Here is a 241553-nt window from a genome sequence, read left to right as displayed (position 1 = left end):
CCTAAAATAACAATTTTATCAGTATGATAGTGATTAGGAATCCTAGTGTTCTGGGATCCAAGTCCTTGGCTTTATTTATTTTTATTAATTTGTTTTTATTTTATTATTTTTTGAGACAGAATCTTGCTCTGTCACCCAGGCTGGAGTGCAGTGGTGCGATCTTGTCTCACTGCAACCTCCAACTCCCAGGTTCAAGTGATTCTCTTGCCTCAGCCTCCTGAGTAGCTGGGATTACAGGCACAAGCCAGCACACCTGGATAATTTAGTATTTTTAGTAGAGATGTTTTTTTCCATGTTGGCCAGGCTGGTCCTGAACTCCTGACTTCAGGTGATCTGCCCTCCTCAGCCTCCCAAAGTGCTGGGATTACAGGCATGAGCCACTGCACCCTGCCTACTTATTTGCATGTATTTGAGACAGGTTCTCACTCTGGCATCCAGGCTGCAGTGCAGTGGTGCGGTCATGGTTCACCGCAGCATCAATCTCTGGGGCTCAAGCAATCCTCCCACCTCAGCTTCCCAAGTAGCCGGGAGTACTGGTGCACACCACCATGCCCAACTATTTGTTTTTTATTTTTAGTAGAGACAAGGTCTTGCTACATTTGCTACATTGCCCGGGCTGTGTCCCTGGATTTAAATGGTACCTCCATCACTTACTGATTGCGTGACGTTGTGTGAGTCAGTAAACATCTCTGTGTCTCAGTAAATGAGAATAACAACAGTGCCTATAACATAAGGACTGCATTTAATAATACAGGCATTATTGTAAAATAATAATCCCAGCACTTTGGGAGGCGGAGGCGGGCGGATCACAAGGTCGGGAGATCGAGACCATCCTGGCTAACACAGTGAAACGCTGTCTCTGCTAAAAATACAAAAAATTAGCCAGGCATGGTGGCACATGCCTGTAGTCCCAGCTACTAGGGAGGCTGAGGCAGGAGACTCACTTGAAGCTGGGAGGCAGAGGTTGCAGTGAGCCAAGATTGTGCCACTGCACTCCGGCCTGGGCGACAGAGCAAGAATCTGTCAAAAAAACATACAAACATGCAAACAACGACAACAAAAAGAATAAATGAATGAACAAAAAACAAAAATGGTAAGTGCTCCCTGATTATTACCCATCCATTAGAATGTGACCTCTCTATGGATGGGGACTTGGCTTGCCTACTTCACTGCCAGAACTTCAGTGCCTGGCACAGCGTGGCTGCTGTATAATAATGGCTAATAGTTGTGGGGAGAATGAATCAACCTCCTTTCCTCCATCTCTAACTCTCAAAATGAGAGTAAAGAAGAGGAAAGGGTTAAGGAACTCAGAGGGCAGGCGCAGCTGCAGCAAGTTCTTGGTGGAAGGCCAGCACTCAAATCCAGCAGGAATGGGGTTGGGAGTTGTGGATCGGCTTTGAGTGTGATTGGAATAGTGCAGCTGACAAGATCTGGAAGAGAAGAGGTAGTAGTGTTTGTTAAATCTTCCAGCGTGGGCAGGCTTTTGTTTTTTTTCTTTTCTTTTTCTTTTTTTTTGTTGCCTGAGAAGCAAAGGATAAAGATGGATCATCTGGTTCAGTAACACAGTCTTAAAGTGAAAAATCTGGGGGTTTCTGTATGGGAAAAGAGAGAGAGAGGATTCAAAGGAAAAAGACAATAGAGGATTTAATCCAAAACATCTAAAAGCAAATATTGTTTTCGGGGATTTTCAGAGATTCTCTACAAAAGGAGAAAGAGACTGACTACTAAGGAGGAGAGAGATACAACCGTGGAGAGGTTTTATATGTGGGGACTGCATGTCCATCTTAAAAGATGGCTACAGGACTTCCTCATTGACACAGATAAACACACTACATTTTCAGAAGGTCCTGCCCTTCCCCAAGCCTCCGTTTATTCCCAGGCTTCTGCCAACATGTGGCAGAATATTGACTACAAGAATACAAGCCAGGCATGATGGTTCAAGCCTGTAATCCCAGCACTTTGGGAAGCCAAGCTGGGAGGATTGCTTGAACCCAGGACTTTAAGGCTAGCCTGGGCAACATCACGAGACCCTGTCTCTACAAAAAACGTTAAAATTAGCCTGGAATGGTGGTGCATGCCTGTAGTCCCAGCCACTCAGGAGACTGAGGTGGGAGGTTCACTTGAGCTCAGGAGTTTGAGGCTTCAGTGAGCCATAATCATGCTACTACACTCCAGCCTGTGTGACAAAATGAGACTCTGTCTTGGAGAAAGAAAAAAAAAAAAAAGGATAGGACCTATTCAATGAGAAAAAAACAAAAACAAAAACAAAATGCAACTTTGTTCCCAAGATAAAGCAATAAGTATTCTCTTTGGAATATTCAGAGAAACAATATAAAAGGTAAGTTATCTTGGGAGGCCGAGGCGGGCAGGTCACCTGAGGTTGGGAGTTTCAGACCAGCCTGACCAACATGGAGAAATCCCATCTTTACCAAAAATACAAATTTAGCTAGGCGTGGCGACGCATGCCTGTAATGCCAGCTACTTGGGAGGCTGAGGCAAGAGAATCGTTTGAACCCGGGAGGCGGAGGTTGTGGTGAGCTGAGATTGCGACATTGCACTCCAGCCTGGGCAACAAGAGCAAAACTCCGTCTCAAAAAAAAAAAAAAAAGATATCTGTTAGATGTAACAACTACATAATTTAGCATTTTTCTGTAAACATTTTGCTTTAAAATCACTTCAGATTTACAGAAAACTTACAAAATATAATATAGATCATTTCTATATGTATCCTGCCTCAGTATCCCCTGTTGTTATGACTTTACATGTGTATGATACATTCACCACTACTAATGAACCAGAATTGGTATAGTATTATTAACCAAAACTCATGCCTTTTCTTATTCCTCATTTCCAGCAGGGTTGGAAAAGCTCCTGCCTTATTCAGACATTGTTAGTCCTTTTTTCTGTTCTAGAATTCCATCCAGGTTACCACATAACATTTAGTCTTTTTGTTTCCCTAAGTTCCTCTGGACTGTGACAGTTTTTCAAACTTCACTTCTTTTTGATGACCTTAGTACTTTTGAAAAATACTGGTCAGATATTTTGCAGTGTCTCTCAATTCATGTTTGTCTGATGTTTTTCTCTTGATTGGATTGGCTGGTAGATTTGGGGGAGGAACGCTGCAGAGGTCAAGAGCCATTCTCATCACATCATATCTAAGGGTACATTATCAACATGACTTCTCGCAGGTGATGTTAATATTCATCACATGTAGCCCCTCTCCATGACACCCTCTTTGGAAGACAGTCCCTACTACGTATAGCCCACATTTAAGCAGTGGGGAGTTAATGTTCCATCTCCTTGAGGGGGAAGTACCTGTACAAATTTCCTCAAATTCTTCTGTGTGGAAATTTGTCTCTTCTCCCCCCATTTATTTATTTTTTAATGACTTAGTTAAATCAGTATGAATTCATGGATATTTATTTTATATTTTAGGTTATAATCCAGTTCTATATTATTTTTTGTTGTTCAAGCTGTTCCAGCTCTGGCCATTGGGAGCTCCTTTGGTTGACTCCTGTGTCCCTTTGAAATACCCCATCGGTTTGTTTCTTGAGCTCTCCCTTTTTTTCTACATTACAAGACACACCAGGTTAAACTTGTATATTACCTGCCCCAGCCCTAGAATAAGCCATTCCTCTAAGGGACCTGGATCCTGTTTTTGGAGAATGGTATTAGAAACCAAGATCTGGGTCCCGGGTGTGCTTGTTGCTACTGGAGTGTTGCTGTTTCTAGGCCCACTCAGTGGTAGCACTTTTTTTTTTTCTTTTTTTAAGAGACAGGGTTTCACTCTGCCATGCAGGCAGGAGTGCAGTGGCGTGATCATGGCTCACTGCAACCTCAAACTCCTGAGCTCAAGCCATCCTTCCACCTCAGCCTCCAGAGTAGCTGGGACAATAGGCCAAGCACCAGTGCACATGACTAATTTTTTTTTCCTTCTATTTTGTGTAGAGATGGTGTTTCACTATGTTGCCCAGGCTGGTCTTGAGCTCCTGTGCTCAAGTGATCCTCCCACTTTGGCCTCCCAAATTACTGGGATTATAGGCATGAACCACTGCATCTGGCTGGTAGCACTTGTTTTAATACCCCTTATTTTGAATTTTCAAGGTCTGATGGTAGTGCCTTGTCTCGAACTTACAAAACAGAAATAGAATAATCAAAAACATAGACATTCTGTGATTTACCTTAGGTGTTGCTGCTTAGCAGACATGGAACTTCCTGCAAGTTGCTTAACTCCATCAAGCCAAGGGCTTATCATTTTTAAAATGAGAATACTTTAAAACATATTAAATGATATGATGTCTATAAAGGATAAAATAAAACACCAAGCTCATGACTGATAAACATTAGCAACCCCTTAGTATAAAAGGGTCACTCATTCTTTCCTCACTTTGGACCTTTCACAAGAAATAATTGCTTTGGTAAATATGTTTCTCCACATGTAAAATCTAATGCAAGAGTCACTTGACTTATTTATTGAGATTCTGTCCTGTATTTCAAATCAACTACAGGTTGAGCATCCCAAATCTGAAAATCTGAAATCTAAAATGCTCCAATGACTATTTCCTGTAAGTGTTGTGCTGGTGTTCAAAATATCTTTTCTTTTGGAGCCTTCCAGATTTCAGATTTTCAGATTTGGGTTGTTCAATCAATAAGTATAATGCAAATATTCCAAAATCTGAAAAAATTTAAAATCCAAGACACTTCTGGTCCCAAGCATTTTAGATAAGGAATACTTAATCTGCATGGAACAATGCCACATGGGTGTATAAATGTTACATCAAATTCAAAACATTTAAAACGAAATTATTTTTGTTAAACCAAGTCTCACATTAGGATTTTACATTTCTAATGGAAGCACAATAATTCACTCATGTTTTTCCAACTCAAAGTCTTTAGCTTTTGGTAATGTCAAACTAGATATTTCAGACTAACACTCTTGCTGTGAACAACTAGAAAATACTTACAAAGTATTTCTTCAATGTTCTTAGAGACACAAGAGCATTTATTTATCAGTCACTACAGAAATTGTAAGGCCAGTGTCCAAAGGAAGGAGGAAATTCAGAGTTAGGAGCCAATACTTGGAGTTATTTTTATCTGTAAGAAGCCTCTATACTTCTACTGAAATAAAGTACTTGGAGATGGGGGTGGGAAGGGCTTGTGGCACTAGAGGGAGAAAAATTGTAATCCAGGGTCTTGAAAGGATTCAGTGATAAATACCTCACACTTGGTCTATGGTCTAGGACAAAAGATGAATGGGAAATAGATGGGCCCTTCCAGCAAGTAAAGCCCACATTCAAACCAACTCAATCCTTGACAATTGACTAAAGTGGTTGCATAGTATTAGTGTTCATGGCAACTTGCCAGAAGTAAGTGTTAAACTCCATCTGGAAGAAGGTGGCATCATTCTAGGCTTAAATTTGTCATATATTTTTTTCATACCTGGGATCTAATATTTAATGTTTTAAATGTTCACAAGATAATGTGAACAAAACTCAAGAGAAACAAGAGAAAATACAAACATACCCCACCCCAGAGTGCACACAATAGACACAGTAACAGACATATCTTTAAAATAACTCTGAAAATGTTCGTGAAATAAAAAACAATGTTTAGAATTTTGGCAGAAAATTGGAAACTGTAAAAATAAAACAGCCTGTGGAAATTCTATTTAGGATATGCAAACTAAAATTTAGAACTTGATGGACTGATTGAGCAGCACATTAGTCAGAATTATAAAGATAAATCAGAAGAAAATATTGAGATAAAACACATAAATGAAAAATATAAAAGTCAAAATATGAGCTATACTATGAGGTTGTCTACTATCTCAGTTGGATTCTCAAAAGATCAGAGATATAATGAGACAGAAACAATATTTGAAGAAATAATAGTTGAGAATTTTTTAAAAACTATGAAAGATAGTATTATCCCACAGATACAAGAAGTTCTATACCTCAAGAAGAATAAATAAGAAAATCACAACTAAGCACATTGTATTAAAATCATGAAAAGTCAAGGGCAAAGGGAAATATTAAAAGCAGGCAGTTTTTAAAGAATTACCTTCAAGGTCACCGTTAGACTGACAGTTGACATCTTAACAACAACAACAACAACAACAAAATAGAAACCAGAAGGCAATAAAATGATAACTTCAAAGTAAAATCAATCAATAAAAATTGTCAATCCCAAATTTTATACACAGCAAAACTGTTCTCCAAGGATGCAAGTGAAATGAAGCCATTTTCAGACAAACCAAAACCAAAGGAATTCATCATCAGTAAACCCCAACAAAGACTAATGGACATTCTTCAGGCAGAGGGCAAAAGACCACAAATGGAAACTCAGAAATTCAGGAAAGAATGAAGAGCAAAAAACAGAGTAAATATGTCAACAAATGTAAATAAATATTGTTTGTCTAAAGTAATAATAACATGGAATTACATTTTTGAGAATTAACATATATGATAACAATAGCATATAAGCTGGGAGGGGATAAATGGCCTTAAAGTATCCAAAAGTCTCTGAAATTTTCTGAAAAGAAATGAAATGTTGATTTATAGTAGAATTTAAGATGAAGTAAATTTGCATCTTTAAAAGACTGGTAAAAAAGTATGAAATTATAAAGCTAATAGAGGAAACAATGAAATAATAAAAATACCAGTATAAAATAAGGCAAGAAAAGGGAACAAAAGAATACAGAGTGAGCAGAACAAAGTAAATAGTAAGATAGTAGATTTAGATTTAAAATCTATTAATAACTATATTAAATGTAAATTTACCAAATGTTCCGATTAAAAGGCAAAGACTAACAGATGGGGTAAAACAATAGAATCTACCTGTGAGTTACTTAATACAGTCACATCCAGATTAAAAGATTAAACACAAACAGCACTAAACAGTACCTTATGACATAGCAATTCCATGCCTAGATATATTCCCAACCAAAATGCATGCAGATGAGTACTATGAGACATACGCATAACTGATCATAGCTGTACCATTTATAGGAACCCCCAAATGGAAACAATCCAAATGTCCATGAATAGGTAAATGGATAAATCATGATGTATTTACACAATGCAGTAGTACTTATCAATATAAAATAATGAACCAGTGATACAAACAGTAATATGGACGAACCTTAAAAACATTAAATAAAAGAACAAGGCCTGGTGCGGTGGCTCACACCTGTAATCTCAGCACTTTGGGAGGCCAAGGTGGGTGAATCATGACGTCAGGAGTTCAAGACCAGCTTGGCCAAGTTGGTGAAACCCCCATTTCTACTAATAATACAAAAATTAGCTGGGCATGGTGACGGGTGCCTATAATCCCAGCTACTTGGGAGGCTGAGGCAGAGGACTGCTTGAACCTGGGAGGCGGAGTTTGCTGTAAGCCAAGATCGCACCACTGCACTCCAACCTAGGCGATAGAGTGACAGAGTGAGACTGGGTCTCACAAAAAAAAAAAAAAAAAAAAAAAAACCACAAAGGAGGTTCATACTGTAGGATTCCACTGATATAACGTTCAACACAGATTAAACTGAGCTATGCTTTGTAAGTCAGGATAATCAAGTTTGAAGAGAAGAGAGGGGTATGATGGTAAGTGGTACTAGGGGAGCTTTGGGACACAGGGAGTATTCTATTTCTTGATTTGGGTGGTAGTTACGGGGGTATTATGCTTTGTGAGAATCCATTATGCATTATATTTATATTGTGTGATTTTCTTGTATTTGTTGTGCTTCAGGGTTTTTTTTTAAGTTTAAAATTAAAAGAAAAACATCTCTTGCTTGCTCTTCCCTCTCTTTCCTGCCAGCTAGTCACAGAGCTCACTTAAATCTTCCTTCACAGCCATCATATCTGCCCATCTCCATTGCATTGCACCATCCTAATTCTGACCTTTATTTTTCCACATACAAATACAAGTATGTAATAACTATTTTCTATTTTTCCCTCATTCACATAACTGTCAGATTAATGTTTCTAAAACATTTGTTACCCCCAAAATACTAGAAATAATGTGGTAACCCCTCTGCAACCTGCTACAGTATTCCACCCTTATCTGCAGGGTACAAGTTCCAAGATCCCCAGTGGATGTCTGAGACCACGGATGGTACTGAACCCTATATACACTTTGTTTTTTCTATACATACATGCCTATGATAAGGCTTAATTTAAAAATTAGACACAGTAAGAGATTAAAAACAATAGTAAATAATAAAATGGGAAAATTTTAACCTACTGTAATACAAGTTATGTGAATGTGGTCTCTCTCTCTGAAAATATCAGTATTTTCAAACTGGGGTTGATTGGCAGTAAGTGAAACTGCATTACTGCATTACTGCATTACTGAAACTGTAGGCAAGGGGGGACTGCTACATTACCAGAGGAGTATTAACTGAGAAGGCTTGACCAAGACAGCAGGGAACTGTACTCAAGAGTATGACAATATCTAGGCTAAGTTCTGGCAAATAGTGAGTGCTTGACCCTGGTGAAGGGCAGGTACGTGTGGACAATCGAAAGCAAGCAATAACATTATGCCATTAGCAATCCATAGCCAATTAGAAATGTAAGTGACAATACTAGCTAACACATTGCTTTTCCTATGGAATCTTACATAGATTTATATATTTTAATTCATTTAGTCCTCACAAGTCCATGTGACACATTGTTAGCACAGGTTGAGTATCCCTTCTCTAAAATGCTTGAGGCCAGAAGAGCTTCAGATTTTGGAATTTGGGGGGCTTTTGGAATATTTGTATATATGTAATGAGATATTTTGGGATGAGACTCAAGTTTAAACATGAAATGCATCTATGTTTTATATACACCTTATACTCACAACCTGAAAGTGATTGTATTTTTCCTTTGGGAATACTGAATAAGCTGTGTTATGCAACTGCGTTTTGACTGTGATCCATCACATGGGATCAGGTATGGAATTTTCCACTTATGATGTCATGTTTCGTGCTCAAAAAGTTTTGCATTTTTGAATATTTCAGATTTGCGATTTTTGGATCAGAAATGTACCTATAAAATGCAACCTGTACCTGTATTTTACAAATGGGGAAACTGACGGATAGAGATGGTAAGTAACGTGCCCAGCGTCCTACAGGTAGGTGGCAAAAACAGGCCAGGGAAGTAAGTATCTGGCTTTAGAATCCATGCTCTTAATGGTCATGCTCTTCTGCCTCTCCGAGGATGAACAGCACTGGTTTCCAAGCAGAATCACACCGTAACTACACTGGGCAGGATTTAGAGCTCAAGAGAGAAAGGCTCATATGTTTAGAGTTCATCTCTCACCTCCCACAAGTGAGATGCAGATGAGTAAGGTCAGACAGTGACTGAAAGCTAGATAGACCATCCTGACCTTCCTTTGAAAAGAACTACAATTTGGATCCCTTCTGTCTCTGGAATTACCATTATTTTGCTGACTTGGTGTGATCATATGTAGTGGCAAATAGTTTTTCAGGAATTTTGTAGGAAGTCACTCTAACATCTACTTTGAGCAAGTCCAACAGGCAAATTGAAAAATGGGCTAAGTTCAATCCATTTGGCTTATTTTTTTTCTCCTTCCAGTAATGCTACTTGGCGTCTTTTTTCTTTTTGAGAATATTTTAACTTTCATCTGCTGGTTTTAATTTAACTTGTCATATTTCTATTTTTTTTGTACATGGGACCAGAGGCCTTTGGGAAAAGAACCCACTTTTTAATACATTAACACAATAAAAACAAGGAAGATCAATTTAAGTCAATGAGTTACGTTTTAGGCAAGCTCAGTAGAAGACAGGAATTCACTTCCAACTTTCAAGTTGTTCGAAGACTTCTAGCTCTAAAAACAGGCTAAGGCATTCTTACACGGAGATAATTAAAATGGTCAAGGCCATCGTCTTGGATAACTTAGGAAGATGCCATCATGGAGACTGTTACATGATAAGTAAGAGGCCTTTTTACTAAGTTACATAGAGAACAAAATGCAGATGCCATGGATGGCATGTGGCATTTTATGGGGGCAGTAAATGTCTTAACTTGTGTATTAGTCTCTTTTCATGCTGCTGATGAAGACATACCTGAGACTCGGTAATTTATAAACAAAAAGAGGTTTAATGGACTCACAGTGCCACGTGGCTAGGGAGCCTCACAATCATGGCAGAAGGTGAAAGGCACTTCTTACATGGCGGCAGGAAAGAGAGAATGAGGACAAAGTGAATGGGGAAACCCCTTATAAAACCATCAGATCTCATGAGACTTATTCACTACCATGAGAACAGTATGAGGGAAACTGCCCCCATGATTCAATTATCTCCCACTGGGTCCCTCCCACAACATATGGGAATTATGGGAGCTACAATTCAAGATGAGATTTGGGTGGGGACACAGTGAAACCATATCAACTTGGTCCGATGTGCTCAGATGAATTCTGCTAAGATTGAACTTCTCTAAATCAGTGGCCCCAGACAAGCCATAGAATTCCTTGTCTTCCAGATCTGGGTAAGGAGTGTTACGATCACAGGCATATATTTTTTAAGTCATGCCATGAACAGTTTGTTTTATTCTCTGGCTTAACTCATGGCTTTAGTCTTCTCTGATGAAAAATATCTCATAAAGCCTTCCCCGTCTTACCTCCAGCCCCATCATTCTCTCACACCACACCCCGTTAGTTTCAATCCTGGCATTTATCCATCTGGCATTTATCCATTTAATTACATTCTGCTCAGTTTGCTTGATTGTTCACCACCTAGCACACCTCACTAGACTGTATGCTCATGAAGGGAGGAACTATATCTTTTTAGCTTAATACTGCATCACCAGAGCTTGCATGGTGCCTGAGACAAAATTGGTGCCCATATTTGTTAAAAGGATAAAAACAATGAATAAGTAAATCAAAATCAGGAAGCCAAGTGAGGTTGAGCAGGACATAGTCTTTGCATGGATCACAGTGACAACTAATTTGGACTTTGTCATTAGTTGGGAAAATATTATTTTTATTTTCATGGGACACTTTCTCCCTCCGAGTCTCCCTGCCTGTCTTCCTTCCTTCCATCTTTCCTTCCTTCTCCCTTCCTTCTTTCCCTCCTTTCCTTCCTCCCTCCCTCCCTCTCTCCCTGCCAGTGTTCCTTTGTTCTTTCCTTCTTTCATTCCTTGCTTCCTTCCTTTCCTCCCTCCCTCCCTCCCTTCCTTTCTGTTTCTTTTTTTCTTTTTCACCTAATGATTTGCAAAGCTATAACAAGGAAATAAAAATCTTAATAAATGTGGGAGAGATTAAATCAATGTTTGTAAACTTTTTAATAAAAAATATTTTTAAAATCCATTTGTAAGAATTATCAAAATTGTAAGGCCAAAGCATTTTTCACAAGGAAGGTTTGTATTATTCCTGGAAAATCCCACACACTTGAATAAGATCACAGACACTAGAGGGCAGTCCTAGACACCCTGTGGTTCTCCTAAAGGCAAACTAAGCACAGCAACTTAGCCTGGGGTTTTAAACACACTGTTATCAATGCATCAGTTGCTCCGGCCTTCACCCGCTTCTGCAACTGAAGGACTTCCCCACTTATTTGTAGGAGGCATTGGGTGTGTCATCTGAGTCCTGTAGCCTCCCCCAGGAGCTGAGTAAAGTGGTGTCTGGCTGCTTTAGAAGCCTATACCTCCCTGATTGTCCAGAACCACATCTATTGCTGCTGTTACCTGGGGTCCATGAAGGTGCCTGCAGCCCTGTGTTCACAGACGCCTACACTTTCAAGTCCTGGGGCGTGCACGGGTGGGAAGAATGCACCACTTCTCATCTTGCCCTTTTTGCCGAGGACCAGGGTGGTGCTGCTCTGAACCCTAGCACTTTATGGTGACTCAGTTTTTTTGTCATAAAATAAAAACCTTGAACATTCCTGCAGGCCCTCTCCCCACCCCCCACCCTTTGCACTGGACTCCAACATGAGTCCCTTGGGGAACTGGAATTCTCAATTGCCAGACTCCTAATTTACGGCTTAGATGCTATGAGTTCCCTTCTCCTCTCAAAAGTTTCCTGTAGTCCTTTTGGCCAATAGTTACTAAATGATCCAGCCCACCAACCCAACACACATGTGTAGGTCTTTCAGCATACTGGAGTGAACTGACCCTGTGGAAACATGTAAATCACTCAAGATCCTGATTACAAACTCAGCCCTCTCCACCCACAAGGGCTGTGAATCTCAGGAAGATTTATCCTCAAATGTCAATGCTTTGGAAGAACATAGCTTTCCACAGTTACCTTCCCTTTGGAGGAAGAATTCTTTTACTTTTATTTTTGTTTAAAGCAGAGCTGCTTTTCAAGGCTTGTTCTAAAAAGAGATCAAACTGGAGTCTGGTTTTGACTAGTGGGAATTTTCCTTCAGCTAAACCAACTGTTGGCTGTGCTTGAACTCCCGCCAATACAGGGGCCAGTGCTACAGCACTTTTAAGTTAAAAGTGGCTAATAAAATCATGAAGGAAAACCATAAAAGAGAATTACAAACAAAATCATCAAAAAGAAAAAAAAATGGTTTTACTATGGGTGAAATTCACCCTCCAGGGACCGAATAGAAAATTTGCAGACATAAGCTGATGTCAGCAGAGACACCTGACACATTTAAAAGTCTTTTCCCCTCAGTAAGTTTAACCATCCAGTTTCTACTAATCAGTTGTTTCTAATATTGCAGGAAAGCTGAGTTCAGTTGGGCAGAAAAAAAATCTGACATAACCTCAATTATCCATTTTCTAAGTAGAGACTGAAAAGCTACCTTCCATTCCTGGTGCATTGATTTTTAAAGCTGATGGAGCCTCCGAGCACACATTGCATTCACACTGGCTTATTCTGTAAATAGTTTAAAATATTTGAAATGTGGTTCTATTAATGAAATAATTATATTGACACTTTCACACCTCTTGATTTTAAGGCATGATCATATCACATAAAGAAATAGATTGAAACACAATCAGAAATAATAATTGGTCATTAAGTTAGACATGTTTTTGATTGAAAAGTATGCACTAACTGGTTAAATGGTCTGGCATTTCTATTTTTAAGTACTTCGTACATGGCTACAACTCAGACATCATTTTTTTCCCCTGTGGTACTCTTTACTTGTTTATTTTTGGAAAGTTTGGGCCAAATCTGTTCCATCTTTGACCTTTGGGTTCTTTTCTTTTCTTTTTAGGGAAAGAACTATGTATACCTTTCCCAGTACGAAGCATACACATATGCTCACATGGATGATAAACAACTCGCAGACTTGCTTTTCTGACAAATAAATCAGTGCTGGTAGATCTTTAAAATGTCAAACTTCTCATTCAGCATGAGACCTGTCACTGTCCATGTGTTTTTTTGACGAGTCCCCAGATCTTACCAATTGGCATGGTTCCCGTATGTCAGAATGATGAAATGTACAAGACACCTATTCAGACTTATCCCTTCTCTACAATTATTGCAATTGGGTATTTTTTTTTTCCTGGCTTCTTGGAAGGTTTACTACTCTCCCAGGCTTTTGGCCTCCCAGGGAGGTCAAAGAGCTTGGAGTTAGTTTGCGTTCCCTCCAAAACACCAAGGTGCAGCCAAACCTTTTTCCACGACCTCTCGGAAAAGTACACAGCAGCTTTATGCCATCTCTCAAGGACTAATCATAGGCATGCCCAGAGGGCAGCCCAGAATAGCTTACTACCTCTAGAAAGGTGGCTTCTCATTATTATCATGGCTTTAAAACCTGATTCCTTATAGATCTAGTAGCATGAGGAACTGGTTTTGGCATTTGATAGGGTTAAAATAGTACGACTTACTTGCCCTGTAAACATGCATATTATTTTACCTCCCCAAACTTTAATGTCCTCATCTGTAAAGCAGAAAGTGACCATATTAAGAATATAGACTTATGTAAGTCAACAGCAAGTATGTTTTAGAACACAGAAATAAGAATATACCTAATTATGTGTCAGTAAACAGATTTTTTTTCCCTTATCTACTCTATTTTTGTTGTTGTTGTTTTGAGACAGAGTCTCACTCTGTCACCCAGGCTCGAGTGCACTGGCATGATCTCGGCTCGCTGCAACCTCCGTCTTCCAGATTCAAGCAATTCTCCTGTCTCAGCCTCCTGAGTAGCTGGAATTATAGGCATGTGCCACCACACCCAGATAATTTTTGTATTTTTAGTAGAGAGGGGATTTCACTATGTTGGCCAGGCCGGTCCCAAACTCCTGGCCTCAAGATGATCCACCAGCCTCTGCCTCCCAGAGTGCTGGGATTACAGGCATGAGCCACCATGCCCAGCCTCTCACTCTATTTTTGAACAAAAAGACTAAAAAGTTTAAGAAATATGCCAAGGAAGTAAGCAAGTGGGTACAACATGGGATACCCTGGTGATGTGCTTCTCTATGCAAATCAAAGCATTGTGTAATATATAGCTAGTTCCACCTAGTAAGTCAGCACACAGGTCAGGTGCATGTCTAGGATCATTCTATCACCTTCTGCCTATTTAGATGGTTCTCATCCATCTCAGGCTAGCTTGCAATAGGACAGATTTCCAAATTTCAGCATGCCAGTGTCAGGAAATGATTGAGTTGAGGTTATTTTTCTAACCTCAGTGTCCAACACAGTTGTCAGCATTCCTATTTGTATGCTGCCCATGAATTCCTCATTGAAAATTACTGAAGGGAACACCACTTTGATGAACAATAGTAACTTGATCAGAGTAGCAGACTCTGCGTTCAAAGCAAATGAACTTTTAAAATGAGAAGCAAGTCTTCTACCATCTACTCCTAAGTCTTTACCTGGGAAAGGAATACTCAGGAAATTATCCAGACGTGACAATTTGCCAGGGAAATTTTTGATAGCTTATTTATTTGTATTATTTTTACAGGGGCATGACAAGTAAAGATATAACATTCAGATCAGTCTACTGAGTGGGTTCTGATGTAAGGGAGACAAGAAGTCCAGCTTTTCAGTAAGTTCAGAGATTTTTTTCTCTGGATAGACCCTCAAATCAATGGACAGACTGACCACTCCCGAAACTGCCATCTACATTGCTAATCGCAGGCTAGTAACTCAAATCAGTGAGCCCAGCACCTAACTCACCTTCTACTTCCCCAATCTGCTGTCCTAGCCCACTGCTACCGTTCGCTATTCTTCTTTTCTAGGTTAATACCTTGAGACACCTTGAATTTTTTTTGAGATGGAGTCTCGCTCTGTTGCCCAGACTGGAGTGCAGTGGTGCAGTCTCGGCTGACTGCAATCTCGGCTGACTGCAAGCTCCGCTTCCTGGGTTCAAGGGATTCTCCTCCCTCAGCCTCCTGAGTACCTGAGTAGCTGGGATTACAGGCACATGCAACCACACCCAGCTTTTTTTTTTTTTTTTTTTTTTTTTTTTTAGTAGAGACGGAGTTTCACCATGTTGGTCAGGCTGGTCTCAACTCCTGACCCTGTGATTCTCCCGCCTCGGGCTCCCAAAGTGCTGGGATTACAGGCGTGAGCCACTGTGCCCAGCCTGTCCCTTTTCTTTAGCATTTGTGGCCCTCCCCTCCCTTCTGTTAACCAGCTTGAGGTCCTCGCCTCCCAGTGCATCTAGGCAACACCTACTTTGCTTTCCCTTCCTTCCAACAACTACCCCCCACTCCCCACCCCTAAACTTTTGGAGCCCCAGAAGGTATGTCCCGTCTCTGCTCTAGAACTGGCTCCCTTTGCCTCAATAAATGTTATTGTTATTAAGATCCTCTTCCTGAAGATCCAGTCAACCCTATTTCCCACCACTTCCTAACCCACCCCTTTTATTCCAATCCCATGCACAACCATTTAATCTCTGTCTTTTCTAAGTATTAATACCTTCCCTCAACTTCTCCCCCCACAGTGCCCAAATGTAAGCCCCGTATTCAAAATCCTACGTAAATGTACATCTGCCACCAAATCCTCTTACATGCTTCAGAAAAAACTTAGCTCTTCTGTCTCTAAACTTCATATCTGTTTAACCTCGGCTCCTTCCGGTTTCATGCTGACCTGTTTTGTTTAATGTTAACGAATGACCATATGTTATGTAAAGGGATCTATACTCCTTTCTCTTCTCTGTCCTCCCCTACTCAAGCCTCACGTCCTCTCCGACACAGGAGACATGGGAAGAGATTGACAACACCCACGGATCAGAACCGAAATCTGAACTCCTGTAGACTGTGAACTACACCTTCTACCCCCGCAGAAAGTAAACTGTAAATTCCAACATTCTTAACTGCGCCAAACTTCATCACAATTACACAGGATGGAGATTTACTACTAAGTCATTTAATATGCCCAAGATGCCTTTAAGAAAGATTTAAATAAAATCTCAAGGGCTGGGCAAGGCGGCTTACCCTGAAATCCCAGCACTGTGGGAGGCTTAGGTGGGAGGATCGCTTGAGTCCAGGAGTTCAAGACCATGTTGAACAACATGGTGAGACCCCCATCTCCTTAAAAAAAAAAAAAAAAAAAAAAAGAAGAAGAAGAAGAAGGAGAAAGAAAGAGAAACAAAGAAAGAAAAGAAATTTTAAAAGTCAACTCGAGGTGGCAGGACGGCTTGAGGCCAGGAGATCGAGACCAGCCTAGGCCACATGAGCAGACTCAGTGTCAACAAAAAAAAATTAGAAAATTAACCAGGTGTGATGTGTCATCTGCAGTACCAGCTAATCAGGAGGCTGAGGCAGGAGGATCGCTCGAGCCCAGGAGTTTGAGATTTCATTGATCTATGATAGCACCATTGCACTCCAGCTTGGGCGAGAGAGAGACCCTATCTCTAAAAAGAAAAAAAAAATAAATAAAACAAAGCAAACCAACCAAACAAACAAAAACAAAAAATTCACACATGCACACACACAGGCGCGCGCGCACACACACACACACACACAGACACCCAACAACAAAAACAAAAAAAAACCCTCGAGGCTTTCTTGTATATGAGTTAGCTCTGCCAGGAGGTGGGGTGGACTTAGGGGAGGAGAGGGTTGTTGCATTTCAACTTTAACTCTCATCACAGACGTGCAAAGCCGTGAACGCTGAGGTCAGGCTGCAGAGGTGATGAAGAGATAATTGCTTTGCCCCTCCTGGTGGTGGGGTTGGTTTTCACATTCTCCATCCAAGCTGCGCCTTTGACACAACTGGAGCAAGCTCTCGCTCCACCTGGGGCATTGCTTCTAAAGCAATAAATAGCTTGAGGTGACAGAGACGAAACTGATTGTCCTTGAGATGGGACTGCAATAGAAATCCGGGCAGCCCGAAGAGGCACCCAGCGCTCCAGCCACCAGCTGGGCCGCCCGGGAGTCCCTGGCTCTAGACCAGCCGCGAGGAGGCGCCGCGAGAGAGCTGGTCCCTGCCCGCGGCCGGAGGAGGGCTAGAGCCCCTGGGCCAGCCCCCCGAGCCGGCTGGGCGGGCGGGCGGGTGGGAGCAGACGCCGGGCACTGTCACCACGGGTGCGCCGAGCGCACCGACCCGGGACACGGGCAGCTGGGGACCGCCAGATTCCACCAGCCCCCCTTGCCCCGCAGGGGTCCTCGGCTCGCGCTCCTGGGTAGCAGCCACCCACCGGGGCGGAGGGAGATGTCGCCCGGGGCCAGCCGCGGTCCCCGGGGAAGCCAGGCGCCGCTGATCGCGCCCCTCTGCTGCGCCGCGGCCGCGCTGGGGATGTTGCTGTGGTCCCCCGCCTGTCAGGCGTTCAACCTGGACGTGGAAAAGCTCACAGTGTACAGCGGCCCCAAGGGCAGCTACTTCGGCTACGCCGTGGACTTCCACATACCCGACGCCCGCACGTAAGTCGCCCGACCCGGGGAGGTGCGCGCGGGGACGAAGGCGCTCCCGGGTCAGGTCCCAGCGGCTCTGCCGCGGAGTCCCCCCGCAGCCTGGGATCCCCGTCCTGCCGCCTGCCCGGGGTCCCGTCCCTCTCCCCGCCACCAGCCCCTTCTCTCCCCTGCCATGCTAGATGTGCCTTGTGAATTTTGAGCTAGAGACATGCCACTTGCATAGAACACGCAAGTCCTGGGTGTTCCAGGTACCAAGACGCACGCATCCTACAAAGGAGAGAACAGGACCCAGAAGACCCAAGCCAGTTAAAACCGCCACCACAGCGAGGTCTGTTTATGCAGAGTCTGTAACCATTGCGTCTGGGCGCAAGAGCTGTCGGCTACCAGCAGCTGGGCTCTGTCCTTGGCTTCCTCCTACCCCACCCCCTTCTCTCATCTCACTGTACCCACAGAGCTCCACCTAGAGAAGCAGGACCGTTTGCATTCTTGCAAACCAGGTTGCGGACCCCCGTTTCCAAGAGGAAATCAAGTTTGACAGTCGGTCCTCATCATAAATACGTTCATGCCCTCCACGCCTGCCCCAGTGTCCCCGGGCAGGAGGTTACAGAGACTGCATTGCATGCGCACGGTTTTGTGGCGCCCAAAGAGTGACTTTCTCCAACTCTTTTGCAGAGCGAGTGTCTTGGTGGGGGCGCCCAAAGCCAACACCAGCCAGCCCGATATCGTGGAAGGGGGAGCCGTCTATTACTGTCCTTGGCCCGCGGAGGGGTCTGCGCAGTGCAGGCAGATACCGTTTGACACCACCAGTAAGTGAGATTTGTCCTTCTAAGCTGTGGGCCTGGGTTTGGAAGAACCAGGGCCATCCCAGAGGCGACTTCCCGCTGTCTTGGTGTGCTGCTCGTTTAGCTTGTCTGATATGTCCGTATTGTGGGCTATGTGGGTCTCTAGAGAAATCAGTTTTTTCAACTCTCAGTTAACTGAAGGAAGACGTTTAGTGAACCCTAGAGAAAGGACACTATTTTGACCCTGAGTGTTCGGATGCATCCTGGCAACTCCTGTTTCTTTACCTTTCTGAGATGAGCATTTTCAGGGTGAGTGGATGTTTTGGAGAAATACAAAAACTATGTCCTAACTTTGACTGTGGAGAGAATTTGGTTGCTTCTCAAGGACAGATCTGGAAAAAGAGAGATCCTTAGCGTTTCCAGTGCCCAAGCTCGGGAGGCAGGACTTAGCTGCTGCAGACCCAGACATCACTCCGCGTTGCTGTTTAATTCTTTACAGAAAGAAAGAATTTTCTTTCAAAGTATTAGACATTGAATGCAAACTAGTGCAGGCAGAGTGTGGATGGATTACATTCATTTCCAAAATCCCTAGACAGATGTTTCTTATTTAATTAAAGGGAAAATACATTTTAAACAATTCAGTCTGGTTACGTTTCCTCTGGTGTTTTCTCTTTAGAGCCTGAGAAAATAATTTAAATGCGATGCTTTCAAAAACATTAACACCGAATGCTTTAATTTTTACCACCAAAACTTTATGAATTCAAAAGGTATATATTATCAGAAAGCAAATATCTCTTTCCAGAAAAATGCGAATATGTCAGCTTGAACAATGGTCCTTGATAAATAATCGTTTAAAATACCTTGTGTACCACACAACTATTTTATGACATACTTGATTTCTTTGATTTTTAATTGTTTGATTAGTGCGTATATGGAATTTATGCGGAATATTTTCACAGAATTTCGATGAAATTGGCTGGATGATGTTTACTTGTTACTATAATTTGTATCTTTTATGTTAAAGGAGAAAACAATTTCAGTTTCATAAATATGAAAATATTTCAAAGCAAAACAGACTATACAAGCATTACCTTGAATTATGACCAAATTAGGAAAGTATTTTATAAAAGCATTGGAAAATTATATTTTTATCATGCCTGTCTATATATGGTCACAATAGCTTATCATTTTATTAAATATTCTGTTATTTTATACCAGTTTTTATAAGCTTTTACTTTTAAATTTGAGTATTAGCAACCAGGAAGATTAAACCTTTTGATGTTAATTTGTGACAGAAATCTTTTAATTAGTTATTTTATCAAGACTTGAGACACTTTCTAGCTACTGCTCTCTAGTTTAAGAATAAGCTTCGTAAACCAAAAGAATTAAACATTTAAACACAAAATTAATGCCATTTTAATAATTCATATCCGAATCATTTGTATTTTTAAAAGTATTTTAAAGCAGGCCAAATAAAGACATGAATCATTAACATTATTTGAATTTACATTAAGGAAAGTATATTTTGAGACATGGTTGATGTGTTTTCACCAAGAAGCAATTTATGGTCGTGGAAAAGAATTTAATAATCTTCTTGTATAGTCTCATAACATCAAATCAGGATCTGATTAGTATTTTTTTCTTTTGATAAAGGAAGAATCAATGTCTGCCCTGATAAGTTACAACTGACTTACTTTGTAAGTACTCATCCCAATAGATGTCATAGGCCAACAGATTAAAAACCAGAGAATCCAGATGTCAACTATGAATTCAAAAAATAACTGACCACTCCTAACTGAAAATTTTCAATATTAAATTACAATAGGTAGGCCAGGCGTGGTGGCTTATGCCTGTAATTCCAGCACTTTGGGAGGCCGAGGCAGGTGGATCACTTGAGGTCAGGAGTTCAAGACCAGCCTGACCAACATGGTGAAACCCCATCTCTACTAAAAATACAAAATCAGCCGGGCCTAAGGGTGTAATCCCAGCTACTTGGGAGGCTGAGACAGGAGAATTGCTTGAACCCAGGAGGGAGAGGTTGCAGTTAGCCAAGATTGCACCATTGCACTCCAGCCTGGGCAACAAGAGTGAAACTCCATCTCAAAAAAAAAAAAAAAAATACAATAGGTTATATTTTCCAAGTTCATTCTAAAGCAATTGCTTGAAGCCTTGAATTCACTCTCCCATACAGAACTAATGCTGAAAGATGTGCTTTGGTTTCCAGAATAGCCCACAGGAATGCATTTAACCCTTATTGTAGCTGAATTATATTTGCAGTAAAACAGTAGGGGACAAACTAGAACAAGTTGGCAATTAAACAGAAAAATAATGTCCAGAAAATGTCAGTGTTACTTGGAGAAGACAATGTCCTCTTTTGTGTAGGTTAGGAAAATGTCTAGATATCTCAAAGGGCTTTAGAGATTGATGCTGCTCATTCCACACTATGTCTTATTTTACTTCCAAATATATAGTGGTTTACTTGATAAATAGATGAATGCACTAATCCTACTATTATACTTATCAACTACAATCATAATAATTTCAGAATTCACAAATGGAACAAAGTGAGAGAAAGAAAGGGGAAGAAAAATCAATGTTCCTGAAATAATTGAACAGGAAATTTAAAAAGCAAGGCAGGAAAGGCTACACAAGTTTGTGAGAAATGAATGGTCCATGACAGAATGAACAAGGCTGTGACCTGTGAAAGACAGGGAGGTCCCACTGGGGAGGAGAAAGGAATTGTTGGGAAAAGAAAGTTCCCCATGTCGGCCATCAGGGGGTACTATGGGCCCAGAAACCTTGATTGCCAGTGGGAATGGCCTGAAAATGGGTGTGGGGAAGGAATCCACAGGGTCACAGCTCAGGTGTTTGCTACCAAGTGGTTGCTCACCCTCTATACCTCATCTGTGCCAATTGCTTTGTCCTTATACCCTCAGATAGTGGAACTGGCAGTGGCAGCTACTTGATGCAATGCTGTGCAAGTGAAGAAGGCACAGCAGATGCCAGTGTAGCTATTTCCATTCTGAACATCCACTTCGTGGACAAAGTAGAATGTTAAAACGAAAGATGAAAGGTGGAAACAGACATCACTGGCTCTGGGTCCTGAAGTCAGTGTTGCCAGAGGCATCCCATTTACAGATCGCTACTATGTACCAGACACGGTACACACATTGTTTCTACTACATAAAACAAATCAAAACAACTATGTAAAACTCATTCTGTAAATAAGGAAACTGACATCAAAGGTATACCCAAGACCGTACAGTGGTAGGTGGTAGAGGCAGGACTGGAATAGAGGTCTGCCCAGTTCGCAGCCTGCTTGTTCCCCTCACCTTCCTTCCAGAAATGGGGAGAGGATTGACCCTGATAGACTGCAAGTTCAGGATTATGACTAAGCCCCCAAGGAGCTTTGGAAGGCTATATTTGCCTTCCCTCCCTCTCCTCCATTCCCCTACTCCAGCAGTGGCTTTACAATTCCATTTTAAATTATTCTCCAGAGAGGGGTTGGAAAGGATAAACAGTTTTGGTGGAAGCATTGTAGAAGCAGGGTTTGTCTTGGTGGGAATGATGGGTCGCATATGCCCCTGGTTTGCTCAGACTCCCACAGAATGCCCCTTCATGGTCTCTGATAAGCTGCCTCCTGAGTTACTCTCTGCTCAGTGCCAGTAACGTACTGTTCTCCCCCGAAAAAAAGGAAGAAAAGTTCTCTGCTTAACTAAGTAGTGGCCCCAAATTGACATCCGCATAATGGAGTGTGATGTGTCAGGCATAAAAATGTATATTGCAAATATTCATCTGTCAAGACATCAGTGACTTTCCTGGTCTTTTACCCTACTTTTACTACGACATCTGAATTCAAGACATCCTAAGTAAATTTGACCTTTCAATGAAGTTGTTTCAACTTGTTCAGGTCCCTGGGGTGTCTACAATTGGGTATTCTGCTCTGGTAACCAACTAAATTCTCTCAGCTTAGACTTTGAAGGAGACAGCCCTATAACTGAGTCCCAGAGTCCAGTTGAGATCCTGTTCCTCCATTTATTTAAGGTCAATTGCCATTTTCTAAAAACTGCCTTTCAGGTTTTTTTTCATGAAATAATCATTATTTATTTTATTTTTACCTTATCATATAACTTGATTTTCTTTAACATTTCTCATGATGAATACAAAAATAGAGGAAGCTTGCACTAGGCCCAGCACTTCAAATGCATGAATACTAGAAGCATATGCTGGTGGGGGAGATGCAAAGAGTAGATAATTTTCCTGCTCTGTACAGAATCAAGGGGTTCCAAAAAAGCACTTCTCTGATCTCCCTTCTGTCTTTCCCTCTTTACTTCAATAGAAGAAAATTCCTCCTATCACCAAATTGGTTTCTTTCACTTTTGTCTCAGGAACTCTTTAAACTATGCCCTATGTCTTAAAGAGTTTAAAATATCACATCTGCCTAATTCATGCCTCTCGCTTCTGTGTCTACTTCAAGGTTCCCTTTCTTCTTTTTCCTACATTTTCTAAACCAATGCATGGGTTAAAGAATGTTAGGCTGTAACCCTTCTGCTAAAAGGGAGAACGAATGAGACAATGAAATGGACTGTCATCTTTGGAATAATGAAGAGCAAATTGCAACATAGTTCCAAAGTATAGCATACAAGTATTTGATTGTTTTAAATGCTCAAGTAAAATGTTTGAGGAAAAAGGTGATGTGTGCTAATTAATTATGATAATCATCAAAGCACTAATAATGACAGAGAAGCAATACAGCTGGGAACCAGTCACAGTTAGGAGCCCACATAAGAAGTTGACAGGAAGAGGTAGGAGGTGCCATTGAGATTTGGAAGTCATCTGAGAAAGACCACTAGAATTTGCCTGGCCTCAACTTAGTATCTCTGTGTTAAAAAATAAAAATAAAAATAAAAATAAAAGGAAAAAGAAAAAGAAAAGAAAAGAAAACTTAAAATGGAAGACAATTGGATTAGGATATTTCAAAGTTCTGGATGACAAGGTTTTTGTTGGAATTGCGGGAGACCGGAAGCCTTTGTTTTGGGGGGTCTGTTTTATTTTGTGTTGAGTGATCCCACAATGAGAAGCAGCTTAAAGCATCTGGTTCTGCAACTGGCTTAGGGTTGTTTTTTTATAGTGTTCGGTGTGCCCTTTTTCTCATGTGAGGGTTGGGAAACATATTGGCTGCATAAGTCTTGCCTTTCTAGTTTCCCCGGAAAGAAATCAGTTTTTGTTCAGGAACAAAGAAAAGAAAAATGTAGGTTAGAGCTACCCAAGTAAATGACAGAGGAAATAACATAAATGTGATAGGACTTAGGGACAGGAGAAATCTGTGCTCTAATACGTTCACTTGGAAGATTACAAAGGTGGGGGAAGACGGAAGCCCAAAGATAACCTCCTCTTTTCAAGACTTAACAATGAGAGTAAGTTTTGCTACTCAGAAAAAAAGAAGCAGTGTGTGCACACAAGCACACACCACAATATTTGCAGAAATCTTCCTCTGCTAAGTCCTGATCCAACTGAGTCATCAAAGGTGGTTTAGCTGGATGTCTTACTTATTATTCTAGAAGCAATTCATGATGGCTACTATGACTGGATATGTTGGCATGACAGAGGCAACCATCATCCCTAAATTTCTCTCTGTTTGTTCAGACTTCATGCAACAGAACACAACTGAACCTTGGTATGAGAAGGGAGGAGGCAGCGGTCCCTACAGCCCATAGCAACTGAGGAAGCAATTAGAAAAAGGAAGTCCTTGAAACTCCAACTAGAAATGGGAAACAGATCTGCTGTATGGCTAGTTGAGCAGTATGAGCATTAGGCACCTATTGCTTAATCTGCAAAATTCTTTCAAGAAGCTGGAAGTCTGTGTGAGGGAACAGGCTTCAAGGTTCTTGGCAGGAATATTCCGTGTAGGCTCTGCAGCATGCTGGGAGAAATGGCTTGAAATTATCTTGAAATAGTCTTGAAATTATTCTGAAAGGAAAAACACACTTTTACATTTAAGCTGACAGGTTGAGATGTGCACATTCGAACTTTCCTTCTTAGTGTATAACGAGTCTTGTATCTGGGAATTGCATTGATGGAGAGAGTTGCCAACTTTACGAAAAAGCTCAGCTCAGGGGTGCCCTGATGGATACCATGACAGTACATGAACATGGACTTTTTTATTTTTTATTTTATTTTTATTTTTTTGAAATGGAGTCTGGTTCTGTCACCCAGGCTGGAATGCAGTGGCACAATCTCAGCTAACTGCAACCTCCATCTCCCGGGTTAAAATGATTCTCCTGCCTCAGCCTCCCAAGTAGCTGGGATTACAGGTGCCCACTGCCATGCCCAGCTAGTTGTGTGATTTTTTGTTTTGTTTTGTATTTTCAGTAGAGACAGGGTTTCACCATATTGGTCAGGCTGGTTTTGAACTCCTGACTTCAAGTGATCTGCCTGCCTTGGCCTCTCAAAGTGCTGGGATTACAGGCATGAGCCGCCACACCCAGCCATTGAACATGGATTTTTGAGCAAGATAGCTGAAAGACTAATTATTGGTTTTATTAAAAAAACACTCATTCATCCTTTAATCAGCAAGCATGTTGAAAGCATTTTAAAATAATTTTTATTTTTCAAAATTCAGCTTAAATACATGTTTACAAAGAACATATTTATTGCATAAAGCAAGGTGTTCCTCCATAATGAAATCCTAACATAGATTAAAGTAATTTCAATTCCAGGTTACATGATAAGGAGATTTAAGATATGCAAGCTAATTGTGACTAAGTGATTTATACTTAAAACCAAATACATCTGATACACCAGCTATGGACTGCTATAGAATTCAGGTGAGCAACTCTTAGATGAATGTCACTAGATGGTCTGGAAGGAGTGGAGCTCCACCTCAACCCTGCTGAAAGGCCAGAGTTTAGGTCTGTGGTGTTTAGTGTATTGGCCTGAAGGTCTGCAAATTGAGAAACTTTCCTAGACCCATAAACACTGAAGAAAGTGATTATTTACCCTTTCTTTCTTTTTTTGGGGGGTAAAATTAAGGTATAGATTACAAAAATAAGTCTTTATAGAAGTGATTTCCAGGCATTGGGAGTGGAAGAGATGAGTTGACTCCAAAGGTGTAATAGCAGGGAATCTTTTGGGGGGGAGGTTGATGGAACTTTCTATATCTTGATTGTGGTGGGGGATACATGACTGCCTGTATTTATGAAAACCCATGATGCTGTAGATCACCAAAAGTGGATTTTATAAATACGTAAATAAATAATCTATATTAATATGTAAATAAAATAAATGTATAAATAATATGAACAAAAAGATGAAGAGAAAAAACCTTTATGGAGAAGGCAAGAGAGTTACATATTTGATATGATGATTAAATATGGTTTTGTGGCTGTTGCTCTGAGCCCATGGTCAATAAGCTCTTAGGCTATGGGAGGGTCTGATATAACAACACCTGGGGGTGTAAAGACAAAGATCCCTGAGAAGCATAGGCCACCGCTCCTAAGTAAGGCTGAACGATTGGTCAGATCATCATGTAGGAACTTCTTCAACATTCTTTAAATAAAGGATCATATGTTCCGAATGTGTTTGATAAGAAGAGTGTGAATGCAAACACGTTGCATAAGAATATCTATGCAATGAAATGTTGTTCCTTGTGTCATTCCTATATCCTTATGAAATTCAGGCACAAAATTTCCTCACTGGTAGTCACTGAAGAGAGCTCACTTTAAATACATGATTGTAGTTATCAAAATTAGTATAATGGCACTGCAGGGTATTTACTTAGAAACATTTGGTCAGTTTTCTTCTTCAGCTCTGATATTTGACATAAGGACATAAATTTGAATATGATATTGCAAAAAACCCTGTATCAGTCTGCCCTGACTTCCAGGACATACTGACACGAGAGAGAAGGGCACACACCACTGCAACAGGAATAGGTTTATTCAAAGACCTGACCCGGCCCACGCTATACGCAGCATCTCACCCCAGGTACAGCAGTGGAAGCCAATCTCCTGTGGCCAGGTTGTAGTTCTATTCCAGTTGTCTCAGTTGTCAGAGCCTATGATTTCCCCAGATGTCTCCTATACCTGCCCCCTCTTGCCTCGCTAGTTACACAACTGATCTCTTTGTCACAGTGCCACACAGCACAGTACAGCTTGTCTCTCTAGAGCACAGCAAACAACTCTTGCATACACACGTGTTGCCACACACCCTGCACCATGTCCTCCTGCATTCTTAGCCACCCAGGACATCTTGTCTTCCAGAATGATTTTCTGATACTTCAGGCTTCTCTCCTCCTATAGTTCCCACCAGGATACATGTTTCAGAAATTAATTCTAAAGTAGCTACAAATCCTTTTTTAAGAAGAAAGAAAAGGGGCACAACACTAAATAAGTAATGTTTTTGAACAGCCTATTTGTGGGTAGTCAATCAAATTAGGGCATAAAAGCACACAATTAAATATTATATAACCATTAAAAATGAAGTCTACAAAGAATCAAGATTAACATGAGAAGATTTGTGTTTCAGTGGTAAATAAAAAACATAAAAGTCAAAATTGTGTCTACAACTTCTTGAAAAATATAAGAAGGAAATTGTAATGAGAGACTATCTTTGGGAAATGTGATTAAAACTGTTTTTTTCTCATGCATTTTTTTTCTTGTTTTCAAACCATGAACAAGTATTTATTTATGATCAGGAAAAATAATGAAAAAATTAAACACACAAAAAAATTCTAAATGAAATGATTGAGTTCACTAAAGTGCTGTAAAGATTAACAATAAAAGATCAGAATTAAAGCTCTGGATTAGAAGATGGCATCTTAGTTGTTCCCTCTCTTGTCTTGGGAGCTGATGGTTGACTGGTTTAGAAATGCATTTATTTATATAAAGTACCTAGGTTCTAAAATACTAAAGATCAAGGGTATTTTCAGTAACAGTATGTGTAAAAATAAGAAGATACAGTGTAAGTCTCACCTGTTTTCATTCTAGATTAACTTTAAAGATAGAAATACAGACCTGTTCTGACATGGCAGTTTCAAGAGCTGTTTGTGTGCGGAATAGCTTTTGAGTGTGTCTGAGTAAGATGAGCTTACCAGAAGTTAATTCACAGTCTATTTATACTGCAATCAGTTCACAAAACTTGTTATAAGAGCCCGTAGGAAAGAAATCAAGAGTGACCATAGGTCCAGATAATCCCATAGACCTTAAAATATGGAAGGCATTGGATAGAGTCAAGACATCCAGATAAACTCATGAAGTAGTGTCAAACATCATAGCATGAATTGGTGTTTAGTTCTTGCTCTGTTATGTATAATAATATTTTTTTCCTTTAAAACATTATATATGATGAGTTATAAAATCTACCTAGAGCATTTCTTCTGGGGTGCGCCATTCTACTTAGTCCCAAGTAAGGTTTATAAATGTTCTGTAAAGGTGTGTCTGTTTACTAAGTAAAGAGTGTGTCAACACACTTGCCAACAATCTTGGTTGAGCAGAGAAAAGTGAGAAGTTTCGGGGAGGAGAACTGACAGAATGAAAGCTGGAGCAGCGTTTCTGAAAATCTCTTGCACGTTATTCTTTTGTACGAAAATGAACAGAAAAGGTTTTATGTCAACTGAGTTGGTAAATGGCTGCATCTGCTCCCTTTCTATGACACTTACAATGCATATTCTCTTAGAAAAGGCACTAAGAATTCACAAACGAAATCAACCTATTGGATTCATAGGATGGGGCCTTTGTTAACATTCATTATTTCTCCTCACATTTATGAGGTCAAAGCAGACCCAAATGGCTGTAGAAACAACCTCGTATCTTTGGCTTAAAGCATCTAAGGTTTATTTCTTGCTCACACTGTAAGTTCAGTGTGATTTGATAGGGAGGCTTGGCCAGTTCAAGCCACACAGGGACCCAGCTTCATGGAGACTCCTTATTGGCACGGGTGTCTGAGATCACCCTAATTGGAAAAGGGGTGTGTCTAATTGCACACTGTCTGCTACAGCTTCCACCTGAAATTGACATTTATTATTTAACATATTTTGTAGGCCAAACCATGCCTAGGAGGTTTGCTGTGCCAATTTGTTTAACTATGGAAAACTTTACTTAACTGCACCTATCGAAATTGTATCTACCATCTTTAAAAGAGCATGAGAAAGGAAATGCACACAAACAGATTGTCTTTGGGAAATGTGATTAAAACTTTTTTTTTAATTTTGCAGGACAGGTTTTTAGGACACTCAGTTCAAATATACAGTTATTGGGGGCTACAGTGTCAACCCCTTCACTTATGAATAGACACATGGCAAGGAGAGGATGTTTTTGTGAACAGATTCAAAGATATGAGTGAGACGTTTATACCAACACTCAGTCCCCCAACCTGTTCCACCTGGTCTCCACTGGAAATTTTTTTTCTCTTTTCTTTTCATTTCTCTATTCCTGTGATAGATTATCCATTCTTTACCACAAAGATTACCTGGGAAGACTGGATGACCTTCTTCCTTTCACTCTGGTTCCTCAGGTGACATATTATTAAATCATTACACACTTTAACACACTTTTACTTATAAAAATGTCATCTAAGGGGGGAAAAGAGAGTTGAAAATAAAGCTTAGCATTAGCAAATGGTAAAATTAAATTTCAGGGGCTACTATTTGCAACCCTGCACAGGCAGATGCTGTTCTTGACGTGGAGTACGTCCACTAACAAAGCCTAAGATTTTGTCCCGTCGGATGGGGTTCATAGGAACAGCCAGCGACAAGTGGAAGAAAAGAAAGCGAAGGTCAAGAGGACAGAGAATGGTGTGTGTGTGTGTGTGTGTGTGTGTGTGTGTGTGTCGGTGTGTGCACATTTATTTTAGCTTGGGCAGGCCATTTGCTTTCCATTGCTACTATGACAAATTACCACATGCTTAGTGGCTTTAAACAACACAAACTGATTATCTTTTTTTTCTTTTTCTTTCCTTTTTTTTTTTTTTAGAAGGAAACTCACTCTGTCACCGAGGCCGGAGTGTAGTGGCACAATCTAGGCTCACCGCAACCTCCACCTCCCAGGTTCAAGCAATTCTCCTGCCTCAGCCTCCTGAGTAGCTGGGATTACAGGCACCCACCACCACACATGGCTAATTTTTGTATTTTTAGTAGAAACGGGATTTCACCATGTTGGCCAGGCTGCTCTCGAACTGCTGACCTCAGGTGATCCACCCATCTCGGCCTCCCAATGTGCTGGGATTAAAGGTGTGAGCCACTGCACCTAGCCTTGATTATCTTATAGTTCTGGCATCCAAAGTCTAAAATGGGTCTCCCTGGGCTAGCATCAAGGTGTTGGCAGAGCTGCATTCCTTCTGGAAGCTCTTGGGAGAACCTATTTATTTCCTTGCCTTTTCCAGCTCCTACAGGTGACCCACATTCCTTGGCTCTGGGATCCTTTCCTTTGTCAAAAGCAGCAACATCTTCTTCCACTGCCCTATCTCTGGGTCTCCTTTTTTGGCCTCTTCTTCCACCTGATAGTATCCTTATCATTACATTAGGTCCAAATGTATGATCCAAGATAATGTACCATTTTGAGATCAGCTGATTAGCAACCTTAATTCCATTTGCAATCTCAGTCCAGTCCCTCTTTGCCACGTAGCCTAATATAGTCAGTTTTGGGAGATTCAGATGTAGCCCTCTTGAGCGGTATTATTTTTTGTACCACAGGTGGTCACAAGAACTTTCACTGAGGAGGTGATATCTGAGCAAGGACCTAATTTGAGTGAGGAAAGGAGCCAGGTGGTATCCAAGGGAGACATGTTCTAGGTTGTAGGAGTGTCAGTGTTAGAGTCTGGAGATGTGGGTGTGCTTGAGAAATGGAGAAAGGTCGCTGAGCTAGAGAAAAGCAAATCGGGGCAAGAGTGATAGGAAATTAGGCCAGAAGGCCAGGTATAAGCAAGATGGTATAGTATCTTCATGGCCAGGGTCAGGATTTGGGATTTTATTCTAAGAGTGGTGGGTAGCCAATGGTGGGTTTTGAGTAAGGAAGTAACATAATTTGAATTATGTTTTTTAAAAGATCAGTTTTGGTCAGTCATGGGGGCTCACATCTGTAATCCCAGCACTTTGGAAGACCAAGGCAGGAGGACCACTTGACACCAAGACTTTGAGACCAGTCTGGGCAATGTAGCAAGATCCTATCTCTACAAAAAAGTTAAAAAATTAGCAGGTGCAGTAGTGTGCACCTGTAGTCCAGCTACTAGGAAGGCTGATGTGGGAAGACCACTTGAGCCCAGGAGTTAGAGGATGCAGTGAGCTATAATTGTGTCACTGCACTCCAGCCTGACAGAGTGAGTGACAGGAGGGAAAAAAATGGATCAGCTTAGATTTTGTTGAAAAACAGACTATAGACAAGGAAGAGCAGAAGCAAGCAAGCAAGCAAGGAGACTAGGTAGAAGACCGTTCCCTTTCCGGTGAAAGGGAAGTATGGCTGGGATTGAGTGGTAGCAGTTAGAGCTGAGAAATGGGTGGTTTGGGGCTTTATTTGGAAATGCAATTAGTAGGTTATCATTATGGATCAGATGAAGAGTGCAAAAAAAGAGGAAATTTTGGCCTAAGGAACTGAAGGAATAAGACTTAGAGAACAGTGGGTAAGGAGCATGTCTTAGATGAAATACCCAGGGTTGAGTCCAGATATGTGAAATTTAAGATGCTTATTAGACCTCCCAACAGATGTCGAATGGGCACTTGGATAAATAAACTGAGAGCTCAGGCAAGATGTCTGAATACAAAGATAATATTTAAGGCCATGACTTAGGGAGTGAGTGTGGATGAAGAGAAGAGGAGAGAGGCAAAGTGAGGCCAAGACACAAGAGCAGAAAAGAGGTGAGAATGAGTTTGAGATTGACTCCTGGGGCACCATGACATTTACAGAAATACCGGGGATTTGAGGAGGATGTGTACAAAACACAAGGAAGGAGCCACCAGTTAGGTAAAAGAAAGCCATGAAGCCAATAAAGAAAGTCTTGTGAGGTGAAGTGAAATGAGGATGGAAATTTAGAACATTTGATTTGGCAGCTGAAGGTTATTGATGACTGAAAAATCCAGTTACAGTGGAGTGTGTCAAGAGAGAATGGGAGATAGCCAATGGGAGAGAGTAAGTGTGTGTAGCAATTTTTAAAGTTTGGCTATATATGGGACCAGAGAAATTTAATAGTTAAGAAGGTATTATAGCTTGATTATAGTCTAATAGGAATTATCAAGTTCAGATGACTGTAAGAGAGAGAGACCATAGTCAGGAACCAATTTCTGAGTGGAGGGAAATGCAGGGGATTCCTCTACAAGTGGAAGGACTGGCCTTAGAGCAGCAGAAACGCATTTCATCTGCAGTGGCAGGAGGGCAGGCAGAGTCAGGAAACAACTGAGGATGAGCTGCTGGATTGGATGGCAGGAGGAAGAAAATGATCTTTTCTCATTGCTTGCATTTTCTCATTGAAACAACAAGCAAAGTCACCATCTGAGGTTGAGGAGGTCAAAGAGAAGGTTGGGAGCAAAAGGAAATTCAGAGTAGTGGCAGAATGGCAAAGTGGAGTCATGAAATAATAGGATTACCAGACAGGAAGTTGGATAAGTAACCTTTTGCCTTTGTTCAGCCTATAGCATGGCCCTACCTGTTTAGGTAGGATTTAAGAAGATCTCCCATAGAATAATTTCCTCTCGAGTGTTAATCTTCCCTAAGGATAAATTACAGACACAGAAGGTTTGAATTCTGGGGTACCTATTTTGTGTAACATTGGGAATGGTGACTTTAAAAAAACAAACAACAACAACAACAAAAACCATAATACGAACTGTTCTGTTAGGTGAATGGTTGGGACCCTTTACTATATCTTTTGGCAGCAGGCATGAGATTCTTAGAAATATAAGACCATGTAACAGGAGGCAGTGTAAATACATTTTCAAGTGTTATTGGGAGGCAAATTTATACAGCCTTCATCGTGAAACCCAATCCTATCCTGTATTTAAAAGCACTCCTTTGAGGTCATATTGAAGAAATTTATGTCAGTGAGTCACCTTCCTGAGATGCCCATGCTGAGAGGTTTTCATTACTTCTTGAAGCAAATAAATGATTGGGTACTAAACAGAAGCATGCTGTGTTCCTGGCCATCAGAAGTTGACATTGAAGCCATATTGAGAGTTCTCATTTCCCCAGCTGTACCTATGACTACGATATGTGATCCTAGGTAATTATTCCAAGTGTGAAAAAAATCTAGAGGTGAAAGAAAGTATGAAAGATTCAAGTACGAAGAAAGCTGAAAGAAAACCATCGTGGTTGAGAGTGACAAAGATGATACTGACAGGGGAAGGGTTTTGTAAACCTGGTTTCGCATTTGAGAAAAGTTGAGATTTGAGAAACAACTCTGGAAAGAAACAACTCTGGACAATGTAGCAAGACCCTATCCCTACTAAAAAAATTAGCAGGTGCAGTAGTGTGCACCTAAGAAACAGGTGCATTTGAGAAATAACTCTGGCTTCAGGATAGAGAATGGATTTGAAGGTGGCAATGCTGGAGGAAGGCAGACTGGTCAGGAAGCTGTCACAGCAACAGAGGCTAAAGAAAATGTTGACCATAACTAGGGAAGTGGCAACAGGGATGGAAAGAAGTAGATGGATTTGGGAGATAACAAAAGGAAGCATCAACAAGAATTGATGACTCATTGAAATATGGGAGTGCAAGATTGGTGATCGTCAAGGATGCATTCCAAGGTTCTGGCTTGGTTAATGGGGTTACCATTATATTAGGTAAAAATAGTGAGCAAGACAGACATCCTCTGATCTCACAATATTCAACTTTGATGAGATAGTAGTGCCTGGCAGTTCTAATCTGGTCTTAAGTGCTGTAACAGCAGAAAGTGAAGAAGGCTTCAGGTGTTCAAAATAAGGACTCATGTGCTTGAATCAATGGGGGGCTTTTGTGTTTTGGGGGAGGATTTTCAGAGAGTACAACATAAAAGGTTGGAGCTGAAGAATGGTGTGTCTGTGTGTTTGAGCATGCCTATGTGTGCGTGTGTGCATGTCTGTCTCTGGGATGGACAGATGAGAGAAAAAACTGTTCCAGCCTCTATTGGATGTAGTGAAGTCAGTTGCAGAAGATGAGGTCAACGTTGTCTCAGTCAGTACAATCCACTGTAACCAGCTCTGTGTGTCACACTGTTGCATCATACTTGGGGGTTTTGTTTTTGTTTTTAATCTGATCTGGCACAGATAACTTATCATTTCCCTTGGAAGAGATAATTCTTTCATTTCTCAACTCCCAATTTCCCTTGCATTATATCCAAAATATTATTTGCATCGTATAATCCATAGGTATTTCCTGACCAAATCATACATACTACTTAGTCAATTTATATGTGAAAAACATTCTGAATGATAGTATGTGATGTGGAAAAGCCATTCATATTTACTACCAAGCAACTGTCTGAAGAACACTGGCTAGGCACTATTGGTTATTCAAGACAGGAAGTTAGAAATGTGATCTCTGTTCTTAAGGAAGACAGTCTAGACATGAAAATAATTACAGCAGAAAATTTATATTCTCATCCGGATCAGGAAAACTATACAATAGGCAGACTAATATAATCTGTACTGTTGCTATTACAAGCCCATGTTTATGAAAATGATTATTAAAACTCTAAAAGCATGCATTTAGCTCACTTAGCTTTGTTATTATAGTATTCGATTATATATGAAACTTAATATTTAAATAGCGATATGAACAAATAATTTAAAAGGGAAGTTTCATGATTTCCAGGAAAGAATAGTTTATTTCACTATGAACTAGAGGAATAGTCTACAAGCTTCTTAAATTCTGAATGAGTTTACCAAACTGAACAGTGACTAAGTCCAGGGAGTTGTATTCTAATGGCCTTTCACTTGCTACCTTATACAGTTCTCTATACAAGTTTTGTTACTTTGTACTGTTTGAAAATTTTGAAACAATAATCTCAAAGAATTTCAATTTGAAAAGATAGTTTTGAGCCCTACCTTTTAAAATGGGCTTTTAAGGAGTGATTTGAACAAGTTGGCAAACAAGGAAAAAAGGAATTTCACCAAAGAAATGTCTGAAAGAAGGCCATGGAATGAGACTCAACAGGGAACAGAAAGAAAGTTAACCCAAATGGAAAGGAAGCCCAACCAATACCTAGAGCTCAGGCTGTGGGGTCAAGATCTTCACGTGGGCCACGCGCGGTGGCTCACGCCTATAATCCCAGCACTTTGGGAGGCCGAGGTGGGTGAATCACCTGAGGTCAGGAGTTCGAGACTAGCCTGACCAACATGGTGAAACCCCATCTCTATCAAAAATACAAAAATTAGCTGGGCACAGTGGGGGCCACCTGTAATCCCAGGTACTCGGGAGGCTGAGGCAGGAGAATCGCTTGAATCCGGGAGGCGGAGGTTGCAGTGAGCCAAGATAGTGCCATTGTACTCTAGCCTGGGCGATAAGAATGAAACTCCATCTCAAAAAAAAAAAAAATCTTCAGGTGTGGAGGGCAGGGTATTTATATTTGATCTATCAGGTAAAGATAAGAAAATTATTTAATGTGCGTGTAAGCATGCACATATTTGTATATAGTATGCATACGTGATATAGATCATAAAATACTCATTTAATCAAAATAACACATCTCTCGAACATCGTAAGGAAAACTGTGATATTCTTTAAAGGTTTTTCAGAGTGGTTTTGGAGTATTGGGAGCCATACATTTGGAAGTTTAATTTTCTGTGATATAAAAATCAATCCAGGTCCTTTTCTTGGATTTGTTTCTTGTAGACAAGGAGTTCTCTGGCCAAGGCTGTTTTATTTTGAATTATACATACGAGTATTCCCTGTTCTCAGATGCATCATTCCAATTAGAAACTTTTATAGCATAAATTTGACTATGATAAAGATTATAAACAAATGGTTAAGGATTTCTTCTACCCTTTTCATGATTAAAAAGGTCTGGATAGCTCCTGCAACAGCTTTAAGAAAATCTCCAAGGAGACAAACTTAAAGTGATGACTGAAGGTTGTAGGGAAACCTACTGTTTTCTCTACTGGGTCAGGGGCTTTATAAATAGTTTTCAAAAATTATCCTGTCTGCCAAAATGTTTGGTCACACCTGTGTGAGTTACAACTCTTCTCTTCTGTCCCAGGGCGATCTCTCCTCACTTCGTGTAATTCCTCTCATTTCACTAGGCTAAAAGATTAGAAAAATCTGCTTACAGCCCACGTGTCCACCATATTCCACATCCCCTCACTCCTGCTCTGAAATGCATATTCCCATGAAGAAAAAAAAAAGAACCAAAAGCTGCCAATTTCAGAGAGATAGCTTCAAAGGCCAGAAATGGAGGATGAGTCAAATCAATTGTATTGATACCACCCATCTAAAGTTCCCGGGTTGACTTATACATCTTTTCAGTTTATCTTTAGGTTTTCCCCTTTTCAGATCACAGATGTACTAATACTCATGGTAAAGGCTCAAACGATTCAGAAATATACTCCATGAAAATATAAAAGCCAATGACACCTGTATATTCCTTGCTTTCAAGATAACCATCACTCATAGGTTAGTGTCAATACATACACACACAAGCACAATCACAATCACACATACACATCCATGCATAGAATATTTGACTTTTAAAGAAAAGTGGGATCATACTGAACAATGTACCCTTGACAAATTTTTGAATGAATAGATGGGAACTTGGTTATTCATTCATCAAACACTGATGATCTACTATGTTTTTGGCACTGGAAAATGCAGAGGTGAAGCAGACAACATCTCTGTGGAATCTATGTATATTCTCAAAGGGTAGATAATACCTATATAAAAACATAGATTTTTAACTCCTATATAGTATTGTATACTATTGCAGTAAACATGCCAATACGATCATCTCAGATAGTGGTAAGCACTATGAAGACAATGTAAAGGGGTAATGGGAGAGTGAATGACAATGAGTAGACAGAACTGGTGGCTTAGGGCTTGTGTCTCTGAGGATGTGGTACTGGAACTATTCATGTCCTCAGCCCACTTTTTGATGGGATTGTTTGTTTTTTTCTTGCTGATTTGTTCGAGTTCTTTGTAGATTCTGGATATTAGTCCTTTGTTGGATATATAGATTGTGAAGATTTTCTCCCGCTCTGTGGGTTTTCTGTTAATTCTGCTGATTATTTCTTCTGCTGTGCAGAAGCTTTTCAGTTTAATTAAGTCCCAGCTATCTATCTTTGGTTTGGCTGCATGTTTACTGCATGCGACATCTTATTTGCATGTTTACTGCGATAGCATACAATACTCTCATCTGAGTAATGAGAAGAAGGCAGCCAAGTGAAGCACTGTGGGAAGAGCATTCCAGGAAGAGGAAATGCAATGGCAAGACTGAAAATGCTGGGTGTGTTCACAGGACAGGAAGTTGGTGTGTCTGCAGGTTGAGGAGCATGGGGAGGCAGGAGATGCTGAGATTGGAGAAGCAATCAGGGGCCAGACAATGTTGGTCCCTTGGGCCAAGTCAGGTTTTATTATTGCAGAGGTGGAACTATAAATCACCGGGAAGAAATGGATTGCTCAGTAAGTGCTGTGGGGGCAAGTGGCTTTTCATATTGAAATAAGAAAAGTATCTCTGCCACTGTATAAACAAGAATAAATTCCAGATGGACAATAATCCCAATTAACAGAGTTGAAAGACTAGAAAAATATTGGAAGATGATACTTGCCACATTTATGTGGGAAAGAGAATCAGTAGGCAAAAATATATGAATTATGAATCAATGAAACTAATAACTAAACAAGAGAATGAGCAAAGAATATAAACTGGCACTTCACAGAAAGAAAAAAGTGAATGGTCCACAAACAGGAAAGGATGATCAGCCTTACTAAAAGTCAGGAAAATGCAAATGAAAACAAAATGAGGTACCATTCCATGGTCATCTAGACTGGAAAATATTTAAAAGTCCTCCTGTAATAACAAAAGTTGAGAATCCCTCACTCCTCCACTGCTAGTGGGCATAAAATTGTAGCTACTTTGGAGATCAGTTGCCATGTCTAATCAAAAGAATATGATCATTCTCTATGACCCAGCAATGTCATTCCTAGTTTGGGTGCTGGAGAGAAACCCTTGTACATAGGCACATGGAGGTGGATATATGAATGTTCAGAGCTCAGAGTAGAAGTGGGAAAACTGGAAAAAAACCCACAAATGTTCATATGTAAACGGAATGGATAAATAAAATGTAGACTATTACTCAATCGGATGCAATGCTATACAGGAGTTAAAAAGAATGAGCTAGACTGATCTATGTATGTATGTATCTATCTATCATCTGTTTTTCTATACATTCACTCATCTATGTTTCTATATATCTATGTATCTAGCTAGCTAGTCATCTATCTATTCATGAATATTTCTCACAAACATAAAACTGAGGGTAAAACACAAGTACAAACTGCTAAGTACAGAAAATATAATGCCATGTTTTTGTTTTTTTGTTTGTTTGTTTTTGAGATGCAGTCTCACTCTGTCTCCCAGGCTAGAGTACAGTGGTGTAATCTTAGCTCACTGCAACCTCTGCTTCCCAGGTTCAAGCAATTCTCCTGCCTCAGCCTCCTGAGTAGCTGAGACTACAGGCATGTGCCACCACACCCAACTACTTTTTGTATTTTTAGTAGAGGTGAGGTTTCACCATGTTGGCCATGCTCGTTTCGAACTCCTGACCTCAGGTGATCTGCCTCCTGGACTCCCAATATGCTGGGATTACAGGCATGAGCCACTGTGCCTAGCCAAATGCCATGTTTTCTTAGGCAAAGACTTTATAATCAAGAACCCAAAAGCAAATGCAACCAAAACAAAGATAGATATCTGGGACTTAATTAAACTGAAAAGACTCTGCACAGCAAAATAAATAATTGCCAGAGTTAACAGAAAACCCACAGAGCGGGAGAACATCTTCACAATCTATACATCTGACAAAGGACTAATAATATCCAGAATCTACAAAGAACTCAAACAAATCAGCAAGAAGAAAACAATCCCATCAAAAAGTGGGCTAAGGACATGAACAGACAATTCTCAAAAGAAGATATACAAATGGCCAAGAAGCATAGGTAAAAATGTTCAACATCGCTAATGATCAGGGAAATGCAAATCAAAACCACGATGTGATACCACCTCACTCCTGCAAGAATGGCTATAATTAAAAAATTTTAAAAAAATAGATGTTGGTGTGGATGTTGTGAAAAGGGAACACTTTTACACTGTTGGTGGGAATGTAAACTAGTACAACCACTATGGAAAACAGTGTAGAGATTCCTGAAAGAAATAAAAGAAGATCTACCATTTGATCCAGCAATCCCAGTACTAGGTATCTACCCAGATGAAAAGAAGTCATTATATGAAAAAGATACTAGCATATGTGTGTTTATAGCAGCACAACTTGCAATTTCAAAAATATGGAACCAGCCCAAATGCCCATCAATCAACGAGTGGATCAAGAAAGTATGGTATATTTATACACCACGGAATACTACTCAGCCATAAAAATGAATGAAATAATGGCATTCTCAGCAACCTGGATGGAATTGGAGACCATTATTCTGAGTGAAGTAAGTCAGAAATGGAAAACCAAACATTGTATGTTCTCACTGATAAGTGGGAGCTAAGCTATGAGGATGCAAAGGCATAAGAATGACACAATGGACTTTGGGGACCTGGGAGAAAGGGTGGGAAAGGGGTGAGGGATAAAAGACTACACATTGGGTACAGTGTACGCTGCTTGGGTGATGGGTGCACCAAAATCTCAGAAATCGCCACTGAAGAACTTACTCATGTAACCAAACACCACCTGTTCCCCTAAAACCTATTGAAATAAAAAATAAATTTAAGAAGAAAATATAATACCATTTTTCTTTACTTCACAAGACTGCACCAAAGACTACTCTATCAACTGTCGGCAAACTACAACTAAAACTGGCCCACCATCTGTGTGTGCACAGCCTATATGCTGAGAGTAGTTTTTATATTTTTAAATGGCTGGATATATGTTTTTAAAGAATAATATTTCATGACACATAAAAGTTATATAAAATTTGATTTCCATGTTCCTATATGAAATTCTATTGGAACACAGCCAAGCCCAAGCCCATTATTTAACATACTGTCTATGGGCTGCTTTTGTTACAGGGCAGAATTGAGTAGCTGTGACAAAGATTATACAGTTTGCAAAGCCTAAGACATTTATCTAGTCCTTTACAGGAAAAGCACTGTAGACCACAGCCCTGTATTATTCATGACATTATTTTTCAAATGGCCAGAAACACATACATTTAATTCCTGATGGTGGCAACCTCTGGACGGGGAGGAGGGAAGAGGAATGGAATGGGGGACAGGTGTCAAAACGTGCCGTAATGTTTGTGAATCGCAATTTAAAAACATTGTCCATTCTTCACAATTATTGATTCTTCCTGGTGAGAATACCTGTGTTTCATGTATTAAAGTCCTTATATTTCTCTGTACTTTTAAAAAACCTCAGAAAAGCTAAAAATACATGTATTGTGTAAACATTTTTCTGTATCAGTGCATACAAATCATATGTGTATAACAGTTGAATCTTAGTCTATCTTATAGATAGCAGATGTTTCTTTTTGAGTCCCTTATTTATAAACATTTAAGTTGCTCCAGTTTTTGGTGTCACAGTGTAGCAATATTTTCATACTATTTCTTGTGTGTGTGTGTGTGTGTGTTTTAGAGACAAGAGAGTACTTACTCTGAGACTTTAGAGACAGAATACTCTTACTCTGTCACTTAGACTAGAGTACAGTGGCACGATCCTGGCTTACTTCAGACTCTACCTCTCAGGCTCAACTGATCCTCCCACCTCAGGCATGGGCTACTATGCCTGGCTAATTTTTTTTTTTTTTTTTTTTTTGGTAAGAGTTAGGGTTTTGCCATGTTGTCCAGGCTGGAGTGCGGTGGCACTATCGTAGCTTACTGTAGCCTTGAACTCCTGCCTCAAGCGATCCTCCTGCCTTGGTCTCCCAAAGTGCTGGGATTACAGGCATGAGCCACTGTGTTATTATTTCTACTGAACAAAATACTGAAACAATTTTTTGATCAGAAGGAAATATACATATAAAATTAGGATATGTGGTGCCAAATGGCTGTTCCAAACTTCAGCATGAAATTATTGTCTTGAAGTAGAGCAAATGTTATTAATTTGGAGCCAGATTGGTAAGTGACAAGTGGTAAGTTATTACTGCTTTAATTTGAGGCTCAGGTTGTCTCTCTGAATTTTCAGGCTAATTTATTTTTACCTGTAATGCCTGTTCGGATCCTTAGAAATTTTTTTCTATTGAATTTTAGTCTTTTTCTCATTGATTTGGGGACTCTTACATATTACATATATTCCTCCTATTCTTGAAAAATTTTCACTTTGGTTTTCGTTTATTAGTTTTGTTAATCACCTTCTGCCACTTAGAAAACTTGACATTGTATGCAGTCACTATAAAAGCTTTTCTGAGCTTTTGCCTTTGCTTTCTCCGTAGTTTGTGATATGCTGAGAGGCTCGCTTAGGTAACTAACGGGCTCCATCCTCTCCCGGAACCACTGGTCCTTTTGCGTTCTGTGGGGTTGACAGTCCTCCCGGGGTAACCCGATGCCTTCCTTCTGCTTCAGACGACAGGCGGCCCTACCCTAAATGCGTTGTCCCATGTCAGTCAGCAGGTTTGGTTAGGAAAACAGAAAGCACATTGAGTATTACAACTAGGAAGGAATTTCACGCAGAGTCTGGCAGGCTTTCATGGACGTTGGCAAGGATAGGGTGTGAAAGTCTGGAAAGTTGCTACCTGCAGATCAAGGAATTTGGAAGTTCAGGGATCACAGGACTTGATCTCTGCTGTCCAAAGGACTAAAGAGGTGATTGTCAGGAGGATATGTGGGAGCTGCTGGAAGAACATCACATCTGTCACCGCTGATGTCCACATGCTTCCTGAGGCTGTCACCAGAAAACCATGGCTTCTCTTTCTTTCCCTGTTCTCAAATCTCTCCTGAGCCTCTCATTCATTCAGAATCCTGCTCATTAGAAAGTCTAGGAAATGTATTTTCCATACTTTCAGTCCTTGCCATAAAGAGAAGAGACTGGAAGGGCTAACACAGTGCTGAGTATTGACAGACATTACTTGGAAGTAGTTTTCACTAAAGGTCAGATCAAATTAAATCAAAAACATCCTCCATGCATCATAGTTTCATTGAGCACTAGGTTGACATAGTACTGAGCAGTGTGTCAGCTTATTTGGCATGAAAGAACCTTGCTTAGAAAAGAGAAATAAGAAATTAGGGAAAGCGCACCTTCAGAGTCAACCCATATATATCTTACTTATTTGAAATTTTATTCAATTACAATGTTAGGTTCAAAGTCAGATAATTTATTGAAATAATAAAACAGAATTTTAGAAAGGTGATTTGTTGACTTCAAAGGTCAATGAGAGGAGGACACACCAGATTAAAAACTCGTCTCAGTACATAGAGACCTGGGACAGTGCAATTCTGCTCTGTTATAATCCCTGGATTGGATATGAAATTAATGAAGCCCGTTCATTTGTACCCTTGGTCCAGAAGAAAAATATTACTGCCAAATTGCCCAGTTGACACTTGCAATCAAGTTATTACACAGTTCATCCTATAATGGCAGAAAGGATATCTTGGGAATCACACAGGCAGAATTACATAACTTTAACTAGCAAAGGAAGGTCCCGTTCAGAGCTGGCTTATTTTTTCCCCTAGAATTCATTTCCTTCCTCACTGAAGTCTGCTCTTCTGAAGTCCTTCTGCGATCTCCTTTAACTCTGTTTGAATTTTTGAGGCACTGGTCTCCTTTTCGTGGTTAGTAATTTTAAGACTACTCTAGCACTTTCTCCCTGTGTTTAATCTAAGCCACATTGACAATGTTGTGAGGTGTCATAAGTTCATTCCTGAGTGCCACAAGTCACTACTAACAACATATTATACTTTTGTGTCTGGGGGGTTCTTTTGAATTCTTGGACTTAGGTTGAATTTCTAGGTTCCTAAGAGAGAAATACATATGTCGACATATATATATATATATATATATATGTCGACAAATATAGATATAATATATATTAAAATATATTATATAAATATATTAATAAATAAAATATATTTACTATATTATATATCCATTTTATATATTTTATATATTTTATATATTATAACTCTATAATATATTAGATACATTTTTATATATTATAAATCTATAATATATTAGATACATTTTTATATATTATAGATATATTTTATATATAATAGATGTATTATAAATATAAATGTAAGATATATCATATATATGATATATTATCTGATATATGATATATTATCTGATATGTGATATATTATCATATATGATATATTATCTGATATATGATATATTATCTGATATATGATATATTATCATATATATGATATATTATCATATATATGATATATTATCTGATGTATGATATATTATCTGATGTATATGTTATCATATATATGATATATTATCATATATATGATATGTTATCATATATATGATATATTATCATATATATGATATATTATCTGATATATGATATATTATCTGATATATGATATATTATCTATATAATATAGATATATGATATATAATATATAGGTATATTATAAATATAATATAGATAGATTTTTAAAAATATGTATATATTAAAGCCATTGACCTTCATGTAGTTGTAACGCTGCAAGATCTCTGTAGTACAACATCAACATCCCAGCTTAAGGGGGGATACCTTAAGCTGGTGATACCAAGCTGTGATACCAAAACACAGACTTACGCTGTCTTCAACTATCTTAAGCTATCTGTCATTAAGAGATTTAAAAAGAAAAAAAACCTATGGACCTTCAGCTGTATTGCTACAAGATTTCTGTTTATGACTTCCCAATTTACAAAGAACTTTCACGATCACTTATCTCATGGAACCTTCGTGACTTTATGACCACCTGTGCAGGAGAAGGGGAATATATTCTCAGCCTCATTTTATAGAAGAAATCGAAACTGCAAAAGATTAAATGAATTGCCCAAGGTAACCTAGTCAGAGATGGCAAGAAATCTTCAGCTTCAAATTCTATCATCTTCCAAGCTTCCTAGACATAAATAGAAATGTCTATATTTTCCAGTTTAAGCTACAAACTGTAAGATGCTGTAATTCTTTGTTAGTCATGTGCACTTTGGGTGAGGATTTCCAGAACTTGTTTTTTAAAAACATCTGGAAACATCAAAAGCATAAGATTTTTAAGAGGGAAATTCATGATTTTCTACTAACATGTCAAAATGTAAATTTTAGGTTAAGATTGAGTATGTATAATTTATTCTTTAAACAGTCTGTAATCATAAGTAAACTCAATTGAAAGTTTAATTACATGTTTATTTTGGCCTCACTTAACAGGAATAAAAAGTTTATTTTGTAATGTATTTTTATAAAGTCAAGGAAGAAAAAATAAAATGCAAACCACAGGAAACACACAAATAAGATGCCCTTAGTACAAATGTCTTTTGAAACTCATTAGCTATTACTGATAAAGCTCTAGTTAAAACTGTGCAATTAGAACCATGTGTGAAATAGTTGAATGTGCAATCAAGAGTGAAAGAAAACATGCATGTTTTGCTTTATTTTATTTTATTTTATTTTATTTTGAGACAGAGTCTTACTTTGTTGCCCAGGCTGGAGTGCAGTGGCACAATCTCAGCTCACTGCAACCTCCACTTCCAGGTTCAACTAATTCTCATGTCTCAAACTCCTGAGTAGATGAGACTACAGATGTGCATCACTGCGCCCAGCTAATGTTTGTATTTTTAGTAGAGACACAGTTTCACCATATTGGTCAGGCTGGTCTCAAACTCCTGGCCTCAAGTGATCCACCTGCCTTGGTCTCCCAAAGTGCTGGGATTACCGGCATGAGCCACTGCACCTGGCCAAGATGCATGCTTTTTATTAAGAACTAAAGTGTGTTATAATTGGGTTGAGTTTCTACCCAGATGGCCCCACTCATGCTGACATCTGCAAAGTGTATGTACAATTGTGTTGAGGTGTTATCTACTGTGGCTGTGTAGACATGTGTTACTGAGTTAAAAACCAAGACTTTGGAGTCCCTCATGCTGATTCCTGCTAACACATGCTGGGAAGCCTCTGTTATTCAGAGTAGGCAGAATCCCATGTGTTTCACTATTGGGAAAGATTTGGAAATATTTAGAGCAGTTATAAATATATGGTCTTCAATATGAAATCAATAACTGAAGTGTAGATTCAAGGATACCAGAGTCTACACTAAGTTTGCAAAACAGTTACCTCTGAAATGCAAATCTTAAGAAAATGCTTCTTTTAAGTTGTGAAATGTCATGGTTGAATACATATTTTCATGTCATATTTATCTAATGGGAGTCATGCTCTTAGACTTAAACAAAGAGAAATCCCCCTCTATATGAAAATTGGTGCTCAAGTTTTTTTTTTAATTGACAAAAACTGTATAAGGCTGGGTACAGTGGCTCATACCTGTAATCCCAGCACTTTGGGAGGCCAAGGTGGGAAGATCGCTTGAGTTCAGGAGTTCAAGGCCAGCCTGGGCAACATAGCAAAACCTTGCCTCTACCAAGAAAAAAAAGCCCTGCATGGTGGCATGCACCCGTATTTCCAGCTACTTGAGAGGCTGAGATGGGAGGATCACTTGAGCCCAGAGAAGTCGAGGCTGCAGTGAACTGTGATCGTGCCACTGCATTCTAGCCTGGGTAACAGAGTGAGACCCTGTCTCAAAAAAAATTGTATATATTTATCGTGTACAATGTAATGTTTTGATCTATTTATACATTGGGAAATAATTAAATCAAGCTAATAAACATATTCATTACCTAGCATGGTTGCCTTTTGTGTATATGTGTGTGTATATTAAGAATGTTTAAAATCTATTCTCTTGGTCACCTCTCTGTACAATAAATCTCCATAATTTACTCATCCCAACTGAAACTTTGTACCTTTTGACAAGCATCTCTCCAATCCCTTCTGCCCTCCCCAGCCTCTGGTAACTACCATTCTACTGTTTGCTTCTATGAGCCTGACTTTTTTAGATTCCACATATAAGGGAGATCATGCAATATCGGTGGTTTTGTGTCTGGCTTGTTTCAGGCACAAAATTATTTGTGCCTTAGCATGATATCCTCAGGTTCATCCATGTTGTAGCAAATGAGAGGATTTCCTCTTTTAAGGCAAAATTGTGTTCCATCATATACACACCACATTTTCTTTATTCATCCGTTGAAGGACACCTAAGATGATCCCATATCTTGGCTCTTATGAACAGTGCTGCCATGAACATGGGGGTGCAGATATATTTTCAATATGCTGATTTCCTTTCCTTTGGATATATGCCCAGTAGTGGGATTGCTGGATCATATGGTAGCTCTATGTTTAATTTTTTGAGGAACTTCCTTTAATGTTTTTCATAACATCTGTACTAATTTATATTCCCACCAGGAGTATGCTAGGGGTCCCTTTCTTCATATCCTCCACAACACTTGTTATCTTTTGTCTTTTTGATAATAGCCCTGCTAACACGGGTCAAGTGATGTCTTACAGAGGTTTAATTTGCATATCCCTGATGATTAGGGATGTTAAGCATTTTTTCACATATACCTGTTGGCCGTTTGTATGCCTTCTTTCATAAAATATCTGTCCAGGCCCTTTGACTAATTTTTAATCAGGTGATTTGTTTTCTTGCTGTTGAGTTCCTTATGTATTTTAGATGTTAGCCCCTTATGTACGTATAGTTTGCAAATATTTTCTCCCATTCATAGGTTGCCTCTTCACTTTGTTGGTTGTTTCCTTGGCTGTGCAAAAGCTTTTTAGGGGATTGGTTGGGTAGCGTGCATTGGCTCTGGTTCTAGGTGGGTGCAGTAGTATAGTTTCTCTGAAGCTTCTTCAGCTGTGATTAACATCAGTGATGACAGCAGGATTTGTGGACACGGTGGTGGCAAAGTAAGTTGTTAGGCTTTTTGATAGCAAGAGTTTCAGAAATCTTTCTGTTTTCATTTTTCCTACAGTGAGAAGACATAGCCAAGGAGATCCCTCTTTGTGTTGGGTCCAACATGGACTGCAGGCAGCCACGGGGTGCTATGTTTCAGGCACAGGTGCTCAGAGTGGCTGTGGAACTGGGGTCCTGTTTTTGAACTACTGTAGCCCCTGTGACGAGGGCACAGGTTCACTCTTCAGGTGTGGGTAGATGCAGCTCTCCCACCAAGCCAAGGGCTGTGACTGCAGCACTCACCTGTAGCCGAGGCCCAGGAGGCAGGGATGGAGCTATGACAGTGATCCTGGGTGTGAGGGTGCAGCGCTGGCATGGCTCTGCAGAGGAAGAGGTATTTCAGAGGCTCAGGCCCTGGAAAGTAGGGCACAGCTGCAATTCAGGTTCTGGAGCCAACAGGGCATATGAGAAAAAATACCACAATGTTGACTTTGAACCCTGGAGTGCTGGACACAGCAGTGGACCAGGCTCTGTGAGGCCGGGTGCGAATGTTGGCTTCACTCCCCAGGGAGGTGGGGAGCCTCAGCAGCTCATGCAATGGAGGTCTGAGCTCCAGCACTTAAGGGAGGTGGGTGCTGCTGCCATTTGGCCCAATAGTTGGGTAGTACAGCTCAGAGAAAGCTAAGTTTCCCGGAGAGGGTGGGCAAAGCACGGGCTCGAGTGCAGAGTCACAGCTGCCCCTCTGCACCAAAGCATCAATTCCCTGGGACCAAAGCTCCCTTAAGTGCTGGAGCTCAGCCCTCCATTGTATGAGTTGGTTCTGGCGCCGAAGGGGTGCAGCTCCTCTGTGGGTTTGGATTCAGCTTTTCTGCTGGGCCCACACTCTGAGTAGCTGGCAGCAGGGCACAGTGGCAACTGGGATGGGCAGATGAAGGGCCCAGAGCGTAGGGAGCTGCAGCAGGTTGGCTGGGGATTGGTGCACGCTGTGTGTCTGTGTGAGGATAGTGAATGATGGCAGAACCTCAAGGATGGAGGGATGCAGTGGCTAGTGGCCCCCAGAGCGGGATGCACTCTAGCAGTGGCTCCTGTTTCCAGATGGCTCAGTGCAGTAGCTGCTCTGGTCACAGGAGTGGGGTACAAAGTGAGCTCCGTCTCTGGAGTTGTGCTGCTGTGTGAAATGCAGGTAGCTCCCCAGCTGGGCTCAGGGCTTGTGAGGACTGCAGAATTCTCCCGAAGCAAAGACTGCAGGTGTCCACGACAGTGATGGGGCTCAGGAGGCCTCCTGCTCATCTTTTCCTTCCTGGTTCTGAGTTCATCCTGGCTTAGGAGATGAAATGGTGGAGGCGAGAGGGTGGATCACTTCTCTCTGCGGCCATCCGGAGTTTCTATTCTCACAGGGTTTTTGCCACTCCCTTGCTGTTCTCCAGCGATCTCCTTAAGTTAGTCTGGTTGCAATGTAGTTGTCTGTTATTGTTTTGGTCCTTTTTTGTAAGGGAGCAAGTGTTAGGCCCCTCTAGTCTGCCATCTGGCTGATGCCATCTGTCCTAAGTACTTTTTAAATGCTATTGTAAATGGGGTTTTTGTATGTTGATTTTGTGTCCTGCCATTTTACTGGATTTGTTTATCATTTTCAAATAGTTTCTTGGTGAAATCTTTAGGGCATTCTATATATAAGACTATGTCATCTGCAAACAGGGACGATTTACCTTCTTTTCTGATTTGGATGTCTTTTATTTCTTTTTCTTGCCCAACTGCTCTGGTTAGGACTTAAAAGTTCTATGTTGAATGGAAGTGGGGAGAGTGAGCATTTGTTCCTGATCTTAGAGGAAAAGATTTCAACTTTTCACTGCTAAGTGTAATGTTAGCTGTGGGCTTGTGATGTATGGCTTTCACTGTGTGTAGGTACATTCCCTCTATAACTAACTTTTAAAGAGTTTTTATGTTGAAAGTAAATTGAATTTTGTCAAAGGCTTTCTCTGCATCTATTAAGATGATCATATGGTTTTTGCCCTTCATCTCATTAATGTGGGGTAGCACGTGTATTGATTTGCTATGTTGACCTATCCTTGCATTCCAGGGATAAATCCCACTTGAACATGATCAATGATACTTTTAACATGCTGTTGGATTTGAGTTGCTAGTATTTTGTTGAAGATTTTTGCACTTATGTTTATCAAGGATATTAGCCTGTAATTTTCTTTTCTTGTAATGCCCTTGTCTGGCTTTGGTATCAGGATAATGCTGGCCCTTGGATTATTTCCTTCTCTTTTATTTTTTTGAGACAGAGTCTTACTTTGTCGCCCAGGCTGGAGTGTAGCAGCACAATCTCAGTTCACTGCAACCTCCACCTCCTGGGTTCAAGTGATTTTCTCATCTCAGCCTCCCAAGTAGCTGGGACTACAGGCATAAGCCACCACGCCCAGCATTTTTTTTTTTTTTTTTTTTTGGTATTTTTTGGTAGAGACAGGGTTTCACCATGTTGCCCAGGCTGATATTGAACTTCTGTTCTCAAGTGATCGTCCCGCTTCAGCTTCCCAAAGTGCTGGAATTACAGGCATGAGCCACCATACCCAGCCTCTTTTCAATTTTTTTGGAGGAGTTTGACAAGGATTGGTATTAGTTCAAGTATTTTTAATGTACAAATTTATTATGTGTTTTAATTGGCTGCCACATTTTACAAATTATTAACTCTTCCTATCTTCTTTGACAGACAACAGAAAGATCAGAGTTAATGGAACCAAAGAACCTATCGAGTTCAAATCCAATCAGTGGTTTGGAGCAACAGTGAAAGCTCACAAAGGAAAAGTTGTGGTGAGTATGAGCCGTGGGCTTGTGCTGCTGCTTTGGAGTATGGTGTGCACTGGAATGTTTTCAAGCTCATGTTTAGGAAAGCTCTTTCCTAAAGGAACATGTTAGACTTTCAACGATAAGGCTGTTGGCATTTTAAAAGCAACTAAATGCTTAAAATTAAAGAATGTATTTTAGTGTTTAAAGCTATAGGAAATAAAGCCTGTTTTCCAGAAGAGCAGTTAAATATTTTCAAATATTTCAAAAACAACTAAGAAAAGTAAAAGCTACATCTTAAAGTGGTAAAATATTATAGTGCTTAAGACTGACTTAGGGGCTACTTAAAATCTGACCAGAAAAATGGGACTATTCCCATAAGGATGCTAAGTTAATCTGCTGTGGTTTCATTGATCCTTTTTACACCGAAAGGAAAGCTGTCTTTCATAATAATTTTTAAACGGCTAACTGCATGATTCTCTGAGTTCATTAATACTTTTTAAAGTAAAAACACTCATTCTCAAATAGATAATCTTTCAGCTTCAAAGTGCTATGACTTAATAATTCTATTATTTTATTGTTCTGAGCAATGATACATGTCTAAGTTACCGAGAAGAAAATGACTATTGAAGTAATCTGGAAGTCTTTTTTAGTTTGGGGATTTTTTCAACCTATTGGCTTTAATTTCCTTACAACAATAAAGCAATAACTTTGGCTTTTAGGATTTGTTGAAATCTACTTGAATTATGATTTAATAAGAATAAGTATCTAAAGGAAATGCCTTACTTTATTTAGTCTGTTAACCCCAAAAAGATTTTGACATAAAACAGGTAAGGTATAAAGAGTATACAGCCCTCTCCAGTTAAGAAATCCAACATTCACAATATAGTTTTTGTAGAGTTGTCTTTGCATTAATATAATTTTCACATTCCAGAATTTGTAAGAACTTTTTAAGGTGGTATATGCCTTATGGGAATTGCTGTTGAAAAATTAACTCTGTAATAACTGTTTGGGGCTTTAAAAATCTTTTGGATACTGTTTTGATTTTTTTGTGTGTCTTGAAATTTTAGCTGTAACATATAATAGTTGCATATTTATTCAATAACTGTAGAAACCCTCAAAACAATGGAAACTACAATAATACACCGTGTTCATAATAAAAAATGATTAATTTTTGGCATGCCTGCATTTTCTAAAATACGTGATGGGAAATAGGATAATACAGAGTATATTTCAAGCTAAATTTTTTGAGTGCTGAAACTTAGCAGAATGAACATTTAAATTCTTTCCTATATGGTATAATTTTATAACTGCAAAATCCTACCTCCAGAAGTATCATTTTTGTATATCCAGGTACCATGGGTATACATAGCGGGTTTGGGTCAAAGCCTAAATATGTCCCATCAGTATGTTTCACATCAATGTGAAACTGAGCAGATTGAAAGAGTAACTTTTTAGAGCTAATATCAGGCAAACACTAGAAAGAATTTTCATGGCATGAAATGCCTTTTGATGAAACAGAAGGTGAGGCCAGTTGGAGAAGATCAAGCTACACAAGTGAATGCTTCATGATGTAGACTTCCCTGTGCTTTCGCATCTGCACCTTATGCTGAATTTATGAACCAGATAACTTGGGGAACCTAGAAGAGTTAGAGAGTTTTGGGGTATTGGCCAAGACTTTACAATATATAGAGAGGCAAAACCAAACAACTGAAGTTGTAGAAGGGTAATTTATTTGAGACTAGGAGTTATCTTTACTAAAAATAGTTATACATTGGGCCAAATTACCAAGGACAGATTTGGAAGCATAGACTACTTTCAAATTGGAATCTTTTTTCACTTCTCTGGAATTAAGTGTGATACCATACTATCAAATTAGAAGGCAGGCTAGCAGCTCTGTGTTCTACGATTCTGTCTTTAGAGATGAGTATTTGGAGAATCAGGTACAATATTTACAGAAGGTTCAGGCAAGAAAAACAGAAGTCCAAACCAAGCTAATGTTTTATATGCATTTATTTCCTCTCTCATTCCTAACAAAATGTTATTTCATTTACTTGACGAGGATTTCTCGTTATTTCATTTACTTGAAGAAGATTTCCATACAGTGCTCTTGTGAGAATCTAAACTTCTAAAAAAGCAGCCAGATCATTTCATGTTTTTCTTGCTGTTGTTTCAATTTATTTTTGCCGATAATGTTTCTGATATTAGGCAAACTAATTCAGAAGCAGTTCCCTCTTTTTACCATAATGTAATTCTAAAAAGGGGTCATAGGCAATGACATAAAGTATGTCTTATTTTCTCTAAAGCAACATTCTGAAAATGAAAAGGCATGGATGAGGCATCAAATCAGTTTCTGATATGACAAATTATAAATCATAAAAGCAAATATATAACAACAAATGCATAATCATTTGGTATTGTAAAATTATGTTTCAACTTCTATCTGATAGGCATGCATTTAATTCAACATGTTATACATCTATTAATCAAGTTTTATATGCAAACCTTCATATATAAGTCCTGTGGGCAGTTAAATCAATTCCAAAAAAGGTTCCAAAGTATGAGCAAATATTTGTACAGTACGCAACATTATTTAATTTACCACTCTATATGTTAGCTGGAAATAAGCATAGGACATTTTGTTTCTAACCCTTTGGTTATTTGCCGCCTTAGAATGGAGAGGGCATTTATGAAATAATTTGGATAACTCTCCTTTCTCAAAAAGATTGTCTGAGGGCACTGGAGTTTATCTCGATAAATTTCTCCATAACAAGGAGGGCCAGAGACTTGAATTGCCTCACCTGTGGTGTTTAATGCCTTGGAAATGCTTGTAGCTCATGAACATGCTCTCTTACTGACTTTGTGATCATCCCTGATAAAATTGCTAAAACAGGCATAAGATGCTTCTACTTTCAGTTTTGCCATGAATAAAAACCATGAAGTGAAAAACCAAGCCAAAAACACTGTGAAAATGGAGAAGTGCGTCCAGATGAAAGTCATTGTTTAAAAGTCATAAGATGCGGCTTCCGTGATAAACTAGGGGGCGTCACAAAACAGAGGTTTACTAGCTTGTTTGCATCCTTTAATTTGAAAGTCATCTTTTAAAAGCAATAATTAGACACAGAAAGGAACTTGTTCTCATAAGACATCACACTGATTAATTCACTGTTTACATGATCATTTGCTTTTATGTAGGTCCAATTAAAAAGAAAAGAAATATGAGTTATTCGCTTTTAGGAATTAATTTCTGCTTGCTTCTTCGGGCAAAAAAAAAAAATTTAATTTCTATGGGGCCTAGGTGCTGTGGCTCTTCCCTATATTTCCAGCACTTGAGGAGGCTGAGACAAGAGGATCACTTAAGCCCAGGAGATTGAGACCAGTTGGAGCAACATAATAAGATTCTGTCTCTACAAAAAACAAAACAAAACAAATTAGCCAGGCATGGTGGTGTGTGCCTGTGGTCCCAGCTACTTGGGAGGCTCAGGCATGAGGATCACTTGAGCCCAGGAGGTTGCGGCTACAGTGAGCTGTGATCATGCCTCTGCACTCCAGCCTGGGTGACAGAGCAAGACCTTGTCTCCAAAAAAAAAAAACTATTGTCAGAAAACTCATTTTTTTTTGCATGTATTTAATTTTCACCAATTCTACAGTGTGTTAACATTAAAAATTAGTTTTGGAAGTTTAATTACCTCTGATGACCAAGGCACTCATTAGCATGCTAGAGGCCAATTAATTCACCCAATAATTTAACAGTTTGTTATACCAATAATTCAAATAAAACTGTAGTATGAGAAACCTACATCAAAAATGTATTTTTTTGTCTTTGATGTTTCCTAGGCCTGTGCTCCTTTATATCACTGGAGAACTCTTAAACCGACACCAGAAAAGGACCCAGTTGGCACCTGCTATGTAGCAATTCAGAACTTCAGCGCCTATGCCGAGTTCTCTCCTTGCCGGAACAGTAAGCAACTTTTATTCCTTGAAACTGACATTAGCTCAAGTGCTTTTCTATCGTAGACAGGAGTGCAGGTAGGCTCAAAACACCATTGATAACTTACAGGGTTGCAAGGAAAAAGCTTCGGGGGTAGGTAAAGATTTTTGTCAGCCTTACAGGTGTCTTGATGTGACAGCAAGTCAAAAGCGTGGAATTCTACTGATCTTCTGTGTTTTAGAACATTTCTGATTTAAGATATTTTGCAGAATTGATTGGTTCCTTATTTTAGGCCATAAGGTGTCAGTTGCTGTTCAAAATTCACGTTCCGTGTCCTAAAGAATGCTGACTGCCCACTTTATTTGTTTATTGCCAAAACGGTGTTAGCTAGCATGGTTGGACCTGGGCATATGTTCAACTTGAGATTTCTGTCTGGCTTGTGTTCTCAATGGCTGTTTCTTCTTTACCAGCTGTGTATGCAGATTGTCTGCATGATATGCCTTTCTGCTTAAGATGTTTAATCCTTTTTTTCAAAATGACTCTGTATACTTAGAGTTCAAATCTCATCTGGCAGTTCTAGGAATCTTGCAGCCAAGCAGTCTTTAAAGCAAACCTGGGAGTGTCATCTTTGGGGCATTGTGTTTTAATCACTTTATCTCTGTTGAATACCCCAGACTTGGGATAGCATAATGGATGGATGGATGGGTGGGTGGGTGGGTGGGTGGGTGGGTGGATGGGTGGATGGATGGATGGATGGATGGATGGGTGGATTCATCTACTCAGAGTCCTTTAATTAACTCCTCCAGTTTTCAGTGTGCCAGATAGATCACTAGGATTTGTTGATAAGATACCTATGGATTTTCATTCTTGTTGATAATTCACAAGACCATATTGGAGGGAAAATGTAGTAGAAAGAAGATTCTAGGACTGATTTCAGGAAATTGACTTAAAGAAAAAACACTAAATCCCAAATTAGCTTGAGCTCTAAAATGTAAATTTTCCCCCTTTTGCCTGAGTGTTTTTAAAATTTCAGGATTAATGTAGGGAAGATAATGATCAAATGCCATAAATAAATGAAGAGAAAAAATCGATTAGTGATATTAGAGGGTTAACAAAGAGGCTGCTGAGATTTAGAAGCCTAAATAACAGGCAGTAGAAATTTTTTTTTTTTTTTTTTTTTGAGACAGGGTCTCACTCTGTCACCCAGGCTGGAGTGCAATAGTGTGATGATCATGGCTCAATGTAGCCTCGACTTCCTGGGCTCAAGCAATCCTCCCACCTCAGCCTGCCAAGTAGCTGGGGCCACAGGCATGTGCCACCATGCCTAATTTTTGTATTTTTTGTAGAGAGGGGTTTCTGCCATGTTGTCCAGGCTGGTCTTGAACTCCTGTGCTCATGCGATCCATCCGCCTCAGCCTTTCAAAGTGCTGGGATTACAGTCGTGCGCCGCCACACCTGGCTTGAACATTTAACCTGATGGCTTTTAGTGAGGATTTTTAACAAGGAGAAGATTATTGCTTTCTGTTTAAAAATACTGAGGTAAATCAGACACTTCTTCAGATTACAACAAATGTCAGCTGAATGGATAGTCCATGGAATAAGGATTTTATTTTAAATAGCTTTAAAGTAGGGGTTCTTTGTAGTTCATGGGACTCAATTATTTATTCAATGCAGGATTTCTTTAAAAAGAAAAACCACACATTGAGCAGTAAACTAACTCTTCTATGTTTAGGAAATTCAGCAAAGAACAAGAGGGAAAAAGCCCCCTGTTCAAGGAACTGCCTCTAGACAGTAAACATGTAAATAAATGTGTTTATGATGCAATGTCAGGCAGTGAAAAGTGCTACAAAAAAATACAGCAAGACGAGAAAGAAGGGAGAGACCTGTGCTGGGGAAGCCAGGGGAGGAGCAGCATTTTAGACAAGACGATAGAAAGGGATTCTTCTAGCAAATGATTATTGGAGGAGAGAAGAGAGAAACTTCCCGGACTCAGGCAACAACCAACATGAGGCATAGTTTGTGTCATGTTCCATTCAAAGTGCTGTGCTCTTGGGTTTATTAAGAGGTCAGTATTGTTATGCTAAAGATAAAATCCCACAAACAATAACAAAGGATATCCAAAATATATCAGAAAATGAATGGTAGTGGAGAGATTCATTATTGAACTTTTCATCAATATTTACACCTGTCCATATCCTATACTCCATGATTTGCCCATGTTCCTGTTCTGTGATATTGACCATATGCTCATGGACAAGCTGGCTTGTTCAACAAACAGCAAATAACTGTAACTAAAGACAAGACCATCCTTCATATGCCTTTTGCCTTGATAATGTAGGTTATTCTTCCAACTGCCTTGAAGGATGATATTTATAAAACTAGTCACTCCTTGTTCTGCCTTTTTGCCAGACTACCTGTGTGGGATGTGAGGGCTCAGATCAAAATACAGCACATGAAATGCAGACTTGTAGGGGAAAAGTTTCAGAGTGAGTTTGAACCATTTTTTTAAAAAGTACACTAATGTACATTTGCATCTTAAGCTACATGGACACAGTAGCCTAACAGCTCAACAAAGACAGAATGGAGCACATGTTGAGTTGCAGAATAGCTCAATAAATTGCCATGAATTATTTCCTTTGTGGTGTATAGCCACAGTTTTCACATCCTCCTGGTCTCCCTATTCCTACGGGTACTTCTTCCTCCTCAGATCATCCAAGAAGCAGACTTCCCGTCATGGCCAAGAAGTTCACAGATCATTAACACAAAGCCAGCTTGTTCATGAGCATATGGTCAGTATCCCAGAACAGGAAACATCAGCAATATTATTTTCAAAAGAGAATTTAAAGAAGCTCCTCATGTTAATCTTATACCGCAAACCCGCTCTGCTGATATTGTTAGACATTACCTGCTCATTCATATTGATGACCTGCCTATGGCTCTCATGGTCATTCATAATTCAGGTGGAGATGGTTCATACACACACCCTTCCATTTGTTGGGTAAGACGTCAACAAATAGTAGCAAATTATCCACATGCTTCCTTGGATTCCTGAGTTCACTCTAGGACATAATTATCAAGTTCACAAATGCTCTGAAGTCCCAGGAAGAAAGAGTCCTTCAGCTCTCATAAATTATGATTCAACAAGGAAAAAAAAAAAGACTTTGCAATGGAAAGAACCTCACACTCTATTATAATTGCCACTTACAATAAACATTTGGAGCTGATTATTTTCTCAGTGTATTTTGTAAAAAAAAAAAAAATGAATGTTTTCTCTTAATTTTTTTCAGCCTGCTGTTTTAAAGCAATACTTTCAAAGAATGGTCATGTTTCTTCCCTTTCGAATAATTTACAATCATAAAAATAAAAAGTCAGGGTTGAATTTAAAAGGGATTTTTAAAAGGCTTGTGCATGGAAAAATAAATATAAAAACACATATGAACACATATATGTTCAGAGTAATATCTCATGCATTCATATATACTTCTGGATGCATATAAATATTTACACATATGAGCTTCTAGAAAATTGATACTTAGATATTCCAGATTATAGAGATGAGCTTTTAGGGAACTTTATAGGATTCATGACCATAAATCATGAAATATAGCGGTAAAATAAGGAACAAATTTTGTTAAAATACAGTGCATGAGGTTAAAAAGTGTTTTTAAAAATAAAGGACTCGGGAGGCTGAGGCAGGAGAATGGCGTGAACCCGGGAGGCGGAGCTTGTAGTGAGCTGAGATCGCGCCACTGCACTCCAGCCTGGGCAACAGAGGGAGACTCCATCTCAAAAAAAAAAAAAAAAAAAAAAAAAAAAAGGAGCATCTGGAAAAAATTGATGGTGACAGCGCTAAAACTAGCTAACTAATGACCAAAGGAAAGAAAAAACCGGAAGACATTCTAAGGGAAGCCGGAAAGGCCAGGTCCATTTCAAAAAGCTTCTGAACAGGCGCATGCCCAGTCATCAATATTTCCTGTGATGACATGTATTTCCTTTCCTGTTCTCTTATTTCAGTTTCCATTGAGGAATATCCTTGATAAGAAAGAAATAATTATTTACATGTCCAAATCTAACTATGCAGGATTGAGATTCCCTCTACTTAATTCACTACATTTTGGCTATTTTAGGCATGTTAGAAGTTGTAGAAACTCTTTTAAAGTACAAGTTACAAGTAGTAAATTCCTGGTCCTAATGCCCTACAGACTTTTGATAACAATAGCCTTGAAATCAACGTGTTGGCCTGCCTATAGCTTACAACTGTACCATGAGATCCTATTGGACAATGAGTTAGTGAATCATATTGGATAGAAAGCAAGATAAGCCACTACTAGAATTTTCTCTTTTGTGAACACTAGCATTGCAATGTCCAGTGAGACTGTGACCAGAAATGCAATTTCCCAATTTACCTAGCCTATTATAATAGGATAATTTGTTTTTATTATTATTTTGTTTGAGTTGGAGTCTTGCTCTGTCACCCAGGCTGGAGTGCAGTGGCATGATCTCGGCTCACTGCAACCTCCGCCTCCTGGGTTCAAGAGATTCTCCTGCCTCAGCCTCTCAAGTAGCTGGGCCTGCAGGCATGCACCACCATGCCCAGCTAATTTTTGTGGTTTTAGTGGAGATGGGGTTCACCATGTTGGCCAGGATGGTCTCAATCTCTTGACCTCATGATCTGCGCACCTTGGCCTCCCAAAGTGCTGGGATTACAGGCATGAGCCACCACAACTGGCCATAATAGGATAATTTAAAATTAAGTTCCTCTTAAAGAGCGTAACAGTGGAAATGCTTATTGGTGGCCCAGAAGATGACATCTACAAAGGTCATCTTGCACTGCCCCTTCTTCCTCAAGGTGTCAACTTTTGGGAATGACAGACCTATCTGCCTTCACACAGCACGAGGGGGCAAAAGAGAGACACGTTATTGCCTCATGGGAAATTTGGAATATAGTCAAAGATAGAGATTTTATTTCTTCAAATGAAAGTGAGTCATAAAACCCAATAGAGTAGCCAAAAGGGATGTTATTCCTGTTGATCTTACTAGAGAATCACAACGCTATTTGGTGTAAGAAAACAGACAGAAATATGTTTAATAAATTACTTGAACAACATTTTAAAAATAAACATAAAACACATATTGATCATTTTTAATTTAGAAGGTTCTAGAGAAAATAACATAATATCCTGAATTGGTTATTAAAAAATATTTCAGGAATGATAACGTTATAACATTTATGTATTTTGATCGTTCTAGGCAATGCTGATCCGGAAGGCCAGGGTTACTGCCAAGCAGGATTTAGTCTGGATTTTTATAAGGTGAATTATTTTGGTCTCGCAGTTCCTAATATTTAATCTGATTTTTTTTTACCCTCTGCCTCTCACTCCCACACCCCAAAACCACCACCACCACCAAAGAACCAAAGAATCTTGAGGAACATACCTAGCCTGTTTGGGCAAATGCTTTCTAAAAAAATTTTTCCATTCACTTTTTATTTTTATGTAAATAATTTATGCACATAGCGGCCTATTAAATAGTAGAGAAATAGACATGATAAAAAGCAACAGCCTTTCTTCTGATCCTTTGTGGCAATAATTTTTTAAATGAAAATCTAAAAAACTCAGTAATGTTTCTTAAAAAGATCACATGAATCTATTCATTGTTTTGTTAACTGTAATTGACCAGTTACATTTAATATTAATATTAAAATTCATATATCCTTTCAAAAAATTAAAAAGAGATGTTCAGTAAGAATGTAGAGGGAAAAGATTCTGTGGTTTTGAAAATAGTATAGAAAAATTTCATCAACGTATAAACTGTTTACTGTCTTTTATCATTCTTTTTATCATTACTTTTTTGTTTTTATATTTTCCACTGAGAGTTAAAGATATGAGGCACGAAAGGTGAGGATGTCAATTCATGAGAAAATGTTTATATTTGCTAGTCTGGAGTGTTTGCTCTTTCTCCTGAGAAGGGGGTGGCACTGGGGATGTATGGAAAAAAATAGGCATTACTATGTCCTTGAAATAAATTGGAACAGAATTTTATTTCTATCACGAAGGCTCAAAAGACCATGTCTGCAAAACTGCACAGCACTAAACATGTTGATATTTTGCTTATGAGGCAGTGCCAAAAAACAGAATTTATCTCTCTCAAGGGAGAGAGTTCAACTTACCTAATTGAGTCAAATTAAAATTATTTAATATGATAACACACTAAATAATTGAAAACAAAAGAGGAAAGAAAATGAACTGCAGGCCTCCGAAGGATCTCTTTTAAAAATTGCTTTTTATGTGTAACAAATTGTTAGAGCAATGCTTATTAACAACAATTTATCACCCTTTAAAAATGTTTAGTATTTCTTTTCCAATTATGGTTGCTGTTGCTGTTTCTGTTTTGTAGAATGGAGACCTTATTGTGGGAGGACCTGGGAGTTTCTACTGGCAAGGTATGTTCTGTTGGCAGACAAGAAAAGCACATTTGTTGTTACTAACAGAAGGATGGACCCAGAAGTAGTGTTAAATGTTTACTTTCTATTACCTTAATTTTATATCCTTATTCATAGTTTCTCAAATGAAGCGTTATTTCTTTTTTTTGCTTTTAATATTTTATTTTAATTGACAAAACAATTGTACATATTTATGGGGTACATGTGATATTTTCATACATGCTTATGATGTGTAATGATCAAATCAGGGTAATTAGCATAACCATCACCTCAAACATTGATCATTTGTGTTGGGAACATTTTAAATCTCTTCTAGCTATTTAAAAATATGAGATAAATTGTTGTTAACTATATTCACCTTATAGTGCTATAGAATGTTAGAACTTATTCCTCCTACCAGGCTGTACTTTTGTGTACATTAACCCATCTCTGGCTATACCTGAATCTCTATTCATCCTTGCCTCTAGTAACCACTTTTCCACTCTCTACTTCGATGAGATCAACTTTTTTAGCTTCCATGTATGAGTGAGAACAAAAGCATCATTTCGATTTGTACTCTCATTTGTTTTCTGTTTTTTTTCTGAGACAGAGTTTCACTCTTGTTGCCCAGGCTGGAGTGCAATAGCACAATCTCGACCCACTGCAACCTCCACCTCCTAGGTTCAAGCAATTCTCCTGCCTCAGCTTCCTGAGTAGCTGGTAATACAAGTTCCCACCACCATGCCCAGCTAATTTTTGTATTTTTAGTAGAGACGGGGTTTCACCATGTTGGCCAGGCTGGTCTCAAACTCTTGACCTCTGGTGATCCACCCGCCTCAGCCTCCCAAAATGCTAGGATTACAGGCCTAAGCCACTGCCCAGCCTGTACTCTGTAATGTAAATAATATTTTAAAATACTCTTGCAACTTAACAATTCATTTCTCCATCAACAATGTGTTGAGGCTCTGCCAAGCTCTGTGGTAGAGGCTGGGGACACATTAATGAGTAAAAACAGACATTGTTCTTACTGTCATGGAGGTTAGTATCTAGAGAATGATAACAGGCATTAATCGAACTGTCACAGGGGTACCCAAGAAACCCCAACTGTGATACACAATCCGAAGCAAAGGCATGTGGTGATGGGGCTGGGAGAAATTAGGAGGCTTCTCCTGGGTGGCTGTGGACAGGTGTGTTTTGTCCTCTGACCACTGGCTGACAGGGAGCTGGAATACAACCTGTGCTCTGCTTATGGAGCCATGAACCCAGGTACAGACAGCATCTGCTGAGAGGAAATTACGTCTTCTAATTCTTGCTAAGGTGCTGCATAGGCCAGCAGCAACGCAAAGTTAACTTGGAAAGCAAACAACCCTGAACTGAGATCTGGACCTTACGTAGGAGTACCTAGGTGAAGAGAAGAGGGACCACGTGCAGATGTACTGTGGGAGGCAGGAGGGCAGCGTAGGTGAGAATGGAGGAAAGTCAAGGTGACCGGAGTTAAGAGAGTGAGGGAAGAAGAGCTTGGGTGGTATGGAGTGGCCCGCTAATTTCACAAAAGAATGGATGATGTGAAATTAACATTATTATGTTAATAAAAAATTTATCATAAATTTTCATGATATTTTTACCATAAATTATGTTAATTTCACATCATCCATTCTTTTGGTTGAAAAAACGTAGGATACAAATGATTTGCTGAAAATTTACCATAGCAATGGCATATACAAGCATTTGTCTGAGACATAGAAATTTAAAATTTTATTCAGGTTTCACATTGAAGGCTTGCAGTCCATGCTAAGCAGTTTTGTCTTTATTCTACAAACTATGGAAAACCACTGGGGGATTTTAAGAGTTTAAATAGATGGCTTTAGCTAGAGTAAGAAGATGTTGTTTGTCCTGAGTGTAGTGACAAACTATGAAGTGAGTTTAAGCATGGAGTGCTACAATCAAATTATGTTTTGAAAGGATCATTCTGGCTGCGTTACAGAAAATAGATTGAAAGTTGGCCAAGGTGAAATATCAGCAAAGTAGTTACAAGGTTGTTACAAGGATATAAACTAATTTTAAGTTTATAAGGTAAACAAGTTGTATAAGTTTCAGGTAAAGTTGTCTGTTTCTTAGAGCGATGGTGGTACTGACTGTAAAAGAAGAGAAATTTGAGAAATACTTTGGAGGCAAAATAAGCAGCCTAAATGATGGGTTGGATATATGCTGGTAAGGGAAGAAAGGTGGTAAGGGAGTGTTTCTGACGCCTGCTACTGAATGGCTGTAGGTGGGTGCCGCTCACTGAGATACAGAACACTGGAAGAGGACCAGTTTAGAGTGGCCTGGAGAGGGAAGATGATGAGTTTACTTCTTGTTCTGTTGTGTATGAAAATATTTGAGATACCCAAAGGGTTTCACCTAAGTATTTAGGGCTTAAGCCCAGAGACCATCTAGAGTGAAATATAAATTTTCATCACTTCATACTGGTGATAACTCAGTCCATGGGTATAGATGGGAGGCCTAGAGAGAGAATACTGAGAAGATTCTATAATTTGGGCTATAAAGTTTAGGACAGAGTAGAATCTGAGATTAAGAGTTGAGGGAGGAATTTTTTTAATGGAAGAAACTTGATCATGTTTAAAAGTCATTGAGAAAGATCCAGGAGAGATAGATTTATGATTTTTTTTTTTTTGAGACGAGTCTCATTTTGTTGCCCAGGTTGGAGTACAGTAGTGTGATCTTGGCTCACTGCAACCTCTGCCTCCCAGGTTTAAGTGATTCTCCTGCCTCTGCCTCCTGAGTAGCTGGGACTAAAGTTGCATGCCACCACACCTGGCTAATTTTTGTATTTTTAGTAGACAGGGTTTCACAATGTTGGTCAGACTGGTCTCAAACTCCTGATCCTGGTCTCAAACTCATGATCCGCCCGCCTCAGCCTCCCAGAGTTCTGGGATTACAGGCATGAGCCACCACACCCAGCTGATTTATGATAAAATTGTATATAAACTTAATGTTAAGCTCAGTTCATGCATATACAATTATAAACATCAAACAATTAACATTTTGGTATTTAAAAACTACTCTGCAAACTGAAAAACTATATATTTTGCACAACAGATGGCTACAAAATTAAAATTATATTTACGGAAGGTTTTCTTCTAATTCACTTGGTTAATTTCACATAATCCATTCTTCTCCTTAAACTGAAAAAATGTCTGAGACAAATGATTTGCTAAAAATTTGCCATAGCAATGGCATATAGAAACATATGTTTGAGACATAGAATTTAAAATTTTATTCAGGTTTAAGATGATAATGTGTATATGTGTATAGACATAGCTAAAGGAAACAGCAAAGACAGTGTGTATGTGGGATGGAGGAAAGAGGGTATTTAGCTGTAACCCAGAGACAACTGGCAAATTCTACAGACAGTGTTCAGAAACTCATGTGTAAATACCATGGTCTTAATATCAGAATAGTCATTTCAAGTCCCAGTCACTTGGCAATATTTATGATCTAGTTTGACAGTTTCATTCTTTTGTGGACTTCCAACAGAAAGACTGTGGGAATTTTGTGTGAATTCCCAAAGACTAATTTGGCTTTCAAATTAATGTTAAATGATAGTCTTTTGAACGCATTTCTTCAGTTTTCTGCCAAAGAGCATGATATCACACTTTTGCCTTAGATGTCCATGGTAAACATGGGAATGCATAGAAATTGCAGCGGAAATTGCTGGTTGTCTTTTAGATACTTGTCTACCCCAAGGCAATCGTATTTCAAGACTTCTGACAGTGACTTTTGAGAGAGATTAACCAAAGTTCTTATCACGTCAATGTTGGTGCCCATGGATTTCTCTTTTGCTGAATTTTGGATCTCATTGGACCTAGCTGCTTCCCATTGTCCTAATTTTATGCTCTCTCTATATTTTAGCAAGAAAAGCAGATGGCTCAAAGAGTTTACAATTCCTTCATTTAACTTAGCTGATATATTTTATCATCTATTAATCAGATATGTGATTTAGATTGAATACAGTATCTATGCTTTGCAAGAGCACAAAATGTTTTATTAGAATACCAAAGGAAATGTTGGCTGTAATGCCTGATATCCTATTAGCAAAACCATATGACCTTAGAGAATGCACTGTAGCTCTTTGGGCTTCAGTTTCTCCACCTAGAAGAAGCTATATTTGACCAAATGATCTCAAAGCTTCCTTCCAGGTGGAATATTCCAGAATAAAAATTACATCATGGCCGGGCGCTGTGGCTCACACCTGTAATCCCAGCACTTTGGGAGGCCGAGGCAAGCAGATCACGAAGTCAGGAATTTGAGACCGCCCTTGCCAACATAGTGAAACTGCGTCTCTACTACAAACACAAAAAATTAGCCAGGCGTGGTGGTAGGTGCCTGCAGACCCAGCTACTTGGGAGGCTGAAGCAGGAGAATCACTTGAACCCGGGAGACAGAGGTTGCAGTGAGCTGAGACTGCACCATTGCACTCCAGCCCAGGCAATAGTGCGAGACTCTGTCCCAAAAAACAAAAACAAACAAACAAACAAACAAACAAAAATTACATCACATAAATTTTACTTGCAAATTTGGCCTCCACTCTTGGATACTTTTATCATTTGGAGGTGGAGTGTGTATGTTAAAAGCAGCAGGAAGACCAATAAAATATTGTAGTTCATCTCAGGTCTTCTGTCAGAATGGAAAGTTCTACCCAGCTGTAACTAACTCTGCCTTGGAGTTTGAGCGGCAGGCGGGAAAATTCATCATCAAAAAAGCAAGCAATTCCACCATAGCTTTCAAGGGAATGTGGGTCTGCTCATGGAGGGCCTGCCTCTTGCTTTCATTCAGTTAACGTATTAATTTGTTTAAACACAGGACAAGTGATCACTGCCAGTGTTGCAGATATCATTGCAAATTACTCATTCAAGGATATCCTCAGGAAACTGGCAGGAGAAAAGCAGACGGAAGTGGCTCCAGCTTCCTATGATGACAGTTACCTTGGTAAGACCCATTGCCCAAGACATTTGTGGTTTTTCAAAAGACAAGCATAGTAAATGTAGATGCAAGTTTTATCCCTGACTTATCCGATGTTATTTGGCATCTTATACAAATGTTCTCTTATTAGAGTGGACTCAATTTTTCTTTTCTTTTTAATACTGCTATTTTTCCAGCCGCGATGTGTAATACATAATGTGAGCAGCTATTTTGTTGGCTCCATAGCAGTTTTTTGCACATGAACTATTTCACCAGTAGTAGATACTATGTATTAGCAGGGCTGCTACCAGTGTGACAGGGACAGGATGATAGCAGCCTTCTTAGTTAACAGAGACGCACAAGAGAAGTTTGAGTTGCTGGAATATTCTCAAATTATATTATGCACAAACCACACAATGTCATTTCACCACTACTGTTTCCCAACTTTGGTTCCTAGTGGCCATTTGATTGCTTGATGAATTTGAAAAAGAAATGTAGCTATGTTTTGTCAATGTAGCCAGCACCTCACTTTAGAGCTAAACTAAATTGTGGAAAACCATCATGAGGTATTAGGAAGTAGGTCTTACTGGTGACCAGAAATAGCAAAACCTGAGCCCAAAGGAAATCTTTCAGAGTATTCTGTCTCATTATTTTCAATCAGCAGCTCTTAAAATGCAACAGCCACCATTTACTCTCAAGGTGGATTATGAAGTATCCATGCTTTTAAAATTGACCTCAGAATATCTCCCTCTTTTTTTTTTTTTTTTTTTTGCTTTGCTCCTACTTAAGTAGTAGATAATCTATTATGCACTCAGGACTTAGTATAAAAGTGTTCCTTTTGGTGTGATTAATTTTTCCCTTTATAGAATCTTTAACTTTTATAATATTTGTAGAGGTTTCTAAATAAAGCAGTACCATGGTAGCCCTTTCACCTTTTTCTAGATATAACTCATTAGGTTAAGTCATTAAGTGTGATTAGTTTGTTTCTTTTTCTTTAAAACAGGATACTCAGTTGCTGCTGGGGAGTTTACTGGGGATTCTCAGCAAGGTGAGAGGCACTGTTGAGTTTAAATCACTTATAAAGCATGGGGAAATGGTAAAATGGCATATAAAGTTTTTTCTATCAATGTGATTTTATTTGCTATACCAAAGGGATATTAATGGAGTCCCAGAGTGCCTATACTTTGTAGAAAAAATACTTTGATACAGCATTTTAAGTCTGAAAGAATTTTGTAAGAATGAATATCAACTTTATAAAATCTAGTTAAGCAATAAAATATTAGGGCCATAATCCCATGTTATGAATGAAAAATATAGATGACTAAATGCCATACTGTTAGTGACAGATCAAATTTGTGAAATTAAGATCCCTTCATTTCTAGTACCTCTCATATTGGACATGTCCAAAATTACTCTCCCCAACGAACTCCAATCCAACACCCCAACCTTACTTGCTTTTTCCTCTTTTAACATACCAAAACCCCAAATAACAAAACAAACGAATCCCTATCTCCTGTATATCCCTTCTGTCCTGTCTTCTCTGCTTTGCTGTGGCTGTTGTCTACCAGGGCTGATGGACATGAAATAATGAACACAGAATACCTAATTAAATTATGATAAGTGCTAGGATAAAATTCTAAACATAGAGTAAGAAAAGCTGTGGTGTTAAGAAAACGGAGCCTGGGATGATGACGGTGGGGGGTCAGACAGACAAAGGGGCAGGGGCCAACTTCTATATTCTAAGGTGTGTAGAAAATGCGGGTGTTGAAGGACCTCAGCTTGACTGCCAGACTTTGATAGTGAAACGAGATTGGCTTCGAGCAAAGTCTGGGCTCAGCTCATGTCCGGTTTTACGGGTCATGGAAACAATTCTGGGATCTATTCAACGTGCAGGGGAGAAGACATGAAAGGTTTCAGCTGAGGAGTAAATATAATGCAATCATGCTTGTAATCTAAAAGAAAAAAAGAGAACAAATCACACTGGCTGCCTATGTAGATTTGATTGAGATGAGAGTAAGGAAGAATGGTATCACATATATCACTTTTCTCTTCATGTCTACCTCCTTGAAGGCAAGGTCTATGTATTGTTATGTATTGTTATTATTTATCTCTTTTACAAAGACTAGACCATGTGTTGCTCGTAATAGATTCATACCGGAAACAGCTTGACAGAAATAATTTGAATCTTTGGAGTCAAGATCCACGTAGGTTCAAGTTCTGACTTCACACTCTCTATTCCTTAGGCTATGACAACCTCTCTGGTTCTTATTTGCTCATCTTTAAATGACACTAATATTAACTAACTCAAAATAATGTTCTGAAGATTGCATGAGCTAATGCATGAGGAATACTTAGATACAAGGCAATAAATGGGAGCTTTCACTCAACGGGTAATATTTATTGAATGAGTCAATCATCAATCAGTATTTACCATTTTCCATCTTGTTTCATATGAACACTGACTGCATTTCACTAATGCAAGTGGTTTAATTCACAAATAATTAAGAGTAAATGGAGTTGGGAGCCAAGATGGCCGAATAGGAACAGCTCTGGTCTACAGCTCCCAGCATGAGCGACGCAGAAGATGGGTGATTTCTGCATTTCCAACTGAGCTTTGAAGAGAGTAGTGGTTCTCCCAGCACGCAGCTTGAGATCTGAGAACGGGCAGACTGCCTCCTCAAGTGGGTCCCTGACCCCTGAGTAGCCTAACTGGGAAGGACCCCCCAGTAGCGGCGGACTGACACCTCACACGGCCGGGTAGTCCTCTGAGACAAAACTTCCAGAGGAACGATCAGGCAGCAGCATCTGCGGTTCACCAATATCTGCTATTCTGCAGCCTCTGCTGCTGATACCCAGGAAAACAGGGTCTGGAGTGGACCTCTAGCAAACTCCAACAGACCTGCAGCTGAGGGTCCTGTCTGTTAGAAGGAAAACTAACAAACAGAAAGGACATCCACACCAAAAACCCATCTGTACGTCACCATCATCAAAGACCAAAGGTAGATAAAACCACAAAGATGGGAAAAAAACAGAGCAGAACAACTGCTAAAAATCAGAGCACCTCTCCTCCTCCAAAGGAACGCAGCCTCTCACCAGCAATGGAACAAAGCTGGATGGAGAATGACTTTGATGAGTTGAGAGAAGAAGGCTTCAGAAGATCAAACTACTCTGAGCTACAGGAGGAAATTCGAACCAATGGCAAAGAACGTAAAAGCTTTGGAAAAAAACTAGATGAATGGATAACTAGAATAACCAATGAAGAAAAGTCCTTAAAGGACCTGATGGAGCTGAAAACCAAGGCACGAGAGCCACGTGACAAATGCAGAAGCCTCAGTAGCCGACGCAATCAACTGGAAGAAAGGGTATCAGTGATGGAAGACAAAATGAATGAAATGAAGCAAGAAGAGAAGTTTAGAGAAAAAAGAATAAAAAGAAATGAACAAAGCCTCCAAGAAATATGGGACTATGTGAAAAGACCAAATCTACATCTGATTGGTGTGCCTGAAAGTGACAGGGAGAATAGAACCAAGTTGGAAAACACTCTGCAGGATATTACCCAGGAGAACTTCCCCAATCTATCAAGGCAGGCCAACATTCAAATTCAGGAAATACAGAGAACACCACAAAGATACTCCTCCAGAAGAGTAACTCCAAGACACATAATTATCAGATTCACCAAAGTTGAAATGAAGGAAAAATGTTAAGGGCAGCCAGAGAGAAAGGTCGGGTTACCCACAAAGGGAAGCCCATCAGACTAACAGCTAATCTCTCAGCAGAAACTCTACTAGCCAGAAGAGAGTGGGGACCAATAGTCAACATTCTTAAAGAAAAGAATTTTCAACACAGAATCTCATATCCAGGCAAACTAAGCTTCAGAAGTGAAGGAGAAATAAAATACTTTACAGACAAGCAAATGCTGAGAGATTTTGTCACCACCAGGCCTGCCCTAAAAGAGCTCCTGAAGGAAGCACTAAACATGGAAAGGAACAACCAGTACCAGCCACTGCAAAAACATGCCAAATTGTAAAGACCATCCAGGCTAGGAAGAAACTGCATCAACTAACGAGCAAAATAACCAGCTAACATCATAATGACAGGATCAAATTCACACATAAAAATATTAACTTTAAATGTAAATGGGCTAAATGCTCCAATTAAAAGACACAGACTGGCAAATCGCATAAAGAGTCAAGACCCATCAGTGTGCTGTATTCAGGAAACCCATCTCACGTGCAGAGACACACATAGGCTCAAAATAAAGGGATGGAGGAAGATCTACCAAGCAAATGGAAAACAAAAAAAGGCAGGGGTTGCAATCCTAGTCTCTGATAAAACAGACTTTAAACCAACAAAGATCAAAAGAGACAAAGAAGGCCATTACATAATGATAAAAGGATCAATTCAACAAGAAGAGCTAACTATCCTAAATATATATGCACCCAATACAGAAGCACCCAGATTCATAAAGCAAGTCCTTAGTGACCTACAAAGAGACTTAGACTCCCACACAATAATAATGGGAGACTTTAACACCCCCCTGTCAACATTAGACAGATCAAATAGACAGAAAGTTAACAAGGATACCCAGGAATTGAACTCAGCTCTGCACCAAGTGGACCTAATAGACATCTACAGAACTCTCCACCCCAAATCAACAGAATATACATTCTTTTCAGCACCACACCACACCTACTCCAAAATTGACCACATAGTTGGAAGTAAAGCACTCCTCAGCAAATGTAAAAGAACAGAAATTATAACAAACTGTCTCTCAGACCACAGTGCAATCAAACTAGAACTCAGGATTAAGAAACTCACTCAAAACTGCTCAACTACATGGAAACTGAACAACCTGCTCCTGAATGACTACTGGGTACACAACGAAATGAAGGCAGAAATAAAGATGTTCTTTGAAACCAACGAGAACAAAGACACAACATACCAGAATCTCTGGGACACATTCAAAGCAGTGTGTAGAGGGAAATTTATAGCACTAAATGCCCACAAGAGAAAGCAGGAAAGATCTAAAATTGACACCCTAACATCACAATTAAAAGAACTAGAGAAGTGAGAGCAAACACATTCAAAACCTAGCAGAAGGCAAGAAATAACTAAGATCAGAGTAGAACTGAAGGAAATAGAGACACAAAAAACTCTTCAACAAATTAATGAATCCAGGAGCTGGTTTTTTGAAAAGATCAACAAAATTGATAGACCACTAGCAAGACTAATAAAGAAGAAAAGAGAGAAGAATCAAATAGACGCAATAAAAAATGATAAAGGGGATATCACCACCGATACCACAGAAATACAAACTACCATCAGAGAATACTATAAACAACTCTATGCAAATAAACTAGACAATCTAGAAGAAATGGATAAATTCCTCAACACATACATCATCCCAAGACTAAACCAGAAAGAAGTTGAATCTCTGAATAGACCAATAACAGGCTCTGAAATTGAGGCAATAATCAATAGCTTACCAACCAAAAAAATTCCAGGACCAGATGGATTCACAGCCGAATTCTACCAGAGGTGCAAAGAGGAGCTGGTACCATTCCTTCTGAAACTATTCCAATCAATAGAAAAAGAGGGAATCCTCCCTAACTCATTTTATGAGGCCAGCATCATCCTGATACCAAAGCCAGGCAGAGACACAACAAAACAAGAGAATTTTAGACCAATATCCTTGATGAACATCGATGCAAAAATCCTCAATAAAGTACTGGCAAACCGAATCCAGCAGCACATGAAAAAGCTTATCCACCATGATCAAGTGGGCTTCATCCCTCGGATGCAAGGCTGGTTCAACATATGCAAATCAATAAATGTAATCCAACATATAAACAGAACAAAGACAAAAACCACATGATTATCTCAATAGATGCAGAAAAGGCCTTTGACAAAATTCAACAACGCTTCATGCTAAAAACTCTCAATAAATTAGGTATTGATGGGACATATCTCAAAATAATAAGAGCTATCTATGACAAACCCACAGCCAATATCATACTGAATGGACAAAAACTGGAAGCATTCCCTTTGAAAACTGGCACAAGACAGGGATGCCCTCTCTCATCACTCCTATTCAACATAGTGTTGGAAGTTCTGGCCACGGCAATCAGGCAGGAGAAGGAAATAAAGAGTATTCAATTAGGAAAAGAGGAAGTCAAATTGTCCCTGTTTGCAGATGACATGACTGTATATCTAGAAAACCCCATCGTCTCAGCCCAAAATCTCCTCAAGCTGATAAGCAACTTCAGCAAAGTCTCAGGACACAAAATCAATGTACAAAAATCACAAGCATTCTTATACACCAATAACAGACAAACAGAGAGCCAAATCATGAGTGAACTCCCATTCATAATTGCTTCAAAGAGAATAAAATACCTAGGAATCCAACTTACAAGGGATGTGAAGGACCTCTTCAAGGAGAACTACAAACCACTGCTCAATGAAATAAAAGAGGATACAAACAAATGGAAGAACATTCCATGCTCATGGGTAGGAAGAATCAATATTTTGAAAATGGCCATACTGCCCAAGGTAATTTATAGATTCAATGCCATCCCCATCAAGCTACCAATGACTTTCTTCACAGAATTGGAAAAAAACTACTTTAAAGTTCGTATGGAACCAAAAAAGAGCCGGCTTCGCCAAGTCAATCCTAAACCAAAAGAACAAAGCTGGAGGCATCACCCTACCTGACTTCAAACTATACTACAAGGCTACAGTAACCAAAACAGCATGGTACTGGTACCAAAACAGAGATATAGATCAATGGAACAGAACAGAGCCCTCAGAAATAATGCCGCATATCTACAACTATCTGATCTTTGACAAACCTGACAAAAACAAGCAATGGGGAAAGGATTCCCTATTTAATAAATGGTGCTGGGAAAACTGGCTAGCCATATGTAGAAAGCTGAAACTCATTCCCTTCCTTATACCTTATACAAAAATTAATTCAAGATGGATTAAAGACTTAAATGTTAGACCTAAAACCATAAAAACCCTAGAAGAAAACCTAGGCAATACCATCCAGGACATAGGCATGGGCAAGGACTTCATGTCTAAAACACAAAAAGCAATGGCAACAAAAGCCAAAATTGACAAATGGGATCTAATTAAACTGAAGAGCTTCTGCACAGCAAAAGAAACTACCATCAGAGTGAACAGGCAACCTAAAAAATGGGAAAAAATTTTTGCAACCTACTCATCTGACAAAGAGCTAATATCCAGAATCTACAATGAACTCAAACAAATTTATGAGAAAAAAACAAACAACCCCATCAAAAAGTGGGCGAAGGATATGAACAGACATTTCTCAAAAGAAGACATTTATGCAGCCAAAAAACACATGAAAAAATGCTCATCATCACTGGCCATCAGAGAAATGCAAATCAAAACCACAATGAGATACCATCTCACAATAGTTAGAATGGCGATCATTAACAAGTCAGGAAACAACAGGTGCTGGAGAGGATGTGGAGAAATAGGAACACTTTCACACTGTTGGTGGAACTGTAAACTAGTTCAACCATTGTGGAAGTCAGTGTGGCGATTCCTCGGGGATCTAGAACTAGAAATACCATTTGACCCAGCAATCCCATTACTGGGTATATACCCAAAGGATTATAAATCATGCTGCTATAAAGACACATGCACACCTATGTTTATTGCGGCTCTATTCACAATAGCAAAGACTTGGAACTAACCTAAATGTCCTACAATGATAGACTGGATTAAGAAAATGTGGCACATATACACCATGGAATACTATGCAGCCATAAAAAGGATGAGTTCATGTCCTTTGTAGGGACATGGATGAAACTGGAAACCATCATTCTCAGCAAACTATCACAAGGACAAAAAACCAAACACTGCATGTTCTCACTCATAGGTGGGAATTGAACAATGAGAGCACATGGACACAGGAAGGGGAGCATCACACACTGGGGACTGTTGTGGGTTGGGGGGAGGGGGGAGGGATAGCATTAGGAGATATACCTAATGCTAAATGACGAGTTAATGGGTGCAGCACACCAACATGGCACATGTATACATATGTAACAAACCTGCACATTGTGCACATGTACCCTAAAACTTAAAGTATAATAATAATAAAATGTGGAAAAAAAAAAGAGTAAATGAAATATGGTCACCTCTAGGAATCATCACAGATCCTTTCATAGTTTCATGGGAAGGTATACAAAGCAGAAAATCATAAAGTTTTGCAGTTCAGGTTGAAGATAATCAGGTTTTATTTTTTCCTTTGAAAGAACATTTTTCTTTTAGGTACAAACTAATTCATAAAGGACTTGTCCTCTCATTATGTCTTCTTCAAGGTATTAAAAGGCAGTATATTGTAACGCTTAAGAGTCCTGGACTCTGGAGCCAGACCTCTTGGGTTTAAACCCTGACCTCACTTCTTACTATCTCTGTGACCTTGGACAAGTTACCAAGCATCTTAGTGCCTCCAAATTTTTTCATTCCTAAAATAAGGATGATGAGCTAATAGTATTGTCTACCTCCTAAGATTCTTCTGAGAATTCAGTGAGTTAACTCTGTGTATCCATAAAACAGTGCAAGGCCTGATATCTAAAAAGTGCTGTTGGCTGTTACAAGAACCACTGAATTAGGAACCAAAGATAGTATTGAGTAACTAGCGCCTTGAAAAAAGGTCAAATCTAAAAATCACTAAAAATTTTACAAAGGAAACTGTAAAACATGCCAAATTATTATTTTTTTTAATGTGGCATTAGGAGTATTGTTGGACTGGGTGTGGTGACTCACACACCTGTAATTCCAGCACTTTGGAAGGCCAAGGTGGGAGAATTGCTTGAGCTCAGGAGTTCTATACCAGCCTGGGCAACACAGTGAGACCTCCTCTCAAAAATACAAAAATTAGCTGGGCATGGTGGCATGCACCTGTAGTCCCAGCTTAAGAGGCTGGGAGGCTGAGGCAGGAGGATCACTTGACCCTGTGAGGTCAAGGTTGAAGTAAGTCATCATTGCACCACTGCACTCTAGCCTTGGGTGACAGACTCAGATCTCGTCCAAAAAAAAAAAGAGTCTTGTTGGAAAGCTCTCAAGAATAGCATTCAGTTTTGACCCAAGAAAATAAATAATGATGCACAAGAGTATATTGTAGGGAAAGATGGTAGAAAACAGTAGTGATTTTCCATCAGATCTCAGAAATATCTGAAAAATGGATTGGGTTTTAAGTGTTTTGAGGATATCTAAAATAAAAGGATATTTTGTGTTTTGAGGCTATCTAAAATATCTAAAATAAAATAAAAAGTGTTTTGAGGATATCTAAACTAGTTAAAATAAAATATCTAAAATAAAATATCTGAAAATGGATTGTGTTTTAAGTGTTTTGAGGATATCTAAAATAAAAGCACTATCAAGGAACATCGCAATCAGCTCACCAGACCACTACAAATCCAGGACTGTGCATGTTCATGATTTACTTAATTAGACAACAGGGAATGAGAATTCTATTTTAAAAAACAGTGAGCACTTCAATGTCCTCTAGATGATGGGTTCTTAATATGGATCCTCACACTGCTAGGTGGGACATGCATAGGCCTCACTGGATCGGAACCCCTAAAAATTACATACAATATTTAATTGTGTATAATTTTTCTTGTGAGAGGATCCATAGCTTTCTTCCAATTTTCATACACGTTCATGACTCAAAAAAGGTTAAGAGCCTTTGTTGTCACTTTAGAGTGAGGTGTAGTGAGCTAAAACCCAAGAAAGTAATCTGTTCCTAACCAATTCCAGGAATGTAATTTGATGTGTTGGAAAGAATGTTGACTTTGCTGTCAATTTTTGACTTGTACTACTCACCAACTATGAGTTCAATGGTGATAGAACCTTTCTAAGCTGCAAATGAAGGAAATATTTTTGCTTCTCACTAGTCAGGATGCTACTCAAGTCATGTGTTCCTAGGTCAAGGATCTAAATTTTTCCTGATTATATTGATTATTAAAAACCTTCTGGCCATGTACAGTGGCTCAGGCCTGTAATCCCAGCACTCTAGGAGGCCGAAGCAGGTGGATGGCTTGAACCCAGGAGTTTGAGACCAGCCTGGGCAACATAGTGAGACCCTGTCTCTACAAAATATACAAAAACTAGCCAGGCACAGTGGCATGTACCTGTGGTCCCAGCTGTTCAGGAAGCTGAGGTAGAAGGATGGCTTGAGCCCAGGAGGTTGAGGCTGCAGTGAGCCATGATGATCATGCCACTACACTCCAGGCTGGGCAACAGAATAAGACCCTGTTTAAAAAAAAAAAAAAAAAAAAAAAAAAAAGGACCTTCTGAAGATTTCACCTTGAGTTATTGAAAAGGAAAAGTCTCCTATTTTTTCTTGCAACTGAATATTTTTTGTAGTTGAGTGACAGTTCAAACTTGCCTTAGACCCCAAGCAATTAAGCTGTCCTGATCACTTATTAAAAAATTAGGAGGATCTTTACTCAATATTACATTTAATAACTCCTTAGAGTTGTGGTCACATGAGATTGCAGACTTCACAGTTACTGGGTGGGAGACTGATACTTTAAAAACAAAATTCCCGATGTTTGTGGGATGGGAAAAGTTGTGGTTGCCATGTTTCTCAAATGGCCCAATCCTCTAGAATCTGTCCTCACCCACAGGCCTGACCCTGAAATCAGTCAACCCTATTATATCTGATTGTGGTTTGTTTTTAGTGTCAGGAGAACTTAATTTATACCAAATAAAGATTATTGAAAACTGGACAGGGTACTACCAGTTCCGTCAACTTTCCTGGCAGTCTCTCCAGATTGCTTAGTTTTTCTGAACCCTGTTTTATGATTCAAGAGCATGCTTCCCCTGCCCTCCTACTGCTGTAGATGAATCATCCACGTCCCTGTCCAAGGCTCCCCTCTCTGCTTCGCACCCATTCCCTCCCTTGACTCTGAGACGGAACCAGAACTGTAATTTTTATACTAGTACAAAAGATGTCACTATAGTAAAAGCTGGAAGAATCAGAGTAAGAAGTCTAATTTATAAATCACACGCAGACTCAAGAAGCCAGATTCATGAATTAGAGACCGAAGTACAGAGAGACTCGTAATGAAGACATAAAGTATGACAAAGTATGACAAAGTATGACTTCTGTTTTTCTGTTTTCTATTATCTGGAGAAGAAACAAAAGCTAATGGAACAGTAAACGCAAAGCCCTGGCTTCAAACTTCCAACCCTCTACATCAGCAATCCGCAACCGTTTTGGTACCAGGGACTGGTTTCACAGATGTGGGGGTGAGGGATGGTTTTGGGATGAAACTGTTTCACCTCAGATCATCAGGCATTAGTTAGATTCTCAAGAGGCGTGCAACCTAGATCCCCTGTGTGCACAGTTCACAATAGGGTTCTCACTCTGGTGAGAACATAATGCCACCGCTGATCAGACAGGAGGCAGTGCTCAGGCTGTAATGTAAGCAAGGGGAGTGTCTGTAAATACAGATGAAGCTTCGTTCTGGCTCGCCTGAGGCTCACCTCCTACTGTGTGTGTGGCCGGGCTCCCAACAGGCCACAGACAGGTGCTGGTTGATGGCCTGGGGCTTGGGGACCCCTGCTCTGTATGATAGCCACTCATTTTACAAGCACTGTCTTTACCACTTTTAGTATATGGCGTGTGTGTGTGTGTTTGTGTGTGTGAGTAATTCCCCTTCTAAATGGCTATTTTCATCCCCAGAATTGGTTGCTGGAATTCCAAGAGGAGCACAGAATTTTGGATATGTGAGTACTGAGAATGCATTACAGGAATAGGGTATTTTCTTGTATAGGTGCTCCTTGATGGAATTACATCTGAATAAACCCATCATAAATTGAAAATACTGTCAGTTGAAAACACACTTAATACACCTAATCCACCGAACATCATAGCTTACCTAACCTACCTTAAACATGCTCAGAACACCTACATTAGCCCACACTTAGGCAAAAGCCTATTTTATAATGAAGTGTTCATATCTCAAGTAAGAGCATCATATCGCATATTGCTAGTCTGGGAAAAGATCAAAACTCAAAATTCAAAGTATGATTATTACAGAATGTGTATCACTTTTGAACCATTGTCAGTTGAACCATCATAATTGAAGGACCATCTGTATACGCAAAGAAATGTTTCATTTTATGCAAATTTTAAGTCTTTTAAAACTTCCTTTATGAAGGGGTTCTTCCTCCCGATTCATGCTGCTTGCTTACGGAAAAGGAAGGAAAATAAGTCAGATTAGATTTCTTCTGATCCATGTGCAGGAGCAGCTACTTAACTGATGAGACCTAGTGCAAAATGAAAACACAGACCCCTTGTTCATAAATTATTAAAAATTTCAGGACATGAACAGCAGACCATTAAACCAAGGGTGAGACCCATCTAAGCACAGGGTCCTGTGTGACTGCACAAGTCACATACCCACAAGGCTGGTCCTACCTGTGGGTATAATCCGGGAATAATTGTGGAGGATGCCATGGTTATGATCAGCAACTTAATACGCCTCATACAATAGAAATAAAAGCAATTGTTATTTCAGTTATTTTAATGAATTGCATTATTTTATTATAAATTTAACTAATTTTAAATTTATTATTTGTTTCCATGACTGCTATAACATAGAATCACAAACTGCCTGGCTTCAAACAACATAAATTTATTCACTCACAGTTCTGGCAGCCAGAAGTCTGACATCAAATTGTGGGCAGGACAATATTCTCACCAGAGCATCTATGATAGGAGGGTTCTCTGTGCCCCCTTCCAGCCCCTGATGGTCCCTGGCATTCCTTGGCTTGTGGCAACATCCCACCAGTCTCTGCCTCCATCCTCATGTGGCCTTCTGCCCTCTCTGTCTACATGTGTCTTCTCCTCTTTTGATAAGGACATCAGTCATTGGATTTAGAGCCTACCCGGATGGTTTCATCTTGAGATCCTTAACTAATTTCATCTGCAAAGATCCTATTTCCAAATAAAGTCTTATTCTGATGTTCTGGGTAGATATGAAATTTTGGGGTGCTACTATTCAAACCCATTATTATGAAATTAGGAAAAGCAAATAAATAGATCTTCTGAAAGAAAAACATTTTAAATAAAGTTCATCTTTTACAAAAGTATCTAGAAAGCATCACGGTTGTCTAAGTAGAAGTAAAAGGAATATTTTTGCCATGTGGATAGCATTTTAAAATCTAATTTTTCTTGCAAAGAACCATAATGATCAATTTATCATAGAATAAGAACAGAAATGGATTTGGACAAAAATCCTGACTAAATCAACTAATCATCAAGTTAATTGCTCTCAGTATTCTTGAATTCAACTTTTATTTCTCCAGTTCAGATTAATAAGCATGCGTTTTTTCTGAAAGCATCCCAGACTTAACCATAAACAAAAACTTTAATCGGCTTTTTTTTTTTAAATAAGATCATTCCGTGGGCTTTCATTTTTGTTTTACATTTAGCTAACCATTTATCACACTTTACAAAAAATTTTAAATGATTCAAGTTGTAGTTTTTAAAAAAGGCTCCAATTCTATGGCAAATGGTGTAACCTGTTTAATTTCTGTGATTTCAGGTTTCCATCATTAACTCTACGGATATGACGTTTATTCAGAATTTCACGGGAGAACAGGTAGAGACATTTTAATATCAAATAAATAAAATCACTCTGGGTTACCAGTAGACTATAATATTCATATCAGTTATTCATCCATTTGACAAATATTTAATGAGCAGCTACTACGTACTGGAAACTGTCCTAGGCACCGGGGATGCAATCATGCATCAGACAGACAGATCCCATCCAGCTCTCAGGCAGCAGTGAGGTGGCAGGGGAGGGAGAGGAAGGGACAGTTTATTAACAAGCAAATAAATGTCCATGATAATTTCAGATTGTGAACCATGATTTAAAGAAAATAAAGCTGAGTGATATAAGACAGGAGGGAAGTGGCAAGGAAGCCTTTGGATGGGGTGATCAGGAGGCCTCTGAGGTGCCAATGTCTGGGCTGAGATGTGAATGACAAGACAGAGCCAACTATACCATCTTATCCAGAACCTTCCAGGCAAGGGAAGGCTAACAAGAAGGCTTTCAAACAAGAACCAGCCAGACATGTGTGAAGAGCAGAGTGAAGGCCACAGTCTCTGTAAGCAAGAGAGATGTAGGAGCTGAGGACGGAGGGGACAGGGGCTACTCATGGGAGACTGGTGGGGGAGGTGGGCGGTGTTTGGGATTAAGAATTTTTTTCTAAGAACAATGGGAAGTGGTTTCGTATTAACATGAATCTTTCAATAGTCTATAAAGGCCTGAAGGTTTTGATGTAAGATATGGGAAGAAGGTCACTGTAAAAAGGGCCTGGACTTCTGCAGCTGACAGATTAGACTTCCAGTTCCCACCGCACCGCTCATGAACTGTGTGAGACCACAGGAAAATCATCTGACCTCTTTGAGCCACTTGGCAAAATAAGAATAAAATGTTTATCTTCCAAGCTCCCTTTAAGAATGAAATAAATCAAGGATTGTAGATTACTTAGAAGATTCCCTGGCACATAACAACTCCTCAAGAAATGTTAATTCCTTTCCATCCCATTTCCTGTCTCCTGCCTTTTGATCAAACAAAAGCCACTAAATTCCCATGTGCCATTAAATCTTCTATAATTTGAGATGCATGCGAATACGTGTGCTTATGATGATCATAAACTATTGCATCTCTATTTCAGTAAGATATAGATTCAGGCCTCCATGTTTGAATGCAGGACAAATTTAAAATAAATGAATTCCTTGTGTTTGTAACTTATATGTGACTATTTACAAACAGAACTACGCACTTAATTTTAAACTAAATATGAACAAAGCTGTGGAAGTAATACATTTAAAACTAACCATGTTAATTAAATTTGAAGAGGAGAGAAAAATCGATTGCCTGGAGAAACAAATTCAGTTCACAACTGGCTTCCTTTAGACGGAAGCACCAACTCAGTATTTAAAGAAATGTGGCTCATACCTGTAATCCCAGGAGTTTGGAAGGCCAAGGCAGGAGGATCACTTGAGGCCTGGAGCTCATGACCAGCCTGGGCAACATAGTGAGACCACTGTCTCTGTTAAAAAAAAAAAAAAAAAAAAATGAAAGAAAAGAAAAAGAAACCAGCAGGTTTTAAAATAAACAAAATGATTTTGACATCTTTTTGCTGTAATTTGGGGCTTTAGTCTATTACTCTGAAATTTTCAGCGAAGCATTTTATATCTCCTGATATTCTTTTGGAAGGTTTGGAGAAATAAGACTGAGATGAGCGGGAAGTTGAATAGATATTGAACTGTTTGAAACAACTATTCCTAAGTGGTGGTAATTAATAAGTGAATGAGAATCTAGCAATGCTTCTCCTTTGCTCAGATCTGTTTACTTTTCATCATTAGAAACTTTTTAAACATTGCTAAATTTAGTCTTTCTATAACTTCCTCTCCTCAATACCACCTAGTTCTGTAATCCTGAACCTCAGAAGGTGATAAATGATGAAATTTCATAAATGATGAAATTCCTCTGAGTAAAGGCCACACACCACCACATCAAGAGAAAGAATTTCACTATCTATGTTTGGAACAGAGAAAAGAGGTGTGAGAATTGAGTTGTTACATGCCACTTGTTAACTCATGTATTCATTTTCTCTGCAAAGAGCATTTGGCACCTGGCACCTACTTTGGTCCAGACACTGCTCAGAAAGTTCAGATAGAACAGCAAACAAAACAGACCAAAGTCTCTGCCTCCTGGGGCGTGTGCTTTCTAAGGGATTGCATGTTCATTAAATGAGGACACGATGGAAGCTACGTCACTTCAAACATTGCATGGCACACTATGGAAGCAAACTGGCAACCTGAAACTATGGGTCAAATCTGGTGAGAGCATAAATCCTGAAAAGATTATAAATCCAAAAACATAGGTTTAAAAAGAAAAACTGCAGCGATAAAATGGGGAGAGGCCAGGTGCGGGGGATCACACCTGTAATCCCAGCACTTTGGGAGGCCGAGTGGGTGGATCACCTGAGGTCAGGAATTCAAGACCAGCCTGGACAACATGGTGAAACCTCATCTCTACTAAAAATAGAAAAATTAGCTGGGCATGGTGGCAGGTACCTGTAATCCCAGTTACTCAGGAGGCTGAGGCAGGAGAATTGCCTGAATCCAGGAGGTGGAGGTTGCAGTGAGCCAAGATCACACCACTGCACTCCAGCCTGGGCAACAGAGCGAGACTTCATCTCAAAAAATAAATAAATAAATAAATAAAAAAGTGGGGAGACTATGGTACACTGTGTACACTCATGGAAAAGATTTAGGAGCTTTTGTTGACTATGAGCACGATACAAATTGATACTGAGATGTGGGTTCCCCCGACATGAAAACTTTTTATGCTTCCTCTGAAGCAGGAAGCGTAAATCTTACCTAACTCTTCTCTTGTCATCAGCGCACTCACAAGTGTCATCTGTGTTTTGGTACCACATGTCATATCTCTAACACAGAGAGTTTGGATGGTGAACCAAGTGACAATATTGTCTTTTGAGACAGGGTCTCTCTCTGTCACCCAGGCTGGAGTGCAGTTGTGTAGTCTCAGATCACTGCAGCCTTGACCTCCCCAGGCTCAGGCGATCCTCCCACTTCAGCCCCACAGTTAGCTGGGACTACACGTGCCACCATGCCCTGCTAATTCTGTTTTATTTTTTGTAGGGATGAGGTCTCACCATATTGCCAGGGTTGGTCTTGAACCCCTGGACTCAAGTGACCCTCTTGCCTGGGCCTCCCAGAATGCTGGGATTATAGACATAAGCCACCACACCCAGCCTGAAAATATTTTCATACAACATCATATGGAATTGGAATTAGATTCCTTCTGTGAGATTCAAGATTGCAGAACTTGGTGGGATTAAGTGCTAGAAGTTATGGAAGAGCCAGATTTAGCAGTGAACATTCCGATAGCTGTGTCCACAGATTAAATGGGCTGATTGTTGAACATCCCCAGAGGATGTCCAAGCAGATGTCAGGGTTATTATGGGGAAAATTATTCACTGGGTCAGGGGTTAGACTAAATGAGGCAAAAAGACCCTGGCCACTTCGAAGAATCTATGAATTTCAATGCAAAAATGTACCACAATGAGATGAATCTTTCAGGAATAATAGAGACATGACTACAAAAATGACTTTTTGGACACAAAATGTCATCTCCTGATTTTCCTTTGCAGATGGCATCTTATTTTGGATATACCGTTGTCGTATCAGATGTTAACAGTGATGGGTAAGTTTATAGACCTCTCTCATATACAATATATTACATTCATCCATAAAGATGTTATGTTTTTCCTTCACAAAATACACCCTTCCTTATTGCCTCAACAAGATAGAGGCTCTCTTGTTCTCAACTTTTTTGGTTCAAGACAAGAAGATGCATCTATTAAATAATTCTCTGTCATCTGATTTTGTCCTTAAGGAGATTTTCCACATCTGCTGCTTCTAGAGGAGGACTATTTTATTTCGTTTTATTTTTAATTTTATAGTCTTCAGCCATTCAAAATTCATAGCCATTGAGAACATTCATCTATCTCTCTTCACTCCTAGAATTTTCCCCTAGCATGTGATACATTCACAAAACATTTGCACATAAACGGATTTTTAAGTTGCTTTAAAAATGTAACAGCCATGGAGAAGACGAAATTGTTATTTTTCAGATTACAGTAGTAAATTACAGTTGAACATGGACCAAACAGCACGGTGAATTTTGGTTGTGCTTAAGTCATTACTTCAAAAATAAATTATGATTAAACACTTCTTTGATTCACTAAAAGGACCTGACAGGTAAATTAATGAATCATTAAATTAAAAACCATTAGATTGAGATGTATCAATTATCCACCCAAAAATATTATTGGATCACACACCACGTTCCAGGCTTTGTTCTTGGTGCCCAGAATACACAGGTGAATAAGACAGATGTGGTCTCTCAGGGATCTCACATTTTCACAGAAAGCAAATATCTGAAGAATACTTACTTTGTTCTAGGCAACGGGCTAAGCACTTTAGCTATACTTTTGCTAGATATTTTATGTGACCTTTATATAGCTGTCAATGGACTTTGTGTTAATTGTATCATGGCATTTGACTGGAGATAAATTTCATACCTTTTGTACCTGCTGGGAAATATCTTTCTATTATTCTTTCATTGAACATAAACTTCTCAAACATCTACTGTGCACTAACAGGCACTGTTCTAGGTGCAGAGAAATCCATAACTTCATGAAGATTATACTAGAGTTAGGAAGGTTGCTGCTACAGACAAAAATTAAATGAGTAAAGAGTATGTTAGATGGTTATAAGTACTGTGGAGACAACGAAAACAAAAGGACCGAAAGCAACCAAGTAGATGAATATGTAAACAAATTCTGGTACATCCTGATAATTCAGTTTTATTCAGTGCTAAAAAAGAAATGAGCTATCAGGCCATGAAAACACACAGAGGGGCCGGGTGCGGTAGCTCACGCCTGTAATCCCAGCACTTTGGGAGGCTGAGGCGGGTGGATCACCTGAGGTCAGGAGGTCGAGGCCAGCCTGACCAATGTGGTGAAACCATGTCTCTACTAAAAATACAAAAAATTAGCCGGGCATGGTGGTGGGTGCCTGTAATCCCAGCTACTTGAGAGGCTGAGGCAGGATAATCCCTTGAACCCAGGAGGCAGAGGTTGCAGTGAGCCGTGATTGCACCACTGCACTCCAGCCTGGGCAACAGAGCGAGACTCTGTCTCAAACAAGAAAAAAAAAAAAAAGAAAAAAGAAAAGAAAAAACACACAAAGGAACTTTAACTGCATATTGCTAAGTGAAAGATGCCAGTCTGAAAGATCTACATGCTATATGATTCTAATTCTATGACATTCTGGAAGAGGCACCACTATGGCATCAGGAACAAGGCAGTGTTTCCCAGGGGTTCTGATGGAGGGAGTTATGAACAGGTGAAGAACAGGATTTTTAGGGCAGTGAAATGACTCTGCATGATACAGTAATAGTGGATATGTGTCCTTATATATTTGTTAAAACCCATAGAAGGTTTGATACCAAGTGTGAATTCAATGTAAACCATGGCCTTTGGTTGATAATGACGTATGAATGTAGGCTTATTGATTGGAATGAACGTGCCCCTCTGATGTGACGGTGTGGAAGGTTGCAAGTTAGGGAGAGGGTAATGGGAGAACTCTGTACTTTCTGCTCAAATTTGCTTTGAATCTAAACAATCTAAAACTGCTCTAAAAAAAAAGTCTATTAATTAAACTTGTTAAAATAGAGAGGAGAGATAGGGAGTATTTGAAGGGATACAATCCCCAACTGGGTAGATCATGAAGGTCTCAGGGTTAAGAGTCCAGCTAAGGAAACACCTAAGGGAGGTGAGGACCAGCCATGGTGATCTAAGAGGGAGGGAGGGAGGAAGGAGTGTTCCCTGTGGAAGAGCAAAAGGTGCGTATTCCCTGAGGTGGGAGCTCCAGGCATATTCAAGAACCAGCAGAGAGCTGTGGAGCGTGAACCCTGGGGAGCTGCATCATGAAGGTGTGCAGGTCACTGCATTTACTCCAAACTGCCACACACAGTGCAACACAAACTCTGCCATGGACTAGAACAAGTCCATTTCCAAGAAGGCTACAACGTCCTGTGAGCCATGGGGATTCCAGGTGAGCAGTACCAGCTCAGGCTTCGCTGTTATCAGCTGTGCTCTGTCTACCAGCTCTAGATGGTCACAGAGCCTTCTGGAACCCTACTACCATGCACCAGGGGAGGCAGGACAGTGGCTTGGAGGGCAGTGGAATGACTCTGTATGAGCAATAGCAGTGGAGGGAGATTGCAGTGCTTGCTCTCTGCATGTATTTCGAAGTTATAGTTGAATGTCAATCTTATCCTGAAAGCAGTTAATTTAAAAATAAATTGCCTTCATCTTCAGTTATCTAAGTTGTAAAAATAAAGTAGCTATTAGGACGGTCATTCAAGATTTCCAACTTAGGTGGACTGTAATTGTAATCAAAGCCTTTTAGTCATTTGGAAAGAAAATAGCTAAAGAACTTGAAGGCCAGACATAGCATGCCGTCCAGTTTTCATAACGCTTACAAAAACAAGGTTTCTTAAAAAGCTCCAAAATCTCAACATCAGGGAAAAAAAAAAAAAAATCCCACTGTGGCCTTTCAGATATGCACAGACACATTTCTTCCCACTGACGGCCACACAACAAGCACCAGGGGCTCTTCCCCTGCTGCACGGATTCATTCCATGTGTTCTCTTCCACAGGCCACTCCTGTTTTGAATCCTCAGGACTTTGCCCAAGCTTCGCCTTATGCCCTGCAGGGCACCGTCCTTCTTGGAAACATGCGCATTCTAGTCTATAGCAAAGTTTTGTGAGAATGTTTATAGTACTTTTTATTTGTCATGTTAAGGAAAAAACAAATTGTGAGAAAAGGACCTCATTGGCTTCCTGTTAATCGAAACAACATGGTAGTAACAAACACAGAACTGTTATAAAGTAATAATTTCTTCTTTCTTGAAGTTCTTAAAAATTGCTATGCATACTATTTTTTTATTACGTAGTATTTTCTGAATTCTTTAGACTGCATTGAAGGATATTTCCATTAATTTACTAATGCCGTTCATAAAGATAAGGTGCCCACAGATTCTCAGTATATCACTTGCTGTTTTTAATTACTTAGATGCTATGTAAATTCAGGGTCCTATTATATATAACTATGCTCTGGAAGTAATTGAGATTGGCCAAAGAAAGATGCCAGATAGACAACTCAAGTGAAGTCTGAAATTACAACAATGGTGATATATATAATATATTTCATAGGGTTTAAAAAATCACTTGGCTAGGTCATTGCTCATGGTTCAGAAGTGAGGACTTCCCTGCACGCACACATTTATGGGCTTGAACCAGACTCTCCTTTCCCCAAGCTGGAGATAGTTAAGTACATTTGTACACAAGGCTATCTAGTAGACATTGTTGGAAAACATGTATTCTTTGAAAAGTAGGCAACAAAAACAAGGTCCCTAAAAGAGCTCCAAAATCTCAACATCACGAAAAAAAAAAAACTGTCAATAAGTGACCAGATAAGTTAACTGGTGGAAATTTTCCCTGATATTTTTCTGTTAAGAAAAATCTCCAAGTACGATTGAGTGGACTGCAAACATTTAGACTTAACAGTTGTGTGCATGCTGGTTGATGGTTAATACTGTCAAGCCTGTGACAGTTTTGAAAATATAAACAAGCTGGGGAAATTATCTTCAGTTTCGTTATCTCAAGACTTCCAGTACTACAAACTCCGTCAATGTAAGCTTTGTTAGGAATTTCTGAACAAACCTGTTAACAACAAATGGAGATGGTATTTTTCATCTCGTGCCTAAACAAGCAAATATGTTTTTTTTTTCTTACGGCTTTTGAGTGTTATAGTAGTTATACTACTTCAGAAATTCACTGAATTACAATTTAATCCATTGGATACTTTCTGCACTACCATTGTTTCTAACCTCTGCAGGACCAAAAGGAGCCAAATTTAAACAGATTCTTAGTGGTTAACTTGAGAATAATTTACAGAAAAATCCAATTGAAAGGAAACAGCTTAGGGAGCTATATTTTTATGCTAGATTTAGCCCAAGTATGTTCATTCATACAGGATATATCATTATGATTCAATTAGTAGAAAACTCTAAAAAATTAAACCATAAAGAGGTTGTAGATTAATTTCTGTAATGTAATTGAAGTGATGTTAGCTCTTGCCTATCAATTAGGTTGATTTGATATTTACTATATAGTCCACTAATCTGTATTCTTTTAATAAATAACTAAATTCTGAATATTAGTCATGAGCATTAGCATGGAAGTGTACTACTGGGAAAAAAAAAGAAACAGAAAAGTTTCTATGTTAAAGCAATACATGGCTTAGCCTGTTTTTTGTTGCTATAATTGAATACCGGAGACTGGATGATTTGCAAAGAAAAGAAATTTATTTCTTATACTTCTGGAGGCTGGAAGTCCAAGGTCAAGGGGCCGCATCTGATGAGGGCCTTCTTGCTGGTGGGGACCCTCTGCAAAGTCCTGAGGTGGTGCCAGGCATCACATGTTGAGGGGGGCAAGAACATTCCAGCTCTGTATTCCATTCCTCTTCTTATAAATCCACAAGTCCCATTTTGGGGCTCCACCTTGATGGCCTTATCTAATCCTAATTACCTACTAAAAGTTTTACCTCCAAATGCCATTAATATATGCATCTGAAGATTAATTGTCTAATACATGAAATTTGAGGGACACATTAAAAGCATAGTAACTTATGCACACTGTTAGGTTGCCTAAAACATGAACCCAGGTGTGTGATTTTTTTTGCTGCCTTCAGAGTTGTGTCTTTTCCAGAGTGTCATGCAGTTGGAATCATACAGCAGGTAGCCTTTTCAGATTGGCTTCTTTAACTGAGCAATGTATATTTGAGGTTCCTCCATGTCTTTTGATGGCTTGATAGCCCATTTCTTTTCATTGCTGAATATTATTATATGATGTACCATGATTTGCTTATCCAGTCACCTATTGAAGAGTATCTTGGTTGCTTCCAAGTTTGGGCAATTATTCTATGCACATTTTTGTGCATATTTTTGTATGTATATCTGTTTTAAATGCATTTGAGTAACTGCCAAGGAGTGTAATTTTGTGATTGTGTGGTAAGCCTATGTTTAGCATTGTAAGAAACTGCTAGACTGTCTTCCAAAATGGCTGTATCATTTTGTATTCCCATTAGCAATTAATTAGAGTTGTTCTACATCCTTGCCAATGTTTGGTACCATCAGCATTTTGGATTTTAGCCATTCTAAGAGATGTGTAGTGGTATCTCATTGTGGTTTTAATTTGCAATTCCTAACGACATATTATATTGAGTGTCTTCTGATAAGCTTGCTTGCCATCTATCTTTTTTGATGAGGTGTCCATTCAAATCTTTGCCCAATTTTTTTTTTTTTTTTTTGAGACGGAGTCTCACTCTGCCATCTAGTGGTGCGATCTCGGCCCACTGCAACCTCTGCCTCCCGGGTTCAAGCGATTCTCCTGCCTCAGCCTCCAGAGTCACTGGGTACAGTCACCCACCACCATGCCCAGCTAATTTTTGTATTTTTAGTAGAGACAGGCGTTTCACCATATTGGCCAGGCTGGTCTCGAACTCCTGACCTCATGATCTGACCACCTCGGCCTCCCAAAGTGCTGGGATCACAGGCATGAGCCACTGTGACTGGCCTTGCCCAATTTTTAATTGGCTTATTTTCTTATTGTATATCATGTACATGTAATATTGATTGTAACAATATATAGTATATAATATATAATAATGATATATGTTATTGTTACATATTTTTTCCTCATGGGGTTAATTTTTAAGAATTCTTTGTACATTTTACTTTTACAATAAATTAGTTGGAATGCCCCTAGCACCAAGCATGTCTAGACACTCACTCTACCCTCACTCTACTCAGGGACACTTGGTTTGGCTCACAACACCTACACCTGGAGAGCCCACCTTGGGATCCCACCCAGGTCTAATGCCATCTCCTCCATGGAACCTTCCTTAGTTCCCTCCAAGCACCCAGCCTCTCCCTGGTCCAGGATACCCAGCGTTAATTTCATTGTCTCATATTATTTTTCCCCATCTGCCATGTTTATAGTAATATGAGTAGTCATTTAACCTCATTTGTAAGTTATTAGGGAATGAATTGGTTGACCTAATAGTCATCATTGCATTAAAGCCACTTATCAAAGTACCTTAAACATAGGAAGTACACAGGATATCTTTTGATTCAGACTGAAGACAATAGATAAACACCACAAGGCAGGCCAGAAATTGGAGAGAGGGTAGGTTAGAGTGATGTTGGAGTGTCTTGTAGACTGCTCAGATCTTGAAGAAAGTTTCTTGTTCTCAGTAACTGTTCCCACCTCATCCCTGACTTTTGATATAAACTATATCAAAGATGTGTATGAGCCACTTGATATGGAATCTGTTAGTAAGATATATTTTTATACATATTATTGATTTTATGTTATTGTTATTGATATATCTTAATTTTTGTATATTAATATATTGTATATTAATATAGTATTGTTTCTTGACCTTTATATTTATAATATACTCAATTTATATATTTCATACATTAATGTATTAATATACATTATTATATATCATTCATATACATGAATATTATAACTCAATTATATTAATAATATTTTAATCGGTTTGCTTGGCAAACTTCAGCATATTGCCTAATCTACATAGGCATAAAAGTCAAATGCAAATATATGTTCCTGCCCCAGGTCACTCTTGAGATTATTGCATTTGCCAAGACACTGTATCTGCAGACAAACTTTAATAGAGGCCATTAATTTAGATCAAATTATATATTTTTGGTTGGTGTGACTTGTAAAATTTTAAAACAGAAATTATACATTATACCTTTTTAAAAAATCAAATCACTTAGAAGGCTTATAGTGAAGTTTCCCATTCTAGTCCTCTTCCTGCCCATCTGGCTCTGTGAAGGAAATACCTGTAACCACTTTTTTATTTTTTCTCCAGGTGGTTATATCTTTATCTCTAAATAATTTGCTTGAATATCTCTTGAAAATTTTTTAACCTTAAAAATTACATATTAGTTTTTTGCTATAATCTATGTATCCAAAGAATTCAAATTTTTATTTGGGCTGAAAAGTTGTTTGCTACCTTTCTAGCCAGCTTGATATACCTCTCTAATCTCTGTTTTATTTAAATTGAGCTAACAAAAGGAAAGGGAAGGACAAAATTGATTTTAAACATTACTGCATTAAAAACTGAATAATTGGCCGGGCGCGGTGGCTCACGCCTGTAATCCCAGCACTTTGGGAGGCCGAGGCGGGTGGATCATGAGGTCAGGAGATCGAGACCATCCTGGCTAACAAGGTGAAACCCCGTCTCTACTAAAAATACAAAAAATTAGCCGGGCGCGGTGGCGGGCGCCTGTAGTCCCAGCTACTCGGGAGGCTGAGGCAGGAGAATGGCGTGAACCCGGGAAGCGGAGCTTGCAGTGAGCCGAGATTGCGCCACTGCAGTCCGCAGTCCGGCCTGGGCGACAGAGCGAGACTCCGTCTCAAAAAAAAAAAAAAAAAAAAAAAACTGAATAATTTAAATGTATAGTCATATTAATTGCAGACAAACTCTAATCTATTTTTACAAAAAGCTATTTTGTTCTTTCTTGATATGTTTGCTTTGTGCAAGTACAGTTTCTGGAAATGCACTAAGAAGCTGAAAATGGTAAAATATCTGTGGTTTCCTTAAAGTAGCATTTTTAACATAGCTAAAATGTTCAGTGTGATAATTTAACAGCTCTTATTTTCTTACAGCATTCGATTCCATAGATATAACAAAGCAGCGAAAGCAATCTGATGATTGTAAAATAACCCTCAGAAAAGGAAAAATACCAATGGAAATTTACTAGTCTAGTTGATTACAAATAACCCAAAGTGACTCTACTCTCTGCTAGCGTGCTGAGCTGCTTTCTTTGTTCCTTACAGACTGGATGATGTCCTGGTTGGGGCACCTCTCTTTATGGAACGTGAATTTGAGAGCAACCCCAGAGAAGTAGGGCAAATCTACCTGTATTTGCAAGTGAGCTCTCTCCTCTTCAGAGACCCCCAGATCCTCACTGGCACCGAGACGTTTGGGAGATTCGGTAGTGCTATGGCACACTTAGGAGACCTGAACCAAGATGGATACAATGGTAATTTAAACCAAAGCGTGGAAGTCATTTATGTGTCGTCACCACTGCATAAAGGAGACCATGCCTGTTTTAAAGTATTCAGTATGGTGTGTGTGGGTGCAGTTATTATTACTGATTTTTAATAAACTATCACAAATCTCAAGGCAGCTTTACGTTTATACATTTTGACTAATATAAATATTACATGGAAATTTCCCTTCTCACCTTTCTGAAAATTTTTATTTCAAATCTCACAAGATTACAATGCAACACAGAGAAAAATCTGTAACATAATTTGTTTCAATCCTAAATTTAGTATAATTGATCTCCTTGTAGAAGACACATTCGGTTATCAGAAACATCAGAAAAACCTCATTAAGCAATGTCAAAACCATACTACCTCAGAGCTCAGTCTTCAGAGCTCCAGGTAATGGTTTGAGGGTGTTACTACATTTTGAAAACCTCTAAATGAATTTTAAGAGACATTGGAAGGCCACAGGCACTCCAGGTTACAATAAAAATAAGTACATTTAGGTTTCTGCAAACTTCAAAATAACATCTCAAATGTTCAACTTTAAACTTCTCTACTTATAAGTGCTGTTTACTTGCAGAAATATTTCTTATTCAGTTTTAAGAATTAAAACTTTAAAGCCAAAGTTAATACAAAAATCGTCATTGCTCTGACGTCCAAGCAATTTTCTCACATTTGATGTTGGCTATCCTGTAATAGCTCTCAGTAGAGGCAGGAATTATTTTTAAAATTGATGTTTGGATTTGGTGACTTAAAGGTAACTAGGAAACCTTCTATATGTCAAGACAAATAAATACATGTTGATATATTAGCAAGTATCCTGACTTCTGATCAGCCTACATGGGTTATGTACAGGTTATACTGAATTTTAATTGGCACGTAGGCTTCACCTTAGTTTCAATATTTGCAACAAAGTAGTGTTAAACTCGTAGGTTAGGCTTGTAGTTCTTTAGGTTAGAATTTATGAAACCCCTCCAAGTACCCTCTCCTCAGAAAAACACACACCTTCACACAAAAGTTTGCATACATTTTCAGGACCTGAAAATGTATGCATTTTCTTAAATGCACTTCAGGTTCTTTAGTTAAGAACCGAGCATAGTGAATTTCTTGATTGAACTCAAGGAAGTAACAGGAACTTGCTGTAACAAAGTAGCCTTGGAAGTATTCACATCAGATTAGTATTCATTAGTATATTTGGCCAATGTTTCTGTTCTCTTACACATTCTTTGAAAAAAAGTTCTCAGCAACATATGGTTAGTAAATTTTAAAGTATCATAAAACAAAGTACATGTAAAAAGCTTATGGTTCCAGGGAAATTTTTTAAAAGACAAGCTTACCTTTAAGTGACTTGCTACTCTGTAAAGCTGCTCTATTCCTGATCACTCAAGTAAAATAAATAGTGCTAAATTATCTATGGAGCTGTCGTTTAAAATCATATTTTCTTCTATTTGTCTTTTCTCTCAAACCTTTAATAGTATTTTTAAAAGATAAAAGAAGCATTCTAAATGACATAAAGGGAGGTCCTAGCTTCTCTGAGCTTTGGTGTCCTTGAGTATACAAAGTAGGTAAAATCATGTGAAATTCACTGAGAGTAAACAAGGGGATGGGAGTCAAGGCAGTGACTTAGAGAAAGTTAAGAAAGTGTCGAAAGTGTTCCTTTTCGCCTGACACAAGACAATATCTTTATTTTCTACAAAAATCTGAGTTTTTAGATCATCTTTTTTTTTTTTTTTTTTTTTTTTTGAGACAGAGTCTGTCACCCAGGCTAGAGTGCAGTGGCACGATCTCAACTCACTGCTCACCACAACCTCCACCTCCCAGGTTCAAGCAATTCTCTGCCTCAGCCTCCCGAGTAGCTGGGATTACAGGCGCCCGCCACTACGCCAGGCTAATTTTTTGTATTTTTAGTAGAGATGGGGTTTTACTGTGTTAGCCAGGATGGTCTCGATCTCCTGACCTCATGATCCGCCCGCCTCGGCCTCCCAAAGTGCTGGGATTACAGGTGTGAGCCACCGCGCCAGGCCCTGGAGGCTCTTAATAAATATTTGTTGGATGGATAAAAGGCAACAAATAATTTGTCATTGCAGCAGTACTACAGAATTTTCATGGAAAACATTATAAGCCCTTTAGAGTTTCGATACTGCTTTTTGAGTATACTAAACTATTTCTGAACCATTCTTCTGTACTTAAAAAAGAAACGTCTCTATGGCCAAGCACAGTGGCTCATGCCTTTAATCCCAACAGTGTGGGAGGCTGAGGTGGGGTGATCACTTGAGGCCAGGAATTCCAGACCATCCTGGGCAACAAAGCAAGGACCCATTGCTCAAAAAAAAAAAAAAATTCTATATATATATATATATATATATATATATATATATATATATATATATATATATATATATTAGCCTGACATGGTGGTATGCACCTGTAGTCCCAGCTCCTAGAGAAGTTGAGGCAGGAGGATCACTTGAGTCCGGGAGTGTGGGGCTGCGGTGAGCCATGATCCCACCACTGCACTCCAGCTTGGGTGACAGAGTAAGGTCCTGTCTCTAAAATGAACAAATGAAGAATTAAATACATATACACATAAAACATGTTTTATGTCTGTTTTTAGACATTGCCATCGGAGTGCCTTTTGCAGGCAAGGATCAAAGAGGCAAAGTGCTCATTTATAATGGGAACAAAGATGGCTTAAACACCAAGCCTTCCCAAGTTCTGCAAGGAGTGTGGGCCTCACATGCTGTCCCTTCCGGATTTGGCTTTACTTTAAGAGGAGATTCAGACATAGACAAGAATGATTACCCAGGTAAGGTTTTCTTTCTTTTCCCACGTGAGAGTCTACGTCCTGAAATAGAGTCCATTTTCTGAAAAATGCATCATGCAAAGGCAGTTTTCTTCTACAGATGAGGCTGAAGCTTAAGCATGCCACAGGCTTTTTTAATGTACGATTCCAGAGCGACTTTCATGAGAACTTGAAGAAAGACAAACACACGCTTCCTTCTCCTGTCAAGAGACAATGATAGAAAGGCAGAATGGCTTAACAATCTGCATTGTACATAAAACTTGTCAACTTCACAACCCAAGTTTTCATTTGAAACTCCTCAATACCGCGGCTTGCACTGACATAGACAGCTTGCATCCTTTCTGGCGCAAATTATTTTAACCCTTTTGAGCTCATAGCTCCTATTATAGCATGAACCTCAACGTGTCTGTCATGAAGCTCATGTTTTTAAAGCATAAATATTTTCCAGCTTGGCCCATCATGGTGGCTCATGCCTGTAATCTCATCAGTATTTAGGAGGCCGAGGTGGGTGGATCAGTTGAGGTCAGGAGTTCGAGACCAGCCTGGCCAACATGGTAAAACCCCGTCTCTACTAATAATACAAAAATTAGCTGGGCATGGTGATGCATGCCTGTAGTCCCAGTTACTCTAGAGGCTGAGGCACAAGAATCACCTGAACCCGGGAGGCGGAGGCTGCACTGAGCCAAGATCGAGCCACTGAGCTCTAACCTGGGCGACAGAGTGAGACTGTCTCAAAAAATATATGTATCTCTTCCAGCCATATTTTGTGGTTTTCCAAAGATAGACTGAACATTTTAAAGTGGAGAAAAAAAGAACTGGTTCATGATAGGAACCATAACTATTCTTGATTTACCTAATTCACATTGAAGGCACATGGAAAGCCATGAGGCACAGGTAATTTATGTATTGTGCATGCTATATGAAGACATTGATTTGTCTTAAAAGATTATTTCACTGTCCAGGTTTTTTAGCAGAGAACATCAGACTTCTTGGTTTTAGGGTTTGATTTTCACTTTTATGTTTAAGATGGTTTCAATAAATACTTAGAAGTCATTAATAGTTAAATGACAGTTTCAACTACTTATAAAAACCTTGTCTCTTTCCACTAGCCCCTCCCCTGATTGGGAATTTTCCATATGTAGAGCTATTTTTTGGTTTGGGGCAGCATCCAGTAAGCTGACTGCCTAAATATACATCATTAATTTCAGGCCTTTGGCTTTCTTCTCTCCTCTGGGATTAGACAAAAAGGATACCGCAACATATTCTTATAAATTTGCCATAAACCTTTTATGACACTAATGGAGACGTCATAGTGGGCTCAAAGTGGATTTGGTATTATATCGTATACTAATGCTTCCTACCTGTGGCAATTTCAAGAACATCTAGTTAAATTTATTTTCTTAGGTTACATTATGCTAATCAATGGTGGTTAGTTGTTATTACTGGGGAGAGGTTTGTATACATAATATATCCAAATTTAAAATAATTCAAAAATCTAGGTCCCTTATGTAATTCCTACCCCAAAAATGTCAGGGTGATTAATGAAATTCAACTCCTGGGTTGCATTTTAGGTAAACAATTAGAAAGTTACTGCTATTTATTATGGTAGTCATAGGTCTCCTTCCCACCCTTAGTACCAGGAAAATTGACAGAAAGGCTGTGCCTTTGATGAGGCAAAGGAAATAGAGGATGTATCCATCACATAGCCAGTCCTTTGACTTCCTTCCAAGGCTAAACACGTCCCAAATGAGAGCCAGGAAGGACAGAGGCATGAGTCAACTTTTCTCCCCAGGAATACTCCCTTCAGGGAGAAAAAATTTAAAAGCAGCAGGAAGGGAAAAGGAAGCTAAAGTCTGTGCAATGTTAGTAATTGATTACCTCTTTTTTTCTTTTCCTTTTTTTTTCTGAGACGGAGTCTTACTCTGCCCTCAGGCTGGAGTGCAGTGGCACGATCTCAGCCCACTGCAACTTCCACCTCCTGGGTTCAAGCGGTCCTCCTGCCTCAGCCTCCCAAGTAGCTGGGACTACAGGCGTGTGCCACCACACTCAGCTCATTTTTGTAGTTTTAGTAGAGATGGGGTTTTACCATGTTGGCCAAGATGGTCTCAATCTCTTGACCTCGTGATCTGCCCACCTCAGCCTCCCAAAGTGGTGGGATTACAGGTGTGAGCCACCACATCAGCCGATTACCTCTTAATTATGTCTTTTTCTTCCCTTAATCAGAAATATTCACTTGAGGCCATGTGCTAGTCAACAACTTTGCTGAGTCTGATGCAAATTATAATAATCAGACATGTCAGTGCTGTGCGTCTTGTCTCTGAAGTAAATGTTCTTTACTAAGGCAGGCCCGTCAATGCTGCTTGGTTGAATTTATCCCTCAAGAGTCTTGAGGCTTTCAGAGTTCATCCATGCATCTTGGTAGACCTGGGTTCTGGCGCCAATTCTGTCTCTCAAATAGGAATATGGATATCTTGTGATTCATGATTCTATAACATTTTTCCCTGATCCTCATCCTCTAGCAAAAAGAATGCCATTCAAAGAAGCCTTTTTAACTTCATAGCAAGATCCCAGGACCTACAGAGAAGAAACTGCCTTAGAGGCAGGCGACTAGATTCTCTTATTACAGTTGATTGAAAGCTGCAGGCCAAATTCAGGAATCAGACATGTAACTTTCTTCATTTTTCTAGAAATGAATTCCATTTAGCTTTCAAAGCCTCCATTTCCACCATGGTAGAAAATGATGATCTTGCAATCACTTCTATGTTTAGATTTAGTCTTATTTAGGTAAGTATTTATTCAGATTCAAGACCCCTCAGCCAGCCGTGGTAGCATGCACCTGTAGTCCCAGCTACGCAGGCAGCTGAGGCAGGAGAACTGCTTGAACCCAGGAGGCAGAGGTTGCAGTGAGCCGATATCGCGCCACTGCACTCCAGCCTGGGCAACAGGGCGAGACTCCATCTCAGAAAAAAGACTCTTTTTCTCCACCCTGTGTAGCTACCCTCCCAAGGAATGAAATAGAAAGGGGTTTACCTGTTGTCCAGCGACTGGGAAGAGATATCTGGCTCACACCCATCATCTGCTATTATTGGCTTCAGACTAAAGGGTAGCTCAGTCCCTTGTGGCCTTTGGGGCATTGCTCAAGCTTCTGTGGCTCGTTCCATTGTCTGTGTAGTGACCTCTGCTCAAAATTTCCCTGTGTCCTGGGCCCTCTTCGTCCTCTGTTAGCCTCTTTCAGTCCCCTTTTAGCAAATGCTTCTGAGCCACTGTTAGGACTCAGACACGCACAGGCTGGGTATTCAGGTTTCTGTGATTGCCCTCAGGCTTATCTACCTAGATTTTCCTTAGCTGTTGCCAGTTTCCACCCAGGCATCTCATTGCTCCAGCCCCTGATTGAGCTGCAGTCTTGTGATGTTTTGCCTGGGAAGTAACAAAAGCCCTCTTTCCCCTAAAGGTAGTTGGATGGCATGCTTTCTAAACCCTATAGTTCAGTCAGTAAATGCTACGTTCTAGGCCTCCATGACTTGTTTTGTGATTTTTCCAAACCAGTGCTTTTTGGAACTTAAAAAGATAAACAATTTCTTTCACTCTGGGGTCCTGCTTTTTCAAATCAAAAGCACTTTGCCTTTCAAATTATGAAGTAAATACACCTGAGAGCGATAACATCAGCATACCCCAAAATGACCCTGGGTGGCACACACACCCCAATGTGGCTGGGAAATCTGAGCTACGGAATCTGGGAGTGGCCAGCCCAGAGATCCATTCCTTGTCTATGAGGAAGACCTGACACCCAGGTCGGTCCCGTGGAACACGGGCCGTAGAGGGGATTGAGGCCCTTTGTTTTTGGATTAAATGAAGGTTGCCAGGTGGAGGTTGTCAGTGGGAGAGTACTAAGTGAAGATGCTTTATAAACTGCATGCCTTTTGCAAGCGGTTGCAGTTCTCTTGCCCAGCCCTCTACCCCCGGACTCTCTGCCCTGTACGTAGGTCCTCAATGAAACCTCATGTCTCACTTGCTGGCTGTTTTTCAGCCTCTTGAACATGCTGCCATCCCCAATGGAGTTGATAAGGGTTTGCACAACACAGATTACTGTGCCTTCTGAGCTTCACAATCTATTCAACAAATTGACTTCCTCCCTCTGAAATCTATCTCATCATCCTTTATAAACAGGGGTTCGCAACCTTGGTTGCATATTAAAATCACGTGGAAAGCTTTAAAAAATCCGAATGTTCAGGCCACCCTCCAAACCAATTAAATTAGCCACTCTGGGCTGGAGCACAGACTATAGTGACATGTTTAAGTGACCCTGGTGATTCTGGTGTGCAGTACTTTGGGAATGAGTCCTCTAGAGCAGTGTTTCCCTGCTGACTGTGCAAACAGATCACCTGGGTGTGTTTATCAATTGCAGATCCTGATGCAGAGATCAAGCGGGTGGGGTGAGATTCCTCACTTAAGGTGCGGCCCTTACTGCTGGCCTTCACACCACACCATGCAATGAGCTGTAGAGTGCTGAGCTTTTCCACTGAGGCTCTGAGACTCAGTGTGCATGCATGTTATCTGTAGGGCTTGTTAATAAAGCTGAATGCACAGCACCCCTTCAGATACTGTGATGACTGACTCTGAGATGGGGATGAGAGATCTGTGCCTTTACGCAGCACCCCACTTTGAGCAAAACCACCCTAGATTCTTGGCGGCTCACTTCCAGGTCTACAGGAGTCAGATGCGCCTTTTCTCTTTTGCCAAGAACTGGTTTGCTAAGCCCTAGCATTTCATTTATTCTTTACAAGGGTGTCAAACCCACCAGCCGCTGTTCTCTCCAACATTGCCTCTGTGTGGTTCCTGCCATGGTGATGCTTGGGCACATCCCACTCAGGAAGGGGCAGGGGCAACTTTTTTTTTTTTTTAAGAGATAGGAACTTGTGCTGTCACCCAGGCTGGAGTGCAGTGGCACAAATCATAGCTCACTGCAGCCTCAAACTCCTGGGCTCTAGCGATCCTCTTACCTCAGCCTCCTAAGTGGCTGGGACCACAGGAGCAGGCCACCATACCTGGCTAATTTTTTGATTTTTTTTGTAGAGACAGGGTCTCACTATGTTGCCCAGGCTGGTTTCAAACTCCTGGCCTCAAGCGATCCTCCCGCCTCAGGCTCCCAAGAAGTTGGGATTACAGACATGAGCCACTGTGCCCAGGATCCTTTTAAAATTTACTCACAGACATACAGGCGTTCAGCTGCCCTGTTTCAAATTCTCCATTCTAAGTAGATCAGAAACAAAATTCCAAAATTTGTCACTTTACCTGGTTACCTGCAGAATTTATGAGAAAACAAATGCAAAAACAAACATTTAAAATGCTAAATGGAAACAAGTCAAACTACTTGGCATGATTAGGGAATGGAACACCCCTGAGAAGCCACACTTATCAACAGCAATGCTTTCTGATGGGGTTATGATGGGGTTGGTTTTCCCATTCTTGAGATAAACGCTTTCTCCTCATTTCAGGTGACAAAATGCTTAGCAGCTCTGTCTAAAAGAGTGGGCAGTGTTGGCTTCCCCTGGTTTTCACTGTCTGATGTAAACCCTTTTCTGTGCAGCCTATTAAGAAATCTACCTTTAATAATGGCAGGGCATACACATTGCCCCAATCATAGATAGTAGCAAACACTCTTACGTATTCTTAACACAACCTGGCTGCCTTTCACAGACAGAGGAGGGCTGATTGTGATGTTTTATGTGTACTTTTTGTGCATTATAGCTGTTTCATCTTCCAAACTGACTCAAAATAAATTAACACGGCACCTCAAATAACCGAAAACACAGACATATAAGAGGTGGTTTGGTTTATATTTATTCATTGTCAAACGATCTGTTCTGCATGCTACAGATGTTTTGTATATAATCAGGACTAGTTTTTTAGTCTTTGGAGGAAGGAATGTTAGCAAAGTGCAGGCATAGAGTCTGTTATGTTGGTAATGTTTTTTCAATTATACTAATTATTAGTGCTAATAATTAAGAGCCCAAAGCATGCCAGCCACTGCATAGAAGGTAAATACAGTGCTTATTGTAGAATATTATCGTGGAATCTCTCTCATTCACAGATATATATACTCAAACATCTATGTATGTATTTTTTATATGTACTATATATGTATGTACACAGAGTTTATAGGGTAGGATTGGATGACACCTCACTTCTTTTTGGAAAACATCAAGCCAATTTAAAAAAAAAAAAACTTTTAAAGTTAGCCGATGGGCACGGTAGCTCATGCCTGTAATCCCAATACTTTGGCAGGCCAGGGCAGGAGTTTGAAACCAACCTAGGAAATGTGCAAACCTCTTTCTCTACTAAAAATACAAAAAATTGGCCAGGCATGCTGCAGTATGCCTGCAGTTCCAGCTACTTGGGAGTCTGAAGTGGGAGAATCATCTGAGCCTGGGAAGTCTAGGCTATAGTGAGCTAAGATCTCACCACTGCACTCCAGCCTGGACAACAGGAGTGAGACCCTGTCTCAAAAACAAAAAAAAAAAAAAAAAATTTAAAGAGTCTGTGAGAACAGGGGAAGGAAAATCGGATTACCTGAGTTCAGATTCCCATTGAATACTATTAATGTAACAATTGAACAGTGATTTACTTTCAGCTTTTATTTCTTTATCTGGTATGATGGGGCTGATAATACCTACTTCACTGGGTTGTGTGTGCCTGCACTTTCTAGGGCGGGAGAGGATTTTTACAAAATGCTGTCAAATGGCTCAGAATAGAAAAGGAAACCAATTTGCTGATCATGAACAGAATATGAGCTACTTCACCTGACAGTCATGTGGAGCCACATAAGATTTTGAAAAACTGCATTCTAGGATGCTGGAGAGGGACAGCCTCTGTTTAAAATCTGATTTAGAGACAGAGTCTCACTCTATCGCCCAGGTTGGAGTGCAGCGTCACAATCTCGGATCACTGCAAACTCCGCCGCCCAGGTTCAAGGGATTCTCCTGCCTCAGACTCCCAAGTAACTGGGATTATGGGCGTGTGCCACCACGCCCAGCTAATTTTTGTATTTTTCATAGAGATGGGGTTTCACCATGTTGGCCAGGCTGGTCTCGAACTGCTGACCTCAAGTGATCCACCCGCCTTGACCTTCCAAAGTGCTGGTATTACAGGTGTGAGCCACCGTGGCCGACCTCTTTCATTTTTCACTATTGTGCCTTACTGGTTACCAGAAAAGGAACACGCTGCTCCCTCGCTGCCCCTTAGCCATTTAAAAATATTTAAATTCATTTAAATTTGGCCTGAAGTATGGTAATGACAGTGGAAATTGAAAGGAAGGAACTAACACAACAGTGTAAATGAAAAATAGACAAGGCTTGGTAACAACTAGCAGTGATGGAAGGGAGAGGAGGTGGCAGGAGGTAAGGAAGAGGTGGGTGTAAAAGATGACTCAGATTTGAATGCAGTGTACCCAAGAAAAGGATAGTCTCATGGACAGATTGGGGGATTTTGTTATATAATATACAGATTTGATTGCAGAAATAATGTGTGGAATAATTTTCCTAACATCCACCTCAACCACCCAATACGTTTTTAGGCTTTTTACAACAAATATTGTCACTGGCACACACACTACATAGAGTCATAAGTACTTTCATTTCTAGCATCAAAATTCATTTTCTGATTCAAAATGTAGATGTGTTCAGGTCTGTATGTTGGGGTTCATTGGGAAAGTAGGATTGACCAGAGGAGTGTCTTGCATACATTAATTGAGTGAAAGCATTTTAGAGGAGAAACAGCCGTGATAGTCAGGAATCTTGAAATCCAGTGATCTCCTCTAATCCCATTAAACGTGATTGTATAACAATACCATCTGTTAAATGCATAGCTCAGGCATTGGAAGGTGGAGGAGGGGCGGTACAGATTTTGTTGAGGGGCAGAAATCCTACAGGCAAGAAAAACTGGAGGAAAACATGGGCAGAAGGCCAAGACTATCATTGTCTCATCCGGGCCCCTACTATATAATTATATCATGAAGCCATTTCAGACAATTACACTCAATGAAATAAAATAACCCATTATCTTTTCAATGAGTGCTCTGTGTGTGTGTGTGTGTGTGTGTGTGTGTGTGTGTGTGTAGTATAAGCAAACAAGTAACACAGAACCTGCGCATGGAAGGAGGCTTTATCCAAAGGGAATACTGCATTTCAATTAAACTTTAAGCTCCTTGAAATTGTTAATTTGAAGTTCAGTTGAACTAGGTTCAAACATTATAGTCAAAGTTTATTTTTACTTCTCAAACTGCTACTCAAGTTTTGTGTGAAAAGCCAAGCATTATGTTTTTATTGACTAAGATATTCATAGTTTCATGATAAACACATTAGAAATTAGAATATTAAATTTTGGGTAAAAATATCTCATGCATGTAGATCAAATTGAAGTAATTCAACTGGGAGAGCTCTTGGACTTCAATTGAGGAGTGTTGTCAAGTAGAAATGAAAATGAGTGGAAAGTGAAAAGGCCTGAGTTCTAGAACCAGTTCTCCCACGTGTGATTTTAGTAATTCCACCTCTCTGGGTCTTGCCTTCCTTATCAAGAAGTGACAAAGGTGCATGGATTACTCCTCCCAGGGTCTTTTTAATTCTACACTTCTCTGATACTATCATCCCAGATCTAGATTTCCTGCCTTTACACAGTGCTCTGTAATATTGGGTAGATTATTAAGGATCTATCTTTAAAAAGATTTAGTGAAGGCCGGGCGCAGTGGCTTATGCCTATAATCCCAGCACTTTTGGAGGTTGAGGCGGGCAGATCATGAAGTCAAGAGATCAAGACCATCCTGGCCAACATGGTGAAACCCTGTCTCTACTAAAAATACAAAAATTAGCTGGGCATGGTAGCACGTGCCTGTAGTCCCAGCTACTCAGGAGACTGAGGCAGGAGAATCTCTTGAACCTGGGAAGCGGAGGTTACAGTGAACCGAGATTGCACCACTGCAGTCCAGCCTGGTGACAGAGCAAAACTCCATCTCCAAAAAAAAAAAAAAAAAAAAAGAAAGAAAGAAAGAAAAAATATTTAGTGAAATTATTTTTTCTCAATGTTTTCTTGGAAATACTTTTGGACTCACAGAAAAGTTGCAAAAAAATAGTAGACCCTTATAAACTCTTCCCCCAGCTCCCCCTCATGATAAACATCTTATGTAAACATAGTACAATGAGCTATTAATGAATCAATGGACCTATTCGAAATTCTATCGAATTTCACCATTTGTCCCTCTACAGTTCTTATTTCTAGTCCCATGATTCAATCTGGGATCCCATGTTGCATTTAGTTATATTTCCTTACTCTCTTCCAATCTGTGACTGATGATGCTGACGGTAGAATATGTGCTGATTATATGATATTCAAGAGATTGTTATCCATATACCCAGCAAGTATGTGTTGAGTGACTTCCATGTGCCTGGCACTATGCTAGATGTTGAGGATACAGCACTGAATTAAACAAAGATCCTGCTCTCACGGGCCCGAATTAAATCAAATTCTAGCTCTAACACTGGCTGGATGTGTAACCTTACCCAGTTAATCAACTTTCTGGAGTCTCAGTTTTCTCAGTGGTAAAACATGTATAATAATACCTAATAATAGCTTTTTCCTTTAAAGTTGGGTTTTGGAGGTTCAGCTAGATAATATGTATAAATCAGTTAATGGTGTGAATAGCATCTAGTAGCAGCCACTAAATATTAGTTATAAATGACATATTGTTACTATATGGGCATAACGCATGCCTTTAAGGAGCAATGTAATTGTGGAGATAAAACATCCAACAATGAACTGTAATATAAGCAGCAGATGAGAAGAGCTTTAAGAGGGTACAAAATAATGAAACAGTTAAAAAGAGAGAGTGTTTCTTGCTAAGGTGATAAGAGAAAGTTTCCTAAGGGAGATAAGTAGGATCCTGAGATAGGTATGACTGTGAGTGGTTGTAGGGAGAAAGCATCTCAGAAGGGGAACACAGCATGAGCAAAGACCCTGAGATTACATGTGTCAAGTGTGTTCTTGCCACAGTCATAAAAAGCAAGACTTCGCAGAACAGGGAGCATTGAATCAGGGAACAGAAGGACTAGATGAGAAAACTGCCGAAGGCCATATGTATTCAACGTCTTTTGGTCATCATCTGACCCAGATAATTTCCTACTTTTGACAACCCTTTGTATTATCAAGGGATACAACATTGTGAATTAATGATTTGACTTAGTGATATATGAGTGAGGGGGGGAAAAGGGATCCACAGATTTCTAGGACTATGTAATATAGGTAGAATTTAAAAGGAATTTGGTGGCTGGGCATGGTGGCTCGTGCCTGTAATCTCAGCACTTTGGAAGGCTGAGGTGGGCAGATCACCTGAGATCAGGAGCTCAAGACCCCTCTGGCCAACATGGTAAAACCCTGTCTCTACTAAAAATACAAAAATTAGCCAGGTGTGGAGGTGCGCACCTGTCATCCCAGCTACTTGGGAACTTGCTTGAACCTGAGAGGCGGAGGTTGCAGTGAGCTGAGATTGTGTGCTGCTGCGCTCCAGCCTGGGTGACAGAGCAAGAATTCATCTCAAAAAAATAAATAAAAATAAAAGGAATTTGGCATAAAATAATTAATGTTGACTGTTTCAGTTTTATGTAATGAAAATGTTGCCTAGTTTGTCTTTGTTAGTATGTACTGCAGAATTTTTTAACCATACCTTCTTTATTTTTTTGATCATGCTAAAAAGGAAATTCTATATATAAGTTAAAGGAAATGCTTCCTAGTTTTTTCAAAAAGGCAATTTTGGAAGTGAATTGGTCCAAAATGATGGAAGCATACATGGAGAGAGGTAAAAATGAAAGGTGGACTGGGGACAGTTAACAAAGAGCCTTGAATAGCATGTTTAGCAATTAGTTATTAGGAAAGTAATGGAAAAAGATATATGCTCTGTATTCCAAAGTGGTGCTTTAAGGACCTCATTCCTTAGCAATGAGCAGAATGAGTAATAATGAAAAAGAAACATGAAATCAAAAGTCATTAAAGTATCCCAGGGGAGGATAATGAGATGAACCACGTGATGTAGCAGCAAGGCCAGGGCAGCTGGAGGTGTCTGGAGATTAAAAGCCTAAAGAATGAGGACCAGCAGTGACTGTCCAGCCTCCCATCCTTCATAAGACAGCCTGGGAGCTGCTGTGCACACGTCTCAAGAGATCCCACTGTCTATATATCGTTAACCTTGAAATAGGCCTTTATATTCAGAGGTGTGTTAAAAATTGGTTAACAACCAGCTCCTCAGGGAGAAAAAAAAAAGCCCAGATTTGTACCACTTACCAATTTCCATGGTATAAATATCCTCACCATGATTGATTTCAAGCTGTAGTGACCTTGGTGTGATAAGAGTGCTACAATTGCTATCTGTATCACTGAATGAACCTGAAATACCGACCTGCTTCTGCCCAGTCACTTACAAATACACTAATCTCCTGTTTGTGGGATGTCTTTCCAAGAGGGAATTACTATTTTCAGAAATTCACAGATCCAGGTTGAGAATGACTGTTGTCTACACTCACAGCTGCATTTATGAAAAGACCAAAACAAAGATTAGCTATAGTCATTTTCAAGTCCGATAACATAATATCTGACTTTTTTCCAGCTTTAGATTAAGATATGAAAATGTAGGAACTGTCATCTCTCTCAAACAAATATTTCTATTTTGCTTAGTGTGTTGTGAAAACCTCTGAGTACCTCCATCTGCCTTATTTCTGACTCCCCTTTGAAGAGGCAATCCTATTGAAAAAGTGGACCTTATCGACACAGCTATGTCAATGACCTTAAATGTGAAGCCAGGACTCCCTCACACACCTGAACTCCATCCCTCCCCATGCTTGAATCAGGTTCTCAGATAAAGCCTTTCACAAGTAATAAATCCTTATTATTTCACAAATAATATAGCCTTCAGAATCCAGATTCTGTCCCAAAGCAGGTTTAAATCATATCCCACTCATAGGTAGTAAATACAGCAAATTTCCCTCGCCAGATACAAGAGATCTAACTATATGGCTATTAGATTTTCTATGCCACAAATCATTTGTCAGTTTAAGTTTGAACTAACTTCCTTCCAAATAATCAGAGACTGGGTTCTTTCTGAAACCCAGTGTATATGATAGGATATTATTTATACTTGATCTTGCTTATAAAGATACAGTTAATAGAAATTTGCTGCTTAGCCATGGCTTTTTTTGGGGGGGGTGGGGCTAGAAGTCCAATGTGCTATCAATTGTGCCATAGAGTCCTCTTGGCCATGGCTTTTTTTTTTTTTTCTTAATATACTTTAAGTTCTGGGATACATGTGCAGAACATGCAGGTTTATTACATAGGCATGCCCGTGCCATGGTGATTTGCTGCACCCATCAACCCGTCATCTACATTAAGTATTTCTCCTAATGCTATCCCTTCCCTAGCCTCCCACCCCTCAACAGGACCCGGTATGTGATGTTCCTGTCTCTGTGTCCATGTGTTCTCATTGTTCAACTCCCACTTTTGAGTGAGAACATGTGGTGTTTGGTTTTCTGTTCCTGTGTTAGTTTGCTAGGAATGATGACTTCCAGCTTCATCCATGTCCCCGCAAAGGACATGAACTCATCCTTTTTTATGGCTGCATGGTATTCCATGGTGTATATGCGTCACATTTTCTTTATCCAGTCTATCATTGATAGGCTTTTGGGTTGGTTCCAAGTCTTTGCTATTGTGAATAGTGCTGCAATAAACATATGTGTGCATGTGTCTTTATAGTAGAATGATTTATAATCCTTTGGGTATGTACCCAGTAAAAGGATTGCTGGCTCAAATGGTATTTCTGGTTCTAGATCCTTGAGGAATCGCCACACTGTCTTCCACAATGGTTGAACTAATTTACACTCCCACCAACAGTGTAAAAGCATTCCTATTTCTCCACATCCTCTCCAGCATAATATCCAGAATCTATAAGGAACTTAAATAAATTTACAAGGAAAAAACAAACAACCCCATCAAAAAGTGCATGAAGGATATGAACAGACACTTCTCAAAAGAAGACATTTATGCAGCCAACAAACGTATGAAAAAAAGCTCAGCATCACAGATCATTAGAGAAATGCCATTCAATACCATAATGAGATACCATCTGTTGCCAGTTAGAATGGTGATCATTAAAAAGTCAGGCTTTTTTTAAAAAATAGGATATAAGGAATGGAGTATGAATTAGTTGGAGTCAATTTCTCCTGTGTTTAGAACCTCATATTATTTCTTCCCTCCCTCTGCATGTTTTTTAATATGTCACTTTGAATTTACTAATATGTAAATCGGAAGCCATATTTTCAGGTCATTCACCTGATGCATCCCTTCTGCCTCAGAGTCTCTCTGTGCCCTGGCCATTTTCCCAGGAGTTCATTTCCCACTTAGACACTCAGTCAAATGTCACTTCCTCAGGAAGCCTTCCCTGAACTGTTGTCCTTCCCCTGAAAACAATGATCTCAGATGGAAATTACACATGTGTGCAATTCTTTGATAAATGTCCTTTCTGCTCCACTAAACTGGACACTGTATTAGTTGAGACTGGGAGTGGATTTGGCGTTACTCACTGCGAAATCCTAATGCCCAAGGCAGCGGCTGGCACAAAAGGCAACTTGTCGATATTTGTTAAGTGAATAATTGAATGAATGAATATGAATAAATGAATAAATAAACCAGCATCCTTCCAGCTGCACACCTTGTATATAAATTGTTGCTCATATCTTTAACTTGCCACTGTGTTTCAACTCTACTTAAAATCCAGTCAACTATTTTATGTTTGTGCAGAATGAGAATGGAAATATAAGTAGAGATGATGATGATGCCCTTTAAAATAAATGTTGGCATCTGTCTCCTGTTACTCAAAGTAGCAGACTGATTCTTGGCTAGCGTTTAACCCTTGACCCTAGTTCTGCCTTCACCAGTGTCAATCGAGAAAAATGACAAGTCTCAATTATTTTAAGAGGTTTATTTGCCAAACTTAAGGATGCATTCCTGGAGACAGGTCTGTGCCTTTCTCCAAACTTGTTTTTTTGTTTATTTGTTTTGTTTTTTATTGTTGTTTGTTTAAGTCTTGCTCTGTCACCAAGACTGGGGTGCAGTGGCACAATCTTGGCTCACTGCAACCTCTGCTTCCCGGGTTCAAGAGATTCTCTCTTCCTCAGCCTCCCAAGTAGCTGGGATTATAGGTGCATGCCAGCACACCCAACTAATTTTTATATTTTTAGTAGAGATGGGGTTTTGCCATGTTGGCCAGGTTGATCTCAAACTCCTGACCTCAAGTGATCCACCTGCCTTGGCCTCCCATAGTGCTGGGATTCCAGGCATGAGCCACCATGCCCAGCCTCTGAAGACAATTTTAAGGGCTCCAAATTTAAAGGGGAAAGGGCAGAATATTGAGAAATACACAATTTTCATTTAAGAGGAGGGTAGGGAAAAATAATCATGCCTGCCTTTGTCTGGCTCAGTGAATCTGCATTTTTCTTTTACATAAGATGACATAGACAAGTGGGGCAGAGGAAAAATGCAGGGAGCCTGCCTTTCATATAAGATAACATAGATGAAATGGGGCAGAGGGGGTGACATAGATGAAATGGGCAGTGGGGGTGACTGCACTTATAAAGATATGCTATCAATTTACATTGCCGTGGTGAAATATTAACAGAAACCCCCTAGAGTGAAGATCTTGCAGCTCACTAGGAATTTCCTTGTGGGCAAAATATGGGGGAGGCATGTAACTTTTCATCTCGTTCAGGAACCAAAAACGGAGAGGCAGGTTTGTGTGACCCAGTTCCTAGCTAGACTTCTCCCTTTGGCTTAATGAGTTTGGGGTCCCAAGATTTAATTTCCTTTCTCACTGGGCCTTCAGATGCCAGCTGCTCTTGGCTGTGAGACCAGGAGTACGAGTAGGCAGTGTGATGGAAAAAGCGCCGTGAGTAGGGGTACCTAAATTCTCTTTTGTTACCAGCTCTGCAGCCTGGGCCGCACTTGCAGCTCCTTAACCTTAGCCTATCCAGCCACAAAAGAAAGGTGATCAGACCAATGCCCACCACTCAGGATTGTTGTAGAGACAATTTGCATGCTGTAAAGTACTCGCACAGTTAATTGTTCCTTTTTAATTTTTAAATTTTTTGATACATAATATTTGTAGTTATGGGGTACATGAGATATTTTGATACACACAACAAATGTGTCATGAGCAAGTCAAGGTATTAAGGATATCCATCACCTTGAGCACATCAATTGTTCTTATTTTTAAACACCACTGGCCAAACGGAGGTAGTGTTACTGGAAAGGGGTCCTGATCCAGACCCCAAGAGAGGGTTCTTGGATCTTATGCAAGAAGTAGAGGTGAATCTGGCCGGGCGCGGTGGCTCACACCTGTAATCCCAGCACTTTGGGAGGCCAAGGCGAGCAGATCATGAGGTCAGGAGATCAAGACCATCCTGGCTGACGAGGTGAAACCCTGTCTCTACTAAAAATATAAAAAATTAGCCAGGCGTGGTGGTGGGCGCCTGTAGTCCCAGCTACTCGGGAGGCTGAGGCAGGAGAATGGCGTGAACCCAGGAGGCGGAGCTTGCAGTGAGCAGAGATCGGCCACTGCATTCCAGCCTGCTAGACAGAGCGAGACTCCATCTCAAAAAAAAAAAAAAAAAAAAAAAAAAACCAAAATAAATTAGAGGTGAATCCATAAAGTGAAAGGAAGTTTATTAAGAAAGTAAGATAATAAAGAATGGCTGCCATAGGCAGAGCGGCAGCATATGGGCCGCTCAGCTGCTTATACTTACTGTTAACTTCTTGATTATATGCTAAACAAGGGGTGGATTATTCGTAAGTTTTCTGCGAAAGGAGTGGGTAATTCCGAGAACTGAGGGTTCCTCCCGTTTGTAGACCATATAGGGTAATTTTCTTACGTTGTCATGGCATTTGCAAACTGTCATAGGGCTGGTGAGAGTGTCTTTTAGTATGCTAATGCATTCATTATAATTAGCATATAATGAGCAGTGAGCAGGACCAGAGGTCACTCCCGTCACCATCTCGGTTTTGGTGGTTTTGACCGACTTCTTTACTGCATCCTGTTTTATCAGCAAGGTCTTTGTGACCTGTATCTTGTGCTGACCTCCCATCTCATCCTGTGACTCAGAATGACTAACCTGGGAATGCAGCCCAGTGGATCTCAGCCTTATTTTACCCAGCCCCTATTCAAGATGGAGTTGCTCTGGTTCAAATGCCTCTGACAGTAGGAGGCATAAAAACAACCTCCAAGGCTGAGGGTCCAGGTTCTGCACCCCAGACCCAGGCCTGTGCCATCAGATGTTGACTTGGGGAATCTCTGTCTCAAACCTCTTCTGGGATGACAGATGGGAGGTTTTCAAAATAACTAATACAGCAACAAAGGCCTCTTTCATCTCTTTTGTCCTTCCTGTTTGCAAGCATTGTTCATGTGATGCTCTTCTTTCTATATGCCAACCCTTTTAGATTTTCTTACTGACGTTTTCCTGCAATTACATTAATAGCTGGTTACCTGAAAACTATCAACCCTAAGAGAAGTTCACGAGATAGCCAGCGTAAGCCAGAAAGCTGGCGGTCCAACCAGACCACAGACTAAAGAGTGAAGCAGGTGAAGCTTGTCTGGGGGATGCTCAGCCCCTCTCATCCTGTTACCTCTCTTTTCTGTGCCTGAGGGCTGCTGCATACTAATTGCAGAAACTTACACTCTTTCCTCTTCTCAAACATGTGAAAGAGAAGGATCTTATCAGAATGTGAGTGATCCAGTGAAAGTAGGTCCCACCCAGGGACTTCAATTCAGTGGATCCTGGCCTGTGTTTGTAATATGACCCCTCAGTGAGTTGATTGATAGACTCTAAGTAGCTGGAAGGCAGGGGAGTGTCTGTTTTTAAAGCCCCCTGCTGAATCCTGGGCAGTTAGGGTGGGACCTGGCTCATGCTGGAAGTTCAATAATGAGTTCTTAGATGAGGGTGTCCAGTATAGGGAACCACCTGTGTACCTGTTCTTCCCTTCCTCTCCCATCTCCCTTGCAACTCCGTCAATCGCAAGGCTGCCATCACACATCACAGACTGGAGGGCTCAAACAGGGATACATTTCCTACCAGTTCTCTAGGCTGCAAGTCCAAGATCAAGGCGTCAGCAGGGTTGGTTTCCTCTAAGCCTCTCTCTTTGGCTTGTAGATGGTCATCTTCTCCCTACATCTTCATGTTGACTTCTCTCTGTGCATATGTCTGTGTCTTAGCTTCCTCTTCTTATAAGGACACTGGTCCTATTGGATTAGGGCCCACCCAGATGATCTCATTTTAAACTAATTACCTCTTTAAAGACCCTACTGAAGCAGTGTTTTTGTCTGGGGTAAATACCTGAGGTTCATTGTTTCACGACAAGGGAATCGAGGGTGCAGATATACACAAGAACTGGGTTTAGGAGCAGCGATTTGATTGGCAAAAGAAAGAGAAAGGAGGCCGGGTGCAGTGGCTCATGTCTGTAATCCCAGCACTTTGGGAGGCCAAGGTGGGAGGATTACGAGATCAGGAGTTCGAGACAAGCCTGGCCAAAATGGTGAAACCCTGTGTCTACTGAAAACACAAAAATTAGCCAGGCATGGTGGTGAGTGCCTATAATCCCAGCTGCTCAGGAGGCTAAGGCAGGAGAATTGCTTGAACCCGGGAGGAGAGGTTGCAGTGAGCCATTGCACTCCAGCCTGGGCAATAGAGTGAGACTGTCTCCAAAAAAGAGAAAGAAAAGAAAAGAAAAGAAAGAACATCTCTCTCTCCAGAGTGCACTGGATTTTATAGACAGGTTTGAGGAGGCAGTGTCTGATTTACATAGGGCCCAAAGATTGGTTGGACCAGGTGTGACATTTATACAACATGCAAGGAAGCTGGCTGCCCCACCCTAATCTTATCATGCAAATGGAGTTTTTGCCTGGCAGGTGCCATGTTGCCTGTTTCTTCCTGTATACCTGGCTGGCAAAGATGGAGCCACCATTTTGAACATGGCTAGTCCCAGGTAGCCTTTTCTTATTGGCACAGATGCCAGCATTCACCCATGCAATCTTCCAGCTTGCTTGTCTATGTCTGCAGCTCGATTTTATAGGCTGCTCTTTGCTAGAAAAGAAAATGATTTGGGGGCTGCTTTTCATTAAAAGGAAAACCTTACTGAGGACTCCCGTACCCTCATATCTGCCTAAATAATTTCTTCTTAACTCCTATATCACTATCTCCTAATATAGTCACATTCTGAGGTGCAGGCTAATACAGTCACATTCTGAGGTGCTGGCAGTTAGGACTTCAACATAGGACTTTTTTGGGGGGACACAATTCTGCCTAAAACACTTAGCGAAATCATCAAGTCCCATTAGGTTTTTATCAATAGGAGTTTATCTGTCAGGCTAGGTGTCAGGGAAGCATCTTTGTGAGCTATCACGCTCTTCTGGAGACTGTGAAACACTTTCCAATAGGCAGCTACATACAAGTGACACTGGTACTGTAGAAATAAACCTTCCTCCAGGGCTTTCAGCAATTGCACAGACGGCACACATGTGATTCAGTGTGGCCCATGAAGAGGATAAAGTTAAATGCCTTTGATACGGTGACACGAAATACAACAAGTTTAGGATCAAACAGTTGAAGGTGGAAGGATCATTCTTGTAGCCACAGGATGCTAATAATATACAGAAAACTATTTTCATAAGGCAGACTCATCATTTGATATTCTGCTGTTATTTTTTGTGGGATTGTTTTAAAAGGAAAACAATCCCCCAGTAAATTAGAATGTTGCAACCTAATACCATGTTCCAACTCATAAATGTTTTTCTTCAGAGTTCATTTGGAAGCATTTCAGACAGATTGTTAGGATTATTACTTTCTGGGATAAAATCATGCTTTTTTTTTTTCAAACATTTCTTCCTCAACTCATAACCTTCCTCTCAGTAATATTTTGCATGTTGCAATAAAAAAGCAAGGCAGACAGGCAACTTCTATTTTTAGATTAACACGTTTGCCAAAGTCAAGGAGACTTATCTAAATGCTGGATTCCCACAGACATGAGCTGTGTTTGCAATGCCAGACACTTAAGCCAATTTCATAGCCCACTCACAAGTGGACATTGCCAGATGTATCCGCCATCTGTAACCCCACCATTGGACACATTATCTCGAATTCTCTTATTTCTCTTAATATCATCATTGTATGAAAGTGAGCCAACCTTGGGTTGGTTTATCTAAACAACTATACTTGATGGCCTTAGTTCGTCTTTAAAATATTTGGGTGCTGTGGGAAGAGGATTGGCAGGATGGGACCTGGGCAGTGATGGGCAGTTCCTGGAGGAGATTCTGTGAGCTGTGGGCAGTTGTATTGCCAAGACAGGAGTCAGGCGTCTGTAGAGCTGAGTTATGAAGGCGAATGGGAAGAAGTCCAGTCTGGTGAAGCCAGGGAGAAAGCCAGAAACTGGCTGTCTCTCAGTGGAGGCACAAGGAGTCCCTAAATCTGCAGGAACACAGCTGAGTCCAAAAGCAAAGCAGAGTCCTGGATTGTACATCAAAGTGCCCAGAATGCAGTCATCAGACTCCAACAAATGCTACTGAGCTCTTGCCCTTCTCATCTAGAGAAACTTAAAGACCACCAGAGATTCAGCAATGAAGATTGACTTGTTCAATGTCATTTAGAAGCCAGTAGCAAAGTGAACTGGAGTTGAGAATTGCTGATTTTTCAGCTGCCACTTGGTAATTTTGCACCTGACATACAACACCGTGTTTCAAAGAAGTCTTCAAAGGTTTTAGAGAGATTCAAAGAGAGACAACGGGCAAGTCAAAATTGGCCTGTTGATGCACAAACTGCTGTACACCGATGTTGACAGTGACTTTGCAAAAACTGGAAAAACCTCAGGGTTCCCTAAGCCAGGGATGGATGAATAAACTGTGGGCCATCTACACAGTGGAATACTACTCAGCAGTAAAAAAATGAACTCCTGGAACACACAACATTGTGGATGAATCTCAAATGCACCGAGCTGAGTGCAAGAAGCTAGACCCAAAAGGCTGTATGGCTCCATTTATATGACGTTCTGGAAAATAGATTAGTGGAGTCCAGGGGTTAGGAGACAGGTCAGGCTTGGCTACAAAACAGCATGGGTGACATTTGGGCATGATGGGACTGTTCTCTGTCTTGTTGTGGAAGTGGTTACAGGTCTGGGTGCATTTATCAAAGCTCTTAGCTCTGCTTACTAAAAAGGATGAAATTTATCATAATAAAATGTATCTTTATTTATTTATTTTTATATCTATTTATTTATTGAGATGGAGTCTCACTCTGCCACCCTGGCTGGAGTGCAGTGCTGCAGTCTCGGCTCACTGCAACCTCCATCTCCTGGGTTCAAGCGATTCCCCTGCCTCAGCCTCCTGAGTAGCTGGGATTAAAGGCAACTGCCACCACACCAGGCTAATTTTTGTATTTTTTGTAGAGATGGGGTTTTGCACTGTTGGTCAGGCAGGTCTTGAACTCCTGACCTCAAGTGATCCACCCACCTCAGCCTTTCAAAGTGCTGGGATTACAGGCGTGAGCTACTATGCCTGGCCATATCTTTAATTTTTTTTAAAGGCTTAAGGAGAGAATAAAAACAGCATGTAGTTGTGCACCTAGAAGGCAGTGTAAAAAGGAGCCCAGTGTGGGTTCAGGAGCCAGACTGCCTGGGTTTAAACTTTGGTCTTGTGACTTTACTGTATTCGGGCTCTGTACCTCATTTTTCTCATTCTAAGATGGGGATAATAAAAGTATCTTTCTCATAGGATTGTTGTAGCACTTAAAGGAGGCAATTATATTTAAAATGTTTAGAATATTAGCTTTTCTTTGATCTATCTTTACACAACTGTCCAACATATCCTCAGGATAAATTCCTAGAAGTAGAAACTAGGTCAGCGGTACACATAGTCATACATATCAACAAACTGCCTTCCATGAAAATAATGCTAATTTATACTCCCTCAAACAGCCTATAAGCATACCTCTGCTCTCTATCCAACACCACCTAGTACTAATCTTTTCCAATTCACAAGGTTAAAAAATGATATATCTATGTTCCCTTCATTTGGATTTCTTTGATGACTAGTAAGGTTGAAGTCTTTTCATATATTTATTAGTCACAGATATTTATTTTTATGTGAAATGGCTGTTTGTAATCTTTTTAAGAATGTTTATAGTTTTAATACTAATTTGTATGATTAGGCATAATAATCAATGTTAACTTTTTTTTTTACCAAGTGCCAAACATTCCTCTAAACATTGAAAAATATTAACATTTAATCAGGCATATACATTATAAACATTTCACCCTGTTGCTTTTGTTTCTCTTTCAGCCTTGCTCATGTGGTTTTTTTTTTGTTTTGTTTTGTTTTGTTTTGTTTTGTTTGCTATAAAAGTCGTCTAGATTTTGAAATTCCTTTGTGATTTCTACATTTTTGGTCATGTTTAAGGAGGTCTTCCCTTTTGATTAATCATAATGTTTTTATACAACTATAAGATAGACACTACCATGTTTCACATTTGTTTGGAAATTCCTGGTGGCCATTCTCATTGTCTGGAATTATTCTAAAATAGTAAATGTTTTTTAATTCCAAAAAAAAGAAGATGTCCAATGGCATTTTTGGGAACAGATATAAACATCAGTGTATCTGTCAAGGAGATGAGAGTGAGAAGTGGGAAGAAGGAAGCAGGAGGAAGGTGACTTAGCTTAGGAAGTATAGGTGCTTGGGTGGCCACAGAGACTGCTCCCCTGAAATGATTCTGGGTGATTCTTTTTTGTTTTTTGTTTTGTTTTGTTTTGTTTGAGATGGAGTCTTGCTCTGTCGCCCAGGCTGCAATACAGTGGCATGATCTCGCTGACTGCAACCTCCACCTCCCGGGTTCAAGTGATTCTCCTGCCTCCACCTCCCAAGTACCTGGGATTACAGGCATGCACCATCATGCCTGGCTAATTTCTGTATTTTCAGTAGAGACGGGTTTTCACCACATTGGCCAGGCTGGTCTCGAACTCCTGACCTCAGGGGATCTGTCTGCCTTGGCCTCCCAAATTGCTGGGATTACAGGCATGAGCCACCGTGCCCAGCTGTTGTTTTTTTAATGGGGTCTCACTATGTTTCACAGGCTGGAGTGCAGTGGCACCATCATAGCTCACTGCAATCTCAAACTCCTGGGCTCAAGCGAGCCTCCTACTTCAGCCTCTGAAGTAGCTGGGACTACAGGTTTTATACCACCATGCCTGACTGATTCTTTAATCTGATACTGTCAGCTCTTCCTCATCTTCCCCTTTGGCCTGACCGTTCCCTAGGAGGGGTTCACTCTCCCTCCCTTCACTGTTTCCTGCCCACCTAATCCAAACCTCAGATCCACACTCAAAACAAAGCTGATGTTTTCAAATAGAACTTCTTCCAACACTAAAATTTCTTTCCCAAATTAGTGAAATCAGACTCTGCAAACCAAGCACCACTTTAAAGGTTTGGCTTTTCTTCCTCATTTAAAAATAACGATTTGCAAGAAATAAAATACAAAACATAGGTGTAATGCATCTCCTATGACCTCACATTTTTAGGGTTTTTTTTTCTTGCCAACTGATCCTGCATTCATGCCAATGTCCCCTTTTTGTTTCCTTAAAAGTACTCAGTTGTTCCATCAAAAGCCAAAAAGAAAATAAACTATGTTTCTCAGGCAACGTGAGGCAATAGCAAAGGCCTCCAGCAGTTTGGGAACAGTTTTTGATTGAAAGGAAAGACCCAATTTTAATTGTCAGTTATTTCCTCCAGGAAAAAAAAAAAAAGCCAGCTTAAGTGTCTATGTATAGAGAAAGGCAAAGTTTTTTATTTGTTTGTTTTCAATTTGCCCTTAAGGCATTTATAGAAAGGAAGTAAACATAGATAATGGTATCAGACCCGTTATCTCAAAGTAAGGGAGAAAAAAATGTTCCAAGTGTTATAAATTCAAATATCAGCCCTGAAACTACTTTGTCTCTAGATTAACATTTAAATTCCTAAGCACAGAATTATGCAATATCTTAAAATATTATTTCTGAGTATTATTTAAATATCATTTCACATGCACACATAAATATACACACTCCAGCATAAATATAAATGTATGTGTATATAAATAGAACAGATATATAACAGATACGCTGCATACACAAACTTCTATACTTATGTGTGTATAGATGGAAGCAGCGTAGTACTTTCCAAAGCCAACCACATATTTTGAAAAGAGAAATTCATTCAAAACACAAACCAGCAAATCAGTTCTCCTCCCCTGGAGAGATCTGACAATTTTAAGGTCCCGAGCATAAGTACTTCTGGCTCTTTCTAGCAGGCATATTCCCAAGGTAGTGTCTCTAAAGGCAAACATACTTTTGTGGTAGGTAACTGTTTTCTTTGCCTCTGAATAACCGTGACCACATTCTCATGAAGAAAATTGTGGCCTGTGTTGCCAGTTATTTTATTTTTCCAGAGTAGAAAAAATTCCCACCCGAAGGCACAGAAATTAAAGTTCCTAAAGGAAAAGCCCATGTCTCATTACCGTTGGGAGGGTGTCCCTCAAATTCTCACGTATAATGACAATCTAGTTGTGATGGAGACTTTATATTACTTTCTAGAATCTGGAACGTGTGTGTGTGTGTGTGTGTGTGTGTATCTCAACACCTTCAAGTATACATGCAAAACTCCAGCAGAATTTAGCTGCAGTTGACATTAGTCGGTTTTAATTGTTTCATTTTCTTCATCTCTAGTATCTTTAGTTTATTATTACATTATTACTTATGCTCCCTATTTAATCAGGCATTTATGAAGTCTCTGTTCTGCATCTGGCACTGTGCCTGGTAACATGCATGCAAAGGTTATTTCTTTCTTCATTTATTTCAACCCATACCATTCCATGAATATTTGGGGATGTGCAAACGTAAAGATTCCTGCCCTGGAAGGGCTTACAGTCTTATTTTCTTTGCCATTTCCAGAGAATCAATTCTTAAAATTCGCCTGTTATTTATAAAATGTCTAATCTTATTAAATAAATATTTCACCTTATTTGGGGCCAAGAACAAAGCACATAATTCATCGTGAATCAGTTTTCATAACAGAGCTCTCCTATCTGGTGTCATGTCAACAGATATGGATTCAGGCCAGGGCCACCTGTGTTACACTTGTCTAAATATTGGAGTTTGTAATTACACAGGAAGAACAGAGCTCATGTTTCTTCAAATCGGTAGCTCTTTTTTTCTCTGATTTAGAAAAAAAAAGTACCAATCTGTTAGAAGAGACAATGTAACAGAAAGAATACATGTAAACATAGTTGAAAAATTGAAATTCTGATAGAATTTATCATTATAATTTTAAAAACTGGTAAACTTAGAAACTTCGGCATCTGGCTTCAGAGATTTAAACCCTTACAAAAGAATGTTTTATTCCATGAGTCCTAGGTGGCCAAGGTGTAGCCCTTTGCTTAATGTGTTCTTTAATGCCATGAATATGGAGCTCTTTAGATGACGTCTGTTCGACTTATTTGAACATCAGCATGCACATGTTTTTAAATATGGAGCTCTGGAGTCAAGTTCCAAGTCTAATAACTGAATCTGATTCTGTGTCCATAAAACCTAAGACATCTGACAGTGGTTTTGACCTGGAGAACTTTCAGATCATTTTTTTTTAAATTTTAACAAGTATTATTGTGTCTTAGGTTGGGTTGTCCCAGAGCAGGCATTAAGACAAAGATGAGAAAACAAGCAGTGCATTTAAGAAATCCTGAGAAATACTGGTAAAGGTAGAGAAGAGAGACATGGAAAAGAAGAATGCAATAAAGATCATCATCAAGCCAGTTGCCACTACGGGCAATCAGGGCCCCACCTGGCTGAGGAAAGCAAAGTCAAAGAACAAACCTCAGCTATCCCACTTGACTGATAAGGAAGCTGGGCCACTCACTTTCTAATTCCTACCTGTAACTGACTAAAAGCCATTCTCAGGGACACTAAGCCCTCAAGGGGAGAATCATCTGCAGTCTCTCTCTGTTCACATGTACAGTGTATCAGTCAGGGTTCTCTAGAGGGACAGAACTAATAGGATTGCTGAACATATAAAGGGGAATTTATTAAGGAGTATTGACTCACACGATGACAAGGTGAGGTCCCACAATAGGCTGTCTGCAAGCTGAGGAGCTAGGAAGCCAGTCCGAGTCCCAAAGCTGAAGAACTTGGAGTCTGATGTTCGAGGGCAGGAAGCATCCAGCATGGGAGAAAGATGGAGTCCAAAAGACTGAACCAATCTAGTCTTTTGTCGTTCCTCTGCCTGCTTTTATTTTGGCCGTGCTGACAGGTGATCAGATGGTGCCCACCAGATTCAGGGTGGGTCGGCCTTTCCCAGTCCACTGACCCAAATGTTAATCTCCTTTGGCAACACCCTCACAGACACACCCATGAACAATACTTTGCATCCTTCAGTCTGATCAAGTTGACACTCAACATCACATGTGCAAAAGGTGAGTGCCAAAGGGAATATGGCTGTAAATCATTTTTCTGTACAAATTCTATTACACCAATTTAATTCCTGACTTAGTTTTCCATATGGAGTGGCCAAATAGGACCTCCCTCCACCTTTGTTTTTTGTTTTTCTATTTTCATTCGCGTTGTGCTAGAATTAACCAATTATAGTTTCAACTGTTGTAAGTCTTCTTCTGTGGCCCTTATTTCTACCAAGTCCAGTTTTCTTTTTCTTTTTTTAAATTTATTTTAGATTCAGGGGATACGTGTGTATGTTTGTCACATGAGTATATTGCATAAAGGGGTTTAGGCTTCTAGCATACTCATCACTCAGATATTGAACACTGGACTCCGTGAGTAATTCTTCAACCTTTATCTCCCTCCCTCCTTCCCCAATTTTGGAGTCCCCAGTGGCTATCATTACCATCTTTACATCTATGTGTACTCATTGTTTTAGCTCCCACTTATAAGTGAGAACATGCAATATTTGATTTTCTGTTTCTGAGTTCACTTAGGATAATGGCATCTAGTTCCATCCATGTTGCTGCAAAAGACATGATTTCATTCATTTTTATGGCTACATAATATTCCATGGTGTTTATATACGACATGTTCTTTATCCAATCCACTGTTGATGGACACTTAGGTTGGTTCCATGGAGGTCCAGTTTTCTTACATCTAAATTTTACTCTGCAGATTTAGCCATTGTCATTTTTATTTGTGTTTGATTGCTTCTACTAGGGACAGCCACTGTAAATGAGATTAAGAAAAGCCCGCCAGGTGCAGTGGCTCATGCCTGTAATCCCAGCACTTTGGGAGGCCGAGGCGGGTGGATCATGAGGTCAGGAGATCGACACCATCCTGGTTAACACAGTGAAACCCCGTCTCTACCAAAAAATACAAAAAATCAGCCAGGCGTTGTGGCAGGTGCCTGTAGTCCCAGCTACTTGGGAGGCTGAGGCAGGAGAATCACTTGAACCCTGAAGATGGAGGTTTCAGTGAGCCGAGATTGCACCACGGCACTCCAGCCTAGGCGATGGAGCGAGACTCTGTCAAAAAAGAAAAAAAAAAAACAGACAGTTTGACCTCTATGTTAGCCAATCACCTAAATAATTGTGACCATTCCCCCTTACCTAGTCCAGGATTGCTCCACTGCAGTCAACCAGTTCCACCACTTACCTACTTGTGTGAATGTTAGGAAATTTACAGTTTAGCCTTCTTAAGTCTCAATTGACTCATTTGCAAAATTGTGCTAATAATAAAGACCTCCTACCTTCTTGTTAGGAATCATTCAAAGGAAATCCTTTAAAAGGCCTCCTGGCATATAGTGCTGTTCCATGTGCTATTTATTAGGATTGCTGTTGTCATTTCAGATCATTATAATATGTTAGTTATTTTATATACTACTGATTGCTTTGCCAAAAGTATACTCACCACCCATACTATTTGTAAAGAGCAAACGGTTGTGTCAAAATGACAATCAGAACGTTCCACTTCTGGGTTAATACCCTTCCTCATAGGGTATTCACTGGTGAGAGTGATAACACGAAATGTGTAATGAGCCTGGTACCTAGCAGACACTAAGCAGCTGACTTTCCCCTTTTCCTTCCCTGGGTGTATATGCCTTGAACCTGAAGGATAGGAAAAGTGATGCGATGATGAGTTTCTAGAAATTGACCTTCCTAAGCACAGAAGGGTTTGAGATCCACTGATGGACGTTTTATTAAGTTGGTTATAGTGAAGCTCCAACATCCTTTCCAAAATGCCTTAAGAAAGGTGTGATTTCTCTTCTAATTTTGTGGCTCTCGTACCATCAGCATGTAGGGGTATTCTATGTGCTACTTACGATTTTGAACTTAGTAAATTGTTTCTATACGATTCACGCATGTGTTCTGTGTTTTTGTCTTTTTAAGATTTGATTGTGGGTGCATTTGGAACAGGAAAAGTCGCTGTTTACAGGTATGTGGTTGGTAGTATTCAAATGTTTTTCTCATTGTTTCAAATACATTTTCTTGTTAGTTCTGCCTTAAAGAGAGCATTCCAACGATTTATTCTGGGGAATATTTAGATGCTCTTTTTAAAGTCTAGAGGTATTTTTTGCTCTCACTCTTTCTTTCCTTTGCATTTTTACTCTCATACTGCATGACCAAACTTCCAGATTTTATGAACATAACATTAAATAAGATATGAAATGAAGCAGATCTTATAAAATGACCCACTTTTTAGACGTTACTGAATTTGATTTATTCTCTTTGCTTTGGAAATGCATTGAAATGTTCACTTGTAAAGAAGCGGTGCAGGGTAGAAGAATGTTACTATTTATCCTGGCTTCCATAATCAAACTGGACACTAAGTTAGGGAATAGAACATTCCAAGAGTTGGTAGCCTCCAAAGGCAAGTATTGAAAACAGTTCAAATACAACAGCTATGGATTCCAAGCCTGGACATTCCATACACTGACTTATTTGTAATCTTGGGCAAGTTCTTATCACTTTCAGAGTTTCAGATTTCTGATCTGTAAAAGAAGGATAAAAACAACATTTATAACGTTACCTTTGTTCAAAGCATTCAGTGAGAATATGCGTGTGGTGTACACAGAATAGTAACTGGGAGAGAGGTGGTGCTCAACTTTAGCTTCTTTTAAAAAAAAAAGTTTTATGGCAGGACACGGTGCCTCATGCCTATAATCCCAGCACTTTGGGGGGCCGAGGTGGGCGGATCACTTGAGGTCAGGCATTTGAGACTGGCCTAGTCAACATAGCAAAACCCCATCTCTACTTAAAATACAAAAATTAGCCGGACATGGTGGTACACGCCTGTAATCCCAGCTACTCGGGAGGCTGAGGCATGAGAATCACTTGACCCTGAGAGGTCGAGGTTGTAGTGAGCAGAGATTGTGCCACTGCACTCCAGCCTGGAAGACAGAGTGAGACTCCATCTCAAAAATAAACAAACATAAAAGGTCATATGACTTATGAGAATTCAAGACACTAGGTCAGGATATCAAGACAAAAGGCCGAGGGCATACCTGGGTGTACTAGGTGCATAGTGCTAACCTAATCGGCTTCCAGAGATATTCTAAGGTTAAGTTTCCTCAAATAGGTAAGATTTTCTTCTTCGTCAGTCCCAAGACAAACTCAGAGAGGGTTGACTTGTACCAGCCATATCCCACTTAAGGTTCTAGAGAATCAGACAGTCAAAACCCTCAAGGTGTCTGAAGTATGGGGCTTGCGTTTGCGGTGGCTGTGGAGTGCACCACTCAGAGCTGCTGGAGCAGAATGGGCACAGGGCTCAGCTGCTCCGCTTCCAATCCGCCACTTTCATGCCAAGGCCTTGTTTTCCATGAGCTGCTCCCAGCCAATTAGCGGACACAACAAGAACACAAATGCAGGCCTGTTTTTGCAAGACATGGAACTCCTCTCACGGGCAAATTTGGCTCAAGGACTCTCCATTGCCCAGGCCAGAACTTTCTTACCCAGTCCTCTGTCCTTCCCTTGATCCTTCCAGGGATCAGAACTCCCAGCCCCCTCCATCTCCCCACTTTTCCTCATAAGTGTTTGATCCCAGTATATCTCTTGCATATCTAGTTCCGTTTTATCACCTGCTTTTCCAAGGAGTGGAACTAACACGGTATTGAAAGCAAAATTATGTAACAAAATACAGAGAAGTGGCTTGAAGGAACTTAGGAGGAATCCCATCAGGCCCACTGCTTATTGTTTAAAGCAGTGCTGTAAACCCATTCAGCCCCAAGACACAGCCCTTCTTCTTGTTGGGGGGAAACTTATCCAACATGGCTTCATTTCTCCCTGTCATTTGAGGACTTTGGCTTCCAACGATCATATCTTGGAACCAAGCTTTAAAATCTGCTCTATTCCCTTCCCCCATGATTTATTAATACTTTTTTGTTTTGTTATCCTCATCTGGGTGGCTGCAATTGAGTTTACTTACACTCTGTCAGTCTCTCTCCTCAAATTTGGCTACATATTATAATCACCTGGAGAGTTTGTTTAAAATTCCAATGTCTGATCCTTACCCCATAAGTTCTGGTTCAGTTGGTGTGGCAGGGCCTGGGCATAGAATTTGTTTTAAAGCTCTTTAGGTGATTACATTGTGCAGTCAGGATTGAGAACCACTTCTCTGGCTGATGTACAGAATTATTCTGCAAACCCTGCTTCGTGTATTTAGCTAAATTTGCAAAGCTCAGCTTGAAAACTATCAACAGAAATTTAAAAATTATCAATGATAATTTGCAAACTTCAAGTACTCACAAAATTAAAATTATCAATGAAAAGTTGCAAACTTCAAGTACTCACAAATACGAATGGCTGTAAGATGATGTATTTCATCAGATACAGATGTAGATATGCTAGCAGGTGGCAGAGCAATATTTCACAGCAATATTGCCATAATACCGGAGGCCCACTTCATAATGAAATTAGGTTGTGTACGCAACTTTGCTTGACAGACCCACAGCACTCTTTATTTGTATTTGTGTGCTTCCAGATGTGTTTTGAGGTAATTAGTTGAGTGTGATACCCAGCTGTTCATGCAGTGAGCAAAATTCTTGGCACAAATGCTGAGAACGTTGGCAATGGCCTGTGGAGTATTCTGTCTACTACTGAGTTCAGTATGCAGTGAAGTGGGCTTCTGCCTGCCTATCACCCTTGTGTTTTATTTAAACAAACCCTGCATTTTCTCCCCGCAGAGCAAGACCGGTTGTGACTGTAGATGCCCAGCTTCTGCTGCACCCAATGATTATCAATCTTGAAAATAAAACTTGCCAGGTTCCAGACTCTATGACATCTGCTGCCTGGTGAGTTAGTCCGGTGCTTCTCAAACTCCAATGTGAATTCACATCACCTGGGTATCTTGTGAAAAATACAGATTTGGATTCAGTAAGTCTGGGGTAGGGCCTAGATTTTGCATTTCTCGAAAAAAGCTTCAAGAGATGCTGCTGCTGCTGGTCTGTGGCCGAAGTTTGAGTAGCAAGGAGTTAGTCTTTCAAGAGAACCTATGATATGATGCTGATCTTTGGCTATCGACTTACCATTCAAAGGCTACTTCTCTAATCTATAGGCTCTAGGTGAGATGAGAAGTATAAAAACATTTGGGGAAATTCCCAGTCAAACAAATCTTGGAGATAGCTCTTAGATTCTTGGTGTACTAAAATAAACACTAACCAAGGTAAAAATATAACAAAATACCTAGACTCTTACATTTTGGCATATGCTTATAGATACTGCTTTTCAAGCACATATAATGTCCTGTTTATTTATTTATTTATTTATTTATTTATTTATTTTTTATTTATTGAGATGGAGTCTTGCTTTGTCACCCAGGCTGGAGGGCAGTGGCACAATCTTGGCTCACTGCAACCTCCACCTCCCAGGTCCAAGCGATTCTCGTGTCTCAGCCTCCTGAGTAGCTGGAATTACAGGCACCCACCATCATTCCCAGCTAATTTTTGTATTTTTAGTAGAGACGGGGTTTCACTATGTTAGTCAGGCTGGTCTCGAACTCCTGACCTCAGGTGATCCACCTGCCTTGGCCTCCCAAAGTCCTGGGATTACAGGCGTGGGCCACCATGCCCAGCCGATGTCCCATTTCTAACTAGTCAATTTACTGGGTTAATTTACTGGGTTTTCTATGCTGACAACAGATACCAGTTTTGTAACTTAGCATGCACAGCTAGACAGAAGGAACACATTATACAAGATTTTTGTGCCATAAGCTGTATTTTTTTGTCTGTCATTAAGAATAGCGATTGAATTATTCCTTTTGCTGGATGATGGAGGCTTTGCTTGTACTTTCAGAAGCTGGCTGATATGACTCCTGAAAGTGTTCCTTCTGAATTTTGTCAGCCATCTGGAGGGAGTACAAGATGGAACTTGACTATAACACAGTTCAAGAAAATACCACTGTTTCCCAATATGTAGGTCCTCAAGAGTTAGAAGTCACTATGTTGGTTAATACCTTCAGGGTATACCCTCTGAAAGATCAACAAATCCTTGGGGTGTTTAATATTTTGCCCTTATTTTTCAGGAGACGTGGTCTAACTCAGACAGTATTTTTGGTTTCTGAGAATGTCAGAATTGCAGAACTAACCACTCTTGACCCAGAGAAGTTATTTCCAGCCAATTTTAACATGTTGTTGATGGCCTTTTGACAGGAGTTCATACTGGAGTCAAAGCTTTTGAGGGTGGAGGGTGGGGACTTAGAGGACCCTGAAGAATTCTTTGAAAAACATCCTATTGCTGGGAGCTGGGGAGTGTGGCGGGAGAGCATCCTCTTCTTTAACTGCTCTTGAAAAGAGTTGGAAAATGCCCTGGGCACATTTGGTTAAAACCATAAAATAGTATAATGAAAACCTGATCTGAGAAAATATGTCAGAGAGCCAGCGTTTATCCTTACCCCTGCATGATTAAATGAACAATGAACTGTGAGAGTTGCTACTTGTTCATGAGTATTAAAACTTCAGTATTTCCCCCAAATAGGCTCATGTTCACACCTTCATAACAGAATGGACTTCTAGGCTGAATTCCTTTAAGCACATGTGGTACACTCTGATATAGAATGTTGTTGTTTTGAACTAGATAATTGATTCTAAGGGTTTTTAGTTTAATGCATATTTGTATAAGACTGAAGTGTGTGGTTTTTTTTTTTTTTTTTTAACCAGATTAAGAGTTCTGTTTGGGGCCGGGCGCGGTGGCTCACGCCTGTAATCCCAGCACTTTGGGAGGCCAAGGCGGGCAGATCACGAGGTCAGGAGATCGAGACCATGGTGAAACCCTGTCTCTACTAAAAATACAAAAAATTAGCTGGGCGCGGTGGCGGGCACCTGTAGTCCCAGCTACTCAGGAGGCTGAGGCAGGAGAATGGCATGAACCTGGGAGGCGGAGCTTGCAGTGAGCTGAGATCGCACCACTGCACTCCAGCCTGGGTGACAGAGGGAGACTCTGTCTCAAAAAAAAAAAAAAAAAAGAGTTCTGTTTGGTTTTATGGAAAGAATATTACTTTTTAACAAGAAAATGTCTTTCTTTTCATGAGCCATTTTCTTACTGCATTTAATCATATTATTAAGATAAAGTGCAATTTGTTATGTGGACAAATGTATATCCCTTTACAATTATATTTGTTTCTATTGCATACATTTTTCTGGAAGAAGTCTTATTTTCACATGCAAAATTTGTGAATGGTGCCTCAGAGCCTCAGAAGACAGAAAGTTAACAGCTGGTTCAGTCTAGAATGTGTTTCTTTGATTCTCTTTTTTCTTTATTTTAGGAACTTAGCTTAGTTTTTCCAAAATGATTGAAAGGTCTCCGTTGATTTTCTCTGCTGTTATTTGTGTCTGTATTTGATATAACTTTATATCATACATCTGAAAACTATCACATAAACTCTACTTGGCAAATAGTTCTTCACTTCCATCGATGTGGATTTCTGTGTCTTTCAAACAGCGGTGTAGTTTTATAAAGTATCTATCTTTAATTGGTATTTCTAAGTTAGAAAAAGGGGGAAAAAAGCCAGCTCAATAAATATTAATATAACTGGTGACTAACCAATTACAAAAAGAAAAACTAGCGAAATACTTCATTTTAGAAATGTAAAAGTGAGTAACGACCCAGTTGTCCAACCTGATTAAAAAAACTTGTCAGATGTGAGTGACTGTGTGAAACCTGCTATTTGCTATCACTGAAATAGGAGTGAAAACTGATGAGAATGTAAAATGAATTGCTTTGTACTTTTAAATCGTGTTTCACATTTATCTCATTTTCTCTTCATCATAGACAGCTGTGAGCACAGTCACAACGCAGAATCATTATTCCAACCGTGCTTGGGTTGGGACTAGCCTCAGAAGATCATGTAGTGTATCACCCTGCCTTCTGGCCATATCAAAAGCACTGTCCACAAACAGTTTAATTTAGAATTTATGTAATAAGGGACTTGGATTGATTTGATGGGTTTTTTTGTTCCAATCAGACCTATTTAGACTAATGGGCCATACTGAAAATGACCAATATTTCTAGTTTGAAATTTTAATTCTAATTTAATGAAAGTTTACAGCTTTCCCTAATGACCCAAGTATACTTTGTAATTAGCTGTAGGCCTGCAAGTGATCCTAATTCTATGCTCCATATGACCTGTGATGTATGTGTGCTTATATATAATATAGTATGTTTTCCTAAATTCAGCATGAACACATCAGCCCACTACTATAAAATCTTGAAATTTTCTTTAGATCATAACACAGAGTTTGAAAAATTATGACTTCACAGACTCTTTTCCACTAAAGTAATCTATTAACTGGCAGGTTTAGGTTGGAGTGCTATTATTGAGAATTCAGTACATTGTAGCAGTGATATTACACTTGTATGAAAAAAAAGTTAAAGTCATCCATTTGGTAATGATATTCAGAAAACAGAAAGAGTGAGCTAAGAAAGAAATAGAGATTTATACTGACAGGTAATTCATAAATAAATAGTAACCCTTTAGCTGATAACATCATTTATCAACTATATACCATCCCATAAGGAAAAAAATGTTCATTTGTATAACTTTATTCCTTTTTAAAAATTAGTTATTTTGAATTGTTTGTATTAAAAATACTGTATCTAAAATGATTTTAATGTATATATGTTGATAATGTCATTACAAATAGGAATTTATTTTATAAAAGCTAATGGCTTTGGTCTACACAGTTAAAGATGAATGGAAAAAAAGATCATTGGCTGATTTGAACATACACCAAAATACTTTCAAAAAGGTTGGATACAGAAAAATTCTAATTTTGAAAGCCAGGCTTACTACAAAATTGAAAGATGTGATTAACTCTTCATCTTTCTTGAATAATTCTAATTGAAGCAGAAGCAAGTTGGAATCAGTGATTTCTCTGGGGAAGCGGAATAAACACTTGTAATAGCGTAGACATTTCAGGAAACTTTTGGCTTAATGGTATGTGGCAAATTATTTACCCTGAGGGGAGACATTGACTGAGGTCACAGCAGATAGATGAATCCCAGATGTGACACTTTTTCATTATATTTGACACAGGAAGCTGACACATAATTAAAGTATGATTGGGGATTATTTACTCCCTTTGAATTCTGTAGAAATATCCACATCATACTATAGTATTTTACTGGTAAAAGTTTATGACTGTCATTAAACCATACTTAAGTATTTTCTTATATTTTCACTTTCCTAGAAATGTGAAAAGGCCCCATCTCTAGTGATAGCTGTTAGGGCTTGGAATTTTTCAGGGAGAGGTGAGCACTTTCATTCAACAAAGGCAGCCAGGGAGTCAGTCGTCTCTCATTCCATCTGTAGCCACAGACCAAAGCCAAGTGCAGATCATCCTATAAGCCAGTGCAGACATTGCCTTGAATGGTAGTGATGGTGTGTTCAAGGCACAACTCCAAAGTGTCTCTCATGGACATCTGCCCTCTCTTGATTGTCTTTATTCCTATATCATTGTGCCCACCTAGCTTGAGACAGCCATGCTAAACTTCCTGTTTTCTCTTTCTCCCCTCCCTCTTCTCGTCTCAACCTCCAGTCTTACCCCAACTGTAGCAAGGTTCTGCCAAATTTCATCTCCTTCCAAGCAGAGTGGGTGTTTTAAGTTAAGCATACCATGTGCTCCATGCTTCTGAAGATTAAATCTGCATTTTTTAGCATGACTTTCAAAGCCCTGTTCCTCACCGATCCACCAAGCCAGCCTTGCCTCCTACAACTTTGCCATCTTGCTCAGTGCCCCGACTACACTGAATTTCTTCAGTTTCCTCAAATGGGTCCAGATTCTTACTCACCTCCAGATTTTACCTCTGGCTATCCTCTTGCTCTGCTGCCTAATTCTTCCCTCCCTGGCACATGGAAGATACTGACCTGTATTCATTGAATAAAAGCAACAAGTAATTGACTAATTGAGCAACTGATTAAATCAGTTAACCTCCTGTACTATTTTCCAGTATTACCTTCCATGTAATAATAATGTCACTTGTCTTGATTGTATTAGTGTTGAGATCAATTGGTAGAAGGGGTGTGTGTGTGGGTGTGTGTGTGTGTGTGTGTGTAATTAGAAATATATAGAGAAAATGATATTCGTTATCTGGGATTAGGTAAAGGAAGGCTTCTACTTTAGATTCAAAACTTTATTAACCAATAAATTACTACTATTTTCTATAGCTTTTCTTTAAGAGTATGTGCATCTGTCACAGGCCAGAGCATTGCAAACACAATAGGTAAGCATGTTTTCATTTTTACATTCTTATGGTATACTAAGAAAGTTGAACAGTAACCATTTCTCTGCACAGACCATAAAAAAATGAAAGAACCCTTGAGGAATACCAAGATATCTGTTGCATATATGGAACCTTCTAATAAATATTACTTCAATACTTGGTAATACTATTATTTATAAGAACATATAATTGTAGGGAAAATGACAACTTTTATAAAACCATTATAAAACATTTGTAGCTTGGAGAGTATGTTATACAATTTTTCCAGCTCATTTATCATGCTTGGTCTCAACTATGAAAAAGAACTGTTTCCTGAATAAGCAACTTGAAATAGAAATTCATCTCTCTGATAGAGCACTGTGTTCACTGAATACTTTTTCTCTACTTTACTTCTGTCCTTTAGTCTTGATGGCAGAGGTGCAATTAGATTCCCTGAAACAGAAAGGAGCTATTAAACGGACGCTCTTCCTTGATAACCATCAGGCTCATCGCGTCTTCCCTCTTGTGATAAAAAGGCAGAAATCCCACCAGTGCCAGGATTTCATCGTTTACCTTCGAGTAAGTATTCCAGAAAGACTTCTCTGGCCTCTCTCCTTCATATCCAAATTCCAACCATTTTTCTCCATTTAACCATCATGTTTGTCTGCATAGACCCCCATCTGTCTGTTTTCATTTTCATAGCAGGAAACTTTATTTTAGGGTCAAATACTCTCCTCTTGACCCTGACTTCAACTAACCTGATGATGTGTTGCTATTAATTTCTAAGGCTTCTTTTCATTTTGATCAAAATCTTTATAATGGCATTCAGCTCACATGGTTTTCATTTCTACCCACCTCCTCCCCAAAATACATAAAAGTGCAACACAGTTTATGTGAATTTTTCTCCTATGTGAGTATGTCTTGTTAGATTTTATCAATGCATGTTTCAGAGCCAATTCAGGAAAATATTTAGGCATTCAAAGCTTTTATTAGAAGTAACTTATAATTATCTTATTTAAAGTAATGTCTTTTTACAATGACTTCAAAACCTACCGAAATTTTAAAGTAAAAATATTTATAACACAATTACCTATCTTCACCTTGCCGGTTGTGAGGTTGTGATAACTGTCTCAATTTCTCTTTTCCATTAGGGGACTTAGTTAGCAAGGACCACCCTAGGGAAGATCACAGGTTCACAATCACACTCAAGAATGAAAAGTTGGATACCTGACCCTTGATTGGCAAACAATTGAAGGGTGACATATCCACCGTGTGTTTAGTGCTTGCTGTTTGGTGCTTACCCCTCTCTACTAAAGGAGTTCTGTTTCTTTTTCCAAAAGAACTTCAAATATCCTGAAGGTGTTCTGAAGTTCATGCAGGCAAGGGCTTAAAAAGATGATGAGAGGAAGAGAATCAAGATGTTTTCTTCTTCTGAGCCCCAAGAGAGAACTCATAAATTCTGGCAACCTCACGAAAATAAAAATCCAAATTCATGATGTTTTTTGTGACATTTATGATATACACGTGTAATCTTTTACTTTGCAACTTGACCAGTTCTGCATGAGTTGTTGAAGGTCTGGAGAACCCAAAGATTGGCTCCAGAAGCGTATTTCAATGAAGCCGCAGCTCTAAATGATTTCATCACTGCACATATATTAGGTATGCTGGCTACTATATACCACATAAATCAGCCTCCATCTAAGCCTGCTGCAAAGATAATTGTTTCATCATTCACTTTCATTGAGTAAATTCCAGTGTTGCCTGACTTTTGCAGACTGACATCTTGCAGCTATTTCATGGAGCCTCTGTTGAGTTTGTGATTATTTTTCCTAGGATGAAACTGAATTCCGAGATAAATTATCTCCAATCAACATTAGTTTGAATTACAGTTTGGACGAATCCACCTTTAAAGAAGGCCTGGAAGTGAAACCAATATTGAACTACTACAGAGAAAACATTGTTAGTGAACAGGTAAGTCCTTCACAGTCTTTGACGGCATTTTCTCAAGCAAGCTCTCTGGGGTGTTGTTCTCATGGCTTTAAGACTAAAGCCAGCTCCTTTCATTTTTACTTCTGCATGCAGACATGGAACATTTGGGAGTTTTCCTACCATGTTTCCTGAAACACTGCATGATTGTGTTTTTCGGAAGCCTTTCCTCTTGTGCAATCAAGATTTAATTTGTTCAAAATGTGGCTGTAATGGAAGCAATACAGCCTGTAATCCTCAAGCCATAGGCAGAGTTGCATTCTTTGCAGATATTTCAGAGTGCATTGGAATTGGGCTATTATGTAAAGTAGCCTGTATTGGGAGGTCACTGTGAAATGTAGGCTATTGGCTTGGGTAGAGTCATGCATAGTGAGAGGAAAGCTCTGGTTCCGTTTGTGGCACCATTCAGAATTTTCAAGAAAAAGGATGTGAATCAGATTTTCCTAGATTGTTCCTGACGTGCGTTTATACAACACAGGCTCACATTCTGGTGGACTGTGGAGAAGACAATCTGTGTGTTCCTGACTTGAAGCTGTCGGCTAGACCGTAAGTTTAAATAACTAAATGTGTACTTTCTATCTAATGGAATTACAGGTATTTATGTAAAGGTTCTCTGGAGAAAGTATACACTTCCAATAACTACCAAAAACTATGCTGCGTGAAATTCTTGAGCTTGGCTACACTTTGGGTTAGCCTGTGGTTTGGGTCAGTTATTTGTCATTGGTGTCAAATGACACACCCTAAGATTTTGCCTGGGTCGTTTCATCTTTCAGCAAAAGTGGGGAAAAAAATGTTTTTGTTGAAAGTAAACTCATTGATGGGGTGGCTCGGGTTATGTTTACTTGCCTCAGTCAAGTAGACAAAGGATTCAGACAGGCAGGTTCCATCTACACCTTCAACCAAACTTTTTTTCAGCACCCCATGACTCAAAGCCATCCTTAAAACTGTCAAAACAAAATTAATTTTAACTTATTGAATAAATAAACCTAAATAGCACTCTATGGAGTAAAGCAGAAGGTGTCACAAAATTGAAACGAATCAAAGGGCTTCACAGTTGCCAGTAATGGACGCCCCCATTCCAGCACTGGAAATTGCACTGTATTCTGTTATGGGAAGACATGGACTAGGATGTAAAACATTCTGTGGTCAAGAAACAGATTTGTGTTTCTTTCCCTCCCAGGAACTATCTCACTGCCAGTGTTTGGAATCTGCTTGGTAACTTCTCAGAGGGACTTCCCCCAAATTTCATAATTTATCAACTTCAAATGCAATCGCTTTAAGTAAGGTTAAAAAGTGGAGTAGGCATTTCCAACTATTGGCTTGATTTGCAGTTCTAAGTGAACTGCATGTCTTCAAAATACCTTGAAGTCCTCTACCAGTGATTTAAGATCTTATTGTATCTGCCTGCTTCTTCCCTCTCATTATTTCCTTTGCATTAATCTATCCCTCTTACTTTCTAAACCACCTCTCTTCCTTTTATTCCATTGCCCATTTTCTTCCTAATGTATGTTTTCAGTGAAGTGCTGAAGCTGCTTCATTCTGGCTTGTAAGTGAAATGTTAAATTTGCAGTAATTTTGTTGGTAGATTGTTAAATATGTTGGTAGCTTGAAAATGACCACGGTTCATGGATTTACACCACTGGAATCTGAAAATGCTATAAATCAATCCTTTTTTTTTTTTTTTTTTTTTTGAGAACTGGTTGTTAAACATTTACCAACACACTACTGGGTGTTTTCCTGCCCTTTTTACCCAGAGATGATTCTCTTGCCTCTTCCTACCATCTCTTCATGATGGTCCATCTTCTTTTTTTGCACTTGCCATTTTTCTTTTCCTCCTCTATAAATCCTTAAATAAAATATTCACGAAGCCAAGAAGTAGAGTACCTAATCCTTCTTTTTAAACTGCATTTTTAGAGATAAGCATCAGGTAATCATTGGAGATGAAAATCACCTTATGCTCATAATAAATGCAAGAAATGAAGGGGAAGGAGCATATGAAGCTGAACTCTTTGTAATGATACCAGAAGAGGCAGATTATGTTGGAATCGAACGCAACAACAAGGTAATGCCTGCAAATTGTTTGAAGTCAAGAGCTAGGTATATTTTTGAAGTCAAGTAAATGTTAAGAAGGGCCATCTTAGCTGAGAGTTTCTTCCTTAATGAAAGACAGCAAAATGATACCTTCTTTTGTTAAATCATAACAGCAATGAGCCACAAAGCAGGGGTGGGCTTACACAGTATTAATGTCTTTCTTTGCCACAGTGCAAAGATAGATTGGCCAAAGATTGAGAGCTAAAGCAAAAAAGAGAACAAGACTGGCTGAAAGAAGAAGCTTACCAATGCGATCAAAAAGCTAAACTCCCAAGCTAACTCCCTGTCTTCACTGACTTTTCTAGCCTTGCACTGAGTTCCTATCAGTTTCAAGCACATGTCAGGAAGCCTGGTTTTCGTTATTGGTTAGGGAAGAAGGTCCAGCCAATCCCTGATGAGCACTGATAAAAGCCTGGACCGACACAGGAAGGGAAACAAGGTCCTTTCCCTTTCTTCTTGGTCCACCTTGTCAGAATTATGACCAGGAACAGCCTGGTCTTCCTCATTTGCCATTCCTCAATGCCACTATTTGTTTAAATGACAACAATGCTATTTATAGTCTTCCCCTTCCTTATCAGAACATGAATCTTCCCATTCAAAGCATCCTCCAGTTCTGCAGTGTCCTTAATCACTTGGTCTAGAAAACTATTAAAAATACATTGTAGAATAACAGAGAAAGTCCCTCAGTGTCTGAAATATACAAACTCACAATTAAGGGTAAAGCCCAAGTTTCACGTTTCCTTTCATAGGATGAGGTGTAGAGTAGGTGCTCCTTAAATACTTGCTGATAGCATTGTTCATTTAGCTTAAATGTATTAAATGTCTACTAGTTTCCAAATACCACACCCCCTGAGGACCTTGTCCATTTTAATGATTGAATAATGTAATGAAAAGTAATTCTTCTAAACAGATGTTAACAAACTGTTGTTGTGATGTTGGTATTTTAAAGGCATTAAAAAACTTAGGGAATATAAAATTCTCTATTCACACTTCTAGTCTCATGATTTTTGTTTGTTTTAGTTGAACGATCTTCTTAGTAAAAAACAAAAAATTAAAAAATCTAGATGGGTAATGATAGAGCATCTTTAACAGTCATTTAAAATCCTTGAGTATCTGTTGAAGAAATGTATAAGAAAAAAAAAACTCCAAAGTCATCAAATGTTATCCATTAAATATGTACTGCTGTTTTGTGTATGTCAGTCACATCTTAATAAAGTAGTTTTTAAAAAAATAGTCCTAAATTATTCTTAACTCTTCCATGTTGACAGTGAAGTTGGATAGAGGGGAAAAATAATTCCATTTCTTTTCAAGAGTATTTGCAAATCTCCACTCAGCTTTCATTTCCCTGTTATTTCAAACATGAAAATCAGTATAAACCCTAATTTCTCCAGTGAGTGGTTTATAATCATCCCATTTTCTTCTTTCTTGTATTTTTTTTTTTGAGACAGGGTCTTGCTCTGTTTCCCAGGATGGAGTGCAGCAGCGTGATCATAGCTCACTACAACCTCCGATTCCTGGGCTCAAGCAAAACCCTCATCTCAGCCTCCTGAGTAGCTAGGACTACGGGTGTGCACCACCATGCCTGGCTAATTTTTGTATTTTCTGTAGAGAGGGGGTTTTGCTATATGGCCCAGGCTGGTCTTGAACACCTGGGGTCAGGCGGTCCACCCACCTTGGCCTTCCAAAGCGCTGATATTATAGGCACGAGCCATCCTTGCCCCGCCAATTATGTGATTTTTTTTAATCCTCTTCATTTCTCTATTAAAGTCACTTTAAGATAAAAATAAATAAGAATAAAGGAAGTAATTATACACACAACTTATAAAAATGGTGTTTAATAACCACTTTGATTTGAAGATGTCATTTCATAATAAAATCTCTACAAGCAAAAACAGAAAGAAAAATGACGTCTACAAATACTTACCTGCAGATAACGCATAAACAAACACAAAAACAAAGCTTGAGTATGTTTTGTTTTTAATATTCCAGAGCTCCACTCATATTTTTATTTCAATTCCCTTCTTGTCACTCCACCCCTGACTTCACTAAACAAAGGACCTATTCTAAAATGTTCTTTTAGCAGAACATCCAGTTTACTGTTGGCTTTGTTGCATAGAAAACACAGGAGAGCACTTAGGAGTCTATCTTTGGCTGTAAACATTACAAGGGACATTATCTGCAATCTCAAATGATTCCTTCACTACTTTTTTCTCTGTCAATTTCCCTTTGGCAGAGACTTCACTCAGTCTTTGAATTTTACGTGACTAAGCCACATTCTAATTTCTTCCTTGTTTGGAAACAGTTTGAGGTTTGTGTACCTTTTGATTTCAACTCAGTTCAAGATTTTTTAACCATTTTTTCCTCAAGGGGAAAAATATTAGGCATTATCTGATTGTAAGGTTGGCTATTGTTTTGTTGAAAACATTCGTCTTTTTAGAAAATGTAAATGCTTATCATCTCTTGCTCTAGGAAACCTTAGTTGAGCCAGCCTTTATATTTCCTTTTGGTGATTTTTCTCCTTAATTTTTCTGTGAAAAAAGGTGTATATGTTTTATATTTATCATCATCATCATCATCATTATGATAGTAGTAAGATACATGTAAGATATAATTTATCATTTTAGCCATTTTCAAGTGCGCAGTTCAGTGACATTATATTTACGTGGTAGTGCAACCATCAGCACTGTCCATCTCCAGACCTTTTACATCATTCCAAACTGAACCTCTGCAACCCTTAAAAATAATTCCCCATTGCTCCCTCTCCCCAGGCCCTGGTAAGCACCATTCTACTTTCTGTCTCTGTGAACGATTCTAGGGACCTGTTATCATCTCTTGTTCAGTCTCTCACAGCCAGCTCGCCTTCAGCATGTCTGTATCCAGACTTTTGGTCTTCCCACTCACACCCCTCTTCCCTTCCATTTTCTTTTTTCTTTCCTTTTTTTTATGGAGTCTTGCTCTGTTGCCCAGGCTGGAGTGCAGAGGCATGATCTTGGCTCACTACAACCTCTGCCTCCTGGGTTCAAGTGATTCTCCTGCCTCAGCCTCCCGGGTAGCTGGGATTACAGGCGCCCACCACCACGCCTGACTAATTTTAGTATTTTTAGTAGAGATCAGTTTCACCATATTGGCTAGACTGGTCTTGAACTCCTGACCTCAAGTGATCCCCCAGCCTTGGCCTCCCAAAGTGCTGAGATTACAGGTGTGAGCCACCACATCCAGCTTCCCTTTCATTTTCTATGTACAAGAATGACATCAGCATCCCCTGGCTTCTAATACCTAAAGTGATGCCAGCCTGGATGAGGGTGATGACAGTAGCAGTTGGATGGAGAGAAGGATATGAACTAGAGAGATTGTGGACTGAGTCCATCCAACAGCCACTGTCACCACCTTCATCCAGGCTGCCATGATCTTTTGCCCAGATTATTGCAACAGTCTTCCTAGTTTGTCTTGCCAACTCCTTACCTCTAACCTAGAAAAAAATCCATCTTTCTAAATTACAAATCTGAGCATGGTACTGTCTTCAAATCCTCACTAGCTCCCCATTGCGTTGAGGATAAGATCCAAATCCGTCAGATAATGCATGAGACCCTTGATCATATCACCCCCACTCACCTCTTCAGCCTCATCGCTAAATGCTGACGCTTCCAGCTGGCTTGAGTTCCTTTTCCATTCCTGTAATGACACGGAGAGCTTGTTCCAGCCGTTTCTCCTCCCAACACACTAACTCTGCTCCCTCATCCTCTTTATCTATCCTACTTATTTTCAATTCTTTCTACTCATCCTTCAAATAATAATTGAGACTTAATAAAAATTGAGGCTTAATAATAGTTGAGACAATAATAATTGAGGTGGCTAACATTTACTGAACAACTGCTATGAACTGGGTAATTCTCTGAGTTCTTGAATGTATTTCATTCTTTTTTTTTTAATAGCATTAGGAGATATACCTAATGTAAATGATGAGTTAATGGGTGCAGCACACCAACATGGCGCATGTATACATATGTAACAAACCTGCACGTTGTGCACATGCACCCTAGAACTTAAAGTATAATAGTAATTTTAAAAAAGAATGTATTTCATTCTTATAACAGCCTTATAGAGAAGCTGCTGTCACTATCCCTGTTTTATAGGTAAGAATAAATTAAGTAACATGCGCAAGGTTATACAGCTATTATGTAGCCGAAGCAAGTTCAAACATCAACTGTTAGGTCCAGGCCCCTGTTTGTTTTGTTTTTTGGTTTTGTTTTGTTTTTTTGAGATGGTGTCTCACTCTGTCACCCAGGCCAGAGTGCAATGGCGCGATCTCAGCTCACTGCAACCTCTGTCTCCCAGGTTCAAGCGATTCTCCTGCCTCAGCCTCCCTAGTAGCTGGGATTACAGGCGCCAGCCACCATGCTCAGCTAATTTTTGTATTTTCAGTAGGGATGGGGTTTCACCATGTTGGCCAGACTGCTCTCAAACTGCTGACCTCAGGCGATCCACCTGCCTCGGCCTCCCAAAGTGCTGGGATTACAGATATCAGCCACCATGTCTGCTGGGCCCCTGTTCTTAACCACTGATATGCACTGCCCCCATCAGCTTAGATGCCACTTCCTCCAGGATGCCTTCTCTGATTGCTTGGATCTATGTGCAGGTCCTCCTTTGTCACTATTTATTTATCCTATCATAAAATTTCCCAACTCTGCTGCAATTGTGTGTTTCCACTGCTGTTATAATTGCTTAGAATTACTTGTTACGTTGTTAAAATAATTAAGAATTCAGTGAGGACAAGGGGTCTCATTTGTCAGGCCTGGTAAATAGTGGGTACACAGTTAATATTTTCAGTGAATGAAGAACACTCTAAGAGCTATAAATGGATTAGAACAAGAATGTCCCAGAAACTGCAGAGGAAAATAATCTAGAAATGTCCATAAAAAGTCATTGTTCCTCTTATTAACGAGAGGAAATAATGCCTAAAAAAAGAAAAAGGGTGGAGGGGATGTGAAAGGGAGAAAAAACTCTTTGAGTGATGTCAAAGAACTATTTCCAGAAAACTGGGGAAAAACTGTACATATAACTTTTAACCTTTAGGTGAGATTTAAAAAAAAAAATTTACTATAGAAACTAAATCCTTGAATGTAATTCAAGGGACATATGAGGACTTACGGAAGATTTTTCTGGGTTTTGTTCTTTCTGTTTTCATGACTGAGTTAATAATCCCAACACAAAGCATCTCTGTATGATTAGCGGTTAGTTATGGATCCTTAAGGAGCTGAAGACATACTAAACCTAACTTTGAGAAGAAAGAATATTACCACCTTTTTGAAAAGATGTTTTTTAGCTCATCCGACGTAACTAACTGTCTTTCAGGATATTTGAAGAGAGGATGTATTAAATTGTGCCTCCAAATATTAGTGATCCATTCCTTTCTCAATAACTAGGACAGATATTTCCATGTGTCTGTGTATCTGGGGATTCTGGGGGCAGGGTTTTATACTTGGTTGCATACTTGTCTGTTTCATTGTAGCCTTCTCTTTTACAAGAAAGTGTCAGCTGCCTCTACTCTGTTGTTCCTGAACCATCACTTACTTTGTGTCCAAGTTTGCTCTAGGCATTAGGACTAGAACAGACACAAAAACCTCTGCCTTCTTGAAGCTTATATTCTCAAAGTGTGTGGTTTACCTACAGAATTCTTTAGCTAGATGTCTGGGGAATGTTTCATGTTTTTTGCTTGGGTTTTCGGTTTGGGCTTTTGTTAATAAAATAGAAGGGAATGGAAGATCATTTCTGAAATTTTATATTATTCTCTTACCTAAAATTTCAATAGATAACAGACAAGGACAAAAAAACAAATAAAAAATAAAATAAAATTTCAATAGAGCTGACAGATGGATAAATGGTCATTATATTGAGAACCCTCTTCCGAACCTATCACAGGGACAGAAATTCCCCCCAAATTTGCTGTTTTATGAAAGTCCTCATATTGCAAGCTTACCTTTTGGAACAAAGGTGATGGATAATATATCGATGGCACATAACAAGTTAGACTGAAATAATGGAAAAATGTAAGTAGCTATGGCTGCATGCAGAGTGGGACCATAGGGTTTGCGGTATGGGAAAAGAATAGGGTAGAGAGTGAGGGGTGGGTTTCTGAGCAACTGGGAAAAGCATGCGGACATGAAGAGGAGCTGGAAGCCAAGGGCAACTGTTCCAGAACAAATCTGTATTTCCCCTCTCATCTGTTCAACCTTGAGAATTTGTCCAGTATATAGCTTCAAGAACCTCTTCTAACTTCAGTTTGTATGAACTCTACTTGGAATAGGATATAAGGGAAGGAAAGGAAATAGGAAGTACTGCTAAACATGAAGGTATTCTCTTTACATCTGAAATACTGAAGAACAGAAGAAAGTCGATTGCATGATCTCAAAACGGGACCATGGTGTATAGAAATTTGTGTTCAAGGCAATTATCTGGCAAATGGTCATTGAATCATATGATAATCTATACACATTATGATCATTTTGTTTTTGGAAGGCTTAATAGAATAAATTTATTTACTCATGTTTAATAATTTGTGATTTTCATGCCCTGAGTTTCACATTAATCTTAGTGAAGATATTGTCTAAGCTATTTATATAAATACTATATTATGCATTGTCTTCCTTAATGAAACACAATAAATATGCTTACCTACCCAACACATTTATTTCTAAAATTTAACTTTTACTTTTCTCTCTCCATTTTCTCTTCTGAGTTAAGGGTCATCAATTACTTTTTTTGCACTATCGCCCTCCTGGGTGTTTGAGATCCAGGGGAGCTCCCAGGCCCCCAGCATGGCTTTTGTGTCAGGATGTCATTTATCCTGCCCCCTAAACCCCCTGTTCTTTGCAATTGTAGGGATTTCGACCACTGAGCTGTGAGTACAAGATGGAAAATGTAACCAGGATGGTGGTGTGTGACCTTGGGAACCCTATGGTGTCTGGAACAAATGTAAGAGAGAACCAGAAATACTGACTGATTTCCTTCTAACTGGACTTCACAGGGAACAAATGGAAAGCTCTCCAGTTACCACTCAGCAACTCAGCACCTAGCAGCAACAACAAATTAGGCAGGAAATTGCCAGAGTAGTGGGATTTCACATTATAACCTACACAGAGTGAATCGTCTCAAGCTAAAAACACAGAAAGATGCATGCTCTTCTATGCTTTCTCTTTATACATTACTCTTGCCTGTCTTTTAGTTACAACAATTTTATACAGACTTTGTTTTTACTATAGATATTTTCTTTAAATACTTTTTCTTTGAATTCAAAAAGAAATGCAATGTAAGTTAAAGACTCTAAAAATAACCAAATTAGGACAAAGATTTTAGCAATGGCAATTAAAGGAAGGACATGACATTCAACAGTGACCATAGAATTCCCTTTTCAAGGGAGATTCAGGTACGTATTTGCATTTTAAAGATGCTGATAAGTCTTTCAGTTAATAAACCTTTTAGCCTGATGTTTCATACTTTTGCTTGAGCATTTGAAACTTTTCTCAAGTTAGAATATTATGCTAGAATGATATTTTTGCTCTTTTATGCTATAATGTTGCGTTGATCTTGGGTATTCAAAAATGTGCTGAAACTACAGTAAGCTCACTTCTTGGGGCAAAAATAAATAAATATTTCAATGGCAAGTACATTCCCATGACATATTATTATTGGTTACCATGGATTGATTGTCCTCTAGGTTATAAACGCATCGCTGGGAGGAGGGGAGTTTTTTACGTTATTTTATTGAATTTTCAAAACAACCCTGTGAGTCAAGTATTTTCTTTATTTTATGGATGAGGAAACTGAAGCTCAGAGAAGTCAGATGAATTGGCCAAAGCCTCACAGAGGGTAAAGGTTAGAACAAGATTCAAACCAAGTCTTACAGCAAAGCCCATGTTCTATCCCGTCTGCAACATGGTGAAAAGCCCTTGGATAAAAAACAAATGAATAACAGATGAGACTTCAAAATGAAGCATTGAAAGAGAGAATGGGATGTTTACACTGAGATATTAGAACATTTTTCACTATCATAGTCCTTTTATCTGGAAGGTAATGAATCGTTTTGCTAGTTTTTTGAGAAAAATCCAACCGCCTATTTTATTTTATTTTGAGATGGAGTTTCACGCTTGTTGCCCAGGCTGAAGTGCAATGGCACGATCTTAGCTCACCGCAACCTCTGCCTCCCGGGTTCAAGTGATTCTCCTGCTCAGCCTCCCGAGTAGCTGAGATTACAGGTGCATGCCAACATGCCCGGCTAATTTTGTATTTTTAGTAGAGACGGGGGCCAGGCTGGTCTCGAACTCCTGGCCTCAGGTGATCCACCTGCCTTGGCCTCCGAAAGTGCTGGAATTACAGGTGTGTGCCACCGAGCCCAGCCTCAATGGCCTAATTTAATATGAAGAGGGTTACCTAAGACAAAAGAGAAATGAATTGAGGTGGTAGTAACAGTGTCAGCATCTGTAGATGATGGACCACTCGTTCCTTTTTCAGTATTAGAAGTGTTACAGCTAGACCAGAGGTCATCTAAGGATAATCTTGGAACAAAACTGGCCACCAGTATCATTCAAAGTGGAGGAAAAATGGCAGTGTGGTCTTAATCACAAATGTGTTTATGTGAAAGTATGTCAATTCATTTTGCCAGCAAATAGTCTTTAGAAGTCAGGGAAGTAAATTGTTTATATTCATTTATCTCTGAGGTCTATAGTAAAAGAAACCTAATAGCTTTCTTATCTCATTCTTTAGTGCCCTTAAACACATCAAATTTTATTGCATTCTGTTTTGTTATAAAACACTTTGATTTATATTCTTCTTCATTTTGTACTCTACAAAGAATACTCTCAGTGGGTTGTGGTAAAATTCCAAATGGAAAAGCAGTGCTAAAGATTTTAAAAGCAACATAAATTGCCAGGAATGTTTAGTTCTATCTATTATCTTTTAAAAATCACTTTCAAGTGACTTGGTATTTTAACTTAAAAAAAATATTCAAGATAGTATTCAGAAGTTTTACTTCTGATTTTTAAATAGTAAAGTCATTTCCATAGAGTAGCTATAGTAATATAAGATGTTTACATGCCAATAAGATTCATAACAAGTTGCAAATTTTCTCATGGGAAAATTTTTTTAAACGGTGGGGTCAATAAGAGCGCTTTAAAATCAATGCCATGAGATCTGGTGTTTGGTACTAGTTAAGGACACATGCACCTCTTACCAGTATGAAATTGTCACACCTTCATTGGGTCTTTGTCCCATGCTTATTGTTCTATAATGAAAACCATCATTAGGTAGCCTCTATCGCAATACAATAAGGTTTCTATCACTGGAAATAAGCAAACAAGAACAAACTCTCATCATTCTTTTGGCATTTTTTTTGTTTTGTTTTGAGATGGAGTCTCATTCTATTGCCCTGGCTAGAGTGCAATGGCACAATCTCGGCTCACTGCAACCTCCACCTCCCAGGTTCAAGCGATTCTCCTGCCTCAGCCTCCGGAGTAGCTGGGATTACAGGCACTCACCACCACACTCAGCTAGTTTTTGTATTTTAGTAGAGATGGGGTTTCACCATGTTGGCCAGGCCGGTCTTGAACTCCTGACCTTGTGATCCACCCACCTCGGCCTCCCAAAGTGCTGGAATTAAAGGTGTGAGCCACCCTCACGCCCAGCCTGTTTTGGCAATTTTTATTGCACTGCTTCTATATGCCAGGTTCTAAGCTAGAGTCGGCAATATAAAGATAAAAACATACAACCTTCACTCAATAAGAAACTCAAAATTAGCAGTGTCATAAGTTGAGTGGTGGAAGAGTGGTAAAAAAGGAGACAGAGAATAAAAAGGAGAACAATTCTGCCTGGCCCAGCCCATAGAATCAGAGAATGTATTGCAGGAGATATCTCCTGTCCCAAGATTTCAGGCATGCGTTAGCAGTTCTTCAAGTAGAAAAGGCAAGAAAAAGCTAAAAGGCTTCTAAAAAGGAGAGAAGAGCCTGACAGAAAATTGCTCCTTTGGAATTTTTAAAAAAATTCATCCGGCCGGGCCCTTTGGCTCACACCTGTAACCCCAGCACTTGGGGAGGTCAAGGCGGGCGGATCATGAGGTCAGGAGTATGAGACCAGCCTGGCCAACAAGATGAAACCCCGTCTCTTCTAAAAATACAAAAAATTGCTGGGTGTGGTGGCACACACCCGTAATCCCAGCTACTCAGGAGGCTGAGGCAGGAGAATCACTTGAATCTGGGAGGTGGAGGTTGCAGTGAGCTGAGATTGTGCCACTGTACTTCAACCTGGGCAAGAGAGCAAGACTCTGTCTCAAAAAAAAAAAAAAAAAAAATCTTTGCTGGGGCGTAATGCCTTAGCATTAAATACTAGCTATACCAGCTGTGATACTTTGAGCAAGTCACACTGAAATGAGAAAACACCTACCTGTAGGACTGTTTGGAGCAATGAATGATATGACAAATGTAAAGCCATTCGGACAGTACGTAGCTCGAAGCACATTCGGCAAGGGCTGGTGAACTGGTGCTGCTGATTTATGACAAAAGAGATGATTTATTATTCGTTCATATTATTACTGATTCATGTGAATATGAGTTTTGGTTAATGGTTTGATTCTGATACTATAGTGGCTGTGATAACAGATTTGAAAGTTAGCTTGCAGGGATTTAAATTCTAGCTCTGTGATTTATTTGCAATGCACCTGGAGCAAGGTACTTCATCTCTCTAATCCTCAGGTTGCTGCTCAATTGTATAATGTCAGCAACAACAGCTCCTACCCCAGAGTGCTTTTTGGGATTACATGAGATCATGTGTGTAAGGCATAGTACAGTGCTTGGAAGAGTAAGTAACATAATATTACAGATGTGTTAACTATTATTTTTACTTCCTTATTTATATCATCATTGAATTTATTTTCCCCATGTTTTTATCTATTTCCACGTTATGAAAATAATAAAAGCAGTTTTAAAAATTTGGAAACCTTTAAAAGGAAAAAGTAATCCATGTAACTGTAACCTCAACTAGAACATATTATTCTGAAATGTTTTCCTATAGCGCATCCGCACTCCTGTACTGTAGAGGAATTTTTCGATTTGTAGACTTTTAAAACCAAAAACCATAGCTGACGTGCATTGCACATAAACATTGTAACCTTCACTCATTGTTGATTGTTATTACATTAGAAGCATTTTCCATATTGTTGCGTTGACTTCACAGCTATAATTTCAATGACTACATAAATGTCCATCAAACAGAAGCATCATAGTTTTCTAAGTCAATTTCTGGCCAGGTGTGGTGGTTCATGCTTGTAATCCCAGTACTTTGGGAGGCCAAGGCAGGAGAATTGCGTGAAATCAGGAGTTCAAGACCAGACTAGACTCTGTCTCTACGAATAACAAAAAAGTTAACCAGGTGTGGTGGTGTGCACCTGTGACCCTTGCTACTTGGGAGGCTAAGGAAGGAGGATCACTTGAGCCTGGGAAGTTGAGGCTGCAGTGAGCCATGCTCGCACTAATGCACTCCAGCCTGGGTGACGGAGCGAGACCCTGTCTCAATCAATCAATCAATCAATCAACCAATCAGTGTCTTCTCATATATTTGGATTATTTTCAATTTAACACACAAAAAGGTGGCAGGAGAAGAGGCAGTATAGGACTAAATGGAGAGAGAGAACCAACCTGTACTGTGACCTGAATCTTCTGGGGCCTGTAGTTCATTGCATGACTTCTCTTGGCTCTCAGCCACCTGGGGTAGAAGCAGAACAAAGGAAAGAGTTACAGTGATCCAGGGTGGGGTTTTGCAGGAATGACTTACAAAATATTTTTATGTTGTGTACAAGCTACTCTTGTGTGATTTTATTTTATTTTTTAGTATTCCCTGGGCCTCCGATTTGCAGTTCCACGTCTTGAGAAAACAAACATGAGCATTAACTTCGATCTCCAAATCAGAAGGTTAGACCTTTACATGCCTATATCGTTGACAGCAGTCAAAAGAAAAGAGATCCACAGTGAAATGATGTCATCTGTCAAGGCCCTTGGCCTTAAAAGCTCACCTGAAATTAGAACCCAGACTTTCACAGCCCATTTCTTCTTTGTTTTTCTCAATTGTTTCAGTAATTTCAACATTTTAGGGGTTTTGAAAAAGAGATTGAATTATACAGACCAAGTTATGAGATAGCAAAATTTTGTCCTGGGCACCCTCCCACCTGCTTTACTTCCACTTTTCCTCATTCCAAAGCACATGTCTTTCCCCACCCTAATTCCCATGCTCTCAGCTGGGCATCAGCTAGTCCCTGAGAACAAAGTCTGTGAAAGAAAAAGCATAGATTTTGCAATGGCCATCCTGAAGTCTCTTCAATTTTCAAGAATGAATGAATCTCTGATGGCTTACCTATGCGCACTGTGGCAGGATGCAGGTGAGATACTCCATTTTGAGGGCAAGCCCTTCTCTAGCAATGATAAGCAGAGCCATATAGGTAGCTGCCTCTCTTTTCTAAGGCTGATGCTGTTTGAGAATTCAGCTGTAACTTTACCCTCTTACCACCTATTCTGTCTGCTCCTTTGTGGCTGAAAATAATATTTCGTGAACAGGAAGACCTGAAGAAAGTAGTAGTGTGGCATTTGGGCTGGGGCTTCCCAGCTGTGAACTTAAACCCATTGGCTGGGTAATGGAATCAGTTTAATGGCTCTAGATCCACATTAAAAGGAAATTGAATGGAAAGTAACATATAATATAATATAATATAATATAATATAATATAATATAATATATATTAATACAGCTCATGAAATATTCCTTTCAGTAAGTATAAATATGTGTAGTAAGATGTCTAGTGAGATGTATGTATTTTTTGTGGTCTGCAGCTTAAAAAGTTTGAAAATCTCTGATGTAAACAGGACATGAAAGCCTTCTATATTTATTTATACCTTGCCTGGCATGTTGAACCCTTGCTCTAACTATTAAATGAATATGAAGTCAGTATCCACAATTTGAGTCTCAAATACTAGTGTGCAAGATGGTTAATTTCTAAGTTTATCTTAATATCTTGCAAGAAGTACCATTAGAGTGTGATAACTTTTAGAATAATGACTCCATGCAATGGATTAATTTTTAAATAGCTACTTCAATAAAAGGCTTAGGATTTTTTAAAAATATATAAACTCTGTAAGAATGTAGCAGATTTTAAAAATCCACAACCCATGTCACAAATTATTCTCCCACCCCAAACTTTGTATAGATTTCTAGAGAGGAAGGTTTTCTCAACTTACTTGAGCTGTTCATTTCTGACCTTAATGAAATCTTTCTTGAATTTAACTTAGACATTTTCTGCTGAATTTTAGGTTCTTAAAATCTGGATAAAATTTAGTGATGGGATACAGATGGAATAAATTCTTCTGTAATATTCCTTCATTTTACCAAAAGCATGTTAAATCATTTCTTTGTATCTGTAAAAATATATCAAAGGTTTAGGTAGCCCTAAATATTTTTATTTTGGAAATCTTCTGTTGATATTTCTAAGTATCTTAAGAAAAAAAACAAAAACAAACAAAACACGTCATGGCAAAGGACCACCATCCCTCCAGACAGTAACCTGAAGTTTCTATTCCTCTGCATCATTGTCTGTGCCATTGATCCTCCAGTGACATGAAGCTTTGTGTCACCTGTGGAAAGATACATCTCTCATAAAATACACAACCTTTATATAGAAAAGAAGTCTGGTACAAAGCAAATTCATTGATATTTCCTCCTCGCTCTTGGTTGAAGTTACAAAAGAGAATGGATGCAATTACTAGTTCATCTAAGAAGCAAAAGACACAAGGTAGTGTTCTAGATGGCTTCCCCGAGTCCATCCTGTAGATCATCATTGAAATAATGAATTCAGTAATGAAGTGCCGAATTTGCTGTAAAGTAGAAGTGGCCACGTTTTTAACATTCCCCTTCATCTAAAACAAAGGGTCATGACTGATTACATTCCATTTCTACTCAGGACTATTTTAACATTACCCTTAAAAAATATAAAGATGCAGAAATGCAGAAAGAACTGGAATATACATACAGCATTAAATTCCCAAAACATGTATTATACATATAAAAGCAAGAATACAGTGTTTGAGGCTGGGCACAGTGGCTCACGCCTGTAATCCCAGCATTTTGGGAGTCCGAGGTGGGTGGATCACTTGAGGTCAGGAGTTCGAGACCAGCCTAGCCAACATGGTGAAACCTTTTCTCTACTAAAAGTACAAAAATTAGCTGGGTGTGGTGGTGCACGCCTGTAGTCCCAGCTTCTCTGGAGGCTGAGGCAGGGGAATCACTTGAACCTGGCAGGCAGAGGTTGCAGCGAGTCAAGATTGCGCCACTGCACTCCAGTCAGGGTGATAGAGTGAGACCCCATCTCAAAAAAAAAAAAAAAATACAGCGTTTGAGTAAAACACTGTAAAAACTCAATTACTAGGGTATTTGAGAGGTGAGCATTTATCTGCATGCTTTGCTGGCTGACTCCAAAGCTGTAAATAAGGATCTAAATGGATGGTTTTGCATTTGGTTTAAATGTGTTTAAGCCAAAAATAAATTAAACCAAATGTTCTGAAGTCTAAACTCTTACAGGCATATATTGACTGCCATGACCTGCATTTAATGAATCCCTTTTCCACAAATAGAAGTCAAGAGAGAAATGGGCTTTATATGTTAATAAACTTAAAATATTTCCTGTTACCAAATATTTGCATTAAGCGGTCTCTCCATGCCCTCACTCTACACGACATAAACATTTTCCTCCCTGTGTACAACGGGTCTCAGATTGCAATTGCCACATACAAACAGGTCTTGGTGACTGTCCTCAGAGTTTCTTCCTTAGTAATGGTGAGATGAATACTGTGTTATCTTTGCTGACATTCCAAAGACCACAGAAAGCATAGAGGGAATGTTAGAATGCAGGAAATAGGAAATAGTAAGGAAAAAGAAAATAGCATTGGAGTAATAAAGTGAAAAACATGTCTATCCATAGTATATAACATAGGGTGCAGTTGTAGAGAGGAAATTCATCATTCCTTGTGTAGAACCAGCACCAACAGTTTAAATAGTTCAGCTTCCATGGCGGTGATGGATGGCTTGTTTGGATGTAGCAGCGGTATTAGTGAGGGAGCTTTCCTTTCAGGAAAGAGGTCAAGGAAGCATCCAAGTTATTTCTCAAGCCTGGTTCCTTTCTTACAAGAGATATTGCTGACACCGCTAGTATGCAGTAGCAAGTGTCATGGCAAGTCTGTGTGACAAAAGATGATTTTGATTAGCCGACCAGAAGGTCTGGACTCAGAGTTTGCTGCTGTTCCTGCTGCATTTCAAAACAGCCTCTAAAAGCCTCATGTTAGATTGTTTTCAAGGATGATTTCAATGTTCAATGTCTATTTACATACTCAGAGTATTGTGGGTAATGAAAACTGTGTTATTGAAACCACTTGGGAAGAAAATACAATAGAATTATGCAATAACTTAAATGAAACTTTGTTTTTTCGTAATTCTAATTTCCACGGCTGCCAAGCAGTAGTGAACTAGAAATAGAAAAAAGTCTGGTTAATCTGTGGCACAAATATATTTAAATTTCCAAACTGAAGAATTACCCATAATATATTTGGAACCATAAAGTCTACAATAAGTAAAATTACTTAATTACTTCTTAATGGTTAGAATTCAGAACACTGCCTTAAAAACACACACACACATTTGTTTAGTTGACTGATCCCAGATGTGATCTTAATAAAATGGCCTGGAAACTGGGGTTCAGCCTCTGGTGAACAAGTCCCTTAAGCTCGGTCATGGGTTTAGTGGCGATGCTCCATTCCAGGAAATGAGCCTGACATTTGCCTGTTTATATCTTTTATGTGTGGTTGCAGTTTAAGTTGTCTTATCATTATATACAATCGGCCAGGACTTTTCAAAAGCATCATGGGAACAATTCTGCCGCCTCCTGCTTTGAAAGCAGAATTTTATCATATCCTTTCCAGCTCTCGCATTTGGAAAGCTTCAAAAGCTAGTCACAACCTACCGCATTACCATCATCTTGGTGCTAGAGCTTGTCCATCGAATCAGAGTGAGGTTTGATGATGAAAAAAGAGGAGGCCTTCTCTTCCTAATGACACCTGAATATAAACATGACCTGTTAGTGGTGATGTGGCTGTGTCTCGGTTTGCTAAAAGCTGCCTAAGTTTTTAGTGACTTCAGTAAAAGCATAATAGGATTATAAAATTCAGATGGAAGCTACCTCCAAAACTCAGTTACTGGTTGAGCCTCTTTGTGAAGTACGTTTTATTTTCCTTATAGCACACACATTTTGAAACCCATGCATTTTTAAAAGTTGTTTCATATCTAATTATATTTGCTGGAGAGAAAAAACCCCAGCAAACTTAAAAAATAATTTTGCCACTGTTCAAAGAAATGTTGTTAAACACACACCTTCTATCTAGACACTCTTAATGCATTTTGTAAATATCCATGTCATCTCCTAATTGCCTGTTTATGAACTGGCCAACTTCCTTGGGTCTATATTCAGGGTATTGTGGGTAATGAAAAGTGTGTTATTTAAACTGGTCTTTTAAAATACCCTCCAACTCCTTGTCCTAGTTAGCTGGTGAGTATGCAGTGAATATATGCTTATTTTAATACTAACTGAAGAAATAAACCGTTAGGAAGATGAAATTGCTGCCAAGCCAGTGCATGGTATGATGCATCCCAGAGCCAAACACAAATGCTGTTTCGATTATGTATTTCTCTGCATTATTCATGCCAGTTCTTCTCTTTATTAGCAAGGAAAATCAGGAGTTGGCTGTGTTGTTACTTCCTATTTAATGGGCAATGAACATGATATGCGCAGAGATGTTAAGGAATTTGTCAAAGGTAGAAGCTGCAAAATGAGCTCAGTTCAATACATTTTTGGTTTAGCCATTTAAAAAAGTGTTAGTTTTGGCTGGGCGGGGTGGCTCACGCCTGTAATCCCAGCACTTTGGGAGGCTGAGGTGGGCAGATCATGAGGTCAAGAGATAGAGACCATCCTGGCCAACATGGTGAAACCCCGTCTTTACTAAAAACACAAAAATTAGCTGGGTGTGGTGGCACACGCCTGTAGTCTCAGCTACTTGGGAGGCTGAGGCAGGAGAATCACTTGAATTGGGGAGGCAGAGGTTGCAGTGAGCTGATATTGGGCTACTGTACTCCAGCCTCGCAACAGAGGGAGACTCCGTCTCAAAAAAAAAAAAAAAGTGTTAGTTTCTTTAGATATCTATTGTATTTCCAGATAAAGTGTCTCTTCATAGACAGTTGTTACATTACTATTGATCATAAAAGATCTTAGCATTTCTCTGTACAAATGGTTACGATTTTGGAGAATGAATACACTTGTATCCTGAATGATCAGGTTAGTAACGTGTGTTCTCCTGTGATATGTAGAATGTTTTTTATGATCATATATTGTAATAATACTCCTGAGCAGATAGATTTAAATCACATGTCCTTGTGTTTTAGTTCCAACAAGGACAATCCAGACAGCAATTTTGTGAGCCTGCAAATCAACATCACTGCTGTAGCGCAGGTGGAAATAAGAGGGTAAGTAGTAAGCAATGCATAGTACAATATCCTTCTGTATGTAGAGTTAAGATAAAATACTAGTGAAAATGATGTGGAATTTTCCTGATGCATTAGAGATCACAGTTCATTTTGGATATTAATTTTCACTCTTTTCTACTGATCGTTATTAGCCTTCCATTGGAAAGCAGAGTAAACCCTAAATAACAATTAACTCCAAGAATATCAAAACAAGAAATCACTTTATGCCAGGCGCGGTGGCTCATGCCTATACTCCCAGCACTTTGGGAGGCCAAAGTGAGCAGATCACCTGAGGTCAGGAGTTTGAGACCAGCCTAGCCAACATCGTGAAACCCTGTCTCTCCTAAAAATACAAAAATTAGCCAGGCGTGGTTGTGGGTACCTGTAATCCCAGCTACTCAGGAGGCTGAGGCAGGAGAATCACTTGAACCCGGGAGGCAGAGGTTGCAGTGAGCCAAGATCGTGCCATTGCACTCCAGCCTGGGTGACAAGAGTGAAACTCCATCTCAAAAAAAAAAAAAAAAAAAAAAAAAATCACTTTATTCCCCAAATTGACAGTGCAGTAATCAAACTATAAAAACCAGCTGATAAGAAGCCAGATAAAATAGACAACCATGTGATTCCCTGAAAAAAAATCTCAATTCTCCAATAATTATTTTAGCGTAATGACTTTTTAGCCTTACCACACCACATCTGGAGTTTAATAAATGACTAACTCTCAGATGCAAGGGTCGATTGGATCTATATTTTACATCTTTTTTCTTTGGTCCTATTCTTTAAGGAAGGTGCCAATAAGCAATCAACTGAGAGACGGGGGAAAAGGGTCAAGGAAATGACTACCAGCTGCAAAATCCATGCCTGGGGGAAAAAGAAATCAGAAATGGGTTGTGTGTAGTTCTTATCTTGCATGAAATTGGACTTCATTGATTTTTTTCTGATGATTCTGGTTTTTCAGAACAATCATGGATTTGGCTAAAAATGTCAACTGGTATTTTGGACCAAGTTGTCACTGGGGTTCCAGAATGCTGGTTTCCTTCCTTTTCCACGGTGGTTTACAAGCTTCGATGATGACAGCTGGTATTTCAGCAGGCAGAGCCAGTGCTGCCATGGGTCCTGCCCTGCTGTCCTGGTGCCGCTGGGGCGCCCCCTAGCGGATTAGAGAATAATAGCAATGTCTAACATACACTGTTCCCTTCTGGGTGCTACTCCAAGTTAGCCCATCTTATAAATGAACTAGTATCCTCCTTGTACAGGTGAGGGAATTGCGGCACAAGGAGTTGAAGGTTAAACTAGAAAATGCCAGAATGTAAATATAGGCAACTGTCTCCAGAGCTCATGCTCAGAAATGATCATGCTATCCTGCCTGGGATATAGTTTTTTGAAACTTATCTACATAAAATCGTATTTTATGTATGTTTCTAATTTTTTTCCATTCAAACCAATGTTTTTGAGATTCATTTTAGTGCACGTGCCTGTAATTCACTCATGTCAACTGCCTGAGTGTTACACTGTAAAACTATACCATCGTTTATCTTATTTTACTTTGAGACTGGGTCTCACTCTGTCACCCAGGCTGATCTCGGCTCACTGCAACCTCCACCTCCTGGGTTCAAGTGATTCTCGGGCCTCAGCCTCCTCAGTAGCTGGGATTACAGGCATGCACCACGCCCGGCTAATTTTTGTATTTTTAGTAGAGACAGGGTTTCACCATGTTGGCCAGGCTGGTCTCAAACTCCTGACCTCAGGTGAATCTGCCTACCTCAGCCTCCCAAAGTGCTAGGATTATTACAGGCCTTAGCCACCATGCTCGGCCAAAATATACCATAATTTATTTATCTATTCTACTCTGGATGAAAATGCAGGGCTTTTATTATTTTCCTTTTTGCAATTGTTTTTTGTACATATCTTCCAGTACACAGGGGGAAGAATGTCAGCAGAGGATATACTTAGAAGTGGAAATTCAGGATCAGAGAGTATGCTCTATTTAACTTTACTACATAATATCAAACTCTTTTTCAAAATACTTATGCCAAATTACACTCCTGTGAGAAGTGGGTGAAGTTTCTGTTATCCCACACTATCAGCTAACTCTCAACATGATCTGGTTTTTGAGCCAGTCTGGTGGACAAGAAATGGTACCTTACTGAAGGTTTAACTTGCGGTCCCCTGATTCCTAAATGAGATTCAGCAGCTTTTTAATCTTTGTTGACTCTTTATTCTTCCTGTGCAGAGAAATTCTTGTTCAATTTTTTGCACATATTTCTTTTCTTTTCTTTTCTTTTCTTTTTCTTGACAGTCTCGCTGCATCACCCAGGCTGGAGTGCAGTGGCATGATCTCAGCTCACTGCAACCTCTCCCTCCAGGGTTCGAGTGATTCTCCTACCTCAGCCTCCCAAGTGGCTGAGATTACAGGCACCTGCTACCATGCCCAGCTAATTTTTGTATTTTTAATAGAGAAGGGGTTTCACCATGTTGGCCAGGCTGGTCTCGAACTCTGTACCTCAGGTGATCCACCTGCCTTGGTCTCCCAAAGTGCTGGGATTACAGGCATGAGCCATCACACCCAGCCTTTTTTACACATAGTGCTACTAAAAGAGTTGACTTTTTTTCATTAGTGTATAGAAATTCTTTTCTATTCTAGAGTTTAGTCACTAATCCTTTATCAGTTACAAAGATTACCAATATCTTTCAACAGTTTATGGAGTTTGTGGGGTTTTTGAAAAGTCAGATTTATTGGAATGTAAATTACATAAAGTAAAATTCATCCTTTTTAGGTGTCCAGTTGAAGAAGTTATGACATCAAAAGAACATACAATATAGAACAGTACCATCACTCCACATAGTTATTTTGGACTACTTTATAGCCAACCCTTCCCCACCCCGAGACCCTGGCAAGCTTGGCCTATTTTCTGTCACTATAGTTTTGCCTTTTTCCGGAATGATCTATAATGTTATGCAAGTCATTGGGAATGGTGCTGGCTTCTTCCACCTAACCTAACGCACTTGAGAAACATCTGTGTTCTTGAATGTATCAGTAGACAGTTTCTTTTTATATATATACTTTTTTATTATTATACTTTAAGTTCTGGGGTACCTGTGCAGAACGTGCAGGTTTGTTACATAGGTATACAAGTGCCATGATGGTTTGCTGCACTCATCAACCCATCATCTACATTAGGTATTTCTCCTAATGCTATCCCTTCCCTAGCCCCCCATCCCCCAGTAGGCCCCGCTGTGTGATGTTCCCCTCCCTGTTGTCCACGTGCTCTCATTGTTCAACTCCCACTTATGAGTGAGAACATGTGGTGTTTGGTTTTCTGTTCCTGTGTTAGTTTGCTGAGAATGATGGTTTCCAGTTTCATCCATGTCCCTGCAAAAGACATGAACTCATCCTTTTTTATGGCTGCATAGTATTCCACATTGTATATGTGCCACATTTTCTTTATCCAGTCTATCTGGATGGGCATTTCAGTTGGTTCCAAGTCTTTGCTATGATGGTTTCTTTTTACTGCTGAGAAGTATTCCATTGTATGGATGGATGTCCAGTGAATTGTTCATCCATTCACTCATTGGTGAACATTTGAATTGTCTCCAGTTTGAGCTATGAAGAATAAAGCTGCTATAAGTATTCATGTGCAGGTCTTTGTTGGAACATTTGTTTTCACAAATGGAATTACCGAGTTGTATGATATGTGTATGTTTATAAGAAACTGTGCAACTGTTTTCCAGAAAGGCTATACTGTTTCCATTCTTCATTCCCACCAACCATGCATGAGAGTTGCAGTCATGCACCATTTTTGCCAGCATGTGCTTTATGTTGGTTTGTATTTAGTCATTCTAGTAAGCCTATAGTGTTCCACTGAGTTTTTAGTTTTCATTTGCTTAATGACCAGTTACATTGGGCATCTTTTCAGTGCTTATTTGCCATCAATATCTCATTTTTGGTGAAGTATCCCTTCAAATCTTCTACCCATTTATTACTGGGTTTTCTGTCTCCTTATTATCGAGTTGTAGAAGTTCTTTATAAATTCTGTATACAAAGCCATTTACCAAATATGTGTCCCGCGATTATTTTCTCCCAGTCTATAGTTTGGTTTTATATTTCCTTAATAGTGATGTTCAAGAAGCAAAAGTTTGATGAAATCCAGTTGATTTTTTAATGTTTTGTGTTCTTTGTGTCCTAATTTGAAATAATACTGTTCCAAAGTCACAAAGATTTTCACCTGTATTTTCTTCTAGGAGTTGTATAATTTCAGCTTTTACACTTGGATCTATAATTATAAGCTAATTGTATCTGGTGTGAGGTGAGGGCCAAGGTTCTTTTTCTTCTTTTCTTCTTTTTTTTGAGACAGGGTCTCACTCTATCTCCCAGGCTGGAGTGCAGTGGCACAATCAAAGCTCACTGCAGCCTCCAACTCCTGAGCTCAAGTGATCCTCCCACCACAGCCTCCCAAGTAGCTGGGACTACTGGCATGCGCCACCATGCTGAGTTAATGTTTAAACGTTTTGTGGAGATGAGGTCCCACTGTGTTGCCCAAGCTGGTCTTGAACTCCTGGCCTCAAGCAATCTTCCTGCCTCACCCTCCCAAAGTGCTAGGATTACAGGCATGAGCCACCGTACCTGGCCCACTTTTACACATGAATACCTAGTGCCATTTGTTGAAAAAACCATTTTTCCCCCCACTGAATTACTTTGGCACCTTTGTTGAAAATCCATTATTATATGTGAGAGTCTATTTCTGGATTTGCTATTCTCTTCTATTGATGTATGTATGTATGTATGCACATCTTTCTAATCTATATAATAATAAGGCTTGAAATGTAGGAGTGTATCCTGAGATTTTGACAAATTCATTTGTAAATTCCAGTAGTTTTTTGTTTGCACATTTCCTAGTATCTTCTATAAAACTATGTTGTCTGCAAATAAAGACTTTTTTGTTATTTTCCCATCTGCATATGTAAAAGTTTATCCAATTATAAAGTTAGAGGGGACAGTCCCCACACGAGATTACCTGCCTTTTTCATGCCAACTGCAGATTCAGGTGATTCCCAAAACCACCCTCAGGGTCAAAACTTCAGTAGAAGTACACAGAACTCATTGAAAGCTATTACACTTACAGAGATTATTACAGGGAGAAGAGACATTAAAATCAGCCAAGGGAAGAAATACACACTGTGGAATCTGGAAAAGGACCAAACACAGGGTTTCCATCCTTCTCCCCTGTGGAGTTAAGGGATGTTACTTTTCTGCTATTGACATGTGATAATAGGCTTGGAGTATCACCTACCAGGGAAGCTCACCCAAGCCTCAGTGGTCAGAGTTTTTACTGGGGTTCTATGACATAGGCATGATTGATCATCTGCCCATGTAATTGATCTCAGTCTCCAAGTTGATTGATATGATGTGACCAAAGCTTCCACTCTATATCACATTGTTGGTCTTTCTGGTATTAACAACCCCTACTCTAAATCATAGTGTTAGGATATCCATTGTGATTCAAGGCCCCAGGCAAACAAAGATATTCCTATCAGGCATAAAATTCCAAGAGCTTACTCATTACCCCCCAGAAGCTGAGGGCAAAGGCCAGACCTCTTCTTGGACAAGGTTAAATTATTTGTTACATACTTATGCCTTTCATTTTTTTTCTTCCCTTATTGCATAGACTAGAACCACCAGTGCATGATCAATAGAAGCGGTAAAAAGAGACATCCTTGCCTTGTTCAATTTTACAAGAAAACCATTCAGCCTTTTACTATCAAGTTTGATGCCAGCTGCAGGGATTTTGTGGACACCCTTTATCAAGTTGAGGATGTTCTATCTTATTTCTACTTAAGAATTTTTAACATGAATGTATGTTTAGTTTTTTTCAAATGCTTATTCTGTACATATGAAGATGATTAAATTGTTTTTCTTTTTTATTCATTAAAGTGGTGAATTGATTAATTTTTGGTTTTGAATTTTAAACCAATCTTGCATTCTGGAGAATAAACACATTTAGTGTTGATGATTATCCTTTTTAGATACTCTGGGATTCGACTTGCTAAAATTTTGTTAGTGACTTTTACATCTACGTTCGTAAGAAGTACTGATCTGTAGTTTTCCTTTCTCGCAATATCTTTTTCTGATTTGGGTATCAGGTGAATGCTAGCTCCGTAAAATGATCTGGAGGGTTTTGTGGGGATTTTTTTGTACGAAGGTTTTGAACAAGTCAACTTCATTCTTAGATGTAAGGCTATTTATAATATCTATTTCTATTTAAATGGGCTTTGGTAGTTTCTCATTAAAGGAATTTGTCTATTTCATCTAAGTTGTTACATGTATTGGCATAAAGTTGTTCACAATATTCTCTCATTGTCCTTTTAATAGTTGTAGGATTTCTAGTGATGCCTTCTCCATCATTCTTGATATTGGCAGTTTATATCTTCTCCTTTTCTCTTTTTTTTTTTTTTTTTTTTTACATTTTCTGATCAGTCTGGCTAGAGTTTAGTGATCTTTTCAAAGAATCTGCTTTTTGTTTTATTAATTTTTCTTTGTTTTCTTTATTTTTTCTTTCTTTTCTATTTTATTGGTTTCAGCTTTTCTTGTTATCCTTTCTCGTGCTCTCTTTGGATTTGACTTTCTCTCCCATTTCTACTTCTTCTGTGCAGAAATGTTATGCTTGACTGGAGATCTTTTTTTGTATATAAGCATTTAGTGCTATAAATTTAGCAGCATACCGAAATGTTTATAAGTTGGGTTTTTTTGTTATAACTCAGCTCAAAATATTTTCTAGTTTTCTTTGTGATTTCTTCCTTAGTCATGAGTTGACTCATGGGAAGTGACTTGTTTGATTTACAGATATTTGGAGCTAATCTCGATGTTTTATTTTTGTTGACTTCTAATTTCATTCTCCTATCTCTCTCGATGAGAAAATTGCTATTTTTAAAAATCAGAGAAAAAAACACAAGCATTATTTTCTACTATCTTATTTTTATATCTTTTCAAAATTTACAATTAATGTATATGAACTTTTGTCTCCTTCTTTAAGCTTAGTGTATCTTAGTTTTTCTAGCCAAAAATAAATTGAAACTGGTTCTTAATTCCAAAATAAATTTAAAACTGGGAAATGTTTCTATTTGTTAGGACATAACTAAATCCAAGACAGCTAATGGCTGAATATAACTGTCTTTATTCTCAATATCCATTTTATGAGATTAATATTTTCAATATTACTGTCATTACTTACAGTAAAAAAAGAAGGAAATTTCTATTCACTTTTGCCAATAATCAAAACAGATCATTAAAATTGGGTTTCTCATACGAAAGCAGCTACTTTAATAGCTAGATTAATGTCCAACAATTGACCACAGATTATTCTCTAAGACTGTGCTAAAATCCTTTTTAGCCATTTACATAGTAAAACTCTTTCCTGCAAATATGCAGCAAAACATTGGTTTCAATGTTTAATACATCAAAGAACAAACAGCTACTGTTTGAAAATCTTCCATGTTCCGTCTCCCGGAACTTTATTTTTGGTCCATGGTGTTTATTCTGATGTAATTTATCATGCATTATTTTAAGCAGTTTTTTATCTACTGTTTTTTATAATTAAAAAATAAACAAAAATGGATTCATTTATTTGGGTGGGAAAAAATACTGAGAATTGTTCCATTTCTTTCAAAGCTAGATAACATCATCTTTAAGCAGATTTGTATGCATTTTGTGGTACAAAGGATCAGTTTAGCACATGTCTGTGAGAAGTAAACTTGGCCACAAGAGACAGCACCACATACACTGAGTCCATGAAGAGTGGTAAGATTGCAGATTTTGTAAAATAATCAGGATTGAATGGGTATGTACTAAGAGAGACCACAAACATGAACAGCTGAGGTTTGCATAGGATACCATCCACAGCAGGTACAGTTAAGACTGTTCCATACAATACATGGTAGTCTTTGCTATTTGGGAATGATAGGGTTTGAAAACAAGGATTTGAAACAGGATTCACAGCACACTACCAAATCCTCAGATTTGAATTTCCTGATTGCGTATATACTTCAACTTACTGAAAACCTAATTCCTTTATTCCAGAGAAATGAAAACCAAAGTTCACACAAGAATCCCTACATTAATCTTAATAGCAGCTTTGTTAATAATGGCCAAAAATTGCAAACAACCCAAATGTCCTTTGATGGGTTGATAGTTAAACAAATCATGGTACATCCATCCCATAGAATATCACTCAACAATAAACAGGAATGAACAATTGACAGATGGACCTTCAGGGAAGTATGCAGAGTCAAAAAAGCCAATCCCAAAAGATTGCATCCTGTATGATTCCAATTATATAACATTCTTGAAATAACAGAATTATATAAATGAGGAACAGATTAGTGGTTGCCAAGAGATATGGAGGAGATAGGGACAGAGGGAAGTGGACGTTCCTGTAAAAGGGGATCTTCGTGGTGATAGAAGTGTTCTTGACTATGTCAATGACAATATTCTGGTTTTGATATTATATACAATATCACATTTTGGTTTTGCAAGCTGTTACCATTGGGGAAACCGCTAAATGGTACATGGAATCTCTCCAAGTTATTTCTTACAACTACATATGAATCTACAATTATCTCAAAATAAGGTTTAATTTTAAAAAAACTAATTCCTTGCTTCTCCCAAAATTCATTTCTCATGTTTATTGTTACCATTAACAGTACCCCAGTCTTCTTCTTATCTGAGGGTCTTACTGGGATAACGTTCTATCTTCCATCTTAGGACGGAAGGCTATGCAGTGAGGGTCGTAAGATGACCACACTGGCTGTTTATCCTAGGCAAATTAGTTCAATATATTCTGTGTTGCTTGCTTGATTTCTTCCTTCTTTCTAAAAAATTTACTTTGAAAACCATGAACACTGTTTCACTGATTTAGTTGAGATCTTTAGAGAACCATTGTTTACCATGGTTTCCCTGGATTTGAAGTAGTCTTCGGTGGGTAAATAACTGAATTTTGTGAGCCATGCTTTTTAAATGATTTTGACATGATGTTTTGATAGATTATATATTTCTTCATAGACTTCTATTTGATTTTTTGTTACAGAACTGTGCCAGGAAGTTTAAGTCGTCTTCACTAAATACCACTGCAGCTTAGGAGCCCCCATGGTGCATTTTATATTAGAAATAGAGTAGATGGTACTTAGGATCTGAGCTCTAGATCTCACCTGCAACTAACCCTCTACTCCTGTGTACAACAGTCTTCCTTTCATGTATAAAATGAAGGGTTTTGACGATATCATCTCCATAGTACTTGTCAAGATTCAAATACATATGATTCTATGATCCTAGGGAATTTATGGCCAGTCCTGTGGACTGATGACCATAAAAACAAAAGTTTTCAGAGAAAATGTGTTCAGCTTCTGTGCTATGTTTGTTCTCTATGCAAATAAATAAATAAATAAAAGTTTCCCTAGAACCTCACAATGGACAATGGATAGTGAACACGAACTCAACTCTCTGTTGCCAAGCTGAAAGCAAACGCCAGCTTTGGGTTTGGAGACTGTCAAGACTGGTATAGAAACCCAGGTTCTCTGGGCTTCTCTCTGATGACAGAAGCCTGTCATGATTTAATCAAACCAAGTCAGAAAAGGGAACATAGCATAATGACAAACCAATATAAACGCAGAAATGTCTGTGGTATCAGCCCAGCAAAGTTGTGCCCTGTTCTTCTTAACATTGCACAGTAAGGACATATGCAAAGAGCTATGCAATTTAGCAACATTTCTGTGGGTTGTCTGTTTTTAAAATGTACTCATTCCTAGAAAACAATGCAGCCAAATTAACTTTGACCAAAAGCATTTGAGATGTTTTCCGAACATTTGTGGTACACAAACCAAAGAGTTTATCATAATTTTCCAGATGAAGAAAGAGAGATATACAGAAATTAAATTACTTGCCCTAGAGTAAGAATATAACCCAATAAATTTTGCTAACATTTGAAGTTGCCAGAGGCCATGTTAATTATTGGATACCTTTAAAAGGGCCCTATGACATCTGATTGCCAAAAGAGATGTTTTCTGTTGAGGTTACTTTCAGTTGAAAGTCTACGAATTCTTTTAAAGACATGTTTTACCTAAAAACTGCTAGAAAACATTGGTTTGTTTTGAGGACTACCCTTCTTAAGATTTTATAAAAATAATAATTTAGTTTGTAATCAGCTTTTTATATAAAATAATGCCATGTGTTATATGTCATTTATCCAATGCTCATTTTCTAGGTGTACGTTGCAGGAAAAAATAATCATATGTCAAGTTAATATCCTACTCCTGGATTACACCATTTAACTCTCTGTCTCTCTCTCACACTTGAGATATCTATAAGACCACTCTATAACTCTATCACACTTTATTTTGTTCTGGCTCTGGGGCTGGCTTTCCCAGGAAGCCAAAGAAATATAGAAAGGAGGAATATACAATGACCACTCTTCCACTCTGATGCCTTCAACAAGAAACTATATTTCTTCATAACTGGACATTTAACACAACACACGGCATCCTAGACTTTTTTTTATCTGCAAAAAAGAATCCCATTTCTTGATATGACTTAAAGCAGGGATTAAATAACCCATACACACACACACACACACTCACACACACACACACACACACACGTTCTCACATGTGAAATAGATGGATGTATATATTTATATATGTATAAGTTTGGTTATTCATCTCAACTCAGGAACACTCTCCACTCTCTTCTTTAGTGCCCACGAGATGAGATGCTATAAAATAGTTGCCCTCTGGGCTGGAGAGCCTACACTAGCAGTTTCAGATCCTTCACTGTCACTGTAGTCATTCTACTGTACATCACTTTCAATATTTTTCCCTGTAGGGAGTATCTACTCAAATAAATTGAAAACCACTTTCTTCTGCTTCTGTTAGTATACTGTCCACTAGTAAAACATTCTTTACCTGGGCCATTGCTAACAATTAACAGGACATTTCATGTTTCAGAGTGTCACACCCTCCGCAGATTGTTCTGCCCATTCATAACTGGGAACCAGAAGAGGAGCCCCACAAAGAGGAGGAGGTTGGACCATTGGTGGAACATATTTATGAGGTAGCCATTGTCTGTGTTAAAGTTGTGTTAGGGGTTTATTCTTAAGCTCTGTGCAAATAAATTCTATGTAGCATTATTATCATTATCATTATTATTATTGAGACAGGATCTCGCTGTGTCTCCCAGGCTGGAGTGCAGTGGTGCAATCACAGCTCACTGCAGCCTCGACTTTCTGGGCTCAAACAATCCTCCCATCTCAGCTTCCTGAGTAGCTGGGACTACAGGTACACACCACCACACCTGGCTAATTTTTGTATTTTTTTCTAGAGACGGGGTTTTGCCATGTTGCCCAGGCTAGTCTCAAGCTCCTGAGCTCAAGTGATCCACCCACCTGAGCCACTCACAGTGCTATAACTACAGTAGATAGCATTTTAAAGGACATCAACCCAAGTTCCGAGCTGTATATACTGCCTAGGTTCATGCTGTTATGCTCTCATACTGCAGTGGGGTGTAGTGGGTGTTCGGTTGAGTAATACTGGATATAATCACTTGTTCCTTAGTAGGAAAGCCATTACATAGTGAAAACACTTTATCTTGTTACTATTGTTGTTGTCATTGTTGTTTTTAATTATTTCCATTTTTTTAAATATTTGGACAACCTAGACATAAAAATGGCTAGCTTCCTAGACATTACTTCATTTTTTCCTATATTTCAGATATGTTTATATCTTTTAAACTGAAGGTTACCCACTCATCTTTTAAACTGAATGTCACCAACTAGAAGGTACCAGACAGAAAACAATAAGAACTATTCATTATTGTGCTAAAAAAAAAATATATATATACATATATATAAAAGCGCCCGGGTGTGGTGGCTCACGCCTGTAATCCCAGCACTTCGGGAGGCCAAGGCAGGCGGATCATGAGGTCAAGAGATCAAGACCATCCTGGCCAACATGGTCAAACCCCATCCCTACTAAAAATACAAAAATTAGCTGGGCTTGGTGGCGTGAGCCTGTAGTCCCAGCTACTCGAAAGGCTGAGGGAGGAGAATCGCTTGAACCTGGGAGGCAGAGGTTGCAGTGAGCCGAGATCGTGCCACCGCACTCCAGCCTGGCGACAGAGTGAGACTCTGTCTCTAAAATGAAATAAAAGCACATATAATATATGAGATGGGTAGATGGTACATAGATAAAAATAATTTTACTTTTCATCCAAAGAACCCAAATTGGAAATGAATATCTTATTCTGAGATTTTTAAATAGTTCACTGATTAGTAAAATATTTTCCAGAAGTGAACCAGTGATGCATAAAAAGGAGCTGATGTTCTTTTCCCATTTCAGGCATTAAGTTGTGAACAGGGAGAGGATCTGTTGACCCATCACCTGAAACATTTAAGCTTTTTTCAGTTAGAAGCCAACATATATGGCTGGGCACAGTGGCTCAAGCCTGTAATCCCAGCACTTTAGGAAGCTGAGGTGGGAGAAGCACTTCAGGCCAGAAGCTCAAGACCAGCCTGGCCAACATAGCAAGGGCCAATCTCTAAAAATAAAAAAATAAACAAACATAAATAATTTTCTAAAAAGAAACCAACATATAGCAAAGGGTTAGTTTAGTAGTTATTCAGGTTTTTGTTTGGTTTTGCTCTGTTTTTGCTTTTGTTTTTTTTTTTAAATAAAGTCAATGCTAGCAGTAAAGAGTAGTTATTCCTATTCGTTTTCAAGGGACCAGGCAGGGAATTTTGGTAAAACCATGTTCCAAGGCGTTCTGTTTGAGGTTCCTTCTCGATTAATGCCTTCTGTTCCTTTCCTATGTAACTCATGCCTCTAATCTAGTAATTCTGACTATGACTTTCATCTTGAGCTACAAGGGACATGAATAACATCCTCTAAGATTAACAATAAAGCCTTTTCAAAAGTGATGAACTGTTTACAAACGTAGGGAAGATGCCTCAACTCCTGGGCAGCATCAGCATGAAACCCTCCATCATCCGCCCAACCTGTGGCCCAGATTCAGGAGCCTTGTCCAAAGCTGGATCAAAGCTTTGCCTTAAGCTCTTTTGATAGCAAAAGGATAACACAGTCACCAAGGCCACTCTGATTAAGAACCTCACTGGAAAAAAGAAAAAAAAAAAGCTGTCAAATAATTTAATAAAGCTGTGTGTCCTGGTTTCTGCTCAAGAATGGTGAAACTTTAAAGTTTGAAAATATATTCAGACCCAATCATTCTCAGGGCAGTCCTGCTTCAAATCTTAGCATAAATGTGGATCATGAAAGTTTAGGGTAGCTACTGGTAGTGCAAAAAGCAATCATCAAATATTGTGTACATTGCTAATCTCGTGACTCAAAATATACTATATCAATGGTTGCCAAGCTTCTTTGATAAGGTGAATTAAATAGGCCATCTAATAAGCAAAAGCAATTATCCATTGTTTTATAGATCACTGTAATTTTCAGAACTGAGAAAAAAAGAAAAAGAAGAAAATCCCTGCTGACTTTAAATTTTTAAAACACTGGAATAAATGTAAATGCACTTAGTGTTTTGGGCAAACAATTTTGTGTCCTCCAAGTATAGGATTCACGTGTTAAAAAATGTTCATCTCTTTATGAGATGTGGCCTTTCTTGCCTTGAGATCTGCTGATGGAAACAGAAGGAGCTCAGCTTTGAAACACGCACTCGAAATGAACTGTGGTGATCATGGGCCCGCCTTGGCACTTGATGGATGGACATTCTTCCAGAGGGTGAAAGAGAGTACATCACATATGGTTGCAATTGACAGTCAGTAGTCAAGAAAGCGGAGGCAGATTTCAATGTAAAGAGACAGTCACTAAGTTTTGAAGGCATAAAATCAAAATTAAAATTTCTAGCGCTATGATTAAATTAACATAAATTTAAAACCAGCATCACAGTTATCAGACAAGGGTAGTATGGTCTTCAACTGAGGAAATCCACTCTTAGAGCTTCACAGATTGAAGAGTTTTCTCTAAACACCAGCCCATGATGCTTTCAGAGTGCTTCTTGCCATATCGACTTTGAATTTTCTTATTTTCCATAGTCATAGTCCAGATGACTTAAAACCAATAATACATGCTTTCTAAAATGGGTATAGAGTATATGGAGTTTGATTTTATCTCTCTGCCTTCTGCTGGGTCATTAGATAACATGTCACTTGTTTACAGCTGCACAATATTGGACCAAGTACCATCAGTGACACCATCCTGGAGGTGGGCTGGCCTTTCTCTGCCCGGGATGAATTTCTTCTCTATATTTTCCATATTCAAACTCTGGGACCTCTGCAGTGCCAACCAAATCCTAATATCAATCCACAGGATATAAAGGTAGGAGTCTGGTCTAATCAGTGGCTTTGTTGATTTTATTTTTATGGTATGAAAAAAATACAAACTGGGCTTGTTTAAAAAAGAAGAGTGAAATCGTTTTAAGTTGCTTCAGTGATCATTGATCAGAACTTTTCATTTTATAGTTAAAACACCAAGCCTAATTTAAAATATCCCTTCTAGCAAATTTAAATTTCTTTTTGTTTTGTTGCTTATGGTGACTTGTCATTTATTTCACCCATTTTAATAGGCACCTTTTATTTTTGGCTCAATTAGCAGCACATCCAAACCAAAATCATAAATAGACATATCACATCTGGGAGAATTAGTATAAAATGCTATTTTTAAAGTCTTTTTGGTCTATTGCCAAATTTCGTAAGGATCTTTGCCAAAAGAGGCTCTTCCAGCTGCAGCCCATAGCAAGTGGTGAACCGTGGCAATTTGCCAAGGGCCATGAGAACTCCCAGAAAGGAATGTTCTGGACCCTATTCTTTAATTGAAGCTTAAAGCCTAGAGCCGTGCTTTTCAAACTTCCTCTGAATCACCTGGCTGTCTGTTAAAATGCAGGGGCTGGGGTTGGACCTGAGATTCTGCCTCTCTGCAAGCACCCACCTCCTGTGCCTGATGCCAGTCTGTGGGCCTGACTTTCACAAACAAGGAGTAAGGAGCTGATCCCATCCAGATTAACATCCAAATTTGGCTTTCATGTTTTTCTGTGAAAGAAAGAAATTAATTAGCATAAGCCCTTGAAAATGCCACATTTGTATAAAGAAAAACAAAAGACAACAACATCTTGTAGTCAGATATTGTCCTTAGGAGATAACTTCATGTAAGAACGAACGTTCTCCTAGTAGCTACCAGGACACAGTGTCTCTATTAAAAATGGCGCAGCGCAGGCTTCATGGAATACCCACGCCACCAGCCAAGACAGAGCAGGTCTGCCCCTACCTCAGCCAGTGACACTGGGTCATTGCTCATTCTGAAAGGCATTCTTTTTCAACCCAACATGCCTCCTATTCAAAGGGAAGACTAAAGGGGGTTCATTAGTAAAGGACTTATGAGACAACAGCCTCCTCCTTTATGTAGAAATTATACATAAGGCCACTTGTGTTACACAAGATTCTTTAAAATATTTCCTTCCTGGAATTTTTTTTTCTCATTTCCTCTTTGCTCTTCATTGAGATGATTTTAAATTCTTTAAGGACAGTAGCTTATTATAAAATAACATCTGCAAATGCAAATGTATAACATTTAAATAATTAACACTTTTACATATCCTGCATTGCATTTAACATGTACTTTCAGTCATAGATTCTTTGAGCACATGATTCTGCAGAGACCTCTAACTCTTTTTGAGTGTAATGTTTAGTTTATATCTGACACTATTTATATATGTTTGTATATATTATGTAACTGGTTTAATGTACACCATGTTGGTTGTGAGTTATTTGTTTTTTTGTGGCATACTGTGACTACGATAGTATTAATAGATGACTTGTCTTAAATGTTGACAGATTCTTGCAAACCAAGCCATAGTATATACTAAGCACCTGGTGTTCCCTACTCCCCACTTATTCTCTTTTTTTTTTTTTTTTTTTTTTTTGAGATGGAGTTTCGCTATTGTTGCCCAAGCTGGAGTGCAATGGCGCCATCTCGGCTCACTGCAACCTCCACTTCCTGTGTTCAAGCAATTCTCCTGCCTCAGCCTCCCAAGTAGCTGGGATTACAGGCGTGTACCACCACGTCTGACTAATTTTTTTGTATTTTTAGTAGAAACGGGGTTTCACCATGTTAGCCAGGCTGGTCTCGAACTCCTGACCTCAGGTGATCCGCCCACCTCGGCCTCCCAAAGTGCTGGGATTACAGGCGTGAGCCACTGCGCCCCGCCCCCACTTATTCTTTAATGTATGTGCTTGGAGTAAAATTCTGTCTGAGGCTAATACTTTTAAAAATGCAATTCAATTATGTTCATTTTCCTAAAACTTTCAATCTGTGGAAATTGAATATAAGATTTAAATACAATATAAAGTAATATCTCCCTTAAATAACTAATCATAGCAATTTGTGAATTTTTGAAATTCTAAATTCATAGAGAAGTTGAAATGTTATTACTTTCAGGTTCTCAAAGTACTGTCACCTATACTTAATAAATGCTCCAGAGAGTCTAAAGGAGCTTTTATTAATAGACATTAAAAAACAGATAATCAAGAGAGTTTACATTAGTGACTATAAATAATTGAGAGTACTGGAAATTATTCTCCTCTTATGATGCTAAATAATTTTTTGGTGAAGTTGCTATTAACTTACATGGCAATTTAATTTTTCCTAGAGAATGCAAACGTCATCTTTTCTTGATATGACTTGGACTTTAGTGAAAAACAAATAATCTCTTACCTGTTGTTGTCTTCAACAGAATAGATCTGAGAAATTTTTAATTTTAATAACCATTTTAAATTCAAATTAGCATGAAAATGAATTGCTGTTAAAAAAACAAAACTGTGCCATAGCCAGGCACAGCGATGTTTGTAGCTACTCGGAAGGCTGAGGTGGGAGGATCACGTAAGGCCAGGAGTTTGAGGTCAGCCTGGGCAACATAGCAAGACTTCATCTCTTTAAAAAAATTGTATAGTTAGTTTTATTTTTAGTAAGAAGCAGACAGAGGATGGGCTTACTAAAAGGAACAGGGAGGCAGCAGAAATAACATTTGTCAAGGCAAGAATTCAATTCCAGTATCCAATCTTACTCACCGGGGAAGTGAACTAAGCTTCAATTCCTGATTATTTGGTTCTACAGTTTCTTTACAAGAAGAGTGATCTAGATAGTAAGTGCCTCATAAAACAGCTGCATCTGTGAGTAGTTCATGTCTACACATTCTTCACCCTTTCTGAGGATGCTCCAGTCCCCACTGGACTAGCCCCCAAAATGTCCCAGGCCACCGTGGGCCTGTAAGAGAGGCGCTCTCTCCCCAGCTTTCTAAAGCTGAGGGATTGGCCATTTCCTTCCTACGTTTTCCTCTTTAATCATTCCATTGATTTTCTTTCAGCAAAATCCCTTTCCCTCGTGTTCAGATACACTTTGTAGTCAACGTCCCCTTTCCTTATGTGTTCTTAAGTTGCCCACTTCCCACTGGAAAAATGCTCTCTTCTTCGTTACCTCTCCCTGATCCCCACAGATCTCTAGGAAAACTTGTGAAAAATAAGCCAGACTTCCTAAGAAGCATTTTAGAGGTCACACACTCCAGGGATCCATTGCCACTAACTCTAAAGCCTTCACAACTTCCCAAATATGCCCTGAGAATCCCTGCAAGTTCCCACATACTTCCTAATTTTTCTCAGTTAAATCGATTTCCACCTAATGTAATGTGCTGAATGTAATGTACTTAACAAATGGATTTTCTTCTATTTTTTAAATTACTCATATGGCAGCAGTCCTGGACATTGTTATTTTCCTTACAAATACATACTTTGACGGCATCAAAGCCCTATTGAGGATTAAGTTGGGTTTTTGTGGACTGGCTTGAGAACTGAAACACCATTTAAAACATCATTTCTAAAGAGAAATGCATTCTGAATGCCAAACATCTAGCCTAAAACCTTCTGAAATACAACCGGTCTATAACCTGGATATGCACTCCAAATACAACATAACTCTGAAAGTCTTCTCACATAAGTCTCAGCATCTGATAAGACCCAAACAAGGTTCAGGTATTTTTTATCACAGTAGAAACTGGTTATAGTTTGGTTATCTCAGCAAGCTACCCTAATGTCCCCAAAGTTTCAGGAGGAGACACTGACTGCTTTTATAAGCTACCACTGGGATCATCCTGTAACCTGTGGCTGTTTAAAAAACAGTGGTGAAAAGTTCTCATCCACAACCATCTCACTTGTTGCCCAAACACAGAGCATTAGCAACTAAATTGGGATGGGGCAGGGGCAGACACACACAAATGCTTCTAGAAGTCAGTGAGTTCTTATTCTGAATATTTGTCTTGGACCAGGAGCATGGCTCGTGCCTATGATCCCAACTCTTTGGGAAGCTGAAGTGGGAGGATCACTTGAGGCCAGGAGTTTGAGAGCAGCCTGGACAACATAGCAAGACCCCATTTCTACAAAAAATAAAAATAAATTAGCCAGGCATGATGACACATGCCTGTAGTCCCTGGAGTCCCAGCTGCTCAGGAGACTGAGAAAGGAGAATTACTTGAACCCAGAAGTTGGAGGCTGCAGTGAGCTATGATCACACTACTGTACTCCAGCTTGGGCAACAGCATGACATCCTGCCTCTAAACAAATAAATAAATAAATACTTGCCTCATATCAGGGTTTATGGGATTCACTCAGCTTGGTTTGTTGACACTTTCAACCCTTAGGGCGTGAGGGAAGGTGGAATCAAGGGTGGGCAACAGCCTGGGGGCTGCAGGAGATCAGGAAGGGCTGGGTGAGCTGCACAACTGGTGTTTCCCCTGTGAATTGTCCCCAGGGCCCAACTGAGGTCAGCCTAGGGGCATGGAAGTGCCTTGAGGATGTCCCTTCCCACTTTCTCTTTTGCCTCCCAATGAAAATGTCTCTGCCTTTGAGTTCCTGTTTCTCCGGTGATAGTTTCTGCTTCATCAGGTTCAGTTGTGTTTTCTGTAAGTTTAGGGGCATAAGCAGATGCCCGGGAAGGGTCTCCCTCCAGGCTTCAGGGTCTAGGTCAGAGATAGAGGATTTTAACATGGCACCTTATTCACATCGTACCATCTACAACATTTTGAAATGTTCAACTGTCTGCAGCATCCAAAGCAATCCATTAGAGCTAATTTTTTTCCAGATCCTTCTTGGAATAAAATTTTAGAGTTGAGTGAAGTATTTCTCAACTAATCTAAAGCCAGTACAATAATTATTTCAAACTATCAATTTTCTTATTTGATGGGCTTTATCCTAGGGTTTGGAGAGTCCTGCACACAGACTGTTATCTTTAGATAAGATGAGGTTGAAAAAGTAAAACCTATTGAGGAGCCAAAAGTTTCATAATGAGTAAAGGATTTTTCTTTTTCTATTTTTTTCTTCTTTTTTTTTTTGAGATGGGGTCTTACTCTGTCAGTCAGTCTAGAGTTCAGTGGTGAAATCTCAGCTCACTGCAACCTTTGACCCCTGGGTTCAGGTCATTCTCCTGCCTCAACCTCCTGAGTAGCTAGGATTGGCACCCGCCACCACACCTGGATAGTTTTTGTATTTTTAGTAGAGATGGGTTTTCACCATGTTGGCCAGGCTGGTCTCGAACCCTTGACCTCAGGTGATCTGCCCTCCTCAGAGGCCGGGTGCAGTGGCTCACTCCTGTAATCCCAGCACTCCTCAGCCTCCCAGAGTGCTGGGATTACAGGAGTGAGCCACTGCACCCGGCCTCTTTTTTTTTCTTTTTTTAAGACAAGGTCTCACTCTGTTGCATGGGCTGGAGTGCAGTGGCACTATCTCTGCTCACTGCAACAACCTGTCTCCCAGGCTCAAGCAATCCTCCCATTTCAGTCTCCCAAGTAGCTGGGACTACAGGAATGTACCACCCACCTTGCTGATTTTTGTATTTATTTGTAGAGATGCGGTTTCACCATGTTGCCAAGGCTGGTCTCAAACTCCTGAGCTCAGGCAATTCACCCACCTCGACCTCCCAAAGTGCTGGGATTACAGGCATGAGCCACCATGCCCGGCCTAGGATTTTTCTTTAATTGGCAAGATTTTGTAATAGACAGCTAAGTGTGAGATGCAGAGGGAAAAGGCTTAGATGTGAAACCGTACCTAGGAGAGGAAGACCGATAAGATGCCCACATATAACCTATGTTAAGACTATGGAACACCATTTGGGGCCCAAGTTCAGGAAAATAATCCTGAGATAAAAGTGGCCTGAAAGACTCTATAGACTAAGAAGGGCTTAACATGAGAGAAAGCTGATGCTGTTTGTAAAAACTGCTGTGAGAGCCGTGGAAAGCTGGAGGTTGCCGCCGAGAATGTCTCCTGAACCAGACCAGTCCCATGGGAAGTCCAAATTACAACCAGATAGTACAAACATGGAAAGCGGAGACACAGAAACCGTCCGTTCTTTAGGAATGAGAGTTTTAGAGTTATGTTTTAGAATGAGTGGGCCCGCAGACAGTGGCTTGGCAAATTTGCATAGTTTTGTCTTATCCTTTAGGGTACTTTCTTCTTCCTAACTGCCTTCGTGTACTGGTTTTCCTTAATTCAGAATGCAGGCGCTCGTTACTTCCTAGCACAACAGTTCTTGACCTCTTTCCCTCTGTCTCTCACTCACGCGTGCGCACACACACACATACCCTTAAAAATCAAGACATATGGCTAGGCACAGTGGCTCATGCCTGTAATCCCAGCACTTTGGGAGGCCAAGGCAGGAGGATCACTTGAAGTCAGGAGTTCAAAACCAGCCTGGCAACCATGGCAAAACCCCATCTCTGCTAAAAGTACAAAAATTAGCTGGGCGTGGTGGTGGGTGCCTGCAATCCCAGCTACTCAGGAGGCTGAGGCAGGAGAATCGCTTGAACCCGGGAGACAGAGGTTGCAGAGAGCTGAGATCACGTCACTACACTCCAGTCTGAGTAACAGAGCAAGACTCTGTCTCAAAAAAAAAAAAAAAAAAAAAAAAAAAAAAAAAATCAGGACATGAAAGGAAGAAGATTATTTAGTATATCTTTACCATTAACTCCTGATTTCTTTGTGGAATCATTTTGACAGCCTTGACCACAGGAACCGTAATTTATGTCCTAGCTGAAGCATTATTTGATGGCTGTTACTTGCCCCTTCAATACTCGGCTGTCTTCTATAAACTCTCCTCCCAGAAAAAAACAGAACAAAACAAAACAAAACAAAAAAGAACTTAGCTGTTTATTATTTTAGAAGGTCTGATCAGGAAAACAGTAGTCAATTTTAATTTACTTCCTCTCCAATTGTGACGTACTAGTGACATCTATGGCTTGCCCCTGGACCTGGTCAGTCTGTCCTAGGTATGCTTCCTCTTTCTTATGGGAATGCTACCTGTGATAGAAGAATTGTATTTGCCTTTTTAAGAGTGCCTGAAGATCCAATTCTCGACCATCAAAAAGAATTACACAGTCTGAGATTTTTACCTTCTCTTTGAGATGGTCTTCAGGTTTGCACATATATTTTGGAATGTAAAAACACCATGTTCAAATACTAAGAAAGCATCAACATCACCAGTGGAGTGAGTAGATTCTTTTAGTTGTGCTTTGCATGAACTTTTCAGGAGGTTAAAAAAGTGGGGGTTTTCTTTCCCTACAAATCCTCAACATTCATGTCTTAAAGAAAATTACATGGTGGACTGCCCCCCAGGGCTTGTCTCCACTTCGGTTTAATTATAGGCAAAGTACATGAGAGTTGTCTGTTGTTTCTTGTGTGCTAGGAATACCTGAAATCCAAAAACAAATTACAAACAAGAAAAAGATAGTGTGCATTGCTTTTGTTTGGGTTCACAGGGCCCTTCATCTAATTTCACCCAACTCCTTTTTTCAAATGCCACATTTCCGACTGTACTGCACATCCTGGCTGCACAGTATCCCTTTAATCCATAAATTTAAACCTATGACACAGTGAAGAGTTTGGTAAAGAATGATGAAAATAGAAAATTCCTGTTGGGCTAAATTCTGAGTAGCAGCTGTAAAAAGAAACATGTTTACCAACAATTATTTCCTTATTGCAGAAAGAAGTCATTTTCATTTGTTCTACAGAAGACACTTTAGTGGTGACCACCAGCTTCTCCTAGCACTTAATGAATTGTCCTGGGAACTGTCTGCCTATCATGGATGCTAAGAGGCCAGCGTCCTCCACCCTCAGTGGAAAACCATGGCCTGTAGGTTCACTGTCAATTGTGAAAGAGGCTCCAAATGTTCATGTAGAAAATGGGCTTTAACTGTTGTTTAGATTTCTTGGGTAGCTTCTTCCTTTTTGTTTTGTTTTGTTTTTAAATAATTTCTGGAATGTCATTTCAGAAAGCTGGTTTGCAAGCTATTTGGAGATCTTTTGACTATGGTGTTTAAGAGTGGCATTCCTCTATTTGTAAAACTGTGTCACAAAAGAAAGAGATGTGTTCCATCAACCCCTGCCACGTGACACTGTCATTCTGTAGCTCAAAGTAAGCCCTGTGTTTTATTGAGAGACCACTTAAAATGTTTGTGAATGACAATTTACCCCAATAGGACATGTTCTTTATTTGTACACAAGATACATCTGATGAAACCACACCGGAAGTTAAAGAGTTTTCTTTGGGGTATTGGTTTTTGTTTTTTTTTTTTTTGGAGACAGCCTCACTCTGTCACCCAGGCTGCTAGAGTGCAGTGGCACTATCTTGGCTCATGGCAGCCTCTGCCTCCGAGGTTCAAGCACCTCTCCTGCCTCAGCATCCTGAGTAGCTGGGATTACAGGTGTGCACCACCACCAGCCTGGCTAATTTTTGTATTTTTGGTAGAAATGGGGTTTTGCCATGTTGGCCAGGCTGGTCTCGAACTCCTGGCCTCAAGTGATCTGCCTGCCTCGGCCTCCCAAAGTGCTGGGATTACCGGCGTGAGCCACCGCACCTGGCTGTTTGGGCTATTGTTTTAGCACCACCACTACTATTACTGCTTACTGCTAATAATAATAATAATAGGCTATATCTTGGGAATAAAGAGTCAGTCCCTTGTTTTTTATAGTGCCTCTTCTCTGTAGCTTGGTTAACCACAGAGTTAACCTCTGTAACATAATTGTCAATGACCTATAAAAAATTTACATGATTCATCTCAAAGCAAAATCTACATGTACACCCACATAGTATATGATAGAAAACATATGAGAGAATTTTAGCTAGTGATTTCCACAATTCTTAATTTTCTGTCTAAGCTCACTTTTTATCTGATACCATCAAAACTGTTCTATCAGATCCTCCATCACTGGGCATCTGTATTAGGCCATTCTTGCCTGGCTAGAAATACATAACACTGGGTAATTCACAAAGAAAAGAGGTTTAATTGGCTCACGGTTCTGCAGGCTGTACAAGAAGCATGGAGCTGGCAACTGCTTGGCTTCTGGGAGGCCTGAAGGAGCTTTTACTCATAGCAGAAGACAGAGTGGGGAGCAGGCACTTCACATGGTGAAAGCAGAACCAAGAGAGAGAGGGTGGGTGGGCAGGGAGTGCCACACACTTTTAAACAACTAGATCTCATATGAACTCAGAGTGGAAGCTCACTTAGCGCCAATGGGATGGCCCAAGCCATTCATGAGGGATCCACCCCCGTGACCCCAGCATCTCCCACCAGGCCCCACCTCCCACATTGGGAATTAAAACTCGACATGAGATTTGGGAGGACAAATATCCAAACCATAACAGCATCCTCGATCAACTGTGGGGCTTCCCCTCCTCCTCATTGTGCCAGGCTCTGCCATGGTTCTGGGATGTCCCAGGGCCCACAGTGCTGGGCTATCCAAGGCCTACCCTCCGGTCCATGCACTCCACCTCCCAGGGTTTCTGCCACTGGTCAACAACACCTCAAGCTACCCTGCCTCCAAGACATTCGACTCAACTTTCCTTTCTCCTCCAATTCAATCTCCTGTTTTTATGATGGTCTCACTTGTTCTCTTCAAGAAAATTTTTCTTCCCTGGTATAAATGCTTTCTCTGACACAGTTACCCCATCCCACTCTCAGGACTTCCTCTGGCCATACCTTCTTTCCTGCCAAGCCTGGACTCCATGATGAGTTACTTGAAACACGCTTTTACAAGCCCCCATAACCTCCTGTTTCTAATATCCTTCCAAGCCCCTGCCCTGAAAATCTCAGTCATGCACAGTCCCACAGCCTGGCTTCTCTACCCCATAGCCTGATGGCGCCATGACAGATTGATGTCGGGGCGCACGTTCACGGAGCCGCCAGCTTCGCAGGGGCATCTGCCATTGTGATGATAGCACCCTCCTCGTTGCCTTGTCTAAACCTTCACCACTCTCTCTGTCCTTCCTACGCAATAGCTCTATCATTACTATTAGGAATGATCCATTTCCCCATCCCAAACCCCTCCCCACCTGATAGGGTTAGGCTTTGTGCCCCCACACAAATCTCATCTTGAATTATAATCCCCATAATCCGCATGTGTCAAGAGAGAGACCAGGTGGAGGTAATTGGATCACGGGGGTGGTTTCAGCCATGCTTTTCTCGTGATAGTGAGTGAGTTCTCACGAGATTTGATGTTTTTATAAGTGTCTGGTATTTCCTCTCCTGTTCATTCTCCCTCCTGCCACCTTGTGAAGAAGGTACCTTGCTCCCCCTTCACCTTCTGCCATGATTGTAAGTTTCCTGAGGCCTCCCCAGCCAGGGAGAACTGTGAGTCAATTAAACCTCTTTCCTTTATAAATTACCCAGTCTTGGACAGTTCTTTATAGGGGTGTGTGAATGGACTAATACACCACCCCACCCTTCCACATGCCCCTAATCATCTCTCTTCCATCCTCAATTGCTTTCTAACACTTCCAGAGAAAGGAGGATTATTCCTCCAGCTCCATGAATTAACTTTGGTACATCAAGTATCTCCATTTCCCGTATCTTCAACTTCTTCCTCTCTCCTTGGACATTCCTTGGGTTCTATAAACTTTGTTAAATTTCTCCCATCTTCAAAACAAACAGTAAGTGCAGTAATTTGACTCTGTATTCTCTTCCAAGAACGGACCTCTTTCCCCTTCCATTTATAGCCAAGCTGTGCTTGCTATCTCTACTTTTTCATTTCTCATTTACTTTTTTTACAATTTTACATTTTTGTACATTGTTCATGATTTTTATGTTAAGAACGCTAAATGCTATCATAAGAATATATCAAGCAACATGTAAAAACATAAAGAAGAGCATTTTAAATAATAGTGTTACCACCTGTTTACTGTTATTTTTCCATTTATTTATGCATTAACTTATTTTTCCACATCCATAAACATTTTACATACATATATATATATATATATACATATATATATATATATATATATATAGCCAACAGATAAGGAGACTTGGCCAGGCACAGTGACTTACACCTGTAATCTCAATGTTTTGGGAGGCTGAGGCAGGAGGATCACTTGAGCCCAGGTGTTCAGGACCAGCCTTGGCAACATAGCAAGATGCTGTCTTTACAAAAATGAAATTCAGCAGGTGCAGCAGGATGTGCCTGTAGTCCTAGCTATTTGGGAGGCTAAAGCAGGAGGATCACTCTGCTGTAATGAGCTGCGATTGTACCCATTATGCTCCAGCCTGACCGACAGAGTGAGACCGTGTCTATAAAAATGAAAAATAAATAAATAAGGAGACCCTTTTAAAATCTACAACATTATTATCATACCTAAAAAGAAATAAGCAAAACTTCCTTAATATCATCGGATCTCCACTACTCTAACACTTTGAGGACTGCCCTTCCAGATTATTTCTATTTATAGATCTACAATGTCAGATACATCCATTTTTATTAAAAATACAATCTTACTACATTTGCTGTTGTAAACCTGTCTTTTCCCCTTACTAATATCTTGTATCTTTCTAAATTCCAATGGAGCTTCATGCCATCATTTTTAAAACCTGTCCAGTAGTATTCTGTATAAATAGATCATAACTTATTTAATCAGTAACCTGTATATGCCTACAAAGTGTTAAGCTACAGTTTTTCTTCTCTATTATAAATAGTGTTGCTACAAACATCAATATTTGTTTTCATGCCTTATTTGGGGGACAAGGCTCATCTTGTCTCTCAGCCGTAGGGAATTTACTATAAGAACAACAGAAGGATTTAATTTCATATCTTTTTAAATAATTATCCATTTGTTAAAATCCTTTCACTCTTGAGCTACTGCAGTTAAATTTCCACCTCCACCAATCTGTCCTCATAAAAGGACATCTGTAATTTTGTTCTTTTTTTCTTTTTATTTTTTTTAGAAGCAGGGCCTCACTCTGTTGCCCAGGCTGAGAATTCAGTGGCATGATCGTAGCTCACTGCAGTCTTGAACTCCTGGGCTTAGATGATCCTCCTGCTTCAGCCTCCCAAGTATCTGGGACTACAGGCTTGTCCCACCACATTGGCTATTTTTTTTTTAATTAGCAATGAGGTATCACTATGTTGCCCAGTCTGGTCTCAAACACCTGGCCTCAAGTCAAGATCCTCCTGACTCGGCCTCCCAAAGTGGTGAGATTACAGGCATAAGCCTGGCTCATAATATCTTTTTAAATTTAATTTTAAGTTTTGGGGTACCTGTGAAGGATGTGCACGTTTATTACATAGGTAAACATGTGCCATGGTGGTTTGCTGCACCTGTCAACCCATTACCTAGGTATTAAGCCCAACATGCATTAGCTATTTTTCCTCATGTTCTCCCTCCCCCCGCCCCCCTACCCTGACAGGCCCCAGTGTGTGATGTACCCCTCCCTGTGTCCATGTGTTCTCATTGTTCAACTCCCACTTATAAGTGAGAACATGCAGTGTTTGGTTTTTCTGTTCCTATGTTAGTTTGCTGAGGATAATGGCTTCCAGTTCCATCCACGTCCCTACAAAGGACATGACAAAATTGCCAAGTTCAGTGCATAAAGGTCTTCACCCTTCCTTACTTCTCTGCAGGATTTGGCATTCTTTGTCACTCTCTTATTTTTGCAGCTTTCTTTTCCTTGGGCTTGTATAAAAACGACACTTTCCTAGATTACCTCCTACATCTGATCTCCCTGCCTTAGCTTTCCTCTCCAGATTATCTTCATCTCTCTGTTTCCTGGGAGGCTCTAAGTGACTCTCTGCTTTGTGTTTTCCATTTTCTCATCTGGCAATGCAGACCAGCTGGCAGGCAGCTTAGGTACAGCTGGATAGGCACAGATGGGCCCCAGACCAAGCATGCAGAACATCAGAGGCTTGGCGAGTGTACCTGGGGCCATCGGGAACGAAGAGCAGGTTAGCATGCTGGAGTGAAGGACCTTGGGTTCTTGGTCAGAGAAGAGGCTGGAGAAACCGGCCAAGGCCAGCATGTGAGGACCTGTGTGTGCCATGCTAGGGAGTCTGGACTCCGTCCTTCTGTTTGTCTAGTAGGTTTTTCCAGGTTTTCATGACATACTGAGCACTCTCATTTCATCTTTTGTGATGCAGCCTACATCGGCCATGTAGAAATTTCTTTTCTTCATTCCATAGAGATGGGCATACTATTATTGCTCCTGTGACTACAAAGAGAAACTGTGTGAAAGAAATCATAATTCTCAAGGGTGGGAGTGGGGAACAGAAAATTAGGTCTTTGTATTCAGTGGGTCTAAAATAAAGAATGTTAATGCGATATTCTGTGTGATTTATTGGAATTCTCAAAATATTTATCCAGCCAGCAGATGGACCCAGCATGGAACCTGAGATAAAATAGTAAGTTCTAGGACATTTGCAAAACGAACTCAGGGCTGAAAACAGACTCCACTGCAGCACAGTGAACATGTAGCAGACTTTCGAAAAGTCATTTTTGTCAGGGCAGAATTTTCTCCTAAAGGAGTGCAGGAACGTGGGGTTCAGCCATGTGGATGTGGGGTCTTTGACCACATCAGGCTGTTTCCCCAAATGAGGTTGGCACCTCACTATTCTGTCACCTCAGGATTCATCTCCCCATACAGAACGTTCCTCAGTTTAACTGGCCCCACTCTACAATGAGAGGAAAGTAATGAGAGAAGGATGGCTCATGTCTGAAACGTCACTTGCATGTTTTCTATCCTTGTGGGGAAATGACTTCTGCTTCAAATCTTCTCCTTGCAAGATAAACTTCCCAGGAATGCATTCCCCATGCTTCGTGAATTCCTGTCATTGAAGAGTGGAAAAGCTTGTTCCTTGTGCGTGCAGGTCATGTCACTGTTAAACACACTGCTGGTAATCACAGGTCTGGATCCTCATGTGAATCATATTCCACTGAGAAAAAAAAATTGCCTAGAGTTCAAGGCTAAAGAAAATGTAGCAACTGTTCATGTGTTTTTAATGTGGTATCTCCCACTTTCTTTTTGCAGCCTGCTGCCTCCCCAGAGGACACCCCTGAGCTCAGCGCCTTTTTGCGAAACTCTACTATTCCTCATCTTGTCAGGAAGAGGGATGTACATGTGGTCGAATTCCACAGACAGAGCCCTGCAAAAATACTGGTGAGTTATCCCAGTGTGCATAGAACTGAGGGAAATGAGTGGCTTGGATAGAACCCTCAAATACAGATAGTTTTAACTTCAAGGATTGTTCTTGGTCTCCTTCAGTGCTCAGATATTCCTAACGTTTGGCAGTGTTTATCTCGAGAATGAAAAGCAACTTTTCTGTAAGAATTAAGGAGCACTTGCAATATAACCTTTTCACTTTTCTAAAGCTGCCATGGAGGCCACTTTGGAGAATAATGGTGAAAACATCAACTGTGACCTTCAATCCATTTCAGGAACATACACTTTCAGTTGTTAGTCCGTGCATAGATGCTGGGCTGTGGTAGTTTGAAGTGAGCATGGACCCTTGGAGTTCTGCACCTGTCCCAGAATCTCAGAGCTTCTGCTTATCTGGAAGAGGCAAGAATGGTGTGTTCAGGGCTGGGTATGGTGGCTCACACCTGTAATCCCAGCACTTTGGGAGGCCAAGGTGGGAGGATCCCTTGAGGCCAAGGGTTTGGGACCAGCCTGGGCAACATAGCAAGACCCAGCCTCTACTTTTTAAAAAAAGAATGCTGTGTTCAGGTTTCCTGGGCCAAAACCCCTGCTGAGTCTTAGCACTGGGGTCTGTGGCAGCTCAAGCCTGAGCTTAGTTAGCCCTTAGCAATACTATCTTCAGTGTTCATGAGTCAGCACTTTTTTTGTTTGTTCGGAGACAGAGTTTTGCTCTGTCACTCAGGCTGGAGTGCAGTGGTGCAATCTCAGCTCACTGCAACCTCTGCTTCTCGGGTTCAAGCAATCCTCCTGCCTCAGTCTCCCGAGTAGCTGGGGCTACAGGCACATGCCACCATGCCCAGCTAATTTTTGCATTTTTGTAGAGGTAAGGTTTCACTATGTTGGCCAGGCTGGTCTTGAACTCCTGACCTCAAGTGATCTGCCTGCCTCATCTTCCCAAAGTGCTGGGAGTATAGGCATGAGCCACCATGCCCGGTCAGAGTCAGCATTTTTGATTCTATTCTCCCACTCATCCTATTGCGGCAGCTTCTAGTGCTTTATGTTTTCATGTGAATATTCATCCTCTTCCCTGACCATGTGGCAAGGGCTCAAAGTGAATGTCAGGGTTTATCTGTGCTCTGTAGACCATGTCCATAAAAAGTAGGAAGCTGCATGCACATTCTCCAGCTATGCAGAAGTAATCAGAGATCACCTCAGAAGCTAATACCCTTCTCAAAAGCAAGCAAACAAGAGAAGTGGGGATGGTGAACAGGTACAAAATATAGTTAGATAGAATGAATAAGATCTATTGTTTGATAGCACAACAGAGTGGCTATAGTCAACAATTTATTGTACATTTAAAAATAACTAAAAGAGCATAATTGGAACATTTTGTAATGCAAAGAAATGAATGCTTGAGGTGCTGGTACCTCATTTACCCTGATGTGATCATTACACATTGTATGCCCATATCAAAATATCTCATAGACCCTATAAATATATACACCTATTACATAACCATAAAAATTACAATAGATATATAAAATAAGGATAAAGCAAGAAAACAAACATTCCGTGCTTGGGGCAGGGACAGGCTGGGAACACTGGGTCTGGTATGGGGGGCACAGACCAAGCACGTACTTCCTGCCCCATAGCTGCAGTTCAGAAGCTCAGTCCAAGATGCAGTGATTTGTGGTGACACTGAATCAAAGGCCACAGTGACAAGTCCAGGGTTATCCATCCAAAGCAGCAAGCCAAAGAGAGAGACCTGGCTGGGTATGGTGGCTCAGCCTATAATCCCGGCGCTTTGGGAGGCTGAGGTGGGCAGATCACCTGAGGTCAGGAGTTCCACACCAGCCTGGCCAACATGGTGAAACCCATCTCTACTAAAAATACAAAAAAAATTATCTGGGCGTGGTGGCAGGCGCCTGTAATCCCAGCTACTCAGGAGACTGAGGCAGGAGAATCGCTTGAACTAGGGAGGTGGAGGTTGCAGTGAGTCGAGATCGTGCCACTGCACTCCAGCCTGGGAGACAGAGTGAGACTTGGTCTCAAAAAAAAAAAAAAAAAAAAAAAAAAGAGAGAGAGAGACCCTGGCAGAAGACCGCAGGGCAAATGAGTAATAAGAAAGGGAAGGTGTTGGGAGGCCGAGGTGGGCAGATCACGAGGTCAGGAGATCAAGACCATTCTGGTTAGCGTGGTGAAACCCCGTCTCTACTAAAAATACAAAAAAAATTATCCGGGCGTGGTGGTGGGTGCCTGTAGTCCCAGCTCCTCGGGAGGCTGAGGCAGGAGAATGGCGTGAACCCGGGAGGCGGAGCTTGCAGTGAGCCGAGATCGCGCCACTGCACTCCAGCCTGGGCAACAGAGCGAGACTCCGTCTCAAAAAAAAAAAAGGGAAGGTGGAGGTAGAAGTGGAAGAGACTGAACCAAGGAGGGTGCTAGAGTTCTTTCTACAGGGGCAGCAGTCACAGTCCTGGCTGGGTTGAAAGCCATTAGACACCTAACCTACCTATGCTGCTGACCCTCTCCAGACTGGGTTCATCCCGGAAACTGTGAATGGCTCCTAGACTTGTTGAGGTGCCACGGTGCACTGACCCAAGGGGGCATCCTCCCTCCTTCCCTGTCCGCAGTCCTGACAGCCCATTAGGGTAGGTGGCATGTTTTTTTTCTCAGTGTTGTTTTCTCAACATGTAGCATAATACCAGCTCATCTGTTGAACAAACATGTGAATGACACAGTGAGTGAACTCATCACAGACAGTATTAATAGCTTTTGGAATCATTGTCTAAAATGCTCCATGGTGTGCCCTTCTATGTGTTCTTAACCTACATGCTCTTAATCCTAAATCCAATTATAAGCCAATGATATATTGCAAGCCGTTTAAAAGATAGTGTTGGTAGTGACCAAATTCATTAGCCACCAGATCTGCTGAATTCAAGATAAAATGTTATGACATGAATAAATGAAATCAGCCATTTTTTATGACAATGTTCAAGGATGCTTTGGGGACTAGAACTGCTCCAGCCATTTATGAAACTGAAATAATTCACGGTAGCTATCACTGAAGAAAGGAAATCAGTGCTCAAGAAATTGAATCCCTGATTTTCTCATCTGTAGAACGGAAATCCATACGCTTGATTTACATAACTGAAAAATTAAAGTTTAAGAAAGGATTTGCAATTCCCCCTTTGCTTTCTCTCTCCCTCTCTGCCTTGCAAAAAAGGTTTTTGCTTTTCCTTCACCCTTTCCCCATGCTTGTAAGTTTCCTGAGGCCTCCCAGTCATGCTTCCTGTACAGCCTGTGGAACTGTGAGTCAATTAAACCTCTTTTCTTCATTAAAAAAAAAAGAAAGAAAGAAAGAAAGAAAGAAAGAAAGGATTTGCAAAGATAAAATGTAATGACAGTAGGAGGGAATGTTAACAATCAGTTGACCCTTCAACTAAAGTGGAAAATGCACTGGGTATAAATAGTCTTCTACTCTCTCAGCCAATTTAGTGGCATCTGTGGGACCTGGGTGCATGTGCATATGTGCAAGTGTGTGGGTGCACACATGGTGGGGAGGACAGACACAGAGTTCCAATACAGGAGACAAGACTCAGGAAGGATGATGCAAGGGGTGGATCTGGGCAGCCCTGAGGCAGCCATGAGACCATGGCTTCATGCCAGAGAGGCACTAGCCCAAAAGAATAGTGCATTATTTTTTGTAATCCATAGACTTAGGGTACAAGGAGCCAGATGAACAGCCCCTCCCCCCATAGGCTCTGCCTCTCCTGCAGTTCTGAACTCAGGGCAATTCATCAGGGGGTCCCGGTCGGAGTTATCAGATGATACAGAGAAGGCTCATGAGTTTTTAAGGAAAACAAATGGGTGGCAAGCAGGGAGCTGCGGAAGTCCTAAATTAACTTCCTTTCCATTCCTGCACTCCTGTATTTACCTGGAATTAACTATTTTTAAAAAACAAAAGCATGACAAAATATTTTAAAACTCTGATAATAATTTATTTCAGTCCAATAAAGTAGGATAACGCCATATTAAATTAATCATATTCCTGAAAATCCCAAATGTGTTACCCATCATATGGATAACTTTTTTTTTTTCTTGAGACAAGAGTTTCACTCTTGGTGCTCAGGCCAGAGTGCAATGGTGCCGTCTCAGCTCACTGCAACCTCCGCCTCCTGGGTTCAAGTGATTCTCCTGCCTCAGCCTCCTGAGTAGCTGGGATTACAGGTGCGTGCCACCACACCTGGCTAATTTTTTGTAAAGACAGGGTTTCAGCATGTTGGCCAGGCTGGTCTCAAACTCCTGACCTCAGCTGATCCACCTGCCTCAGCCTCCCAAAGTGCTGGGATTACAGGTGTGAGCCACCATGCCCAGCTGGATAACTTTTTTTAGTCATAGCCAAGAGCCCTCAAAGAGGATATTAGGATAAAAGACATGTAAACAAATCCTAGTTCTGTGTCTCATCGATGCAGAAGTTTTCAAGAGTTTTACTTTGGGATGATGAAAAAGCTTTGGAGTTGGATGGAGGTGATGGTGGTACAACATTGTGAACGTACTTAATGCCACCAAACTGCACACTTTAAAATGGTTAAAATGGCTTTAAAAGGTGTGCCTTAAACACTCCTTGACATTCATTTATTTCATCTTGACAGTAGAAAATGTTTGAACTATGGAAATGGACAGAAAAATATAATGAGCAAATCTCAATCAGTTAAACTTAAGTCAAATGAAGCATTTGTTATGATAGAAGTAGCTGAAGTTACTTTTTGAAGACAAAAAAAAAAAAAAAAAACTATGGCAACTGGAAGATTGTAATTCAAGTAAATTTTTTTTTTCTTGAGATAGAGTCTCGTTCTGTCGCCCAGGCTGGAGTGCGGTGGTGCAATCTCAGCTTACTGTAACCTCGGCCTCCCGGATTCAAGTGATCCTCCCACCTCAGTCTCCTGAGTAGCTGGAACTACAGGTGCCCACCACCATGCCCGGCTAATTTTTGTGTTTTTGGAAGAGATGGGGTTTCACCACATTGGCCACGCTGGTCTCAAACTCCTGACCTCAAGTGAACGTCCCACCTCGTCCTCCCAAAGTGCTGGGGTTATAGGTGTGAGCCACCGCACCCAGCCTCAAGTAAATTTTTATGACACTGTAATGTTTAAGAAACATAACAGTAGGGAATCCATATACTATTCCTTTTAGGATAAATTAATAAAGCTCTGCATGTTATCATTTTTAAAAAGCTTCCATGGTGTACAATAGAACAGAAAACAATTGATATCATTCTCAGCAAACTAACACGGAGAACAGAAAACCAAACACTGCATGTTCCCACTCATAAGTGGGAGTTGAACAGTGAGAACACATGGACACAGGGAGGGGAACATCACACACCGGGGCCTGCCCGGGGGTGAGGGGATAGGGGAGGGATAACATTAGGAGGAATATCTAATGTAGATGACGGGTTGATAGGTGCAGCAAACCACCATGGCACATGTATACCTATGTAACAAACCTGCACATTCTGTACATGTATCCCAGAATTTAAAGTATAATAAAAAAGAGACATCTACAGAATTCTAATATGCAGTACCAATGGGAAAAATCCCTCTGAAAAACCAATGTCCAAACATATGCAGTATTAATGATTTGAAAAATCAAAGTTAGACAGGGTGTAGTGTCTCATGCTTGTAATCCCAGCACTGTGGGAGGCCGAGGCGGGTGGATCACGAGGTCAGGAGATTTGAGACCATCCTGGCTAACATGGTGAAACCCCGTCTCTACTAAAAATACAAAAGAAAAAGCCAGGCCTGGTGGCGGACGCCTGTAGTCCCAGCTACTCCAGAGGCTGAGGCAGGAGAATGGCGTGAACCCGGGAGGCGGAGCTTGTAGTGCGCTGAGATGGCACCACTGCACTCCAGCCTGGGAGACGGAGCGAGACTCTGTCTCAAAAAAAAAAAGAAAGAAAAATCAAAGTTCAAGTATGTTTTTTAATTTCCACTTCAGGGTATGTCTCATTAGTACACTGAGACAGTCGAGATCAATAACGAAATTTTTTTTGAAAATTGTATGTATTTGCGTTGCAGGGTCCATTTTTTTCCTTCTATTGTTTCTCTTTAAATGTTGATGTAAGATAATTTTAAACTTCCGAATATCATAAAAACTCTCAGATGAAGGCCAAGGCAGTTCTTGATTTCCATATCTGGTTTTGTTAACACATATATTACTCTCTTTCTCTCTTACTGGTTCAAAAATTGCAAATCTTATGACCCCCTATGTCCTGGAGTCAAAACAACTCTGGATAGAAAGTGATTATGCGAAGTTTATTCTAAAATCAAAAGCGAAATAAGACCTCCTACGTTTTTTGTTTAGTTAAAAACAACTTACTGAATCCCATTTCTGATGAGGAATTTGAAAGTGCAAAATGCCAACATCCTGTGTTGGGATCAAAATTTCCAATTTGCACAGGAAAAATTTGTATCTAAAACACTGAAAAATAATTTCTCCTCCGCCTAAGAATACCCTTCCCTTTCTCATAGTGGGCCCCTGCTATTTCTGTAGCTATCACCTCCATCTCCTCCTCTCCAAACTTTCCTGTCTTCTGTTTCATTGCCCAGCTTCCAGCCACCTTGCCTTTCTTGATGCCTCTCCAGCATTTGATACTATTGGCCACTTCTTGAAACTATCACATTTCTGAAATTCCCCCGAAAACATCCCCTCCTGGTTCTCTTTCTGCCATTTGGATGGTCTCTTCTTAGAAATTCTCATCTAAGATTTCTCTCTGCCCATCCTTTCAATGCCCCTGTTCCCCAGGATTCCATCCCAGCCCCCTCCTCTTCTCTCTCATCCATTTAATTTTTTGCATGATCATATTTCCAGTAATTCCTAAGTGCCTCCTGTCATCTCAGCCCTCCCTTACTGAATTCAAGCCTTAAAGGCATGATCTGGGTGTCTGAGAGCCACGCCCGTCCTCGCATACCCAAAACCCTTGTCTCCATGACTTCTCAAATGTACCTCCTCTCTAGAATCCCCAGTCTCAGTGTTACCAGCACCCATCCACCCCATTCTTCTCCAAAGAGCATTCTCCATGTAACCTCTGTGTAGTCATCATGTCTCTATTCTATTTCCTAAACTTCTCCAAAATTTATCTTCCTCTCTCCATTTCCACTGCCTCAGTTCAGGGCCTCAGCATCACTCACCAGGGGCTCTTGCAACGGGCCCCTATCACCCTCCTGCCCCCCAATCTTCCCTCTCTCTTCTCTTTCCTCTCATATTACCCATCCCTCTAAAATACAAACCTGATCAATATCCCCTGGATATAAAAGCATCACAGGTTCTCCAGTGCCTTCTGAATAAAATCTAAACTCCTTAGCATGCATAGGAAGACTCTTCATATAGACTTTCTCTCATTGCTATCCTACTTCCATCTGTCCATTTCACCCTCATATACCCTGCTCTTCCCTTTCTCAAGCATGCCCTGGTCTAGTACAACAGAATCGTGGGCCAGGTCTCCCATTCTGCTAGGTGACCTCCCATTCATACCTTCATGGCTCATTCCAAACATTGTCTTCTCCAGAATCCTCTAGCAGAGCTGGCTATCTGGGTTCCCCATCTGCAAGGAGTCTACAACTCCTGACCTTGACACCCCTCTTCCCTCTGAAGGGCAGGGTTAGTGGTACACAGCATGTCAGCCGTGAAGCACAGGTCAACATGAGAGTCCTTGAAAGGGCCACAAACCACAGAGTTTTGAGAATTCCTGTTCCTGCTGTGGGTACCTGTATTGGTCCATTTTCACGCTGCTGATAAAGACATACCCGAGACTGGGTTATTTATAAAGAAAAAGAGGCTTAATGGGCTCACGATTCCACATGGCTAGGGAGTCCTCACAATCATGGTGAAAGGCAGAAGGCACATCTTACATGGTGGCAGGCAAGCAGAGAATGAGAGCCAAGCGAAAGAGGAAACCCCTTATAAAGCCATCAGATCTCGTGAGACTTATTCACTGCCATGAGAACAGTATGTGGGAAACCGTCCCCATGATCCAGTTATCCCTCACCAGGTCCCACCCACAACATGTGGGAGTCATGGAAGCTACAATTCAAGATGAGATTTGGGTGGGGACATAGCCAAACAACATCAGCACCTCAGCACCCAACTCTAGTAGCCCAAGGACAGTCCACCCACGTGCCTTTGGAAGCATCCTGTAGGAAATGAACTTCACCGCAATTTATCAGACAATATATTACTAACCCCTTTGCAGAGAATTCTGAGGATCTTGAAAAATGTTCTCGAAAAAGGTTCTTGTCGTAATATGTTCCTTGGATTATTCTGTGTTATATCAATTTCATTAAAGTGAAATGTCTCAGTCAACTACTTCACATAATATCCAATACATTGATTTTTATTGAGTACTCACAGGCCAATGTTGAGGGCTTGAGATATGAAAAATGAATACGCATGGGCCACAAGATAAATTTAAACCCATGATGGAGTACAATTAGAGAAGTATCATTCTGTGCATGGCACACAAAAAATGGATTATGATGTGTTCATTTATTTCCATGCTGGAATCTGATTAGAAAATCTGATTTGAGGCCAGGCATGGTGGTTCATGCCTGTAATCCCAACACCTTGGGAGGCCGAGGCGGGTGGATCACCTGAGGTCAGGAGTGCGAGACCAGCCTGGCCAACATGGTGAAACCCCATCTCTACTAAAAATACAAAAATTAGCCAGGCATGATGGCGGGTGCCTATAATCCCAGCTACTCAGGAGGCTGAGGCAAGAGAATCACTTGAACCCAGAAAGCAGAGGTTGCAGTGAGCTGAGGTCACACCATTGCACTCCAGCCTGGGCAAGAAGAGCAAAACTCTGTCTCAAAAAAAAAAAAAAAAAAAAAAAAAACAGAAAAGAAAAGAAAAAAGAAAGAAAATCTGATTTGATAGATAGAATGTCATTATAATGAATCCTTTTGAGGAACACACATTTCATATATTAAAGGTTATTCATTATACGCTGGGCAATTCTAGAAACCTATTAAAAAATAGCCTAATGAATGAAAGTCACAGAAAAGCCTCCTTTATAACCAGGAAATAATTTAGACAGAAGAACGTTATGGAACAAATGTATGTCAATCGGTCAGTAACTGTAGATCTTTGAGATAATATAGGCTCAAGAGTCTTCCTCTGCAACCCCTTCCAGACTTGCTGAACCCAGCACTGGGTATTGTGAATATCTATAAGCAATGCCTTCCCCAGTTCTGAGAAAATGAAACAGAACAATTAAATTGCTGCTGCAGAAAGATTCTCTTAAAGTCGTTCGAAAAGAGCTTAAATTTTATGTTGCATTTTGTGTTCCATTCATCCTCGCCATTAAACTGTGTTTTCTTGGTTGTTGCAATATATTGTTCTTTATTTACATTAATAATTTATCATAAGGTGATGACTTTTGAGGAAATGAAATGTAAATAAGCTAACTTCAGTGTTCAGTCTCTACCATGATTTAAAGACTCTGACGTGTTCCCACTGCTGTTTGCAGAATTGTACAAATATCGAGTGTTTACAAATCTCCTGTGCAGTGGGACGACTCGAAGGAGGAGAAAGCGCAGTCCTGAAAGTCAGGTCACGATTATGGGCCCACACCTTCCTCCAGGTAATAAACAACCACAGAAGCACATACACACTGCTCACTGGGAGCTGCTTCACAAAAGCTCAGTGGGAAGTCTTTTCATAGCGATTTCTAATTTAACACTGTGGAAGTCCGAGGCAGATGGATTACTTGAGGCCAGGAGCTCGAGACAAGCCTGGCCTACATGGTAAAAAACCCATCTCTACTAAAAATAGAAAAATTAGCTGGTCTTGGTGGTGAACACCAGTGGTCCCAGCTACTTGGGAGACTGAGGCATGAGAATCCCTTGAACCCAGGAGATAGAGGTTGCAGTGAGCCAAGATTGTGCCACTGCACTCCAGCCTGGGTGACAGAGTGAGACACTGCCTCAAAAAAAAAAATTAAAACTTGAATTTTAAACTTAAAAAAATTTTTTTTACATTTTTCAATGTAAAAGTTTCAAATTTAAAAAATTACTTCAAATAAAATGTATGTGGAGGAGTTGAACAAGATGAACTGGTCATTTTTCCCAGCAGGTAAAGACAGTTTAAACATCCTGAGTCCCTAAGACCTTGAGAATAGATCAGAAAATGTACTTAGTCCACTGTTATATACCCAGTGTTGGGCACAGTAACTATTAGTCAGTGGCAGCATGATGAGTATGAGAACATAATCCAAGATATATATGTCCAGAGAAGTTAAAATAGAAATCAATTTAGAAGGGAAAGGGGAGATTGTTCTAGAAGGTTCCTCTTGTCAAGTGGTCCTGCAGCATGGGCTCCAACCAGGACAGCACCTCAGCCAAGTTCCAGGTACGTGAGTATGATTTACAGATTATGCACCACTCCTGTGGTTGGCTCTGCATCCCACAATAGCCAGGGATCATTCCATTGATTTGTGCACTTTTTTTTGTTGTTGTTGCTTTTCTGAGATGGAGTCTTGCTCTGTTACCCAGCCTGGAGTGCAGTAGTGCGATCTTGACTCACTGCAACCTCTGCCTCCTGGGTTCAAGCAATTCTCCTGCCTCAGCCTCCCAAGTAGCTGGGACTACAGGCGTGGGCCACCATGCCCAGCTAATTTTTGTATTTTTAGTAGAGATGGGGTTTTGCCACATTGGCCAGGCTGGTCTCAAACTCCTGGCCTCGACTGATCCACGTGCTTCAGTCTCCCAAAGTGCTGGGATTACAAGCATGAGCCATTGCTCCTGGCCGACTATGGGCATTTTAAAAGTTTAAAATCTCTTTTATGCTAAGAAAATGAGAGTTTCATTTTGGAAAGCGCTATTTAAATGATACTGCTGTGTTACAACCTTATTGTTTGGGGAGGAATTTTTTTTTTAATCCTAAATTAACTCTTACCACGTCTACACATTCTTGCTCACATTTTAACTACTAAACAAACTCATTTGGTTTATTGTGCCATGAAAAATCAAAGGGTCAAATCCCTTTGAGTCTAGTTATAAATATAGAATTTTTTTATCCCTAGATTTTTATGTTTTCTATGATTTAATATGCTTCTACAGTCTCGTCAATCTTATTTTTGTTTTTAAAATAAAAACGAGGGAAATTAAAGTTTTGTTTTAAAGGTCATTGTGAAGCCATCTTCCTTTCTTCCTTTCCCTTCCCTTCCCTTCATTTCCCTTCCCCTCATTTCCCTTCCCTTTCCTTCCCTCCCTTTCTTCCCTTCCTTCTTTCCTTTCTTTATTTTTTCATTGCTTTTTCTGTGTCTCTTTTCTTTCTCTCTCTTTTCTTCCTTTTCTTTCTTTCATCTTCCTTCCTTCCTTTCTTACTTTATTTTCTTTCTTTCCTTCCTTTCCTTCCTTTCTCCTAAGGCAGAGTTTCTCAATCTCTGCACTATTAACGTTTTAGACCAGATCGCGCTGTGTTGCTGGGAGCCACCCTGGGCATTATAGGATACTTAGCAGCACCCCTGACCTCTACCTAGTAGGTGCTGGTAGCACCCTCACCCCAGGTGTGACAACCAAAATTCTCTCCAGATATTGCCAATGTCCTCAGGGGACAACATCATCCCATTTTGAACCACTGACCTAAGGAGAAGTACAGTGCCCAATTTATTTGACTTTTTAAAAAATCAAACCTTTACATATTCATTCACTCAACAAATATGTAGGGAGGACCTACTGTGTGCCAAGGGCTGCTTCAGGGTCTAGTTATAGGAGAAATAGCTGTGAACACAACAGACATAGCACCTGCCTTCACAGGGCTGTTATCTCAGTGGAGGGAATCAGAAACTGAGCAGGCAAACAGATGCATCAGTGCCGGGAAGAAAGTAGAATGGTGTAGGGAGATCAGGGCAGTGGGATAAATAGTAGGGAGTGCGGCTGCTTCTGCAGGTAGGATGGGCACAGGAGAGGCCTAGGAGGAGGTGCCATGGAACTGAGACCTGAGTCACGCAAAGACCTGTAGGCAGAGCCCCAGACAGAATACAACGAGCTGTGCAAAGGCCCTGAGGCCAGAACACTTTAGACATGTTTGAGGAACAAATGGAGACCAGTGTGTCAGTATCACCACTGATGAGACAGAAATTACAGGAATTACATACCATGGATGGGAGCCTGATTTTAGCCTAAGTGCAATGGACCACTACAAAATTAACCTAAGGAGTGATGTGATAATAATTACGTTTTTTAAAGAACACAAGTAAATAAATAAATTAATACATACTCTAACAAAGCAATACTACACAGTAATAAAAAGGAATGAATTAGACACATTGGCATGGATGAATCTCAGGCACACAATACTGAATTTTAAAGTCAATTATGATTCCATTTATAAAAAGCTAAAAAAAAAAACAGGCAAACTAAGCAGTAGGTTGGTAAAACTTTAAAGGAAAACAAGGAAATGAAAGTACAAATTCAGGAGAGTAGTAGCCTCTTAGGGTAGAAGACATTTAGCAAGAAACGAAGAGAATGTTTCAAAGGTACTTGTAATGGTTCATTAAAGTCAGCGGTAGGCATGTGGATATTCATCTTGGCTTCTTTATCATCATGTGTTATAAATGATTTATGTTTACTCAGCATCTAATAAAACAGCTTTGAAAGGGCAATATTGAAAGCACTGGGTTTGGAAGCTACTGCAATAGTCCAGAGGGAAATGGTGGTGGATTAATCTAGGGCAAAACAGTGGAGCAAGTGGAACAAGGTATGAGTCTGGATTGATTTTGGAGGAAAAACTAACAGTACTGGTTGAATTTATTGTTAGAGGATGAGAAAAAGAGAAGAATCAAGATGGACTCCAAGGTTTTTTGCCTAAGCCAAATGGTGAGGAAGACTTGGGGGAACACTGTTTCAGGAGAGGAAACCAAGAGTTCTGTTCTGAACCCTGTATTAGTTATCTATTGGTGCATAACAAATTTCCCCAAAACCTAGCAGCTTAAAACCGTAGACATTCATCCTGTCACTCTGAGTCAGGAATCTGGCTATGGTTTAGCTGGGTGATTCTGGTTCAGTGTCTCTCCTGAGGTTACAGCTGAGATGTCAGTTGGGGCTGTAGTCATCTGAAGGCTTGAGGGGCTGGAGGCTCTGTTCACAACATGGCTCAGAGACATGCACAGCAGGCCTTACCACGTGGCCCTCTCCACAGTGCTGCTTGAGCGATCTCCTAACATGGCGACTAGCTTCCCTCAGGCAAGTAAGCCAGGAGATGCCAAGGCTCTTACATATTTTCTGACCTAGCCTAGGAAGCCACTTTCTGTTATTTCCACAATGCCCTATCATTTGCACATATCAGTCATATTCATTCAGTAGGCGAGGCACCCACACAAGGGTGTGAATACCAGGAGGGAAGAATCCCTGGTGGCCATCTTGGAGGGTTGCTACCACAGATCGTTAGCCAACTCTTGAATTTCCTACTTTTAGATGCAATTTGTCTGAAAGCATAAACTGTAAATCCTGTTTTTCTCTAGTCAGATGAAAGCTGGGAGTAAGCTATATTGTTGTGATCAATAGATTCATTTCTTGGGGCTGATGCAACAAAGGACCACAAACTAAGTGGCTTAAAACAACAGAAATTTATTCTCTCAAAGTCCAAAACCAGAAGTCTGAAACCAACGTGTCAGCAGGGTTGGTTCCTCCTGGAGGCTCTGAGGAATAAACTACCCCCTGCCTCCCTTCAAGTTATTTGTTTTTATGGGGTTTTGGTTTTGTTGTTGTTGTTGTTTTGTTTTGTTTTTTTTTGGTAGAGACAGGGTCTCACTATGTCATCCAAGCTGGAGTGAAGTGGTGCAGTCATAACTCACTGCAGCCTTGAACTCCTGGACTCAGACAACCCTCCCACCTCAGCTTCCTGAGTAGCTGGGACTACAGGTGCCTGGCACCATGCCAGGCTCAGTTTTTAATTATTTTTTATAGAGATTATATCTTGCTATGTTGCTTAGGCTGGTCTCAAACTCCTGGCTTCCAGTGATCCTCCTGCCTTGGCCTCCCAAAGCACTGGGCTTAGCCGCATGAACCACCAGGCCTGGCCCCTCCTAGCTTCTGATGGTTGCCAGTAATCCTGGGCATTCAGTGGCTTGTAGACCATCACTCTACTCTCCTTCCATCTCCCATCACCTTTCCCTCTGTGTCTCTGTGTCCCTGTGTCTTCTGTTTCTTATAAGGACGCTCACTGGATTTAGAGCCCACCCTAATCCCAGTACAGTCTCATCTCAAACCTTACCTTAATTAATTCTGCAAAGACCATTATTCCAAATAAGGTCATATTACGAGATTCTAAGTGAACATGAATTTGGGTAAGACATTATTCAACCCTCTAAAATCAATAATCTTCCATCCCCACTAACAAAGCCTGACTCTATTTTGCTACAGTATTGCACCAATTTCTTTAATCTAGTAAATATGCTCCTTAAACTACTTCACCAACCTTACTAATATGAGAAGAAAGCAATTAATTAGGGTTTAAATTGGTTTTGTTATGACTCTGTTCACTGCATACATTTTCCATCTACTCTTAGACATTATCACTAAATGGGCAACATTTTGAACCAGAACAGTTGGGGCTGAAGTCATCTGAAGGCTTGAGTGGGGCTGGAGATGCAGTGCAGATGCTCTTGCAGTTTGGGTAAATATTGGCAAAAGTGTGTGAGTAAACACAGGGGTGAGCATATTTTTGAATTTCATATGTGAAAACTGCCTATTAGCAAAGTGATGTGCAAAAAACTACAGACATACATTAAATTCAAGTTCTAGGAGATATGCCCCTGACTAACATTAGACAGAGTCTATTTTCTCTGTCTCTGGTAGATACTGGGTCAGGATGCAGGAGCTCAGTTCCATTCCTGCCTGGTTGTGTTCAAAGCACTTAACTTTCATGGGGCTCAAATTCCCTATTTGTAAAATGAAGAGATTTGACTAAAGTCTCCTTTCATGCCTGAAAATTCACTGATTCTATAGGTAGCTCACAAGTAATTTATGGTGTTTATTCTACTTGGTGTAAGCCAGCAATAACTCTGTATGCTCTTAATAGCCTACTTTTTTATTGTGTTGATGTTTTGGTTGACCGAGACAGACTACATCTAAATGGCTCTTTACGCTTAAGGAACAGCCTGCCAATCTTTCCAAAGAGGGATGTTTGTCTGCAAATAGTCAGATTACTATTGAGTGATCGCCATGTAGCTAAGCACCATGATACATGCTTGTATATGAATGACTCATTTAATTCTTACAGCAATCCTGTGGGACATGTATTATTATTGTCAGCTGCATTTTACAGATGAGCAAACTGAGACATAGATATTATATGGCCTTCCCGAGTCACATAGATAGTAAGGGGGAGAATCTTGAGCTTTTACCCTATGTATGTTACTACACTAGACTGCTGAACTAAAGATTACTATAACAGCCTCTGTGGATTTTATATTTTGATCACTGTATTACGGATAGCTAAACTATAACTCTTAAATTATGGATAACTATACTATAACTACTATATAAAGGTTTTAAATACTGTGTATTAAAATTTTTCAAGATATTTAAATTGTATAGCATGCTATTTCAGAATCCAATAAAGAAAACATCTTATGATTCTTGAATTATACTGTCCAATACAGTAGTAATAGTCATGTGTGGCTATTTAAAGTATTTCAATTTGACTAAAGTTTAAAATTCATTTCCCCAGTCTCACCAGTCACATCTTAAGTATTTAAGAGTCACAGCTCATGGCTCCTGCATTGGTCTGTGCAGATTAAGAGCATTTCTCTATTGAAGAAAGTTCTATGCAGCAGCACTGTTTTAAAATGTTAGGGAAGCATATTTCCATTCAAAATTGCAAGATTCGATCATACAATCAATTATTGTATCTATGATTATAGACCTGGACTGTGTTTAATAATAGCTTTGTGACTTTCCTTATATCCCCTCGTAAAGTAAGAATTAGGCCCCCTTTGCCCCATAACAGTGTCATTGGCCACCTTAAAAGGCAAAATCTCTATCAGGAATCTATTTTTCCCTAAGTGTGATGTTACAGGTTTGAATAAACACAACAGCCTCCTGCTCGCCCTCCTGACTAGTGAGCAAAGACAGCAAAACGAGGTGATATGTAGACCAAGGGGCCGAATGTACTGGCTTTAATTCAAAGCTTAGATATAAGCAGGAACCATGCAAGTAAACTTTTGGATTCATATTTGCTAAGTGAATAAAATATTGAAATTCTGCCATATGTAATGAAAAAAAAAAAAACTTGTGAGGTTGTGTTAGGAAGTTGTTTTGGGAGGGAAAGTGGAGGAATCTTCCCAAAAATATATCTGTAGTTGACATCAGAGGGTAAGCTCCTCAAGAGCAGGAGGAATGTTTTCTTGTCTTTGAATCTTCTTCCCAGCCCTTGTATCACCTGACACAGGATACTACTCATAATGCTTTAATGAATGAAACATCTCAGGCCAAATGTTAGGCTTGGCTGGTACACAAGTCCTTGTCTATTTAAAATGAAACCAGTCAAAACTAACCAACAAATGAGATCACAACAAATTATCCCTCATGGCCTAAGGCGAGTAGCTCAGGAAGCAGCAGATATTCTAGAAATGTAAAAACTTGTGATACCTTTGAACAAAGTGAACAAGAAGTGATTTTTGATGCCTTTCTCTGGGGTCTCTGGAAATACCACCTTGATGGCTTCGTTTGAGATGCCAAAGTGATGCAGGGCAGGTGAACCCCAAAATTGGGGCTTAGCCCATGAGCATTCTTGGCTTCATTCAGAAAAGAATTCAAGCAACCCTATGTTGCCTTTTCAGGTGACAGGTGACACTGCTTGTGGCAAAAAGGGGTTCATTCTTTATGAGAGGATGTAAGGAAAGTCACAATCTCCAACAGCCTTTTATTGAACTGGACCTGCTGCCTGAGGAGCAGGGCTAACTCCTAGGCAGCACACACAGAGCTGGACTTGCTGGGCTCTTGGCAACTCTCTTTATATCCACTTATACCCATGTTCAATTATATGCAACTTAAGGGGTGGGTGAATGCAAATTGAAGGGCAAGTTATTCAGAACTCTCTAGCAAAGGGGCAATAACTTCCAGGTCGTTGCCATGGAAATGGGCAATAACTTCTGGGCTGTTGCCATGGCATTTGTAAACTGTCATGGTGCTGGCGGGAGTGTCTTATGCTGATGAGCAATGAAGGCAGCTAGGGATTGCTTTAGTAGCTACTGGCTGCCTTCAGCCAGTTTCTTCCCTTCATCCTGTCTATACCAGGTCTTGTTTTAGTCATCAGGGTTGTGACCAGAAAACAAGTCCTGTCAGTCCCATACCTCAAAAGCACAGGTACAGCCAAGAATGCACCTATGCTGACATCTGTGCCCAGCCAGCCCATTCACCAGAAGAATCTTCCATGAGGAGCTTGGGCTCATGTTTGTTACGACATTTGGCTTTCCTCCCAAATACTTGCACCTTATCCTCCCTCAAGCCACAAGCTGTTCTGATTTAGTGAGTTTAGCAAAGACTTCTTGCATTTTGGGCAGAGGCGAGCATCTCATTTTCTTACATCTTTCAAACTGAAACCCTCCAGGTTGAGATGAGAAGGCTTCCAAACTGAGGAGAGAACATGGATGGAACTGGAGGCTATGTTAAGTGAAATAAGCCAGGCACAGAAAGACAAATATCACATGTTCTCACTCCTATGTGGGAGCTAAAAGGGTGGATCTCATGGAGGCAGAGAGCAGATTCATCATTACCAGAGGCTGGGAAGGGAAGGTGGGGAACAGGGATGAAAAGAGGTTGGTTAAAGGGTACAAAAATACGGTCAGAAGGAATAAGTTCTGATAGTCAGTAGTACAGTGGGGAGATTATAGTTAACAATAATTTATTGTCTATTTCAAAGTAGCTAGAAGGAAGATTTGTAATTGTATTAGTATGTTTTCATGCTGCTAATGAAAACATACCTGAGACTGGGTAATTTACAAAGGAAAGATGTTTAATTGACTCACAGTTCCACATGGCTGGGGAGGCCTCACAATCATAGCAGAAGGCAAAGGAGAAGCAAAAGCATGTCTTACATGGCGGCAAGAGAGCATGTGCAGGGGAACTCCCATTTATAAAACCATCAGATCTCATGAGACTTACAACAAGAACAGTAGGGGAGAAATCACCCTGTGATTCAATTATCTCCACCCGGCCCCACCCTTGACACTGGGGATTATTACAATTCAAGGTGAGATTTGGGTGGGGACACAGCCAAATCATATCAGTAATGTTCCCAATGCAAAGAAAAGACAAATGTTTGAGGTGACAGATACCCCAATTGCCCTGAGTTGATCATTACACATTGCATACAGGTAACAAAATATCACATGTACCTCCAAAATGCATGCAGCTAATAGATATCAGTAAAAATAAATAAGAATTAGGCTGCCTTTCCTCTTTGAGCCACACCCTAATTTGATTCTTTTCAGTTCCATAAGGCAGACAATTCAGGATCTCAGGGAACAGAGACAAGTCCAAAGAGTCATGATTGTTCTTTTATTTCCTGCCCAAAATAATGACCCGCAGTATTGGGTCATACTGGCTCAGCTTCTGGTCCACTTCCAAAGGGGAGATAGTGTCAAATGTCTGAGTAGTGCAAGGCCTCAACCCACAATGCTGACATAATTTATCTAGACTTAACCTGGGGAAGAGTCATGGTGATGAATAATGTTGGCTGCAACTCACCATGCTCCTTGGACACAACCAGGAGACAGATTCAAAGGGATGAGGTGTTTTGATACCTTTTATTTCATCTACTGAGACAGAGACTAGAGACCCTTAGTGACATTCAATCAGAATTCTGTTGCCTCGTTTGAGGTAGGTTCCATGATCAGAGCCAGTCACGAACTCCTTCTCACTTTGAGGAAGTGAGAGGCAAGCTTCCCTCTATTCTGTAGTTGAAATGGAAGAAGCAAGCACACACCCCAAAGCAGCTTTGCAAAATATCCTATATATTTGCATACAACATATCTTCCAGAAATGCTACACATAGATCTTTGTATAGTTTATAACCAGTCTGTCCATTCCCTTGTCTTCTAAGGAAACGTTAAAAAAAAAAAAAAAAAAAAAAAAAACCTTTACCTGAAAATGTCAGGTGGTTTCTTGAAGGGTCTTTCATAAAATTTGGAACTTCAAATACAAGTTGTCCTGAGTTCAAAGAAAACCTAATTCTAAGTTTAATAATTCAGAGAATCCAAGTGTTAGCCTCCTCATGATAAATTGTCATCTGAGTCTTTTTATCATTTAATTATTTTGTTGGCATGCATTTATTAGCACTAAACTAAATTAAAAGCACTTCTTTAGACTGAACAAAAATGATGTCATTTTAACACCTTAACAATTTGTCATAAACTTGAACATTTTCTTTTTTATTATTATTATTATACTTTAAGTTTTAGGGTACCATGTGCACAATGTTCACTGGCCTTTTCAAATTAGATTCTGCTTTTCTAAAGTGACATAGGCTTCCATAGAACGCCAATTTTCTTAACTATAGTTTTTTTTTTTTTTTTTTTCGAGACGGAGTCTCACTCAGCCGCCCAGGCTGGAGTACAGTGGCATGATCTCAGCTCACTGCAACCATCGTCTCCCGGGTTCAAGCGATTCTCCCGTCTCAGCCTCCCAAGTAGCTGGGATTACAGGCACCCGCCATCATGCCCAGCTGATTTTTGTATTTTAGTAGAGACGGAGTTTCACCATGTTGGCCAGGCTGGTCTTGAACTCCTGACCTCAGGTGATCCACCTGCCTTGGCCTCCCAAAGTGTTAGGATTACAGGCATGAGCCACTGCACCTGGCCAACTATAGAACTTTTTAACTGAATACCCAGGATGACTGAACCACTTGCATTTAGTTGATTTGCTTATGATCACTCTATTGATTGGCTGTTGCTTTTTATTGTTTTCTTAGAAACAGGGTCTTACTCTGTTGAAGTGCAGTGGTGCAATCACATCTCATTGCAGCCTCAAACTTCCAGGTTCCTCCCACCTCAGCCTTCTGATTGTCTGGGACTACAGACCCATGCCACCAGACCTGGCTAATTTTTGTGTTTTTTTTTTGTTTTGTTTTGTTTTTTGTAGAGATGAAGTCTCACTGTGCTACCCAGGCTTGTCTCAAACTGCTGGGTTCAAGTGATCCTCTTGCCTTGGCCTTCCAAGGCACCGGGATTACAGGCATGAGACACTGTGCCCAGCCAATTGTTACTTTTTATCCAAGAGTTGGAAGAGAGGTGCCTTAACGAATTCCCAAGTCTATACAACCTAAATGACAACAACACATTCCTCCTGTTACTTTTGAGCATCACGTCCTACCAAAAAGAGGGAGAACAACTTTTCAATGAGGCAGGACTCCTATCATTATGACACTAGAGTGTAGGGGAAAGTTACTATTTTAGCCCACACACTTCAGTTCCATACACGACATTCTATTCCGGTAGGAGGCTGATTGAGTGAAAGTTACATCTTCGTTTCCCTGTTAAAGAAGACCCGGTGTCTGCAAAAAGTCAATAGTAATTGAGTGGCTTTGGAAACAATAAATATTTAGTGCAAGTAGAGTCAGAAAAGAAGAATCTGTAGCAACATTTTGAAGTCCTAGGGAAAAGCATCACTTCCAGAGATATGGGAAAGACGGGTACAATTCGCTGTGTGCTCACCCACATCCTTAGCCCAAATTTCTGCACTGCCACAGTTTCTGCTTATTTCAGTGTCAGGTGCCAAATCCTAAAGAGGAATGCGTTATTATAATCTAAGAATACACTGTACATTGGGGCCTATTAACAGTTTTGTCATACAAACCAGGAAGAGGGAAACGTTTTCTGCCCTCCTAATCCAGGCTAGAAAGTTTACAATTCTTGGTGGATATGACTTGTTGCGTTATGTTGGTTTCTGTCCATGTAACGAACATGCAAACTGGTCAGAAACAGATTGTATGTAGGTTAATCCTAAATGGTCCCCTATTCTGTGATTGTTGCTTGAAATAGAAATTTCCTTTACAGGTGAAAGTTTTGCCACTAATTCCTTAGGTTTTGTCACCTCAAAAGGCTTGGTTTCTGGTAAATATTGAATATTTCAAAACGGGCTACATAAAATGGATATGTGCTTTAAAATAATTATTGGGAAGGAATTAAGCAGCTGGAAGTTGGGAGTGGGAGAGCTTGTGTCATTGCCTGACACACTAGGTCGCTAACTCCTCCGTTTGTTACCAACTCACTTTTATTGGTACCATGCCTATAAGCAAATCATTGTGCAAAAGTGCATGATAGAGACAGCCAGTGAGCTACAAACCATGGTTTAAATGATGCGGTAATGACAGACGAGCAAGGCATTTTCTGGGGATTAATAGCCAGCTGGGGCAAGACGAAGGTCCTCATTGTTGCCAAGGGATATTAACCCCAGCTGGGTTTTCAATCCTAAATTGCCTACAATGTGGCAGTGATTGCTATTACATGAGTAGATTGCTATATGGGAGAGAGGTTATATTGAACATAAGAATAATACTATTGTTACATAAAGAGCACAACTGGAAGCATTTAACTTTGGATGTGGAATCACTATTACACCTCTGCCCGTAATTGCTTTCCATGAGTTATTAAATACTCACCTGTGCCATGCCTCTGATCTACAACGCAGAACTTGGGTATCTTTGATGCTGACTCTGCTGATCAGTCTAATAAACCACGTTTTCCATTCCTTGGAGCTCCAGAGCATTCTTTAAAAGTGAAGATGCATTTTTTTTTCCTTCCAACAAGGGTGGAAGAAACCTTACTTTTGAAGAATGCGTTCAAAACAAAAAACAGATTGATCTAGGAGAGGTGGTGTTACAGGCTGTTTGCTTATCTTACTGTGCCCGGAATTGGTGGGTTCTTGGTCTCACCGACTTCAAGAACGAAGCCGCAGACCCTCGCGATGAGTGTTACAGTTCTTAAAGGCAGCGTGTCCAGAGTTTGTTCCTTCTGATGTTCGGATGTGTTCAGAGTTTCTTCCTTCTGGTGGGTTCGTGGTCTCGCTGGCTCAGGAGTGAAGCTGCGGACCTTCTCGGTGAATGTTAACAGCTCTTAAGGCAGCGCGGAGTTATTCGTTCCTCCCGGTGGGTTTGTGGTCTGGTTGGCTTCAGGAGTGAAGCTGCAGACCTTCGAGGTGAGTGTTACAGCTCATAAAGGCAGCGTGGACCCAAAGAGGGAGCAGCAGCAAGATTTATTGCAAACAGCAAAAGAACAAACCTGCCACAGTGTGGAAGGGGACCCCAGCAGGTTGCCACTGCTGTCCCAGGCAGCCTGCTTTTATTCTCTTATCTGGCCCCACCCACATCCTGCTGATTGGTCCATTTTACAGAGAGCCCAGTGGTCTGTTTTGACAGGGTGCTGATTGGTGCGTTTACAATCCCTGAGCTAGTCACAAAGGTTCTCCACGTCTCCACTAGATTAGCTAGATACAGAGTGTGGACATAAAGGTTCTCCAAGTCCCCACCAGAGAAGCTAGATACAGAGTGTGGATTGGTGCATTCACAAACCCTGAGCTAGACACAGGGTGCTGATTGGTGTGTTTACAAACCTTGAGCTACATACACAGTGCCGATTGGTGTATTTACAATCCCCTAGCTAGACATAAAGGTTCTCCAAGTCCCTACCAGTCAGGAGCCCAGCTGGCTTCGCCTAGTGGATCCCGCACCGGCGCCGCAGGTGGAGCTGCCTGCCAGTCCCGTGCCCTGTGCCCACACTCCTCAGCCCTTGGGTGGTTGATGGGACTGGGTACCGTGGAGCAGGGGGCGGTGCGCGTCAGGGAGGCTCGGGCTGCACAGGAGCCCACGGAGGGTGGGGGGAGGCTCAGGCATGGCGGGCTGCAGGTCCCGAGCCCTGCCCCTGGGGGAGGCAGCTAAGGCCCAGGGAGAAATCCAGCACAGCACCGGTGGGCCGGCACTGCTGGGGGACCCAGCACACCTACCGCAGCCGCTGGCCCGGGTGCTAAGCCCCTCATAGCCCACACTCACCCGCGGAACTCACACTGGCCCGCAAGCACCGCACGCAGCCCAGGTTCCCGCCTGCGCCTCTCCCCCCGTGCCTCTCCCTCCACACCTCCCGGCAAGCTGAGGGAGCCGGCTCCGGCCTCGGCCAGCCCAGGAAGGGGCTCCCACAGTGCAGCCGCGGGCTGAAGGGCTCCTCAAGTGCCGCCAAAGTTGGAGCCCAGGCAGAGGAGGCGCCGAGAGCGAGCCAGGGCTGTGAGGGCTGCCAGCATGCTGTCACCTCTCACTATTATTTGCTAGCACCCCAGGCTACGTCCAGGCACACACCAATTAGATTGAGGAGGTGAGAGCTTATCAATATCCCCTTCAAAGGAACTGTAGCCCTCATCTTATATCACTATCACCTTTTACAACTTCCTGAATTGCTTACTCTAATTAAAGGGAGAAAGGAAAGGGTGTCCAATTCAATAATGGAAAGATCTTTCATAATTGCCATCAAATGGATGGTACATGGAGTGGGAGGGTCGTCAAATGACCAAAGCATTAGATGTGTTCATTCACCCTTCATTCATGTGGTCAGAGATCCAGTATTGATTAAGCAAGCTCTCCTGTGCACATTGTTCTAGGTTCTGTAGAAGATATAGACATTATATTCCAAGGAATATGCCTTGCATCTTTGTATCATATAGTTGGGGAGAAAAGTAATAGAGAAAAATTAAAAATTAAACAACAATGTGAACCTTCCAAAAAATATGTCAGATACAGTCTCATCTCAGTCTCACTGAATCAGAATCTCTGAGACTGATCTCAGATATGTCTGAAGTTCAGCAACCACCAGAAACGGCAGTCAAGATTGGTGATGAGGCTGGGCATGGTGGCACACGCCTGTGATGCCAGCACTTTGGGAGGCTGAGGCAGGAGGATCACTTGAGGTCAGGAGTTCAAGACCAGCCTGGCCAACATGGAGATACCCTGACTCTACTAAAAAAAATACAAAAATTAGCCAAGCATGGTGGTACTTGCCTGTAGTCCCAGCTACTTGGGAGGCTGAGGCAGGAGAATCACTTGAACCCGGGAGGTGGAGGTTGCAGTGAGCCGAGATCACACCATTGCACTCTAGCCTGGGCAACAGAATGAGACTCTGTCTCAAAAAAAAAAAGATTGGTGATGTGATGAATGGAAAATATGAGAAATCAAACTGCAGCCAACAGCAGGAAGGGCAAAGGAAGGAAGTGAAAGAAAGTTCCCTTAGAGAAACATATTAATCCACATTCTACATCCTAGAGTTCAAATGCTGTCTATGATGCATTAGGAAACTTTCGCATTTATAAATGCAGAATCTGTAAGAGAAAAGCGTTCCATCTAGAAAGATTTTGATGCAGAGATGCAGTTTTCAAACTATTTATCAAAGACATGACTTCAAGAACAGTAATATTTTCTATCAATTTTTTATTGAACTTGGAGATAAAAGAAAACTTCTTCATTGGAGGTTTGGGAGCATGGAAACGCATTTGAGAATATAATTATAATCCTTACCCACAAGATCTCATTACTAGAGTTTCTCTTGTTTCTATCAGTGAGGATAGCAAGGAAATTAGATTGAAATCACCAGGTACACACATGATTTTATGAGCAAAAGTTTCCGAATTGTATAAAAACCCTTCTCAAACAAACAAAACTCCGACTTTTAGTTAAAATGGAAATGCTAAGAGAGAAGAGATCATTAGAATAACATCCAAAAAGGAATTTTCCCAAATGAGTAGAGTTGTTTATTCTGGAGGGTAGGAGTAGAAAGAAACATTCAAAGATATTGTAACTTTAAGTATATAAAAGTTACATACTATGTCCTGCCCTTACCATGTAGAGGAAAAAAGCGTTTATCTAATGGAGAAAAAAATTCTGCCACAGGGGAAAAAGAACTTTGTAAAAAATATTTAAGGAAAATTATTGGACTCATGAGGCCCAACATTGGATTATAGACAGTGATGTACTGGTAGATTTTTACTAACTACTTTCTGGGAAGGAAAAAGAGCCCCGATCCGTAACATTTGCCACTGATTTCAAGCCACCACCATGATCGTCACGGAATACAGAGCTGGGAAGAGATGCCAGGTCCCACACCATTATGTAGTGTTTCCTCTTACAGATACAGTAGACATAAATCACATCCTGAGCACAGATAATAGTCAAATGTAATAAAATAGCAAGCATGAGGTTTTGAGTATTTATTACCTTTTTTTTAGAAATATAATTTACTTAAGTTTACATTTATATAATTTAAGTTGTAATAATGGCTCTGTTTAACAACCGGCACCCAAAAGTCTTGAAATGATTAACACTTGGGTCTCAAGAGCCATGATGAGCCAGTTAGGACCCAGCACTGGGTAGATCGAACCATTGTATCCAACAAAAGAGAGCCACAGAAGCTTCAGTTCTCCAAGCAGCCTTCCTGAGTCACTCTTAAATATTTTAACATTGACTTTTATCAACAGTTAATATGAGACCCTATTAAACAAACAGAGCTTTCACTGAGAAGCTCTGTTAAAAACACTGTTTGGCTCTAGGTCAGTGGTTCTTAACTGGGGTGATTTTGTTCCCCTGGGGACAACTGGCTGTAACTAGAGGCTTTTTTTTTTTTTTTTTTTTTTTTTTTTGAGAGGGAGTCTCACTCGGTTGCGCAGGCTGGAGGGCAGTGGCACGATCTCGGCTCACTGCAACCTCCGCCTCCCAGGTTCAAGCAACTCTCCCGCCTCAGCCTCCTGAGTAGCTGGGATTATAGGGACCCGCCACCATGCCCAGCTAATTTTTTGTATTTTTAGTAGAGACAGGGTTTCACCATCCTGGTCAGGCTGGTCTTGAACTCCTAACCTGGTGATCTGCCCACCTTGGCCTCCGAAAGTGCTGGGATTCCACCACGCCCGGCCGGCATCTTTGATTGTCACAACTGAGGGAGGGTGCTATTAGCATCTAGCCAGGGGCCAGGGATGCTGGCCAAACATCCTACAATGCAGAGGACAGGCCCCCCCACCCCCACCCTAACTCAGAATGCTGACAGTGCTTAGGCCAAGAAACCCTGTTGTGAGTCTTGTGTAATCTGTGAAATATACTACGATTTTTTTTTCTTTTTGAGACAGAGTTTTGATCCTGTTGCCCAGGTCGGAGCGCAGTGGCGTGCTCTCAGCTCACTGCAACCTGCGCCCCCCAGGTTCAAGCGATTCTGCTGCCTCATCCTCCTGAATAGCTGGGATTACAGGCGCTTGCCACTATGCCAAGCTATTTTTTTTTTTTCTGGTTTTTAGTAGAGACAGGGTTTCACCATGTTGGCCAGGATGGTCTCAAACTCCTGACCTCAGGGGATCCACCGGCCTCGGCCTCCCAAAGTGCTGGGATTACAGGCATGAGCCACTGCGCCCAGCCAATACATTTCTTTATAACTTACTGCCAGTTTCTCTCCTAAAATATTTCCGTCCATCTGATAAGAATTTTGTCACCCATTATGTTTCTCCTTTGTCCTTCACTAGCAGTAACTATATAAATTCTTTGCTTGCTCCTTTTTAGGACTCTGATTTTCTGTTTTTATTTTAACCTTATTATACACAGTCTTTTATTAATGAGATAAATTCTCCTTAGAAATAGGAAGAAGATAAATGGATGGATAGATGGATGCTTGGATAGATGGATGCTTGGATAGATGGATTCACGCTTCGACGCTTAGATGGATGGATGCATGGATGCATGGATGTGTGGGTGGATGGATGAATGCTTGGGTGGGAGGAAAAAAAAGTTAAAAGAGAGAAAATTAAAAAGGAAGGAGGAAATTTTGCCTTGAAATGCAAAACACCAAAAATAATTAGGTGGCTGCCAGTATAACTCTTAAAAACTTTATATGAAATATATTTAAATAAATACTTTTACTTTCAGAGAAAAAATGATCCCTATGCTCTTGCATCCCTGGTGTCCTTTGAAGTTAAGAAGATGCCTTATACAGATCAGCCAGCAAAACTCCCAGAAGGAAGCATAGTAGTGAGTATCTTTAAATATATATAGGCACAAATAATTTAATTGAAATAATTGTTTTAATCACTGTCTAGCTTGTGCTAGGCTTTAGTGTTTACATTGACTTGAGAAAAATTTTCCTCTTCAGCTCACCAATTTCTTACATTGGTCTGGTAATTTCCTAGTGCCTTTTGATCTGGTTTTTGAACTTTCAATATAAATGTCTACCCCAGAAAATTACAGGGCAGGACTAATACCATTTTTAAATGAAGACATTTTATTCAGAGGAATTCAGATAGCAGTTATCATTACAATGAAATCGTACTGATTCTTTCATTTTAAACAGCATGGTTAGTCAAGTAAGAAGGGAAGAAATTCTTTCTTAGGGATAGTAGGCTACGGAGCAGCCGCATGGCTTTGGACAGTCATTTTTTCTTGCTATGCAAAGAACCTTCATTTTGACCTAGAAGGGAATAAAAAAGTCTACTCTGAGCTTCAACTGAATGAAATGTCTTTTTTTTTTTTTTTTTTTTTTGAGAGTCTCGCTCTGTCGCCCAGGTTGGAGTGCAGGGGCACGATCTCAGCTCACTGCAACCGTTGCCTCCGAGGTTCAAGCAATTCTTCTGCCTCAGCCTCCCGAGTAGCTAGGACTACAGGTGCCTGCCACCACGCCCAGCTAATTTTTGTATTTTTCATAGAGACAGGGTTTCACCATGTTGGCCAGGCTGATCTCGAACTCCTGAACTTGTGATCCGCCCGCCTCAGCCTCCGAAAGTGCTGGGATTACAGGCATAAGCCACTGCGCCCAGCTGAAATGTCTTTATTAAAAACTGAAACTACTAAACATTACTGACACCCAAACATCTATCACAGAACAACTCTGATCATCCTCTGCAACCTGGCAAGGCCATGCAAAGGGGATAAAGGAATGAATGATGAGACCAGCAGGCACCATCACCAAAACTCTGCCTTTTCAGTTATTTGTGAAGGTGGTCAGAGACTTTTGAAAAGCATAGTGCTCCAAAAAACAATATTAGGATTCCACCTTCATCCCTTGGTAGCCAGTGGATATTTCCCATCCACAGCTTGAACTCTTGGTCCCCCAGACCTTGTTACTCAAAATGTGATTGCAGATCAATGGCATCAGCATCATCTGGGAGGTTCTTAGAACTACAGAAACAGACCTCTCCAGATCTGCTGAGCCAGGCTCTGCATTTTATCAAAATCATCAGAGCATTCCTAGGCATGGTCAAGTTTGAGAAGCACTGCTTTGGATGGTAGATAAGTTGATAATATTGTCATCTCTTTCTAGCCTAGATCATAAACTTAATTGTAACACTGAATCTTTCTAGCCTGGTCTACTTTCAGTGATCTAAATTAACCACTTGATTTGTGTTTCTCTACCCTGAGTATGCATCAGAATCATCACTCATGCAACTTAAAAATACATACATGCTAAGACTTCTCCCCAAATATTCAGTAGGTCTGGGGTGGGACCCTGACACTGTGCTTTAAAAGTCTTATGAGAGACAATTCTGCAGGGGAGCCAGGGTTGAGAGCTTCTAGCACAGGCAGGTGGCCTAGAGGAAAATCCAAGGTTTTCAAGATAGAGTCACCTGGGTTTGATCCTGGCTCTGCCTTGCTCTAATTAGGAAACCTTTGGGAAGTCACTTTACCTCTCTGAGACAGTCCACCACATCCACCTGATGGAATTGTTAACAAGATCAATAAGATTATCTGTATAAAGCTCTAGCATTGTACCTGGAACAAGTTAGTGTCAAATCTCAATAAATGAGAGTAGCCTCTCAAAATGTCTCCCCTTCTCTGGCTAAGTCCAGTAAGTGCAAATTGAAAGTGACAATTAAGATTTGCACAGTTGTGGGAGGATCACTTGAGCCCTGGAGTTCAAGGTTACAGTGAGCTATGATCGCATGCACTGCACTCAACCTGGGCGAGACCTCGTCTCAAGAAAGGAAGGAAGAAGGGAAGAAAGAAAGGAAGAAAGGAAGAAAGGAAGAAAGGAAGGAAGGAAGGAGAAAGGAAGGGAGGGAGACAGGGAGGAAGGAAGGGGAAGGGAAGAAGGAAGGAAAGAAAGAAGGAAAGAAAGAAGGAAGGAAAGGAAGGAAGGAAGGGAGAAGAAAGATAGATGTGCACAGTTAAAATATTTCAGTAAACTTCGGTGGTATTTAAAGCAAGCACAGCCACATCTTTCTTCATTTAGACCACCTCTTTTTCTTTCCAGTGATGTCCTCTGTGTTTTGGATTTATGTTCAACCTAGAAAACAGAGGCTTTGGGATTTTAATATAGAAGTTTCATCTAAAAATGTTCAAAGGCTTATAGCTCTAAGGGAAATAAATCTGGGCCCTTTTGTTTTTTCCAAGCACGTGCTCCCTAGCAGAAACACATGTTACGGTTGGTTCCATCCACAGGATTGCATCTTTCTGCACTGGCCACAGGTGACAGCCTGCTGTTCTCAACTCATCTCAAAAGATCCACAAAATAATCCGATACATGCTTTCCCCAGCCCTGCCACCCCTGTTATTGAATTGCCAAAAAAAAAAAAAAAAAAGACTTTTTATCTGATGTAGGTGATTTACCACATCAGTTATGTGAAGGTTATTGGGAAAAGATCCAGGAATGGAAACAATTTCAAGTCTCCCAATATCTGACTAACTGGAGAAGACCTTGCCAGTGCAAAGTTAGCTATGCAGCACACAGGGAAATGCTGCCTTACTGTGGCTTGATGTGAGAGAAGAACTCTGAGTGGAGCTGGCAGACATTTTTTTATAGTGAGCTCTTTTCAAAGGCTTTGCCATTCTTCTCTTGAAGGGAGCCCAGCAGGGCCAAGAGGGCGGCTCACACCTGTAATCCCAGCACTTTGGGAGGCCAAGGCAGGCAGATTGCTTCAGCTCAGGAGTTTGAGATTAGCCTAGGCAACATAGTGAGACTCTGCCTCTACAAACAAACAAACAACAACAACAAAAAGCATAAAATTAGCAAGGCGTGGTGATGCTCGCCTGTAGTCCCAGCTACTCAGGAGGCTGAGGCAGGAGGATTGCTTGAGCCTGAGAGGCGGAGGTTGCAGTGAGCCGAGATCACGCCACTGCACTCCAGCCTGGGCAACAGAGCAAGAACCTGTCTCAAAAAAAAAAAAAAAAAAAAAAAAAAAGCCCAGCCGAAAGGGAATTGCTTTAAGGTGGTAGAATCCATTGGAAATGGTAGTTGGAGAAGCATCAGAGCTCTAATCTGCCCCTGAGGAAAGTCATTCTTTGTTCCTTCTTCTATAATGAGACTACTATTTGCTTGTTTTCCTAGACCCTTTTGTGTGATGATTAGTTTGTTTGTACTCCCTTTTCAACACGGTCATAATTCAGCCATCTCTTGAGGCCCGTATTAGCTTTACTTATGGAAGAGAATCACAATTCCCGTTTGCTGCTTGCATAGTATCTGTGTTTGTAACAAATAAAATTCCTCATGTCCTGTGATGCTTGTCATGTCCGGAGACAAGGGAAAGATTGCATGATTCGAAGAAATATGCCTGAACACTGAATCGTTACAGTGCAACAGAAGAAACTGAAATTCAATTATTTGAACACTTTTTTGGCTCACCAAGGAACTTTCGCCTTTGCATGCCATACAAGTAACACTCAATTCTATAATTTACATCTAGCAGAAAGTGGGAGTGTCTTGTGTAATTCCAAAGGTGGTTATTACAAAATATTTCATGAAAATCTTCATTTAAAAACTCATATGTAAACTGTGAACCCATTTGGTTTTCAGAATTGTTAGCAAAACTTCTGCACCTTAATACCTTAATATGGAACTCTTATATTAAACAATTATTTGGAGTTGAAATTTATGATGGGAACTGCTTGTCTCATAAGGAAACTGTTTAAATGTTGTCAAAATGTGGGCTCAGCTAGTACACCTCATGTTATTATTTTGTTCTAAATGGCACCGTAGGTAGGGTGTCTTGGTACGTTTATTTAAAACATTCTTCTGACCCCACTGAAGTATGTTTACACAAGATTTTGTGATACATAAATAGAGACGTCAACATTAATTACCATTGCAAATACAAGGGAGCTTTTTCCTTCTACCTTGGTATTTTTTGTGAAAATATACAAAAACATATCATAAATGTCCACAATAAAATGTAGGCATATTAAAGGTTTATTTATGGTCTTTCCTCCATAATAAAAAACAACAAGATTTATGACATGATGAAGGTAAGATTAAATGTTCCCTACTTAGAATCATTTTAAGAAAATCTAAACCACTTACAATTTATGAATACTACTTTCTAAAATTGCAGACAATTATAATAAAGTGATTTGTTAAACTTACTTAAAGCTATTTTTAAAATAGCTAGAAGTACTTGATAAATAAAACTGTATTAAAATAGTTTATTGACTAGCTGGCACAAGATTGAATTGTTCTCCCTAAATTTAAGTACTCCAGTTACTCAACATGAAACTTCTTTCTTAAAGCAACTGAACTATCTCATCACAAGCCCCTGTGCCGAAAGTAAACCTCTAGTCCTAAATATGCTTTGTCTTCTGCCCTGAGTCTACCTTCTTGGTAAAAGAATCTTATAATGGGCCGGGTGCGGTGGCTCACATCTGTAATCCCAGCACTTTGGGAGGCCGAGGTGGGTGGATCACCTGAGGTCGGGAGTTTGAGACCAGCCTGACCAACATGGTAAAAGTTCATCTCTACTAAAAATAGAAAATTAGCCAGGCATGGTGGCGCATGCCTGTAATCCCAGCTACTCGGGAGGCTGAGGCAAGAGAATCTCTTGAACCTGGGAGGCGGAGGTTGCGATGAGCCCAGATCACGAGATAACACTCCAGCCTGGGCGATAACAGCACAACTCCGTCTCAAAAAAAAAAAAGAATCTTATAATGAAAGATTTGGGTAATTCAGGCAATCTCATCATTGTGTGAAATTATACAGAATGTTCTAGAACTATGCAGTCCAACATGGTAGCTATTTGGCTAGTGGAACTGAAGAACTTGTGGTTTTATTTCATTTTCACACATTTCAATGTAAACTTAAAAACTGAAGCAGTAGATAGTATTTTTCCATTAAACACGGTTGTGTTACTTTCACAGGACTACATTTCACTTTAACCATTAAAAATTTAGCAATTGTTATGTGCTGCAAATGTGAAATACATATTGGATTTTGGAGACTTAGTAAAAAAATGTAAATTATTAGTATTTTTATATCAATTACATATTAAAATGATAATAGTTTAATCATTAATAAATAATACATGATTCATAATAAAGAACCAATTACATGTTGAAAGGATAATACTTTTATCATTAATAAATAATAGTTGATATTTAGGGTTAGATAAACTATGTTATTAAAATTAACATCCCCTGCTTCTTTTCACTCCTTTTTTTTTTTTTTTTTTTTTTTGAGATGGAGTTTCGCTCCTGTCACCCAGGCTGGAGTGCAGTGGCTCTATGATGTCAGCTCACTGCAACCTCCGCCTCCCGGGTTCAAGTGATTCTCCTACCTCGGCCTCCCTAGTAGCTGGGATTACAGGTGTGTGCCACCACGCCTGGCTAATTTTGTATTCTTAGTAGAGATGGGGTTTCATCATGTTGGCCAGGCTGGTCTTGAATTCCTGACCTCAGGTGATCCGCTCACCTAGGTCTCCCAAAGTGCTGGGATTACAGATGTGAGCCACCGTGCCTGGCCCTTTATTCCTTTTAACGTGACTATTAGAACATTTTATGTTATGCTTGTGGCTTGCATTGTATTTCTATTGGGCAGTGCTGATCAAGGGCAAGGTTATGTCTTGAAGCTGATAATACCTACAGAACTTCAGAGAACATAGGGTGTTTAATAAATATTATTTGAAATGATATTTCAAATCAAATCAAACCACCAGGCATGGTGGTACACCCCTGTAGTCCCAGCTACTCAAGAGGCTGAAGCAGGAGGATTGCTTGAGCCCAGAAGTTGGAGGCTGCAGTGAGCTATGATCATGCTACTGCACTCCAGCTGAGGCAACAGAGCAAGACCCTGTCTCCAAAAATACATAAATAAATAAATATTATTTGAAATGAATGAAAGATTCTTCATATATGTCAGTGTTTAGTCATGAGAAACTCTAACATTTATGACTTATTTTTCCTCATTATTTATTATCTAATGGCTACTTCTATCTAAGCTTCCTGTAGGTTTGTCAAAATGAGCTGTAAGACAAATATAGATATTAGAAATAACAAAGTTTTGGTGTTTGTCAATATTTTCTTTCCTGCCCAAGCTTTCCCCAAAACTAGCCTGCAGTCCCACAGCACTAACACATATTTAAAGAAACTTTGGTCCTGTAAAAGTGATCAGTTAAGTCGTCTTCTCTTAAGCTTGCCTATGCAGTCAAGTCTCTAGTTTATCTATACAGAGCGTGGAGTTTCAGGAAAAGCTTTGCTTTACTGGTTTCCACCTGCACATGGAATGCCCCATTGCCATTTACTGATTTAGAGACATGAATATGTCACATGACTCCCCATCACTCTATCCCAGAAAGACCTCTCTTGCCGAGACATATACGTGACTCTTCTAATGATGTTGTGTGCAGAGGCAAGGACAAGGTCGCCTGATTCAGAGAAATATGTCTGAACACTGAATCATTACAGTGCAGCAGAAAAAAATTATTCAGTTATTTGAATAATTACCTTTGGCTCCTTGTCTAACTCTTTCCAGTAAGAGTCAAGCATCTCCTCTGCACGGGACACCAGATGAAATGCTCTGGGTCGCTGTTGTTGGTTTTCTGTATTTCCACTGTTCTTACTGTAGTGACTTCTAGACTATGCTGCAAAAGCCTACATAAGTTTAGGAAAACAACAAGGGTGAAGGAAGGTCTCTGCAGCTGCACCAATTTTAGATTGAGAAGATTGGGCCGCCTCAGTACCATATGGATGTCCTACAGGTAAAAGGACCAGGAAAGCAGAAAGCAGGCATGGGAGGAGAGTCACTCAGAGGTTGCCTTCTTTTAAGACTCTGTGTATTCTTTCCCGCTAATGAATTGCACAGGATGACATGGAGGAAATGCATATCATATGCATAATCCTGACATCAGAGAAAAGGTATGAAGTGTTTTTTGTTTTTTTGTTTTGTTTTGTTTGAGACAGAGGCTCGCTCTGTTGCTCAGGCTGGAGTGCAGTGGTGCGATCTTGGCTCACTGCAACCTCTGCCTCCCAGGTTCAGGTGATTCTCCTGCCTCAGCCTCCTGAGCAGCCGAGACTACAGGTATGCACCACCACCACCACAACTGTCTAATTTTTTTTTTTTTTTTTTTTGGTATTTTTAGTAGAGATGGGGTTTCACCATGTTGGCCAGGCTGGTCTCGAACTCCTGACCTCAAGTGATCCATCTGTCTCAGCCTCCCAAAGTGCTGGGATTACAGGCGTAAGCCACCACACCTGGCCCAAAGTGGTATTTTTTAAACAAACTTAATGTTACTGGAAGCAGACTGGCAACAGTTTTGATGATGAGAATTTCAGAATTTGGGAACTGAAAGGGACTTTCCGAATTTGTGATCACTGCAGGGGGTCATCTTCCCACAGACTTTTTAAAGACGCTGCTGTCAGGCTCTTTGGGAGCAAATGTAAACAGAAAGCCAGTACGTTCTGTAACTATCCCTATAAAGTTGTTCTCTGCTTCAAAAGACCCTAAGAATCATATCCTCATCAATTTCACATTTTCATTATACTTTTTCATCACTGCTACAAAAAAAACTTTAAATGTCTTTGTTAGCTCTTTGTAAGTGATCTTCTCTGCTTATTTCTCTGGATAGCCCAGTTATATAGATGATACATCAAAACCTGCAATAACCAAGGGGCAAAGTCACCTAGCAAAGTACTCAGTAGGTATCCACTCAGCCCATTCCATTTCTTTTTATTAAGCTAACAATTTGAAGAGCCTCTATTTCAACTCCTTTAGCATGTTTTGTGTTTTCTCTAACTTATAAAACTTGAACTCTTTTCTGTTTAACATAAAATAGTAGGCAGGAACTTAAGATAATAATTTTTTTTTTTTTTGAGACTGAGCCTGGCTCTGTCAACCAGACGGAGTGCAGTGGCACCATCTTGGCTCACTGCAATGCAACCTCTCCCTCCCGGGTTCAGGTGATTCTCCTGCCTCAGCCTCCCAAGTGGCTGAGACTACAGGTGTCTGCCACCATGCCTAGCTAATTTTTATATTTTTAGTAGAGACAGAGTTTCACCATGTTGGCCAGGCTGGTCTCAAACTCCTCACCTCAGGTGATCCACCTGCCTTGGCCTCCCAAAGTGCTGGGATTACAGGCATGAGCCACTGTGCCCAGCCTTAAGATATTAATTAGGTAAACCAGGAGAGGAAAGATCCATTGCCTGGCTCACCCTGAATTACCTATTAGAAAATTTTGGTGAGCTCTGACACATGCTCAAAGTAGGGACTAAAACTATATTGTGTCCTCAATGGACTTGGGGGTTATGAGGAAGTAATATTTACATGAAACCTCGGAATTTTCCATGGCTCCAGATTTCTCTCCTGGGGTCATTGTAACTGGCCTGTGAGTAGATGATCACTACTGTCCCCTTCAGTTCCAAAATTCTGAAATTCTCATTATCAAAACTGTGTGAGTCCACTTCCAGCAATATTATGTTCATCTTGAAATACCACTTCATGCTGTTCCTCTGAGTGCAGTCAAATGTTAGGATTCAGCAGTAATTTCATACATGTCATCAGGTGTAATTGACTAAGGAAGGGTACATAACAAGAGAAATAATCTAGTTCTTGATTTGCTCATGTAGCTGTATACATGCAAATAATTATTTTCTATTGATATATAATTGTACAAATTTGTGGAGTACATGTGATATTTTGATACACACGTGCACATAACGTATAGTGATCAAATCAGGGCATTTAGGATATCTATTGTCTCAAACATTTATCGTTGCTTTGTGTTGGGAACATTTCAAATCTCTTCTGGCTATTTTGAAATAGATAATAAATTATTGTTAATTAGAATCACCCTACTGTGTTACTGAACACTAGAATGTATCCCTTCTACCTGACTATGTTTGTCAGCCAACTTCTGTTCATCCAGCCCTCCCCACTCTTTGCCAGCTTCTGGTAACCATCATTCTACCCTCTACCTCCATGAGATCCACTTGTTTAGCTCCCACTTATGAATGAGAATGTGTAATATTTGTCTTAGATCATTTCAGAATAAATTACTTAGGCTGCAGCATCCAGGTAGAATTGCAACCACGGTGGGTCCTTGAAATTGATTTCTTCGACGTATGAACTACGTTTCTCATCCTTAAACAGTGGTGCGCAGAGTGTACGTAATGTCACCGTGGTGATGGACTGTCATGCTTCACACTGATGTGTCAGATGAAATAAAGATAAGATGAAATAATTCCTAGCGAGGAAAGTTAACAGGCATAGGAAGAAAATGTAATGATGACTAGGTTGAGGCCAGCCTTTTTCTCATGAAGAACATCTATCACATCCTTGGCATGTTCCTGTTAAGGTGGAATGACTCTCTCCCTATCTCACTCCTCTGTCCATGCCTTTATTAGTGTACATATAAATGACATTTGGGGCTGGAGAATCGAATGAATTGAGTCATCAGCATCTGCTGCATGGGGGATGCGGATCAAGAAGGAAGGAGCAATAAAAAACCAAGACAAGCTGAGAAGGGCACCATCAGGGCGCTCAACTCTAGTTAAGAAGACAGAAGCATCTGGGCACAGTGGCTCACACCTGTAATCCCAGCATTTTGGGAGGCCGAGGCGGGTGGATCACTTGAGGTCAGGAGTTCTAGACCAGCCTGGCCAGAATGGTGAAACCAGGTCTATACTAAAAATACAAAAAAAAAAATAGCTGGGTGTGGTGGCACATGCCTATAACCCCAGCTACTGGGGAGGCTAAGGCACAAGAATTGCTTGAACCTGGGAGGTGGAAGTTGCAGTGAGCCAAGATCGTGCCATTGCACTCTAGCCTGGGCAACAGAGTGAGACACTGTCTCACAAAAACAAAGAAACAAATACACAAAAGAAGACAGAGGCAACAAAGTGAGCATGGTTAGGGCTCAGTGCTAGGGTTCAGGCTGTGAAAACACCAATACATTTCCTGCTAGGGCAAATCTCAGAGCCGCCAACCTTAGTCATTAGTCTCAGCCTCTCCTGACGGGTGGGTTATAGAATGTGTCCTGGAGTTCTTGAGTGTGTTTCAGGATTGAAATGATCCTTTCAACCAACACAATTAAAACTAGGAGACCTTAGACCAGCTGAGTGGAGGCAATGCTTGCCACTCTGATAAAACCGGAATACTACGTTAGTGAATAATGTCTGCATCCAAGAATAATGTAGCGCTCTTTTCTTTGACAAAAGGTTTTAGCAGCATGGCTGGGTCTCTCCTTGGGAATCTGCAGCTTCTTTGCTGCCTCGGCCTCCGGAGGCACAGGCCTCCAACACAGGAGCAATAGAAGTGCTTCTGCCCACATAGGGAGTGGTTCATAGACACTGAGCATGCAGTCAGATTGGGAAGGTCTCATTTTCCTCTAAGCCCCCTTGCAACAGTGCGGGATGAAATGGGCTCCAGTCCCCATATGATCTTTGTTTTTGTGTTTTTGTTTTTTGGCGGGAAGGAGAAAGAAGAGTGTCACCCTGTTGCCTAGGCTGGAGTGCAGTGGCATGATCTTGGCTCACTACAACCTCCACCTCCCAGGTTCAAGCAATTTTCGTGTGTCAGCCTCCTGAGTAGCTGGGATTACAGGTGTGCGCCACCACACCCAGCTAATTTTTTGTATCTTTAGTGGAGATGGGGTTTCACCATGTTGCCAAGTCTGGTCTCGACCTCCTGAGCTCAGGCAATCCACCCACCTTGGCCTCCCAAAGTGCTAGGATTACAGGCATGAGCCACCGCTCTGGCCTGATCTTTGGATTTAGGATTAAAGTCATCTCCAACGCATCAAAAAAAATTGAACATTCACTTTGCACACTACAGTTACTTCCATAAAATACAAGATGCCTAGCCTCATGCTCTGGGATATCCTTCACTGATACAGCACAGAATCTAGGGATAAAGAGACCTAGTATTGACACTAATTCGTTGTGTGAATGAATCACTTAGTCCCTCTGGGAGTTAATTTTCTCACCTGTAAAATGAGGGGATTAGATTAGAGATTTCTACCCTTCTTGCACATCCAAGGATTCATGGTTGTTCACAAGCTTACCTCTCTCAATGAGGCTAGCTGAGTTCTAAGGAGACACATGGTAGACAGATTCATTCAGTTTTTTATTGAGTCTACTTTTGGCCATTGTTCCCATAAAAGTTCCAGCCCAAGTGAAGGCCATTCCTTTCCACCTTGTCAATTCCTGATGCACTCAATTCTATTCTAGGGTTTCTGTGATGCAAAGCCACCCACCCACCAAATCTCTAATTAGACTTTTACAGAACCAAGCAGATCTAGGAACATGCTAGCTTTTAAGAGTTCATGTTCGAGTGCTACCTCTCAAATATCCCCTAGATGATTTCAATTGTCATATGGATCCTTTCAGATCAACTTCCGATGTTGTACTGGTAATTACTATTTTATTTCACCAAATAGTTTTCGCATTAGAGCTCATTTGCTTTGTTTTCCATTTCAGATTAAGACATCAGTTATTTGGGCAACTCCGAATGTTTCCTTCTCAATCCCATTATGGGTAATAATACTAGCAATACTTCTTGGATTGTTGGTTCTCGCCATTTTAACCTTAGCTTTATGGAAGGTAAGTTGATTTACTTTGTTTTCCTTTTAAACTAGAGGGGCTGTTGAGGGAATTTAGAGGGATACAGTTAGGGATTTTAAAAGACAATTATGGAGGCATTTTTGGAAATTTTGAACAGTCTGAAGGATATAAAGGGAAAATCGTGTCTTGTTTGCTTTGGCATACTTAATATGTTTATATAGCTGACATTTAAGATGACTAGAGGTGCTTAATGTTGCTTTCATCTTGAGATTTCTTGTAAATAAATGTAGAGAGAGTTAGGCTGTATTAACTAAGGCCTGTGATCTTCTTTCCAATATGCTTAGAGTGATAATATTCTAATGAAGACTTCTTTTTCTTGTTTAATTAACCAAGATCATAAGCTTTTTATTGACATGGCCCTATCATCAATCCTTTGACATTTTTTATAAGCACTATGCAAATGCAATTAATATAGGTCAATTCTGATTTTTAATTTCAACTACTAATGAGGCCAAATAGATTATGCATGTGATAGGATGCCTGGACTTGGTTTTTAATCTTGCCAATTAGTTTGTCTCCACTGGGAAGCCTGAACTTAGTCTTTGATGTGTTTTACTGAGGTTTGTTCTAAAAGTCCACAACAGGAATTAATTTCTGGCCCACCAACCTAAACAATTGCCAAGTTTCACAGAGCCTTCCATTCCCAAATGGAAATGACGTCCCAGTTACATAAGAGTAATTAACCCAGTCACATCTTTGATAACTATGTGGTTTTCCCTAAAATCATAGTGCGCTTTTATTTTGAAACAATATGCAGCATGACTAATAGACCTATAAACTGAGAAAACCTTGGCTTTGAGTTAAGGAATGGCGTTTCTGATCGTTATCAGCTCTTTGTGACATCCTACACCCATGTGGTCTATGACATGCCTTTAGAATGGACTTTTGTGTTGTTCTGTCACTCATAGTAACTGTATTTCCAATGAGTATAAGATACAACCATGTGTGCCAATTGACAGGATATTCCAGTAGCTCTGAGAAAGAGAGATGACTCAATGTCTCTAAGCCAAACCCAGTTAATTGGCTTCCAACATGAGAAACAGAAGAAAGAATTGAGGTTCCAGGTGTCTAGGAAAATATGTAGTTTACTTGGCAAAGTACTAATTTGACACTGAAGAGGAGGAAAATCCTAGAGTCACCTCTTCCCTGAGTTTCTGGCTAACCTTTGGAAAGTCACTAAGATTCTGTGCCTACCTGGTTCTGGCATTGAAATAAGTGACAAATCTATTCTCCCTCTATATATGCTCTATGTTCCACCAAGCACCGAGGGATGTGTGGCCATCTCTTCACTTCTTTCTATAATCCACCCCAAAGCAGCTGACAGGATACTTTAGGAGACAATCTCCTTTTCCTAGTCAATAGTTAGTGCTTCTGCTCCAGTAAGCATGTGGGAAATCCTTGGGACACATTGCTGTGATCTCAGGAAAATATCCAAGGTCCATAAGTGGTTTGTATGAAAGAGGGACATCTTCCACTCCAACTACAGGACAGGAGAAAGGGTGTGAGCACTCTGCCCTCCTGCTCACCTTGCCTATGCAATAAACTCCTCTCTACAAGTAACAAACACTCTGCTCGAACCTCCTAATTTGGAGAAACAGACTGATTATACGTGCAGAGCTCCAGGCTCCTTCGAAAATACATAAAGGGCCAGGTGTGGTGGCTCACGCCTGTAATCCCAGCACTTTGGGAAGCTGAGACAGGTGGATCACTTGTGGTCAGGAGTTCAACACCAGCCTGGCCAACATGGCAAAACCCCATCTCTCCTACAAATACAAAAATTAGCTGGGTGTGGTGGTGCAGGCCTGTAATCCCAGCTACTCCGGAGGCTGAGGCAGGAGAATCGCTTGAACCGGGAGGCGGAGGTTGCAGTGAGCCAAGATCACGCCACTGTACTCCAGCCTGGGGAATAGAGAGCGAGACTCAGTTTAAAAAAAAAAAAATACATAAAGTGAAAATTCTTTGAATGAGGGGTTTCACAGGTTCCCAGAATGACGTGATTTTATAGCCCATCTTTCCCTTTATAGTGTGGATTCTTTGACAGAGCCAGACCTCCTCAGGAGGACATGACCGACAGGGAACAGCTGACAAATGACAAGACCCCTGAGGCATGACAAGAAAAAAAAAGAAGACCAAAGACCTCAAACACTGGTCCTGTTCAAAGAAAAAGAAAGAACATGAGGGTTAAAAATCAAAGCTTTCTGATACCTGACAGTGACCCAGGAAATGGAGGGGACCCTGGAAACATCACCTCATCTACACCGCACTTTGGAGAAATTGTCCTGGGTGCCCAGTGAGCCCTGTTGGAAAAGGAAACACCAAAGCTGGAGAAGCCATCAGCAATTGTGGAAGATTTTCTTTTGCTTTAATCGTTCTGTACTTGGCAGACACTTTGAAATGCGTATGGGAACGTAAGTTGCAGTCCAGATCAATCCAGCATAAGTTGCAGAGATGAAATGTCTGAATCACTATAGAATTTACAAGGTGAACTAAGGTGAAATGACTGATTTACTATAGAACTTAGAACTAAGACCACACCATCCAACACTACTGTATCCAATGGAACATTTGACACCTCCCTATGGAAAAGAAACATTTCTAAGGACATTATGGCTCAGGGAGACAAGCAATATGTTGTTGGTACTGTGAAAGTACTTTTGAAAGGACAAAAATAATCTTGTGAGTGAGGGTGAGAGTTTATTTATTTATTTTCCATGTCTCTAGGTTGAGAATCTGTCATCTAGAGAATTTGGAAATTAAGATTTGGTTAGCTAGTTTTCAAAATCACTCACTCAGTTTCCTCCTAAGAACCACTGTGTGCAGATAACTCATTTAGCAGAGCTTCTTCAGAATTTAGACAGTGCTAAGGAAAGGAAGATTGGCATTAGGAATCAGTTCTATTTAATACCTTGCTGCCTTCCATCTGAAATTCCTTTCACTCACATTATCCAGGGACTCACATCTGCTTAATTTAGCTTTGCAAGATGTTGCATTTATATTTCCTTGTATATCTTTCCATTGACTTAGTTAATACATGAATTTCGAGGTACTCTCTACCTTTGGAGTGTTTAAAAGTCATGGTAAAATGTCTAGAGTTCATTAATTAAAAAGCAATTTAACATTATGGGTAAACATTATTTTTAATATCTATAAGAAGCAACACTTCTTATAGATATTTAGCTTGGGATTAAATACCCGTTTTTCCTGCTATGCCTTGTACTTGTATACACAGAGAAAACATGTTGAATATAACTTAGACAAAAACATAAAATTATACAGGCATGAGCCAAACTGGGAAAACTGATTCCTAAAGATTTTTATTTAAAATTGCTTATTCCAACTTTATTACTTATTTTTACTGCTAATCTTTATAATATGTAACTTTGGAGAATAATCTTTTATTTAAGCTATTTTCCCATCATCTTGAATTTAACCATCACAAATTTTTTATGTTTAAAACTCTTGTAAATAATTCATAATCTTGTAATATTATCATTTTTGAAGTAAAATTGACCAGCCAAATTTATAGGTAGTCTGCACAATTTTGTATCCTTTTTTAATAATGAAAAATTACTATGAAGAAATACTGAACAAATTTTTATGTGCAATATTTTATAGACCTATGTATCTGAAGCATGTTTACACTGGCGTTTTTTTTTTTAATTAATTTCCTAAATGTTAAGTATGATAGAACAAGCTGACCCAAATCCTTAAGTTTACAAAGCTGTTGGAAAACTTTGTGTCCTGATTTCAACAATCACGCTTTGTTTGAAAGATGAGCCAAGCTCACAGACACTAAATTTTATGTCATGCCATAAGCTGGAGAGGAGCCATTTGGCTACAGCTGCGGAACTTCATTGAGGAGCAAATGAAAGGCACATGGACGAGCACGCTGGTGCAGTTCATGTTCTTCCTGCCTGTGAATTGAATACTGTCCTGGTAGCAGTTTCGGGTCGGTCAGGAGCTCAAGGCTGGTTTGTGTGGCTGACTACGGATGAGCACTGAAGTTGCCTCAAAGAATTAAGGGGTGTCCACACCAGCCTCTGGGGGTCTTTGGTGTTAGTCTTCCAGGTAGAGCTGGTTTTACAAGTAGGTGGCCATCTACAGGATGTGATGTGAGCGATGCCAGACAGCTCTCTCTGACCCCAGGTAATGCCCTGAATCTGGTGATCCTGGCTGATCTGTGACCAATAGAGATTAGCTCCTTGGGATTTGGGGTCCTAAAAGGTCCCTGAAAAAATGCACCCCTTGTCTTTAAGCCAACATTGGTGAAGGAACTGAGAACTCTTAGGGTTACATAAAAAAAGACCCCTGTTGAGATAGTTTATGCAGATACCTGGAAGGAACTAGAGATGCCAGGAGGAAGACTGAGACCCAGAATGAAGCAAGGCATGAGGGCTCCAAAGTGAACTGCACCATCCCAGAGTCTCAGCCAAGATGGCCCTTTCCTAGAGGGACGGGCACCTTCCACCTGCCCACAGGCACTGCTACCTATGGGAATTGCAGAAGGCCGTTGTACACACGCGCATGCACGCAGTGGCCCTCTGCCCTTTAGAATATGGAAGCAAAGTCTGGGTGCAGTGACTCACACTTGTAATCCCAACACTTTGGGAGGCCGAGACGGGCAGATCACCTGAGTTCAGGAGTTCAAGACCAGCCTGGCCAACGTGGCAAAACCCCATCTCTACTAAAAATACAAAAATTAGCTGGGCGTGGTGGCAGTCTCCTGTAATCCCAGCTACCTAGGAGGCTGAGGCAGAGAGAGAATCGCTTGAACCCAGGAGGCGGAGGTTGCAGTGAGCTGAGATCGCGCGACTGCACTCCAGCCTGGGCGACAGAGGGAAACTCTGTCTCAACAAAAAAATAAATAAAATAAAAAATAAAAAAAGAATATGGAAGCAAATGGAGAAAGGGAGGAAACTGAGGTCAGGCAAACCTTCCAGCAATCCGTTCTGCCCAGAGAACATACTGACGACAGAGAACACACTGAGCGTTATCTGCTTCTAGTTAGAGCATTGCCGATTGCCTTCATAATTCATAATGTGCTGTGCTCCTCTGAGGGTCTATCTGTATTTCTCTTCAAAGAATTCCCTTTTTAAATTCTTGCAGCTGGGTTTTAAGACACAATAATGGGGCAAATTAAGTTTTATAAACTTGGAGATTTTTATACAGTAAATAAAAAAATAATATGTACTAGTCACCCCTGAAACTGCATTCTTAGAACTCGACTCTTGTTTTATTTAAATACGTGCGTAGATATCTGTGAAGATTTTCATGTACCTATTTACCTTGTCACTAATAAAATTAAAACTGAAAGACTTGATGGCATACTTTCGGTTTATTTCACATGAGACATAACTTTCCCTATTGTGGCCAGACATCAGAGGTTTCTGTCTCTACATCTTAATTCCTTATTAGAAAAACATTTAACATCGGGAGAAATTTAATAGAGCAAAAATGCAAAGCTCCCTGGGAGGATGAAAATGTTCTACTTAGATTTCAGTGATGTTTGTATTAAACTCCGTGAGTGGCCGGGCACGGTGGCTCACACCTGTATTCCCAGCACTTTGGGAGGCCGAGGCAGCGAATCATGAGGTCAGGAGTTCGAGACCAGCCTGACCATGGTGAAACCCCTCTCTACTAAAAATACAAAAATTAGCCGAGCATGGTAGTGCACATCTGTAATCCCAGCTACTCAGGAGGCTGAGGCAGGAGAATTGCTAGAACCCAGGAGGTGGAGGTTGCAATGAGCCGAGATCATACCACTGCACTCCAGCCTGGGCAACAGAGTGAGACTCCGTCTCAAAAAAACAAAACAAAACAAAACAACACAACTCCGTGAGTATAGTAAAAATTATTAAAGTGTATATTTTAAATGAACATGTTTAAGGTATGAGAATTACATCTCAATAAAGACATTAAGAATTTTTAAGTACCTTCTAGTACCTCCACTCTTATACAAGTGATTTCTCCACTGTAGATACATGTTAGCTCCTTTACAAAGCCTTCCCTTCATCTTTGCCTAACTGTACTCCATTCGCGTTTTGTGAATTTCCGTACTTTTCCATTTCTTCCCACGGCCACCTTCCGGCTGAGTGACCCCTCAATGAGAGCAGAAACCACATCATTTCCTCAGTATGTTTCGTATACCTGGCCAACACCTGTTATATAATCAGTGATCAAAACAATTGCTAGAATGAATGCATGAGTATATATACACGCATAGTCATAGTCATATGAACATGTGCTTTTGTCATTCCCTTTCATTACTAAGCACCAGCTACAGACAAATGTGTGTGCATCCTCCTATTTACAATGTTCATACAATGCGATTGTAATAGTAAATGTTCTGTTCAGTTAGTGAACCATGGTTCATTTAACCATCCCCCTCTTATTGGGAATAGCTGTTCACAGCTTCTTATATTAAGAACAGCATTACAAGTCCAGCACAGTGGCTCTGGCCTTAATCCCACTGCTGTGGGAGGCCGAGGCGGGCAGATTGCTTGAGTCCAGGAGTTTGAGACCAGCCTGGGGAACATGCCGAAACCCAGTCTCTACAAAAAATACAAAACATTAGCAGGGCGTGGTGGTGCATGCCTATAATTCCAGCTACTCAGGAGGCTGAGGTGGGAGGATAGCTTGAGCCCAAGAGTTTGAGGTTGCAGTGAGCCCCACTGCACCCCAGCCTGGGTGACAGTGTGAGACGGCCTCAAAAAAAAAAAGAAGAAGAATGGCATTAAATTGAATACTTTCGTTCTTACATACTTAGGGTTTCTTTTTTGTTTATTCCAATGAATGAATTTCTCAAGAATGAGATTGCTTGGTCAAAGTATATGAAGAGTTTTGTAGCTCTCGATAACATGTTGCTCTTAAAAGGACTAAGTTAGTTTGCATTAACCTAAGTGTACCATTTCCTTCTAATTATTTCAGCATGGTTTAAATAGTTTGGTAATTGTTTTCAAATGTTACCTTATATTAATTTATATTTTATTAGAATTTAGTAAATTTAATGTACACATTTAATTTTGAGTTCTAGTATTTATCAGCCACTCAATATAAACCAATTTATTGCTCATAACCCATAAGATATTTAAATACTTGCCACTTCTCTGGCATTCATGAATCCCAGTGAGAACAACTTATCTGGGTGTTTACCCTGTGCCCCACAGCAAGCAGTAGGATGAATCCTTCACTTTGTATTATATACCACTCGCACTTCAAAACCTACACCTGGCCAGGCACAGTGGCTGTAATCCTGTACTCCCAACACTTTGGGAGACTGAGGTGGGAGGAATGCTCGAGGCCATGAGTTTGAGAGCAGCCTGGGCAAAATGGTGAGCCCCCATCTCTACCAGAAAAAAAACATTTAAAATTAGCCTAGTGTGGTGGTGCATACCTGTAGTCCCAGCTACTCAGGAGGCTCAGGTAGGAGGATTGCTTGAGCCCGTGAGTTTGAGGTTGCAGTGAGCTAGGATCACTCCACTCTCAGTTCACTGCAACCTCCACCTCCCAGGTTCAAGCAATTCTCATGTCTCAGCTCCAGAGTAGCTGGGACTACAGGCACATGCTACCATGCCCAGCTAATTTTTTGTATTTTTAGCAGAGACAGGGTTTCGCCATGTTGGCCAGGCTGGTCTCAAACCCCTGGCCTCAAGTGATCCACCCACCTTAGCTTCCCAAAGTGCTGGGATTACAGGCGTGAGCCACCACGCCTGGCCTGATGCGGAAGAGCAAAGCACTCAATCCAGTATAAATCAGCCTGTGTGGGGCAAGATCTGCCTGAGACATACACAAAAAGGCTCCATCTTGGCCAGTCCCACTGATTAAAGCCTGTACATATTCATCGCAAAAAAGAAGAGGAACTCCTATGAGGTCTTTCATCATAGTCAAATGCTCTGCAGCTGGACAAATGAGGTGGGAGCTCAGTCTTCTCAACGAATTCTGTTGATTTCTTTGCCACTTCCCGTCATTTTATATGTAGACGCTTAACTGTGGCAATACTTCCTAAATGTTGAGTTGAGATTTGGGTTCCTAGACTGGGTGAAATGGACCTTGCAGAATTCTAACAAGGTAGAATTCTCTTGTGGATTGCACACTTCCTCTGAAAAAGTTGCATCATCCTCACAGGTTACCTGTAGAGGAAAGAGCATTCATTCTGGTGCCCACAGAAAGATCTAGAGCATGAAAACCTTTGGTTGATGTCCATAAATGCTAAAACAGTACCTCCCTAGGGTCTAATGTTCTTTTTCCCAAATATAGCAGACTTTCTACTCCAGAACTCTGATTACATTAAAATGTTGATTTCTTTAGCATGAGAAATTTAAAGCATTGAAACTTTAGGCTCATTTTGGGAGCCAAGTAAGACGATAAATGCCCCGGTGACACATAAGTCAATGGCACATTCAGGATGGCCAGCGTGTATTAGGTATAACTCTGCTTGCCATTTTAAATTCTCCCGACCCCCCAAATATCATCTACCTTTGGAATTACTTACGAGCAAGTTATCCATTATTTGTGATTACGGGCCAAAATCCATAAAGAAATGTAGCCTGACACCAGGACCTCCTGACAATAAAAAGTCTTGGATTTAACTTTTTTTTTTTTTTTTGAGACGGAGTCTTGCTCCGTCACCCAGGCTGGAATGTAGTGGCTTGCATGATCTCGGCTCACTGCAACCTCCGCCTCGTGGATTCAAGCAATTCTCCTTCCTCAGCCCCCTTAGTAGCTGGGATTACAGGCATGCACAAACATACCCGGCTAATTATTTTATTTTTAGAAGAGACGGGGTTTCACCATGTTAGCTAGGCTGGTCTCGAACTCCTGACCTCAGGTGATCCACACACCTCGACCTCCCAAAGTGCTGGGATTACAGGTGTGAGCCACTGTGCCCGACCGGATTTAACTTCTATTGGTGCCATGATATGACACAGTAGAAATGGCTCCTCATATTTCTGTGCTGTGGCTTGCTTTGATTGTGGATTGCATTGTAGAAACAACTAAGTCATTAGTAAATTGTTCTGCTAGCCAATCTTTGGGTGGGATTGATTTTTAAGCAGTAACAGTGGACTTTCCTGGATTTAAAGTTTTGTATTTCCACTTTCATTCACTTCATTGATTGAAAGGTACATGTATAACTATAATTTTTATTTCCATAAGGGTTTTTAATTTTTCAAAACTCCATAGTTTTCTTCCGTATTAGTTTTCTAGGGCTCCAAGTTCCACAAACTGGATGGCTTGAAACAACAGAAATGTATTGTCTCACAGTTCTGGACACCAGAAGCCCAAAATCAAGGTACTGGGGGAGCTGTGTTCTCTCTGAAGGCACTAGGGAAGCATCTGTTTCCAGGCATCTCTCCCAGCTTCTGGGAGTCTCAGGTGTTCCTTGGCTTGTAAACGCAGTACATGGATACTCCCTCATCACACCGTGTTCCCATGTGTCCTCACGTCATCTTCCCTCTGTGAGGACCTGGATCCATGTTTCCCCGTTTTATAAGGACATATAAATCATATTAAATTATGGTCAGCCCTAAATTTTCTCATTTCAACTTGATTACTTCTGTAAAGACCCTCTTTCCAAATGAGGTCCCATTCTGAGATACCAGAGGGTAGGACTTCAACATATCTTTTGGAGGGGACACAATTCAACTCATAACATCCCCCTAAAAGTGTATATTCTAGGTCGGACATGGCGATTCCTGCCTATAATCCCAGAACTTTGGGAGACTGAGCTGGGAGGATCACCTGAGCCCAGGAGTTCAAGGCTGCAGTGAGCTATGATTGCACCACCGCACTCCAGCCTGGGCAACAGAGCAAGACCCTGTTTCTAACAATAAAAATAAAATTCCTAAGTATGTGAATTAAGGATAGGATGAAGATTTTAAAGAGGATATCTTTACATCAGTCTATTGATTTCTACTCACCCAGGTAATATGCTTGTGTTTGCTGAGTGCATAATAGATTTATACATGTTTATGTTTTCCCTTCACTTACTACCTGTATGCACATATTACAAGATTAAGGCGGTTGCATTTTTCATATAATTTACTCATCTGCTTTGTCTTGCTTTGCAATTTCTTACTACCAGCAGCCATATTCTCTTTCTCCATTTCTCTTGTCCCTTGAAATAATCATTTTATTCTCACGGGCAATAGGCATAAATATGAGTTTTATGATATATGTGAGTAGATTCCTCGCTGGTTATAACCCAAAGGGTGCTGGTCACTGAGTTAGTGGGAAGCAGAGAGGAAGTCCCTGTATTTGGGCTGTAGGGCTTGGTCCCTAGCCCACTATTAACACAGAGAAGACATTGTTTAAATCTCCAGTGACCCAGTGGTGGAAAAAACAGTTGCCACAGTGGGTGACAGAATAAAGAAAATAAAGATAATGAACATTCTCTGGGCATATATTTGTATGTGGCACTGGGCCACACACTTGTGGTAGAAGTGAATTTACCAAGCATAAATAGGCAGGGCCCTTGGTGCCACTGGTGAGAGTGAACTGTGCCTGCCCACAGACATCGCCATGGTCTCACAGGTTGGGCAATTGGCTTGCAGGTCCCCTAAGCTACCCTTTTCTCTTGCTTCCACCCCACCTATCTGCTCTTCCCACTGCCTTCTTTCCCAGTATTGATTGGGGAATTTCCATTGATTTATATGTAAGGAGTGGCTCCAGCTCCAGGTGGAGGGCACTGAATATTTCCCTTTGGCCAGTGGCCTCTCACCCCACACTCAGGTCAAGGAGTTTCTCTGGGCCCGTGAGCCCCAGGCATCAGTGATACTGGCTGCATTTCATCATTGAGAGAAAAACAACAAAAATAGGAGATGCCTCAACCACACCATGCAGGGAATAGCTGAGTCACCTGGGGTTGATTAACCTGAAGAGGAGAATGTCTGGGGGAAACACTGACCCAGGTCTCTAACGGACTGTTCTGAGGAAGAGGAAGTAAAGTAGGAAGGAGTTGAGGATGGCATCATAAAAGCAACATTAATAGCAATAAGAATGAAAATGCGGCCAGGCACGGTGGCTCACACCTGTAATCCCAGCACTTTGGGAGGCTGAGGCGAGTGGATCACAAGGTCAGGAAATCAAAACCATCCTGGCTAACAAGGTGAAACCCCATCTCTACTAAAAATACAAAATATTAGCCGGGCGTGGTGGCGGGCGCCTGTAGTCTCAGCTACTCGGGAGGCTGAGACAGGAGAATGGCCTGAACCCGGGAGGCGAGCTTGCAGTGAGTCGAGATTGCGCCACTGCACTCCAGCCTGGGTGACAGAGCAAGACTCCGTCTCAAAAAAAAAAAAAAACAAAAAAAAACAAAAAGAAGCGGAAGAATGAAAATGCATTAGGCATCCACTCTGTATGAAGCCCTCCACTAAGTAGTTTATGTGCATCTTCCATTTAATCCTTAACACAACCATACAAGACAGATACTGCCCAAGAAAAATTTATTCTGACACTTATTAAGATGGTAAGGCAGATTTTATTCAGGACCATCACCGTAGGTGTAGGGGCCATGGCAATGGGGTTTTGTAATAGGTAAAAAGATTGGGCTCAACTTTGAATACAGCAAGGAAAAGTGGGGATTATAGACAAAGAGTAGGGTGGGGGTTGGTGGATGGAAAATCACAAAGAGGAAACCTCAGGGTCAGGGGTGATTCCTGCTAAGGCTGAGGCAGTCAAAGGTAATCAGACATCACCTGGGGCATGGTGACGGGGGAGGAATTTGGTCAGATGTAAACGATGGGAGCTCTTTCCAAATGAACTTAGGATTCTTGCTAAAATGGGATACTACAAGGACAAAGATGAAAGCCCAGGTTTGGCTCTGGTCGAGGAGAGGGCTCAGAGGAGCCTGACAAAAGTTTGTCCAAGGAAAGAATTTTTGCCAATATGGAATTGATCCCTGTTTTGCTGATGAATCGCAGGCTAGACAGAATACGTAGCTTCCTCTGATGGTTTGCCCCATAGCAAATGGCAGAACTGACATTCAAATCTAGGTCTGCCTAATTCCAGAGACCAGGATCCTACAAGCTGCCACAGGTAACAAATATGGAGAATTCCCACTCGACTCATGTTGAAAGCAGGGGAAGAACCGTTTAAAATAATGAGGTTGAAATGGTTTGCCACGACCTCGATGATCCCTTTTAAATTCTCCCAAAATCAGAGAATAAAAGGAGCTAAGATCTGCGAAGGGCTCCTAGATACAAAAGTACAAAGCTGAATCCTTCCTTTAGTTTACAAAGAGTTGGGAATGAGAACCACAGACATTTTGTCCCCCTCTATTTTCAAAATTCTATTTAGATTCATGCACATGATTAAACATTCTCAACATTCTCCGACACCTAAAAACTTTGATATATGCTGATATGGTTTGGCTGTGTCCCCACCCAAATCTGATCTTGCATTGTAGCTCCCATAATTTCCATGCGTCGTGGGGGGGACCCAGTGGGAGGCAGGTCTTTCCCCTGTTGTTCTCATGATAGCAAGTAAGTTTCATGAGATCTGAAGGTTTTGTAAAGGGGAGTTCTCTAGCACATGCTCTCTTTGCCTGCCACCATGTGTAATACGTGACTGTGCTCCTCATTCACCTTCTGCCATGATTGTGAGGCCTCCCCAGCCATGTCTGTGAGTCAATTAAACCTCTTTCCTTTATAAATTACCCAATCTCGGATATGTCTTTATTAGCAGCGTGAGAACAGGCTAATACCTATGCTATTTAATTTTCAACATATCTCCATAGAGAAACTGGTGCTTTAGGTCATCTGCTAAGGTTGGAACTGACTCCCAAGGCCGTGGGATTTCAGAATTTTAGAACAGTGTATTTAAAATCATTTTCCTTACACCAAAAAGCTACTTCTTAGAAGCCTAAATGGCAGAAAAAACTTCATTTGTCAAATCAAAAAATCTTGCCTTTCTCTGTTTCATTTTAGGAAACTACAACCTCATATAACTAACTGGGATGCAATGGCCCCAAACAATTGCTGTCTAAAGATCTCCTTACTTAGGGGATTAATCTAATAGTTTTTTTAGTCTTCTTTAAACTAGAAACTATTAAGGATTAACCCAGACAAATAGAATTCAAATTTAGTCCTTAACCTAGGAGGTCTGTTAATTTGCATCAACAGCAATCTCTGTTCATATGTAATTCAGGTTATGTGATGTTGAAACGTTATACATTTGTTTTGAATCAAGATGCTGTGTGTAGAATTAGAAGAATGGATTTCTTCTAACTCCCCTGTAGGGTGGAGAGAGGGAAAAGATAATCATCGTTTCTGGCTTGAATACTGGGTCAGAGAAAGAAAGGTGATGGTGTGGTTTTGCCTGTTGTGGGATGTGAAGCCATCTTGGGACTGACAGCATTTCATTATGGTTGGACAGAAAGAGAGGGAAATACAGACAATATTCTTCTTTCTCTTTATGAAGACCTGACTGTCTTAAGAATTAATATTTATCCTTAGGACTTTAGAGGAATATGTGTGAAGGGTGTGTGTGTGTGTGTGTGTGTGTGAGAGAGAGAGAGAGAGAGAGAGTGAGAGAGATAATATGTATGTGGAGAAAGAAAAAGTTTGTGATGCATGCTCATGGAAAAACCTCAAAGATGTCACATGGGAAGTCAAAACGTACCATCAAGCATCCTAAGGAACATTCTACCAGCCTAAATGCTCAGGTGTGAGGAAATGTAGAGCTTTGGAGAGGAATGGACTGACTCTAAGGAGAGGTCTGGTGAGAGAGGAGGGAGTTTCCCTCAATGCAGATGAAAGTTACAGCATGGAGACTGAAAAAAGGCAGGTTTATACAGGGACAGAGTCAAGGACAGGGGAGCCATGAAGAAGAGAAATCCCTGCAAAGAGCTTCAACCCGTGGACAATGGGGAAGTCATACGTAGCATGAAGGTTAGAACTTTTTTCCTCGTGTGTTGCAATGCCTTTCAACGATCTCATTTAGGAGAACTGGATATACCCTTAAATGGTAGGTTGTATTAGCAGCCCCAATCCTTCACTTTCCCCTTTATCTAAGCCCTTGGCCACATGGCTTTGCTGTTCCTCCCATCAAAAGACCAACTAGCTTTCCCTGACCCTTGCTTCTGAGTTCAGCCACATGGCATGCTCTGGCCAGTGGGATATTAGCAAATGGAAAGCAAATATGTTGGAAAAAGCACATGCACAATGAAACCTGGTCTCCTTCACCTCTACTGTCACCATGAGAAGGATACGCCAGGGCTATGCTGCTTGTCCTAGGAGGAGAATAAAAGTTAGAGGTACAAGGAGCAGAGCCACCTCCTCCCAAGTCCAGTATAGATCAGCTGATCCCCTGGCAGCCTGTAGACTCCACATGAGTTATCATGATTTTTAAAATCTGGTCTTTCTGACCCATCTCTGTTAGGTATTTTTTTCGTCAAAATACCATTACCCTTATATGTTCATCCCAGGGTCAGGAGATAAAGCCCACTCTATCAAGTACTTATCACTGAACTTGCAATTCAGTCTCTCCCACTTTTGAGTTCACATAAGAAAAAAAAAAAAAAACCTCCTTTAATAGTTTCACTCAAGACAAAAATTATGAGGAGGTGGGAGGAATGAAGGGTTACATCTGGAGAGAGTTAAGTTGTGTGGCCGCAAAAGCAGCTGAGAAGATGTCATGCGGTGATTTCCCTCGTGTGACCATTTTGCTTTCGCTTGGAAATGGGCATGTTTTCTAACGGTTGTGGGTTTTATTGAGACAGAAGGAAAACACTGTGTGTTCAGAGAGGAAATTCGACAGTTTATTTAGGCTGTTAAACCACTTTTGCCCTAAATTTATTGACCAGGAAGATCCTGTTAACTAAAATTGGGAGATCTTAAGGAAACCCTAAATCTTGTATAGCAGTTACCGGGTACACACAGAGCTTTTGATGAGATTTCATGGAGAATATCTTTTAAAGGGTTTGAAAATGTAAGTCTTCATATATCATTCCCCTGTGGTGTCTGCTCTGATAATCCAGGCTGATGTCATAAAGAGACGGTGACTAACAGCCTTGAGTGTTGCCAGCGACTATCATCCCCCAGCCTCCGTGCCTTTATTAAAATCATCAGAATTTGTCATTCTTTCTCTCTCATCTGTCTACCTGCACCATTTGATTAATGATAAATAATACTTCTGGCACATAAAATCATTTTGATTTAATACTCCCATCAGAGTATAAAATAGTATTAAATTCCCATCAGAGTATAAAATAGTATTTTGTCTATGCTAAAACATGACCTGCTATGCAAATCACTGCCCCCAGTTGCTTCAGAGAAAAAAAAAAATGCTAAAATGTTTTAAACTCTTTTTTAGGCTTGACCAAAGATTGTTTAGGGACAGTCTTTTATTTAGAAATAAGTTAGGATTGCCTGTAATCCCAGCACTTAGGGAGGCTGAGGTGGGAGGATGACTTGAGCCCATGAGTTCGAGACCAGCCTGGGCAACATAGCAAGACCCCCATCTCTATTAAAATTTTTTTTTTAATTTCTAAATGTAATAAGTCAGACTCCAAGAAGCCAATGGCTATCTGTTTTGCCTCTTCCCCAGTTCCACACAGGATTCAGCTCAGCCGGCCATTCGGTCGTTCTGGAAATAGTCTCATCTCTTGGCTTTTACATCAGCACATTCACCTTCTGCTCACCATTCTGCCTGGGTCTCTTTGTTGGTCTCCTTCTCCACTGGTCGGTTTCCAAATGTGAAGCTCTGTCATGCTCCATCCTAGGCTCTCTCATTGACTATGTTTACACTCTGTCTGCATCACCACCGCAGGTCCGTGGACTTAGATACCATCTCGATGACAATGACTCCAATTCTCTACCTCCAGTCATGCCACGGTAGGTACATCTGTCACCCCACTGTCCCCTCAACATCTGCACTTGGACATTTTTTTTTTTGACAGTCTTGCTCTGTTGCCCAGGCTGGAGTGCAGTGGCATAATCTCGGCTCACTGCAACCTCTACCTTACGGGTTCAAGTGATTCTCCTGACTCAGCCTCCCAAGTAGCTGGGATTACAGGCACCCACCACCATGCCTGTCTAATTTTTGTATTTTCAGTAGAGATGGATTTCACCACATTGGCCAGGCTGGTCTTGAACTCCTGACCTCAGGTGATCCACCTGCCTTGGCCTCGGCTGGGATTATAGGCATAAGCCACTGCACCTGGCCAGCATTTTAGATTTTACATATTCAAAGTATACTATGAAATTATCTTATTCACTTTATGTTTGTTTCGACCCTCACCCCAACAGCAAGGACCATGCCTATTGTTTTCACCACAGTTTCCTCAGCAAGTAAATCATTATTTTGCACATACTAAGGAGTTCAACAAATATCTGTAAACTGAATAAATATTTTTGTAAAAAAGAACATCTTCTACTTTTTTTTGAAACAGAGTCTCGCTCTGTAGCCCAGGCTGGAGTGCAGTGGCGAGATCTCTGCTCACTGCAACCTCTGCCTCTCAGGCTCAAGCAATCCTCCTGTCTCAGCCTCTTGAGTAGCTGGGACTACAGACATCCACCACCACACCCGGCTAACTTTTCTATTTTTACTACAGACGGTGTTTCACCATGTTGGCCAGGCTGGTCTCGAACTCCTGACCTCAAATGATCTGCCCATCTCAGCCTCCCAAAGTGCTGGGATTACAGGCATGAGCCACCGTGCCCAGCCACAAACATCTTCAATAAGTCAAATAGTGTATGATTCCACTTATATGAAATACCTAGAGTGGTCAAATTCATAGAGACAGAAAAAGAAAGTGGTAGTTACCAGGTGCTGGGAGAGGGAGAATAGGAAGTTAGTGTTCAGTACGTGCAGAATTTCAGTTGAGGATGATGAAAAATTTCTGGAGGTGGATGGTGATGATAGTTGCCCAGCAGTGCCGGTGTACTTAATGCCATTGAACTGTGAAGTTAAACATGGATTAAAATGGTAAATGTTATATATTTTTTACCACAATTTTAAAAAAGCTTCATCAGTATTGAAAATCTGCTGAGGCAAATAAATCTCTTCATTGGTGACATCCACAAAGATCACAGAAAACTCCTTAATAGCTCCAATAATTTTGCTACCTCATCACCAAAATAGACCTTGATCCAATGGACATGACCATGGGTTGCCATAAAAATTATATCGGCAGGACTTTCAAGGTATTAATAATTTTTAAGTTCTTCAACAAATTGCTAGCCTTCCGAATTAATGTTAGGTTACTAGGCATCTATTTTTCAGACTAAATATTCTAGTCAATCACTCTTTAATTTTAATTTTCTCAATCACTTTTCATCTTTTCTTGCTAATTTTGTAGATTGCAAGGGCATGAACTTGTCACACATTGTAGGATTCTCTTTCTCCTTCAGAATCATGCCAGCTCCCTAATGATTCATCCAGTATGTGTGCGCAACTTTGGTCCTTTTCTCACCATTTTCTTGCAGTTTTTTTTTCTCGAGAATATTCTTGCACCATAAATGCATGCCTTTCCTCACTAGTGTTTTGAGCATGTCAGGATTGATAATGTCCCAACACACCTGAAAATGAAGCCAGAGTGGAAGAAACACAATTAGACAAACGATCAAAGCGAGACTCGCAACATCTGTGGCTGCACGGATGAGTCGATGTATTCTGGAAGGACAAACTGGTGGCCTGGAGCCACAGTGAAGCCGATGAGCATGGCTTTTGTTGTTTGTTTAGGATTTATTTCACCCACATAGTATTTTTTTTTATTTTAATTTGAATCCTATAGGTAAAGCTTCAGAGCTGTAGATAAACGTGTGGATTTCTGGCCTCTGCTGGAAACCTAAAAGATCAGCAATGGAGTTTACATTCTACTAGAACAAGCACTGGTCCTGAGTGGCAGGGGACCTAGACAGGCGTGGGCTTTCTGATCAACCACAGTCCCCATCCAACCCACTTCACTCGTTACCTGCCTGGCCATGGTGGGCGCTTGAATTGGTGAGTCTGGCCTTTGTAAGGGAATGACAGCCTTAAACCTAGAATGAAGTCTCCTACAAGAGGCTCCCACACACACAATCAGAGAGAAAATGTTACTCTTTGATGCTGAATAACTCAGTGATGAGATAAGCCTCAACTGAGAAAAGCCACTGGTGTGTCAAAATGCAAGTTGGTGAGTTTCAAAGAAATAGATTAGTTAAATATTGAGAAAATCAAGCGAAATTATTTAGTGAAGACAAATCATTAGAAAATTTATTGCATTTTAAAAATGACCTCCTGGTAATACTTAAAACTTTTCATAGCTAATGTTTTCAAATGATGAAGGTTTCATTATGCTAAGCAAGATTATAATGTGGAACATTCAAAGACAGAATTAAGATGTGTTGCAGCATACTTCCATCACAGGGTACTGTCTTTCTAATACAGTCTTGATGTTAATAGTCATGTAATGTCAAGCAGACAACCTGACTCTATAGAGCTATAACTGATGCTGTTAGGGTTGGAAGTATTTAACAGAGGTTTTTACAAAGATGAAAAAGTAACTGAGAATGGCTATGATGAGAATATATACAGTGTATTATATACATATATATCTACAAACACACATTGTATTAGTCCATTATCACATTGCTTTAAGGAAATACCTGAGACTGGGTAATTTATAAAGAAGAGAGGTTTCATCGCCTCAACGGTTCTGCAGGCTGTGCAGGAAGCATAGTGGCATCTGCTTCTGGGAGACCTCAAGAAGCTTCCAATCATGGTGGAAGGTGAAGGAGGAGCAGGCGCATCACATGGTGAAAGGAGGAGCAAGAGAGAAAGAGGGCTAGGGGCCACAGTTTTAAACAGCCAGATCTTGTGAGAAGTCACTCACTATTGTGAGGACAGTACCAAGAGGATAATGCTCAATCATTCATGAGAAATCCACCCCGTGATCCAATCACCTCCCATCAGGCCCCACCTCCAACATGGGGGATTACAATTTGACACGAGATTTGGGTGGGGTAAATATCCAAAGTATATCACACGTACACGTAAACATGAACTATAAAAGACATAGAGTTATTTCTATCACTTTCCTATGCCTCCTCACTAAAACTTGATGATATAATTGGAAAAGCAAAAGTAACTGGCTCATGCAGAAAAAGGAATTTATTGACTCATGTAATAGTAAAATTCAAGAGCGGCTTGGTCCGAAGACCCAATCTGTCGCCCTCTCTTGGCTCTGAGCTCCTCCATGTTGCCTTCAGTTTTAGGCTCTCCATGATGGTGGGACGGTTCCCACATCTCCAGAGTTCAAGCCTACAAGCCTTGCTCCCCAGGATCCCAGAGAAAAACACTTTTACTTTTAAAGGACACAAATCTGACCAACCCTTAACTAACAACTTTGACCAGGCAAATACAACATTCCCAAGGGCCACGTCTGAATCACATGCTCACATCCAATATGAAGAAGGAAACTGACTTTACACAAAGTACCTGCAGGGCTGAAAAAGGGAGTTCCCCAAAGAATAATGAGGGCACTGTTCACAGGAGACAGGTGAAAACTAACAAATATCTACTACATAGAGGGATTACTATTACTGCTATAACAAATCACCACAAAGGTCGTGACTTTAGACAACACAGATTTATTATCTCCTGGCTCTACAGGTCAGAAGTCCTCAATGGGTTTCACTGGGCTACAGTCAAGATGTTCGCAGAACTGGGTTCCTTCTGGAAGCTCCAGAGGACAGCTGTTTCCTTGCCTTTCCACCATCCAGGGGCTGCCCGGATTCCTTGGCTTGTAGCCTCTTCCTTCATTTTCAAAGCCAGCAAACCTTCAAATTTCTCTCTGACTCTGACTCCCTCTTCTGCCTCCCTTGGTTAATTTAAAGGACTTTTATGATTACATTGGGCTTATCAGGAAAATCCAGGATAAACTCCTTAATGTAAGATCAGCTAATTAGCAACCTTAGTTCCATCTGAAACTTTAATTCCCCCTTTACACAGATATCTTTAGCAGGCTATTATTTTGCCTACCACAAGGTGTGAACTGAATTAATTACCTTCTGTAATCTCAGGGTGATCTAACTAACCCTACAGCGTGTGCTCAGGATTCCTTCATTTTTTCAGAGTCTTTTGTGCTAAATCCTTTCTTGTGAATTCATTCACTCATTCATTTAATAAATAGCCATTGAGTAACTACCACAGGCCAAGCACTGCTTAGGAACTAAACATAGACTGGTAAAGAAGATGTTCCCTGCTCTTACAGAGTTTACAATTTCGTGGATGAACAAACTACAAATAAGCTAACCAGGAACTAATATTTAAATACTTCATTATTATTTATTTCTATGGAGGCTTTATTTTTCTCCTAATTGGCTTGACAAATATTGGCTGTGTCTTGGAAATTCTATTGCTCTTTGTTCTTCTAACTGAACTCTCTGTACATTCCCTGCAGGTGATCAGGACACTGAAGGAGGAGACGGCCTTCACTAAGACCTGATGGATGGGAAATGGCACCTTCTGCCTAGAGTCCAGCAGGAAGACATTTCCATGGCGCAGAATCAGGTGTCTCATGACTCTCCACATAAACCCCTAAACGACAACACCGCCCCTGTCCCACGCTCCCCGCCTCCCACCAGAGCAGCCGATCAAGGGTATTTACATTTTGTTTTTTGTTTTTGTGTTTTTTTGAGATGGAGTCTTGCTCTGTCACCCAGGCTGGAGTTCAGTGGCACAATCTCGATTCATTGCAACCTCTGCCTCCTGGGTTCAAGTGATTTTCCTGCCTCAGCCTCCCGAGTAGCTGGGATTACAGGCATGCATCACCACGCCCAGCTAATTTTTGTATTTTTAGTAGAGACGGGGTTTCACCAGTTGGCCAGCTGGTCTCGAACTCCTGACCTCAAGTGATCCACCTGCCTCGGCCTCCCAAAGTGCTAGGATTACAGACATGAACCACTGCACCTGGCCGGTATTTACATTTTAATCACTTCCTGCTAAGTTCATGGCAGTTGAATCAGTAGGAAGTACCAAACTGCCCAAAACAAATTAGAGGGAGAAATGGACAGTTTTTATAAGTCAGTTAAATGAGAAATAAGGAGATAACCACAATTGTGTAGGACGGATTTCCACTCCTTAACTATTATCCACCTATAATTAATATACCATAATAGAAGGTGCACTAAGTTGCTAATTCAACCTTTCTACTGTTTTATCTTGGCCAGGTCTACAGCATGGTGTCTTGATTTATAGGAGGTAGATAAAAATATGGCCATCCTTCACACGGCTGTAACGAGGCTATTTTTAAAAGAATTTAAAGCATGGGGCAAATCTTAGGACCCGGGTCAAAGGGTTTTGTATACAATCACTAAAAATTCTTCCAAAGCTTCTGTAGTTTAAGCCACATTTTATTCTTGTTATCGCACTAGAATCATAGGTTCCTGAAACACAGGACATTGAAAAACTTCTTTTAATTATGTGTTGACAGTAGCGCCATCCACTCCCTCCTTCTCCAAGATTCTTTCTTCTTCCCCCAACAGAAATAACACAAATATTCATCCTGGGAGATCATGTCATGTTCTAACACATGGCCACAAACTTTAAATCTCAGCTAAACACTCCAGAGTGTCAAAACAACTAGCAATTGCTGAAACAATTAACTTCCTCCCCAAATGGGTGAAAAAATTAGAGTGGCCATGAATGATAGATTTCATTCAGTATGTCCTTATTCACAGATTTTTGGCTAAATTGATATCAAATTCTATGGTATGTGTCAGGCTTGCCGGCTTTCCTTCCATATGAAACCTTGTCGTTTCACATTTCATTCATTTCATTCCTGCAGGACACTTAGAGAACATTCAAAAGATTGGACTGACATGAGTTAAAAGAAGGATTATTTACAGAGGACAAATCTGTGGCCAGTCAGAGAAAGAGCAAGTGGAATCAACACTCTGACCTTTCTCTCATTCTGTCTTCTGGTCTCCCACCAATACCTGTCATTGGTCAGACTCAAGCAGATGACAGAGGCCAACACAGGCCAACGTAGTCAGATGCCTGGTGCACAGAACAGAGTATGTGCAATGGTCAACCGGGTGTGGGGTGGAAGCCATTCACCAGCTCAGCAACATTGACTTTTCCTCCCCAAGACTGACCAGGCTACCACCACTGCAGAGTGCCCACCCAGCCAACAGAGACCAAGCAAGCCTCTGGCATGGCAACATTCCAGAGGGGGACCAGCCAGCCTGTAGGTAGACACTATACATTGGGTGCCTCTTTCATAGAGTGGGTAGAGTTCTATTCCACACTACACACAAAAATGGATTCTAAATGGATTAAACAGTGGGGAAATGCAACATAGGTAGTAAAATGAAAAGAATTTGTTCATAAATAAACTTAAGACAGAGAAGGCCTCCTTTGGAAAAGACATGACATTCGGAAGCTTTGAAGAGAAAGATTGATAGATTTTACTATTCAAAAATTTCAAACTTGCAGCCAGGAGCAGTGTGTCAGGCCTGTAATCCAAGTACTTTAGGAGGCTGAGGCAGGAGGGTTGTTTGTGGTCAGGAGCTCAAGATAAGCCTGGACAACATAACAAGAACCCATCTTTAAAAAAAAAAAAAAAAAAATTTCCTGTTATAGTGCTGCACACCTGTTATCCCAGCTACTCAGGAGGCTGAGGCAGGAGGATTGCTTGAGTCCAGAAGTTGGAGGCTATGGTGAGCTATGAACATACCACTGCACTGTAGCCTGGGCAACAGAGACAGACCCTGTTTCAAATATATATATATGCTTAAACTTAAACTTGATTAATACTAAAGGCAGCACAAAGTTGAAAACAAACAGCAGATAGGAAGATATTTACAACAAGTAACAATAATACAATAACTGCTTCAAATGCTGCTAATTATGTGCCAGATGCCAACCTAATGTGTCCTTATTCATTTACTCCTACAACAGGGTGAAGTAGACACTATTATTATCCTTCTCACTTTTCAGGCTAGGAAACTGAGATACAGAGAGATTGAGTCACTTGGCCAAGATCACACAGCTAGTAAGTGGCACAGCCAAGATTAGAATCCAGACAGCCTCACTTCATGGACTGTGCTCATAACCCATACCCGATGCCACCTCTCATTTTTCTGGGGGGTTGGGTGAATGGAGTCTCACTCTGTTGCCCGGGCTGGAGTGCAGTGGCTCGATCTTGGCTTCCTACAACCTCTGCCTCCCAGTTTCAAGCCATCCTTCTGCCTCAGACTCCTGAGTAGTAGGTACTACAGGTGTGAGCCACCACACCCAGAATTTTTGTATTTTTAGTGGAGACAGGGTTTCACCGTGTTGGCTAGCCTGGTCTCAAACTCCTGACCTCAAGTGATCTGCTCCCCTCAGCCTCCCAAAGAGCTGGGATTACAGGCATGAGCCACCACTCTTGGCCCTCTCTCATTTTTTTTAATGCTACCTAAAAGAGACCATGAATTTTTATCCACAATATATAAAGAAATCCCAAAATCAATAAGAAAAAACAAAGAACTCAATAGAAAACTCAGCAAAGATTCTTACTGGACAATTCACA

At 40.2% G+C, this 241553-nt stretch overlaps 1 protein-coding gene across 3 annotated transcripts, besides 6 other annotated features; it reads left to right on the top strand.

The window, feature by feature from the left end:
- On the top strand, positions 17406 to 223374 carry ITGA8 (integrin subunit alpha 8). Of its 3 annotated transcripts, NM_003638.3 has the most exons (30): positions 17406 to 17765; positions 18429 to 18562; positions 49290 to 49390; positions 53201 to 53324; positions 58545 to 58606; positions 59691 to 59736; positions 64579 to 64704; positions 65681 to 65725; positions 76406 to 76449; positions 78273 to 78329; positions 81922 to 81974; positions 90277 to 90482; positions 93107 to 93298; positions 120769 to 120814; positions 123561 to 123668; positions 129038 to 129093; positions 129497 to 129651; positions 130906 to 131043; positions 131537 to 131604; positions 132973 to 133120; positions 140029 to 140121; positions 145024 to 145103; positions 150664 to 150744; positions 161734 to 161839; positions 164959 to 165117; positions 179126 to 179254; positions 188760 to 188873; positions 206177 to 206278; positions 217916 to 218038; positions 220084 to 223374. In NM_003638.3, the coding sequence occupies exons 1-30, from the start codon at positions 17557 to 17559 to the stop codon at positions 220168 to 220170; spliced, it is 3192 nt and encodes a 1063-aa protein (NP_003629.2). In that variant the 5' UTR covers positions 17406 to 17556; the 3' UTR covers positions 220171 to 223374. The 3 variants fall into 3 exon arrangements, with proteins under 3 accessions (NP_003629.2, NP_001278423.1, XP_011518054.1); NM_001291494.2 differs by lacking the exon at positions 65681 to 65725; XM_011519752.3 differs by lacking the exons at positions 161734 to 161839; positions 164959 to 165117; positions 179126 to 179254; ... (2 more) ...; positions 217916 to 218038; positions 220084 to 223374 and adding an exon at positions 156408 to 156667.
- Positions 22692 to 22892: a silencer, noted in NCBI's record as "peak877 fragment used in MPRA reporter construct". NCBI's record gives its function as "represses an SCP1 promoter by STARR-seq MPRAs in K562 erythroleukemia cells {active_cell/tissue: K562}" and the evidence as "EXISTENCE:reporter gene assay evidence [ECO:0000049][PMID:32103011]".
- Positions 47519 to 48020: an enhancer, noted in NCBI's record as "H3K4me1 hESC enhancer chr10:15731307-15731808 (GRCh37/hg19 assembly coordinates)". NCBI's record gives its function as "activates a minimal SCP1, AML or CMV promoter by ChIP-STARR-seq in primed H9 embryonic stem cells {active_cell/tissue: H9 hESC(primed)}" and the evidence as "EXISTENCE:reporter gene assay evidence [ECO:0000049][PMID:30033119]".
- Positions 57124 to 57418: an enhancer, noted in NCBI's record as "tiled reigon #7083; HepG2 Activating non-DNase unmatched - State 24:Quies, and K562 Activating non-DNase unmatched - State 24:Quies". NCBI's record gives its function as "activates a minimal TATA promoter and a strong SV40 promoter by Sharpr-MPRA in HepG2 and K562 cells {active_cell/tissue: HepG2 | K562}" and the evidence as "EXISTENCE:reporter gene assay evidence [ECO:0000049][PMID:27701403]".
- Positions 133384 to 133678: an enhancer, noted in NCBI's record as "tiled region #12763; K562 Activating DNase matched - State 8:EnhW, and HepG2 Activating non-DNase unmatched - State 24:Quies". NCBI's record gives its function as "activates a minimal TATA promoter and a strong SV40 promoter by Sharpr-MPRA in K562 cells, with weaker activation in HepG2 cells {active_cell/tissue: HepG2 | K562}" and the evidence as "EXISTENCE:reporter gene assay evidence [ECO:0000049][PMID:27701403]".
- Positions 151938 to 151987: a silencer, noted in NCBI's record as "silent region_2174". NCBI's record gives its function as "represses an Ori minimal core promoter by ATAC-STARR-seq in GM12878 lymphoblastoid cells {active_cell/tissue: GM12878}" and the evidence as "EXISTENCE:reporter gene assay evidence [ECO:0000049][PMID:35858748]".
- Positions 240452 to 240652: a silencer, noted in NCBI's record as "peak875 fragment used in MPRA reporter construct". NCBI's record gives its function as "represses an SCP1 promoter by STARR-seq MPRAs in K562 erythroleukemia cells {active_cell/tissue: K562}" and the evidence as "EXISTENCE:reporter gene assay evidence [ECO:0000049][PMID:32103011]".

The sequence above is a fragment of the Homo sapiens genome, chromosome 10 (genome assembly GCF_000001405.40).
Source record: "Homo sapiens chromosome 10, GRCh38.p14 Primary Assembly".
Classification (NCBI taxonomy): domain Eukaryota; kingdom Metazoa; phylum Chordata; class Mammalia; order Primates; family Hominidae; genus Homo; species Homo sapiens.
Note: the sequence above shows the minus strand (reverse complement) of the source record. Positions and strands in the feature narration are given on the sequence as shown.

Excerpts from the sequence above, each read along its gene's own strand:
- ITGA8 (NM_003638.3), top strand. The coding sequence starts at position 17,557 with ATGTCGCCCGGGGCCAGCCGCGGTCCCCGGGGAAGCCAGGCGCCGCTG. Across the intron at positions 133,121-140,028 it reads GAATCGAACGCAACAACAAG|GGATTTCGACCACTGAGCTG; the intron begins GTAATGCCTGCA and ends TTGCAATTGTAG. Across the intron at positions 179,255-188,759 it reads AGAGCCCTGCAAAAATACTG|AATTGTACAAATATCGAGTG; the intron begins GTGAGTTATCCC and ends TGCTGTTTGCAG.